Genomic DNA, 288,358 nt, shown 5'->3' with positions numbered 1-288,358 from the left:
CAGCCTCCGCAATTGCTGAAAGATTGACACAGACTGGGGGGAAATACAAGTTAAATGGGATAATGTGCATCCAGAGCTTCTTTATTCCACAGGGAATGCCGAGAAGCCTGCACAGCAGAGGGACAACATTGTAGGGAGATCACAGACATTACATTGCTGAAAAACAACATGCTTCTAGAAAAACAGAAAGGCAAATAGGTGCGTCTGTTATCAATCAGCCCTTAACAACTTTAGGAGTCACAGAGCAAAAGAAGGTTCAAATTCCTCCTTGGAATTTCTCAAATTTTCTTGTCTGCAGAGCTGTTTCCTCCTCCACCCTGCAAACAGCAGCTACTGCTGGCCTCTATCAGCCCTGCTCAGCCAGGAAAACCAGCAACACCGTGAAACCCTGGCTAGCTAAGAAAGGACACACAATTGCCCCAGCAGTACCTTAGCAGTTTTAGCCCACTCATCTAGCAATTCAACAAAGTGCCAGCCTATTCCTGATCAAATATGCATTTGTTGATTTTTTGTTTGTTTTCAGTAAGTAAATTAAAAAATTAGCTTTCTGAGAAGTTGTTGATAATACCCACTCAGGTTTTCTCCTTAGGAGTGTAAAACCATGAAGAACATTGCCTCTGCACTGAGTTCACATACACTCATGTTAAAAACAATCAAAACCCAGCAATCTGCTTAGTGTAAAAATAGGTTTCCTTTTTAATTCCAGTGCTGACCAAATAGCAAAAGTTTCTGTAAAAACCATGTCATTTAGAGCGTGTACAAGACTGTGGTCATTATGTCACTGCATTCTGGCTCTCAGCTCCCTCCTCACTTCAGGTACCCATATAACCCTGACTCCCACTCCAGGCAGCCGTGTTTGAGGGAGCGCTATTACAAACTGCAGTTTTTAGTGGATATTCAGTATGAAGACCAGAATAGAAATGGTCCCAAAGTAAAGAATCCTGAAATTCACATAGTCTAGATACTGGGTCATCAGAACCAGCTATTTTACTCTGCTCATCCATTCCCACAGACACACATTATGGTCATGTGTATAACCACAAATGGAGGACCTCCAGCAGTATCCTATGTTGGTGCTGTGTGTTGTCCTCTTTACTTCACAAATATATTCTTGTGCTCCTGGATATTCCCAAACTGACCTTCAGTCTACAGACTCTGACCTCAAACCGAGGAGAATTCAGTAATGAGTGTAGTTAATTTGAAACTGCCTGTTTTTTCTGAAGTCAATAATGGGAAAACCAACTGTCAGCAGAACCCTCCTGAGAACACAGCCCGACAGGGATCTAATGTTTCCCTCAACAAAACAATGCTATAGCAACTAGCCTGATATGTGCCTGCTCAAGCTGCCAACCTACTGCCATGCTTTCCCCAGTGCTTAAAGCAGCCTTCATACAAACTGAACTACAAGTATGCAGCAGTTACAACAGAATGCTTACTTCACTGAGAATGGGTTTAATAGGATGTGTTGCTTTACAGTTTTAAGTAAGTCATCCAAAGTTCCTTGCACTTGCTGAAACAAGCGTTGAATCTCTCCTTTTTTGTTCCTGAAGTCGGAAAGGGAAGCGTAAGTTATGCAGTCTGTGCTCCAATAAAAAATAGGCAAAGAAAAATGTTTCCTTGAAGTATTGCATGTCTTGCTTGATCAGTCAGGAGCTTACATCATGGACAGATATGCCAACATGTGCTCAGAGGATGCAAACTCAGGATGTGTCCCATCCATTTCCCTACCACAGTCTCAGCATTCTCTGCTTCAGATTCCTCTATTGCTCAGGCACCACCCTGATTCATAATCTCAGGAAAGTAGGAGATAATAATGATCTTGCAGACCTGCATGATGATTGACTTTGCTGTGGATTTTCCAGCCCAATTGATTGTCCACTCTCTGGTAAGCAGGCTAACACTGCAAACTTCTAGGGTATGATTGCTATTTGCTTATCTGTCGTCAGAGTGGCTCTCACTGTGGCATCTCTTTGATGAAGCGCCAGAGCCAATACTGCTTCAGTGTACAATTTCATTTTTGTGGCTTTCTTCATTCTGAATTTCTTCATCCACTGCTAGTTATCCAAAATCTACAATGTGCGCTTCCACCCTCTGGTGTGTTTTTTTTCCTGTCCATAAGCTTTCGTCATTCCTCTCCCATCACTAATCATCATTTTAGAAGAGGTTGCTTAAGTTCCATGTATATCATATCAAAGATATGCAAAACAGAAATGTAAGGAACATTACCTTATACTGATCTCATGCCAATGACAGAGAGAGAAAAAAAATGCAAAATGTGGATTTAAAACAAAACAAATTTGTATTTTAGAAAACACTGTGGAGTATAGAATTATGGGAGACTGATTCTGATATCTTGACACTGGAATAATTCTGCACAGAGAAATGCAGTGCAAGTTAGTACAGGGATGCATCCTGACATTTTGCTGTGGCTCCACCCAATATAACCGCGCAGAGCAGGGCTGGGTTGTGTCAGGCGAAGCAGCTACGTATCAGTGTACTCTGATGTTGTGGTGTCAGCTGTTGTAGGCTGACAGCATACTTGCTTGTGTAGTCATATCTGTAAACCTTGGGGTTGTCAGTTACCCTGTACCGACTCAAGGTCTGGAGAAAGAGCTCAGATGCAGACATCAGTACTGCAGACATGAAGTCAGATAAGACAAATTCCAGCACCGGTGCTGCGCGGATGGAGCACAAATGCTCTCAGATTGATGTAGGCATGTGCCCCTGAAATAGGGGTGTTTGTAGTCATTCTTCACGTTTCCGAAACAGTTAATTTCATTTTCTCTCTAGTGAAGGTGCATCAGTCTTTCAACCTTTGAAACAGAAAGTCTTGCTTTTATGCAGATATTTCATGCAGGGTTCATGCAAAATCCTTGGCAGTTTAAATAAATAATACTAATTTTAAGATTATTCACTACTGTGTTATTTATTATAACAAAGCTTGTAGTGTGTCTGAAAATGTGTAATAAAACTGTTGCTGTTTCTTCATATGCAGTTCAGTTCTCTGCTCACTTTTCCCAGACTGGCCACAGAGTTTCAGCACCTCCCTTATGCCCACTCACTCATGTTTTTAAACTTTTGGTGAGTCCTTCACAAGAAACCGGAGTCTCAATGAGCTCCTTATGGTATTATGCTTACCCACTGTACAGCAACAAACACCAGCCTAGTGAAAGATATTTGAATGAACTGTGACACTTTTTGCTATTTTGGAATACAGGACGGTTTCATACTGAACTAAAAGTACCTGCCCAAAAAACAAAGTGATTTTATTCTGAAAGAAAGGAGAGAATGTGTAAATGCTGTGCTGATGGACCTGTAGAATAAGTCACCCCTTTGGTGTGCCTAAGAAAATTTAATGAAACCTTGTCTAAAACAGATCAGGTGACTCATGCCCTAAACGTACCTGTTCTTCTGCACCTGACCACCAAGTGAAGCCCTGGGTGACAGACTTAGTTACCAACATCCACATTGCATATGTAAAGCTAAACCGGATTAATTTCTCTGATTGCAACCATAATTACTTCTGACATTTCCTAAAAAGAATGAAACATAATACTTTCCAGAGAGCTCAAAAGTTTTTGGAAAGCTAGGATGAGACTTGGAAGTCCTTTGACCAAAGGGAAATATTGATCAATATTTTTGTGATTTTTTTTTAATTTTTATTTTTTGCCACAGAACAATTGAACATCTTGGTGTCCACAAAGTAAATGTAAGCAGACATTACAGAGAAGAACACATTAACAGAGAAAGGTGCATAAATGCTGAGCAGATGATCAAAAGTGGAGACATTAGGCAGAACCTAGACAGAACCTGCTGAGGGTTTACATAAAGAGCGTTTTCTATTTTTCTGTGTAAAATTCAATATGTGAAACTTCTCAAACCGAAATATATTCTGTTCTGGGCTAGAGAATTGAACTGAGAAAATGGTAAAACTTCACCACTCTAATAGCCATATGAAATGACATACATGTCAGCAGGATTACGTTATTTTCCTGACATGAACAGGTCTACATATAGAGGAAGATAAATAAATTCATAATTAACTGTTTAAATCTTGCCATTAAAACTACAGATTGAAGGGAATAGCTAAGTTGCAATGCCTTGTTTTAAATCACAGAGAGATCAGAAGCAGTGTTTGTACACAATGCTTTCTAATTTGAAGACTTACTCGTGAGTTATTTTTTGTACAAGAAAATGAATGCTGCTTCCTACCAGCATCCACATGTGTCACTTACTACAAAGACTAAGTTTCTTTCTTCAGGGGAAAGTCTGGAAATGGAGTATCCAGAGCAAAGAGTTCTTCAGATGAAATGTCTTGAGCATCCCACTGAAATATGAATTAATTAAACCACAGAGAAAGTAAGGAGAAGAAAAGAAAATATTGCCTATTTTTTCATTTACAAACATGTTGCAACAAAGTTTTAAAAAACAATTTATGATTAAACTGACTATTGCTTAAGATCCTTTTTTCATGGCCAGACGTGTACTCTGCCATGACACATGAAAGGGAATCACTAGTAGGAGACACTCTGTGCACCAGATGACCAGATTCCTGCACTTGCAGTTAGTAATAGCTGCAAAAAAGTCCCTTGTGTGTTATCTACCGCAACCAGCCTAACTAGTGCACAAATTCAAAGTTACTGCCATAGAGAGTCAAGCATTACAGATTTTAGCTGGTATTTTGAAAATGCAGGGGGATGGGTAGTATTACACGATACGTATGAAAAGTAAAGGCTCAAAGTACACTGCAGTCTGATTGATGTCTACTGATCCAAGGCAGAAATGAAACACAGCCTTGAAAAGCCCATATTTTTTTCCAGAATTGTACTGGATGTTATCATCACCTCCACTTACAAGCTTTGCCTCCTGGACTCCAAAATGGATAGACTACCAGTTTTATCATACAAAAATACGCCCTCTCTCACCATTTACTCTAGATCAACTTTCAGAAATGAGCCACAATCTTTGTTCAAAGGGTGGGATTTTATCAAATGCTGACACTTTATTAATTGGTTATTATTATACATTATTATTAATGCTGCATTGTCAACAGGGAACACTACTGCTGAGAAATCTAAATTACAGTCACATAGAGCATGGAGTTGAATAAATTATTCCAATTGTGTAACTGCCAGTTACACCCTAAATCTGATATCTACTCTTCTTCGTTGTAAGAAAGCTTTTTCATACCATGGGTGAAGTACAGCAACCTGTACAAAGCAGTGGTAGAGTCATTTTGCATTTATCATGTCAATCTTCCTTGCTGTCATGAAGATTTCTAATTGTATTCATGTGACTGACTCAGATTTTCTTTCAGTTTCAGTTTCAGAGGTTTGAAATTTTGCGTGTTCACCCATACAAATATCCCAGAGGTAAAAATCCCAATTTATTAATGTCTGAAATCTCGTTGTCTTTACAAATCTCATTAATTTAAGATCTAACTAGTGATTTTTATGCTTAGGCTTATTAACATAGATAATAATATAACCCATGTAGATCCCTTCTTTATAAAATGAGCAATTAAGAACAATGTAAGCAATTACAAGCAACGTAACTACTTTGTGGCAAATGTGATGACATTTTCCCTGCAGAAGGCTGATTATAAATCAGTCACAATTGGATATCTCTGCAGAAGTGGCCAGCAAGAAGAGGAGAGCCTGACTTTCTTCTATCGATTCAGTAGAGAATGGCCATACTTTCTCACCAGCACAGACTGTATGAAAACAAAAGGAGTACTATTTTAAAACAAAATTTTGATTCACCTGTATGCCATTTGGAAGAAAAATGGCTTTCAAGTGTTTCAATGTTTGTTAATTCTATGTAAATAAAAGTCTTCCGTGATGTTGAAAGTTCATCTTTTCCAGCCTTGCTCCTTCAGTTAAAGCATTTTATATAGACCAGATCAAGGATTTCAGTAGCTGGAGTTTTGTATTAAAAAATATTAGCAGTTTTCTTGCTGAAACAAATAATCTGTATTCCCTTTTGACTGCTGCACCCTTCTTGGGTTAACTGCTTGTCAGAATATCACAGAATCACAGAACAATCAAGTTTGGAAAAGACCTTCATGATCATCCAGTCCAACCATCCACCTTTCACCAGTAGTTCTCACTAAACCATGTCCCTCAATACAAAATCCAAACGTTCCTTGAACACCTCCAGGGTCGGTGACTCCACCACCTCCCTGGGCAGCCCATTCCAGTGCCTGACCACTCTTTCAGAGTGTATTCAGAAGTAGTATTTCCTAACGTTCAGCCTAAGTCTCCCCTGGCACAGCTTGAAGCCATTCCCTCTAGTTCTATCACCAGTTACACAAGAGAAGAGGCCGACTCCCAGCTCACCACAACCTCCCTTCAGGTACTTATAGAGAGCAATAAGGTCTCCCCTGAGCCTCCTCTTCTCCGGACTGAACAATCCCAACTCCTTCAGTCACTCCTCATAAGCCCTGTGCTCCAGACCCCTCACCAGCTTTGTTGCCCTTCTTTGAACCTGCTCCAGGGCCTCAATGTCTTTCTTGCAGAGAGGAGCCCAAAACAGGACACACTATTCAAGGTGCGGTCTCACCAGAGCTGAGTACAGGGACACAATCACTTCCCTGTTCCTGCTGGCAACACCGTTCTTGATGCAAGCCAAGATGCCATTGGCCTTCTTGGCCACCCAGCCACACAGCTGGCTCATATTCAGCTGAGCATCAATCAATACCCCCAGGTCCATTTCCTCTATGCAGTCTTCCAGCCACTCTGCCCCAGTCCTGTAGCGTTGCCTGGGAAATAATAATGGAGAGGTCTCAGATGCGAACTCTAAACAATGTAAATGAAGGAAATGAGACAAACTAATAAAGATCTCTCATGTGATCATTTAGAATGTACATACATAACAATGCAAAAGTTTGAAATTATTTAAGCAAGACATCAAATTTTTTTGTGATGCTTCTCTTGTTTTTTCCCTGTGGGTGGGTGCAGGAGAGAGTAGATGTAATCTGAATTCCCATTGTGAAAATGATCAGAACAAAATATTGCTTTGACCAAATAAATAAATAAATAAATAAATAAGAACAAAAGGCAATGTTTGTATTCTTCCCCGGAAGCCCTCTTCAAAGGTCATCTCTGATTATCTTGTATCCTGGTGACAGAATACAATAGGTAATGCCATAAATTACTTTTTCTTCCTCTCAAATGGAACCCGCCTTTCTCATTGTCATGCATGGTAATACTTCTGTAAATGAATAGCTTTGTAGATTTTTGTGCTTTTGGTGACTCCAAATTAGTCTAAAAATGTTGCAGTTTGAACAGTTCATCATGCAAAGCCCATCCCTCCCCTCGGGAGAAGGGGGGGAAGGAAGAGGAAGAAACCCAACTGAGATAGGAGAAACTAATTTATTAAAAAGGATGAGATAATACAGAACAGTTAAGAAACAAGCCAAAGATAAAGCAGAGGAGAGAGTCGGTCTGAATCGTTATCAGCAGGCCTCACCAACTGGCCTCCCCCAAAAAAGAGATCTCTCCCCTTATCCAGGATCAGAAGATCAAGTCTCCCAGAGCTGGAACTCATGTAAGCAGCTGAGCCTGCTAGAAGCACTGCACACGGGAAATGCACCCAGCACTGCACTTAAGCATCAGGCAGGATGCCATGATATGGAATAATGATGAAAAACAGGATGAAAACTTAAAGGTATCAAAGTTTGCAGGAGCAAGGCCTTCATTTGCATATTGATTTTCTTTAGACTGGAATAACCAAGATGGCCAGGGAGATTATAGACAGGAAAGTATGAGTTTTGCCTTAAAATATGCAAGATTTCTATTGACTGAAAACTTTGTTTTCAAGTGGTGTGGGAAGGCTGGGGACATAAGGAAAACAGTTGGTTTGCGTCATTTGGTAAGGCAATCTTGAATGTATTTAGGATCTCAAAAGGTAACTTTCTTTATTTGCAACAGTTGCTACAACATCTCTTCAAAGATACTACTGGTGCCACACGTTGGAGAGAAGGAGGTTTAGGTGTGTAATTTTATTTTCAGGAACACAACTGCAAAGCATCTCAAACAAAAGTTTCCATATATTTTTTTACTTCCTCAAAGGTAGAGACTGATACACAAGTTTTCAGAACACTGAAAAAATAATATCAATAAGAAGAAGAAGAAAAAAAAGGATTATCCCAAATTCTTTTCTTCACCTGTAACTGCAAGTTTAGAATATGTTTGAATGATATATTTAAAACATTAAGTATAAATAAAAGTAGAAGTAGAAGATAATGACAACTTGGCTAAAAGCACTTATGGGCAATGATCTTAGATAAGGACAAACCACTTACATTGTAGTCCTTATATTGTGAATTACGCTCATTAACATATGCAGTGCATTATATTAATTTTAAAAAATTGCTGGAAAATGTATATAGGTGTGATAGTCATTGCTTAACAAATAGGAGTTCAGACTGCTGACAGAAGAGGGCTACAATAGATAAAACAACTTTTTTAAGTCAAAATTGATTTCAGGAAAGATGGTAAAAGGTTCTACTCCAGCAGCGAACACAGAGGGCGGTGACACACTGGAACAGGTTGCCCAGGGAGGCTGTGGATGCCCCATCCCTGGAGGCATTCAAGGCCAGGCTGGATGTGGCTCTGGGCAGCCTGGTCTGCTGGTTGGTGAGCCTGCACATAGCAGGGGGTTGAAACTAGATGAGCTTTGTGGTCCTTGTCAACCCAGGCCATTCTATGATTCTGTGATTCTATGATAAACTGATTATTTGATGTGAAAACAGTATGTGTATATGTTGTTCAAGAAAGCAGGGAAAGTTCTACAGAGGAACTTCAGTGCTAGTTCAATAAATAACCACAAGCAAAACTGAAACATTTACAAAACGGCAAAGAGGACTAAGTACAGGAAATGTTATCTGAGAGATCAAGAAAAGGAAGGACAAGATGAGAACTGCCAAAAGTCAAGCTGAGCTGGACTTCGAAAAAGATATGAAAAGCAAACAACCAAAAAGATTCTTCATCCCCATAAACAAAAGGCAATAAAGGACTGTCACTGTTATGTAGTTGGAATGGGAGAGAGATTGAAGATAATCTTGGCAAAAGATAAACTGGACTTCACAAATAAAAAAAATATCTTGCCTCAGTTTTTAGCAAGGACAGTGGCTGATTGCTGGAGCAAAGACAGTTAGATAATAGCAGGAGTTTGAGAAGTTCAGAACAAACATAGACTAAGACACAGGAAAATTAATGCAGTCTGTCCAAGAGACTTCACCTTCTCCATCTCCATCCCATTTCTGAAGAGAGCTAGCACAGCATGTAAACTCTGATGAATGGAGAACAAATTTCACCATAGCCATCATAAGGTTAGCTGGCTAACACCTGCAGTGGTGATTTTATAGCCCATCACCTTGAAATCTGAGGCTCTAGAACACAAACTAGTATCAACTACTTTTTAGGACAAAACTGACATTCTTATCCTGTTTATTTCATTCACTTTTTCAAAACAGAACTGATTCCTTCTTGTTTGCCAAATATTTGTTCTGAGACATTTAAGCTTTACTTGGAGGAACTTCAGTACTGGATTACTGCATCCAGATATGGACTCCTCAGTACAGGAGAGACGTAGACCTGTTGGAGTGCATCCAGTGCAGGGCCACACAAATGATCCAAGGGATGGAACACCTCTCCAACACAAGGACAGGCTGAGAGAGCTGGGGCTGTTCAGCCTGGAGAATAGAAGGCTGTGAGGTGACCTGATAGCGGCCTTTCAGTATCTAAAGGGGAGCTACAGGAAAGAGGGGACAGGCTCCTTAGCAGGGTCTGTGGTGATAAAACAAGGGGAAATAGTATTAAGCCCAAAGAGGATAGATTTAGATTGGATATAATGAAAAAATTTTTTACAGTGAGGGTAGTGAAGCACTGGAACAGACTATCATAGATGTGATTGATGCCTTGTTCCCAGAGACTTTCAAGGCCAGGCTGGATCAGGCCCTGCAAAATCTGATCTAGCTGTGCATGTCCCTGTTCACTGCAGGACAGTTGCACTAGGTGGCCTTTAAAAGCCCCTTCCAACTATAAGGATTCTGTGATTCAGTGCTTCCAATTTTCATTAGCAGATAAACTGGGTATCAGCAGTACATTCAGAAGTTCTATCAGTTAAATTTGAACTAATTGTAGGGGAAATCTCAATGTATACTCAGAATTGTTTCACCCCTGTTTCAGGCAATCCCAAATCTGCTCTGGATGCAGAACTCTGAACCAGGCAGGCTATTGAGCTGGGTTACACGTGTAACAAAAACGAGCTGATACAGTTACACTAGTTTTGTACTACGCACAAATTCTTGGGCACCAGAGCAATGCACCTGACTAGTGGCAACAGCAGATTCTAAGGAACCAGATTCTAAATAATGCTTGGCCCTGTGTCTCATGATCATAGCATGACATCCACGCCTCCCTGGCTTCCAGAACCCTCCTTCCTCCAGAATCAAATATGTGGTTAATGTTATTAAACCACTTTTGAAACTGCTATAGTTAAATTAGTGCAGCTCCTTTGGACAGACATTTTGAACCTGCTAGTCCTTCAGCTCCTTCTCCATCCTGTATCTCTGGGTAATCTCACTTGTAAACACAAATTCATCTACCATCTTTCCAATGATGACTCACAGAACATCTCTAATCCACAACAATCTCCTTCTGTCTTCCCTGAAACCTCAGCCTGTCCCTCACACAATGCTTGGTTCATGCCCAGTTGTCAGGCACAAGAAAGGGTTTTCACTGCTCATTTCTCTCTCCCACCTGTGTTCTCTGCTTCTTTCAGCAATGCAGCCTCTTGTGAAGAAAATCCTGTGGTGTTCAGCAATCATATAAATCTCTCTCTAAGTGTTTGCACCCATACTGTCTGGCTTCAGTCATTCTTTATCGCCCTGCTACTTTTCTGTCACATCAAAGTACTTCAAACTCTTTCGCTGTTTCATTTTCTTCAGTGTTGAGTTCATTTCCTTCCTCATATCAACTAACACTGAAGCAAGTACTTCTGCTGCTTCTTGGTTACTCCTTCACACAGAGAAGCTTCCTAGAAATAATAAATAACTGGTTTTTGGGTTTTTTTTTGCTTTTGTTTTAACAGTGTCCTCTTATGCAGAGTCTTACAAAGATCCCCACGGATGGTTGGTGTGCCCTAGCAGCAGAAACCAACAGCCACAGCTAGGGACTCCTCAGACTGATGCCTTGTAGCAGGCAAGAAATTGAAGCCTGGCTTGAACAGGTCACACAGTACTTGCTGAATGGAGCAGACAAAGCATGGTTGGCCGTGGGGAAATGCTGCAGATGATGTGCATGTGGTCTAAGGCATGGGGTGAACCCATACTCTAGTCAGGGGTTGGGACATCAGTGACTCCTTCCAAGACAAGAAAAAGACATGTGTGCTTGGAGCAGTGTCACACAGATTGCTTGTAACCAGATCCCGACTGAAAACCAGGGACTAACATTAACAGAAGGTGAGATTTAGAATTAGTGTGTGTATAGAAATGAAGGTGGGAGAAACTGTATTAAGAACAAGCAGGGTCTGTGGCTGGTCAGAGCTCACAACCTCTCATCCGAGGTTTCTCTAAGCGCTATAAACCCATAGAACTTACACATCTATGGAAAAAGTGGTCCTCCACTCCCCACCCGTAACTTCTCGTGCATGTCCAAGCCAGCACAAGCGTGCATGAAGCTGAGACACCAACAGGCTCGAGAAACCGATGCACGTTAAAAACGATCACGATTTAAAGCTATTAACTACGGTCAGAATTAAATTGCTATCATTAAAGCCGATGCAGCCTGCTGCGCAGCCATGCCAGCGCTCGTACCGGCTCAGCGGAGGAGGCAGCAAGACACAGCCGAGAGAAGACCACCTTTTCACGGCAGTGACTTCTTCGGGCCGGGTAGTTCCCGCCCGGCTGACTCACGCCGTTGAGTCACCCTGTGAGAGCCACCCTGTGGGGCCGCCCCCTGAGCCGAGCCTTGCCGTCCCGGCGCCTCTCGGCAGCGCCCATCCATCGGCCCTCTGCCCCCGCCGCCGGACGGAGTCCGCCGGGGCTCAACGGCTTTTTGCTCTACGGCTGCTCAACTGCAGGGCTTTCCTTGCGCTACGCAGCGTTATAAGGCAGGGCTTATCGTAACGGTGTTGAAAATACGTTTTAAAGGACTGCACAGCCGCACGGTTCGTTCCACAAGGTGCCCGGCACGGCTGCCCGTCCCCAGCGGGCCCCGTCGCACGCCCCGGCGCTGAGGTAACTCCTCGCTTCCTCTCACGGCGCGGGGAGCAGCAACAGCCGTCTCTTGGAGCGCCCCGAAGCTATGCGGGCGTCCCTTTGCAGCACTCCGCTGCTTCGGCTTCGGCTTCAGCTTCCCCGGGTCTCCCGGGTCTCCCGGCTCCGATCGCCCCCCGCCGCCCTCAGCCCGCTATCCCGTTTAGGGGCGGCGAGGGCCGGCCGGACCCAGCCGCGGTACCGGGCGCTGCCTCAGCCCGAGCCCCAGCCCCGCGCTCCCGCTCCTCCAGGCTGAGCGGGCGGGCTGCAGTGGGTGGGGCAGCGAACCGGCATAGCCTTTGACGGGCGTCCCCTCCGCCCTATCAGAAGCGAGGGAAGGCGGACCTGAGAGGCAAGCGCGCAGCCGCGCGGTGTGCCCCCGCGATCTTGCGAGCTATAAAGGCGGCGGAGTGCGCATAGCCCCTCGCTTACACAGTATGGCCGGCGACATTAGCTAGCGCTCGCTCACCGCTCTTCTCTGTAACAGGGGAACACGGACTACAAGGAACCGCACCGCCTGCCCGCCCGCCCGGACTGTAACCCTCTCACATACGCTCACGCCGCGCTCGCCGCCGCGCATTCAGGGTGGCTTAAAAAAAAATCTTTTTTTTTTCTTTTTTCTTTTTTTTTTTTTTCTTAAATTAATATTGAAAAAAAAAAAAAAAAAAGCCACAACAGCCCCAGAAGGTGAAGCCCGCCCGAGACGGAGCGGGAGCCGGGGGGCGGCGGTGGGGTCGCCGTTAATTTCTGTGGTTGTTGGTTGCCGAGTTGTCTCACCATGAAGGAGAACGGTGCACACTTCTTCGAAGGGACCGAGAAGCTGCTGGAGGTGTGGTTCGCCCGGCAGCAGCCCGCGCCGCAGGAGCCGCACCAGAGCAAGGGGTCCGGCGACCTCCGCACCATACCCAGGTCCGGGAGCGGCCGCGGGAGGGAGAGGGGAGAGCCGCCGTAACGGCCGCGGGAGGGAGGGAGGGAGGCGGGGAGGGATGGTGGGGAGGAGGGCAGCGGCCGGCGCGCACGCGGCCCGGGCGTGGTGGCGGCAGCGCCGCGGGTAATGGCCGTGTGCGGGCGGACGGCTGTTGGTTCCGGGCCGCCGGGAGCGGGAGCCGTTGGTGGCGGCGGCCGCGCGCGCGCGCCCTGAGGGCGGCGGGCCTCGCCGCTCCCCGTCCCTCTGACAGCGCGGGGCGCTGCCGGCGACGTGCGGCGGGCAGAGTGGAGGCGGGCCGGGGAAGGCCGCCCGCGGGGACGGGGCTCCGGCTGCCGTGAGGGAGGTGGGTCCCTCGCGGCCGGTCTCTCCGGCGGCCCCGTGGCGCGGTAGGCACGGAGGGAGGCGGGCGGGGGAGCGGGGGGGGCTCCTCCCGCAGAAGTGTGGCCGGAGCCGCCGCTTACACGTGAGTTTCTTGGCGCTGCTCCCAGGCGCGCTGCCTCTCTCTCTTCTTTTTTTTTTTTTCTCCCCCATTGACAAGTTCAAGCCAATGAGAACTGGGCGCCGCGCAGGGGTGGGCCCCTGCCTGTCACCCAATGGGTATCTGAAGAATGTGCGCTTCTTTCACTGCCACCCAGCGAGGCAGGAAGAAAGGCCCGGGCCCGCACGGCTTCGGCTGCACACGTGCTCCCGAGTCGGCCTCGGGGTCAGGGGACGGCTTTCCTCCCGCTGCGGCAGAGCCGGGCCCTCGTTAATGCCGGGTCTGATGGTCACGGGGTGCCTTGCGGAAACCCCATCGGGTAGAGCGGGCGTCGGGTGGTTGTGCTGTAGCTCACCAGTACGGTACTTCATAAAGAGAGCTGCCTGGGTCGACTGGGATGCCTATCCCTGTAATAAGAGGTCCAACTGTAGAGCTGCTGAATATGGTACTGTGGCACAAGCACCCTGGAAGTGTCAGAAAATGGCTGCAGCAAGCCTGAAATGAAAGCAAAATCTGCTTACTTGCCCTAGAATGGGCTCAGGACCACGTACAAGTTTGTAGGAGGCACAAGATTTGCATGCAGATGTGATGGATTCACGTAGTTGAAAATGCTGTTTTGTCTTTAGCATGTGAGGCAAATGCTAAGGCTCACTTCTGTTAGGCCATTGTAGGTCTGGTAAAACTGAATTAATGGGTTGGGATGGCACTCAGAGAATCTGGTGTTTGTGGTATATCCAGATCTGCTTGCATGTATTGCTGTTAGCCAGTGGTCTTTCTTGAGGATGCTCAGATGAGATGTTGTGATATGTTTAATGTATGGGATATGGTAATGAAGGCAGCATCTACAGTCAAAGGTGCGTACTCAGCTTGTGCTGTTTGTCTTTTCCTTTGTTTCAGCATTTCTCAGCAGATTCCCTTTGTAAATGTATTAGTAGAATTAGCTATCTAAAGGTCTGAATAAAAGCTATCTGAAAGTGAGCAGATAATGGCCTCTCCTAAAATAATGGGCATCCTGCGTGTGTGCACATGTGTCTATGTCACTAGCTCCCAGCTACCAGAAGCTTCGTTTCTGCTATGACAGAAGCAGTGCAGCATAGATGTTTGCCTCTGGCCTGGTGCTCTGAGGCAGTTTATTCATGTAACTCTGACATATAAAGCTGTTGAGACCTTTTTTGAATAATGTGCTTAGCATGGAAATGATGAGATGTGATTATACGTTTGTTATTACTTAAGAGGTATAGCAAATATAAAGTTTGAACTTGCGTAGCCAATGTCCAGGCAACCCTGGAAGAGCAAATTCTAGCTGAAGTTATTACAGGTGATCTTAAGTGTTATGTAGGCACTTCAGGGTTTCTGCTGTATTTAACTTATTTAAAATATGAAAACTTCCAAAAATTTGATTTTTGCGTTCATATGCTGGTATTGGAATTTACAGAACTTCTGGTTTAGAGGTGGCATTCTGCAAATTCTTTCTTCATTGACACATTCATGCTCTGTTTCATTTGTGATGTGAAGCTCCCATCTACAAACCAGCAAACCTGGTTTTTAAGGCTGCTTAATACAACTTAATGGAATGGAAGGCAAGTACTTGGGCAGCTCCTTCACAGTGCTTAGATATGGCCATAAAATTTTAATAGGGTAAATACAAACTGTTAACTATGAAACATGTGGCTTTTAACACAATTTGAGAACGGGGAGGGAGCTTTGAAGGCATTTGTGTTAACTGCATCTTAATGCAGGATGCTGATAGAAGCTGTCTACCTTTTTTGGTAGAAAGGTGTGACATCTGAGATGTGCTGTTAACCTGCATTTAGGGATAACAATCAGTGATACTGTGTTGCTAGCATGAAACAAAGTTTTATTAACAATCTTTTTGAGAGTTGTTGGCCCTAAATTACTTTCACTACAGCTGATAGAGGCAAATGAGAAAATTCTGAATGCAGTGTACCCTGCTATGTTAATTCCATAAAGGCAATTGAATAAGCTCGTTTGAACAGTTTGAAATCAAAGCTGAAACTGTAGAACAATAGCTAAATTAGAGTCAAGTTGCAAACCAGTTGAGCTTGCCTTTTGTATTGTACCTGCTTAGTAGTGAAATGTCAGCTATTCATCCACAGAATGACTAAGCCGGTGTTCAAAGCCAAGAATTTCCATGTTGTGTGCCCTTGCTAGGGATCAGATAGTTTGAAGTCTTTGGATATTACCAGCTGCGAAGGCAAAGGTTCAAGAACTGGTTAATGAAGAAGTTATGACATCTTTTTCTCCTTTGGGCAAGGCTGCTTTTTAGAGAATAGTATGTATAGATATGAAATGTATTGTTCTAATACCTTCAGTTAGAGTCCCAGCTGAAAACTAGAAGAAAATGGATTAATGTGGGCTTTAATTTGCAGAGGTGTGGGGGCTTTTTCTTTGTCTGCTGATGAGTTCTGCAAAAAAGTCCTGTCATTGAATTAATGACAAGCAGCTGGAGATGCCTGCCACACTCATACTGAGAAATGGAGTTAACGTTTTTGTGGCTTTGGTCATTTGCGTTACCTTGGTTCTCACTGTGCTATGCAAAGCACGTTTGTTAAAAACAGTCTTCAAGTATAAAAATGACGTTCTGCTGGAAACATGATGACCATGCTGTGAGTGGAATTCTATGATGACCGAGAAGCGTTTTCACTGTCCCCACAGCAAAGAAAGCAGCTTATGCCTTCAGATGAGAGTGCAGCTAAGCCTCTGGGCTTCCTGTCTCGAATGCACACAGGTTTGAAGCCATAGGCTAAGGATTCTAGTATTTAGGAGTCCACATCTCAAGCATTCAAAATTAAGATACTTACAAACCTTTAATTTAGTTATTTGTATGTACTTGGACACAAGATAAGGAACTGGAGAAAGAGCAGTGCAGTAATGAGCAATATGGGGTGATAACGATTACAGTGAAATTCTCAGTCTATGCCAGATGAGAACTGCTAAGCTACAGCAAAGGCAAGCATCTGATGGAAGTCCTGTAAGTACTTGCTTTGTACTACACCCTCTAGCCTGAGTCAACTCCCACAGTCCTGCAAAGCTTGGTAGTGTTATTGCATGTTCCTTCAAACAGCAAAGGTGCGGGAAGGCTGGGCTGCGAGCCTTCTGTGCTCTTACTCCTGGGAGGCTCTGACAGAAGTGTAGCACTACTGCCTGTGGCATGTGATGTGTGCAGTGGCAGGGGAGGCAGGGTTGTACAGGGAGGCAGGATCCTGTCTCTGCTCTATGAGCATATTTCACATGGACATAAAAGATAATCTGGAGAACTTTACCTAAGAATTCAGTCTTCCTCTATTGCAGACAAGTTCAAAATGGCAGATAAAACATTTGCTTATAATGCTCAGTTAAAGAATAGCTTCACACAAAAGAAACAAGCCAAGCCTTTTTATGCTCACTGCTACTGACCATGATCATGCTTGCAGAGAACTAAGACTTCCATTGGAAGCCGTTTGATATTTTCCTGCCTTACTGCTGAAGCTTCAGCATTTGGTTAGTTACTTCCTGTCATAAGCACTTCATAAACCTCTTTAAACTTGTGGCTACTGGTGTGTTCTTAAAATGACTTTCCTAATGACTGTTTATTCAGCCAGGAGAGCAGGAAGGCTTGATGCCTGTGGCAGACAGTTGCTGCCTTACAGTGTGTTCCTTCTGGAGAAGGTTAGACTCAAACTTGCCTTAAATGTTGCATGCAAGACTTCTGCTGAAATCCTAATGTGCTGGTTGGGGATTATGCTTCCTGAAACATCTTGAGTGACAGGTATGTGATCTCCTTTGTCTCCTTAACAGACAAATGCCCCTCAAGTATCTCTGGAGGTGATGTACAGAAGTCAGCGTTCCTTGTATACTGCTTCAGCAACAGTAGTAAAGGATCTGTGACAGTAGCAATACACAGCCTTCAAATCTGTGGTCTCTTTTGTGCCCTGGCTGAAATATCCTGGAGTCCTTGGGGAATTATGATCTTCACTAGTTGGCTCAGGATCTTCTAGCTAAAAGTGTGTGGTGGAGTTGCTTGTGATGTGGATGTGACTTTCTATTCAAGTGCTTGCCTTTCACTCAAGACTACGTGCATGTCCTTGGAAAAGTTTTAGGCTTAAGATAAGGGAAATGTAGAGTTCTTGTGTATCTATTTTCAAAGCCATGTGGAGGGTGTGTGGGTCTTGTGTGCCCCACAGATACTGCAGAAGTAAAATTATCATGTTGGAAGTGCCTTGAGTATATATGATCTAAGGAAGTCTATATTCAACAGCAATCTATAAGCTAAATTATAATTTTAATAGGAAATAATTAACATGCATCTGTCATTCTGCTCAGAAAAAAAACACATGAGCTGCTAGAGATGCTTTAAGAAGCTTGTGATTTGAGTACTTGGCAGCTACTACTTCTACCTGTTTCAAAATAATTTTAAGTGGTGTTGCAGCTCTGATACTGGCATTCAGTCAGCTTCTATGCTATCTGTGCATGGGTGGCTTGGACTGAGCATTACACTTACCCATGGTCTGGATCAGAGTACTGGCAGGATACTGTCTGCTGAACTGTGGTCTGTTAATGAGGTAAATATTTAGGAGGTAACAGGTGGAGGGAATGAAAGGTATTACTCCATAGCTCAATGCTTGATTTTTAAACAAGATCTCAACAGTCAAGTACAAGGTAAAATTGGTTATTACTTTGATTGCTACACATTTGTCAGTTGTCTTATTTTTAATGAATAGCAATGCAAGAGTGTGTGTGTGTGTGTGTGTGTGTGTGTGTGTGTGTGTGTATATATATATATATATACACACACACACACACATACAGCTGAAGCTGTCTTTAGAAGTTTTGTTTTCCCAAAGAATTCCTGCCCTACTACAGAACAACTTTCACACAGTGCTATTTGGGCTCCATGAGAAAGATGCTGAAAGAGCTGGGAAGGGTATATGTTTGTGGAGGCTGCTGACTGTTTACAGGAACAAGTTGATTTAGGAGATCTAGAACTCCATGAACACTATCACTCCCTTCCTGGTTGTCCTGAAACAGTCTGCTGATAGTGTAGGATGTAGGAGTGGATTGCTAAAATATATTTTCTATATCTTCTGATAGTCAAGTAAAGAACAAGCAGCTTTCTAACATTTAAGTATGGACAGTTGTTTACACTTGAGTACATGTATTCATTTCATTTGGTATTCTCTGGGCAAATGCAGCCATTTAAGATGCACGTTGCATGCCTATTGGAGAAGCTTCTGACCTTCAGTGGGTGTCTGCTGTTTGATAATTAAGAAACAGGATTTTATCACTTTGGAATAGGTAATACTAACTTTATATAACAACGAGTTGTTGATCTGAGATGATTCTGTCACTTTGGAGTTCCAGTGGATGCAAGCCTGCTACAGAAATCACTTGGCTACCAATGATACTCAAGTCTTGTCTTCTAATGTGCTTAGCTTCCTCATGGAGAGATCGGCTCCAAAGTGTCTGGTGTTGCCCTGATGGCTGTTTATGAGAAATACAGGAAATGGTAATGCAATCCTCATTTCCCCTTGAAAGGGGAATTTGGAGAAGCAGAAGCCCATGATGGCATTTCATTGAAAATTAATCTCTTGGGCTCTTTTTCAGTTGGAGGCTTTGCTTCGCAGTTTAGTTTAATATGAAACAGGATGTGATGTTCAAGTCTTTCACAGTTATTAACTTCAAGGTTTTTTGTTTGACAAAATACAATCACATTAAATGTAATACATGCACTGATAATATTGAAAGGCTATCTCTTAATTTTTGCTCCCATGGTAAGGGTATGGGGAAACATTGTCTCTTAGCTGAAACTCTTGAATAATTCTGCAGATTAAAGGAAGAGTTAAACTTAGTAAACCTTGACTGCAGAACAAAGCAATCACAAATGTTTTCTAGCTCAGCTTAAAACAATGAAAAGTGTCAAATAAAAAGGTCATCTTGTTTAATTATATAGGGATCAAATCCAGCATTTGGAGGTGAGGTGAGGTGTGGTGGCCTTTCTGTAATTGCTTCCTGTGCTCTGCTTTAAAATGCATATAGATAAGGTGAGTATCTCCATAAAACTTCATGATGTGGCCAAGTCTCATCCTGGCTGCTGCAACCCTTTGTTTGTTTTATGTATGTTTCTGGATCAAGATCGACATCTTATGTATTGCTCAGTTTGTTGGCTTTTTCTTTCTCAATGCTACCTTAATCAGAACAACTAAAAAACTCTCCATTAGTTCCTGTAAAAGCTGAATGCACAAACACAGCATGTGGTTAGCTGTGGTTTCTGTAGTTGGAGTACTGAAGAGTAGAGCAAAGCTTTAATAGATTTTAAATAATATGTTGTGCCACTGCAGTTTACACTGCAGTACCAAAATGCCAACTATAGTAATAATGAACTTAATAGGGACTTCCTTTGCATGGTTTGCTTTGGATTTAACACGCAACACTGTATTGGTGCTATATTGATCCCTTGCTGTTGTGCTCTTGAACCTTAGAATTGTTGCATCTTCCTCCACTAATGTGACTTAAGGAGTTATTTTCCTGAAATGGCCATTGCTGCAGTACAGTGATATTTAGAAAATTCTTGGTTACATGCACAGTGCTGAGATTTTGACCGGTTAAGAAGTCAGAGATCTATGCTTTGGCAGTGTCTGAGATAGTTACAGGTCCATTAATGCTCAGACAAGTACACAGTCTTATCTGTGGTAGTGTACAAGTAGAATTACTGCAGCATCAGGCAGTGTAAGAGATCTATGCCTCAGCTGTCACAAATGCTGTGTTAGACCTCTGAGTATTGTTTCATCAGGGGCAGATAGGACATAAACAGGAGTGCTGCTGAGATAATTCGGAGTTATTCTGCAATAGCAAATACAATTAACACATCACCTAGTTCAGTTTACAAGAAGAGTATAGTAAAATGTTACAGGAAAGACAGTAAAGCTGGCAAATGTATGTGGGTATGCTGTAGCTTCAAGGTGACTAAATCCTGAAGTCCTCTTCTCACCAAAATAGCCTGGTTGTCCAGGACCATATTAAAAAAGTTTGACATCAGCAGTTTCACTCTGCATTTGCCAGGCTGCTCAGAGATGAGAAGAGACTGGTTGCATTTTCATATGAACTTGAGTATCAGGAACACAGCCCATAGTATGGCATAGTTTGTGTCAGTGCATTCAAAATGAGCTTATCAACTTGATCTGCAGATTTGAGCAGTCTGTGCTGCCATATCTCCAGTTGCTGAACAGAATTTCATCAAGGTCCACTAACTGGAATGGTAGGGAAAAATTCACTTTGAATATCTGGATCATTAAAAATTGGATTTCATAAAGTTGATCAGATGTGCACCTAATCATGAGAGATTTCAAGGTGGAGAGGGTTCTTTTAAAGTCACTTCTCATAGCTTCACTCTTTCCTAAAAGAAGGATACAGTCTGTAAGCTAAGCATGTTCTGGATGACTTACACTGGTTTAGTGCAATGCAGACTTTAAAAGGGGAAAAAAATCCTCAAGTAGCAAAGGTGCAGAATTCAGATCAGGAGGCATCCTCAAGTGAGGGGAAAAACAAGAGGCATTTATGTACCAGGGTGCTTGGGAAGCAAAGAGCATCTGGACTACAGCTGGGAGATAGGAGATCCTAAAACTTCAGCTTTGCATTGAAGTTTCACTCCAGCAAATTGACTTTTTTTTTTTTTCCCCTTAAGGGGAAAGATTTGGAGCTGCTGCAGCAACCCTGCTGCTAGAATTAACAGCGAGTGCTTTGTCCTGAAGTACAGCTATCAAGCTTTTGCAGTGCCAAAGGGAAAGAAGGTCTGACCCCTGAGGATTAGGCTGACAGTTACAGGGACAGCTGAGCTCATCTGGGAGCTTGTGTGGTGATTGGAAGAAAAGTGTTTCCCTCAGTCCCCCAGCTGTGAAGAGTTGTCTACCCTTTACCAGCTGGTAAAAGGGTTTTAGTTCTCATAGTTGCTTCAGCTCTATGACCTGGTGGGTAACTTACTTATATGCTGGGTTAGTAGATTCCTTGGCTCATAACAGGTCCAAGCAGGAGTCAGCGCAAACCTGCAGTTGGAATATGCTGTGGGAAGGGAGAAATTGGAAGCTGTGACAGTCTTGTAATTTTGTGACCTTGTGAAGTTGTATCTGTCCCATAGCAAATTTTACTGCTGTATTGGATTCTACTAATAGATACAAGACTGAAGTGACAATAGTTGAGGGTGTTTGGTTTTTTTTGCAAGCCTGTAGCTTCTCATGAGTGCTTGGAAGTCTTTTTTGCTTCATTTGTGCCTTTTGAATTTTCAGTTTGCTAGTAGAATTTCTCTCAGAATGAATAATGACAGTCAATAATTGAAATAATATATACCATCATGGTGAAATCTAGCAGATGTTGAATTAACATCTTCTGGAAGTAGAAGGAATTCTATTATCCATATTGATCAAAGAGGAATTCAGGCCATTAAGATGTATTACTTCTTAGGGCTGATTTTCATTAAAATTATGAACTTGATTCCAAGTTGAACAGATGTAACCTCTTAATGATAATGTACTGTTGTGTTGCTCTGATGGCTACCAGTGGCTCCTGGAATTGAAAGTATGTGAAGATTCAACTTAAAGCATACATTGTTATAACATTGAGTTTTCTCCTTTTCCTACGTGGAGGATGTAATGTTTAACTTGCTGTAGCAGAAATGCTAAGCCATGGCCTGAAACAGTGATTGAGCACCTGGTGGAAGGCAGAGCCAACCCAAAGGAGCTCAGCTGTATGCAGTGCACCTGAGTGACCAGAAGGGGTGAAGACAGGATCCACCCCCTTGCAGACATCATTTAAGGGTTGGCAATGGAGGTTAAAGTATCTTGCTGGAGATCCCAGCTTACCTGAGGCCTTCAAAAGATAAGCAGCTCTTTTCCTTCATTTCTGAACCCTTGGCTGCTGCATTTGGGCTTGCTCACATTCACTGTAGCCAAAGACTTTGCCACTGTGCTATTATCATCCCATTATAGCATTACACCTGCCTTGTTAGAGTCTTGGCACTGTTGTTTGTTAGTTGCACCCATGCAGCAGATTATTTTAATGGTTCCTGTGGAAAACTCAAATTTTGCCATTGAGAGCTAAGAATTGAATAGCATTTCTATTGGGTTCATGATTCCTACATGAAGAATTGTTGCATCTGTGAGCATGAAAGGAGACAATAATAGTTACAATCCTTTTTGTGATACATTTTTATCCGGTGTTCCAGAAAGCTTTGGTTTAACCTGTTTTGACTCTGTTGTAATTTCTTTACAGGATTGAGTGGGACAAACTTCTGGAGAATGTGCATTGTTTGATCATAAGTGTGACAAAAACTGACAAGCAGGAAGCTTATGTACTCAGGTAAGCCCATTATAACTGCTTCTTAAAGAGCCCAATAGCTAAAAATGTTAAAGCTGTTGTATGGGAAATGATGTTTGGCTGATAATCCAATCTTGGGTTAAGATCCTGTCCTTAACAGCTACAGTTTGCAAGGGCATGCTAACTGTAGTACTATCATGCTTCTGTTCAGTAACAGGAATGTTTTCATGATTGTTAACTGTGATTAGTTTTTACTTGCTGTGGCATTTCTGCACCTGATCATTGAATTTTTTGTCCTGGGATAAAGAAGTCTCCTCCAATTAAAAATCTACTCAAATTTTAGGAACACTTCAGCAAAACAGTATGTGTAAGTGTTAGTTTTAGGTCAACAAAAACTATCAATAAATTGGCTTTAAAGACAGATAATACATTACCATAAAGAATACTTGTAAAAATGTATCTTTCTGAAATGTTGGGATTTTGGCCTTGCACAGCAGTTGGCCTTTTGCCATGTTTTTCATCTTGAAAATACTTTCATGCTTTTTTCTGTGTGAACTTGTCAGACACAGTGACATTCTCTGCTTTACTTCAGATTACAAAATCTGAAGCTTTTGTACTCTGAAAGCCTGTCTGGAAAGGAAGGCTGGGTTAAGAGCAAAGTGTCGAAAACTGCTGAAGTCTTCTTTCTGCAACCTCTGTATTAAAAAAAATAATAATAATTCTGAAGTAACTCCTATATCCTAGGTAAAATATAACCTTTACTTTGTATTCTTAACCAGGAATCTAAGTTGAGTTAAAACTATTTAAGCCAGATTTATCCTCTATTTGCTGAGAAAGTACTTGCTATACACTTTAAGTGGATGTAGCATCAATGATAATCTTCAGTTCAGTGGGCTTGTAGTTCTGTATCTGACTTAAAGAAGTCAATGGTATGTAAACTTTATCTTCTGCATAAGGCATATTACAGGACTGTGCTTATAACCTGTGATTTCTGTGGGCAGGTGCTGATTAATCACTTTCTAGTAGTCAGATGTCTTAAAAGATGCAGGCAGACATAGTATTAATTTCTGTAAGGATTTTGCTTCTCTCTGGGCTGACTTTCTTGATAGCTTTATTTTAGCTGAGGTCAGACTTTTGAAGTTTGACTCCATTCTGCATCTAGAATCACAGAATGGCCAGGGTTGGAAGGGACCTCAAGGAACATGAATCTCCTGCCACATGCAGGGCCACCAACCTCCCCATTTAATACCAGACCAGGCTGCCCAGGGCCCCATCCAGTCTGGCCTTGAACACCTCCAGGGACAGGGCATCCACATCCTCTCTGGGCAGCCTGTTCCAGCACCTCACCATTCTCACTGTAAAGAACTTCCCCCTGACATCCAACCTAAATCTCCCCTCCCTCAACTTAAAACCATTTCCCCTTGTCCTGCTGTTATCAACCCTTTCAGAGATTCCCCTCCTGTTTGTAGGCTCCCTTTAGGTATTGAAAGGCTGCAATGAGGTCACCCTGCAGCCTTTGCTCCAGGCTGAACAAGTGCAGCTCCCTCAGCCTGTCATTGTAGGGGAGGTGTTCCCACCCTCTGATCATCTTCGTGGCTCATTTGTTGTGTACCTGCTTCTCAGCACCTGTGTTTCTTGAGTAGACTGAGGACAAGTAATGCATGTAGGTCTTTTCCTGCAGGGCAGTAGCTGTATAATATCATGCAGCTAGAGCAGGTAATGGCTTTAGGAAATCATAACAGCTCTCATATATTTGCTAAACTTTACTGATTTAATCAATTTGCCAAGCATGTTAATGTCCTGTATACTGAATGTTCATTTGCAGTAATGCATGTGGTTGGGATAGGAACCAAGACCTAACCCTTGTCTCCTGTGTTGTGCTAAGTGTTTAATGTCTTTTTCTCATCGCTTTCACAGTGAGAGTAGCATGTTTGTCTCCAAGAGACGTTTCATTTTGAAGACGTGTGGTACCACCCTCTTACTGCAAGCACTGGTTCCCCTGTTGGAGCTTGCTAGGGAGTACAGTGGGTTTGACTCAATTCAGGTAAAGTGCTAAAAATGCATCTCCCTTAAAACAGACAGCAAGCCTTTTATTACCATTTCAAATTTGTTTTCCTTATTTCAAGTATTTCTTAGTTGTTTGCTTCCTAGAATAGGTTATATGACTGTTTGCTCTGCTATGGAATTTAGCCTTCTATTTGCCTTTTAAAGATCTCTTACTTATAAATGCTACTGTGCTGAGTTAAGGTTACTTAGAGGTGAAGAACTTCCATGCCTCTATAGTCAGTGCTGAAATAATTGGATTTTTTTTTTTTTGTGGAAAACCAATTCAGAAGTCAGCTCTCTCCTGTAGCTTACTAATCATGCTAGGAATAAACAAATATCTAGCAGCATTTTTGATGTGGAGAAGTAATGTCCTGTGAAAGCTTATATTAAATTTTCTAAATTGCTTCTAGGTTTTAAGTTGTAGGCAGATATTTGATATTTAACATATACTTTTATTTTTTTTCAGAGCTTCTTTTATTCACGTAAGAATTTCATGAAGCCTTCCCACCAGGAGTACCCACATAGGAATTTCCAGGAAGAAGTGGAGTTTCTTAATGAAATTTTCCCAAGTAAGCATATGAAACTACAGTGAGGTTGCACAGCTTGTGTAAAGCATTGATATGAAGTGAGAAGCAACAAGTGGCGTGATAATACATAGACTTTTGAGGCCATTCATTTAGCAGATCTTCCAGTTCTGCAGCTGGCACAAGCTTCAATAGCATACAGATGAAAAAGCTATAAAGAATTTCCTGATACTCACTAAAATCAAATTTAAAATCTCCTAAGCTTGACACGTAACACCTTCTCTTAACTTGATGATATTCAGGGATAGAGTAAATAAGTCTGCAAAATCCAGCTCTCAAGACTCCAAAAGCCTCACTGCAAAGATGGAGTAGTAATGCAACAACCAATACAGTGAAGAAAAATGTAAGCTGTTCTGAATAGTCACTGTACTGCATTAAAGATTTAATTTGAGCATTTTGTTAAATGGAATCTAAAGCCTGGAACTTTGATTTTTAAATACTGGCAGAAAAGGTTTTTTTGAGACAATGTGGAAGCTGTAGTACTGAGTGTTTAGCAAATAGGAACAAATCTTGCATATCTGCATGTGCACAGTCAAAGCTATAAGCAGGCTCCATATTGGGGTGCTCAGACCACCTGAAGGAGCCTGTTCTTCCGGCTATTGGCCTAGTGCTTCTGAAGTTAAATGCCTACTTATTTGATACAGATGTTAGCTGTGTCAGTTGGTGTGTTGTGAGAGACACTATCCTTAAATGTGAAGTGAGGCCAGTATTATGTAAGCTGTCTGCTGTGGTATGTTAACTGGAGCCTTTTTGTCTTGACTAGATGGAGCGGCTTATTGCATGGGACGTATGAATTCTGATTGCTGGTATGTATTACAAGAACTTGAATATCTTTGGGGCTGACAGCTGAACTTGGTGCTGATCATACTGATTACAGAAGTGATTTGTATCATACACAGGTACCTGTACACCCTGGATTTCCCAGAGAGTCGGATATCCAATCAGCCTGATCAGACACTGGAAATTCTGATGAGTGAGCTTGACCCAGTAGTGATGGACCAGTTCTACATGAAAGATGGTGTTACTGCAAATGATGTCACTCGTGTATGTGTGCTTGAAAACTAAATGCTTTAGGAGTGGTTGAAATTAGGCAATGCTTTCCTTGTATTTATAAGCTTTATTTTATTGTTGAGAAAAGTCTTAAAAAATCAGATTAATGTTTTGAAGCTTTGGTGTTTTGGTCAAATGGGTTTAGCTCTGTAACTTCTGACCTCATTTTAATCTATGGAAAAGCAATTTGCAGTGCTTTGGGTGACTGGAAGTTTCCTCCCCTGGAGGATGGAGAAATTGGTATAGAAATGCAGTTGAGTAGAATGGAGGTGACAAGAAGTAAGACTTAAGCTGAAAATAATTAGTAGTATAGGTATCTGGCTATTAAAATTACAGATAAATCACAAAGCCCTTTGGTGGTTCAGAGTATAGCAGTGAGGGAGAGGTTAAGGGCCAATCATAACCTTGATGGTTTTGCCTCCTTTCCTTTTTTTTTTTTTCTTCTCCAAATGAATAACTCCTGTGATGTGAACAAGTTTCACTGATAAAATACACTGACTTTATCTGGTTTTCTGCTCTTAAGTTTTGATTCTCATTACTGTATTTGCTGTAGAAATTGTTCTGTGCTTCAAGTACTTTGAGGGGAATCCCTTGGATTCTGCTTTATTCATGCAGTAGAAGGAAGTACATTCACACTCCAGAGTGAATGTATCCACAAACTGAAGGCTGTTTACTGGTTGACTAGGTGCTCCATTTTGCATAAGTTGCAGATGCACTTATGTGCTGTAATTCAAAGTTGCTCCCTCTTGCTGCTATGCAGTTTGGTTCTGTAAGTTCAAAGTATGCAGTAACTTGTATGCAGCTCAGCACTCGCCAGATAAATGAGAAGATGAAAAGCAAGTTTCTCTACAGTGGTACATAATATCAAACTGATCTGTTATTGGAAGAATTCTGGTGTCCTGTTCCTAAATTAATATTTGTTCTGAGTTAAATGAACAAACTTACAGAGATGTGTGATTTCAACTTCTCTTTCAGATGAGTGGAATTCGTGACCTGATACCAGGTTCTGTTATTGATGCTACAATGTTCAATCCTTGTGGGTATTCAATGAATGGGATGAAATCGGATGTAAGTTTCTCACTTGCTTACCTTAATACAGATTTTCAGTTTTACTTATTTTGTGATAATAACCTTTTCTTTTTTTCTTCAGGGAACTTACTGGACTATTCACATCACTCCAGAACCAGAATTCTCTTACGTTAGTTTTGAAACAAACATAAGTCAAACTTCTTATGATGACCTGATTAGAAAAGTTGTAGAGGTTTTCAAGCCAGGAAAATTTGTAACAACCCTCTTTGTTAATCAGGTGAGTCCCCATGCAATAGCTTGTTAGCTCCTGAAATGCAGATAGACACAAAACACAGTGCTGGAGATGTTTTTACTGGGGCACTAGTGTTTTCTAGTCTGCCTCTACATTTGTATGGTAGTTTACTTAGAAAGTTGAAGTAATCTTCAGTATTGCTTTGGCATGCACTAAATTTGATCTCCAGGAAACTTTAAGACAAGGCAGTTCAAATTCAGCATTCTGGTGACTTCATGTGGAGATCTGCAGAGGCATAACTTGCATTTTTCTGAATTTGGCTACAGCTGTCAGTTGTAAAAGTGCTGATGGTGATGCTGCCAGCAACTGACTCATGAATGAGCAGTACCCTACATAAGGAGAATCGTTGCTTGGGACTAAAACTTTGAGCAGCCATCATACAAGAGTTTAAAGCATGTTAGATGTCAGAAGAATTACTAGATCATATTGTGCCAGTCCATCTCTTAATGCTAAGTGTAAAAAGTGAACTTCTCTTCTTGTCTTCTAGAGCTCTAAATGTCGCACAGTGTTTTCTTCCGCGCAGAAGATTGAAGGGTTTAAACGTCTTGATCACCAGATTGCTCAATTCAGTGATTACAATTTTGTTTTTACCAGTTTTACGAAGAATCGCCAGCAACAGCACAGTTGATTAAGAATGAAGAAAAAGCGCAAAAAGAGATCCCATAGAGAAGGTGGTGGTTGCTTTCTAGTTACTGATTCAGGGGGCCATGCTTTCCACTGCCACCACCTTGTAGCTGTGGAAAGCCCTAGGTGTAATCATAGTATAACCATTTTGAATTGTATGCATTATTATATCAAGGAGTTAGATATCTTGCATGAATGCTCTCTTCTGTGTTTAGGTACTCTATGCCACTCTTGCTGTGAAATTGAAGTGCATGTAGAAAAATCTTACTGTATGAAACATAACAACACTTGTAAAAATGATTCAGATAGAATTACACACAGTATAGTTTTTCTCCAGGTATCGCCAAAAATTTCCCACAGACAAGGCTTTCGTCCTCATTAGGCTTCAGCCTCAACCTACTCACTGGGACAGTTCTTTGTTAAATTGTCATTGATTTTTTTCATCTATGTTGTGACTTCAGTCTAAAATGATTTTTGACAAGCTTGTATGATTTCTAATGAAACTGATTCCTAAGTAACACTTTTGTGTTTGAAGAAAGTTCTTAAAAACAGTTACAAATTGTTTTGCTACTTACTAAGGTGGTGGTTGTCTTATTTTTACATCAGACTGACTTTTCATGCTCTAAATTTATAGGAATCTGTTCAGCTATACTGTAGCACTGGGCTACTGCACTGGTCTTTCACCTCTAGACATCTGGGTACAGGTACTAATGCAGGTTGAACTTTTTCTTAGCTTAATGCTGGTATTTATCTGTCCACATCCCTAAGCTGTCACACTGCTACACAGTGGCAGAGTTTGGAAAAGGTCAGACTTGATGGGGGAGAGCTGAGTCAGGATCCAAGTGCTTTGGCATAGTTGTGTGACAGCTTTGCAAAGAGCAAGATCATATTGGCACCAGACATCTTCTTTCCTAATCACCAGTTATGACTAGAAGCTGGTGCTCTGGAGCACTGGCAGGAAGACCTAGCAAAGGAGTGGGATTTGCCAGGCTGGTGTGTTGATTGGTTTGGGTTATTCTCAGTAAAGCTTCCGAGTTACCACTTGTAACTGTAAAGAGTGCTTCTACGCTAGTCCAGTGTCACTTCATTTTGTTGTTCCAAAAGCAAAGCTAATGCTTCTATCTTGTGACAGTCCTGTGACGTTGTGCATGTGACTTATGTTGTATTTGAGTGTTGTGATCTCATCTGTTTTTTCCTCCTAATTTCTATGGTGGTTCCTCTTACTGTGACTTGAGGGCATTCAGTGAAGGCATAGAACAAGAACTGTCTGGCTCACCTGGACAGAAGTGAAGTAGAATGCTATTCATAGAACATGAATAAGTGTAATTCAAAGTCACATTAATGGGAATTGACTAAACTGCAGACTTTAAAAAGCTGGGAGACTTTCAGTTATGTTTGCAAATACTGGGATCTTAACAGCTGTGAGACCAGCACATTAATTAAGAAATTGGGTTTTTCTTTCCTCTTGTCCTTGCAATGTTTTGACTTTCTGGTTTGATGCAATGGTTTTTTTTTTTTTTTTTGTTCCTTCTGTATTTATAAATGAAGCAGTGTTTTTTTTTTTTTTTTTTAGTGCTTCTAAACTGAGGTCTGCTTGGTTAGAAATCAAGTGGTTGGAACACTCTGAATTTTTAAGTGTATTGTTGATGTTCTTTACTGATGTTATCGAGTACATGCTGTAAATGGCACTAATGCTTCTTGGTGTTAATACTGAGGACCAATATTTCAGTGGTTTTTGTTAATTGTTGTCCCAACTGATCTGACATCTGGCTTGAGGTCCTTCAAGTAGACTGAAGATCCCTTTTCAAGTAATACTGAAATACACATTTTATACATAGAATCATAAGCCTCGGCTATAAAAATGAAAGCTGTTGAATGGATTATTGAACTATCTGGGGTGATCAGGATGGGGAGGAGTATGGTGTTCATAATTTCTGTGGTGTTAGACTTTGATCATTTAAAAATATCTGTACCACAACTTAATGCTTCAATAAAAGTTTGCTTAAATTGTTTGTAGTGATGATCCAGCAGTTCTGCCCCATGTGCTTGCATGCTTTTTGATACCAGTTGGCTTAATTTTGAAATAGATATAGGAATTCCTTATGTAAGGAATACATAAGAATTACTTGACTAAGTTCACTTTGCCTCTGTAGGGGGGATGCCTTTCAGTTGTTTTTTTCAGTTTAAGCTACCAGTTTAAAATGAGGTAGCATATCCAGGGTAGCCAAATGAAAGTGTTAAGCTGTTCTTGAGGCTAAAAATGCCTACATGAATACAAAAATTTGAGATTTGTCATAATCAAATCTGTATTTTTTTTTTTCCCTTGGCATTAAATATTTAAAATATTCCTCCGATTTAAGCCAACTCTTGCTTCTGCTGGTTTTATGTAACAGACCTTGACGTGTATTTACTGTACTTAAGCTTGGACTCTCTTTGAGAGTTCAAAATGAAACTTGCCTCGTAAGATGCAGTAGGCGCATACTAATCTGGATAACAAACTAGATGGGGAAACCAGTGGTTGCCAGTCTTATTGCTAAGCAGAGGCAACAAGCATCAGTGGAACTTCCAGATTTTGTGTGAGCAGTTCTGTAGGAATAGCAGCTTCACTTTCACCTTCCAGAGATCTAGCAATGCTGATACCCATAACAGTTGCCTCAGTAGAGAATACCTGTGCAAGCAGTGATGCCCTCAGAACCTTTGAATTGTTCACATCTGAATATAGTATTCATATGTCATTCAGAACCTGTTCTGTCATGCCAGATTTCTCTAATTGTCCTTTGAATATGGAATGGTAACTTCAAGATATTCTTGAGTGTTCAACACTGTTTAAAATGCATAACTAAGCCTCTTGAATTAAAAGAAGAGAATCCAGGTTACAGCATTAAGAAATTGTCTAATTTAGAGTAGTCAGCTGTGACAAATTAGCAGTAACTCAGCTCTGAAGAACAGCTTTCCAGACTGACCTTTACAAAACTAAATATCCACCTTAAGCAATTGATGTTTCTCTATTTTAGCTCATTTTACCTCAAGTTTCTAGGCTTCCCACAAAAACAGTACCAGTCCCTGCTACTGCTCATTGAGCAGCTATTGCCCAAAGAGGTTATGGATGCCTCATCCCTGGAGGTGTTCGAGGCCAGGTTGGATGGGGACTGGGGCAGCCTGGTCTAGGATTAGATGTGGGGGTTGGCAACTCTGCCTGCTGCAGGGGGTTGGAGTTTGATGATCCTTGAGGTCCCTTCCAACTCAAACCATTCTGTGATTCTACGTGGATGTTGAGAAATTAACTGCAACTCTTCAGATGTGACCATCCAGCCAACTTCTTATAAAACAAACAGTCTGTTTATCAAATCCATGTCTCCCTAAATTAGAGACAAGGATCAAAAGCTGTATGCAAGTCAAAGTAGATGGCAGTGTGTTGCTCTTCTCTTGTCCTCTGTTACTATTGGTATCATAGAAGGTCATTAAGTTAGACAGGTGTGATTTGCCCTTTGTGAAACAATGTTGGCCGGCACCAGTCACTTCCCTGCCTTAACACAGTTTCCAGTTTCTGCTCTATGATCATACCAGGCGCAGAGGTGAGTCATACCAACCAGTTTCTAGTTCCCCTGGTTTTCCATTTTTCCTTTTCCAGTTTATGGACTCCACCAGACTGTCAGAATGTTTCAAGTATGATGAATACCAGCAGCTGGCAGAGCCAGTTCTCTCAGGACTATGGGATGCATCTCCTGAGGTCCCATGGACTTGTGCATGTTTAGGTTCCATAGGCAGAAATGCTTATTCAAACAGGTATTAAAAGCTCACCCAGTTTTATTCTAAGGCCTCTACCGTTATGCTCTTGCTGAAGATTGACTTTTCTCTAGTACTTAAATACAAATGCAGAATGGCTCTAGGACTGGATACTGGCTGTCAGTCTAACTTCTTTATGGTGCAGGATTACCTACTGGCAAATGCTAAAGGGGTTACCTCTTCTGAGGCCTCCTAACTGGGATGATACAAAACCAGCTTGCCCTGTGATGGTCCTAAAAGCAATGCCACCAGTGTTTAAAGGCACAAGGTTTGGAAACCATGCTGAGATCTTCTGCACAACTAAAGTGTTCTCCCAGGCTGTACAGCCAAGAACTTAGAGGTGGAAAAAAATTGCTTCCAAATCCATTATACATAATCTAAAGCCTGCTGAAGTGTTAAAGCAAAGCCTGCAGCCAAAGCCTAGAAAGAACAGGGCAGTTTAGCAACAGCTTAAGTTTCCGTGCAACAGCAGCAATGACAATTCAGTAGAAAAGTTAATGAACAATAGATGACCTGCTCTGACTCGGCTATGGGAAGCTAAGCAAACAGGATTCATGTTTAAGGAATGCCAAGAATTTACCTGCCTCTTAAGTACATCCAAGTGGGGAAAAAAGTACTCTAAAGCCCTTGGGAGACAAAACTGTCATTAGAAAGCTACCGAGACAGGCGTTTCCTAAAAATAATTTCAATTTGACTTTCAATTATGAGTTTAAGATTACTCTTGCACTTTTTCATCCAGCATTTCATACTGTGGAGTCTGAAGAGTGTTTTGCATATTATAGTTCAGGAGGGCCTCTGCTATTGGGAGGAGACTGGATTTGTGTAAAAATTCCTTTCAATATTTGCTGTTAGTACACTTTATTCCCACAAAGAAGTACTGCTAGGAGCAGTAAGGTTTAACCAACTTGTGAGTTACCAGTTAATTTTTCTATTATTTCTTGCCACACACTGTACTTAGTACCAGAGCCGCTGTTACATTAAAAAAAAGTCTCTAGAGAATCTTGTTTCTGCAGCTGCCTGACAGCTGTATTTTGATAGGGAATTATCTGCAACATGAAAAATGTTTCCTCTAAACCATAAATTTATGAAATCTATAACATTGCTGTTATTTTTTCCACGTACCTTTTCCAAGATCATGTTGATTTGCTCAGTCTATTGCTCTAAATTTGTCTTAAATATTTTAAATTTCAATACAGTATGCTGGGCACCTGACCATCTGCCTTTTCAGTCTGGAATCAAGGTGCCAATGCGTGGTTGCTGATGCTCTGTCCAAATCCAGGAAAAAAAATCTGGTTACCCCAAGAGGAGTCAGATTGGATCCTTGGCCAGTGACTTTCCAGGCACTCTTAAGCAGGGAGGAATATGTTCTGTGACTGACACCTGTTCATTTAGCAACTTGCAGGCTTTCTTGAAGAAAAAAAAAAAAAAAAATATATATATATATATATATATATATATATATATAAAACACCTTCAAAAAAGAGCTCAGGCTACAATAGTCTGAGCTGGGTGCATTCCAACTTAAAGACACATAGTGCTGTTTGTTTTTTTTCCTTCACTCCTCTTCTGCTATCCACTCAACGTTGTGTCCCTTGCTTTTAAAGAGTAGCAAAAACTTAACTGCAATAAACAAGAGTCCAGGCACAAATAGCAGATTATCTGCAGTATGTAACGTAACATTGGCTGACTTGAAATGTTAAATTTTTCATTTCACTGGATACATATCCTCTCTTAAAGAAAAAAATCATTGTTTTATACCATGCAAAGTATTTGACCTCAGAAAGGCTAAATTAGAACTCCATCTGCCTTTCAAAATGTTCCTGTGCTCCCTGTTTTGCTTGATTGACTGTTATGTGTAATTAGTAGACTTAAGTATCACTTGTTAAGCACAGCTTGAGTAAATACATAGATGCTGGCTTATTAATTCCTGTAAACTCATAAACAGCAGCATGAGTTAATGAAGACAGTCTTTACTACACTACTGAGAAAAGCACTCAGGTGCAAAACCATAAACCATGTGTGATGTACCAACCACACCTTCAGATGTACGCACGGATCTCTGCCTCCTCATTTTCTGCTGCTGTTTGGGAAGAAATGAAGGCTCTCCAAGTGGACTGCTTGAAATGGGCACCATAGTGCTGGGCCTTCTTTTGAAGGTCTTGCGGCCCAAAAAAGCATCTGCTCGTGAAGATTTATGGAAGCAGTCACCTCTTGTTTGTAGCTTCCTATATGGTTTGTTCCAAAGTGAAGCTTTAACTGTGGGTACGGTGCTTGATCTTACTGATCAACACTTGAAAGGATGTTGCTTCTGTCCATCTTCAGTTTCCTAGACTCTTGAGAGCAAGCAGATGGAGGTAGAATACAGTATGATGATTACTACTTCCAACCAACTTCATAATAGTTAAATATTAGTTCTGTGATCAGAAATTACACACATCTATCTGTGTAAGCTTCGTGAAGCAGGCCCTGTTATATTATCTAAAGAAATACGCTGTGATATATATATATGTGTGTGTTTTGTAAAAAGCTTTTGAAGAGAGAATTGAATTTAGAGTTGTAAGTAGCTCAGAGTACTCTGAAATGCTGCACTCAGCTAACTCACAGCTGGTGCTATTATTGATTAAAGTGGCAACGGATGGGGCCCTGAGAGGTGAACTGTAATGAATATTTTAGTCTTGTCAATTCAGTCCTGGGGAACTCAATGGAAGGGCTTCTATGGGAGCACGTCCTCTAATACAATTGTAGCCAATTGATATGGCCCTTGAGAACACCCTTCAATTTTCACATTGATGATAAAAGTAAGAGCACGTTTTGAGCAACATGATCTTCAGCAACATTAATTTGGAAAGGCAGAGAGCTTTAAAGTTAATTTCCCAAATATAAGCATAGCTTTTTACTTTGAGACTATGAAAAAACTGATAACGTTATCAGTAAATCTGTTTGTCTACTTACAAGGCTGCTGACCCACCAAGACAAATAAATGAATTATATTATTTCATGTATTTCATATATAAAAGGACTATATATATATATTTCATATATAAAAGGACTACAGAGCTTGCTTGTTTCACACCTCTTACAGCACTGCATATTATGCCTCCTCGTTCTGAGGATTTTGTTTTTTAATTGTTACAATGTGATTGTGTTTATATTTCACAATTAGAAGGACATTATTGTGTAGATGATTTCTGTGTATGGTCACTGGCTTTGAACTGCAGACACACGCATGCATGCCTCTGTATCAGGAAGGTGGAGGCTTCCGGTCTGAGTCTGTAAAGTGACCACGTAAATGGAAGTTCTGACTCAGTTCAATTCCCATCCATTAAATTTGATTGTATCTGTGGGCAAAAGTAAGGATTTAGTATTTATTTTAAACAGTTAAACATGCTAGTAAAAGTGAGAAAAACAGAGCAGGATTGAACAGGATTGTCAGCTGCAGTGGGAAGGATAACTTCTCTCCTCTACTGCAGGGGAGGGAATTACACAGATGTAACAGAACAGACAAAATGTTCCTTGTCCATTCTTCTTGCTCATGAACTTAGAGCAACAGGGAGCCTCTTGGTCATCTGCTTCTTGCAGAGAAGGCATTGGCTGCTGAGCCTGACAAAGGTCATTCCTTATAAAGCAGCATATTCCTTACCAAACAGCTCCATCCATGCACAGCTGTCACATTTACAGCCATCTCTAGTCCCTAAGTTTGGCTTGCTTCATTCAAAAAAGAACTTATGTGACCCTGACAACTTCACTAGGTTTGTTGTTAACAGCACATGATAGTAAGGGTTAGAAACTGTTTACTTCAGCCAAATAGCAGGTAAGGTTTCCAGTTACAAAGTCAGAATCCAGTTTATAAAAAGGCAAATAAAACCAGACTATACTTGAAGATTCCTTTTCAGTCATTCTAGCATCCTGAAGCCAGAATCCCTAAGAGGCTTTGCAGCAGTGTCACACTTTTTCCACAGTATTTCAGGATGGAACAAAAACTTACCCAGAGAGCCTCAGTCTTTGTGGGCTATTCTGTACCGGTCATGCTCTCCTAACTCCCTGCCTTCACTCTGTATGGCAATCTCTTATTTGATGCTGTTGTTTTAAAGCCAAAGACAGTACTCACTGTATGTTCATTTGATTGATAAGACTTTGAGATGTGTTCTTTATGTGCTGCATATTGCCTAAAACCAGTCATTAGTACAGTTGTAGATAGGATGTTCTGTAAAACCATCTCCCTCATAGCCCAGATTTGCCAGTTGTGAAGGTTTTACAGGCACGTTTTATAGACATACTCAATATACAAGCTGTGGGTTTTTTCTATTTGAAAATCCAGCATTCTATATCTTCTAATTCTCAAATTTTATTTAGTACAAAAATCTTCTGATATATAAAAAAAGAACATTGTCAGAGTTGCCAATCTGAATAACAACCTAAATTATCTATTTCCCCACACTGTAGACAGTATACATATATTTAAAAAAAAAGAAAAAAAAAAAAAGGCAAAGTGACTCTTTGACTCATTCCATTACAGAGGATGTGTTGTACTCAGTGCTCTGTAGGGAAAGCTACTGATAAGAAGATGACAAAGGTCCAGAGGTTGCTACAGAAGTTGTAGCACCTGCAGCTGGTGGATGCTGAGTGTGAGACCGATAGAAATGGTGAAAACAAGTAGAAGCCACACAAAATGAACATGCAAACAGCTGCCACTGGAATAGTTTGTACTCTTCTATGATTAATATTTTTAATGTTACTATTCCATTTGTTCAGCTGTTACTAGTTCTGGGAAGATAAATTGAAAATTCTTCACCTCAGAAAAAGCTTATTTGCAGCTGTACTGTGCTGTTAAGCACCACAACACAGAAAAGCAGAACAGTTTATACTCGTGCCTTCAAAACATCCATTAATGTGCCACTACAGAACAGGAAGGTGTGTTTTCTGATTACCTGCTCTCTTAACATTGTAATCTCTTAACTAAGTCATTTCTGAAATATGTCAGCTATGCAGAGCACCCTGAGGGGCTTTGCAGACAAGCAGTTACAGACCACTAATTTTCTCTCCAATTCCTCGTGTTCAGCTGCTAAGCAGTAGGTAGGAAAGGAATCAGCTGCTAGAGAAAGCTATCAACCTTTATTTTTAATAAAGAAGCTGTCAGAGATGCGCAGAAATCACATTTAAACTTGCTTTTGTAAACCTGTCCTGTTGAATCCCTTTTTTAAAGATCTGTAATCCAGCTGTAGACTTGGCCAACTGCCACCTCGTTTAGCCAAGTCTCAATTTCTTGCAGTAATAAAGCTCAACTATCGGATTTAGAGTTAAAGCTGACATAGAGATTGCATTTGTTTCTTAATGTTACAGATCTCTATCAAGCAAACGCAGGAGGGCAATTCATTTTAGATAACAGAAAGAGACCTCTGCATGCTGGAGAAATATGCGAATATTATTTTTAGTCAAACTACATTATTATACATTTGGTTGACGACGTTGAAACCTACGTAGAATTACGAGTGCTCTTTATCCAGGTCAAGAGTTCCCAAAACGTGTCACTGCCTGAAGGATGCACGTATATGGATCTGGTCAGAAGCCAGCAGGGGGTAAGCAGAGAGCCCTGTTTGGTATGACTGTGCACATGTTGAAGAACCAACAGAGAAATACACAAAGAAGGAAGAGAGAGCCAGCAACGGTCACAGAAGGGCTAGGAATACTCTTAAAAGGAAAGCATAATGATAAAACCAACAGGCCGAGTGCCAATTCAAGAAGAATGAAAGCTCTGAGAGACCGCTCTGCTCAATTCCTACTGTGTTAGGAGAAGTTGGACTCCCTGTATTCTTTTTTGCAACACTGTATGCAAAACCCTGGGGAATTTACAGAATCACAGAATCACAGAACTGTAGGGGTTGGAAGGGACCTCCTGAGATCATCGAGTCCAACCCCCCTGCCAAAGCAGGTTCCCTACAGCAGGTCACACAGGTAGGCATCCAGGCAGGTCTTGAACATCTCCAGAGAAGGAGACTCCACCACCTCCCTGGGCAGCCTGTTCCAGTGCTCCGTCACCTCACTGTAAAGAAGTTCTTGCGCATGTTTGTGCGGAACTTCCTATGCTCCAGTTTCTGGCCATTTCCCCTTGTCCTGTCTCCACTCACCACCAAAAAGAGTCCGGCCTCGCCATTCTGCCCCCCACACCTTAGATATTTATAGACCTGGATCAGGTCCCCTCTCAGTCTCCTTTTCTCAAGGCTGAACAGACCCAGTTCACTCAGCCTTTCCTCATAGGGGAGATGCTCCAGGTCCTTCACCATCTTCGTGGCCCTCCGCTGGACTCTTTCCAAGAGATCCCTGTCTTTTTTGTACTGGGGAGCCCAGAACTGGACGCAAGCCCAGAACTGGACGCAAAGACAATTTAGCCCATTTGGGGAAAAGAATCAACAAAACACAGATGAATTGTAGAAACAGATGGTCAATTCATAGAGCCTCTGGAAAATTTTATTTCTTCAGTTCACCTGTTGGTGATTTAACAAGTGGATACAGTCTCAACTCCACCTGAAGATGCAGAGGTTGAGCATTTCTGGGAAAGTACAGGGTGTACATCAACATTCTCCAGCACTGAAAATACTCGTCATAAATATCTTGTTTAAGTGCTGCGTGAGGATAAGTTTCTAAACATCTTGAGAAAACTTCCTAGGGAAAAAAGATGAAAATAAAAAATAAAGGATACAGCTGGGGAATTCCAGAGAAGCAGCAAAGCCAACTAAATAAATTATTTACTGTTGGCCACTATGAGTATCTACAAATATGTGAGCTGATTGGAAAGGCACAGAAGGCAACAAAGAAAATTAGTTTTTGCTTCTAGACACAAATTCAAGGCTGTTGCCTGTGAACTCTGAGCTGATTAGAAAAAGTGAAGCAGAAAGAGAGATGTTGGCAGTGCCCACTGCTCCTGCTGGAAATGCCAGAACTGGCCATTCTGCAGCTCCTGCCAAACACACAATCCCTTGCACAGACCAGTCCAAAGCTGGACTGATACCAGCAGAATCTTTCCATCTGGACTGCTCCCAAAATGAAGACGACAGAAGGATATTTGTAATGCTTGTACTGCTCTCCCTTGCATTTTATGCTTGCCAGAACAGTGATGGCTGAAAGAGCTTAAAGAAACTGAGACGGTAGCAGTTACACATAGTTATGTGTTTTAGCACATTGAATGCAAGGAAGAACAAGTCTAAAATGCTACTCTGTTGCTTGTACAATGGGAAAAACTTTTCTGCTTCCAAGTACAGGACATGTTTTCATATATAAACTTACATATGTATAGTAGGAGTGCACAATATTAGACCTTACAGACAGAATGTCTCAAGGTTTGCCATAGTACCTTTTAAAATCTGCCTCAAAATGAAGTATTTTGGAATCTCAAAATTGGTACCTGGTGGGTTTTTCATTAGAACATCTTTATCTTGATGCCAACAAAACATCCATTCATTAGAATCAATGGAAAGAAAGCTCCTTTTTTTCAGGGCAGTCCTGAGCCCATGTCAGATAATATTAATGGACCTGAATACTAAGGTTGTTAAGTCTGACATTTGGAATGTCACGATCAGTTCTTTATGGAGGTTACAGTAATAACATCAAATCAAACACAGCTACGGCAGTTTAAACTTGAAGAGCATCTTCTCTCATCTCCTGTAATTCTGTTGCACAATTACATGCAAAAGCCCTGCCACACAAAGCAGTACTTAATACAGTGGTATTTGTAATAACTCATGAAACGTGTTCAAATGATGTACTTTAGCATCAGTCACCATTCAACATTTTATTCAGTATAAACTACTCAGAATGCAAGAAATGCAATTAAGAGGTATAAAATTAGTGACAAAAGAAAGAAGCTTGTCCACTGGGGAGTGAGACCGACTACCATACATGCCTGTACATTTAAATAATGCCTATTTTAAGAATCTGGTTAAAAGACCGTAGGACACATGCAACTCTGTGTTATTCTATTTCTTCGGTAAAGAAGTTCCTTGACGTCCAAAAGTTTGGGGTGTGATCATTGCCTTGGGGAGCCTGTTACAGTGCCTGACCACCCTGTGGTGAAGAATGTTTTCCTAACCTCTGTTCTGACCCTTTCCTGACAGCTCTCCATGCCGTTCCCTCGGGCTCTGCCTCTATCACAGCAGAGCTCAGCGCTGCCCCCCCGCTCCTTGTGAGGAGCTGCAGCCGCCATGAAGGCTCTGTCAGCTCCTCTGCTCTGGGCTGAGCAAACCAAGGGGTCTCGGCTGATCCTCTCATACTTTGTCCCCTAGACCCTTCACCCTCTTCATAGTCCTCTGGGCACAGTCTGAGAGCTTTATGTCCCTCTTACACCGTGGCACCCAACCCACACCCAGCACTGGAGACGAGGCTGCACAGCTCAGAGCAGAGCAGGACAAGCCCTCCCCTCACCCAGTGGCAGTGCTGGGCTGGTGCCCCCAAGGTACAGTCGGCCCTTTGGGCTGCCGAAGCACACTGCTGCCTCATGTTCTACTTGCCACCAAACACAACCCCCAGATCTTTCCGTAGGGTTGCTCTCCAGAGTCTCAACCCCTGGTCTACATGCATTCTAGAATTGCCCCATCCCAGGTGCAGAATCCAGCACTTGACCTTATTAAACTTCATTACCCAGTTTGTCAAGATCTCCCTCTGCAAGACCTCTCAGCTCTCAAGGGAATAAGCAGCTCCTCCTAATTTAGTATCATTGGCAAGTTTACTTACTGTGCATGCATCCACCTGATTTATAGAGACATGGAATAGAGCTGACCCTAAAATGTAGCCCTGCTGATCCTCACTACTGTCTGGCTGCCAGCCTGATGTAGCCCCATTTACTATTACCCTTTGAGCCAGAGCTGAGAGCCAATTGTTCACCCGTTGCATTGCGTATTTATCTGGTTGTGTGCTAGACAGTGTTGTAATCTTTTTGGATTTCAGCAAAGCTTTCATCAACTTGCTTCCCTTGCTACAAGTGAAGTAGAAAATGAAGAAACTCCTGAATTGGTGGTATGTGTTGCTGCTGACTAAAATAGATGACCGTAAGTGCAAACAATCCTAAGTGCAAAAGGGTCCAGAATCTCCAAGAGAGCAAATAAAGAGACTAAAAAGGCCAAGGACAACAACCTCAACATCTTCCATTTTTATTACAGAACTATATATGGTGGCTGAAGTCTGTCCACAAGTTAGAAATCCTCAGGAGAAGGTATAAATCCTCTTCTCGGAGAAGATCTCTGTAACAAGAAAAAAATCAAATCAGCAGTATGTATTGCTGAGGTATTTTCTGACAAACTAATAATTCCCTCCAGAGTTTCCTAGGTTCAATTTGGAATCTGAGCTCTCTCAATTGCTTGCAGAGAAAAAGCAGCTATGTTTCCCTGCAAACATAAGAAATAAAGGATGGTAAGGCCTGTAAGCCTTAAGGCTAACAAACCTTTGGTTTTTAAGATGAATGTTCATCTAGATTTCTAGGGAAAAAAAATCTTTAAAAGGACTGTTAAGAACATGATCTTGTATAGAAGTCAAAAGTACACACTTATTGAAAATAGGAGTGCATTGTTAACTTAGGCAGTTGTAAAGCACTGACTTTTTTTTTTTAATGAAGGCAAAAATCTCCATGATAGCAGCTAGAAAAATATAGAGAAATTCTCCGAAACTTCATCTCCTGGCCTGCATTTCTGACTAGCCTGCAAATGGACTCTGTCATGTCTGCTCTAGTCGTGCTTTGAGCCAGCTGGCCGTAAGATCAGTATCTTTCCAGAAATCATGTGGCCACATTAGCAAAATCCTGAGCCCACGCTCAGCATACCTGCCATCCAGCCAGCCTCATTAGCTCAGGTTCAGCAACACAGGAATCGTGTCTACACAGATGCTAGAGTTGGCTCCTAGATGGTTAAGGGCATAGGCAGAGAGAAGGCATTGCTGTCTGCACCCATCCATGTAGATGTACCCTCATACGACCCCAGGCACGTGCGCTGATACTCTATAGAATGCTGCATTGCCATCTCATACTTGTAACCATGTCAATTCCATTGTCACATCTAAAGCGTTACTCTCCTCTTAAAACAGCATTATATGTAAATTATTTTAAAAGATGTGTTTGTAATGGCAAAGATTATCACCTTGCATTAGTTTCATTCTTTCCCACATACATAATAGTGAAGCAAAGCAGGACAGAAACTACTAAAGGAATGTGGTCAACCATGGCAATCTCCTTGCTTCAGCTTTTTGTCATTTTTGATAAGTCTTCCTTAAGCAGTGGAAACATTAAATCTGCTTTGCTATAGGTTAGATTGTTCCTTTCCATCCATTATCCAGCCTTCCTCTTGAAAACAGAGGCAGATTTCCACCTTTCATTGTCATCTGCTATCTACTATGCTATACGCCTCTACTTTTGTACAAGAGAAGTTGCAGAAATGAAAAAAGAAGCTATGAAACAGAACATATGAACAGATACAAAGGTTCAACTTTCAGTGTAGCCAGCTCAGTGTTCTGGCCCCGACAGTGGCAACCTAGTTAAGAATACAAGGATATATATGGTGTACTCCCTACTGTGCCAAGCTCAGTTCATCTCCTGAGCCTGATGTGATTTGCCCATTTTGCAGTCCCCAGTGAATCCCTTCTTCAAGCACTTGTCCAGTCTCCCACTGAGACTGTGCAAATTTTCTTTTCTTCAACACACAATTTAGGAATATGTTTGACATTACAAATTTCCATGGAATTCCACTAATGATCTCTCTCCATTCTGAAATCCCATACTCTTTGCTCCTAGCCTTTATTTCCTATCTTTTTACCACTGGCCAATCATAAGAAAAACTTATTAGCAGCTCAGTATCTTTTGAGTCTGCAGCATTTGTTTTTGCAAACAGATCTTCCTTTTGTGGCAAGAGTATCAAATGCCAGTATATTAAGATCAGTATTTCACAGTGGCTCCTCCATAAGAACACTTTGTTGCTTATCATGCACAATGGTGATCAAGAATCAACTCCAATTAGTTTCTATCCTGCACATTCCTTCACTGGTACCTCCAATAAGCCTTATTTTTTTTGGCATCGAGGATTTTAGTCTCATCATCCCAGCCAACATGGCACTTACCTAGAATACTCAAGAGTACTTTGACAATATTTTCTTTTTCATTTTCTATTTTCAGTAACCAACTCTTATCAGAAAGCGACCATCACCATTTAGGTACTGCAATTCCAGTAAGCTGCTTTCCCTATTTAGCAGTAATTTTAATTCACAGAAATGGCATATCGCTTGTTTTTAAAGATGTATTTTAATTCTGACTTTACTCAATGTTCTTCAGCAGTGCCAAAGGCTTTTACCATCCCCACATAATTCATACAGTGGCTTTACAGCATTTCTGTGGTTATCTTCCTGCCATCAAATGCCTAACAGTATTGCACTGTCCTGATTTAAAAACAGCTTTTCTCATTCTCCTATTCTGGATTTGGGTTATTGTGTAATCTGTGGGGCAACAGATTTTTAGTACTTAGAGAGATGCACGCACAGATAACTCAGCACATCCTTCTGTGCGCTGTTTAATTGCACTTCATTTGCTCAGATGACTCTTCACTATTTTCTACTTCACTTTTTTTCAGTTCTACCCTGTTCTTTGAGAATACGGAACGTTTATGATTTCACTCACACAGCGTAAATTAAGATTTTAAAAGCAACATTCTAACACCTTGTGGTAACATCACAGTAAGAAAAACAAATTCATATAAAATTTATCCTCTCTCAAGCTTCAGTAATTTGGATTTTACTTTTTTCATACTGGGTAAGTAATGCTTTCTGTAGGTCAGTGGGAATACCTACAAAAGCACTAAGCAACAAGAAATCGTTGATTGCTGCCAAGTTACACCTGAACAAAAGCCCACTGAATTAAGCCTCTGATGTTCATGATGCAGACTGCCTAATAAGTATTTTTTATTTCCTACACTGAAAGTCACTCCAGCAGTTTTTGAGGTGTGTAGAGAAATGCTTTTAACAGCACTTCACTAGCAAGCAAAGCAGTGTTCATGTACAAGGCAAACAAAACACATTCCAATAACAATATTTCACTTTAATAAAAAATAAGCCATGGGAGCACTGAATGTATAAGAAACACAATTTTCTGCTTTCACATAATTGTAAGGAAAAAAAAATCCAAGTGTCTTTTATATATCAGATTGCTTTAAGCATTCTAAAGATACACAAACAAGCCAGCTAAGATTAAATAAGAGCTTGGCCCTAAAACATAATAAATATTCCAGCGACCTCTGAAGTCAAGGGCATTCAACTACTTCTACTTCCAGCCCAAAAGGCATAAGAATTTATATCTTTGGATCTTAAGTAACTGATGCCGAATGATCTGAGGTCATGCAAAAGATTCCAAACATTAACACTGTATAAATTAGCAAGTCAATTCCATGATAGGCATCCTTTTCAATCCAGCTGGATAACAAGAAAACATCATTTACTCCCCATTTATTACTAGTTGTTTCAGAAGATTATCATCTGCTGAGTTTTACTGGGAAGGATCCCAGAGCTCAGACTCCATGCAGTTCACTGCAGCAATTCTGACTGCCGCTGTGCCACTCTCCTCCTCCCCCATCACTCACAGACACAAAGATGCTTTCTTCCTACATGCAGCACTAAGTTCCCTCAGGATGTTTGTATTGGTATTCCCCTTATATATGCCAGGACACTATATCAGCAGGAGATCACTCCTCACTGGAAGGATGGATTTGCAGGCTCAGAGATGACTGTGTGAAGGAGGCTGCGTTCATTGTTTTTAACAGCCAAACCTCTTTTCCATGTGGAAAAGGCAGCAAAAGGAACAACATTTGCCTCCCTTAAGGATTTGCTTGATGGAGTCATAGAATCACAGAACGGCCTGGGCTGAAAAGGGACCATAATGATCATCTAGTTTCAACCCCCCTGCTATGTGCAGGGTTACCAACCACCAGACCAGGCTGCCCAGAGCCACATCCAGCCTGGCCTTGAATGCCTCCAGGGATGGGGCATCCACAGCCTCCTTGGGCAACCTGTTCCAGTGCGTCACCACCCTCTGTGTCAAAAACTTCCTCCTAATATCTAACCTAAACCTTCCCTGTCTCAGCCCTTCCCCTTTGTCCTATCACTATCCACCGTCATAAACAGCCATTCCCCCTCCTGTTTATACGCTCCACTCAAGTACTGGATGGCCACAATGAGGTCTCCCTGGAGCCTTCATTTTCCCAAGCTAAACAAGCTCAGTTCCCTCAGCATTTCTTCATAGAGCTGCTCCAGCCCTCTGATCATCTCAGTTGTCCTCCTCTGGACCTTCTCCAAGAGCTCCACGTCCTTCCTGTACTGGGGTCCCCAGGCCCAGATGCAGTACTCCAGATGGGGCCTCACAAGAGCTGAGTAGAGGGGGACAATCACCTCCCTCTCCCTGCTGGCCACCCATATTTTAATGCAGCCCAGAACACAGTTGGCCTTCCGGGCTGCAAGCACGCACTGCTGGTTCACGTCCAGCTTCTTGTCCACCAGGATCCCCAAGTCCTTTTTGTGCAGGGCTGCTCTCAAGGAGATCTTCCCCCAGTTTGTGTAAACATCTGGGATTGCCCTGACCCAAGTGCAGCACCCTGCACTTGGCCTTATTGAACCTCAATAGGTTTTCATGGGCCCACCTCTCCAGCCTGCCCCTGGGACAAAGCCCTGGCAGGACGAAGGCTGGTTAATATTCAAAGATAACCTCCTTCAAGCCCAACAGCAGTCTATCCCAACAAGTAGGAAGTCAGACAAAAGTGCCAAAATGCCTGTGTGCCTAAACACAGAGCTCCTGGCTCTCAGGAACAAAACGGAAGCCAACAGGGGGTGGAAGTAAGGATTCCTCTTCACTTCAGAGGAATATGGAGATATTGTCCAAGCATCCATGGAGGAAATTAAGAAAGGTAGAGAGCCCAAATGGAATTGAATCTGGTCAGGAATGTCAAAGACAACAAAGATGTGCTTCTCTAAGTACATAGGTCCCAAAGAGAAAACTACGGAAAATGTGGACCCATTGATGAAGAAAACAGGGGACCTGCTTACACAGGGCAGGAAAAGAATGTGATATAAAATATCTTCTTTGCCTCAATTTTTACTAGCAGGACCTGCCTTCAGAAATTCCAGTTTGCAGAAACCTGGCCTGGAGAAGAAAGGCTGAGCAGGATCTCATCAGTGTATGGAAATACCTGAAGGCAAAGCACAGAGAAGACAGAGGCTTTTTCAGCCATGACAGAACAAAGGCAAAGGGCACAAACTGAAACAAAGGAGCATCTGTTTGATTAGGAAACACTTGTACTGCATGGGTGATAGAACACTGCACAGGTTGCAGAGAGCTTGTCGGGTCTCTGCTTGGAGATCCTCAGAACCTATCTAGACATAGTTCCGGGCAACCCACTCTGGGTGTCCTTGCTTGACCATGGGGATTGGACAAGTAAAAAATTATAATGCGTTGTTCACGGTAAACTACCAGATTAGGACTGATGAATTCCTGTTGTTCACCAGAGGCAGAAGCTGAAAGCAGTTGTAAATTCAGCTGAAACTTCTCAGTGCACCTAGAAGAAGATCCTTTCTAATTCTGAGCACACCAGCTTTAGCTCAAGGCTACCTAGTCCAATAAGACAAAGAACAGACCAGCAAAATGTACTGTCTCAGCTACTGAACTGATACACAGCACAGATCTCCAAATAAATTTTTAAGGGGCTACACAGGGAAGAAGTTAATCATCTCTGGCCAGAAGCAGAACTAGTAGTGGTAAGATGTGCATGGTTTCTCTTCTAGTTTTGATGATATTTTGAAAAAAAAAGGATTGTAAGAAAATTTCTCCAATGTTTCTCCTGCTTTCCTCTCATCTTCTGCTACCTCAGGCCAGGAAGCAGGAGAGAAAGGGAAAATACTCCCCAGTGCTTCTTCTCCCCTTCTCACATAAAGATACTGTGGGCAAGAGTGGCAGAAGTGCAGCTGCTAGTGCCCTCTGTGCATACAAATAAGGCATAAGAGAGTTCTCAGAAAGAAGCAGCCACCCTCACCTGCCTCTTTTTTACCACCAGCTCCCCAGCTCTTCTCAGATCAATTACCCCTTCACAACTGAGATTCAGAGCACTCTCTCATACGGCTTGTCAACCTGCTCCCACCATGACAGACAGCACTCCAAGAGTCAGCAGAAATGCAATGGCAGAGATGGGGAAGCAGGTGCCAGGTAACAAGAAGCACTAGTACAGACTAACTGCCTTGTACACACTGGCTCTATGACACCAAGACTGGCATGAATCCTCCAAAAACCTGAGCACAGGAGTCAATGAACATCTAACTTCTTCAAGATCCTGCTGTGCTGGGATCTGGTTTCAGTGTTTAGAATTAAAGCAGAAACCTAGTGCAAGGCTATAGAATCACCCGTGCCCAAGACACCTTCCTGCTTCATTTCTTCCTCCTCTTACCACTATCTCTGTCTGCTGATGCCATTACAGATGGAGTGAGACCACCTGCATTACAAATAGAAAGGTCTCCCTCACTCAACTTTGTTAACTCTCTCCTACTGTACTGCATCTCACTCCATAGTCATAGGTGGAACATGCTAAACAGAATGTGGAAATAAGTGCTCCACTTTCCCCTTCTTTTCCCTGGCTGTGCCTTTTTTCACAAGGTTGCTAGGATTTCCTTACATGATCTTGAAGGAGCTTTGCAAAAAGACAAAGATAGATAGGACGGAACTGCGACACCTATGAGCAGGTTTGGCTTGCAAATTCCTAACTGAATAGGCTCAGCAGTAAAGCTTTAGGGAAATCCAAATCATCCTCTGTAATACTATCAGCCAACTACTTTTGTCCTGAAGCTGATTTATGTTTTGTGACCCTGACCTTTTGTCCAAGGTCTACAACCAGAAATAAGCTAGTTACTCTGTTACATGTGTTCTTCTGTGTCTCTTCGCACCTTGCAGCACTATATTACCATGTTTACCTATTTCACATGAAAACATTTTACTGAGGAGCCTCTTCTGAAATTCACAGGCAATCAGGTTTTGCTTTATCATCCATTTCAGTTACATTTCCAATTTGAAATAAGCCTAAAAACTACAGTGCTCTTCTTCTGAGCCAGTCAATTCTGCAAATAGTACAGACACACAGACTGTGTGTGTACACATACATACCTACGCATGTGTATACACATGTGTGATGTACATGTGTGTGATCGTTTGTTACCATTTTAAAACACTAAATTCTGTATTCTTTTCACTACAAAACACACAAGTTCTTTGACAGGTTCACATAGTCTAAATAGACAAAACTTAAAACATCAATGAAGACTCTCTCAGTGTTCTTAGAAATTATTTAACCTTTTACTCAGACTCAGCTGAGGCCTCACAACAAACCTAAATGTTAAGCAGGGAATGGAGAAAGAGTGATTGCCTTCTGCAAAGGGATTGAGAAGGAATTTCAGGCATGAAGATAAAAATCAAAAGAAAATGGGAAAACAAGAGAGAGCAGAAAGCCAGAACATATTCGTGAAGTATTTCAGTGAACATTTTCTGACTTCCTGTAGTGTAACGTAACTGCAGTAATGTTTATTTGCTAAAACAGGAAGTTCAAATCTCTAATTTAAGAACTTCCACACTAAAACTTTGCATACATAGAGGGCCTAAACTAAAATATGAGTTGACATGCTTAAATTGCAAGTAAACCCACAGAAACCAGTGAGGACACAGATCTCAAACATGATTATTTACTTTAATGCTTTGTAGCCATTGACTCCATCTGACCTATATAGCATCTCAGTATGTAATTCTTGCTGCTTGTGCACATAAAGCCTCCCAAGCACTGTCAGCATTGTTAGCTGAGGTCTTAGAAACACAAAATCTGGATCGTCAAACGTTTCTGGCTTTATCTCATCAAGCAGTTCAATCTCACTAGCAGACTCTGAGGATCCTTCTGGCAACACCTTCATCTAACTCCTTTAAGAGAGAAATCGTTCAAGTGCACTTGCTGGGATATGACAGACCAAGCCAAATCACGAATGCGTGTGGCAAGTTTAGGCTGGCAGTGAGCTCCAGCCTCCTCTCAAATACACGTGGCGCTAATGCACCAACAATTTCCCATCGTGCGGCTGCACACCCTGACAGCAGAGACGACTGAAATGACCCTGGATGCCGCACAGTGCTGAGGCTGGCACAAAAGCAAAACAATGTGCTGTCTCATAAGCAGCTTGTGCCACTCAGTGATTTACACAGGCTGACCACATTTACCCTCTCATTTGGGGCGGCGGTCTGTGGTTTGTGAAAGTTGCTTAATGTCCCACCTGCACAGAGAGGAAAGCTTATTTTTCTTATTTTCCAGAATCCTCAAGCACAGCAACCTACGCAAACTAACACAGTTTTGACACTCAACTCTTCTAATACACCGAGCAGCTGTTCTGCAGCCTTACCCCGCAGTCAGAGCACGTGCCCTGCCGAGCTGATGTGCTTAGTGTCCCTCTCCGTGGGCAGAACCAGCCTCACTTTGTCACTCATTCTTACTGCAGCCTCCGATAACATTCCAAATCTAGTCCTATGAAAGGGATAATTAAACAACCAGGCTTGACTAAAAATAAATAATAATAGTAATTAAAAAAGAATAAAGCCGAATGCTGGCTTCCCTAAGAACAACTGCTGAACTGACTTGTATGTTCAGGGCTTTTTCTAGGAGAAAAGACAGGGCAATACACTGACGTTTGTGTTCTCCTCCTTAAGGCAGAGCTTAAGTAGAAGCTGCCGTGAATTCCCTCAGCACCAGCTTTTATTATTATCACAGGTATTTAACATTTTAATTAATGACGTTGGCACAGCGAGTAGGAAGGCACCCTCGGCACAAGCCAGAGGCACGGCAAGCGTAACGACAGCGCAGCGACGAAGCGCCTCACGGCCGCCTCCTGCTGGGGGCACGGACAGGGGCGGGGCCGAGACCCCTCTAAGATGGCGGCACCGCGCCCACGTGGTGTGCGCTGAGGCGAAGAGGCGGGGGAGCGGCCGGCGACATGGCGGCGGTGGAGGGCGTGGAGGGGGGCGAGAAGGAAGATGCGGGCGAGGTGGAGGTCGGTTTGCGTGTTCCTCGGGCTCCTCTGTTTCCCGGGCACCGGTAGGGGAAGGGGCGCCCCCTTGGGGCGTGTCTCGCCGGTGTGCCTGGCGCCGCCGCTCGCGATGGGCCGCGGAGCCGGCTGAGGAGGGCCGGGGTGACGTGAGTTCTGGGCCGGCCGTGAGTCGGGCACAGAGCGGCCGCGTGTACGCTGCGTGCGGTGGGTCGCTGCCTGTGCAGCGGCCGTGTTCTGAAAGTTATGTCCCTGCGGCTGTTTTTTGGAAAACACTGTTAGTGGAAAGCGTTTTTCCGGTACTAGCGATCTTCTTATCCCTCTTAAAGCAGCTGTTTCAAGCAGTATTTGCTTAATTTTACCTCTCGTTCTAGTATGCCTTACCTTAGATAGATATTTAACGTCTGGAAAATGTGTTTTTAAATGTATAACCGGTCACATTGTTATAGCTCACACCACTTTCCCCACGTTGATTCTCATTTTTCCGAAGTAAATGGCTTTTCAAGGGTGAAGCTTCCTAGCTAGGAAGAAAAAGGTCAGGCAGGCCAGGTGTAAAGCAGGTGTCTGATGGAGCAGTGGGGAGCAGCATTCCCCTGGGTGTTCTCATGTCTGCCATTTCCTGTGGGCTGGATGCAGAATAAGCTGTTTTAGGGTCCGTTTAGGCTGAAGGTCTGTGTCTTTGTGTTTTTTTCTAGAGTTCAGGTACATCAGTAATAGGTGCATGTTATAACTTATCTTGTAGGAGCAGCTGGTGATGGTGGAGCTCTCGGGAATTATTGATTCAGACTTCTTAGAAAAATGCGAAAACAAATGCAAGATTTTGGTGAGTGATTACAGCACAATAGGAAAGGGGTAAGTGAGTACACAAGTCAACAACAGAGCAGGGCTGTTTCCAAATGCCTTGAAGTCAATGAAATTTAGATAAAATCTTTGGTAGAGAGTTACATGACTTCTCTTGGCTGCGCTTGGCTGCGGGTTGTGGTCATTCTATCGGAAGTAGCATGTTGTTCCTGAATTTAGGAAATACTTTCAGAAGTATATTTCACACTGGAACGGGTTGCCCGAGGAGGTTGTGGATGCCCCATCCCTGGAGGCATTCAAGGCCAGGCTGGATGTGGCTCTGGGCAGCCTGGTCTGGTGGTTGGTGACCCTGCACATAGCAGGGGGATTGAAACCAGATGATCATTGTGGTCCTTTTCAGCCAGGCCTTTCTATGGTTCTATGAAGTACGCATACATTTTTATTATCCATTCTGTTTTTAAGTTCTTAGTTGAGTTTTTAAAATCATGTATCTTAGCGCACCTAAATAAGTGCGAAGCACATTTCTTTAAATAACTTGGACAGGCAAAGGCTGCATGTTTCTGCATTGCACTGTGTTCTTGCAGATGTTGTCTGGCTAATTCTATTTACTGTGAATGTGAAGGATAATCAGACCTTTATTATATGTTGCCAGACACAAAGGTGGAAGCAAACATCTTAGTGTGTGCAATTGGTCAGACTGTGTGAGGTGGTAGAGTCAATTTTGAAAATATTAAATAAGGAAATGCAGTCCAAATTCATAAATTATCCACTGCTGGATGAATGTGCTTTTATAAGCGGATTGGTTTCGTGTGTCTGACCTAATTCTCTTGAAATGCGTTACAGTGATGATTGATTATTGAATTGGTCACTGAATGAGTATGTGCTTTTCAACAGTGTTAATGGGGTGCTTATAAATATTGTGCTTTGAGATTCTCTTGCAATGCTGTTAGAAAAGCTTTAAATAGCTGCATTATATGCTACTCATGCCCAGTCTACCTGGTCTTATTCACAACATAAGCATTCCTTGAGACTGTTGATATCGTATCATGGGATAACTTATAAAAGCTGCTAAAGCTACAGATTCTGCTTTGCGTTGTGCTCAGCACACTTTGGTTGTACAGTAAGAAACGGACTCATGACATGTCCTTTTTTTTCCTGTTTCTTTGTAGGGAATAGAGACAGAGAGACCCATTTTACAAGTGGACAGATATGTCTTTGCAGGAGATTATGAAGGTAGGAAAAATAAAAGAATCTCTCCTTCTTCACATTACCCAAAGAACTTTCTTAACATTAGTCTTGTTTATCACTGCTAATGGAGGGTATGAGGCAATGAAGAACTGAAGATCTTGATGATGTCTGTATAATAATAGAGAGCAGCACCATCTAAAATTGCCACACATCCAGTACTTATTTACTGGAAAGTATGCCTGGACTTGATTCTGGAGTGTACCACCTGTTACTTCTGAAGGGAAAAAATATGGGGTATAAGATGTCCTGGAGTAGGTGTTTGCAGTCTCCTGTATAAGCAGGACTGACATGCTGTGCAAACTGTGGCTCCTATTTGCCTTGTGGGACATAACTGGGAAGAAAATGATCTGAAACCCTCTACTGTACATTCAATGACAGTGATACTGCTATCTGTTTCTGAGTTGGCAAGTGGTTAACAAAGGCTGGGCCTTCGGGTGAGGCTGGAAATCAGCATTTCTAGAGTTGTGACAGTGAGTGCAGTATCTGTGGCTGATAGAAATTAGTGTCTAAGGCTATTTCACTTTGTATTCCTTAGATGCCCTGGGAACCTGCGTGTTTTTTGAGGAAAACACAGAGCATGGTAATGGTAACAATTTGATGTCCTGTTTATTGTAAAAGCCTGTGAGATTCAGAATAATCATAGAATCATAGAATGGCCTGGGTTGAAAAGGACCACAATGATCATCTAGTTTCAACCCCCCTGCTACATGCAGGGTCGCCAACCACCAGACCAGGCTGCCCAGAGCCACATCCAGCCTGGCCTTGGATGCCTCCAGGGATGGGGCATCCACAACCTCCTTGGGCAACCTGTTTCAGTGTGTCACCACCCTCTGTGTCAAAAACTTCCTTCTATATCTAACCTAAACCTTCCCTGTCTCAGTTTAAAACCATTCCCCTTTGTCCTATCACTATCCACCTTCATAAACAGCCATTCCCCCTCCTGTTTATATGCTGCCTTCAAGTACTGGAAGGCTGCAATGAGGTCTCCAGCACCACTTAGCGCCCTGCTCTGGACCCATTCCAATAATCTTAGTCTTGTTTCAGCTGATAGTGGAATTCACTATAATGATTTTCTTTTGGGACTTGTTTTTCCTCCTCTCTTCATAGTAGATGCTGAAGGCAACCAAAAACTACAGCTGAAGTACAAGTGTCATACAATGAAGAAGTTGAACATGACACGGACGCTTTTGACAGAGAAGAAGGAAGGAGAAGAGAGCATTGGTCAGTGCTCCTGCTCTGATTCATAGAGTCATTGATGGGTCAGCTTTGAGTTGAATTTTTGATTAAAGAATGCAGAAATTAGAGGAGCTTCCTTCTTCAGGCAACAAATGTATACGTAACAAACAAACAAAAAAACCCAAGCAGATTCCTTCTGCTCAGAGTTGCCTCCAGTATGCCAGTAGGAGATTCCTGCAGAAGGATGTAAGCACTGGTCAGACATATGCTGATATTCCCTGGTATGCTTGTCTGTCATATGAAAGTGTTGGCACTTGTTCTGAAATCTGAGGAAATACTTTTGCACTTAATAGTTTGTCTATCTTGTCATTACGACATTCCTGTTTTTCATTACTCTCTTAATTACCTTCCTTGGGACTGCTCTCTAGATGCTGAGCTGATGACTTCAATGAACTACACAGAGTTGTTCAAGTACCCATTTTTTTTCCTGACTGACAACAGAAAAAAAAACATTTGCTATATTTTATATATGTCTTGTAAGTTTGTATGTCTAGTAAGTTTAGTCTGCACATTGTTAATTTTTCAACAACTAAGTTTCACTTAATTTTAAATAGACCTTTCTGTTATTCGTAGCCCTACTTCTCAAGGAAAATTAATGGTATCAATTCAAGGAGAGACTCAGTGCAGAATTAACATTGATCCAAATTTTTTGAAAGATGTCTTTATATCCTAAATGGTTCTTTTACTTACATGTTAGTTTGGCTCAGCATTGATAATCTGTGAACAGATGATTATTATTATTTTTTCCTAGCTTAACTCTTTTTCTCACTAATGCTGATTTTCCTTCTTTGCATCAGGTGGTGTGGAGTGGTTACAGATCAAGGACAGAGACTTTTCCTACAGCAGGCCAAACACGATTTGTAGCTTTCTGCACGAACAGGAAGATTCTGAGGAGTCAGCTCAGGCTAGAGATAAATTAACTGAGGAGGCAGAGGGGGAGGTGAGTGACAGAGGAAATTCTGACATGAACTGTGATCTGGAAAAGCCCTATGACTTGGAAGCAGATGCTTCTTCTGTCCCTCTGCCTGACAGCCCTGCTTCTGAGGCAGAGGATTCTCCTTCTGGAAGCGCTGCCTTAGATGATGCCCCTCCGTGATACCAGTTCTTGTCTCTTCAGAATCTCTTCACTGAATTAATGGGCCAACGACACAATTTTTATTTTACCTGAGCAGTCTGTAGTGGGAAAAGCTGGCATTGTGTTCTTACATTCCTTTCATGTTTGGATTATACAAGGGAGATGTTTAGTGGTTTTATTTGTTTTTGATGCTGATTGGAAACGTGTGCATCTCTACCTCGAAACTGAAGAAATAAAAAGACCCTACCTTTGAAAAAGACGGATGTGTTGTATATCTTGTCAAAAAGCAGGAAAAAGAATCGTGGTTTAAACTGGATGTCCCGATGTGGCATCCCCTTGCGTCGTGCTCAAACTGGGCTGCTCTGCCCACGTACTGCAGTGACAGAGCAGACAGCTGCTCGGCCGAAGGTCCGTAACGCCCCTCAGCGGTGCGTAAGCTGAGCCACGTGACTCAGGCGTGGCCCCGTTTCAAAGCCACGCTTTCACCCGCCACGGCTTGCAGCCGGAAATGTTGCGGCTCGGGTTGGTTCGCGCGCTTTGGCCGTGCTCCACGCGCATGCGTACTGCGGCGGCCCGCCTCCTCGCGCCGCCCTGGATGCCGGATGTGACGCAGCGGAAGCTGCGCGTGGGGCTGCCATGGACGCGCTGGACCGGGTGGTGTGAGTGGGGGCAGAGCCGCGAGCGGCGAGGAGAGCCGCGTCCGAGCTGCGGGAGTGAGGGTGGGACGGGGGAACCGAGAGGGCGGAGGAGGAAGGCCGGCGTCTTGCTTCGGCCGTGGCGTTTCTCATTTGTATGAGCTCCGTGCACCTCGTGTAGCGCTCCACTTAAGTAGATAGGTTTTAACTGTGAATTTGTTGTTGCAGAAAGCCCAAAACCAAGAGAGCGAAAAGGTTCCTTGAGAAGAGAGAGCCCAAACTTACAGAAAACACAAAAAATGCTATGCTCATAAAAGGAGGAAATGCAAACTCAACGGTGACTGAAGTGCTTAAAGACATTGTAAGTCGTTACCTACCCATCCAGTGAGATGTATTTATTTTCCTTGCACCTTGACAGAAATCTCGAGTTATTCTCATTATTTTTTTCTATATCTAAAGATATGCTGGACCTTGTATCACTTTCAATAAGGAGAAGTGTTGCAAGCATATTTGAAAACAGGGTGAGGTGCATGGTTGGTACCGGGCCATGCAGCTGAAAGCCCATCCAAGTCTCATAGGCTGCTTGTGTATGTATTAATGCCAAGTGTTCAGCCCTGCCAAAACAGAAACTTGCACATACTATCACAGTACCTGAAAACATAGTAGTTACACGTAGTAGCTGTTCTTGTGCTATTTTCTCACCACACTTTGTCATTTCATTGCTATGTTCTGCTGATGGTATTCAGATGGCTGTTCATTCAGTGTTTTTTTTTGTTTGTTTGTTTGTTTTGTTTTTTTGGTGGTTCTCCCCCTCAGGCAAATGGGCTCATATTACGTGGCTTTGATTTCAGTTGTTTCTTAGTTTGTTTTTTGATTTCTAGAAATAAATCCTTCTTCTGTTAATTGTGATCCAGAGTCAGGATTGCCACAGTGGAGGGTTTTATTGTGAGCAGACTTTTAGAGCTGACTTATTTTCTAGATTGATTTGCACAAACAATTATACTATTTATTGGGCTCCTGTACGTTGTATAGTTTAAGGAAAAGCAGTGCTGTGCATTTAGATGTATTTGATGTAACACGTTTAACTTTGTCTCTTGCAGTATGCTCTGAAGAAGCCTTTTGCTGTGATGTATAAAAAGTAAGTGATCGTGTACGTTTCAGGACTTGTTAATTTCCAAGCACAAACAGAGATGCTGGTTAGCATATGGGTGTGAACAACGCAAAGGGTTACAGAAGGTGGCTGAGATTCATCTTATGTTTTAGTAGACTGGAAATCAGCAGGACATGGTCAGTGTTGATGTAGAGCCATTGTTGATGCAGTTCTGTGGCAGATGTTAACAGAGCAGGATTCAACAGACTTGGGCAATTGGCTTCCACAATTCTGATCTGTGTAAACAGCTAGCAAGGTTCTGTCAGGTAGGTAGATAGGCTGCTTATAATGACAGGATTAATCTTGCTCCAAGTGGGAAGCCATTGTCTGTATGAATGTGGGATAGAAGCATCAACTTTAAGAACTAAACTTAACGTTGGATGAACAAGCAGTAGTTCATAAACTGTCATTGACATGGTTGCTGTGAAAGTTGAGTTCCAGGAGACAGGAATCTTGGAAAAGTTTACTTAAAATGGCAGTGGCAGTACTGAGGATTACCTGGCAGTATAAATATGGCCTACATTTTGAACTAACACTGAACTTCTAGTGCTGCAGTTTGCAGCAGAATCCAGAATCTTATCAGAAAAATAACTGGAGTGCTTATCTCAAACTTTACAATTTTTTTTTATCCCCACTTCCCATCCCCTCCCTCACTTCCTGTCAGGAAAAATATTACCAGGCCTTTTGAAGACCAGACATCATTGGTAAGTATAGACCGTATCTTTTCTTATGAGATCTTTCAGCTGTGAAATCACGAATAACATTTCTGGAGGATGATTTTCTGTTACACTATCGGAAGTTTGATGAAAAACAAGTCTGTAATGAATCTGGATAAGCTGAAGGTAGAATTACATCTAGATTTATGGTATCATAGGCATTTTATTCTTCCATCTGCAAGACAGAATCCCCATGTTGTGAGGATGTTGTTTTTACCTTACTTGTTTTTCTAAACTGACAGGCAAAATTAGGAAAGTGTAATACTGTTATAAGTAACAGTGCTTGATACAAAAGGAAGAATTAAGAGTTTTATTTTGGTTTCCTAGCAGTTCACTTGAAGTGATGAAATATCTGTCATAAAATCAGTATATATTCAACAAAACAGGAATGGTGGTGATATATGGTTATGGTTCTGCATTAAAGACAGAAATGAGTTATCTCAAAATATGATCAGTGGGAACCAAACAACTTGATTCAGTAACTTGCCCTGTGCTACTGCTGGCTCGTGTATAGGAAACAGGGATCAGCGTTCCAAAATGAGGGGCAGTTGTTAAAACAAGTCACTGAAAGTGCACACTGAAGTTGGGAGTTGGGGGCTACAGTAGTAAGTAAATGTGTGTATGAAATAAAAAATCATGTAGATGTGTCAGGTAAAAACCTTTTTTCTTAGTGGAAGGTGAAACTGTAGGCAGCAGGAAAAATGTGCAACATTATTAGCTGAAAATTAACTCCTTACAGGCACGTAGCTGGATGATTTAGCTCACAGCCATATAGAAACTAGCTATATTCTAGGAAAACATGACAGCTAAAAACATTCTGATGCTTCTGGTCATCACTGCATCTGCATTCTTAGAATAATCAGTGGAGCTGGTCATCAATAAGTGTATCAGTGAACAATCAGAGAGATACAGAAAAGTGTATTTTTTTGTTTTGAACTTGATTGCATACATTTTTTTTAAAGTCAGTTTAGTGGTGCATGAGATGTTACAGTATAAATGGGACACATGTTAGGCCTTTGAGTTTGTTGCGTCTCTTTAATGAAGTACCATGCAGCTGTTAAAAATGTTTACAGGTGTCAAAGTGAGGTAATGAAGAGCTGTGTGCACAGGTTCCAAGGGGAGTCCCCTGCAGGTCTGTTCTTTATCTGTCTTCAGTCAATGCTTTTCTGGGACCTGGAGGCAGAGCTCAGTGCTGAAGTGTGATTTGTAATGCAGTTCGCCCAGACAGGGAGGTGTCTTTTTGACCTCCCAGGAATGAAGAGCTGCTGGCAAGGCAGAGTATTTTTATGAGCCTCTTAACTGCTGCTGTTGGTGGGAGGAGATACGCAGGTTCTTCTGCTTCACAGCTGCTAGGTGTAGGTATGGGAACTGTGGCACTTTTCTGATAAATGCAGTTCTTAGAAGCAGGTTGTGTACTGAATATTTTAAATGCTTACGAGGTGAAACTCGTGATTTATCATTTTTTTTCTCTTTCTTAATTGTAGGAATTCTTTTCCAAGAAATCAGATTGTTCTTTGTTTCTGTTTGGCTCTCATAACAAGAAGCGACCCAATAACCTGATAGTAGGTAATGTGTCTGCCTTGGGTTGCTAATTGGATAGAAAGTCTAGATTTCAATAGATATTTAAGTGTTGTCTTCATGTTGGTGTGGTTTTCCTTTTCTTTTGCAGGTCGCATGTTTGATTACCACGTGCTGGACATGATTGAGCTAGGCATCGAGAACTTTGTATCCCTGAAAGACATCAAGGTGAGGAGTTGATACAGACTTTCAGTGACATCTACTGGTGGGTTTTGTCGGTGCATTATCGTTTTCTGCGTCTTAAAACCAGAAGCTTTTTTAAAGAAATAGTTTCACACTGTACTCGAGTATTGCTACTTTGTATTTCCTGTCTTTAAGGCTGTATTTCCAGCCTTACTTTTATGTGCTTTTTCTTTGGTTTGCATATGGCAAGCTTGCTGTAAGCTTCCTACAACTTTATTTACAAATTCTTTTTTTCAGACTTGTTTTATTCCAATTTTTTTTATTTTTAATTACTTGCATGTACACAATTCTTTATTCAGGTTTTGTTCAGGGGAGGTTTCTGTATAAATAGGCATTTTTCAAATCTCAATCACATTAAAAATCAGATGGTGATCCAGCTGCCAACAAATACTCTGGATAGCAGCGCTTACAACTTTCCCACCCCATTACATCTTTACTGCTATGCAGCTAATCTTTCTGGAGAATTAATCTAATAGAAGGTGAACCAGTGGCACAGGGGAGAGTTTATTCTCCGGCTGAATTATTTTCATCAATGCAGCCAACCGTGTTGGTATGACAATGTTTTGAAGGTGGAAAATTTATTAAAAGTGTTCCAAATACTTCAAATGCTGCAAAAATGAGGAAAGTTTATGGCCCTTGCTTTCACTAGTTTGTTGCAAGGCTGTCCAGAGATAGAGCGAAAAAAATTCACTTTTTATAAATGTGAACCTTTTCCTTGAAGTCAGATTGTTTGTAGTGTTTATGGTGGGGAAGTTCTAATCAAGTAATTGTGTACGTTGGTCAAAATCAGAATTTGGTGGTTGACTATTCTTTTGGCTTTTCTCATGTACTCTCCAGTATCAAAGTACAGCAGATCTGTTTATCTCTAGTTTTTTTGTTCACAGTTGGGGTCAGATTAACATTTGTTTTCACTGCAAGGAGTTATTTTGCATGTTTTATATGAATATGTTTTTAAAACCTGGTAATACAAATCAATTGTTTAGAAACATCTTTCCGTATGCATGTCGCAAGAAAAGAAGTTGTCTGTTCTGTCTAGAGATTACAGTCACCATTTTTCATTCAGTGTTGAATGGATAACCAGCCATTAATACAATAATCAGTTCCCTAATACAGTCTGAATTTTTGTTGTTTTAAAATTCTTATCCCACAGAACAACAAATGTCCTGAAGGAACAAAACCTATGTTGATATTTGCTGGTGACATGTTTGATTTAAATGAAGAATACAGGAGACTGAAGAGCCTTCTTATTGGTCAGTGTATTATTATTTGAGCAGTGGGATCTCGTAAAATCTGTCGCAGTATGATATTGGGAAACAGTGGCTTGTCAGTAACTGTTTGCTCCTGTTTGACCCAGAAGGAAACCAAGAGGAGAGACACTTGTAAATTTCACGTGGCATGAAATTAGTTAAGTAATCATCATGACTGATGAAGACAACTAGCCTAAAAGACCCCAAAGTTGAAAATGTATGCTCACTAATATTCACAGTGTTGATTGTGTGGGGAATTTTGGCATTTTTCAAAAAAGTATTTACCTTGTAAATTACACTGCTACATTACTTTCCTGACAAAATGAATATCTAATTTTGAATCAGTGGATTAATTTCATTAAGTGGGATGTTTTTGCTTACAGAAAATGTTGATATAATTGAGCCTGTGTTTCTATTATGAAAGCATTTTCTGTTGGAAATTTGGCCAGTTCTCACAAAAGTGCCATTGATCTGAGTATTTGGAATGAATGCGTGCATTAAAAACTAGCTGTAAATAATAGCTGTGCCATAATGTCCAGGCAGGCTGAGATCTTAATGGACGAAATGACTTGAAGTGTTTTATTCTACCTTAAGGTTGGAAGTGTCAGAAGTTAAAGCACGCTTTAACTTCTGACTTCAGCTGAGGAGCTACAAAAAAATAATGAAACTTCTTAGGGTAACTTCCTAGGACTTGCAGGTCATGTGGTGCAGTGTCTCCTCACACTTAAAAAAAACCCAAAAAACAAAAAGGTTGTTACAGTGGTGTGTTTTTTATGCTTCATAACAGCTTTCTTAACAGTATATTACTTCTATAAGCTTAAGTAGAAGTGAAACTGGCCTGAGAAGAGCAGGCATGTTCTTCCAGTTCCATTCTTGTGTTGTACTGTTTCATAATCTTCCATGTTTGTAAGATCTTCCTTTTATGTAAATAACGATTGGACTCCCTTTTCTAGGGAAACAGACAGAATCATTGCTTTTTAGAAAGTGACCTTAGATTTTACTTTTTCTCACTTGCTCTTTTGATTGCTTAAAGCAAGGTGTTTCATCTACAGTGAGACTAAAAGGGAGCAGAAGAGAACACTTCTATCCTTTCTATACAGCTGAGTGGTCCTTGGGCATATGAAAGACTAGTACTGTGCTTATGGACCTTTGAAGTTGGGTGACCACTGAACATGAAGATTAATGAGTTTAATGCATATTTGTGTCACTGTAAATGAGTATTTACATTGCAGGATGTACCCACTCTGTTTTCTGAGATGTATCTTGTTCCAACACCTGCGCAGTGTTGGTGATTCGCATCCAGGTGTCTTCATCTACCCCATTATCAAGCAACTTGATACTTTAAATAGAAGACACGCATCATTAGATAGTTGCCAAAGAACTGGCAAGTCTTTCCTGTCCTCTTATTTTGATGTTCACATGTCATTTCTTCTGTTAATTTACGTGTAATAACTCTCTTGTCAACTGTAGCCAAACACGTTGCATGTATTCCAAGTACTCCAGGTCCTGATGTTCTGTTGACTTCTGTGAGGAACCTAAATGAAAGACAATAGATAAAAAGGGAAGGCTAAGTCATATGAAGACTTGAATCTATCAGTAACCAATTAAAATAATTTGGTTGATAATTTGACTGCTCTTAACTGATAGGGGAGAACAGATTCATTCTGTTCCTGCACAAGATAGTGCTTTTAAGCTCAGACTTCATTTCTAAGAAAGAAAAACGCCTTTAACAACAGCAAGTAGTTTGTTACAGTATTAGATCTGCTGAAATCCCAGTGGGAATATTAGATAGCGAGCAACTTCTTGTTGCCCAAGCAGTGTGATGCTGGTGAACAACCAAGCTTTCATTGGCTTTTGTGCTACCAAGAGGGATTGTGCGTGTTAGGAGTATCATCTTACAGCAGTTTCTTTATAGAATTAAAAACCAAGGGTGATTTACTGTCTTCATGTCAAGCAAACACTGTAGCCAGCTTAAAATGTGAAGTGCAAGAATATATTTAGAAGATAGAAATGGCAGCTGAATTTGTTTTTTAGAAGCCTGGAATGTAAGACATGCTGTTCTTTCTCTGTTTTCATTGTCTAACAAGGTAGTAGGACAGGAATCCATTTTCAGTGTAAGTTCTTGGAACGCAGTTCATGAAACTCTAATAACTACTTATGCTTGCATTTATGAAGTATTTCTTCCCTTAAATTGCTGCCTGCTGGCTAGTTTGCTGTTGCATACCACTTTGGTCCTAAAGATGATTAGGCATTACATGGCTTTCTTATACACTTTCTAAACTGTTGATTTGTTGAGACTACTACAGTTTTAGATTGGCTTGTTCTTCATACTGCTGGCCTCACACAGACTTTTGACCATCCCAGGGATTTTGGGTTCCATCTGGTCAAGAAAGGGGATGTTTGGGGAAAAAAGTCTGGAAAGTCTGGGATAGAGTTTAAACTCCTCTAATGCTAATTGTAGCTTCAGAGGTTACAGTATTGTCACCTTCTGCGTATGAACTGATATAAGAAGTGTATAGGTTAGTATAATTTGGGTTTGTGAAGCCCTCTGCAGAAAAAAGTAAATCAGAAGTTCTGGAAATGTGTTGAGGGAGAAAGAACTGGGAATGGAAAGAGAGGAGAAAGCAAGATTCTAGTCCAACTAAAGCAAGAGATGTAAATTAAGAAACATTAAAAATTTCAGCTCTTTGGGTGCACTGAAGTGTAAGGTTTCTGCAGCTGTTGAACGCTGCCAGGAAACAGAAATTCCTGACCACCTGCATTTGTTTGGAAGAGATCATCCTGTGGGTAAAAGGATGTCTGATGCCACAGGAAAATGCTAAAAGAGAAGTGTTGCCAGTAGAAGTGCTGTAAATGTACACTTGTGAACCCACAGAGCACGAGTCAGAGGGAAAAGTACATGCAAAAAGTGAACAAAATATTTTATTTGCAACTTTTTCTCCATAACTACGAACTCAACCCAGGAGAGGAGGAGTGAGAGTATTTAACTGACCAAGAAAATTTCCTGGCTAGACTCCAACTGATACATGCCAGCAAGACTTTGTTTTGGATGCCATTCCAATGCTGATACTCTTGAAAAAGCTAATGGAGGAAAAGATGACTAGCTGAGGAACCTGAAATGAGACAGGAAGAGACTGATGTGTTTTGCATCTGTTAGCAGTTCTCCCATGTTTCAGCATTGCACTGTTATGTTTATTAGCACACCTTGTTCCCTCACTCAAGGTCACATTCTTTTTTCCACCCCCTGCATCTGCTGCACAGATTGCTGTGCTTATTTCAGGCACTGATTGTACAGTACTTTTCATAGCCTCACGTAAAATGCTGACTGAAGATGGCTTATTTTATATTTAACTTGTCTTTCGGTGTTCTGTTTGCAAACTAAGCAAGTATTTCTAGTGTTTATTTTTTATAGGTGTGTTTTGCGTATTAAATAGAGAAAACATTAATTGTGATGACAAATATCTCTTACTCAAAGAACATAAGTTCTTTGTTGTGGGGGAGGCTTGAAGGAATTTGCATACCAAAACCTTTCTTGCCCAAGTCACTGAGAGGGAAGGTAGATAAGATTAAACAAAATAGTTTTGTTCTGTTTTGTACAAGTCTTTATCGCTTCTTTATGTTCTTCCAAATCTGACTCGGATTAAGAGTCTTGAGTGCTGTCTTAAAAACACATCTGAATTAATGGCTTCTCCACACTGATCTGCTTAGCTGAACGTGAATTGGCCCAAACATAAAATAAGATGCATTTAGTTTTAAGACTTTGTAGCTAAAAAATATAGAGGGATAGACTATTCTGCTACGTCAATCAGATTGTTAACACAGAATTACTGCTCTGAAAGGGTATTTGTTCTTGTCCATGCACTTGGGTTTAGATCCCATGTACGTATGTTGCTTCTGAATTATCTCTGGGAAGAGTTCCTCTCAGGATTCCTACACGCACTTGGTTTCACAAACAAAGACCCTTTCTGATACCATAAGAGAATCTTCAGAAACAAGGGGTTTATCTCGCTGCTGTTATTTGGATCCATTATGAAATGAGCCAATTTGTTACAGTTGTTTCCTGGCTTTGTTTTCAGTCAAGAAATTGGACACTTACTTTTAAATATTTTTTTCAGATTTCTTCAGAGGTCCTACTGTGCCCAACATTCGTCTGGCTGGGTTAGAACACGTTCTGCATTTCACAGCTGTTGATGGGAAAGTTTACATGAGAAGCTACAAGTGAGTGTGCATTCTATCCGTGTTTGCTCTTTAGGTACGCTTGTCAAGCTTTCCCAAATTTTAGCCTGTAATTCTGTAATTGAACTGCCTGGAGCAGAAGCGAACTGCATTTAAAACATGTGCTGTGTAGAGGTATTCCACTGTAACTCAGAGTAACTTGTGGGGCAGAAGGAAAGCACTTAAAACCTAAATGTATTCATTTCTTCCTTGTTGAGCTCTTCCTTCTAGCTAGGAGGATCGTTCTCTCATGGTTGGACTGCTAAGGTGTTGCAAATTAGACCTGGGGATGAATTTGGAGTACCTTTTCAGGCTTCATAGACTTAGTCTTGTTGTCAGGCTGATTTCTGGGACTCTGTTGAAGAACAGCAGGCAGTGTGCTGTAGCCAGAGATACAGAAGGGAAAACAGGAACATGCAGGATGAGATAATCTTTCTTCCTGCGCTGGCATTTGCTCTCACAGTTCATGGCCTTTCCTTTGTGGGCTACGAGTGCTGAAAATGTGTGTACTCTGTGTGACTTTGATTTCTCTTGTAACAAAAAAAGCTGTCTACAGTCTCATTCTTCAACAAACAAAAAACAGTACACACATAGCAAAACAGCACAAAAAGAAAAGCAAATTTCTTGCCCGGGGCTCAGAGCATTTTGTAGTATATGTTCTTTCCCTGTTTATTAATACACAGGGCATTACTTTGATTTTATGGAATGGTGTGGCTTTTTAGGGTAGTATAATTGAGTTTTAACAGTTGTAATCCCATTTTAAAAAACCAAAAGCTAAACAGATCATATTTTAAGTGTATTCATGTTTTGATGGAAGTGAATTATAAATTCTTATTGATAGACATCTTTCTCAATAATAGAATTAGCAGTAGCAGTTGTTTTTAATGATCTTCCCAACTGCAAGATTGAAACTGCCCTTTAGGAAGACAGATAAATATCACAAAGGACAATGTTGTTGTTTTTGTTCTTCTCTTCTAGGGTGCTTCTGAAGAAATCTGGCTGTAAAATACCAAGAATTGAACTGGAAGATATAGGACCTTCATTAGATTTGGTTATGAGGAGAACACATTTAGCTTCAGATGACCTTTATAAGCTATCTTTAAAACAACCCAAAGCCCTAAAGGTAAATACCTTGGGATCATGTGCATCCTTTGTTTTAGGCACTTGATTTGGTGGCTTACTGGTGATGATTTTACAGGCAGATGCCTGGCTTCTCACCACAGCTACAGCCACGCTCTGCTCAGAAATACTGATGATGTTCTTCCCTTACAGCCTAAGAAGAAAAAGAACATCTCCCATGATGTGTTTGGTACAACTTATGGTCGAATCCACATGCAGAAACAAGATCTTAGTAAACTGCAGACAAGAAAAATGAAGGGGTTAAAAAAGAGACCAGCAGAGAAGTCGGTTGAAGATGGTGGTATTAGTCCTAAAAAGACAAAATCTGTGTGATAGTGTGGAATAACTTTGAAAACTATTTGTATCTTAATTTTTTTAATGTAAATTGTAATATAAAAGTGACAAACACAAAGGATTCAGCTGCCTTTACCTTTGGTTTTATATTTAAAAAACAAAACAAAAATTTATTTTCTGATTTGTCATTTTAAAGGGAACATTGAGTTACTGAGCTTTAGCTTAGAACCTGCTTATTTAGAAGGGGGGGAAAAAAAACAAAAAACACAAGATGTAACTTGTTTAGTTTTCCAAAGCTGAATATTTATTCTCTTGATATGAGCAAACATGTGCTGGTTAAGCAGGTGACTCATTTCCCGAACAGTTTTATGGTTACAATGTTGGGAAACCTTGATCAGTCAACCTATCTTATAAATTCTTTGCAGGACCAGCATAATGTGTACACATAATGTGTGCAACATGACTTCTGTGTTCATTTACTGCTGATGTATTTCGGTTTATGCACAATTGCAATACTTAATAAACTCCAAACCGTTTTCTAAAGTATGAACCCATAATGTGTCTAATGCCAGATTACTCTTAACTGTTGCACCAAGCCCTCCTTAACATTTGCAGAATCAGAAGTGATTAAGGTGTTTTTGCTGTGTTCATCACCATGGTAGCAAAGTACCTGATGTTTGCTTTAGGCATAAATGAAACCTTAACAGTTTGAATTTCAATCTTTGATGCTTGATTTGCGCCCAGAATGGAAGAAGCAGAGGTAAGTTAGTATTTTTGCTGATCTTAACTATTTCTACCATGCTTTATTTAACAGTATGTGAAGCAACCATGAAAGTTACAAGTCTCCTTTACCTGCATTTGTGAGCTGCTTCTCTCCAGAGTTTATGCTTGTGAGTTGGGGAGGATTCTATAATTATTATAAATATGTGCACTTTATGTACACGATGAACACAACAATGCTGCAAGTTTGCTCTTCAGTACTTTCTTATCCATTCAGTTCTCTTAAAGTTTTGTCAGCTGAAACGTCACATCAGAAGGATATTGTTTGTTATTTTTACTTGTCTCCTCGTTCCTGGATGGAAGCTGTTGGGCAGCTTTGCTGTCCTTGTGCAAGAGCTGTGCTGCAACTCTGGCTGTGCAAATGCCACACTGTGTTCTTGCTGCATTTGGTTTGATGAAACTTGCAGCATGACAAAGAAAGGGCTTTGAAAGTCTGGGGTCTTTTTGAGGTCATTTAGCTAAGAAAAGCATATATCTTCAATGTTTTCCCTAAAAATATTTTTCACTGTTGGGCTGTGTTTTTTAATACAAATTGCTTTCAAGTTATGTTGCAATCAGGGATTTAAATTTGTTCAGTTTCTACTAAGTACTTTGTATTAGTCAAAGTGGTGCTGTCTTGGTGCAAAGTGGGCAGTGTGAGTTTCTCAGTGTGCAAGGAGATGGTGCTAGCTTGGCTTCATCCTGAACTCACCACATTTGTTTTGGAGAAGTTTCAGCCTTGCTGCAAAGCAATGATTAAGCCCTGAGATGGGTGGCAAATGTGATCTCTGTTCTACAGCATGTAAGATGGCACCTCTGCACGGCAGGCAGTTCTGTGGTTTGAGTATCTGGCTTGACTCAAGGTAAGTGGAGATACGAGGGCTAAATATAACAACTTTATAGTTACATGTTCTTCTTTCTCACAGTCTTTTAAAGCGTGAGGAAACTTGTCAGATGCTGCACTGTAGGTGTGTGCGTGGGGAACAGAACATGCTGTGCTCAAAGAGCAGCCTTTGAGCCCCTTGCATCTGGAGCTCTGTAGGTCTGAAAGCACATAAACATGGCCCCCAGGGCTCTGTGGCATGTGCAAGGCACAACTGCTTTGTTCACCTCTCCTTTTTTTGTCTCCTTACCTTCCAGTGGTGCACTGGACATAGCTTTTTTATGCTATGGGTTGCAGAGATGAGTTTGGTTTGGAGGAGAAGCTTCCCACTGACAAGGCGTGCTTCCAGAGGCTGTACCTGCACAGCAGAATGGAGGTGAAGCTGCAGATGAGAAGTCATGCTCGCACTGTCCTGAGCTGAGCTGGCAGAAAGGCACGGGCAGGGGTTGGTGCCTTCTGCATCCCCATGGTTTATGTGCTGCTGTGCTGTGCTGCTGGCACCTTCACTGCTATTGCTAATGAGACTGCTGTGATTAAAGGTAATGATGCAGTTGTACAATGAGTTCTAACTGTATTACATTTTACTTGGCTCTTCTTGTATGGAATGATTTCAAAAAAAAGTTGGAGGAGGGGCAGGTAAATACTGAGTGATGCCATACGCTGGACTCTTGGAATTCCCACATTTTTGGGAATTAGTCCCACATAGGATCACAGCAATAACAGCCTCCATCTCTGTTAGTACAACATGACAGAGCGAGCACTGAAGGGAATGAGCAGTGTCTGCCTGCAGCCAGCGCGTGAACTTCTTCCTGTTGCCCAGATTTTGTGGGTTTGAGTTTTATCTGGATGGTTCCTTAGCAACCTTATTTGTTTTCACTGAGTGCTTTCTGGGTTTGACTGTGATGGGTTTCCCTCCCCCACTAATATGGTTGAAGCTGGGGAGGGTTAGAAGAGAGCCTGAAGGGAGGGAAGCCAAACTCCAGCCATAGCTGGTACAGCACTGACTGCTGTGTTGTCCAGCCAGCAAAAAAAAAAGGCTGAAGACTGTTGCTTATTTCAGATGCTGTCAAATTGAAGGAGACTAGAGCAGAATTGTTAGAGACGTTTTCAGTATTAAGGAAGTGGAAAAATGTGAGCTATATATAATAACATAGCCATACCTACTGTATGTGAATGTGTGTACTACACGTGGTGCAGATAGTTTTCCTGTGTCTCCAGTGCAGCTTGTCTCCTCTTGGACATTGCCAAAGTACTTCTAAGTAAGGCTGATACATCCCTGAGAAACAGGGATTTCAGTGAGTTGTAGCAGAAGTCACATTCCCTAAAATCTTAGAAGGAAAAGAAGACCCAAGGCACCTGAATATGAAGCCTGTGTAGGATTCCCCTCTAAACTGATGGATGTTCAAAGGAAACAATCTGACTAGTGCCTTAGAGGAAGAATAACTCTGCTGTTGTGCATTTATGCACTATTCCAGGGAAGAACCCGCAAAGGTGTTTTGAGGAGGGCATGAGGTTTCTAAGTGACCTACCTGAGGAGGCTGGGAATTGATACTTCAGAGATCACAGGGTGATCTCAGGGCAGGGGTGAGATCAGTGCTTTGTGGACAAAGAAATAGATAGGAGCACTGCCCGAAGAAAAAGCTTAAAAGTAACTTGGGTTAAGTGGTATTCTAAATAGCAAGGGAATCATCTACTTGGAGCAGTGAGATGGCAGATGTATGTTGATAAACTTCTAAGACAGCTGTTCATTGCTTTTTTTATGACTTTCCTGTTCTGTCTACTTGATCTTCCCTGCCCTCTTCTCTAAGATAAGCACAAAGAAAGATTGACTGTCTACTTGACAGGGGGAAGTAGAGATAAGGTTTTGAGCAGAACTTAGTAGATGTATAATTAATATCTTTCCCTCAGATTCTCATTATATTCTTTCTCCCTTGCTAATAGCGTAATCCTTCCTGTTGTGCAACACAACACCCAGAAAGTCTGAATTTCTCCCTCCTTCCAAGATAGTTACAAAAGCATTGCCCCTACGTGCTCTGTCTTCTGTTTTGGTTGCTGTCATTTTCTCCCTTTGCCTCTCTTTGCTTACATCCTCCAATTTCAATGGGACATAGCTGCAGGGACCTGTTTCCTACTGTCTGTCCAGATCAACTTTGTATTGTTCCAAAGTTGAGCTGCTTTTCTTTAGTTGCTCCTGATGATTGTTCTGTTATTCTCTTCTTACTGCTCTACTATGTCATTGAATGCTAATGATTGGTTTCAGATATCTTTTGCATTCTGTACTGTTATTTGCTTAATTTCCTGCTTTCTTGATGTAGGGATTGAGGCACTTAGTGAGAGGGTCTGCACAAATTGAAACAAGGAATTAGGAGTTAAACTCTAAAGCCAGAGGTCAGGAGGAAGAGCTGTCCTGTCCACCACTGCATTAGAGATGTAGATCACACAAGGAAATCTGCAGGAAATGAACACAGTACTTGAGGTGCAGCCTCACCAGAGCTAAGTACAGAGGACAATTGCTTCCCTGCTCCTGCTGCCAACACTATTTCTGATACAAGCCAGGATGCCATTGGCTTTCTTGGCCACATGGACATACTGCTGGCTCATGTTCAGCTGAGCATCGACCAATACCCCTAGGTCCATTTCTTCCACGCTGTCTTCCATCCACTCTGCCCCAAGCCTGTAGTGTTGCCTGGGGTTATTGTGGCCAAATGTATTGAACGGGACAGGTCCCAGTATCAACCCTTGGGGAACGCCACTCAAGACCAGTCGCTAGCTGGATTTAACTCCATTCATCACCACTCTCTGGGCCCAGGCATAGAGACAGTTCTTTACAGCTCTCTGACAAAGAGTGTATCTGCCCAAGCCATGGGCTGCCAGCTTCTCCAGAAGAATACTGTGGAAGACCGTGTCAAGGCCTTGCTGAAATCTAGGTAGATTATGTTAATAGCCTTTTTCTCATCCACCAGGTGGGTCACTCAGTCATAGAAGATCAGGTTGGTCAAGCAACACCTGCCTTTTGTGAACCTACGCTGGCTAGGTCTGATCCCCCAGTTGTCCCACATGTTGCCTGCGAAGATCTGAGCAAAGCTGAATTATTCACATACAAAATGATGTAATGCAGTTTTAAATGTCTTTTCTTCATTCCTGACATTGATGGCGTGGAGAAGGCAGCAAAATGAGCCTGTGCTTAGGACCAAGCTCAATTCTAGGCATCTTCAGGTGCTGGCATTATTTCTCCCTTTTAAATCTGTGAAATAAAATCATTAACATCTGCTGGGCTCTTGGCAGGAGAGTTACTGCTTTGTGCTCTGGAATTGTTGCTGCAGTGGTGGTTATCTTTGTTAGCCGTAGATGGGTGCACTGGGGATGAACACTTGCTGTTGCCAAAAGATAGTTCAGATGCCTCATCCCTCCCTGCCTGTTTTTCAGATAAAGATTTTACTCCTTTTACTAAGTGCGGGTTTCCTTATCTAAAAATGTCCAGGAGATGTGTCTTCTCAGTTGTGAATGCAAATTGCTAATGTTTTTCTGAGCTCATTGACTTAAAAGTTCCTCTCTCGTGTAGGGACAGGTGTGGGAGGGAATGTGGAAGTAGGATGGAAGAGGCAGGCAAAATGTCTCCTCACTCTCATGTTGTCGTGCTTTTGCATGAGACAGAACCTATTCTCAATGCAACAAGGAAATGTAAGCTCTTCAGCAGTATGTATTTGTGACAAACTGCCACATGGCTAAAGAGAAAAGTTTAACTCCCTTGGTTCTCGTGAGCAAAAAGAAGGATATATGCATGTCCTGTATCAGGAAGTTTATATTAAGATGGCTTGCTGCAAAAACATAGAAAATTAATAAAAACCTTGCTATAAAGTCCTTATGCAGCACACCAATAAACACTAGTAAGCTTTTAATTCATAATAGGTCATAGTTTTCAAGCTCCTGTTGACACACTCTGCACACACTACTACTACTTTGCACATTATTTTTATTTGAGCCAAATATGCTGGCTTTATTTTTTCAGAAAATAGGTCTGTTTCTAGGCTCTTTTTTTTTTTTTTTTTTTTTAAAGCAATAGATAATGCATAATGATATTTCTTAAAACAGCTGCAGAAATGCACCTTATAGACAAGAGTGTGAAGAGACTAGAAAAGCGATGCTGCTGTGAGGAGTTATAAAGGTGCAGCTGTGGGATGGTGCCCTGATCAGTGCTTTGTGTCTGTCCTTATGAAATTGATGTTCTTTGGGAACTATGCTTGTGAGTGAGCTTCACCACAGCTTTCCCTATGAAGCAGGCATTATTTTATACGTGTAGCAGCAACAACTCAGGAACTTTCTGTGAAGGAACTTGCTTTGTGATCAAAGGCAAAATGCTAAAGCTGTGAGTTTCCTGCCTGTGAGGTCGATGTGATGGTTTCCATTACCTCTCCAGATCTGTTACACCCAGCCCTGGTCACAGAGTCTCTACCTTATGTGTGTGTCTTGTAGCAGAATACAAAGAAATCTTTTCAGAGTAGTTTTAAGGTGATCTCCAAAATAACATTCCAGGTGCCTTCTTGAAACGGTCTCTTTCTCCCTTCTGTCCCTTCTGACAGAACTTCTTACACAGCTGCTGTTTTAGCTGGAAAGATTTTTTCTACTCTAAAGATTTTTTTCAACAGGCTCTTCTCCCCTCTCTCCTCCATCACTGGATGCTATGAAGCTGTGCTATGAATAAAGGCTTTATGAGCTGTGTTGAATGCTTTTGTTTAATGAACTTGAATAAAATGTGAGGTTGTGCTTGCCCTAGTCTGAGCATGAGCAGAAGTACAAGAGGAGTGCGTGGTAGTATGTTATGTTTGGAAAGCTTCACTGCTTCCTCACACGGTCCTCAGCTCCTCTGAAGACAAATTTAGTTGTTTTCTTCAATTGTGAAAAATATTTTAAATCTCCTTTGGACTCCACCAGCCCTCTGTTGCTGTTTTCAGGAGGTAACTGCTGATAGGCTTTGCAATTACTTCTTTTTTTTGTCAATTCCTAGAAAAAAAAGAATTCTTCCGTGGCTTATGTGGTGAAGTGACTGAAGAGTTCAAGCGTGTACAGACAAAGCTGTCTATTAAGGAAAAAGCAGAGTTAAAGGAACAATAAGAAGAGGTGAAAATGAAATGCTTTTTCAGCACATGGCATGACAAATCTAGTGCAAAAGGTGAACTCATGGATGAGATTCTGTCAAGGGATAGAGACTCGTGAGACTTCAGAGACTCATGGTTGTGGCAGGAGATGTATGTTACCTGACTAGTGTGCCTTGAGAGAAAAAAAATATTAAATGCCAGCAGAGAAGGAAAAAAAACCTGTCAAAAAAATGTGCTTTATTAAAATGGTGTCAGCGTTTGGTCAGTGCCAGCTAGATGAGGCTTGTGATGGATTGTGGGAGCTGAACTTACAGGAAAGTTTTGTTTTATTAAAAAGTAGAACAGAATGAACTTTTCAACCTAGTGGGTAAAGAGCTAGTTTCCACAGGCCTAATTCTGTAAGCAGAACAAATGAGCACTAAGAAAGAGCAGGCAAACTTTTAAGAGATGGCTTTAGGGGAGGCGTTTTCTTATAGCAGAAGCCAGATGACTGAAATCAGAATCCTTCTGGTTTTCCAAGTCTTCTCCTGGGCATTGAACATCTGACTTGGAAGACTGGAAAAAGAGAAATCAGAACGTGTGAATTACATCTGCAAAAACAAATTGAAGATGATCTGAATACAGGAAGCGTTTTCCTGCAGGTGAGAAGAAATCATCAGTTATAAAATGAAAGCCAGAGGCAGATCTTCAATGTCTTTTCCCATCTGTCACACACAGAAAGCTGTCTTCTCACACACATAACCATATGGGTGTCCATAAGAGCACCGCAATATATATATTTAATTCCTATCTAAGGATCATGAATCATGTTCCATTCATAAAAAGTCCACTTATAAAAACTGAGGCTTTTATGATAATCTAAAAAATAAATACCACAACTCCCCAACTTTATATTTACTTGGCCCAGTCAGCTTTATAGCACTCACTGTGATTTGCCTTAAAGGTCATTTTGTTCTTGGCCAAATCAGCAAAGTCCAGTCTTCAAGAGCAAGTTTTGAATGCTTACAATCACTTATTTCTTGTTGGACAGTAATACCTAAGTTCTGCAGAGAAGGATCCCAGAATGCTGCTGAATCAGGCATCGTAGAAACTCCGCTTGAACAAAAAGTCCTCAACAAGAGGCTGAAGTAACATGTGGCTCTTCAGAGACTGGACGTGGCTTTCCCTCTTTGTGGTAGCTTCTCCTTGAAACAAACAAACAAAAAATGAAAAACAAGGTGCCTCCAGTTCTTAACTTTTGAGGGCTTCTCTTTACTTGCAATTCCAGGTTGCTGAGGAGTGTTGAGCAGTTTCTTACTGCGTAAGTAAAATCCAAGGGAAACCCTTAATGAGAACAAGCGTTCCTGTTTTTGTCTGGAGGATCATTACCCCTCTTTTGTATTTTATGCTTGCCAAGAAGTACTTGTGTGGTGAAAGTGGTTTGTTGTTTTATATTGATGGTTTGGGTGTGGGATGTGGGAATTCCTGTGTCTAAGTTCTGTGGACCAGAAAATCCAACTCAGCTCACTGCTGTGGGAGAGATCTTAATGGGACCATGGAGGATCAGCAGATGTTTAAACAACGATATCTACAGGATGAATGTTTGTAAGTGATATGAGCCTTCCTTTTACAAGCATGCTGACATTTTGTAGTCTGCAATGAGAAAAGAGCTGTGAGGAAAATGGAACTTTTGGGAATTGCAACATTTTCAGACCTCGTGGTATTCCTAATCAGAACAAAAAGCCAAAACTTCTCACTGAAAGAAAATTCTGTGGATAGGAGACTTGGGGATAGCTGATTTGTGGCAGTGGAAACATTTTGTGCCTTTGTATTCCAAATAATGTGCTCGCAGTTCAAACAGCAATGCTAATATTTTTAAGTTGAAGACATTCAGTTGGGTGAAAATTCGAAGTACAGCACTTAAGTCACAAGACCAAAACCACAAGTTTGCTCAACTCACATCAAGAGTTCTTTTGATCTGATGTGACATGATTTAGAGATGGACCTTTCCAAAAAGATTTAGCCAGATGTGGAAAATAAACTGCACTGTCTGAGGTAGCACTAAGCTGCATTTGTGTATCACCCTGGAATTTAAAATGAAGTTAAATGTCCTGTGCTTTGGATAAGAGTAAGAGAATAAGGAGAAACTCAACATAGTTCTATTTCAATACCTCTCCCATTATTTCATAGTATAGGGAAAGTTGCAGTTTATAAATGTCCTGAGTTGGAGATGATCTCCTGTTTGCTGAGGATATTTTTTTTATTACTGGCTATTTCTTTGGTGTCTGTCTATTAGTTTATCAATTTGTCATCTTAAATATTTTGTATTGACTAGTTCCGTAATTTAGCTTTGTTGAGTGAAATAGTAATGTTTGGGTTAAACTTGAGGTTCAATTCTTCTCTTGGATGTCCCTTAGCTCTTCTATTTGAAAATTAGCAGATAAACATTTCCTTTCGCCTGTTCATGCCAGTCATGACTTAATAGGCCTTAGCTTCCTTAGTGATTTATTTCTGTAAGGTTCTGATTAATTTAAATGCTTCTCACTCAAAAGCAGTATCATTTTGCTAATTTGTCCTCTTTGTTCTTTTTCTTGTTCTGTTACATTCTTCCTGAGAACGTGGTAAATAGAATCCTATGCATTATTATAGATGTTGCTGCAAGGCTAATTAAGACGTACAACATTTTGATTTTTCTCTTCTTAATGATGATCAGTGTTCTATAAGCCTGCTAGATAATATTGTTTAGTGAACTACTGTTGCTAGAGATGGAAACAAAGCAAGTCCAGGACCTCTCTTCTCTAGTGAGCCTTCTAATGAAAATAGGCTACTAGAAATCACTATTTTATATACATGGAAGAAGGGGTGTTTTTTTTTGTCATTTAAGTTTCTCAGAATGAATGCAACCTGCTAGTTTTCTTTCCAGTTGCTGTCTATATTCAAGTTGTTCCACTACTTGCAATTTGATTTAGGATGGACTTTCCTATATTTTTTTTAATTGGAATTTATCCGTATTCTGTGGAATCTTTGTCCTGTGATTTGGCAACACTGACTGATGGTTTTGATAACACAATGCCCCGTCAAAGTTTTCTGATGATGGATATGTTGGCGTTGTAGAGACCAGCACCACGTGCAAGAATATCCAGATGACCCTTTTGGGAATGCTATTTTAATGCTAGTCAAATTGAATTCGCTGTTGGTAAGTGCCAGTGATGAATGGTTCTGACATCAGCATTTTTAATAGATTTGTTCTGAACTAACCAAGGCTATTTAGAAGTAAGACCTTGAGATTATGTTAGAGTGAAAAAGTCATTCTGATACTCAAATATATATATATTATTTTTTATATATATATATATATATATATATATAAAATTAAAGAAAACCAAATGTTGAGGGTAATTGTGGAAGGAGGAATATTACACAGAGCACAAAAGTCAGCTGAACAAATGTGAGGTATGCCTATATACTGACTGCTGTGTGCAGCTCAGCTATCCCTGACCCCCACCCTACCTTGGAAAATGTTACAACAGAACAGTCTCAGATAAGGACAAAGATGATTGAAAGATAAGGAATAGCTTCTGAATAAATAATGACTGAATGAACTTTCAGCCTGGAAGAGGCATAGCTGAAGGGAAATACAGCACAGATGTATGAATTTGTGAACTATGTGGAGAGGCTTAAGAGGAGAAGATTGTTCTTATATTGTAACAATATTGGAGCTGCATATGCTGTTTCTCTTGCAGCAGTGAGGACAAAACTCACTGGTCTGTGCCAGAGAGAGCAGAGCCTGCAGGTTGAGGGAAGTGATCATTCACTTGTATTTTACATGTCTGGAGCAGTGTTCATGGCTTAGGGCACCCTAAGCTTACTGGATATTTGCAAACTGGAGAAGATTGTGAGGACACTGTGACACACTAGCAGTGGCCGGGAGGGTGCCTCTGCCTGCAGGTGAGGAGATAAATAGGGGGTTCCATTTTCTGTTGTCTCCCTTTAGTGGATGTCTGCCAGACAAGATGTTGTCAAGTAACCCTCCCCTGATTCTTCTCATGCAGAAAACACTGTGAGACACAGAAGTTAATTTCTAACCAAGGCTACTCATCACTTTCATAGAATCACAGAATCATTAAGGTTGGAAAAGGTCACTAGGATCACCTAGGCCAACGGTCAGCCCATCTCCACTAACCGCATCCCTCAGCGCCACATCTCCATGTTTATTGGATACCTTCAGGGACTTCAGGTGACTCCACCACCTCTCTGCAGCCTGTGCCACTGCCTCACTGCTCTTTCTGAGAAGAAATCTTTCCCAATATCCAAACTTCCTTCAAAAGTACAAGATTCCTACAACAGAACAATCATTTTGCTGACTACCTGTTTTTAAATCAACACCTCAATAAATCAAGTGATGTCTCGGATCACCAAAAACCTATTCCCTTCTCTGTCTTTCCCCAGCCCTTCCTAGAGCAAGGCTGAGCAGCACCATGCACTGTGTGCGGAGTTGGCTGCAAGCTGCATTGTCCTGTTTCCACGTCACACCATCTCTTATTCTCAAATCCATTTCCAAATTTAGCCACACAGATGAAGAAATGAATTGCAGGCACAGATCATTCCTGACTCGGCCGGCAGATGGCAATTCCTGCTCTCACTATCTCTAATTAGGTAAAGGGACATTTAGGCAGCATTTAAAGCTTAGAGAGCAGGAGTTTCTAGCAGGTGAGCTCCGTAACACCACACTGAATGTAGAAGTTCCTCTGAACATTGAGCTCAGCTTTCATGTCACCGACTGACAGGTCAGATATCAATGCTTCTGAGCCTGTGAAGTAACTGCTGTTATGCATCAAATGGAAAGCACTTAACGCTCTTCTAATCTACACACTCAGCACTTTGTTATGCTGCTGGAAGTGCTGGAACGCGCAGTGCAAGACCTCCTGATCTCTGTCTGAAGATAGTGTAAAATCTGCATTGTTTCTGGAATGCTTCTTCTCACATCAATGTGTCCTGCTATGCATCAGTGTGGATAGCTGAAATGGAAGAAAATTTTAATGTATATGTGTGTTTATTATTAGATTGTTGTTATGGGTCTAAGGGAAATGAGCTGTTTACTTTCTGAAGAGGAAAAAAAAAACCCAAGAAAACAGAACATGCGAGTACAGATAGCATAAGTAATAAATTACAGATTTCTGTAGTAGGTTCACAGCAAAGGTTGCAGCAGAAAATAATGTAAATGAGAGTAAGGTTCTCAGCTCAGTAAGGGGAGTGCTTCAGGAGTGATGTACAGCATGTAGAAACTACAGTTACACAAACAGCATTATCCTTTCCCTATCTTAATTCCTCTTTCATTTTCACAGGGAAATGGCTGTGTACAGCCAATTACAGCATGGTGGGTTGGTGCTGTTCCACAGGAAGGGGTGAGAAGGAGATTCAAGCTGCCCTTCTGCTCCGGCCCCCAGCTGTCCTGCAGAAGTTCTAATCAAGCACAGGGAAGAAGATTTCTTAACTCATTCCCTGGTGATCTTTTTGCCTTGAGAAGCATAAATAGGATATGAAGCAAGCTCTATCTAGCTTTGTTTGGCTCAAAGTTTAGTTGCCTTGACACAAGACTGAGGGCTGAAGGGAGAAAAGAAAGAAATTAGTGGGAAGTGGAACTCAGAGTCCTCCCTGAAATGCTGGTTTAATCTTAAATGCTTGGTATTTAGACTGACTGAAATTTGACTTTCCAGTTGTGCTGATATGATTGAACTGTAATGAGAATGAATTCCTAGACTGAGAATGTGATTAACAGCTTTTAACTCAAGGTCCTTTCCTGAGCTATTGGAGATAAGGTGTCAGAGGAATGCCGCTCTATCTGCATGGTTAGTGGCCAGGGCCCTGTGAAACCATGCATGGTCAACAAAAGAAAGCGTTTCCTTGAGCAAAAGAGCATGCATGGCACCAGAAACCAGCAGTCGGACAGGAAGTCTGGAGGGCTGTCTGGCCTCAGGCTTCAAAGGCGTCCTGGAATCTGTTGCTGGTGGGGAATAGTTTGAGCAGACCACAGGGACCATGTTCAAAAGCTTGTTTAAAAACAAATAAACCTATCACTCTCCTCATGTGTTTATGGATAAGAAATTCCTGCATTGAGGTTGTGCCCCTTGCTTTAACACCAAACTTGTTTCTGAAAACAGTTCTTAGGAAACCATGTTATTGAGATCAGCAAAGCAGATGAGGGTAGAATTTGCCAACTAATTAGAGAGGCTGGTGAAGGGTAAGGGGCAGAAAAAACTCACAGTGGTGACAGTGGGGTTACGTAGGGAATCTGTACCTGGCAATATGCAGCAGAAATTCAGGGGTAGTGACACTTGGTTTGTCTGCAGCAGAGAGGCTCTGAAATGCCTGAGCGAAGGATGGACACAACAGCAACAAACTGATGTCTACCCAGAGATCAGAAATCAACCCACGTGTGACAATTAGTGGTTCCAGTTAGTATCTCATACATAGACTGCTTCCTAAAATGAGCTCGATAAAAAGCATGCATCTTGGCCAGAATACATAAGGCTAGCTCTCTTGTGTTGCTCCTGCATCCTAGGAATAGCAAAGGGAGAAGAAACTAAAGCACACACAAATCCCCTTGCAGGTCATCCCAAAATAGCAGTGTCTCTGTAAAAGCTAAGGTGAGACCTCAGGTTTGTGTCTCTAACTTCTGACTACAGCTGGGTTCACTGAACTACCAGGAAACTGGTTTTTCCATCCGATAGCTTTGCAGATTAATAACGGAAACTGAAAATGACTTAATAATAAATGATGCCATTCTACCTAACAAATGTACCCTAAATTTGGAGTTATACTCCAGACAGTGCCCAGTTTTCAGGCCTAGTCAGTAGCGCTATAGGTCTTACTGACTGCCAAATCTTGCCAGTGCACAGTATTATCCTGCACTAGACTCCATCACAGTGAATTTTGAAACTGCACATGGTTATAAATCAAATTCCTATGTGCTTAGGAATCATTCCTGTGGGTTAAGTGGTTTGGATTTGTATCATAGTGCTGATTTGTCATACCTTTTTTCTCTTAAGGATGGTGCTCTATGTGCTGGATTATCAAGCAGCTGAAGAGTTCTTAAAGGCTTAGAAGATGAAGAAAGTAGAAGTCTTAAAGATTTCTAGTGGAAAGTTTTAGATGAAGCTTAATTTAATACAAAATATGACTAGGTCTTAATTAAAATTACCTTCATTTTACCCTAGTGAGAGGAAGAGGGAAGACTTAGATGGAAAAAAAAAAAAGTTTTACTAAAGTAAAAGACACTGCGTCACTGCATGATACCTAAAATAAGGATTACCCTGTTTGTCTAGTAGGGATGGACTTTTATAAGAGTATAACTAGAAAGTGCAGGATCTGTGTGTGTGTTTACTTTTTGGAAAATTATACCTTTTAACCTATCACTAGGTAAACTAAGCATTTAGAGAAAGGGCATTGATATGTGATTTATTTCACTTTAAAAAAAAAATCCCTGTCAATACAAAAGTACTTCAGTTCTCCTTTTAAGAGAGGTGATGATTGATGGCACTAAGAGCAACTCTCACATTATTTACTTCACAAAAACAAGCTGAACGAAGCAGTTCTATATTCCTTTTCTTAAAACCTATTTTTCCATGTTACTAGACTGGGAATTAATTGTGAATAAAATATCTGACAAATGGAGAAAGTCAAACCATAGAGAATATGTAAATTTTGTTCTGAATTGACCTGCAACTGAATGGATTTTTTGATGTGGCATATTTCACTTTAAAATCAGGATTTCCAATAGCAGCTAAGAAATGGATGGAGAGATGTCACAGTAACTGAAAAAAAAGAAAAAAGATTGCCTTTTTCTTACTTGTTTATCTCTTTTATACTTTAAAACAACACAATCTGTTTTTTTCAGTGCAAACATGTACCCAATCTGAAAAATATTCCTTGATATATTTAGTATATTTACACTACCCTTCAAATGACATTTTTTTTATCCTACTGTTTGTATTTCTCTATAGAAATCAGTTCAATTTGCAAAGACTTCCACAGAAGTTAACAGTTTAAATGCTCCTTCATATTTGAACTGACTCACACAGATACATGGTTTTGCTTACCTAGTAAGCAAAGTGCTGACAGAGTTATAAATCATACTGTGAAATGAGGCCACAACATCTGTTGACCCTTGTTCCAGCCTTGCATACTGAAGCACTTTCAAGATGACAAAAAGCAAACTGTGATGAACAAAGTACATTTACTTGGAATAGACATGGATAATCTTAAAAAGCAAGCAGTCACGATCAGTGTCACTTCTGTTCTTGGTCACTTGCTGCAGAGTATTGGCAGAGGCAGAAACTGAGCAGGCAAACAAAATCTGCTGCTAGACCACAGTCAGATCAGATTTATTTGATAAAAGATTTGCTTTTCTGATACTTCATACTCTTGTTTAAAGCAAAATTGAGTTCTTGAGATTGCAAAGGTGGTCTGAAAGATATCAAACGTATGTAAACAAAGGAAGGAACTTTGAGGTGCTTAGATCCTATGATAATGGATGAAGCTTTTAAATACTTGACCTGCATAGTGGTATCAAACCAAGCCTAAAAGACAGCCTAAAACAATGGCTTGAAGCAGTTGCTACTCATTTGAAACAGAAGTTAACTTTGAAGCTGAATGAGAATGTTGCCAACAGTGTTCGTTATTTCACTGCCAAGGAAAAGGTGAATGATCACATGAGGACAATGTATTCGTCATGCTTCCTCATTTTGCAATGGGATCAAAACTACATTTTTGGAATCTGCATAAAAGTTATCTGAAGATGATCTTCCACTTGGTATCTGAAGGTGGGATGAACTCTACCAAATCTTAGATGCCTAGAGATCTCGTACCTACATCTAAGTTATTCATCTGGTCTCCTTTAATATCACTTACCTCATCATAAATGTTAATGTTTAAAGTAAATTCCTATGAATTGTCCCCTGGAATTTCCTTTTCCCTCCTACAAACAGTGCGTAGATGACCAGCTCTGATCAGATGCTCACAGTGTAGCTCGTTAGGAGGCAGAACAAAGGACTTCAATGCTGAAAGACTTCAATCAAATACACCACTTTGTGCAACTGGAGATTTGTAGGTGGCAGAGAGCTTTTATCGGTTAATCGCTACTACTTTCTTTCACTTAACTACCTTCAATAAACAGCAGCTCTAACTGTCCCAGATAACAGCCTGCCAAGTCCCATCACTGAAGGAAAAAACTAAAACCAAACTTAATTTCAGATGAGTTATGTCTCAGGTCCCTGAGACCTGAAACAGAACATATGTTTTAGGTGAACTCAGGAAAGAAAATAGTAAGTCTGGAACTGTTGTTTTAAATGAACGTAAGGGTGAGAATCAGAACCACTGCTTACTCTCAGCTTCACTAATTAGGTATTAGGCTATTCTTTCCATCTCTATTTGTACTTTTTTTCTTTAGAAATGACGAAAACCGAAAACACTCTTGCTTTTTGTGAAGTAGGAGGGAACCTATATTTTGACAAATAATAGCCCTTTAGGAAACTCTTGCTGCAGATATTATCAAATGCTAAAACAATGGTTTGACCCTCCCAGTGCTCCCCATAGAACACAAGTCTCTTCTTTGTATCTTTGAACATGTGACTGACTTACTTGCACGGTGAGATGCAATCCCTGTGCTTCACACTGCTCAGCAGGAGCCCAGTCTGAAACATCAGTAGAATATCCTGTCTGGCTGAGAGATGCATAAACACTACTCACTGAACTGGATTTAATCTGATGTTGATCTTCACACAGTTGGTGATAGCGTGTGTTTTTGTGTTTTAATGGCCATCCTGTTTATCTCATCTTTCTGACTTAAGGCCAAATCCTACTGTTGAATAGGTGCATTATAAATACTAGCTGAAAATTAAACGACTGGGTGGCTTAATGATTAAGTGTATGCATTACTCTAAGTGGCTGCAGAATTCTGCGTTATCCTCTCCATACAATGCAGAATTTCTTGATTTTGCACCTATTGTTCCTCCTGTTGAAGATTTGTGATAAAGGTTGAGTATTTTCGATGGACACAATAAGCATTTTACTAAAGGCCTATTTTTTCCTGAATGCATAGGCATACACTTTTCATTGAATGCAGTACGAATTCTAAACTTCAAGAGAAGAAGAAAAAATAAAACTCTGAATACGTACTCTTCAGACTTGGCATTCTATCCTCTTTGCCTTTGCAGAACACTATGTAAGTCTGAAATTTTCTACAGATAAAATGATTTATGGAAAAAGCTGTCCTGACATGTCACTAACAGCACACTTGAATTATATTGGCAATGATTTTATCTTTTTACGTATTTGGTAATTGAAACATGTACTACATGTGAGAACTGCTGAAGAACTGGTCTATTTTCAATAGTTTGTGATACAGGGAGTGAATATTTACTAGGTTGTTGTCTGGAGTTTCAGGTAGAGTTGCAGAAGGCGCTACTGACAGCCCAGAAAGGACAGGGTAAATTCCTACCTGAAATGGGCATTTGCTATATTGATTCAAAATTGGGCATAACCTGAGCACCACCAGAGCAAGTGAATGGCAATCGACAAGAACAAATCAACAAGGACAAAACCAAGATGCTTCTCACATCTTAGTTCAAAATCTTTATTTCTCAGCTCATTCAGTCTCTGCTGATTTTTTTTTCACTTTTCTTTCTGTTTTACTGTTATTTCTATTATTGTTTTTCTTGCTCATGAGCAACTGTCTTTCTTGTGATCATGCAGGGCACAAATAACAGAGCCATAAAAGTGGCCTGACTTTCAGGTATATCTTCAATATCAGATATATATTATCTATAATATCAGGTATTTAATATACCAGGTATATATTTTTTCTTTCAACTGGTCTTTTTCTTAAAAAAGCGAACAAACAAGCAACAAAAACCCCACAACTCTTTGATTAAAATATCTGAGGACCAATATTTTTATTGTGAATTATTTGGGATAAAAATGTATGGAAATCGAACTGTGGTTAAAATTGCCCATGTTCTGTTTGCAAAGCACATTTTCTATGGAAGGTGGAGATCGAAAATTATCTAACTCGGAAGAGTGACTCTTTATTGTTCTTGAGAACTATGAGGGAAATAGCTCAGATCTCTAGAGACCTTTCTCAAAAGGGAAGAGACTTAGCTTTTGACAGGAGCACAGTGTGCCGAAGAGAAAGTGGTACTAAAACTTCCCTAGATGTCTACTTAAGACTTCTAGCAAGCGCCCTTAAAGGAAAGCCCCACCTACCCTAATGTTTGATAACATAAACCATGTTGTTCTGACTTAGTATAAATAGCTCAATAAGATAGAGAATACTGGAGGAACATACAAATTGACTACATCCGTCAGGTTTATAAAAATCGTATGCATCAGAGAGACAGCGTTTGTGAGTCTCCATTCCCAACAATGTGAGGAGAAAGGGAAAACAGTCAATTCATACTAACTCAGGGAAAAACAACACTTACGAACTGTAAAATAGAATCCATTATGAAAATGTCCTGAAGCAGAAGTTGCACATAATATGTTCACAATGGTTTTAAAAAAAATCACATCCTTTACTTTTAAAAAGCTGGAGGAGTAATTGACAGTGTTTATGGGAAAACAGGGAAATGAAACAGTAACACATAAGTACTATATTGAAAAACACAGGGAGAAATAATTAGTCTTATGTTTTGCTGAGCACCATCCAAAACAGAAAGAAAAAAAAACCACGCGGTTCTTGCTACAAGCACATTTGTCCATATACCATAGAGGTCACAGCCCCCCGTTCACAAAGGGGGCTGAAGTGATCTGAGGAGTCTACATAACAGAAATATATGTAAGTGCTTGTACAACCATGACCTGTCTGATCAGCCACACTAAGTCTCAGTCTTGGATTTTGCCCTTGTTTATTTCTATGCAACTGAAAAGTTTAATTAGGTTAATCATTGTTGGCAAGCGTACTGAAGATCGAATCTGGTTCCAAAAAGGGTTTGATCTGTCTGAACTATTCAAACAGTTACCTGGTGCTGGGTGAAGCCAAACTTACTGTAAGAAAGCTCAGCAAGATTTGGAGAACAGCCTTGGGACAGAGGTACCAGAGGATGCTGGGTGTTAGCTTCTGCTTGTTAAATTGTTTGGGATATATTTGGGGCTTTTCACAGAGAATAAAACTTGATCCCTGGGGGAACGCGTTTTTCACCAGTTGCCCAAAAGTCCTCTTTGCTTTGACAATTCTTATGCATTTTATACAGCTGTACTAAGTTTTTGTTACGGGCTTTTAGTTTTTCTGTATTCTGCTGCTCTTGTATATGTATGTACCATTTCTTTGTGCTTGACCTGGATGGCCATGTCAAAAAGACAAACCACAGGGTCATAGAGTGGCTTGGGTTGGAAGGGACTTTAAAGCTCATACAGTTCCAACTTTCCTGCTGTGGGCAGGGCTGCCACCCCCCACCTCAGCTGCCCAGGGCCCCATCCAACCTGGCTTCGAGCACCTCCAGGGATGGGGCACCCACAGCTTCTCTGGGCAACACAGGGAGTGTGCAGCAAGATCTGTGCCTCTATAAAACGTGGATCATTAGGATCATAACTGTATTTTTTAACTATTTTTAAATTAGCTTCTTTTAAAGCAATTCGGAGGACACAGTGTACGCAGGCTTAGGAATTCAAAGGCCAATTAATTCCAAAAGCCAGTCATTCGTAAAGAAGACACCTACTCGGCGTGTGTTATGACTTGGGCTTTCGTTACATCGTTACATCATCGTGTGGCTCACTTTCTTCAGCTCCTGCTTTCCACGTGGAGAGCGGCCGAGGAATTTGCGCAAAACAAGGCACGGTCTGTGAAGCCGAGCTGTATTTTGGAACGAGGTTTGTTTCCATCGTGGCCACGGGCTTGTAGGAGGGAGTAGGACACCGAGAGACAAAACAGAGAAACAGCAAAGGTGGGATTATTACTTTCCCCTCAGCGCACGGGAAGGGTGAGGGCGGCGGGACACAGCCGGGTGGAACTGCCCATTCCCGCGAGGAGCCAGCCAGGCTCGGGAGCGCGGCCAGGGGCTTGTTTACTCCCCGTCCCGCTCCGTCCCCACCCGTTCCCCAGCAGCGGCGCGGCGGGGCCGTCAGCGGCCTCGCGTCCACCTCCAGAGGGGCGGCGGCACCGGCGCTCGTCGCCGCCGCTGACACGGCGCGGCACCGCCCCACCCCTTGCGCTAGGGGGGCGGGGAGGGGGGGACACAAGGGAAGGGAGGCCACGCTCCCCGCCCTCAGCCAATGGGAGCGGGGGATGCCTCCTCGCGCCGCTGACGCCCCCGCGGGAGCCCCCCTTTTAAAATAAAGCGGCGGCCGCGGGGCGGGAAAGGCAGCGCCGAGGAGGAAGGGGTGCACGCGCGCGCAAGCACAGAAGCGCCGCGGGTATGCGCGCAGCTCCCGCGGGCAGCGGCTGAGGCGGGCGGGGGGCTGCCGGGAGGACGGAGCGGCGCGGCTGAGGATGGCGCCGGCGAGCGAGCGGCCGCCGCCGCGGGACGACGGGGGTCCCGCGGCCGCCTCCGGCCCTCCGATGGAAGCGCGGCGGGAGAACGGCGGAGAGCGGTGCGCGGGAGACGAGAGCGCGGCCGTACCGCGGGCGGCGGCCGGGGGCGACGCGGCCGAGCCCCCCGAGGGCGGCTGGGGCTGGGTGGTGATGCTGGCCGCCATGTGGTGCAACGGCGCCGTCTTCGGCATCCAGAACTCGTGCGGGGTCCTTTTCGTCTCCATGCTGCAGCTCTTCGGCGGCGGGCAGGACAAGCAGATGGCCTTTAAAACAGGTGAGGGGCTGCGGGGCCGCTCCTGGCCGAGGCGGCGTGCCCGGGGCTGCGGGCATGGGGCCGGGGCCGGGCTCTCGGCGCCCGAGGTGGGGCTGCGGGAGAGGAGCAGGTGCGCTCCGCGGCGGTATTTTTAGCTGTCTGGCACCGCGTGTCGTGGGGAAATAAAGGCGTGAATGGTGCTTACGAAGCTCAGTGCGAATAGCAGTACGCTCAAATCTCCCCTCTGCCGGTACTGATCTTAGTCGTTCTCGCCGCGTGTGTATGCGTGAAGTCAGAGGCAGCTGTGTATTGCACACGTGTTCTTCTTGGAAAGTGTTTTGTGCTTTGTGCAAGCTGAGGACAGGAGGGTTTTGGCTTTCCAATTTTAGCGAGTGGGTAATTATGACAGCTTTAATGACAAATAACCATGAAGCTGGCTTATTTAGAACGTAACTTAAAACATAAAAAAAAAAAAAAAAAAAAAAAAAAAAAAAGCAACACTAAAAAACGTTTGTTATTTTATCTGTTTCTTGCTTAAAAAGTACAGCGGTTACCCAGCCCTGCAGAAGGGTAAGCCTTCCAGGAAACTTCTGCAGCTCGGAGAGTTTTGAAATGCGCTTTGAAAACTCTTTGTCAATATTAAGATCAACTGGGCCTAATGTTGAGAAGTAAGAGGAAAAACAAAGCTAATTCACCTCGAAATCCCCATCTCAGTAACAGTGTTTCCAAGGCAAGCGTTCTGACTGAACTGAGTGAGAATGCTGCTGTGGAGCTATGTGTGGCACTCTCGTGTTTAAACTTTGTGATCATGGGTAAGGTATGGAGCTCTGAAGTTCTTCAGCTGGAAGTATGAAGTGCTGCTGATGTCCAGCATGAGGCACTTGATGTCCAGATGTATTTCAGAGAAGGGAAACAGATACTTGGAGTCAGATGCCTGAGCTGCACAGACTGCATGAGGAGTAAACAGGGTTGTGCAGAGGAGGTTGTGGGAACGCTTGCAGGATGAGCTGAAAGCCACTCAAGTTAGAAACGAGGAATCACACAGGTGTCTGCTATTCTGTCTGTTTGTGGAACAGAGATATAGGTTTGGTTGTTTTCTGAGGGTCTGGTTCTCTAGTAACCCAGGATAGGATTCTTTTGCTTAAAAATGTGACTGTTTTGATAATGGTGTAGTAGTCAAAATAGTCAACGAGAGGAGGCTTGGAGTAATCTTCTACTTCCAGATGGCTAAATGCACCACTGGTCTTAAAGTGAGATGAGATTGGGAGTGTTCTCCACCCATATTTTTGAAACTTTGCTCAGCTTCAGAAAATTGTGGAGGGAGACGAAGGGGAAAAAAAAGGGACCTAGCTGTGTAGCTATATTCTCTTGCAGCCTGCTTTGGAAAGGAGGATAAGTTCTGAGACTGGGGAGATGCAGACACCATGCCCTGTATTAATTCTTTCTTCATTTTATTTAAGAAATAAAAGTTGTAGCTGATGTTTATTTGTGATCTGGTGTAGTATGGTTTGGGTGATGCTGAAGGTACTCTTTTTGTTGTTGTTGTGCTTTAGTTTTAGATCCAGGGGAAATTGCATCAAACAGCTGCCTTGACTAGATGACCTATGTGCGTGTGATAGAGAGGGGCTGCAAATACAGAAGCGTCTCCTTTAAACAGCACAACTGCAGCTGAAAGGGTGCTCTTTCTTTTAATATCTGAAAGCACCCTAAATCTCCTGAAGAACTGAGCAGCAGCTGTCATACAGGGCTTTTTGTTCCTTAATTCTTCATTGTCTGCTGTTTGTGATCTTGTCTGAAATAAGAGCAAGACTCAAACAACTGAAATCATGATGTGGTATCAGAAATGGCAGAATGCATTTAGTGTAGCTCTCATTGAACACTGATGGATTAGCTGACATGCTGTAGGGAGGAAAAAGGATGACTAATGGATAAAGTCAGTGTGACTTCAGTGTTAGAGGAAAACCCTAGTCCCATAGTATTGATCATGGCACATAATCTGGTTAGTCTCTTGTTCAAACTAACTGCCACTTAAAACTGGCAGTGGCAGGTAAACATTTAATGAATCTGAGAACAGTGAAAATTTCCTTGCTGTATGTTTTTTTTTTTCTTTGGAATATAAAGCTTAATATTCTAGTTATTCTAAGAGGAGGGGGGAAAAAAGATTTTTGCAATCTGAAAAGCTGATTTTTTTGGGAGGCATGAACGTTCTAGATAATCACTCTTGGGACTCAGGTGTTTGTGGAATCTGTTAATTTAACCATAGCAGTGCAGAATTAAACTTTTCTTCTCATTACAGATTTACTTAGATGTTGCCAGAAACATAGGTGTCACTTAAGTTTTTTGTGCGAGATCAGCCAGTGGTTGTACATTCCTTCATGTTTTCCTTGCAGAGAGGAGTTGACTAGACTATAGTGCATGGTGTATGTTTGTTATTTCTTTAAGGGATGGATATTTGTGTGTGAAAGGCAAAACAGAGGAAGGCAGAAGGGAGGAGGGTGTAGCCAAGAAGCTGTTCTGCCTGGTAGATAAGGAGTCAGAGGAGCCAAATCTGTAGGTGGGGCAGCCGGCCTATCTCTAGAGTGCAGGATGGACACTGGCTAAATGGGATGAGTAACTACGACTACCAATGTTACTGCATTTGGAATGGTTGTTGAAAGAGCTCCTGTTGTGTAGAGCCCACAGACTTAGGGGACCAACTGATTCCAACTCCTGTTTTGATCAAAATCTTTGAATGTAATTTGTATACAGTATTAATTGTATTACTTATAGGCTAGGAAACCAAGAGATTTTATAATGCACTGCTGGTTTCCTTTCTTAGTTTCAAAGCTAATCGATGCACAACTACAGAAGAGAAGTGTTCCTAATGCTAAGTGTAAAACTTATGGAAAAATGTGCCTGCTGTCTCAGGAAAGCAGCCCATACATTGCTCATTGTGCTTGAGAAACAAGTTGGGTGGAAAAACACAATGGCAGTGAAAGGCATGTCTTGATAATCCCGTAGCCCCTTACTTTTTCTTGTCTTAGAAATTGATGTCAGAACAAGGTTTACATTTAAAAATTTGGTGTGTAGGATACTTGAGGATGGTCTAACCAGTAAGTGAAGTGATCTGCAGACATCTCTTCATTGGCTCAGGGCAATGAATAGACTATGTGGACATCAGAACAGCTTATTTAGTTTAGTCATTGACAGTACTTTCTTTTTGTTGAACCTCCAGTTCTGTGGTATGGAATACTTAAACTCATGTTGAACTTGGTCATTTCTTCATTTCAGATTTGTGTTCTGTCCTTCATACTTGAGTAAAAGATGTGCATTTACACCTCCTAACTATCACGTATCATGCTGTATCGCATAAAGGTTTTGCTTGCAGATGTTTGTGTCCGTTTCCAGTGGAGTTTTTTAGTGGAGTTATGAGTTAGCTGATTTAGGACTTTAAACAGGGGATGTCTTTTTATTTTTGTGATCCTGGTCTGGTGGGATGTGTCCCTGCCTGTATCAGCAGGGTTGGAACTAGATGATCTTAAAGGCCAACCCAAACCATTCTATGATTCCATCATCTTTAGAAGTAGGAATTTAATTTCATGTATGTGGCTTTTGTAGAAGCCTAAAGGTGACTGGCTTCTGTAACAACTCTGCACATTAAATCTTTCTGGAAAGATTGCCTGCTGTACAATCTTTCCTGCAGCTATGTTAATCTAGTTACATGCACTGAAGTAAATAATGGACTTTTAAGCTATTTTAACCTCATGTTCAATTTCGGTTTACAGAAACTTCTAAACATTTCTTATTTTTTTTATTTGTAAGAGAAATGATAGTGTTAAAACTATTTTTTTTTTCAGTGTTATCCTTTGTAATGTTTGTACCAAGCACTCTGATTTCTAATCCAAATAAGAAGCAGCAGAGTATGGCTAGGTAGAGGGGGAGGGGGGAAATCTGGACAAAAAAATCCATCTTGATTTGATATCTAAGTAGCAGAGGGATTTCTTTCTCATCTTAATTTTGAGCACACCTTATCTAAATGGTTTGCTGGTCTGTGATCTGACAGCTTAGTTTTAGATGAAGTTATTTATGTCTGGTGTGTGTTTTCACATAGGTCTCCCAGTGTCTTTTCCTTGGATAAACCTTCCAACTCTTTCATGTGAAATACTTCTTTTCATGCTATTAGTTACTTTTCCTTCTTTGGCATTGTTCAGTTCTTCTACAGCATGTTGTGATATGGAGAAGGAAGGTAGAGTTTCATATTCCAAATGATACTTCACAATTTGATAGTGTGATTTGTATTGCAGTTTTGTAATGTAAGTTATGATGAAACTGTGCTATCCATTCTGCAATATTTGTATAAACTAATATTTTGCTTGGCTGCTTTTTGTTAATACCTGCATGCAGTGCAGTTTAGACAGTGGACTTTGAAGGAAACTGTAAAGCTTCGTTTTCAACTTTGTTTTGATTAATTGGTCCCAGTAGTCTGCTTGTCGTCATTCATCCATTTTGGTTTGTGTTCTTTGTTCCTAAAATCCCTTCCTGATTTGAGGTAGCCTGAATAACTGCTGTCTAAAGAGGAAGTTAGCAAAACTTATGCTTATTAATAGACCCTCTTGCTAGACTCAGCTAGATGTAGTAAAGCTTAGTGTTGTTTGCCCAACCATAGTGATGATTCTTTTTACTATGAGTCCAGAGGCAAAGCAGGCTTGGTTTTCCAATAGTGCTAATTCTTTTTTCTCATGATTTGATTTCTTAAGCTTGTTGTGCAGCAGTATTGTTAGACTTGAATTTTTTTACGTTTAAATGTTGGGGTCTTTTTCCTTTATTTATGTACTTGTTTTGCATGGATAAATGTAGTGGACTATTCTCAAGCTGCATTATGTCATGTTTTAAAATGTATCTGCTCTTTAGCCAGTTTGAGTTAATCCAGTAACTTCAGATAATCAAAAGATATTTGAGTTTAGAACAGACCTCTAGGAATTGGCTGCTGCAGGCTGCCTGGAGCTGTGCCTGGATGGATTTTTCACCGTCTCTGAGGTGAGGCTCCACAGCTTCAGCAGGCAGTTCCTGGCATTTGATCACCCTCACAGTAAAGAAATACATATCTTTTACATTTAAACTGAATTTCCTGTATTTCATGCCCATTTCTCCCCATCCTTTCACCGAATAGCACTGGGAAGAGGAAGAGTTTAGTTTAGTTGTGGGTTTTTTTTTTTTGTTTTGTTTTTTTTTTTGCTTCCTCCTTTCAGTTATTTATTGCACCACTGTGATATCCCTCACCTCCCTGAGCCTTTTCTCCTGAGCCTAACTAGCCCCAGCTCTCTGTTTCTCACTGTAAACCAGATGCTCCTGTTCTTTTTTTTTTTTTTTTTTTTTTTTTTGTGGTCCTTTGCTGGATCCACACCAAGAGGTGCTGAGTATGTGCTCCTCCTTCAGGAGTGTAGAGGACTCTACTCCAGAAGCTGCAGGAAAGTAGAGAAGATCTGGTCAGTCTTTGTCATCTCTGATGCTTTGCAGTGCTGACTTCCTTCCACATTTCCTTCACTTAGTGACATGACTACCAGCATGTACCTCTTTCAGGCAGGTGGTCCCTTTCCTGATTCTGCAGTGGAAACAGAACTCAGTGGACCTCCTAAGATGTGTCCTCCAAGCTGGGATCTTGGCCTGGTTGAGACCTGCTGTGCTGTGCTGCTGAGGGCTGTGCCCTGTGTCAAGTGCTTGTTGCTCAGAAGAGAACCTCTGGCTGTTGTGTGCCCTGCTGTTGGCTGTTTGCTTTGTAGGCTACCCCAAATCTGTTATGTAATATAAGTAAAGAAAATGGTTGGTCAGTCTGAATTATGAAGAGAAACTTTTAATCGTGTACATCAAAAATAACATTTGGAGATTTAAAAAAAAAAAAAGTTGTAACTACAACTTACATTAGTGTGTGTATTAGCAAAGGAAATAAAGATTTAAATGAACATGCATATAGAATGTTAACAAGCAATTTTCCAATTTCAAGTTTTCTTTCTGTATGAATTGTGAGGAAGGAGATGTGCTAATTACTTGCATTTAACCTAATGTAGCATTGATAATAAAATTGCTTTCTTTTAGAACTTTCGGTTCTTTTGTTGTACCATTAGTATAGTTGTAGGAAAAACTATATTGATTTCTCATCTTTTTTTTTTTTTTTTTTTTTTTTTAACCTAGCCTTTTGTTTTGTGAACTTGCACACTCAAGGCAGCCTTAGTCTATAGTGGTTTTAGCCTCCAGCAAATATATACAGGAAGCATAATGCTATGAGAAAACATTCCCCTGGAATCAACCATTCTGCTTTAATTCTGGAAATCTAATTTATTAGATAATAGCAGCTCTGTTTTATATCCTGCCTTTCATTTTCATGGGAACTGGTTAGGAATGACTTGTTGCAATAGCTGAGTTAAAGTAGCAGTTCCCTAGCAAGGATGGGACCAATTCAAAAATCATCAGTGCTAGTTCCCACACAAGTGAAAAGTCTACAGAGATGTTGAACTCAGCTCTTTCTGTTATTGATACTACAGATCTGGTCACCTCTTCCCTCCTTTCATGTGGGGGAAGGATGTGACAGTCAGCAACATATTTATGATTCTGTGGAACAAGATCATAAAACAGTGTCACACTGGTAGAAGGGAGTCAGAGTTGGACTATAAATTGTATGTTTTTTTTTATTGTCTTATTGCTGCAATAGGCAGAACTTACAAATTCTTAGACTATCCTATGCAGTGTGCTGTGCTTAGTAAAACTGTACTTGAAGTTGTGTATGTTTAGAGTATTCCAGGATATTTTTTCCTTCTGCATTATTAAGAGTGAGGAAGAAGAAGTAATTAAAATACACTAGCTAGTCACTTAATTCTGAGTGTTTAACTGTTGGTGGTCTTGCAAATTACTTGTAAAGTGGGCAGAAAAAAATTCTTCTGGCTCATGATCTGAATTCTAGCAATTTATACAGAAGGCTTTACTAATCATCCAAATACAAAATGTAACTAGAGAAGTACCCTTAAAATCTAACTTACTGTCGAGAAGTACACTGATGTCACAGTTGACAGATCATAAAACTTCATCACTTTTACTCTTTATTTTAAATTTTAGAATTGTTTGAGCTGCAAGGGACCTTTTAAAGTTCATCTAGTCCAACTCCCATGCAGTGATCAGGGACACCTACAGCTACATCAGGGTGCTCAGAGCTTGGTCCAGCCTGACCTTGAGTGTCTCTTAGGATGGATGAACCACCTCTCTGGACAGCCTGTTCTGGTGCTTCATTGCCCTTTCTGTAAAAATAACTTTTTCTTTATATCCAATCTAAATCTCTCTTCTTTTAGGTTTAAAGCAATTTCCCCTCAACTTATCACAACAGACTCTGCTGAAGAGCCTGTCTCTTTCTTACAGTCCCCTTTAGATATTGAAAGGCTGCAATGAGATCTATTGTCCAGGCTGAACAGCCCTGCCTCTCTCAGCCTGTCTTTGTTGGTGAGGTGTTCCATCCCTTGGATCTTTTTTCTGGCTGTCCTCTGGATGTGCTCCAACATGTCCACATCTCTCTTGTGCAGGGGGCTCCGTATCTGGATGGAGTATTCCAGGTGAGGTTAGACCACTGCAGAGTAGAGAGGCAGGGTCACCTCCTTTGACCTGCTCATTATGCTTCTTTTGTTGGAACCCAGGTTATAGTTGGCTTTCTGAGCTGTGAGGGCACATTGCTGGCTCATGTCCATCTTCCCATTCACCAGTATCTCCAAGTTCCTTTGTGTCAGAGCTGTGCTCAACCCTTTCATCCCCAGCTTGTACTGATAGTGAGGGTTGCCATGATCCAAGTGCCAGACTTTCTACTTGGTTTTGTTAAACTTCATGAGGTTCTCCTTGATGGCATCCTGTCCCTTGGGTGTGTTGACCACATCACACAGCTTGGTGTCATCTATAAGCTTGCTAAGGGTGTGGTTGATCCCACTGTTGATACAGTTGATGAAAATGTTTAATAGCATTGGTCCCAGTGTGGACCCCTGAGGTTCTCTGGGCACTGAGACACTGACTGCTCTTCTCTGGGTATGGTCTTGTGCCTTGTTTCTGGGGAACAAAGCATAGCTTTAATAATTGCTTGTTCATGGTGGACAGGAATACTATACAAGGTATAAAAGCTGCTCTCTTGCAGAGTACAGTTTCTTAACTAAAATGCCCGTGACCATTCTTTTTGAGTAGAAATTTTTCCTAATATCCAACCTGAATCTCCCCTGGTGCAGTTTGAGGCCATTCCCTCTAGTCTTATTGCTAGTTATGCGAGAGAAGAGACCAACTCTCATCTCACCACAGTTTCCTTTCAGGGAGTTGTAGAGAATGGTAAGATCTCCTCTGAGCCTTCTCTTCTCCAGACTTAAGCAATCCCAGTTCTCTCAGATACTCCTCATAAGATCTCTGCTCCGGTCCCCTCACAGCTTCATCGCCCTTCTGTGGACACGCTCCGAGCTGCAGTATCTGTCTTAAAGCGAGGGGCCCAAAACTGAACACAGTACTGGAGGTGTGGCCTCACCAGGGCTGAGCACAGAGGGACAGTCACCTCCCTGCTCCTTCTGGCAATGCTATTTCCGATACAAGCCAGGATGCCACTGGCCTCCTTGGCCACCTGGGCACCCTGCTGGCTTGTGTTCATCTAAGCGTTAACCAACATTACCAGCTCCTTTTCTTCTACACAGTCTACAAGCTGCTCTGCCCCAAGCCTGTAGTGTTGCCTGGGGTTGTTGTGACCAAAGTGCAGGATCCAGCACTTGGTCTTCTTGAACTTCATCTCAGTGGTCTCAGCCCAGTGATTCAGCCTGTCCAGATCCCTCTGTAGGGCCTTCCTACCTCCAGGCAGATCAGTACTTCCTCCCAGCTTGTTATCTGCAAACGTACTGAGTCTGCGCTCAGTGCCCTCATCAATAAGGATACTGAACAGGACAGGCCCCAACACCCAAGAGTTGCTACTGCTGCTACTTAATGCTATTTTCTTGTGCAAGGAAGAAAATGTGGTAATGGTGCTTTACCTGATGTTTATACTGACATCAACGCAAGTAAGAATGAAATAGAGAGCCTGATCTTTGGTGTGTACTTTGAGTGCATCATTAGTGTGTGTTGTGGTTCAGAGTAATAATCTTCTCAGTAGGTCAGTGTACAGTTGCTAGTTCTCTTTTTTTCCTCTCTCCCCTCCCCCCCTTTCCCTCCGTATTAAATATATACGATGTTGTTTGTGTTTTGTTTCAATTCATTTGTTAAAATCTTGAGTTCATTTGCTTGCATCACATATGGCAAAACCCAGTATATGTAGCTTAAGAAAGCCTTTTTGGTTTGGACACATAAAAGCCGAAATTGAAATTGCCCTTTATTTTTTATATTTTTGAGTAATTTCCTATTTCTGAAATATTTATGTAGCTTAGATTCTTAAAAACCCAACACAGCATTCGAAATGAAAAAAAATAAAGCTATCAGCTTATAATTTCTAATACTGCTGGTTGCAGGCAGTGATCTAGAAAATTAAATCAGTACTAGGAAGTTTTCTGAAAGCGTAAATAAAATGTGCAAGCTTGAGATGTATTTTCTAATCCTATCAGAGTAACCCTAGTTTTTACAAATTGAAGCATGGAGCATTAAGCAATCTTCACACCCCTGTACATATCAAAATCTTTTGTTCATAGTGTAGCAATTTAATGAACCTATTTAGTTCACAGTGAAATCACTGACCCTTGAAGGTGTGAGGTGGGTGGGGAGGGAAGGAAGGGCAGGATGGAGTAGCTTAGTGCGAAAACTGGAATGAGACTGCACAAAATTGATAGGGGCGGTCTTTGTATCTACAGAAGTTTATTCAGCACAGCCCACTCTGATGTTCTCAATTCTTTTTTTCTAATAGCATGTTGTATGCAATTCATGCTACCTCTGAAAAGTAAAAAATGGTCTATTTTTCCAAGACAGATAACCTACAAATCATGCCTATGCAGGTTTTTTAGGGTACAGTCTGAGTGCCTCAGATTGCCTCTTTTGTTTTTTCTTTTTTCTTTTTTTTTTTTCAGTATCTCACCTACCTGTTCTGCTATGTGCATATTTTTCTGAATGTGGTCTATAGGTAGGATAAGTGCTATAAATAGTAGATTTAAAAGTCAGATCTTTTCATGTTTTGCTTAACAGCACTGTTAAATTTGTAGCAAATTCCGTGGAAACTTTGAGTGCTAGTGTTTTTGTATGGCAACGTTGTTGAAGAGTTCTGGTCTGTGCTTACTTGCAGAAGATAATGAATGGTATTACAAACGGTTTTCTTAGACTGGAAAAGTTTTTGTTGGTTATATCAGGACGTTGCTTTGAAAAAAAGGATTAAGGCTCTCATTACTTGAACTTTCGTAGAGTCTTGTAATTCATTTTGAATGCTTTTATTTCTGTTGTTCCAAAAGAGACTGATTGCTGGGACATAGGTATCACTGAATGGTTTTATTTTGTGTTGAATTAAAATTGAAAATAGAGGACACTTGCTTTAAAAAAATAATTATGGTTGTTGGTTATATCTAGCTTTAGAAATGGCTGGCAACAGTAATGTGGACATGGTGATTAGTTTGCAAATTCACTCGATTAACTCAGAAATTGTCCTGCTTTATTGTAAGGATTTGTCCCTGAGTGCTTCTACGGTACAGTACTGTAAATCGGTGATGATTCTGATTAATGAATATTAACATACTCGTGAATCAGTCCTGATAGTTTTTCTCATTTAGGGACTTAAGATGAGTCCAACTTGCTCTGCATCCTGCTTAATGGATTAATAATGCTTCAGTTTATACATGTGTGACTTACATGACATAAGAGCTTATAGACACTTTCACCAGAGGAGGGGGAGAAGTTGCACTCAATCATTATATTTGGCGTATTCCTTATCTATTTCCTAGCAAACTATAGATTTTTGGTGTTGTTTTTAGTAGAGGTGGAACATCTACACTAATGCAAGGCTCTCCATTAGCTTGGGAGCTCTATTTTTTTAACTTGAAATTTCTTGGTGGAAGAATCCTAGGGCCGCACATTAATTTTTTCCCAAGCTCCCTGTGTCTTTCATACCAGAACTGCCTCCTGTCTCTGTATGCAACTCTGATCTTAGGTGTGTGATCAATTATTTTGAAGCTAATCTTGCCACTAAATGTGACAATGTATAATTAATAAAATTCTTCATTTTCTTGACTATGTGTCTACAGTGGCCAGCCTCTCAGGTAAAGCACTGTGTGCAGCTTTGTGCAGCAGCATTAGCTAAGGAGAAAGATTAAGGCTTTGTGATGAGAGAATGTTTCATTAAACATCCTAAAGAGGTGGTGAGGGGAATGCCTTGTTGCTTTCAAAGACAGTGGAAGCAAGGGGAGTTTGGGACCAGTTTAAATGCAGAGGAAGGTAGAAGGAACATCCACCAATTGTTGGGACTAGGGAAGAAGAAACAGAAGTAAAATAAGCCTACTTATCCTAAAGGTAGAACTATACGTTTCTAACCAACTCTTGTGAGAGTGCTGCACCCACACATGTACTTGCTTGATTAAATAAACTCTTAATCTTTCAAAATGACTTGTGTCACTTTTCATTTCAGCTATGCTTTACTGTTAGCATTCTCATTGCTTTTAGAAGTTACTTTTGTCTTTCTGTCTACTTTTTTTTGTTGTTGTTGTTGTTTTGTTTTGTTTTTTTTGTTATAAGTTTCTTAACCGGAAAGCTTTTTCTGTGCACAACTGGTTTAGCTTAGATAGACACAGATCCTTTGAAATTCAATCAGTACTGACTTTCTGATTAAGACACATTAGATTGCAAATCTTTTGTGATTGAAACAGTACCGTTGGGTTTTAGAGCTAGTTTGCTGATAGGCTGATCTCTGACTTAAGGAGTAGAGGTTCGAAGGTATTAAATTGCATTTTTTTTCCCCTCAGTAGTTATTTCTGGCATGTGCTAACATCACAAATAGATAAACTATATATAGTTATTCCCCCTCTTGTTTTTCCTTTTCCAGGTTCTGTCTGGGTCACTATAGAACTGTTGAAGCAAATGCGATGATCAGAGGGCTTTAGGGTGTTGTGAAAGCCACGATTTGTACTGAGGTGCAGTTGTAGCCTTCATAAATGGTGCTGGTACCGAGTCATTTATTGGTGCGTGGCATCACATTGGAACAATAATCTGCTTTGCTTTTGTTTTTATTATTTTCTTTTAATTTTATTTTTGCCTTGTTGTGCTTGTCTGTTTTGGTGCATTAGAATGTGGGGTAACTTGGTTTTCAGCCACTGCTGCCAAATGAGCGATATTCCTTCAGAAGAGATCAGGCAAGGTATGGGATTTGATTTGCAGGTTACAGTCGATGGAAATTCAATCATTTGTTAGATGGAATCTGCAGAGTTAGTTGGCAGGCTCTTACTTCAGTGTAGGCTGATTAACTCTGCAGGTTACTGTAGTCAAGTTAACTACATCCCCACCAGCTCTTGTGGGAACTTTAACTTCTCACTCACACATTCAGATATTTTCACGTGGAAAATGAATCTCACTTCGTGTTGTATCACATCCAGAGCATTCCATCGGATGGGCGCAACAAAAAATGTCATGTTAATGAGTACCTGTTACATAGTACTGTCTTAACTCTGGCAGCAGCAGAATCCACACTCCCTGACATTCACACCTTTTCAAAGTTTCAAAGAAGTTGATACTCTGTTGTTGCATGTAGCTGGTAATTCAGCTGTATTCCACAGGCTGTCTTTCATGTGGTTTGAATGAACTTCAGCCTCTAATTGCTCTAGGATTTAGTTTACATGTGCGTAAAAAAATAAGGCTGTTGCAGGAACCCCGTGGCCAATACTTCTGTGTGATTCTTTTTCTCAGAAGGAAAGTGAACTATAAGATGAATTTACCTGCAATGGAATACTTGAACTCATTTCTGTAGCTCTCGGTAGACTATCACTGTAGGTGTTGAATCACTCAATTTCTGGGCATAGGGAGCCTTTCCAGGAATGGCTGTAGTCAGTGGTTTGTTGATGTGCAAAGTGAAAAAACACAGAATGAAAATCGGCGTGAATACCTCAAGATGAAGCATTTTCCCAACCTAACATTGGTAGAGCTCTCAAGCATGTTCTCAGGAGGCAAGGGGCAGCTGTTACTGTATCTGTAACCTTTTGGCTTCCAGTTCTGATCTTGGCAGGATTACAGAATACCCAGCTATCCATAACTGACTGGCAGCTCCTGGCCTCTGTGTCTTGTCTCTGGGAGAGGGAATTCATGCTGAGCCCCAGGTCTGGAAGGAAGTGGAAACTGGAAATTTCTTTCTCTGAAACTGTTGCTCTTCTGCAAGTTGTCACAGCAGGACATAAGGCTTTGCCACTGTGCCTGTCTAATAAGTAAATTAGCTGACTATGATTTATCTGGATTATAAACAAGTACAAGTGGAATTACCAGTATTATAATACTAGTGGTACTTTCTTATTCTAAGGAGCAAACTTTAGAAAACATTCTGTCAAGTATGACTTGAACACGTTCAGCTGTAATATAGATCTTGTGCAAACTTTTGGACTGTATAGGTATGATGAGTTAGAGAATAGCACTGAGCATAAAGTCTTGTTGTTAGGCATGCTGATCTCTTTATTTGGAAAATCCTGCGTTTCGCCTCAGTAGTCTCATTTTTACATATGCTAATGCATGGTACGTATGAACGATGTTCAGATTCATTGTCTTTATTGCTTGTGTTATACCTTCTTGTTCTGTAAAGCTTTTGATTTCTGTAAAAACAGATCAGTTGCTATGAAAATAGATCACTGGAAAACTGGATCAGTGTACTGCTGAGTTGTAACTTTAAGTGTAGGCAACCAGTGTCACTCCTAACGTTTTGCATGCAAATAAAGGCTTCCTTTCTTCTTTTCTTAACATTTATTTTCTGTATCTGGGCTCTCCCTTTTCCAGACACCGAGCAGCATCTGCAAAGAGCATTGCCTTGAAGTGTATTTTAGTGTTTTTGTTTTTTGTTTTTTTTTTCTTAAGATGTTCATTTTCCCCTTTAAGTAAAAATGTTATCTGGCCAATTTGTTTCTTAAGACTTTGTTGTTGATCTTCAGCAGCAAGATGTAAGGGCTGACTTCCTGTATGTATCAGCTCTCTAGATTTTGCTGATGCAAATTGCCACTGTGAAGCACTGGTTTCTACAGTTCCTGTAGCTGAGCTGTTTGCAACTTGTTGCTTTTCCTGGCTCTCAAATCAGAGAAGAAATGCAGGAAAAAGAAATTACTTCTGTTATTTTGCAAGTTTTTCCATTATTCTTTCTACATTTAGTTTTGCATTCCTTATATTAAATGAGGTAAAATGGTTCTCAATTTTAATTAGAAAGAAATGTAAAAGTAACATTTAATCCAATTAGTGTATTTTCCTGCTTTGATTCATTGTAATGACTGTGAGCATCTGGTAGCAACTGAGCATGAACTGCTTAAAGTCACAAAAAACCAATCCCCATTATTTCTGCTCATTGAAGAGAATAACTGAATTACCAAACACTAATCTTCAGATAATTGCCCTATAAGGCAGATCTTAGCTCTTAGAGAAATTAGTTTTGTAAGTTTATAGAACTGTCAGAACTCATGAACTACTTTAAAAGGTTAACAATAGCTGAGTAGAATCTGAGCTTTCTTTTTTTATTCATAACTATTACAGATTAACCTTTTGGTATACATAGTATGAATCAATACGCTCATCTACCAAAGCTGAACTGAAGACTGATGGTTGTGTGAATGTTTCTGACAGTACAAGGTTAGAACATACAGGGAGTAAGATGCAGTGTGTATTGCTGTTGTATGACCAAACCGTTTGTGGTTTGGAGTTGCTCTTGCTCATTTTGCTTTGATCTTGTAGTTCAAATGCTAAAGAGGTGTTCACTTCTTTAGCTCCAGACAGTCTAGCCAGTGACATTACATCGTGAATGTAGTTTTACTGACTACTGACTGTAGTTTAACATAACTTAGGCAAAAGTGTTTGTTCTTGATAACCGACTGGATTTGTGCTTTGTCTTTAAGATACTGTTATCTGAAAGTCACACTTTTATCCCTAGGGGTTCACATTTCTCAGAAGGTGTTATGATTCCTTATTCACAGCTTCTATTCAGTAGCTCCAGAGCTGCTCTTGCTGCTTAGACCTCGATGGAGTCTTTCATCTTTGTGTAGGAAACTATATACTCCTTCTGTTTTTCCTAACATTATGTATATTATAATTCATCTTTATTTGATTTACTCCTATTTATTGTAATTACTGTAAAAATGTCAAGGTACAGCAGACTTGCCATATAAGTAATGCTATTATTGATATTCTGGAAGGACAAAGTGATGTCAGTAAGCCATGCGTGAATTCTATTTTGAGTTGTCACAGAATTTCATACTAATACTGCTGTAAATTTGTTTTCTGAGCTCTATTTTAAATAATAGTAAAATATATATGTATATATATTTTTTTCAATATTATCGATGCACAAACAGGTTTAAGCAGATGAGGTAAAACCCTGCTTTACCCCTAAGGACAAAAGCACTGTCCTCCACAATCCTCAGTACAGTCCAGTTCAGATATCCCATTAGCTATACTTTTAAAACCACTTTTCCTTAGACCTACCCATAGTCATGCATAGTCCATGCATGGACTAGTTTTACAGCTGTTTGTAGTTAGCACAGAAAGAAAGAAAGAAAGAGAGAGAGAGAGAGAGAGAGAGATTGAGAGATTGAGAGTGTAGGCATATTTTTCTCTCCTAAGATGTTAGTGCTGGCATTCATTTTCCCCCTTCCCTGGAGGAGAGGGTGCTGATAGCTCTGCATAACTCCTAAAGGCTATTGAGAATGTTTGTGGTGAGCATGGGAGCATTCCTGGAGACAGCAGTCCACGGCTTGATAACACTGGAGATAAAAGCTGTGTACTATCATGTGTCGCAGATACTGATTGTAAACATATGTTTTTCACTTGTGACACACAAACATAAAAGTAGTTTGTTTCTTGCACACAGGAACTTCTGTTTCTGAATACGCACACATTTTCAGGGAAGTGTAAAAGCAGAATCAAATAAAGCCTTCTGTTCTGAAAATCCTGTTCCTGCTAGGATGCAGTCCTGTGTTTTGTTCAGAAATGCTGTAGAAATTTGACCGAGATCAATATTGTTACATGCATTTGCCATTACAGATCTGGATTTTTTGTTGCTTGGGATAATGAAAACAAACTTAATTCAGAACTGATTTGAATAGACATACCTGTGCTTTTTGTCCATTTCACGTGTTTCAAAGTTATGGCTCTCCTGCACTATATACATGAAGTTGACACGTGCATATCAGCAAATGACTTATTCTTGGCATTTTCAGCACTTAGGTATATTGCACTGTACAGAGTGTATCTGAAGCACAACTACTTTCATTGTCAGATTGTACAAGTTTCCAGATGCTGAACTTCACTTTCATAGTTTTTATTGTAGTTAGAAAGGTGAAGTTAGGTTGGGTCTGCATATTGCTGAGCAGTTTATTTTGATTTATCCTCATCTTTATTAATTTTCCAGTAATATATTGGATGGACTTTTTTCATTTAAAATGCCCAAGATTTTTTATTAGAGATAAGGAGTTCTACTAATGAGATGAGATTCAACAAGGCCAGGTGCCGGGTCCTACGCTTAGGCCACAATGACCACATTCAGCTCTACAGGCTTGTGGATGAGTGGCTGGATGAGTGTGAAGAGGAAAGGGACCTGGGGGTGTTGGTTGATGCTCGGCTGAACATGAGCCGACAGTGTGCCCAGGTGGCCAAGAGGGCCAACGGCATCCTGGCCTGCATTAGAAATAGTGCAGCCAGCAGGAGCAGGGAGGTGATCATCCCCCTGTACTCAGCACTGGTGAGGCCGCACCTCGAGTACTGTGTGCAGTTTTGGGCTCCTCACTACAGGAAAGACGTTGAGGCCCTGGAACGTGTCCAGAGAAGGGCAATGAAACTGGTGAGGGGTCTGGAGCACAAACCTTATGAGGAGCAGCTGAGGGAGCTGGGATTGTTCAGTCTGCAGAAGAGGAGGCTCAGGGGAGACCTCATTGCACTGTACAACTTCCTGAAGGGAGGCTGTGATGAGGAGGGGTTTGGCCTCTTCTCCCAGGCAAATAGTAGGACCCGAGGAAATGGCCACAAGTTGTACCAGACGAGGTTTAGGTTAGACATGAGGAAAACCTTTTTATCTCAGAGAGTGGTCAGGCACTGGAATGGCTGCCCAGGGAGGTGGTGGAGTCGCCGTCCCTGGCAGCGTTCAAGAGGCGTCTGGATGAGGAGCTACGAGATGTGGTTCATTGCTTATGGTAGCAATGGCAATGGGAGAATGGTTGGACTAGATGGTCTTGCAGGTTGTTTCCAACCTTGTGATTCTATGATTCTAAATTCAGGAACTCCTTTCACATGGCTGTTAATGTTGTTCATAAATCAATACTAATTCCATAACTGTTTTAGATTATTCTGCAAGGACAGAAGTCAGAATCCTTGGACAAATATTTAGCTGACATGCTCCCAGGTTTCCAAGTCTCTCAGTGTTACAGTATTTTGACACAGAATCTTTTTCCACCCAGAGTTTAAATTTTGAATGCAAACAACATGGAATCTTAAGAGGCTTTGGTAATTCTTAATTTGGACTCTGAGTGTTCTTATACATCACTTACCTTATGATCTGCTGGCATGGCTGTGATTGAGGAAAAAACTTAATGTTAGGCTGGATCATAGAGTTTTTGTATAGCTGAACTCAATTTTTTGTCTTCAAGTTAGCATCTTCAGTGGTATGACAACCGCAGAGAAGTGGAAACTGCTGACAAATAAGTAATCAGCTGTAATTTGCTGGCACATTTGATGATTAAAACTGAACTGTGGAATATTTTGTTTACAATTGAAATGTCAAAATATGTGGTTATATTTGTTTGTGTTTGGTAGCTATGGAAAATAATTGTATAGTGTGGAAACATTCCACTAACTCAATTTATGATGCTGTGTTTGTATGGAGCCTCCTGTTAATTGACAGAAAGATCTGTGGTGTTTCCTTGCAAGTGTCCTGGCAGTGCATATTGGAGGAAATAGTCTTGCTTCCCTTAGTCTTTTGCTGTTCCGCCTGTGTTCATAGACTCATAGAATAATTAAATCTGGATAGGATCTCTGGAGACTGTCTTGTTCAATGCAGAGCAGCTTCAGTCAGACCAGGTTGCTCAGGGACTTTTCCAGTCGAGTTTGGGTGTATTTTCTGCTTTTTGTTGAGGTAATATCTCCCAGTTTACTTCTGCCATTGCTGAACAACTTGTGGTTCCTCTTGGCTTGCTTCTTACCCTGTTAACGTTCCTGCTAAGCAGCCCTGTCCTTAAGCATGTCAGTCCTCCTGCCAGTATGGTGTGAAGGCCTTGACTTGCTGAGTGTGAAGTCTTTCTTTTCATCTGTATTCTCTTTTGTAAAACAAGGTGTGGGGCTTTGATGTTCAATGAAAGAGACTATAACGCTACATATTGAATAACTGGATCGTGCACAAACAAATAGAATAACATAATAATAGTATGTCACATTTCAGATTGACCTAAGACAGTGTTCTTTATACAATACTAGTAAGTAATAGATGCTTAGAAGATATTCCTTCCTGCTTTGGCAAGTTAGCTTTAGAGCTTGGCACGGCAGAGAACTCCACCCTTTATCAAATACCTTTTCCTGAAGTCTCTTAATACCTTTTGGACTTCAGAACAATCAGTGGTAGAGGATTCATGATTGATTTTTTTTCAACATAATTTACACTTCCTTGTTTTCTGAATGTGCTTTTGTGAGAACTTTGGCAACCCCATCCCCTTTTGATGCTTTATGAGAAATAAATAAGTTAAAGCTAGTATTTACCCCTCATCTACTCTCTGTGTGTGTGTATTTATATGAAAAAAAGCAACTACACAACAACAGTGACAATCACCTGAGATCTCTGGTCCAAGATTAGTTTTGTCATTTCAGCACTTCTCCCTTTTGTACGTGATTTGTTAATATATCAAACAGCAAAGGGACTCCACACAGATTCTCTGCATGTTGCTGGTAACTGCTCTCTGTATGTTGATCTGATTTTTTTTCTTTAATCCAGTTACTAATACTTCACAGGGCTCTGACTCTTAATTCAATGGGAACTTTGTTTTTCTAAGGATCTTTTGTGACAAATGAATCTTTTGTTGATAGCTGTAAGAAAAATCCACGCAATTAACATTCGACTTAGTTTGAATAGCATGTTTGCATTGGCATATCCAAATAATTCTCAGTAAGTGAACTTATCTAAAGACTGTGTTAAAAGTATTTTTATTTAAAAAAATGTTTAATAATAACTGATGGTTATTGGATGATATACTTAAAGGTGCTTTTGCAAATTCAAAAACTTATGATATTTATTCAGTTACTTTGAAGATGACTTTCATCAGAGCATGTGATGTTATGATGAAATGCTTCCATTTTCATGTTTTCTAGAATAAAAACTTGATGAGGGAGAAGAAAGTTCTCCTGAAAGAAAGAAGAAACTTGTACAAGCAACAACAAGATAATTTTTAGTTTTAAGTTTTGTTTTAACTAACAAAATGCAGAAAACATGCTTTAAAGTATCGTTTCTCAGAAGGATTCATTTTTAAAATAAATTCTAAATATGTATTTGCCATGCAGAAATTCTGTTTTTTTGTTTTTTTTTTTTCTGAAGCAAGAATTAAAACTCTTTCCATCTTTTGGCTATTAAAAGAGTAAGTGTTCTTCACAGAACTCCTACCAACATATACCTAGAAGAGTCTTTTGTTCTGATTCTCAGGAAAACTACAGTCACAAGTGCTGAAGTGTGTGGCATCTTTTTTTTTTTTTTTTTTAACATTTTGTTTTATTTTTTGCCTGAACAGGACTTTGCTGAGGTACTCTTGGACTGGGAATGGTTGTGCGGTTAAGGGCAAAAGACACGCCTGTCTTCCTTGCAGGGTTTTTAAGAACAGGACTGACCTTGTTTGACAGTAGCTGTCTTGAGTATGAGAAACTTCAGTTAATCTGGTTTCTAAGGGGGTATCTGTAGTTGTGTTTACCAAAGAAATACTCATTAACTTTGCTAGTTTGCATCTTTATTTTCCGGCTTGTATAATTTCTCACATTTATTTTGTAGTACTAAGAGTAAACTGGTTGTAGAACTACCAGAATCTTTTGTTTACATTATTGGTTTTGTTGGTAAGGAGGGAAAAAAAGTCACTTCAGAGCTTCTGAAAGCAATAGCATTGCCTCAAGCTAAGCGTGGTGTTGGCAGGAGCTGTGCAAACTTCTTTGTGTAGTATTTGCCAAAGAACCTCATTCTTGACCTGAAATATCCCTGCTGTTTCCAGCTGCGAGCTTCATGAACAAACAGAATGAATTTTGACAAGCTAATCATTATTCATGCAGAGTAATTTATTAGATCACATTCTTGTCCTAATTAGTTTCCCTTTGTCTCTTTTCTTTTTAATGAACTTTATTTGGTGTATTTTTTTTCACTTGTTTTCTTGCAAGTCTTTCTCCTTTTGCCAATTTAATTGGATTGAGTAGGTAATCCTGAAAAATGACTGAAGGATAAATAACAGGCAATATTCTATTGTGTAGCTTTAGTTGAACTCCTCCCCTCCTCCCCCCAGGAAATTACTCTCAGTATATGTAAAAATGCTACATGATTGTATTGGTATATGAAGTTATCCGAATTGCTCTTCAAATTGTGAGTTTCTAAAGCCAGGAGTACCCAGAATATTTAAAGAACAAGGTAACCCTGGGCACTTTCCTACCTCACACACTCATGCCCTCTTAGAATCATAGAATCACAGAATCCTTAGAGTTGTAAGGGACCTCCGAGAGCCATCTAGTCCAATTCCCTTGCTGTGAACAAGATCATCACAGCTAGATCAGGTTGCCCAGAGCCTGATCAGGCCTTGCCTTGAAAGTCTCCATCGACCACAACTCTAGGCAACCTGTTCCAGTGCCTCACCACCCTCACTATAAAAGATTTTTTCCTTTTAGCCAACCTAAATCTACCCTCTTTGAGCTTGAAGCCATTTCCCCTTGTTCTGTTGCCACAGATCCTGCTGAAGAGCCTGTTCCCTTCTTTCCTGTAGCTCTTCTTTAGGTACAGAAAGGCCTCTCAGGTCAACTTGCAGCCTTCTCTTCTCCAGGCTGAACAGCCCCAGCTCTCTCAGCCTGTCCTCATAGCAGAGGTATTCCACCCCACGGATCATTTTTGTGGCCCTGCTCTGGATATGGTCCAACAGGTCTCTGTCTCACCTGTACTGAGGACTCCACACCTGGATGCAGTACTCCAGGTGAGGCCTCACCGGCACATACTCAAGCATCACCTCAAACTCAAGAGCATCGCACCGCATTGTATCCAAGAAGTCTGTCGAACAACAGGGCCACACAGTTGAATGTGTGAATGTGGTCTGTCCAGATACCATTGCAATTAAATGAGAGATAAGAGATGCTTATCAAACCCCTGTGTCTTCTGGGTGATTTGTAAGTAGATCAGCTGCATACTGAATTTGGATGTGGCCTTTGTACCTCATGGGGAGCTGTCAATAGTGAGAATCTCTCCATCCTGTTCCACCTCTGAGTCATCAGATTTTGCTGGTTGTCTTTTTGTTTCTGTGTTGGCTGTCTTGCAGCTTGAGTGCTGTAGTGTTATTATCTCACCATCATCATTTAGTGTAAATGTAGTCTTTGTTTTTCTGATTTTGGTACTTTGATGAGCAGCCTGGTCTGGTGGTTGGCAACCCTGCACATAGCAGGGGGGTTGAAACTCGATGATCATTGTGGTCCTTTTCAACCCAGCCCATTCTATGATTCTATGTACTGTGATCTTTGATCCGTTTATATTAGCAACCTATACTGTGCTTACAGCCATTCTGCTGTTCTTTCCAATGCTTCCACACCCATCTTTCCCATTTGTTTTCTAATCATATCAGTCAATGTTTTTACCACAGATTTTCCTTATATTTGTATAAAAAAAGGAGGGAACACAAATTGGTTCCATACCAGCAGCTTCTAAAATGATATATATATACTTCCAGGTTGGATGGGGCCATGGGCAACCTAGTCTAGTACGAGATCTGGAGGTTGGTGGCAATACCTCTGGTAGGGGATTGAAACTTGGTGATCCCTTCCAACACAAAGCCATTCTATGATTCTATTCCTTTGTAAACTGCTGAAGTATATTCATTACATCTGATATTGGAATTGTTATTAAATCATCCATTATTTTTTAAAATTTAATGTCTGTTATGGGGGCTCTAGATTTTTTTTTCTGGGCAGAGTCTTTGTTCCTATCCTGTCAGTGAAGAAGCTGTGCTTTACTTTCCCCTTAATCTTCATTTTCCGCTTTGTCTTCTTTTTCCATCTTACCAAAGATAGGGGAAATGTGGGATTTTTGCTGTCACACCAGCTTTAGCCATTTGGAAGTATCAGTTAAATACCAAGAATAAGAAAAGGATTATAGGCTCCTATTTTGTTCATGCATGCAGATTTCTCCATCCCTAGATCCTATTAACTTGACCAGTACTTCACAGATTCTTTGTGCCTTAGGCTCCTGATCATTTTCTACTCATGGACTGACTCATTCCTTACACAGTGAACCCTCTCTTGTTTGCCTCACAGAACATCTCTGAAGAGCAGCCACCTTCCCAGAGTCCCAGAGGACTGAGTGGGGAGGTTGTTACTAGATTTAATTTGCCAAGGGCTCCTCATGTTCACACTGATTTTGTCTGTTGTTGGCACCCAGTGCTTTTAACTACAAAGAAGTAAAATCAGCAGAGCTTTCTGCACTAACCCTCCTGCTATTTTGTCTCTGTGCCCCTTTGTGAGTTCACAGCTGGTCTTTTATCTTGTGACCCAACACTGTACACAAATAGAGCTTGAATGAAAATACAGTCTGATACCTGTTGAGTTCTGCAGTGATGTCTGTAGCAGGGCTTTGACCAAGCTCAACAGAGCTGTATGCTGGTGCATTATAGCTAGAAGATTTTCTTCAGAATCTTGCATATAAGATATATATATAACAATGCTTTTCCTTATTCTGTCGCCCTTCCTCATTTTCTTCTCTAAAATCTGGAACTTATTTGTTGATGAGAAAGAAACCAAACATGTATCTTAAGGTTTTTAGATTATAAGAGCAAGAAATTTTATATGGATGGGTTCTAGAAGACCACAAATTTATGTATATGTAATATGGCTGCTTTCTGTGAAGTGTGGATGTGTATTCTATGTGTATTTTTTACACTTTGTCTAGTAGCAGTTACTATTTATCATGTAATAGCATTTCTATTAGGTTAATATTATTTTGTCCTTTCCTTCCTTCCTCTTAAAATTGAGAATAGGAACTTCTGATTTTCTGTTCATTCATTTGTTTATAGTTAACTTCTGATCTGATTGAAAAAATGGCAAATTGTTTGGGTAATTCTTAATTGATGAGTGGGTACTGCTCTGGAAATAACATTAGACTAAATGTGGTTGTAGAAATGCTAGTAGGCAAGCTACTTGCTGCTTAGGTGTTCCTGCCAAAGTAGGAGGGGTTGGAAGTAGATGATCTTCAAGGTGCATTCCAACCCAGACCGTTTTATGATTCTATGATTGTAAGCTGATAAAAATACAAAAGCATTTTAAATGTTCAGTCTTCTAAGAAATTAAGGTAGTGTTAATATTATAGAAATCGGTCCCTCAGAAGAAAGATTTGAATATTTTTGTTTTCTTCTTAACTTGTCTTTATATAACAACATAGTGTGTCATAGAATAACCTGGAAAAAATCCCTACCGATTTTATTACCAGTTCTTGCTACTGACATAAGAAAAATAGCTGAGTCACTTCACAAAAGAGTATTTCAGATGTGTGCCAGCTTAAGCAAGGCTATTGCACTTGCTATGTAGGGTGGTGTTTAAGCTTGTTTTCAACAAGTAGAGATAAGGATTCTCTAGTGAATGACTGGGGAGGAAGGCACTGAAACTCACATTTTCCATCCCTCCTTGGATCTTTTAGGAGACGACTGACTGCAGCAGTCTTGTTTAGAAGAGGTGTTTATACCTGAAGGAAATAATGCTTTAAACAGTGCTTTAATCCAAGACTTCAGAGAAGAAATCCATACTGAACAGTGTGCCTGTGTCTGTTTGCTTACATTGGGTACAAAAAGTCTTTTTAATACAGGGAGCCAGAATCCTGAAAAGCTAAGAGCATTGGTGAGAAATGGGGGAGAAAAGGAACCAGCAGTATGATTCGTTCAGTTGTCCATAATTTATAAATAAGAGCTTTGCACTTCAGATATTTTTCAGAATACAGCAAAATATTTAGTCAAACCACTGATTTCATTTTTAAGATGGAATGATCCTTATCAAACAATAAATTTTGAGTTTTAAGGGAATCTTGTGAAAGTTGTCTGCTAACCTTAACCCTAACTTTTAATTTTTAGGAGCAGCTAGTGTAGATTTGGCAAAGGATGATTAATTAGGTAAATCCAAAGTAAAAGAATAATGAGTAAAATACTGTTGGAATAGAAAGATGTTTGTGTGAAATAATAAATTCAAAACATCACTGTTTATGTATGTTTTTTTTCCTTTTTTTGGTAAATATGTGTTTTATTCTTTTTTTTAAACTACACTTTTCCAATGTGAAATATTGGAAAAACTTAATTTCTTTCAAGTATGTTCACTATTCTGAGAACTGCTTTTGAGAACTTTGTACGCTTTCAAACATAATAAAATCGTTTTTGCAGAGCAGTATAGCAAGACGAGGGAAACCACCTGTAATGCTTGAAGTAGCTCCGTATGTGACAAACGTAGGATAACATCTACTCTATGCTAATAGAATTTTAGCTCCAAAGAAGTTATTGCCATCTTGAATTTTAAAAACTGAAGTAGATGAATTATTTGCCCATTGATGTGTATCTCAAGATGAAAATGCCAAATTTTGCTGTGGCATTATCTCTTCCTCGGAGTGGATTATTGAAGTTGTGTGAAAGTGACTATGAAAAAGTGAAGTCAGATTGGTTTTGGGATAAACTCAGTAAAATCTAACTTTTCAACTGTGAACTATTGGCTTGAATGTGGAATTCCTTTAAAACAGTTAAATAGTGAAGCGCTTTGCTTTCATCTTTGACTCTGTAGCTTTTCCTAGAGAAAAAAAACATGCTTGTGTAGTTGAGGGGAGGCGGTTGTGATTCATCAGCTCACCAGGAAGCTGTTTGTTTAAAACTTTATTGCTAATTGACTATATAAGAATATCACCTAAATTGTAAGTGTCACCGGTGGTAAATATTTGCAATATTTAGAGGCTCTAGTCAGAATCCTGTCAGTATTTGAATAAATTGAAATGTACACAAGCTTTCACTTTTTCCAAATCTGGACACTAGGCTAAATTTGGATGGATGTAAACTCCGTATCTGCAAACCAGTGCTTCAAAAAGCTGTAGTTCACGTGTAGTTCAGGCTCCATCCCTGGTGTGGGTTGTGTGTGTGGAATGCTACATATGCTGTGAGTCACGTCATTACAGTTTGTGAGGTTTGCTGCGTATCTGGGAGAAAACCCTTCTGCAGTCTTTGTCAAAGTTTTCGTTACGTCCAACAACCTGGCCTTTTGGATTGCCAGAGGTTGGGTGGCTGCCCAAATAGTTGTACATAATGAGAAGTAATTTATTGTGCCAGTCAATAATATTGGCAGACTCAACAATTTTGGATGTAGATGGCATAGAGAAGCAAGGTCAAGCGTTAGTGGCTGGCTCTGTTTCAGGGGTTACAGAGAGCACAAGCCAAGTCACACGTGCGTGTAGCTGATATAAAGAGCACATGGCACATATTGGCACAGAGGAATTGCTGTCATATGTGCTTTATCTTGTGTTTGCTTTTATCAAGCTTTCCAAACAATGATTCCCTCTTTGTATTAAACCTCTGAAGGAGGTAACAATTTAATGCATTTTTTTAAATGTACAAAAACATCATATGGTATCTTTGTTATTTTATTAAACTTTCAGTATTTGAAGGGAAGTGAATGGAAGATATGAGGGGAAGAAATGTGATGTGTGTAAATTCCTTTCTTTCTCAGTAACATATTTGTATGTTATTAAAAACATTGAATTTCTACACAGACATCTGAAAAAAGTCCAGTTTTGAAATGCATTTCATTTTGTCAGTGCATTTGTGATGAGGCAAATAAATCTGTATGTGAATAGCCTAAAAACCAAGTAAACATTTTTCATGAAGTATAAGCATACTCAACGTCTTATTCCTGTCACCTCATTTTAAGTTGGTTCTTTTCATGTCAAATGTAACTTTCCACTAGAACTTCCACTAGAAAAATGTTAGAATTGTAAAGACAGACCTTTGCTATATAGTTCAGTGTTTGAACTTCAAAACTAAATATGTCGTCTTGAATTGAAGCATCTTGTTTGAAAATGAATGTGGTTTTTTTTTTCTGTGTATATACGGTTTCTTCACCTCTGAAAGGGATGCTTCAGTATTTGGGTCTTATCTTGAAAAATATTTACCTGTTACAGCATCTAAATGTTCTGTCCTAAAATCACTGTGTTCTTCTGTCTTATTTGCTTTGTGTAATAGCATTCTGGCGTTAGTCAGTGTTGTTTCACTCTCTGAAAGTTACTTCTGGTTTGTCAATAAAACCCAAATAAGAAACTCTTAGTAATATGTGGTAAACAGTGGGAGAACGATGGCTTATAACATTAGGAGATCTCTTAGGTTACAGCAGTTTGGGCCTTGAAGGTATTGAGTATATTCTGTTGTAAGTAGGTTTGAGGATGCCTGCCATGTTACTGAGATGTCGTGTGGTTCTGAAGGATCTTGGTATGCGAAAAGTTAGTGAGTTTGATGGTAACCTAACTTCCAGTAGTGCACCACGTTTATTTGCGAAACGAGATTTTTGTCTGTCTTGTCTCTTAGCATTTGTCATGTTCTCACAAGGACATGCTGCTGTAAAAGAAACAGGTATGCTTATACCATTTAAAAGACAGCCTTGATTTGCTGATCCCTTCCCAAACTGAGTAATGTGAGGGGACAGGAAAAAGCTTAGTAGCTTCAAGAAGAATTTTTTTTCAGCTTTGGGTCTTATTTTCTAATCTATGGTACGACTCTAAAGCAGGAGACCATTGCATGACAAGTTTGGTTGCAGATATGTTCTGGATATGAGTAAGTTGGTTGTGAGAGAGCTTAGCATTAAATCTTTCTGACAAATCAAACTATCATCTTTGAATTCAAGAGCTAACACTAATATGTAGAATTGATTTTAAATCAAAATAGAATGTGATTCTTGGTGTTGAACTGTTTGGTATTTAAAGAAAAAAAGGGAAAAAAAGTAATTTAGGATGATGGAGGGAGGGAAGATGAAAGCATGCCTGGAAATATGGAAATCTTGAACTCCAATTTGTCAGGCTATTAGTTAAAAATGTGATTACATTGTACTTTAAAAACTATCTCAGTCAGCAGAAAACATTCTTGTATGACTTCTAAAAGGGAAAACAAGTGATTACAGCTATTTCTTATTGATCTGTTCCTTGTTTATTCTTCCTACCACAGCATTTTCAGACTTCAAGTGTCAAAGGTCAAGCTCAGTTTGCCGTGAAATCCAAATGCATACGTTTTTCTGTTAATGATTGACTTCAGCCTTTTTTTTTTGAAGGTTCCTGAAGGCTTAATGCTTATAATCTCTACCAGCAGTATTTTGATTAACATCTTGTTTTTTATTTTTGAATTTTTTATTGCAGCTTTTCTTAACTTAAGCACTTGTTTATTTTCCTCTAACTTTTCCAATTGTACAGAAGATCTGCAGTCTCTCTGGTAGTAGAATTTGTTTGTCTGTAAGGGCATTTTTCTGTATTCAGGTTTTGTATTATGTAGTTTGGAAAAAAAGCAAAACAAAACAAAACAAAAAATAATCATTTTCCTGTTTGTTTTGGATTCAACACTACTATCTGAGTTATTTGTTTAGGGTGGGGACCACCAACCAAAAAAACACCCAAGCCACCTCTGCCTAAGCTTGCATTATTTTAGTGAGTGTAAATTAAATGAAGTAACTGAATTAATCAGATCTCCTCCATCACTACGTCTAGATCTTTTCTGATTGCTATTTTCCTGCCACTTACACTCACAAGGACTTGATCTCAGTAGAGACTCTGAAGACAGAAACATACAGCATATAAAGCCGAAGAAGAAATCAGTGTTGTGTTCTGACTTAATACTGTTTATATGGTTCCTACCCCCTTATTTAAACGTATGTAATTTTATAACATACTGGCAAGCACATATGTCTTTCCACCTTGTTGCATCAAGATCAAAATGCCATACTCATACGTGAAATAGCATTTTGGACGGTCACAAAGCATACTGAAGAGATGACGCATATAAATGTAGTAATTAGATATTAATTATATTAATTTATAATTATATAATAATAATAAATATAATATAATATTATATATATAATATTATATATGTATGTATATAATATAATATATAATATTATATATAATATAATATAATATAATATAATATAATTATATAATAATATAAATATAATAATTATATAATTATATTAATATATAATTAGATATTAATTATAAATGTAGTAATTAGAGTGGTGAGGTGCTGGAACAGGCTGCCCAGAGAGGTTGTGGATGTCCTGTCCCTGGAGATGTTCAAGGCCAGACTGGATGGGGCCCTGGGCAGCCTGGTGTAGTATTAAATGGGGAGGTTGGTGGCCCTGCATGTGGCAGGGGGGTTGGAGATTCATCATCCTTGAGCTCCCTTCCAACCCTGGCCATTTTGTTATTGTGTGAAATCTTACAGCTGTTTGTAAAATCTGCTGAGTACAGCACAAACTGATTCGGATTGTCTGTTAATGACTGAGTGTTGTGATAGCATACAGTTTGCTAATGGAAACAGTATATCTGTGCAGAGATCTATTAATTGGGATCCAATGGGTCATGTATAGTTCTTGGTTTCTGACTCATTGTAATTCCTTGGATCTTTCAGTAAAAAGGTCACTGAATAATTAACTTATTCCCCAAGGACAAGGAAAAGGAAGAGTGGAGAAAAAAACAATGCCTTGTATTGCTGTGAGAGGTTTCCATTAGTCTCTGATTCATACATGTTTATGTATTAAGCATGATCTCTATGTGTGTGTTTCTGATTAGAATCCTTTATAGATCATTCTGATTCTTAAAGCCTGTTCAAGACATCTTTGGTTTCCAAAAGATTTGTTGTTTCCTTGCACTAATTTTTTTTTGCCCCATTTTGGAATTTTCATTTAAAGCAGTATTCATTTTTATTCTATAGTATTTCTTTAAGGGAGAGCTACCTCAGACATCTGCAATGTAACCCAAGTTAGGACACTTCCTGTGGCAGCATTATGTCATAAGTTTATTTTTAGGCCTTAAATGCATACTTGCACTAAAGGGATCGGCAATATTTTTGAGTAGAACAAGCAGTACACTTTATGACAGGATGAATTCTAGATGTCATATGTCTATGTCACAATACTGCACACATTTCAAAATACTCTCCTTTTTCTACTCACATACAGTTCTGCGATCTACAGATTGCTCAATAATGGGGTAACTATCTAGAAATTCTGTTCTCCCCTCTGTGCCCCTTATCATAGGCACATGAGGATAATCTAGTGAAGTTCCTCAGAATTCACGAGAAGTTAGTGAGCAGTCTCAGAAACAATTTTCACAGGCGTGTGTGAGCAAGGAATGCAGCACAGGTCATCTGATGTCTTTGGCTAGTGACAGGTTGGATAAAAATAGGGCTGGCAACTTCTAGGAAGCTGACCTACAGGGGCTCTGGACATGGGAGGCTGTTGTGGCACTTGCTGGTTCTAATGATTCTGTTGAACTATTAATTCCCATCTGTTTTAGAAATTAATATATATATATTTTTTTCCCTTGGAAGAAAAAGGGAGTAGAAAATGCATGAAAGAGGATGTATCTGGAGTGTCTTAGGTGAAAGGTAGCACTCTGCCTCTGCTAATAGGAAGAAAAGAGTTCCAAAGGAAAAACTGTGTCAGTATGGGGGGAGATCTATAGTTCTAAACATCTATACTGTTAATAGGTCTGATGAGATCTACATATAAAGATCTCTTTCACTTAAAAATCCAAGACACCGTCAACTCCTTCCAATTTTTTTGGAAGGGTGTGTGTGTACAGCATCTTACAGCTTAGTCCAGGTTTTTTTTTTTTTTCTTACCTGAAGGAGTCTTTACATGTTCTTAAGTTCCACAAATGAGGGATTGATGGTTGGGCTAGTATTTCTAACCTAAGTTATATTTTTTTTCTGAAGAAAGCTATTGGCACTTGTCAATATGGGCTTCACCATCTATTTTCCCAATAAGCAAAGGTCTAAAACTGTTAGAATGTTCCTCTGGGAGTTTCAGTATCGTGGAATAACTTGAGTTGGAAGAGACTAGCTATGTGGTCTAGCACTCCCTCCCCCCACACACACTCAAAACTGCACATTTCAAAAGTATGTTGAACTTCTAAGTAAAGATAAGATTATTCACAGGACCTTGTCCAGCCTGATTTTCAACATATCCAAGAGTAGAAATTTCAGTCTTCCTTTTACTTCCTTCACTGAGGAAAAAAACACTTTGTAACATATAATTTGAGTGATGTTTATTATTGTTTGTCTCAGTTGTTCGTTATCCTATTGCTTTTCACCATTGATTCTGTAATGATCATCTGTTGGATATCTGAAGCCAGTAATTAGGTTTCTTTTGAGCTGCTGGGCTTCTCATCTGCAGGCTGAACAACAGATCCAAAGCTGTGGCTTATCATTGTGTATGAGCATGTTGGTAGCCCTCTTAGATTTGCTGAGTTGTTGTGTTACTGCTGATTAAATTCTGTGTACGTATGTGCAAATCACTGCTTACTGGAGGAAATATATTCCAAATGCATGCTGAAAACCCTAGTGGGCTCTGTCTCAGTTGTTAATCACTAGTGGGGGAGTAAGATTTATTGTGGGATTTTTTCCCTTTTTTTTTTTTTTTTTCTTCTTTGAATCACATATAGTTTTATAAGCACTTTTACTCAGTGGCACTTGATATAGTGATACAGCATTGTTTTGTTTTTTCCTAAAGTAAGGATAATGAGGAGATAGAGAATTAAATTAGTCACAACTAATAACCAAATGAAAGCATGAAGTTTTTATCTAGTAAATGTTGTCCTTCTCTTTTCTTGCAGTGTTTTTTGCTGTACAAAAGGAGAACTCCTAGATAATGTTAAAGTCACGCATTCAGAAATTACTAAGTGCCATTATTTAAGCAGTTGTATTAACTCTGTATTGTAATTTTATTATAGTAGACTTTTCCACATAAGCATTTTTGGTGACAATGAAAACTATTAAACATCTGCTGTCCACATCACTTGTCCCATATTGCTTATTTCATTTGAATGCTTCAAAGTATTTTGTCTTAAAAATCTGCTCTCTAGATTACTTGAAACAATAATTTCACATATTTTTGTTAGTATGAGAGAAGTATTGTTTTCATTTCATAAACATAGAGGCTAACTCTAAAGCAGGTTGTCCCTGATTCTGCACTTTCTGTTCTTCATGAGTTAAAACACAGCACTTTATTATCCAGCATCACTCTAGGCATTGCAAGCTCTAGTGCAGTACAGCCTGCAGTGTTGTACTGGTTGCACAATGGGGTGAGAGAATGGATTTTTAGGAAGGAGGTCTGATAGTGAGCAGAGGTGTAAGCAATGGCTGGCCCATCTGTCCTGCAAATTTCACCAGCCTAGCTATAGAATTATGTTAAGAGAATCTGCTGTGGCATTCGGTGTAGACAAGATGCTCTCGTTTATCAAGATCTCTGCTTTGTCTTAGCATGGGCAATTCCAAACACATTGTTCTGCAAGCTATTCAGTGAGCCCGACTTCTACTTCTATCTTGATTTGCTACGTGAGCTACACAAACACATCTGATTTTTAATGTGGGCAGACAAAATATTTTTGGAGTTGATATTGACTCCTCGACTTAAATATTCTTCTCTTGGTTTGCCTTCTATCTTCCAAACAATGGCTTTTTGTTCCTGCCTCAAAAATTCCCAGGGGAGGATACTTTAAAAAAAATAATAATCTTTAAGTTCATCAGAGAATGAAGGGTGTTAGTGCTGTATTAAGCCAACCACTTGAAAGGCTTTGGTGAGGATAAAACTGATGACTTTCAGTGTAATGCTCAGAAGAAAAAAAAAAAAAAAAAAAAGAAGTAAACAGGAATGCTATAGAGGGGTAGCCTTTAAATTTGTGTGCAGTAGAAGCATTTCAGTGTGAAATGCTATTAATGCTTTCTTTTCCATTGTCTCGTAAGTCCTAGTGTTTCTGTCTGCAGAATGAACTAAAGCATTTGACAGCTTGGGGTATAAATGTATATTATGCAATCCAGCTGTGACAATGGGGACAATTTTTACTGACAGATAATGGCTACTTACATTTATTGCTGAAGACGAAAGTCGTGCTATTTAAATCATAATCATTTTTTAAAGCAATAAAACAGCAGCATATTTGTGGAGTGTGTGCTGTGGTTTTATAGCTGCAGACTCTTGGACAGAGAAACAGTGTACAAACATTCCCTGCTTACAGCTGCATTATTTCCATTTGTAGTGAACTGATAAGAAAAGGACATAGCGGAGATTCTTATTTCAGTATGATTTTAGTTACAGTAAATGTTGCTTTTTTTTTTTAATAATATACTGTGTTTCAGTGGCTCAGGAACTCTTCAGTATGGGTGCTACCACGGACTCTCTGGTCTGATATTTTTAATTTGAGGAGTAACTTCTAGAGAAGCTCAGAAACTGGCTGTTTTGCAATGACGTGTTTTGAGAAGTAAGTCCTGAAGCTCCAGTGCCCAAGGAAAGTTTAATTGCTTTCAGTAGGAATAGCTCTTTTTCTATGGCAGTCAAAATGTTTTGTGTATGAGTATCAACACAAATACAGAGGTTAGTTGTTACATTAGTGTCTGAAATAACAGCTCTGGAATATAGCCAGCATGTGAGTAGGAAAGCAGCCAGTAGCCTGGAAGAAAAGTGTTTTAATCAATGTGTAATAGGTGCTCTAGAGGACTTGTGCAATCCTGGCAAGCTGCATTTGGATTTTTCATATGAGTTCTTTGGGACTTATATTGTTATAATTTGCATTTTAAAATGCCAAATGCAATTAATTTTACCTTCTGCATACAGAGAGGAAGAAGTGAAAGAAATATAAGAAAAGCTTTTTAGAACAAAGAATTGAAAATCACTCAGATTATATTTTATATTTTATGTATTTTATATCCATCAACTTCTTCGTAGGATCACGTTACTGCAGCAAGGCATGCTTGCCTTCAGGAAATCAGGTTCACATGTGCTGTTCTGCTTTCTTTTTTGTGTGTGTGCTCAGCTTCTTCACAAAGGATAAAGACAAATTTCCTTGAATTATGCACACGTGTGAAGTTAACTTAAAGACTATTCTTTTTGTTAAGTCATAATAAGGGTGTTTATACCAGGCATGCCAAAAGAATCTGTGCAAGTTCCTTTTCTGTGGGATCCAAGAATCTCACAGGAACTGTAAGTTAAAGTGCTCCAGTTTGCTTTAGGTAGGGAAGTGGTAGAGCATGGACTGCCGCTTCTGGACTTCTGTCACAGCACTGTTTGTGAAATGCCTCAGATAAGGCTGTTCCCTTCCTTTTTGACCCCACGTTATGTGGGAAATCTGTGGAACCTTTCTCCTATTTTAGGCTTAGCTTGTCATTGCTGTAATAAGAAAAGAAACAAGTGATAAGAGGCATATTTCTTTCATTAGGACACACGAAAATCGAAGTCAGCAAGTTAACTGAATGTCATTGGAGCTGAATGTTTTCACCTAAGGCTTTTATATTCCAGTTTTATTATCTTTGAAGGCCTGTAAAAGTCCTGCAAACTATTTGCTTAAACCAAGGAGAATGCTGCATGAATCACACAGCCTGTGCTGATTGGAAATTAGAACTGCTGCACTCTTACACGGGGCTATGAAGCAATGTGGTCCGTGCCCTTATACAAGTTAAACTCTTCCAGTGTCCTTTCCTTTCAGTGTCTCAGGGGCTTTGTTTCACTCAGTGTTGCCCGCTCTTCCTTTGCACAGCCCTGAAACTTAATGTCACAGAGTGCAGGGTTGACAGGGCTTTGGAGTCTGGGCTAATCAGCAAATGCAGCAGCTACCCATGAAAAGTACCTCGTTCTTCTACAGATCGTTCCTTGAAACTCCGTGGTGTTTTTCACATTCTCAATAAACAACAAACTGTTCAAAACAGGTCGCAGTTCATCGAAATCATTGTTTTTCCTAAAAGGAAGGTTTTATTTCATATATTCTCATTCCTGTTTGTCTCTAACCCGCTGTTCTTTTGTCTTTCATTTACGTTCTAAATGCTTTTGAAGAAACAGTACTTTTGTTTGCTTGTTTGTTTCACTCTTTATTTCAGTGCCTAGCACATGGGGTCTTCGTAGTGCCCAGACCATGTCTCATAGGCACTTCAGCAACTACTTCTAAAGCATGATATCGGTGTATCCGCTTCCAAATATTCCTCCTTAGGTCTGTTGGTTGAGTTTTATTTTTTCAGATAATGTTATTTGCCTTTGTCACCAAATCATCATTGTTTATCTAACTGTCACTAGCAAAGATAATCTAAGTAAAATCCCAGTTACAGGAATTCAAACCTATTCCAGATGGAAAGAGCTCTTTTATCTTCCATACAATTCAGAAACAAGTTAAAATATTTTTTTATGTGTCTTGCCTCAGCAGCTTTTTTTCATTAGCCAGTAGGCCAATTTTTTTTCCTGAAGAGATATAACAGACTTATTTATGTCTCTAAATATCTTACCTTTATGACCTGGGAGAATTCTTGGTTGATACATCACTAATGTGTGTTTGAAAGAATGACTACATGATAGCTGGTAAATGATGCCTTTTGAATACCTGCACAAAGTGAAAAAGAAAGTTGATTTTTAATTTAAAATTAATCAGTCTTACACTTAACGTACTTGAAGATACTGTAGTTTGTTATTCAGCCAGAGAAGTGTTTAACTTTAGTATACTTACCTGGATTAAGTCTTTATTATCTAAAGACTCACTGATAAACAAAGAACTATAGGTTAAGCAATGTTTATAAAGCTCCAGCTTGATCAAGATCTGTGCAATTAAATAAAACATTTGTTAAACTTTTCAGCAAACTTAGCCGTTGAAGGTTGAAAAAAAGTATAAAGGTATATCAAGTGAAATGTGCTCATAAATTTCAGAAAGAATGTGGAATTATCTGTATCTACAAGTTGTCGTTAATGGCCTGGTCATTAGTGTGAATTCTAGCTTAGTCCCTGGTGGAGTAAATGTGTTTAAAAATATTTTATTTATTTATTTTTTACGACTAAAGTCAGTTGTATTCTTGGAGCTGATGAAATCTAAATTACTTGATCATGTGAATTGGTCAGGGTTTTCATTTGTACTGTGTTAGGTAAAGATATTTAAACACATAGCATGATGCGGTTCTCAATTAGAACAGGTAGTTGCTGACAGCTTAAATTGTGCGATCTTCTAAAATGTGCTGTCTTTTTCTGTTCTGCAGCATGGGTGAGCTCACTGTCTATGGGAATGGTCTTCTTCTGTTCTCCAATAGTCAGCATATTCACAGACCTGTTTGGTTGCCGAAAAGTTGCTGTTACTGGAGCTGCATTAGGTTTTGTTGGACTCCTGTCAAGTTCTTTTGTAAGGTAAAAACAATCTTTTTAAATTACATTCAAAGTACTTCTATCAGTTTTATGCTGATCCTCCCATCAACTGAATACGAAGGAATAAGTAATGCTACTTTATCTTATAGCTGAAGACATTGTTCTATTGCTGTTTTTCTAGCTGTGACTACCGTGAATAATCAAAAGCGGTGCTTTCAAATTCAAAAGTTGTTTGTAAGATGTAATGTAACCTCATAACAGCACATCCTATTTATGAGGAGCCGCTCTGTATAAGCTTATCAATAGCAAAACGATGTGGTAACCTCCAGGGAGATGTTGGTGTTCTAGTCAAATTCAAAGTTTCCTTCTATTCTTACCAGTCTAGCTGCCAAATGTTAAGATAGCAAAAACATTGGTGTAATGATGGATCCTTAGGGCTTACTGTGAGGAAGTCTCTATTGAATTGAACTCCACAGTAGTGGAGTGTTTGTCTTCCCTCCACGTTATACTTCATTTTCTATAATTTTTGCAGAACAAATCCTAAGAAGTTTGAGAGGCATGCATAGTAGAAGATGAGGAAACAGGAAACTTACTCTCCGATTTTAGTCATCTGCAGAAACCAGTTAGTGAAGATAGGGTAAGAAATAGCAGGAAAATAAGCTGCATTTATTTCTAGTCCTCAGTCTGCCTTTTCTATCCTTAGCAGAGCGTAGAGCAGAATTCAGAAGAGTTTTCTATGTAGAAATACCAATTTCTATTTCTACACTTTCTATCAATATCAACAGGCTTGTGAAAGTGTTTTCTGTGCCTGTGCTCTGAACCAGACATATGTGAGCTGTCTGTTATCTGCATGGATGGATATCAGTGCTGCATGCTGCTATCTTGAACTAACACCCCTACTTTGGGCGTATGTCCCCTAATGTGAAAACGTATCACAAGTTTATAGGAAAATAGTCTTGATTTAGGTGCTGAGGCTAGTGTTTTTATTTATTCTGGGAATAAATAATATTCATGGAAAAGGAAACTGTCTTGTTACATAAACATGTTTCCATTTTTTTTTTAATACTTTTGTTTTTAGTTAATCTAAGTGTAAAGATTTAGATTAATACATTTTATTTAAAGCAAACAAAACAACACCTTCTGTCTGATATGTTTCCAGAGGATTGCCATCACATTTGAGGTGCAAACTGAAAGAATACGTACTGGAAAAAGTTCTTCTTCATCCCCATGTAGCACAGTCTTGTGGTAACTGCTAAATACTACAAGAACTTCATTATTGTAAATTAAAAGGAAAGGTATTTCTTTTTTTTGAAGAAAATGCTGCCATCCTTCTGTATTTCTTTGATTTCCACTGGAAAAACACCACAGAAGGTGCAAACAAAAATTTTTACAGGCTTTAAAGATGTAGCTTTTTTAGAATTCTGTTTTAGAGGAGCAGTCGTGAGCTTGGGATGAGAGATGAATTCTTGTTAAAATACATTCCAAGTTAATGTGCATTCTTAGTATTTCATTATGTTACGCACACTATCAAATGACTTATGTTGATATTATCAGTTAATTGAGGGAGTATAGTTCAGATATAGAAGTGTTTTAACAGTAATATTTCATACAGCAGATGAATGTAAATATGATTTACTGCTTGTTCCATATGTAATACAAGTTTTATCTCTTAGGAAGCTGAGACATAAGATTATTTGTAATGCAGGAAAAATATTTTTCAATGTGTGTCATACTGCAAAGTGTTTGGATCCACAGAAGGAAGAAGAAGTTCTGTGTTCTTACTGTATTATATTCTTTCTCTCATAAATTCTGATTTTAGTTTCTTTGATATTTTTCCATTGACTGAAGTAATTAGTTGTTTCTTTTGGCTAATTTAAATATAATCAAATTTTAAAATTGATAGTTTAGTGCAGAAAGAAACAGTAATATTGCAAATGCATTCTTTCGCACAGTAACATGTAAATTCTCAGTTCCTGGTGTGAGACCTGTGAATCAAATTCTATGTTCTAAGAATTTCTAAAATGGCATGGGAAACTTGCAAAGTGCATTGTCATACTCTGGTGTAGAGGAATATTGGCAGATGGCATCCTGTGCTGAAAACCACTACAGAAAGCATTTACACTGGTAGTATAAGGCTGCTCTGAAAGTAATGCCTCCTATTTTATTATATTGGTCCACAACATCAGAGGTGAATGTTCGGGTTGTGGCAGTAAAATTGAACCTTCCCACCAATATTCCATTACATTTTTTTGTCGTGTGATGGCAGCAGAAGGGCAGTCTGACAATATGGTGCCCGACATAGAAGAAGTGTGTATGAAGCAAAGATGTGTCACTGAATTCATCCACATGGAAAAAATGGCACCCGTTGACATTCATCAATGTTTGCTGAATGTTGATGGAGACCAAACAGTGGATTGAGCACAGTGAGGCTGTGGGTGAAGCATTTCAGCCATGGTGAGAGCAATGTGAAGGACAAGCCACGTTCCAGACAGCCATGCACAGCCGTCACAACACAAAATGAAGAGTCCCAATCAGCTCATCCATATAAATTGGCTAATGGTCGTGACTATGTTGACAAAGAGTGTTTTGTAGCTGAAAATTTGCTTTATCAAATAGTGTTGTTGTCTCTTTGCACTTGTAGTTTCCATGGAAATTCCAAACAGGACACATTACTTTTGGAGCAACCACATACAAACTCTTAGCTCATTTCTGAAAATATGTCAATTAATTGGAAAAACACTTCTGTGTGGTATCTGAATGTGAGCATGCATTGTTTTACAATTTTTTTTCCTATTTTTTATTTTTAATACAGCACCATTGAACCTCTGTACTTCACCTATGGAATATTATTTGCCTGTGGCTGCTCATTTGCTTACCAGCCATCTTTGGTCATTCTTGGGCACTATTTCAAGAAACGCCTTGGACTAGTAAATGGCATCGTGACTGCAGGAAGCAGCTTGTTCACTGTATCTCTGCCCTTCCTCTTGAGAGTTCTGATTGATTCTGTTGGCCTGTTCAACACATTACGGGTCCTGTGCATCCTCATGTTTATTCTGTTTCTGGCTGGCTTTACGTACAAACCTCTTGTTTCCAACACCAAAGACGAAGGAGAAAAGAAGGGCAAGTTCAGATTTCCTCCTGAAAAAAAGGTTTTCAATTTCTCCGTTTTCAAAGTCATGAGTTATCGAATCTGGGCTTTGGGGATTCCTGCTGCACTTTTTGGATACTTTGTGCCTTATGTTCACTTGGTAAGTGCACTTCTTTTTTTTCTTCATATGATGCGCACAGTCGTTCCATTTTGTATATTGGACTAAGAAAGCAATCATTGATAGGAAGCAATATTTAAGTCAAAGTAGTTTTGGGGAGTGTTCTGTTTTGCTTACTGCCCACGTTCCCAGTGTGATGGGGGAGAGAATTGGGAAAAAAAATAAAAAGTAGAACTCAGAGGATGAGATAAAATTATTTACTAGGTGAAAATGAAAAGCATAATAGTTATGTCTGTATATATGAATGTATGTAAGAAGTGATGCATGAGCAGTTGCTCACTACCCACCAAGCAGTGCTCAGCTAGTCCCTCAAACAGCAGAAGAGAGCAATGAACTTCCATCCCCTTTAAAACTCCTTCTGCATGTGCTATGGAATATCTCTTTGGCAAGTTTAAGTTAGCTGTCCTTATTCTCTTTGCTCCCAGCTCCTTGGGACCTTCGCTGTAAATGGCCTTGGCTCTGTATAACACTGCTTAGCGGCAGCTATATAAACATTGCTGTGTTATCAACAGTATTTTTCTCCTACAACAAAGCCATAATAGCATACCAGATACTCTGAAGAATATAATTCCACCCAGCTGAAACAAAACCAGGGAGAAACATGAAATTAATTCTGGTGCTGTCTGTAATAAAGAGATTCCAGGGCTCTAATCAAAACTAGTAGTGGAAGCCAGTTAAATTTTTAGTTCCTTGTTCTCAATTTTGACTTCTACAGAAAGGTTTAAAAATGTTTAACTGTTAAAAAAAGACATTTGAAAAGGTATAAACTGACTTTTATTTATGGGTAGTAGTTTGACTTAGTTTTTAATGGTATGTAGATCTTATTCAATGAAAGAATGAATAGTTCTTTGAAATAGTTTAATTCCAATAGATGACTTGTCTGTTGTGACAACTTGTATTTTTTTGTTAATTCTGTATAGAAATGTTCTGATTTAAAATGCTCAAAGGGATGTGTTGTAGAGCAAGCATTAGAGAATTACAGCATAGCTGAGGTGTGAAGGGTCCCATCTGGTCCAACCTCTGCTCAAGCAGTGACACCCACAGCAGGGTGCCCAGGCCCACATCCAGGTGGCCTTTGAAGATCTCTAAGGAGGAGACCCCACAGCCTCTCCAGGCAGTGCCCTGTCACCAGCACAGAAGTTCTTCCTGGTGTTCAGACAGAAGCTCCTATGCTCTAGCTAGTGTACATGGCCCTTTGTCCTGACATTGGGCATCACTGAAAAGAGCCCGGTTTCGTCCGCTTCGCATCCTCCCTTCAGGTATTTATAGATGTTGATGAGGTCCCTCTGAGCCTCTTCCAGGCTGAGCAGACCCAGCTCTCTCAGCCTGTCATCGTAGGAGAAGTCCTCCAGTCCTTTCAGCATCCTGCCAGCCCTCCACTGGACTGTCTCCGTTATGTCCAGATCTCTCTTCTAATGGAGGGTCCAGAACTGGACACAGTGCTCCAGGTGCAGCCTCTCTGGAGGGAAAGGATCACTTCTCTTGGCCTCCTGGCAGTACTTTGCCTAATGCAGTCAAGAATGCTAGTAGGTATTAGATACAGCTGTTCGTGTTTCTAGAGAATTGAAGAACAAGACCGTACAAGTAGAAGTGTTGGTTATTATTTTTCCCCCGTATCAGATTGGCAGAAATTCTGGTTGCAAAATTTAGCTCCAGTGTATGAAACAATTTGATGGAGGCTGTTTTTAATGTAATGTTTGTGACAGAATTAAGAAGTTGAAATCGCTGATGTGGTAAACGTGGTGATATAGTTGTCAGTAAACATGCTGCTTGAGATTTAAAGAATGGGAGTGTTCTCACAGCTAAAACATAATTTCTATACCTGTACATGAACTCACTCAAGAATTCAGGTCAGCTGTTAGAACCAAACATATACTTTTCCCTATGACTCAATTTCAAAAGGTATTTTTTTTTGAACTGGATTCTTGAAAGACGAATTTATTTTTATGAAAGTATGATTAAGTGAAGTATTTGCTGACGAGCAATGATGTATAGAATTGTGGAATTCTCTGGGTTGGAAAACACCTTCAGGATCATAAAGTCCAACCATCAAGCCTGACCTGCTGACTGTTGCTGTATTCCTGGAGAACTCCCTGAAACCTCAGAAAGTCTCTGTGGATCTGTATTTTGAAAATCTGAATGTGAGTACTGGAAAATGCCCCTGTAAGGGAACAGCATGAATTCTGCCTTTCAACACAAAAGCTTTAAATCCATTAGATATTTATGGATTGGTTTTTAAGCTTATTTTGTACGCTTTTGATAAAAATGTATTTTATAGACTTCCAAGTGCACCAGATAAGTTGAAGGCTAAGAAAAAAGTAACTTTTGGTTAGTCCATCTACAGAATCACCGCTTACTTTACTCAGCTTTAGGAAATGAAAATTACTATTGTCACATTGTTTACTGTGTATTTTTAAATTTTATGCAATAGTGGAAAAAGGATTTGCCATTTGAACAACCAACAACTTAATATGATAAAACTTTTTGCTATTGAGAGTGGCCAGCAAAATCCAGCCTGCTAGGCAGCTAGTTGCAAGTGCCTTAGGAAGACAAATCTAAATGTGGTGCTCTGGGAAAGATTCAGAGGTGAAGTTGTGAATTGTTCTCCTAAAAGTAGCAACAGGGTCTCCTTTTTTCCTGACTTGAAAGCCATGACTAGCCATCTTCTCTACCTGTGTGCTTCCTATCAGAATTTCAGCTTCATTTCTGTGAATCTCAAAACACCAACTGGAACTTCTTGAGCCAGTTTCTGCATCTGGTAGTTCTCCCAGGCTTCCATTAAAACATCTTGTCTGGGATGCCTGGCCTGTTTCTTCCCTCCTCCTACCTCAGTGCCCTCAAGCCCTGGTTTCCATACGTGTCAAGTCTCATTTTTCCTTCCCTGAGCAGCACTTCTGTCAGTGTGACGGGAGCCCTTGACCACATGGCAAAGCAGGCACGGTCCCTGCCAATTGTGCCACCAGCTGAGCCATGGGACCTGGATTTAGCAGACTTGGTGTGCTGTAGGCACTTCTTGGCTGCTGTCTACTGCCTTGGCACTACAGAGAGCCTGATGTTCCCAGACAAGTTTTTTGATTGCTGCTGAGGCCAAACCTGATGTCTGCTTTTTCTGTGTTTCTGAAGCACACTGGGATGGAGGATGCAAGTTGTGAGGCTTGTAGTGAAAAACAAATGCAAGTTTATTTCAGGTTTTAGAATAAGAGAAATAGACAGGTTTTCATAATTTTAATTAGCTTCTCTGTATTTGCTTGGTAGAGTAAATGTCTGTTAAAACCAGGGAAAAGAACTTGCCCAAGAACTATGCTCTAACTAAAACTGAGCAAATGAGCAAGTTCTATACTGTGCTAGCTGGTATGGATTTACCAGTACCTGACTCGCAGCCATCTGCTGAATTTTGAAACAGGCAGCATGTTGGCTTTTGGCCTTTTCAGGAGAGGAAAAAAAAAATTTAAAAATTCAGCTTATTTGTGCCAGATTTTGTTAGTGGATGTCCTATTCCATATAATTAAAGGAATTGGGCTAGGGGAATTCTTATAGTTGTTGATTAGGATTGTTGATTAGGAAGTTGATAGTTCATGGGATTACTAAACCACACGGCTATGATGCTTCTCAGTTTTAAATTCATTCTTAACAGTTATTCAGCAGTTATTCAGTGCAATTCTAGTTTAGCCCATTCCGTTTTAAATTGTGTCCACAATAGAAATCTCTCAGATTAATGTAAAAGCTTCTTTCCAAGTTATTTTAATGCAAACTATCTCGTTCGAGGAAATGATTCTGTACATCTGAGTATTAAGTATAACTGAAAGAAAACGCACCTAGTTGCTCTGCCACTCCTTGTACCATGCTTGTTCTCCAAAGAAATAAAATATTTTTGTTCTTCAGGAATCCTAGGCTAATATAATGTATTTCAGTGCTGTTCTCTCAGTTTTTTTGAAAAGTATCTCCTTGTTGTACACTGTTAATACTGAGGAGCTTGTTGGGTTGACTCTTTTTAAAGTTCAATATAATATGGTAGGTAGTTTAAAAGGAATGCTCTTGCTTTTTGTACATTGTTCAGCAGAGTGGAAAGAAATGCTACTTAATGGGTGCTGTTGTATAATCTCTTACAAGGTAGGTTCAATTCAGTATGAATTTACTTATGTATCAGTTGTGACACGTTTACAAAAAATGTGGCTAAATACTGTGTTGTGTTTTGACAGCAATAAGTCAGCCAGTGTGAGGAACACTGATAGCACTGAGAATACCATCTTAACTCTTTCTGCGCAATGTTTCAGTCCCGCAGTAATTTGTCTTGAGATGTCCACAGTATCCCCATCACCTCCATTTCAAAACAAAACGTAGTTCTGTGTAGCAGTTACTTTTATTGAGTGCCTCTTGTTGGTAATGAGAGGTTGTCTTTTTTTAATGCCTTCAGCCATGAGTTTCAAATGTAGAATGAAAAAATAAGTTGAATAATTAAATAATTCAAGAAAGTAGTGCAAGTATTTATTACTTGTTGTACAATAACAACAACAACGATAAAGCAACAAAGCAAAAAAAGGATTGTAGGCAACAATAAAAATGCATATTGATTGAATTACCTTTTGAAGTCCCAAACCTTTTATTAATAAAGGAAATGTGTGCTCCTAAAGAATGGCCAAGTCTGTTTGAAAATTAGGCTGATGGGTTAAATATGATTATATGGTTGGATGCAGAACTGCATTCTGAATGTGAATGCTACCGTAACACTGTCTGTACTCTTAATATTTCAGAATAGCTCAGGAAACAGAGCTCTCAGTATTTCTCACCCTGCTTTGTTTCCTGTTTCTTAATTCAAGGTTGTAAATCTGACTTTATATTTTGATGCTTATCCACATTTGTATTCTGTGGTGGGTACATACTTGCATATGTAAAGACTTCTGGTTAGCAGCAGCTATGTGGAATGCATGTATCTGTGTGCTTTATGTTTAAGAACTAAAATATGTGTACCTGGCTGTTTTTTCCAACATATTCCCTAGGAGAATCTGTTTTGAGAGGCAGATTTAAATACTGGATTGATTCCCTTCAGTAGATAAGGTACTGAAGATTTTTTTTCTTTTATGAATTTGTACATACCAGGAATTGGTTCAGCTAACCTTCAAAGAACATGCAAACGAGAGTGCAGACCTGGTTCCTAGAACTTAGGTAGATATTGCTTCAGTTTCTAGAAACTACCACTGAGAAACAAAGCAGCAATTTGGATTCTGCTCTCAGATTTTCATCAACTGTATTGGAAAAGAAAGCCCACCACAAAATAAAAATGTGAGGCTTCAAAGCAGCTGGCCAGCTGAAAGGTGTTCTGAAAAAAAGAAACTGCAGCCGCAGCGCTGTTGTTAGGAACAGACTTGTGTTCTGCCAGCACCCCATGTTACTGGAAGATGACATTCACTTTCTCTGCTGATAAACTGCTTCTCAGATTTGTGGGGAAACCATGCAACAATGGAGTGAAGGGGTAGTGTCTGAATAGGCCTGGCAGCCACTAGTGAACAATTTGTATGGCTATAATCACTGTAAAAACAGAGACCCTGTTTTTCATCATGAAATAAATACATACTGTAGCGCATATTTCCCGTTACTATACTTTTTTTTATATGAAAACAAGGAATACTGCATTTCAAACAAAAACAACAGAGGAGACTTGATGCATACGTTGCACAAAGAGAGTCAATTCAGCCTTTTCTTTTTATAGACCTCAGGAATGGCTGGGAAAAAGTGCCAGTGACGATAGACATTCTTGAAAGGCTGCATTCTTGAATCTGCTGCTCTGCTCAGTTCAAAACAGCTGTGACAGATTGTGACTTGCCATGTTGTCTTATGGAGACTGCTTAGCCCATTTTGAGGGCTTCAGTGAGCATTACCCAGCCAGGATGCATAGTCACTTTGGCCTCTCTTTCATCTGGATGTCACTTATTTTCAGGGCATTACTTCCCTGTGGTCTTTCAGCTGTCCTTCCAATGACACCATTTACAGTAGGAAGTTTCCTGGGAAATAAGAAATCGTTCCCTTCTCAGAAAGTTTGGGGAGACCTGTTCATCTGCAGCCTGTAGCGAAGAGATTGGTTCTTCTGTCTTAGCTTTCAGGATTCCACATTTCCATTACACTTCCACATGTTCCTTAGAATGTAGTCAGTACATTGGCAGAACAGGATCCTTGTCATTTATTGACAGCTTCAAGGATTATAACCTAGGTCTTTGAGGTACCTGGATAATATGGAATCTTCTTAACAAAAAATAATTAGTGATGAAGTATTTAGAGGCCTGATTGAGGAGCCTGGTGGGATTTTTAAACCCTTGGTATTCGCACGTTTTCCCTTGATGCAGTGAAGACTAATAGCAGGCACTTGAGTTTCCACATTTGCAAGTATATAGTTATCTCACTGAGTTCTAGGTTGTGTTCAGGCTTACAGATCAAAACGCAACATCAAAAATGTACCTTTTGCCACACGCCTGTTTTGTCACATGCCAGGCTATATTTCCAGTGCAGTGAATTGCTGAGAGTTGGCCTGTTCAACGGACAGGTATTTTTTTCTGGATTTGTTTCAGTTTTCTCGAAGTTCAGGAAGACCGTGGAAAGCTTCTGTGAAGGAACTCCTCCTGACATGCAGGCCAATGGTGCTAGTGAGCAGTTCACTGGGAGAAGAAACTCACTGGCAGTATCCCCAAAACATAAACTGCCTTTATCTTTCAAGAATCTGTTCTCTTAGACAATCTCTGGGCCTACTGCAATCATATTTTCTATGATCACTATAGTCAGAGAGAAAGGTCATAGTACTTCCGCAGTTATGGAAGCTTTAAAGCTATGGATATAACAGAAAACATAAAAATAAATAAATAAATAAAATAGGCAATCTGCTTTTCAGTGGAAGCTAATATGAGCTCAAAATTTACACCATAGCGATGAAGACCAGGTTTTTTATTCTGGAGAGGTGCATGGAAATAGTTGAAATCTCTGTGAAGTACTTGTTTATGCATATAAACAAACTTATTCACCTTCTAGGCTTCATCACAAATTCACATGGCTCCAATAGGCTCAGTGTATAATCAAGATGCTATAATTGCAATATAGTTGTTTAATCAACAGATATCAAGATGTTGTAATCACAATATAATCGAGAGAATCAAGCAAGGTAGACAATGATCACAAAAGAGAATAAGTGGAAGAGCCTACCCTTCAGCTGAGCTCACCAGAAGACACCAAGAGAGATGATCTCCAGAAGAGATCTTTCCCCTCTGGTAGCCAGCTCTTAAATAGGTCTAAGAGGGGTGGAGCCAGGCTCCACCCATTCCGGCAGCACAGGTGAATTGCCTTCACCTTTGCTCCTCTGGCTGACTCATGGCTCGCCTCAGGTGATTAATCAGAGGTTCAGGCCGTGACTCAGCAGTTCCCATACAGCTCAGTTATCTTCTCTTTGTGGCCTAGTCTGCCTCCAGATTATCTCTGTTTGTTACATTGAAGTTACTGGATCTAATTGCTATAGACATGTATAATGTCCTTGTACAAAGATAGTGATGTCTGGTCTGTACGTACTAAGTTTTGCTGGAACATCCACTTTGTTCTTGTTCTTCTGCAATAAGGTGTTTTGTTTTTTTTTTTTCACCTCAAGAACACAACATAACCAACAGGAGGACTTGCTGATGTGGTTCAGAGATGATGCAGGCTTTTGTTGCAAAGCAGATTTGGTTTCTCTTCATTCTTCCTCTCTGTAGGATAAGATCCTTGAGTTTCTGTGAGTCAACTATTTTTTGCTGGGACTGCCTTCTCAAATTAATCGGTATGATACCTTCAGCTCTGCTCTTCACCAGACAGCTATTTTGGCTTGCTGTTTCTCAGCTCTGTAGCAGTGCTGTGCTTTGCTCTGCCATGAAGGGATCTGTTGTGCAAATTCAATGTAGTGCTCACATGTGGACTACACTTGTCAGTAAAAGACATCTTGTGCAATCAACTCAGAAAAGAAAAGCCAAGCTCTTGTGAGATCCTCTGTACTTAGTTTTCCTAAAAACTTGTTCAGAATTCTTGCTATGTACTTCAAAAACTGTTTTTGCTTCTATGCATTCTGTTTGTGAAAGGCCTTGTTTATTCAGGAATAAACAGTCTCTCCATTTTGCCCGTTTGAAAAGATAGCCATTATACCAAGGGTATGGTGAACACCCAGAATATTCCCAACCAGAGCTCAGCTGCTGCATCTGCACAAACTAGAGGAGAGTTGGGTTGAACCTCACTATAGTAGTTGGAGGACTGTCCACAGGACCCAAGCCATTGTTCTTAATACTGCTTTCAGATATTTTCACAATTCTTCAAGGACACCCTACTGGTATTGTGTTCCCTAAATACTGTCAGAAGTGCCATCTCTAGATGAGACTCTTATGAAAAACAAGTTTCAGTTACTTTTCTTGCTAGAGTGATCATTTCTGCATTATGGTGGCAGTTCTGTAGTGTTCTCTGCAGTGGAAAGTGAATCTGCTCAAGGAGTCATGGTAGATAGTTGTTAGATGCCTTGCAATAACTGAAGCTCTTCAGGTGGTGCATTTTGTGTGCACAGTCCTAATCCAGCACCTCTCCCTTAAAGTCGTGTGTCTCTGGATTTCATAATGGAGACAAATAGAAACGCAGCTGTCCTTACGTTTGAGTGCAAAGAATGGTGAAAAGGATGACATATACTGAATGGACTGTAGTAACCAAACACCTGCCAACTTAAAGCATTTAAAATACATGCACATCCACAGTAAAGTACATACACATAGCACATCCTGAAGAAATTCAGTTCTTGTAAGGTAAGTATTGTCTTCGTTTTGTGAACCACTTGTACTAAGTCATACATTTGCTGCTTAAATTTAAAAAAAAAAAAAGTATAAAAAGTGTTTAATTTCTGATCAGCATGTCTGGATTTTTTACTATTAAACTGGGGGAAACAAAATTCACCCTCCATCACCATGTTCACTTACTTTCCTTGGCTGCTGTTGAAGAAGCCCACTCATTTCTATGGTTCTGTGATTTCTTCAGATCTCCATCACTCATTTGCCTGAAGACTACTACATTTTTCATTTCACAGAGGTTACTGTTCAACTGTTTTGTAAAGATAGGATAGTAACTATTAAATGATGTTCAGTAGCAACAGATAGTTGTGTCATACAGATTTTTCTCTATACTGTAGGTAAGCTGAGAAAGTTAGAATTATACCTGTTGATTTTAGTGCTACTACATTTCTCATCCACTTTGTCTACCATTTTTCTGTCTCCCCAGAAAGAGTAGCAAGGCTCTGGTTTTGTAAAGTCCTATGTAATTAAGCAGGTTATTTCTGAGACCCTAAATCTTCAGTGGCTCCCCATGCTTTACTTGCTTTTCTAATCTTTGCATTTATTTCCCTTCAGATCTCAACATCTGCTGCAGTTTCACTGCCCAGGTTAGTGAATTTTTCCCCCTTTATCCACTTCTGTAATTATCCTGTGCACCCATTTCTTTCCCAGTATTCCTCAGTGTTGATCTGGCAGTACTAATTCTTGACTATTATATCCACTTTTGATTTTTTGGGGGGTGGTTGGTGGGAATGGGAAAGAAAAAAAAACTATTTGTTATGAAAAGATATTTAAGCTGTTTTCCAAGTGCACAATGGAGGAAGATAAAAATCATAAGTTACAAAAAGAGTAGAAACTGAAAAGAATAAGTCAAGTATGTGTATTTTGCTTTTCACTAGAAGTATATGAAAATTCACTGCAAAAAATACATTAGGTAGCAGGTGTGTTCAGGTATACACAGTAAGATGTTGAAGGAGAGGAACAAAGCAGATTTCCCTGTGTTTATGCAATACAAGCAGATTGTAAGGTCTGAGTTCCATTCTAATTCCTATTGTATCAGTCTCTATCAGCATGCTACTTGGTATATCTTTTGGATAACCCAATTGTATCAAACAATGATACAGTTCAAAGCCCAGAAAATAAAATTGCAAACTTAAAAAAATATATTTTTATTGGTAAACTCAGTCTTTTGTCTTTTTGGGGTGCTTGAAGCACCTTGACCTGAATTAAACTCTTCACGCGCCTGTGGCATCACAACTAATTTTGTGCTGTTCTTGTACAGAGTAAAGAAAACGAATGATTAAAGCTTAGTAGAACCTTCTTTCACTCATATGCAGACTGGGCTTGGTGTCTAGTTGTGGACAGCTCCAGGAAGTGCTGCCTACAAACCATCTTCAAATCCTCTCTAAATCCAGGCTTGTGAATTTCTTTTCATGTATTGCATTTACCTTTGAGGAAATATTGAAATCCATCCTTTTCCAATTAGTTTTCACAAGTTGTCAAGTTGTGCTCTATTCTCCGGCTTCTTTTTTGCCAATTGAGGTAAAATTTTAAGTCCTGCTGAGTAGAATATTTCCTAGGAAAAAAGAAAGATGACTTCAGATTGCTTTCAGGCTGGAAAGAAAACTGCATAATAAAGAGCTATATCTCTGTAAGAGTAGCAGAAACTATCATTATGACCTCTTTTTATTGTGTTTTAGAGAAAAATACAACTACTTGATTGAATTTTTCATGATCATGATCTGGGCCATGATCTGGAGAAGATTTGCTTTGTTTTCTTTTTCTCCTTGTTTGCCAGTAGAATGAGACAGGCCCATCAGTCAGCCCTGCCAAAGCTGAGGTGATTGTGAGCATATCCATAAGTAGATCTTAAATCTTGAAGTCTTGAAGATGCCCTCAGAGTTATGTGGTAGCTGAATAAAGGCTTGAGAATGTTTTGATTTCACTCAGCTGAATCCTATGGTGTCAGCAGTCTATTCCTACAAGACTCAACAACAGATCTGTTTATCTTCTAAGTTTGGAAAGGCTAAACTGCATGTGTAGCCACAGACGTGTATTACAGTTTTACTTAAGTGTGCTAAACAAAATTAGCCCGTTCTGTAAGTTTTCAGTTTAGCTTTATAAACAAGTACGAACTTGCAAGTTCAAGTATGAACTGAGTATTAACTTTCTATTATTAAGTATTAGCTTCTTATTATTAAGCATTATTTGCTCGTTGGTTCCCTCCCCGTAGCTGCTTTGGCAATCGGTGATAATTGTGTTTAGAACCACTAGTCAAAGGGTTTTTTTTTTTTTTTTTTTTTTAAATAGGCTCAGTGCATGCAGTGTTAATAACCAGTGATTATTAATGAATTTTCCTGTAGCTGGTTATTTGCAAAGGATCCGTTGTTATGGTATTGCTTGATTCCTTAGCACAAATTAGATAGAACATTTTGTCACATTAGTAAATGCTACAATGATTTGAAAAGAATTATTATGTTACAGAGTTTTACCAAGTTGGAGTGTGTTTAAAAATGACCAACAAACAAAAAAACCACTAACAACAAGAACAACAACCCAAAAAAACAGTTTTCAAGTTACAGTAAATAACCAGTAGGAATGTACGTGGGGCTATATACATCCATCAGATCACTGAATGGTGGACAATAAGAATCGTAGTACTAACTCTAATTTATAGCTTATCTAATATCAAACTAGAACTTAACTAGTGTTAAAAATCTCCATAGCCTCTTTTGATCTGTGACAGCTGGCAGTTGTTCTGTATTCAGAAAAACTTTTTTAATGTCTAACTGAAGGTCCTTTGGTGCAGCTTAGGCCCATTGCTTTGCTCTGGCCTTCACACCCATTGTGGGAAGCACATACTATCCAGTTATTTGACTACAGACGGACTTTGTTGAAGGGCATATTTTACCATTTGTATTTATATATTTTTTAAATCTTTCTACAATATAAGCCTTTAAAGCTTGTGCTTACTGCCAGATCTGTATTTTGGGTTCTGTCCAGGTAGTCTATGTCTTTAGTAATGAGTAATGTCTGCATAGGCATAACAATACAGCTGAGGCTTTACTAGCACTGAGCAGGCTGTGAAAATCACACCGTACAGCTTATGAATTGACCCATCTATTATCGTTTTTGCAATATGATGGCATTATTGGAACGTGCTGAAGTTTGATCTGCTAGCCTTTCAGTTCCCTTCCTGAAGAACTGCTGACAGATTATTCTCCTCTTGTGTTCATTTATCTAATTTTTTATTTTTTATTTTTTTTTACCTTGTGGTGTTTTTTGAGCATCATTTACCTCATGAAAATTTTTATGAACCTGAATTATGTTTAGCTCACATTACCTGATGAGGATGCCCAGGTAATTTTGAATTTCAGTTCTATTTCATTGTACCTGCAGATGCCCTTCATTTGATGTCATTTGCAGATTTGATAATTATCCCTCAACTTCACTATCCATATTGTTAGTGAAAATGCTTATTAGTGTTAGACTGGGGCACACTCATTCTTTTTCTCAGTCTCTGTGAGCTTTCTCAGATACGTGTGTTCCTTTTCTGCCTTGTGGCTGCTTGAGCCAAGCCAATCCATCAGCAACCTTGTGTCCATTTCTTTAAGCTGTCTCTTGTGGCTCCAGTGGGACCCGGCCTCTGTTGAGACTGAAAGTGCAGTGGAAGAGCAAGGGAGCAGAAGTTGTGGGTCATCTCTTTCTGTGGTGTAGGGATTGTCCCGTGCTTCAGGCTGCTCTGTCCCCAGCATGTTTTCTTGCACCATTCCCCAGATATCTTTCAGGCCTCCCAGCCGACATGCACCTTTTCAAGCCCTGAATACTGGTTTAGTTGCTTTAAAAACAATCACACTGATCTGACTCTATTAAGTGAAAAACTAGTTACTGGTTAACCTTGCCTTTTTTCTCCAGTTTGTCTTACACATCCTGTTGCCTATTTGATCTCTGGGACCATACTAATTCTTCACGTGTTCTTATAACATTTCTGAGATAAATTCTGAAATAACATTTCTGAGATAAATACATATATTAATTATTCTTTTTGGGGGCAAATTTCTTCAGGACTTGCTATTTTGGAAAACAAAACAAAGCTAATTTAACTATACGAGTTTTTCTTAATTTGTCTGAATTCTTAGCCTTTTTCACCTTAAAAAGTCTTCACAGTTAGTCTGTTGACTGTTGTAATCTGAATTTAAATAAAACTGAACATCTGAATCATTGATGTAGAATTATTCTACTTCATCTGCTTTATTTGGTGGAATAATAGAAAAATCCTTGATTATCATGTAATAATCACTGTTAATTCCTGTTATTCTTCTGTTGTTATGTAGATTAAGTTGACCAGAGCTATAAAGAGGAACTATCACTGCCGTAGCAAGTGCATAAACAGGAGTTATCTGCAAGTTGTCCAAGCTGTCACATTCTTGTCATGTGAATTCATTCCATTTCTTAAAAAAAAAAAAAAAAAAAAAAAAAAAAAAAAAAAAAAGCAGAAGAAGCTCCTTTATCCGTCTGAGATCCATTTCTAAGGGAGTGCTATCATTCTACAGTAGGTATTAATAGTACTATTTCATGCCTTCTGGCATGTCAGTCACTTATTCAGTTAATGTTCAGAAGTCGATAGTATTTCAGAAATCATAGAATCATAGAACGGCCTGGGTTGAAAAAGATCACAGTGATCATCCAGTTTCAACCCCCCTGCTATGTGTAGGGTCGCCAACCACCAGACCAGGCTGCCCAGAGCCACATCCAGCCTGGCCTCGAATGCCTCCAGGACGGGGGAATTCTGTCCCTTTGCTCTTCTTTTGGTCATCAGTAAATATCATTTCATCAGTAGAGTCAGTATCAGAAATGTATTTGCCTTAAATGATCTTCCATGTGCCTACTATCATAGAATTTTCTGACAACTGATTTCACCGCATGTTTTTGCTCTTTTTTTGTGTGTGTATGTTCTTCTCTTATAGAATAAACAATGATTTATCTAGAGTTATTTCGCACTATGTCTTTCAGTACATCCTGAAACTTTCAGCCTTCTGGGGCACCTGACATCTCATGCACATCTGCATCTTAGATACCTGTAGTCATGTTTCACCACTTGCCATTTCAAGAAATCAGTTTAGCTTTGGTTGTCTATTAGAACTCACGTTCTTCTGAAAACCCTAAAGAATGCAAAGTTTGTGTGCACTGTCCTTTTACCAAGAGAACCCCCAGCTCCTTTAGAAAACTGTGAATTTGGAACAGATATGTTTTGCTGGAATATTATATCCAATTCACATATTGCAACAGCAATCTCTGTGAACGTTTCCTTTCTTTCATTTAAAATCAGTGTAAGAGTAATGCCAGACATCAGGACTTGTAGCATTTTTCTTATATGAGCTTTTGATCGTGTTCAAACTTTTCTAGGTTATATTTTGCTGTTGGCCATCTTTTTCAGTGAGAAAGAGATTATGCTGCATTTAACCTACTAAAGTTTTATTTGATTGGGAATTCCCCAAGTGGAATATACCCAGGAGGAAAGGAATTGATAGAGAAAAAAAATTCTTACCTGTTTATTATTTCTTTCAAATTTGTGTTCTTTGGTTCTTGTGGCTGGAGAAAAGAACTGGATCAGTACATGGATTTTTCCCCCCCTGCATCATGGATTTGCTGCCTGGACATAGCTACATGTGTATGCATTGAATAGAAGGTCTTGTCAAAATCTGTGTCTTTACTGGATGGAGAGTTACCTGAGAGAGTGCTTCAATAACCCTTACAGCCACTACCATGTGACTAATCGTTATTTTAGTCTTATCCTAAAACGAATGAGGATTTGTACAGTAAGATCTGTGTGTTGCCCTGATACAGAGAACAAGATTGTAAGGTAGAATGCTGGTGCCAGGCATGTATTCAATTCCATTGTATATGTCTACATCTTGATTTGGAAAATGGGATTATACAAAGACAACTTCTTCTAAAATAGTGTAAGTCTGGCAAATCATGCAGACTTTTAGCTGACTCAGTTCCATTCTTCTTTCTGTAGCATGGAAAAAAGAATCTCAACTTCCTTTGGAAAAACGCTGTGTACTCTAAAATTGGAATAAATGGGGGTGGGGGGAGAAGCAGACAATTCTTCATTTGATAATTCCTTTGTTTTATTTGCAAACTTACAGCCTTTGTAATTTGGAAGTGTGGCAGAACTTGTGTCACAACTCACTGTTCAGAGATCTGCAACGCTAGATTTCCTTCAGAATGCCTTCCTTTGGATCTGCATTGTTTGTACTGGTTAGCTCAGGCACAATTGCAGGTTTCTTCTACTCTTGAAAAAATTAGATTTGCAATTCACCATGCACACAGCTGTAATGGGAAGAGCTAGGTATGTTACTGAGCCTGGACAGAACCTGTGCTTTGGCCTTGGTGTCTGCTGGGTGCTTGGGTCCCCATTTGACTGCCTCAGAAGTCATGTAACTTTAACATGTATGGTTCTACAATGGCAAGAGTGTGTTGATGCATGACATGCTGTCTGGGAGAGTCCATAAGCCATTATCCATCATGGGATTTTTGAATAGTTTTGTCAGTTAAAAATGTGGAAATCTTGAATGCTGGAGTCTTTCTGTTTAGGCTGCTTCATTGTAAATAAATGTATTTAAATTATAGTTACAAGATGTGTCTCTAATTCCATAATTAGTTAGCACTTACAATACTGGATAAATTCTGAACCAGTGTATTTTCAGATATTCAGTTAGTGCTGCTTTACTTATGTTTTTAGCTAGTGACTGTAACACTGGAGACTGAATGTGCTGTTAAGGAGTGTGGGGTAGGATCAGAGGATAACTGAGATGGGAGGGACATCCCGGAGATCTCTGGTCCAACTCCTGATCAGAGCAGAGTAAGTCAGCCTTCAGGTCACACTGGCTGGGTCTGGAAAACCTCTCCGGATAGCCTGCTCCACTGCCTGTGTCCTCCCATGGAGGTGTCTTGCTACATCTAGCTGGAAGCACTCTTGGAGCTTGTGGTGCTCTTAAGAGGAGTGAACTTAAATACTAATTTAGATGCATGAAGCTCAAGATAAGTAGCAATTATTTTCCTACTTCAGTTGGCTGGATCTAGTATCTTCCCCCACCCCACCCCGCTGACCTGAGAGGGCAGCATTTCACCCTGGGAGCGTTGCTTTGAGAAAGCCGGTTGCTCAGTTGTGGGTACAGGGTTAATAGTTATCTAGACATAGAGCTTTATCTTACCTCTTGAAAAGCCTCTGGGGAGTGGATAAATGAGGTCTGCTAATTAAACAACCTAGAGGCTGCAGAAACATGAAAGTGGAACAGGTGAGAAGAACGGCAGAAAATTCCAAGGTTTCTCTGCCAGCTCAGCCGGCAGGTGTTGACAGAAGCATAAAGGTGGGGATGGGAAACTGCCAGCTTTGCTTCTCCCCTTTCACAGGAAGGATTTAATGCAGCAGCTTATTTGAATGTCACTCCAAAAGAAAAATTCAGATTTTGTTCCCAAAAACAAGAAAAAAGTTGTCAAAAATAGGAATAGCAAGTGTATTTCCTCTGAAGCTAGATTTTATGCTTAAAAACAAAACAAACACACCTCTTATTTTTCTTGTTTTCTGACAAAATCAATTACATATTAGACAAATTGATATTAGATTTAATAGTTTTCTGTGGCATGTAAAAAAAAGGCATCTGGTTTCATATTTAAGAATATCAGAATAAGCCATAGCTTAGCAAACCATGCTTATGCTGGGGGGAAAAAAGCTCAGCTTGTGTATTAACGAGTCTCTTGAGTACTTTATATCAGGGAATAAGGATTCTGTAGTTCAAAACTGTAGAATCATAGAATCACCAAGGTTGGAAAAGACCTCCAAGACCATCCAGTCCAACCATCCACCTACCACCACCATATCCCCACTAAACCATGTCCCCATTCAACATCCACACATTTTTTGAACACCTCCAGGGACGGTGACTCCACCACCTCCCTGTGTGGGAATAGGTCACAGAATCACAATTATTAATAACAAAAACTGCTCTGACTTTTTACTAGCAAGGTCTGTCAGTCTGTAGAAAAAAAAACCTGAGGCAAGGTGAGTGCATCATTTCTTAAAAATCAGTTTCTTCAGTCTGCTTCTTCACACCTCTGAGTCTTCGCAGTTTCTTTTTCAGCAGTAGTTATAAGCATAGAGGTCACAGGATTACACAAATAATTTCTGCATCTCTTCATGCATACTTTGACATACTTGGTGTTGCCAGCAGCATTTCAAAAAGTGGTTAATGCAAAAGTCTGTGTTCTGGGTAATTTCTGGTTTTTGTGGCTGATTTAACACCCTCCCCCAAGAAACAAATCATGAAACCCACCCCAAAGCAACAACAACAAACAATGACATGGAATTCTTGTGCTATAAAACTCATAAAAGCTATTCCTTGCGATTCCAAAAACAATGGAAAGGAAACCCAAATCCATCCATCTAGTCAGTCTTGTGATTTTTTTTTTTTTTTTTCCTTTTACGTGACTCAGAAGGTTGGAATTACTGATACTGTTAATTCATCACATCTGCATTTGATGTTCTACTGGCAGAACTGGAGGTCAGTTGCTGTAGTGCTTTAGGTCAGAGTGGCTTGTGAAACTATTTCTCCAGTCTGTCTGCCTGCCCTACTCTCTGTTGCTGTTATCATTCGCACTCCTGGAAGGCCCTGCCTGCTTTTGGCATTGCAGAGGGTTCCTGGTCTCTGGATGCTGGGACGAGGGCCCCTCCTGTCTGCACTGTCTGCCTCTGCACTCTGCCCTTTTACTTCTTGCTCCTCCCTTGAACTTTGTTGTAAATTTGGTAGGATCCGTGTCTGTCTTAATGCACAGATTAGGACAGTGCTGATACTCGTTATTGATTCAGTGCTTTGGGACCTCAGTATGCCCTAACCAATGAAGATTGTTCGTGGATTCAATATTATGCTTCTTCCTTTGCTAGTGCATGAAATGTGGCTGGGGGAGTGTTTCTGAGATTTTAACTTCTGGTATTAGCCTTGCTGCTTTCTTGAATGAAGGTCCTTACATGTGAATAAAGTGAAAACACATTCTCAGGTTCTTCTCATTGTGTTGTGCTTGATACTGGTAACCCAGTGCAAAAAACCTTCCTGCCCAAGCAGAATATGCAAGTTGGTTGTGGCCATATTTGAAGTCACAGATTCACAGCTCACCTCTAACTCAAAAATTTAATGGTTTTCTCTTCATTTTAAAACAAGTTAACTTTCTGAACCCTCTTTTCAAACAGATGAAACATGTGGAAGACAGATTTGGTGACAGTGTGCAAGAAGAAGTGCTTCTGCTGTGTCTGGGCGTTACTTCAGGAATTGGCCGATTGATCTTTGGCAGAGTTGCGGATTATATTCCTGGTGCAAAAAAAGTTTATTTACAGGTACGTCTTCACGTGGTTTTGAAGGAATATATGTACACAAAAAGCATTCTGAAGGCTTTGATTGCAGGTAGGTAAGTAAACAATAAAGTGGCTGAAAATGTTAAGCCTGAGAGATTTCAGCACTCTAGGAAGCAGTCTGGCTGCTGATACTCGTGGGCCCCTGATGCAAAATTTATGAATCTTTCTCCTGGTCTTTTTTTGATTCTTATACTGAGAAACTGGTTACTGAGTGAGGAAACCTTTGGTGATTCTGTAGGCTCTTCTTTCCCAGTTTTATCTGTAACATCTTGATAGTTACTGATTTCTTCAAGTTCCTCCATTAAGGATTTTCCCGTTCTCCTTTCCTGATATTTCTTAGGTGCCATCTTGGTGTAGCATTTGTTCAGTGCGTAGCACATGCTGATATGGCCAAAGAGACTATTACAGGTGCTTAGCTGAGAAGCTTTTGCTGTGTGAAGTAGGTTACTCACAGTCACATGGAGGAGGTAAAGCACCACTCCTTCAATTTCCAGAAATGCAGAAGCTTGAGAACGAAGATGGAAGGAAGATGGATACCCATTCCATCCACGCTTATGAGCACTGTTTTTTGAGAAGTTGGCAGTTTGTGGGTTCCTTTTTTTTTTTTTTTTTGAGAAAGCTGTAACTTGCATGTTACCAACTCCTGAGTGTTCTTGTTGTTTTTTTAAAAATGAGAAGTAACAAGGGAGACATCTGATGGCTGTTCTCTGTACTACATTACTCAGAGCAAAAAGAATTGAGAAAGAACCAACTTTCTGAAGTGTCTGTTGCCATAGTCGCGTGCATTTAGACTCCCTGATGAAAGAGCCTGGAGCCTAATCTCACTGATTTGGATTGATTCAGTACCTATTGTTACAGTCTTAGGAAATTTCAATATTAAATTGAAAAGTGAAAAGATAGCATTGAGGTGTTACATGATTTACAGTGCACTGATACCTTCCATTATTTTTGTGAAATACATGTCAAACTTGCAGTAAAACTCTGCCAGCTTTTTTATTCTTTTTGCTGGATGGAACTGAAAGACCAGGGATCTGCTTAACATGTGAATTCTGTTGCTTTTAAGTAACATTGCTTTCACCAAATTTTAAGGGAGGAAAAACTTGCAAAGCTCTGTCTCTTCATCTTCAGCTCTCCTGTTTCAAATGAGTGTTTTCTGGAGGGGAAGTGAATATTCACAAGTGGTCAATCTGGGTCACCCAACAGTTCATACAATCATCTTGTCTTGTGCAACACTATTTAAGAACCAATGCAGATGAAAGTTCTTTCCTCTTGGAACTGTTCTCCCTTACAGTTGAACAACTTACAAGAGCTCTGTCCAGTAAAATCAACATTCAGCTTTCTCTTTCTGTGCTCCTCAAAGAGCTCTTTTGCTGGATTTTGCTTTGTAAGTGATATCTTCACTACTAAAATTATACATTCTACCTCTTCCAGGTAAAGCATAGAGATTCTGGCTTTAGTGCTGTGTGTAATCTTAATATGATAATGTGACTAACCTGGTCAACAGCATCTTGTTTAGAGTTTGTCTACATATAACTATATAATTTCTTGGTTATAAATACATCTTAATATTTGTATTTTATGTATCAGAATACAGAGAACTGAGAACTTCTTCACTTCTGCCCTTAAATTCCTATAAGAAGCCCAGTTCTCCAGTAGTTCCTCTATCTGTGCAATATTTCAAATGTTTTCCTTAGTATGCTAAATAAATTACAGTGCCCAAAGGTAATTTCTATACTGTCCTGAAAATTCTCATCTAGTTGTCTTCTCGAAGATTTTTCATAATGAACTCATTTATTTGATGTCACTTACTGTGCAAAAAGTTGTGATGTCTGGGAGGGACTTTGTTTGTCTTGTCATGTTCAATGGGTGAGCAATGCATAGTGTGTGTGCCTTGTTTGGAAAGGTGGGGCATTGGGTTTCCATGCTGACATAAGAATGGTGCATCAGCAAAACTTTCTTTGATTTTCTTTGAAATGACTTCTGCTTCGTTTTGTTGAAAGATGGATTTATTCCTTTAATTTACTGCAAATAGCAATAATGAAATTCACTGCTTAGGATCTTAGAAGATTAAAAATATGCAAAGATAAACACGGCGATAGAAATACAGCAAGATGCCTTTTTATGGAAAGATTGAAATGAAACTTTCAGGTACCATCTCTGAATATAAGCACTGATATTGTTACTTAAATTACAACAGTGAGGAGTCCAATTACAGTGCATTTTAGTTGTGTGATTTTTTTTTTTTAATATCTTTGTGGATTTTCTTTGTGAAAAGAGTGTATGCCTTTACACAGTACCTGTGGGTGCAAGTGTGCTCTGGGAAAACTGAGGAACGAGCTGTGGAATCTCTTTAATTGCATATTATGGCAGTTCCAAGTGTTCATTTTATTTGCTTTTTAATTTCTAATAGTGGTAATGTGTGCTTATTTATTTTAAAGTAAATATGAATTGTCCACGTGTGCAAGAAAGCTCATCTCTTCCAGTTATTTTGGCTGAGTTGATGCAATATGTTTTTATATTCTTCTTTGGTCATGTTTAGGTGGCATCATTCTTCTTTATTGGCTTGATGTCGATGATGATTCCAGTGTGCCACGTCTTCGGAGGTCTCATTGCTGTCTGTCTCTTCATGGGCCTGTTTGATGGGTGTTTCATTTGCATTATGGCTCCTATTGCCTTTGAGCTTGTCGGGGCCCAGGATGTCTCCCAGGCCATAGGATTTCTCCTTGGACTCATGTCAATACCTATGACAGTTGGTCCACCCATTGCAGGTGAGAATAAACATGGTCTGTAGCTGTAAATAGGCTTCTGTAGTTGCCAAATTGTCTGTTCCTATATCATATGCATTGCATTTACATTGGATTTTTTCTATCTGAGCTCCAGAATATATGACGAATTTAACTGATGCTTCTGGCCTATTGATTTACTGGACTTTTGAAAAGTTTGCTTCAGACATACGTGACCTTTGTGTATTCCAAAAGCATCACTGTAGTGATTTTACTTTGTCTTTCCAGGTTTGCTTCGTGATCGCCTCGGTACCTACGATGTGGCATTCTACCTGGCGGGAGTCCCCCCGCTTATCGGCGGAGCGATATTGTGCATCATCCCCTGGGTCCATGAACGACATAAGTTGAAAGAAAGGGCAAAACCCGTTGATGGAGAAACTACTGAGAAAATGCTGGAAAATGAAAGCACTTTGGTGTCAGATGCTACGGAAAAGCCAGTCAAAGAAATGGAATCAGGTGTTTGATGCTTTCTTTTCCTATACAAGATGGACTTTCTTCTACCAAAGCTACATTTCTGCTTTTTGGCTGAAGATACTACATGATACTAAAGATGTTCTGAACTGCTGAAATTGCAAAATTACTCTTTTATATCTGAACTTCTTTTGAGGAGTCATTGAGTTTGATTTCAAGCCACATTTTCAGAGTATTTGAAGTTTTGCAGCATTAGCGTGTACATGCATAGTGATTCTGTGTGTGAAGAGAATATTTTTCTAATTCATGAGAATGTATTTCTTGGAAGTATGGAAGCTGTGTTTGGTTCATTGACCCAGGACTCTTCAATAACTTGTGTGCTCCACTCAATGCAGGCACACCCAGGGGTGTTTTATACTGGAACATTTAGTAGCTCTTAAAACTGATTTCATTTTTGAAGTTTCTTGTGCTGTTTTACAGTCTTTCAGAATTCTGTATCATGATTCTATTCAGTGGGGAAATACTGGTGGTAGGTGGATGGTTGGACAGGATGATCTTGAGGTCTTTTCCAAACTTGGTGATTCTATGATTCTATGAATGTGAATATGCATATTTTAGATTCCCTTCGCTCTCGCTGAAATCATTGAGCATTACAAAGTTAAATTATTAAACATCTGTTTTGTTTTCTCTAAAACCCCCAGATGGCTCAGTTTAATCATTCACTTTTTGCATTGATTCACCTTTTCACAGTAGCCTGAACAAAGAGATGACATTTTGGATGGAACCAGGTTTTGGATATGCACAAACTGAGCTTAGAATGCAAACGCATTTGGAAGTACAGCTGCTGAATTACAGATTCTTGATACTTTTTGGTAACACAATGCTATTGACGTGTATATTATGTTTTCACCTCAGCGTCACAATTCCTGATGGTGGTTTTGAAATTGTACTGACAGCAATACTTCAGAGCAGGATTGTGAATTAGCCTAAATTTCAAATTATCCTGTTGTTCCCTTCAGGTTTTTGCTTTTTCCCCCTTAAAACTGAGACAGCTTTAAAGATACATCCTAAGTGCAATAATATGAAATCATTCTTGACATGTGGAAATAAAGGGGAGCTATTAAAACAACGCTCAACAAGATATTTGCACTAAGTGAACATGCAGCTTTATTTTAGGTCTTCGCAGCTCTGTATTCAGACATAAAGAAATGTCTTTGCACGTTCTATTGGTTGCTTATCATACTACAGTATGTCCCGATTGCTTATGTGTTCTTAGGTATTATGTACTGTTTGTCAGGCGTGTATTTCTGGATATCTCCTCTGAAAAATATTTGAAAACATGATACTTTCAGATGAAAACAAGACAGTTTATCTTAAAAACACTTCCAAGCGCGTTGCTTATCAGTGGGTGTGGATGGACAGTGCAGTGGGAATGCCTGAATATTCTTTACGTCATGTCCATTGAGCATTTCTGTAGTCTTCAGGAGTGTCATAGCAGAGAGTAAACTGAATGTGATCTAAAGACAAAGCGCCCCCTGAAATGCACTTTTAATAAGTGGCAGTGCCTGCTCTTTATGTGAACCACAGAGGGATGCTGTTTTAAAATTATATCACTTGATGTCTCCTCTACTTCTGTTGTTTTTCCGTTTTTCAGCATTGTAGTAAACTGCCAAGAAAGCCCACGAATGCTTGTGATCTGAAACACTCTATTAGCAGTGCTATTACTTGAAATGTTTACATCTATCAGCTTAAAGAAGTCTTAAATGGAATCACACAGAGCATCCCAACTATTGAAGACCAGCACTGATAGTTTGTATTGTAGAATTTCAGTTCTTGTCTCATGGAATGTTGGAAGGAATTGGATTTTACAAAGTTAATGGAGTAGATCAGCGGGACTTAGAGGTGGAAAACAATCCTTACAGCAGCTGTCCCTTTGGGTTTGCTGGGACTCGTGCTTCTTCATGTCCCAAGTGCTCATGAGAATTTCATTGAAACATTAATAACATTGCTAATTAAAGCAAGTACCAAATGCTGCCTTTAGTACAGAAGCGATAACAGCAGCTCATGCTGTTCCAGTCTGGCCTATCTCTGCAGATCAGTATTACCGCGTGTGTGGGCCATGCAATGGATTCTGCTGATTGAGTATGATTAAAAACCTCTCGTTTCCTTTTGCTTTACGACAAATGAATATTCACCGTGAGTCTTACATTTCATGTGTTGTAGCTTTGGGAGTTTTTAACGACACTAAGGCTGCTTTTTAGCATTAATGTGACTTGAAACTGTCATGATGAGTCATCTTGATGTAATTGTAGCCAGGAGAGGATATAAAGCAAGTGTTGTTAAGATTTTTAAATGATACCGAAGGAATGTAACACTAATATGGATTAATTATTGTTAGACCCTTTAAAAACGTATCCATACATAAAAATTCAAATGTTCATATTTGAGTAACTAAATACGTGAATTATCTTCTCCAAATCAACTGCATTTAAAAACAAAACAAAACAAAAATCCCAGACAGTGGCCTTGGGAAGGGAACTCAGAGGGAATGATCACATAGCAATGACCAGAACAGTGGTTTAGAAACAGATGCTGAAATCAGGATGTCAGGTGGCGGATACAGAGCTAAGGCTCATGAAGTTAAGTTGGTGCAGTGCTGTCGGAATACTGAACCTATTGCTGATGCCAGTGCTTGTTTCACAACGGTGCTGCAACTGAAAAGACTTAAAAAAAAAAAAAGAGATTTCAGAAAAGGCTTTTAAAAAAAACGAATGCATGAGAATTCTGATAGCATCTTTACTGCCAGCTCACGTCTACTGGGGAAATGAATGTCCAATAGAAAAAAGTCTGCATTAGACAGAAGCGTGAGAGGATTGCATCCTAAAATTAGATAAGAAGTAGTCAAATGGGAAGTAAAATTCAGATTGTTGGCAGTGAGACTAATTAAGCATTGAGAAACTTGCATAAAGACATACTGAGTGCCTTGAGGCTGTGAAAGTGAGACTGCCAATCCATCTCCCCTTTCAAAAAAATAAGAGAGAAATGTCCATCACAAACAGCAGCTGGTTGGTACGCTTTAGAAAAAATGACAGCACGGTGTAGAAATATTTGTTATTTTGAAAACTGGGAGGAAAAAGCACCAAATATTTGATTTTGTTTCATCTGAATAAATGTAACTTTTTTGTAATTGCATTTAATTTTAGGAGTGGAAGCCTGGTCATAGGGAATCTATTGAGCTCTCATTTTGATGATGTGTGTCAGATCTACTCCTGTTGGGGATGGATTCTGTAATGAAAATACTGCTTCAGTTCAACAGAAGCCCTTAAATCATTTTGAGATGCAGATGTATCTCTCTCTTAAGAAGTTTGTGCTTTCATATACATTGCTGTCTCACCGTATAAACAGAATAACCCTCTTCCTTTTTTTTCCATTGGGTACTTTCAGGGAAAGCTTCTAGAAGATACTGGGCAGAAACAGCTTCAATTATGATTCAAGCTGCAGTCCTACTCTGTGCTGTGACTGCATACACTGGATCTCAAAAGCAAAACTGATTTTGAGCAAGGGTTTGGTTTGATGGTTTATATGGCTGACAGTTGTGATGCCCTTTCAGTAGGTATTGAGGTCCTTGGAAATCTTCTTAAATCTGCTTGGCAAGAAGTCTGAAATAGTGCCAAGGCTTCATATTCTTATTTTCATCTATGCTATTCAACAGTATACAAAGCAAAATTTATAAAAATTATTGTTGGATTTATTCTGATTATGTATTTGCAGACTGTTGAAGTATCAGAGATCTCAAATGCCTTTTTTACCATTCAAAAACTCTACTTATCTCCAGTGACTCTTCATGGACCCCCCTCCATTGTAGAGTCAAAGGTGGCATTGCCACAAGTTCTGTTCTGTGGTCATATGTGAGGGTCTGTTTGAGATCAGGTGAGGTAAGCATTTGATGCTTTTCTCTTGGCTCCTGATGCATCATGTTTGGATGTGTACATTCCTGAATTCTCACTGAAGACACTGGATTTTCAAAGCCAATGCACATCCTGTTGTATATGGATGGCGCTTCTCATACCTTGTCCCTGTATTAAACCTTTGAGCAGCCATTGCCTGATGGAGAAGGCATTTCATGGAGTGGCAGAGAAGGCTGAGGCAGCCCAGCAGAATACTGAGCTGCCCACCCATAGATGAAGGCTTTGATCACATTCTTAATGTATAAACCATGGTTTCAAAGCAAAAACGCCCTGCTCAGTTGCTCACAGCAGGGAGCACATGTCAGAGGAAGAGGAGATGCATCCTTGTGGCCCTGAGTGGAGCACCTCAGGACAGAAATCACAGCTACTATCCTGGAATCATCCTGATGGGTGAGTTTAAGCACCGTGCTGGCAGCCCTGCTCAGCTCATGGAGCCCTATGGGATCTGGATCCCACTGTGGGAGCTGACATCAGGCACTCAGTGCATCTGTTGGAACCAAGCCTCTGTGAGGGAGAGTGTGCGTGTATGTGTGCACGTAGGTAACGCCGTGTAGTTTGGCTGGGGTGTACACAGTCTGCATTTAAGCACAGGAGCTGCAGCACTTGGACGTGACTGAGAAAATAATTCCACTTACACATCTCTGTTGACAAGCATAGCGCCACTACAGTTCCAGACAGTGAGCGTATTTTAACGCTGGCATATTTTCAGTATGCCTTTTAGCCTTTTCTATATATTGTGTCAACATTTTAAATGTTTCAGAACTGTGTGTTGAGTGATTTTATACTGAAATGTGTGCTAATACTGGTAACACTGTTGTGTTTCGCTGTCTTTATAGACCTCCTCTTTTGTTTGTTGTTTTGGGTGTGAAAAGATGCACAGTTTGCCAGCCTTAACTCCATTCTTTAAGATTTTGCATTGTTAGAAAGGTTGAAAGCGAAAAAAAAACACTGTCTGATGTCTTTCATGGTGCTATAACAATTGTGACCAACCTCAAATTGCCCTGAATAAAGATGGTAGTTCTTAAGTGCCCCATTTGTTACTGTGTGTATCATTTTTCAATCCCGTTTTCCCCACACAACCTCTAATTTTTTAAAAGGAATTATGTGTTTTAAAGGAATTGTGTTACATTTTGATACTGAATCTCAGCTGCAGCCTTTTGTATTAAAGTCCGTGCCTGCAGCTTTCCTTACCAGTGTGATCTGACCGCTCCTGTATCAGTATTCAGTGCAGTGCACTTTTTTCTAATGGCACCGACACTCCAATTTGAAACCAGGGCCTTATAAACCTGAACTACCACCTTCCAGCTGGGCATGCTTCATAAAATTCTGTCTGCTGCATTTTACATGCCGGGGTTTTAATGTCAAGCTTTGCTAAACTGTCACATTCACAACAGGAAGAAGCAAAATTGAAGAAGGGAGGGAAAGGGGTAGAACAAACTTGTGACGTTTAAATAAATAAATAAATGGGTACGTTTAGCTCCAAGAACTGCCAGTGCAATTCAGAGGACCTTTGATCACGTCCTGGCCTGCCACCACTTTCACCTCAACTCACCTTGGCAGCACGAGGTGTTTCCTCATTGACAGCTCCAGTACATCACAGGAGTTCACTCGCCTTCCTTTTGTAGCAGCGCCAAATATTTCCTTTTCTTTCAGTAACAAAGCTGATGCTATTGGGAAAACATTCCTATTCATTCCGGGCTTATTCTCCAGGCTACTTGTATGTCAGATGAAAATCTGAAAAAAAAAGATGCTTGAAACCTTTCCCTAGGAGCCCAAGTGTCGCTGTGTACAGAACCTCTTTGTAAGTACAAAACACACCAACACACTTCTCTGCAGAAGTCTCCTTATGGAATACACTACAAATACTTTTGCACATTTTCCAGTGTACTCCTGTACGTTCCAAATACCACCTACCTACAAAGTGCTTTAAAAAACCCATGAGCTCGGAACAAGTAGAGCAGATTTACACAGACGTCTTAATGTAAGCCATGAAGAGAGACCCTACGTGCATGTGTGTGCACCTTGGTGCAGTCCAGGCATGACAGGGCACATTCACCACAGCAGACAAAGAGACCTCCTGTCCTAAGCTGTCTTCAGAGCCTGGTATCAGTTATAACATAGTTTAAAAATAAATAAATATGCAACTGTTTTACCTGACCCAGTGTATAAAAACAGCACAGTGAGAGCAGATCAAATTCATTCTAGAGAGAGTCTGTTTAAAAAAAGAAAAACAAAAAAAACCCAGTTCTTCAAAAACACCAAAAGCAGCCCTCTGCTGCATTCAGTGCTCATTATGCTCCTTGGGTATAAAGAGAGCTGTAAAAGCGTGGTGTAGCTGCACTCTGTCAGGTTTGTATGGAGTTACATGCTGAGAGTATGCAAGCACGAGTCGCAGCTCTCCCTTGCTTTACAAACAGCAATAATGCCAGTGACCTTTGATCAGTAAGGCAAAGCTTTATGTCTTCAAATGATCCAAGATCTTGCTTTTGTTCATCCAGGAGAGGCAGACTGAGCACTAAAAAAAAAAACAAACTTTTATAAGAAAAGTTACTAATGAATTACAAGCTGGGTTTTTTTTTTTTTTTTTTTTTTTTTTAAACTTATTTAGAAGTTTAATTACTGTACTTCTGCTGTTTTTCAGCCCCTGAGTAAGATCAGAGGAAACACTTAAGTTTTGCACCATTTCTTCTTTACTTTGCTTGTACGTCAGCAAGGAGCTCTTAGAGACTGCAGCTCATCGGAGCACCAGCAACAGAGAGGGATGTGTGTATGATTAATGCCAGGCACACAGGCTGACCTTCTGGAGAAAGAGCTTTCACAGCCTTCTGATAAGCACCGGAGAAACCTTTGGGTGTCACTGACACTGACTTGGAGATAAAGGACCATAAATTGGATCAGTCAGTAACAAGAAGTACAGCTTTCCCTGGAAGATCGTAAACGGTGCTCGATAAGAAAAGGGAACTCGTGCTTTCATAAGGACTCTCCTGTTTGACTCCTGAATATAAATAGAGCAGTACTGCATAATTGGGTTGTGCAAGTGCAGTAATAACAGCCTTTAAAAAAATTGCCAGAGGCTGCAGATGGTCACAGAGGTTGCAAATACGTTACAGGCAGAGAGATAGCGCAGCTAAGTGTTCTTGGAAAAGACAGACTGCATTTTTCTTAGGCAGCAGAGATAAGCAGAGAGAGAATTTATAGCCACTGTTTGTAGCTGCCATGCAGCATTCCAGCTCTCCTTGAACTCCGGCACTCAGGGCCGTGCCCGCTGCCCCGTGCATCCCGCTCCACGCCCTGTGCTGCAGACCCTGTCCCTAACCCCACTGCCCCTCCCCTGACGCAGCTCCACGCCGTTCCCTCGGGCCGTGTCGCTGTCACACAGAGCAGAGCTCAGCGCTGCCCTCCGCTCCCTGTGAGGAGCTGCAGTCGCCATCAGGCCGCTCCTCAGCCTATTCTCTCCGCAGACCCCAGGCCTGCCCGCCCGCTGCCGTGTCTCAGCACACCCCGCCCGTACCGGAGCCTGGCCCGCCCTCTGTGGGCGAAGTCGCCTCGCGCCTCGGGCGCCATTTTGTACGCCTTGCCGAGCGCTGTATCCATGGGAACGGGCCCGGCTGGGGCCGCGCGCCGCAGAGCCCGCCGGGAGCTGTAGGCTTCCGCCGCGCCTCGAGCTGCCGGGGCGGGGCTTGCGGTTCCGGGTTCCCCAAGGGCCCGAGCGGCCGTGCGTGCCGGCCGCGCCGCTAGAAGCCATGGCCGGCGCCGAGCGCAAGAAGCACGTCCGCTTCGCCGGCCCGGGGCAGGCGGCGGCGGGGCCCGGCCCGGGACCTGGACCGCGTCTTTCCGCCGCGCCGCACGCGGAGGTGGCCGTGGTCGGCGGGCGGCGGTGCGGGGAGGGAGCGGCGCTGCGGTGGTGCATCTCCGCGGCGCTGTGCGCGGCCTTCCTGGGGCTGGTGAGTGACACCGGCTGGGCGGGTTAGAGGGGCCCGGCCCGGCGATGCAGCCCTCGGCGTTGTTTTGCAGGGCACGAGCATCGCCGTGCTGGGACCGACCTTCCAGAACCTGGCCGACAACGTGCACAAGAACGTCACCGACATCTACTACATCTTCGTGGGCCGCTCGCTGGGCTACCTGGGCGGCTCCGTGCTCGGCGGGATCCTCTTCGACCACGTCAACGCGCACCTCCTGCTCGGTGAGCGCGGCTCGGGGGGCGGCCGCGGGCAGCGAGCGCCACCGGGGCTCCGCTCTGCTCCGCTGTGCCTTGTGGCTGGAGAACGGGAGGTGGAAGTGCAGCCCGTGCCCCTTGGGCTGCTCTTCTCTGTAATCCCACAGGTCACACTCTTGCAGCGCACGGCCCTGTGTTGTGGGGCTTTAGAAAGTACGCAGGTGAGGCAGGTGGGACTGGCTTGGCTTCTTACTTGCACGGCTGTGTGGGAGAAGCAGTGTCAGACTGTTGCCTTCGTTAAAGCTCAGCTGAACTGTTTGTCCTTGCTGCACAGAGGCACTGAGGCTGTGGCTGGGCAGCCTTAATCCAATTACAATTTAGTTAAAGTGGAAAACTTTGTGTCCTGTCTGTGAGTTTGGAAATATGCTGCTGGTTGCTGCCTACTTGTGGCAGTGTTTGGGCTCTGTAGGAGCAGTGGTTATGGTCCTGATGGTTTCCTGTACACATGTGGATTTCCTCCTGCGCTCAGACCTGTGCTGGCACAGCAGGGCCGTACAGCTGCCAGCAGTGGTGCTCATCCCTTTCCTAACCCTTCCCCTCCTGTTCCTCCATCTCCTCATCCCTTCCTTCCTTTATCTGAGTGTATTCATACAACTCCAAGCACAGAACTTTACTCACAGGGCTCGTTTTGAGAACAGTTTTCCATTGCTTGTGTTTGAACCACTCTCTCCTTATCCCGCTGGCCTATCTCCTGCTGCCATGTGCAGTCACGTAATACAATGTCTGTTTTTCTCCTCTCCCTACCTTCCCCTCTCCAGACCAGTTCCTTTAATTTGCTCTTGTTATGCATATCTTGCAGCTTTATTTATCCTCTTCCCTGTTCTTTATTCTCTGCTCCAGGTCACATGTAAAGTGCCTTCCCTTCAGCTTGCTGATCCATGTGTATCTGGCAAGGGCAGAGTGGATTATATCTGACATCTGAGACTTTACCTCCTATGATGAAAGTAATACACCCCTGAAAGTCAGTGTGAACTTGAAGCAGTTTAGGATTTGCTTGTCTTTCTGATATGTCACAGGATAGCTCTCTGTCAGTAATGCTTAAAAAATACATTTTGTCTCCAAATTCTTTCCAATTTGATGGCACTTAGAGCAGAAACACAATCCAAACTACTGAACTGCCTCATGTTTCTGTCAATCTGAGGGCTGACTGAGGGTAATGGCTCCCACCTTCCAGCTGTTGAAACTCTGCTGCTGTGCAGATCTTTAATATTTCAGTCAAGGAAGCTTCTGAGCACTGGTCTTCAGGTGAAAATTGGGAGCGGACAGCTGAAAACTGGCTGAGGAGCCACTTTCTGCTCTGACAGACGCCTTGGGGAAGCTGTATTTAGCACCTCCCCTCTGTAGCCTTTTCCCTGTGCAGCTCACTGTGCTTCCCTTGCAGGTTACACCAGGGCAGGAATATCAGGTATCTCAGTGAAGTTCTTGGGCTCTTCGTTTTTTTTTCTTTTCTTTTGGAAATTGTTGCTAAATTTATGGCGAGAAACCTTGTAGTTCTGCTTCTGAAGACTGCAGAAATCACTTGGAATACACTGCTGATCTGAGAAGAAAATAAAAATGAGAGTCAGCATTTTTATACAGAGTGCCTCTTAGCCAGTAGGGAGCCTCACTTCACAGGATTTTAGGAGTGTAGTGGTTTTGAAGTGGGGCCAAATATAATGCTCTGTAGTTCTCAATAAAAATGTCACTTTGCTCAAACCATTTTCTATTTCTTTTGTGTTAAAGTAATGCTTTTAACTCAAAAGTTTGCAGAAAAAATGCTTCTTGGGGATAATTGGCATACTAAGTACTTAGCAGCAGATGGTGCCCTACTTGCAAATTAAGCCTTAGCAAAATGAAAAATGAAACATCTCATTCTCACTAAAATCATTTCTTCCAAAATCATTCTATTGAATTTTCTGGCTGCCTCTGCTATTCACATATTCAGGTAATGAGGTTACAGCATGTATTAGGGTTATCTGTAACTTGAGTAATGATAAATGTATTTTTATTTCTTAGTTTGCTACGTGTTTGCAATTGAAGTGGTAACTGCAGTATTTGTGTTTTATTTGTTTGTTTTTTCAGCCTTATCCATGCTTGGAACCACAGGCGGTCTTTTTGCCATACCATGGTGTAAGAGGTCCCTGCTGCTGACTGCCTTGATGTCGCTCATCGGTGCTGCCATGGGAGTTCTTGACACGGGTGAGTGACTGCCTGCTCCAGTGGTTCCTCCACTGAATGAACTGGAAACCCGCAGGTGACAGTTCTGCTGAGAATCACAGGATCATAGAACGGCCTGGGTTGAAAAGGACCACAATGATCATGTAGTTTCAACCCCCCTGCTACGTGCAGGGTCGCCAACCACCAGACCAGGCTGCCCAGAGCCACATCCAGCCTGGCCTTGAATGCCTCCAGGGATGGGGCATCCACAGCCTCCTTGGGCAACCTGTTCCAGTGCGTCACCACCCTCTGTGTCAAAAACTTACTCCTAATATCTAACCTAAACCGCCCCTGTCTCAGTTTAAAACCATTCCCCCTTGTCCTATCACTGTCCTGCTTTGTAAACAGCCGTATAGAAGTGACTTTGGCCTGCTTCACAGTTGAATTAGAAGAGAGGAGCTGTTTTATCTGGCCAGGATGCCTGGTGGGTTATTCTGGTCCTGAGGCTTTGCTATTTGTGTCTGTAAAAGTGCTTCTGTATGAGAGAGCTGGGTAACCTTTGTTTCCCTGAGCAGATCAATATGCATTTTGGTGGGTAGTTACAGGCTTAAAAAAAATGCCATGTGCTCTTTAGACATTGTTTCTCTTAGAATTTACTCCTCTGTCGGAAGCTAGTTGGGTTATTGTTCATTAGTAACTGGTTTGTCAGATGGAACTAGGTTAGTCCTATGCAACTCTGGGTGTTTGAGAGGAAGGTTCTGCCAGTGGTGTTATGGGAGAGCTGGTGACCTCAGCTTGGAAGGGCCAAGTTTGGGGATTCACAGCAGATATATTCTACCATCATCGGCTTACAGAGCTATGTCATCAGTCTCCCTGAATTAAGGCACATGTGCTGCCCTTGGCCAGCCTCACTTAAATATGGAACAAATATAAACAAACACCTGTGCTTATAAAGTTTCCTAGTAGAGGCTCCTTACTGGAGGGAGATGCTGAGCAGGATGAATTTGCAAAGCAGAAGTCCACTGGTATGGCTGGAAGGGTTGGTTATACCAAAAGTACAGGGAGGAACTTCTCACAGAAATCAGTTCTTTGGGCATGCCTGAGGCAGCGCAGTCTGCTGCTGCGGGCATTTCAGGTCTCTCTGTCCAAACACCTCTGAAGTATCCAGCCTGGGGCTTGGTTGGAATGGCGTGGCTGGTGGGCAGCGCAGTGGAACAATGGCTTCATGGGAAGCATTGGTCATGGCTGTGTTCAGTTTGAGAGGGCTCTGTTAATGTTAGAGAAAGCCTGTTGTGGGACCTTGTTGCAAAAAAAAAAAAAGGTGGTTTTGCACAGCAAAAAGAAGGATGTGAGTGCAGAGGTGTATTTGTAGCTTCTGGTAGGATCACTGTACCTGGCCTTTGGCTTCAAAATTTTTCGTATGGGACAGCCCTGTGGGCTTTCAGGGAAAATTTATTCAGCTTTGGGACTCCTGTTCCCAGCAGGAGCAGGAGGGACCAAGACCATGGTAGTGATGTTGGGGGTTGGACTCGATGATCTCTGGAGGTCCCTTCCAACCCCTACAATTCTGTGATTCTGTGATGTAATGGAGCTGTGTTAGAGATGGGTGGCAGGGGTGGGACTTGATTTCTGTCCTTATTTTCCTGCACTCTCCTCAGGAGCAGTTTACGGATGCCTCTCTCAGGTCTTATTTTCTAGCACTGTTGTTGGTTTGAGGGTGCTGCAGTTTGGCTTCTGCAGCAACATTGCTGTAAATCTTTCTGCTTCTGCAAATGCAGTGAGCCATTTGAACACAGCTGGCGTGGGCCCTACCTGCAAGGTGTGAGCAATTTGTGGTGTTTCCTGGGAAGTTGTGTAGGGAGAAGCTGATTCATAGCACCGTCAGTTTTGCTTTTGAAACTTAGGAAAAGGAGAAGCAGAAAATAAAAAAAGGTCTTAAGCTGCTGCAAATGATGGACTGCTGATCTGTTAAGGCGGCACCTGAGGCTGCACAATGTGCTGAAAAATCTTCAGTTTACAGCCTCCAGAGAGGAATGGCCTGCCATGCCAGACTCATCGCATCAGCCATAACAGGGCACGGACAGAGAGAAGGCCAAATAGGGGCAATTGTTGTTGGATTAAGCCACTTTTACTTGCTGTGAATGCCCTCCTATGTTACAGCTAATCACATGGGATTAAGGTTCTCAAATGCACAATTACACTTAACCACAGTTTTACACGTTGTATTCATTAAAACTGCTGTTGTTGCGAATTGAACTCATAACATAATTGCTATTTTTAAAACAATACCTGGTGTAAGGTTGAAACTAATGATTCCTTCTCTCTCCCATCTGCAGGTGGCAATGTTCTTGCACTGAACACATGGGGAACAGAGGCCGGACCGCATTTGCAGGCCTTGCACTTCAGTTTTGCCATGGGTGCGTTTGTGGCTCCAATTCTGGCTAAGATGGCAATGGGGAGTTCCGAACCCAGAGACCTTCAGGCAGGTGAAAATGCAAGCCAGTCTGTTCTGAGCCCCGTATCAACAGCGTCAGCTACACTAGCACTGAAACACCATCTTGGTGCTGATTTCTTGTGGTCCTACATTGTCATAGGGACCTATCTGCTGTTTGTTTCTTTCTTCTTTTTTATTTTGTATTCAAAGAGCAGCTCGGTTCGAGACAAATCAAAGGCTTCTGTGCAGAAATGCAAGGTTGCCAAATACCACCATGCCCTCATTATTCTCCTTTTCCTGTTCTTCCTCTGCTACGTGGGAGCGGAGGTTACTTACGGCTCTTACATATTTACTTACGCAAAGGTCTTTGCTGAGATGAAAGAAAATGAAGCAGCCGCGTTGAATTCTGTCTTCTGGGGCGCGTTTGCTGTTTGTAGAGCCGTGTCAGTATTTTGTGCTGCTTGCTTATACCCTGGCACTATGATTGTGCTGAGCCTCATTGGCTCTGCCGTCTCCTCTTCATCCTTGGCTTTCTTTGCACACTACCCAATTTCGCTGTGGGCTGGAACTGCGGTGTACGGAGCCTCCATGGCCACCATCTTCCCCAGTGGCATTTCCTGGATCGAGCAGTACACGGTCATCCAGGGGAAGTCAGCTTCTCTCTTCGTGGTTGGTGCTGCTCTGGGGGAGATGTGCATTCCTGCAGTGGTCGGGTACCTGCAGGGGAGGTTTCACCACGTTCCTGTGGTCATGTACACTGCTCTGGGAACTTCGGCAATGACGGCTGTGCTGTTTCCTGTGATGTACAAATTGGCCACCGCTTCTGGAGAGAGCTTGAGAGAGATGAGCGAAAGCGAGGACAGGAAGGCTTTGTTGTCCAGTTCGGGGCTTAACGAAGATGAAGAGGATGAGGAGGATGGAGGAGAGTGGAATGAAGCAGACTTTGAGGTAATAGAAATGAACGATACCCTGAGAAACTCTGTGGTAGAGACCTCTCTTAAGGTAGCGGGGAACTCCCCGTCGGAAGCCTCCCTCCAGCCACATCCAGGTGATGCTGAGGGTGATTCTACGGTGGCAGCTGGCGGCTCCCCTGGGAGAAAAAACATGAATGTTGACCGGGAGAAGAACGATTAGAGTAAAAGCTGACTCTCTGGGTTTTTAACTAAAACGCGATGGAATTGTAGCTGTTCTCATGAAGTGGTTCAAGGATCTTCTCAGAGTAAGAAGGAGGTTTCCACCTTTGCCCGTCCTTCCTCCTTCCTCAGTTTGGGTCTGCAGCGATGTATCCCAGAGAAAGTCCACAATGATGTGAATGTGGTAACGTGATACAATTTGTAGACTACACTGAAGATGCTAAAACATGAGAGATTTTCTAAATGTCAGGCATGCATTTAAGTCATTTATGCTGTGATGTGAGCTAGCTGGGAAGAAGCTGCTCAGACCACTTAGTTTCTTGGAGGTGGGTGAAGGGTTCTGTTCTGAGTTCCTTGGTCACAAAAGGTTTTCATCAGAAATCTCTTGCCTGTGGTGCTGAACTTTCTTAGCTCGTGAAATATTTCTACTGCATTGGGGGTCGGTGTGTGACAAACCAGGGAATCAAGAAGTTGAATTTCAGGTGATGTAAGTGGGATATCCTGATGGCCAGTCACACACTCTTCTGATTCTGTCACTAAGACAGGACAGAATGAAAGATTAATTTTTATGCCTTTGGGTCACTTAATGGTGGTATATGGGAACGAGAACAAAGAGTGTCGTTTATCTGCTGTGCGGCTTAACTCTGATTACTTGTTAACCAGTGGTGACAAACCTAAATACTTTAAGTACCTGTGATTGTACTTGTGATTTGAATTACTGCACTACCATTGAAAGCTTCAGATGTATGAAGAATATTCAGTGATACGTGAGATAAAATTGTGTTAATGACACAGGGCCATGATAGTGTAAGCCGGTTCAGTCGAAAGGTTTAACAACTTTTCTGGGCTTCCTGTGCCAAGGTTTTTCCACAGCAATGTGTAACAGCGGCGATTTGAGAATGAGGTGGAATTATTGATGAGACAGAGAATCCCGTCCAGTCGTACAGTGTGCCTGCTGGCTCCCTGCTAGTTGGGTGCTGCCCTTTGGCTTTTCTTTCCTTGGGTGATGACACACAGCAGGTGCCTCCTTGTGGAGAAGCTGTGGTTTGTTTGCTCAGATTCATTGCTCCGGGGGAAGGGGGGAAGCCCTCAGGTGTGGTTGTGTCACCGAGTCCTTCCCAGTGAGAACCAAGAGGCAGCAGCTAATGGCAAAGCCTGAAGCAGTAGTTCTGCAACACGTCTACTTGAAAACCAAAAATTAATAGGTTGCTGTTTTTTGAAGCTGTGTGGTCAAAATGTGGGTTGGTCTTCTGTGTTGTTTGGATTTTGTTGTTGTTTGCACTATTATTATTTTTTTTGCTAAGAGGTTTAATGCTGACAAAAGGAAGAGCTCTTAGTGTAACATAGCACAGAACTGTGGATGTTTAGTGTGTGTTTTAGTTGTTTTTGTTCTTTCTCCTGTCCCACTGTGTGTTTAACCTGGAACCTAAGGGCTTTTTCCTTTCTCCTGAAAAGTACTAAGAAAGATGAATCAATTTGTAGTGAAAATGTGGTTTTTTTTTTTCTTTCTGTTTTCTCTTTTTTTTCCTCCTGCAGTGTTGAAGGGCCTCCTTGTCCTGCTGCTGTAGGCATTTAAATGCCATTGCCTGTTTGCCTGATTCTTCTTTCCATGTGTGTATTTATGCACACTTCCAATGCAATGCATGAACCTGCACTTTAACATATGGATTCTCTCCACCTGCTACACAAGAGGTTTTCTTCTTTGCTTAGAGCTTTTGTAAATATTTCTAAACATCTGCCCAAATCCTGTTCTGGCTACATGTGGCAGCATTTGATCAACAGAAGTAGGTCTGTATGGCCTTATGCATTCAGTTAGTTTTATGTAATAGTCACAAAAGAAACGTCCTCGCAGAGAGAATGACAGATTACGCCCGGATTTCTGATAGTTTTCTTTTTCTCTCTTCCCTCCTGCACTCTGCAATAACTAACTGCTATATATTTGGAAAATAGGGAGTGTTATCTGACAGCACGGGCAAATCCTGTTGGTTTTATGGGGAGAGGAGGAGCTTGTGCTTCTGCTCTGCTTTTATGGGATGTACTTTGCCCCCAGGGGGTCACAGGTATCCTCTGATAGAAGGGCTCAGTGCAGGGCAAACAACATCAGGAACCCAAGAGGTGTGGGGCAGCTCCCTGCTGCAAGAGCCATCCATGTGTTTGGCCTGAACCAACGGAGCGACTCCTGACTGTGTTTGCAAAATGAATGAATGCAAGGCACAAAGTGTCCCAGCTGGGTTATGCACCAAAATGGCAAACTTCTGGCTGTTTTCCATCTGAAGTAGAAGTATCTGTAATTAGCAATTTAAAAAATAGAACAATGGAGGCTTCTGCTGATGGGAATCTTCAGTTATTTTAAGAGAGTCTCCCATACCTGAGATCATGTCGTCAGAAAAAAATTAGTTTAAGAAGCTTGCCTGAAAACAAGCAGATTTTAAAAATAACTTGCAATTTGTACACTAATTTCTGAATAAATTTCAAATTAGAATGCTCTGCAAGGAAGATTATTCTCAGGGATAGTTAACAAGTTTTACATAATCAAGTACAGAAAATTAAGGCCCCATTGAGAAATGTGCTTTAATGTCTTTGAACCATCTGTATGTATGTTTATTATATGTATGTGAATAGCTCTATACACAGATAGATAGGTACATGCATGCTTATTTGTGTTTCTGACTAAAGTCATCCTGGAGAATGGAGAAATGCTGCCCAAACTAAAACCCATGACTGGCTGAGTGGCAGTGTGTAACATTGTGTTGGAACAACACCCAGAAGCCTTTGCCTGGATGACTGCAGAACTGTGAGTTGCCTTTTGCCAGGACTGAAAGCTCTCGGTGTCTTAGTTTAGCTTAGGCCTCAAACTTGAATAGCACATACATACAGAGCTTGTGCTCATCTCCCCTGAACACGTGTGTCTAGAATCAGTGGGTGCCCCTTAATGAAAACAAAATGTTAAATGCAATTTAAGATGAAAGCAGACCTAGGACCTTTGCAATGCTGAGCCCAGCTTGTGGCAACTCTAAATGTCCTCAATGCTCAGGGCTGTTGCTTTCCTAATTGATTGGATTTTTGGTGTTCCTCAAGACCTGTTTTAGAAAATGAATATTACTTTTCATATATTTAAATTTCCAAAGTGAATCAGTTCTTGGCATATACACGAGGAGCTATTTACAGTGTCTTTTTAAGTTAAGGCTAAAAGCAGTGTTTAAGCTCTGTGAAGGACTTCTTAAGTGTTATTTATGGTTATTACCATTGCCTTGTTTATGCCAGAAAGTCATCCCGGTGCTGTGGTGAGATGGTTGAATGTCCTGTCATTCACACTTTTGCCTGCAAAAGCAGGACTGCATTGAGGATGGTCATGCTCCCATTTCCTCCAGCATTAAAGGTAAATTCTGACAGTTAAATGTCAAACAATATTTGTATTTAGCCCTGACTCATTCCCAAAGGCTGGACTGTACTGCAGGTACTAAGGAGTTACCGCTGGTGCTTGCACTGCTGCTCTGTAAATGACCCTTCAGTGCTGGAATGTGGAGTGGGCAACAGTTTGTGCCTTGGTGGGTTTTTGGTTCCTTTCCATAAAAGCTCATAGCAGTGTGGATATGTTCTATTATATATTCATCATTTTTATTTTGCTTGTGGTGGGTTTATACAGTACTGTATAATGTGGAATTTATAACACGGGCTTGTACCTTGAATGTAATAAATTCTTAATGGGAGGAGGCACTCAGGTTCCTTTATGTAAATAAAGTTTTGTTCTATTTTTAAAAGCTACTCTGGACTTGCAAATGCAAAGCTTACCCTGTTTGGGCTAATGGAAAACAACAGGAATGTTTTATCCTCTTTGGAGAAGGCCTCCAGAAACCAATACTGAAGTTTTACATCCCCAAGCTTAGGCTGGAAACTGCCCTGTGCATTCTTATTGCATCGGCACTGTATCTGCACCTAGTGAGGGAATCAATGGCAACTGAGTGTTAGAAGGAGGAAGCGTGCAGATTTGTACCATATCATTTTATTCAACTTTAATATGGTTTCCATTATTAACTTCTAAAACAAAATGATTTCCAGTTTAGAAAACAATGCACTGACCACATAATTCCTTTTCCATTTTATACAGTTATACAAATATTCTAAATACACATTTTGTCAAGATGGTGGCAAATAAGATTTAACTGTACAGTACGTAAGGAAAGAAAATATTTTAAGCATATTTAGAAGCAATAGAAATGTCTATACAAAACAAGCAAAAATGGAATAAAATTTTATATTTAAAGTATTGCAACAGTCCCACAGGTTTGTAACAAAAATGTCTTTGCACAGTTCCTCACAATGCCCCATTAATAGCTAAAGCAAGACAGCGATTTTTAGAAAATAATGTTTCAAAATGCTACACATGGTACTACTGTTTGTTTGCACAGTCTGATCAAAATAACAATCTACTCAGAATCAAGCAGAACTGAGGAGGAGATATACCAACCAACTTTAAAATTATCTGTATAAAAGTCATTGCACATTATTTTACTCAGTTGTTTGAAAAGTAAAAAAGTGTATTTACAAAATATTTCGCAGACAAAATTATAAAGTGAATGGATAATATAGAATAACACGTCTTGATACTGACAGTCCAAGAACACACACAAATGGATTTATCGTTTCGAGAGGTTTCAGTGCTCCTTCCTCCAGGAAGTAAACTTGACTTCTACTTGGCAATGGATTTACAGGATGTTACACACAGCTATTTCAACATCAGCATTATAAAACAGTATGTTAGAAACATGAAAGGAAGAAGGAATTTGTACATCTTAAAAAGTGAGCTATTCATAGATCAACAAATGCATTTTTTTAATTTAGTTAGGATAAGCGTTCGTTTTATTCCTCAGATAATAAACCCGACAGTTAAAATGGAAATCCTGGACTAGATGAGTTGAAAAAGCACCATGCACAATAGTCCTAGTGTGGTAAACACTGAAACAAAATAGCACCTGGAGTCCCGTAACAGATCATTCAGAACTGGTCGAGGAGCTGGCGGAGGTACGGCGCCTTCGATAGTTCTCTGCTCACTCGGGACAGCTTGAAAAGCACTGGGCAGTTCAGGGAGACGCACGGGATCTGTCGGTCAAAGCAGCCTGTACAGTTCTTGCATATCTAGATGGCACAAAAAAGCAGAACAGATTGCTTAAGCTTACCTCAAAGCATCGAGGATGTAGAGACGTAGGTGATTTACGCCTTACTGGCAGAGCAGACTGAGCCCTGCAGGCAGCCATCAGCAAGATCTCAGCACAGAGGGACCTGAGAAGCTCCACTCTGCTGCAGCCTCTCCTGCCCTTGCCAAGTGCTGACTTCGATGCCAGTCCCTGGCGGGCAGATGGCAGCCCCTGGAACTGGGCAGGGGCACAGCCTGACAGCACAGCTTGGCTTACAGCCCTTCCAACCAAGTTGCTATTTCTGCTCTGCCCCTGTGTGATGGCACCTGGGAAAAGAACCCGAGCAGCTGAGGGATTCAAGCAGAGCAGCATGTTATACTCATGTTAAATGTACCCTGGATAAAAGTTTCCAGGTGAAACAAGACAAAACTCCAGTTATTCTCTATGCAGGAACAGAACTTCACTAATAAGCCACTTATTTCCAGATAAACTTCAATGAGAGCTTTTACTTTGCAAGTCAGAGCATGCAGGCAGAACAGCTCATTAATGTAGCCAATGCTGCTTTCCAGGATTTTTACTATGAGGTACCTGATTAAATAAATAGCAGTAGGCAGAGCTTTTCCAAAGCTGTTTCCAGAGAACACAAACTGATCTGTTTTCAGGAGTCTTCCCCTGCTTTCCTTTTCTTTTTTTTTTGATTCTTCCCAGTACTAAGCCAGCCCCCAACAATTTTTCCAAAAACTCTGAAGAGCCACTCGTGGTTCCATAAGAATTTTGACCCTGCCTACCACTTGGAACCAGAAATGAAATGTCATATCTACAAACTCCTTTCCTTTGCTGTTAACATCAGTTTCTGTACTTTCCTTCAGTCTCTGAAGACCAAACTGAAGCAAGGTGCTTTCTTAGTTCAGTTAAGCCATGTGTGATTAAACCTGTACATCAATGTTCTGCTAGTGCTGGCATGTTTACATTCCAGGAGGGCCATGCATTTCAGCTGTGAGGGATAGACAAAGCTTCAGATTAGCAGAGAACACAGCTCTTGCTGATGGTTTAAGTCATCAAATACTGACCAGAACTGGACCCCAGCCCTTGCTGACCTGCTGCAATGACACAAGGGTGTCATTCTGATCAAAGCCACTTTGTGATCCTAATGGGGGGCTGGGCCCAGTTTTCATTTATTCCAGGACAAAAACAATGTGAAAGTACCACAGGAAAACTGCAGAATGTGTATCTTGTTCCTTCACTGTCACTTACAATGCAGATCAGGGCCACCATTGCAAAATACAGCATGAAAACGTAAGTCCACAACTTAGTGTAGTATTTAGGAATTGAGAATTATAATGGTTTCCTGGTTTTCTAGGAAGAAAGCCCCATGGGACTGTAGCTAATCACTACAGGAACATTTATTAATATCCCTGCAATTCACCAAGTCATTAAGCTGGTTCACAAACCAGTGCCAAAAATTGATTTTAACAGCAAAATAATTTTAAAATACTATAGTACAAAAATTAGTCAAGAGCACACTTATGACTCTTAGAGGAGAGGCACGGTGCTTTGCCGGCACATAGCGGTGAGCATAGCTAGCCAGTGACACTCTTCATGGACTTCTAACTCAAGGGAAAAAAAAGCATGGGAAATTTCTGACAAGAAGAAAAGTAACAAAAAACTCAGAACGCAGCCATATTATGCACACAAATAATTTTTTCTAGGACTGGAGCTTTTTTTTTGTTGTAAATGGAACATCATCACTTATGTTAGAACAAAAGGTGCGTGTTTCAACATGGTTTTTATCACCATCACTGTAAAAAGGAATCTAAAAACCATCTAAGATACTCTTAAAAAGGAAAAGAAGAAAAGTATCTTTTGTTCTGTTTCTCTCCACCTCTTTGGCTTCAGTCTCATGCAAAGCTAAGGAGAACAGCAGTTGCTGTTTTAGAGCAGTTGCCTTTTAGAGCAGTGGGAAAAGCAAATGAGTTGTAACACATTTAAGACAAGGACTGCACTTCCTTTCTACTGAGGGCATTCAATGACTGCTTTGGAGCTCCAGCCTTTGCCCACAGCTGGCAGCTGGCTGACAGCGCTGTAGCCATACCTTGACCAGCTGGTCTTGCTTGCGCTCCAGCTCTCGGATTTCTTGGTTGAGAATCACTGCCACATGCTGTGGCTGGCTTCTGCACTTAGTACAGATCCCGTACTGGGTCAGTTCATCACACACGGGACAGTGTAAGGTCGTGAAATACTGCGAGATGGTGCCTTTCCGTCCTTCCAGCTCACTGCGGGTGGTGGAGGCAGTTTTCTGAATCTGTTAATAAAATTTAATGAAAAAAAAATTAAGAGGGCAGTAACTTCCAAGAGAGCAGCTTGCTTGCTTTCTACAGTACAGAGATTCTTCTTTTTCAAGGAGAATAGAAGTAACAGCCTCTGGGGTGTGGGTTAATATGCAAATTATGAATGTGAACACATAGGCACAGCAATGGCCTGAAGTGAGGCACTGAATGGGGCCCACTCCTGCTGTGACTTGGTTCAGTAGGAAGCTCATTAGAAAAGAGAAAAACAGCAACCACGACATCCTCAGTCACCTGCTAAGGTCCCAGACTCTGCTCCTGCACTGGTCACCTGCAGGTGCTGCCCTGTTACATGCCCAAGATGCCCTGGCTGCACCACCAGTGGCTGCAAGCCTGGAAACAACCAGCTACACATTTCTGGTGATACAGGTTTTTAACAAAGTGTTACTGCTGCTTGGGCACTCCCACCTCTACCATAAAGAGAAAGTCTTCAGAACATCTTAGAACAGCAAGAGTTCCAATATCCACTATCGTGAGACAGTGAGTACAGCCAAGCAGACAAATATACAGCTATTCCTCTAAAAATAAGCTATTACAGCAAAATATTATTTTGAGCTATGAAAGTGGTAAAAAAATGACAATGTCATCAGCCCTGAACAGAAGGACTGGAAGGAGAAATAGATTTGCTAAGTGAAAAAAATCACACTCAAGGTCTAACAGTCAATCCTGCACATCTGGGCATCAAACCACAGCCCTGTAAAGCGAACAACTTCTACGTCACCTATCGAGGCCTCACTGTGTGAAAAACCATAGAATCATAGAATCATAGAATCACTAAGGTTGGAAAAGACCTAAAAGATCACCCAGTCCAACCGTTCACCTACTCCCAATAGCTCCTACTAAACCATGTCCCTCAACGCAACATCCAGTCTTTCCTTGAACACCCCCAGGGTCGGTGATTCCACCACCTCCCTGGGCAGTCCATTCCAGTGCCTGACCACCCTTTCTGAAAAGTAATACTTCCTCATGTCCAGCCTGAATTTCCCCTGGCGTAGCTTGAAACCATTCCCCCTGGTCCTATCACTAATGACACGAGAGAAGAGGCCGACCCCCAGCTCACTACAACCTCCCTTCAGGAAGTTATAGAGAGCAATAAGGTCTCCCCTGAGCCTCCTCTTCTCCAGGCTGAACATTCCCAGCTCCTTCAGCCTCTCCTCATATGGCCTGTGTTCCAGACCCCTCACCAGCTTCGTTGCCCTCCTTTGAACACGTTCCAGGGCCTCAATATCTTTCTTGCAGTGAGGGGCCCAAAACTGGACCATGATAAAAGCAAACGCTGCACAGAGGCACCGCACTTGCAATCCCATTTGTTTTCAAACACGCTTACCCTTGGCAGCTCATGATACCAGCTGAAGACGTCTATGCCGATCAGTGAGAAGACCCTGGCCAGCGGTGGCAGAATCTGTTTGGTGATGTAGTAGGTGGCGTTCAGCCTCAGGCTGGGGTCCTGCAGCACTTCGGCGGGCCGCCTCACCAGCTGGATGAGGGGCAGCCCAGGCATGCCGTACACAATGACATAGGGCACCCGCTCCCCAACCCGCGGTTCAGAGCGACGGTCGTAGGCGAGCATTCTCCTGTTTAAAAATAGATTTTGTAGTGCACACAGGGACAAAGTACAAGCCAGGGAAACAACGAGGAAACCTCTACACCTGGTGATACGTTTAGTAGCTCTGCAGAAGTCTGAAGCTGATACCTATTACTAAGCACAGGACCGAGCTGTTTTATTTTTAGCAGGTTTAGTCACGACCAAACCTGAGTATTATAAGCTGGAATATGAACCCTAATGCTATCTCCTCTTTCAGGTCACTTGGATTTGCATGCACGTTGCTTTCAAACTACCAGTTCCTTGAAGAAATATATTCACGAAGAACAGCAGCCATGGCACTAAGAAGAGCTCAGGCACCAAGAAAGCAAAGGATTGTTCAACTGGAAGAAAGCATCAACTGCAGGACACAAGTTTTACTTACTTAAAAAGCACAAATTAATTAGAAGATACTTTATGTTTAGCAAGGTAAAACTGGAAAATGTGCTTGTTCACATAATTCATTACAAATAGGCAATGTCAACTGGATGAAATACCAACTCCAGTACTAAAGGCACTTTATAAAAAGTGAAAAATCATGCTGTATTTCACAGCACTATCAGACATTAGTATTGTTGTTTTAAGCTCTAAAATATATATGTAACATCCATGAGTGAATAATCTTTCTGCTCATCATGTCCTTTTACAAAAACTACTGCTGACAGCAGTGAACGCATCTTTTTACAAGTCAATGTCTTGATAAGAGGCCTTACTCTTGAATTTGTCTGGCTTTTTCCAGGAACAAGCAATGGCTTTCTGATGCCTGATCTCTCTTCACATCCAGAAGAAAGTCAGAGCCAACTACTGCAATAACATCTGATGGAGACATCTCTCTGCTACCTGTAACTAAGGTAGTACAAAGGTCAAGGGAAAAATCTATTATTAGTGCTTTTGCATTTCATTACCTGGTGATTTCCAGGGCTGGTACGCAGGATCCAGGCTTGTAAGCAGAGCTACCTCTGTACTCTTTTGCAAAGATGAAGTCTTGTATGCTGGCTTTTCCTTCCAGTAATTTCATGCATTGGTTCTGCACGTACTGTTTGATCTGACTTATGTCACGTGTTTCAAATAGCAGCTTGATAGAACACTCAAGTATCTTTAAAACCAAGGAGAAAGGTTATTTTTTAACTCAAAATAGGAAATTCCAAATAATGGAGTCAATTACATGCAAATATTAATATATTGTTCAGGAAAAGTATCAGTCGTGAACTTGAGTGTTAATATGACAACTGGTTGCACTCTCTTGCACTCAAAGACATTCATAAACACATTACTGAACAGTTTTTTTTTCTCATGTTAATACAGATAAAAGCCTGCAATTCACATATTCTGCTCTCACATTTGTTCTTTTTGTCATGAAAGAATTACACATTATTGTCAGAAGTGGAATTTATAAGGATTAAGAACAACATTCCTGGGATACTGGAAAATATCAAAGATAGCAATATAATCCCATTTTCAATCAGTCTATTCTGAAATTTCACCGTGCTCAGGCAGTGGAATCACTTCGGCAATTACAGAAGTTTTCCAGAGTATGAAGGAGAATGGGTTATTTTTTTTCTGCCATTTAAGATGCTTTTCTAAGATTTTCTGATCACCTCAGTGAGCAAAAAAAATTGGGATTAAAAAGAAGAGTGGAAGTAAATCCTCCTAAGTGCTTGCCTTTCTTACTGGGATACATTTGTTTTGACTTGATTAAGAACAAGAGTCTTTTCTTTTGTAAATCCCAATTCACAGCTTAAAATAAATAGGCAAGGAATTTTACTTTAAATGAATTCTTAGCAGAACTGGATTTTTGTTGGTGAGACATTTAGCAAACACCCTTCAGAGAAAAATCTGTCTCACTCACCTTAGAGTGAGTGGAGTTACTTCTCTGTAAAGTGAATTGGATCAACGACAGTCTTCAGAAGAACTTACATGGAGGTGAACCTTTTTATGGGCTTTATAGGGCCAAAAGGTAGTAGTTAAGGTGGAAACTACAAGACTTTGTGATGCTGCACAAGATCTTCAATTTGTCTTTTAAATGACTCATACCAGAAAAACAAAGTCTCAGACAGCTCACAAAGACCAGAAACTCTGAGAAAGGATAAATGTACAATGAAATAACAGAATACTATGATTTTATTCAGGAAGAAATATCTAAGTATTATACCTTGGAAACAGCAGGACAGGAGTCCCTTCGGACAGTCTCTATGCCTTTTGCATCAAATACCGGGTCCTTCTGGTCCAGTGTTTCATACATGTAACCCACATACCTCTTTTTAGTTTGCAGGACACATGGCAAGTAGACCTGGAATGTTTAAGAAGAGAATTGACACACAGTATAATCTTCGTATCCTTACACTTTTCTGGATTGCAACAGTCAGCATTCTTAATGCAAATGTACTCTCTTTTTTAAAAAAGACAAGAACTTTATTTCAGAAACCTTTCTCTGCTAAAGTAATGGTGTTTGAACTTTCTGTTCTCAAACATCACCTTTTTGAAGCCTATGCCTAAGACTGGTCTCCTTATACATGGATTTTTAGGGTTAAGGTCTCTTTTACCTATTCCCTGTAACCTCTGATTTCATTCTCAATTGTCTCAGTATTCACTGACCAGTTTTAGAAGAAAGAATGGGGAATATTTGCTTCTCAATAATATTATGGCTGTCCCACATCTTCCTGGCTCTCTTGATAAGAGGGAGCAGTGAGTTTAGCAGGCTGAAGAGGACCCTGCACATAGGTGACTATGTGAGGCACTTCTTTACCAGATGCTCCAGCTTTGAGTCTGTGTATATTGAGAATTTTCCTGTCTTAGGAAGCCACTCTACAAGAAAACTCAGTATTTTGAGCCCCAGGACACATAAAGTGAAGCACAAAAACATGTATTCAAATGTATCTCAACACCTCATTATTTTTTCTGGCCAATTCAGACTAATGACACAGAATTACCTCAAAGAAGTGGGAAGGGCCTCTGTACATCAGTCAGTGAGGAAAGGTTTCTGTCTTCCACAGATATCCTGACTTCTCTTGCTAATATTTTTTCTGCTGTATTTTCAGTGAAAAATGTCAATTTGCTGACAATTCTGACTGAACCTCTTGCATCTGGTCTGTACATTAAGAATTTCAAGAACATCTGAACCGATCACTAATGACTTTCCCAGGATAAACCTCCACCAAAATTAGTATCACATTGCCTTGCTCTTCTATAAAAAGCTTACTGTCATTAGTACTTTTTCCAAAAGCCTACTGAATGAATGTTTGTCATTCTCATTTTATATGTATATGTATAACACAGACATATCCTGAAGTGTGTGAAAGCTGACAGAAGAATAAACATCTGGTTAGTAGTTAATACACTGGAATCTCTTTAAGGGTTGGTTTACATTCTCTCTAACTGAGTTTGTTTCCTTCTATGTATATAATACCAAACCGAGGGAGACATTTCCAAAACTTAATGAAAAGGGAACTTCAAACTGTCTGGTGCTGGCAGTGCAACAGGCCACCAGGCACCCAGATGTGAAAGTGGGAGTAGCTCTCTTTGCTTTCAGTCTGCAGCATTCTTCTGACAAGATCACTATAGCATTACGAAGGAGCTGGCAATACACCCACAAGAACAGTACAGTGCACGACTGTTGTTTATAATTACATTACGTTGAAGTCCAGAAAAATCTTTTATCTTCACAACGCTTTCAACTCAACACATTTGAAGTAAAACATTCTTCCTCTACCTTTTCAAACTTCAGTTTAACAGGTTTGGGGTTTGTCGCTGTTACAGCTTCAGCAATTTCTTGACCAATCTTGAAAGATTGCTCCTTAGTGGCTCCTTTCAAGAGTACAAACATGCTGCAAGAAATCAGACATAGGAAATAAGACTAAATTTGTCCAACGTAGTTTCTGAAGCTTATGAGCTAGTTTCCTGATGGCAAGGCAAAAACACACAGTTATAAATTCGGTTCAATTCTATCATATTGAAAAGCCAAAAACCTGAGAAACTTCAGTATTCAGTGGAAAATCAGGAGTGCCAAAGGCACAATGAATGCTGAGGGCTGCAAGTGTGACTACTCCAGGCACTGCAAAACTTCTGAGTTCTGAGAGAACTGTAGGGATCTCTGGGTATATATGGTGCTCCCTTCACTATGGCCAGCAAGAGGATCTAACTTCCCCTAAGAGTTCTTTTTTCAGAGTATGTGTAACTACGACAAATCTACTATCTTTGAAATTTGAAGTCTTTCATCACTTCTGGCTGAAATTGCACACTGGATTCACAAGTCATTAAAGAGGAACAACCAGATCAACTTTGTTTCTCAGGGCAGAGAAATGATCAGGCAGACTCATCATTTTATGCTTTGGTGGCTGCTTCTGAATTGCATCCACACATGAAGCTTAAAAGAGGTTTTCCTCTAAGCATCAGCATGCAATATCTATTTTCCAACAAGAATGTCATCAGGAACAGGCACAAAAATACTCATCAAAGAAGACTTATATTACTTAACAGCAGAAAAAAAAAAAAAATTCTCTTCTTCCTGTTCCATAACATTTCCTAAAGAAAGAAATCCCTCTAAGCGCTCTCTGAGAGTCCTAAAAAAAAACTCCAGGAACATAAACAATCTTTTCTTTGCATTATTTTGCAAGACAATAAGCAACACCCCAAAAAGGGGTCATGTACCTTTTTCAGTATCATAAGCCCTTGTTGTTGAGACAACAGAAAAATGTATCTACGTAGAACTACTATGGTTTATTACCTGTCCGTATCTCCATACACAACGTGAGCACCCCATTTTTTGGTATCATTCACCAGTTTTATAGCACGCTCCAATGTTTCTCTGGCTTTGTGGACAATGCTGTCCCCAAGCTGCAATGTTAAAGAGAAATTGAAATTCTTTATTCTAATGCTGAAACTCTTAGTGAATACAGTCTAAACTGATTTGATCTGCTTATGAAAACTACTGTATAGAGACACTGTATTATATTTCATGGCTTAAAAGAATATAATAAATTAAAAATAAAAAGCTTGCTTACATCACACTATCATAGCAGGAATTAAAAGAAGAGTGATCAAATTATTACAAAAGAATTAAAATAAAATTTGGTTTAAACTTCTTCAGGCACATGAAAAGCAGGAGAACAAGAAAATACTGCTTAGGATTGCTTTATTCAGTGTTTGGGTTCTGATGATTCCTCCTTTTATAGCAAGTACAAAACAGCTATGACGTTTTGTTTTATTTCCACCAGTAGAATTGTAATCCAGTTTACCTTTGGAGAAAATTCTATAGAAATGCCAAATCCAATTTTTTTTTTTAATGGGAAAAAGAAAAGCAATACTTTTTTTTTTTTTTTTTTTTTAAAGAAAAAAGATAACAAATCCCAAAGTTACTACAAATAAAGAATAGCTCTTACAATGCTTCTCTGATTATAGAATCATAGAATGCTCTGGGTTGGAAGGGACCTTTAAGATCATCTAGTTCCAGCCCCCCTGCTATAGGCAGGGACACCTCCCATAGACCAGGTTGGTCACAGCTCCACCCAGCCTGGCCTTTAATGCTTCCAGGGTGGGTTAAATACATTTCAAATAATAATACTGTGCTATCTGTCTATACATTAAGAACAGTGTATTTTTCAGTTTTTCTGCATTTTTATCTGCAACCCTTACCTCAATACATGGCATTCTTCCAGAAAAATTAGCAGCAGTATAACCATATGTAAAATTAGCTATATATTTAAGACCTAACTGACGAGCTTCAAGCATTCGAGTTATAGCCTTGTCATGTTTGTAAGCCTTCATGGACTGTTTCACCATTATCCTTGTCTTCAGGATTTCTTCAAGCATTCTCGGCAGCACGCCCTTTCTTACTGAAGGCTGACATAAAGAGAACAAGGAAAAGAATTACATTTAAAAGCTTTGCCTAAATAGTTAAGAGTAGAAGCAAAACCTAGAATCTTTAGATAATCACTGATAAGAAGACAAATTAACGAGCAAGATGCCCTAGGCACCAATGGTTTAGCTCTTCATGTAAATATAAGTAACAAGTACAATACAACAATACAAGTAATGTAGAATACAGGCAGAGCTCTTAAGGGCAGGATTAACAGCTTTTTGTTGTTCTCATCAGCTCTGCTAAAGTAATGTTTTGCTAACCTTTTTAACAAAAATGGTACTTCAACAGTTAACTCGCTCTATTAATTCTGAAAGCATCAGAAGGTGAAGGAACATTATCCTCTAAAAATTCTACAAGCATTCTTTACCTAAATTTTTGTTTTACATTAATTCATATATTTAATGTATGTTGATGACTGGCTAATTACTTGTAAATGCTTCAGGCCATATTTATTAATTCATTATAAATCAGCCAGCAATACACGCAGCATAAAATGAGAGCAATATAAATCAAGTCAGGGAGTTTCATCTCCCAAGCCATGATGCTTTGTCTAGGAAAGCACACTGGTTTTCATCCAGGAGAAGAATGAAGTGTTATGTGCAGATAATTACTGTTTGATCCCCAAACTGCACAAGTGAAACATACAGTTTAATTATAGATGAAGTAAGTCTTTGGTATAAGTGAAAGCATAAAGATGACATTTTATTTTCTGAACTGCCATAAGTTCAGTGCTCTGACAAGTATCAACAAACACTGGGAAATGAGACTAAGCCTCCCTCCTCTTCCATCTGCTCTTAATGCAGCCAAATTTAAACTGCAGCATCAATTTCATCTTGAGCTAGTGAGCCAACAGGAAGTGGAAATGCCTGTCACACAGCACTGACATCATTACCTTGACAAAAGCCACACCACTGGGTGACACTGTGATATCATGCCTAATCTGGTAAAGCAAATCAGGAGGTACTCTCAGAGAGGTGCAGCCAAATTTGAATGCATCATATCTAATAAAAGAAAAATTAAATATGAACATCATTCGTTCATTCATTCATTTACAGCCCAATGAAGCAAAACCACCAACTCATATTAAAATGTGATAATGCCAGCAAGGACAGAATAAAAATCACAGTCTCAGGTATAAACAGACCATCATTTGAATTTTTTTTAGCTTCAAACAAAACATTCAAGGAGTGAAGTAGTAATACATGGCTAAATTCCACAGAGGGTAATTTACCCATCCCTTCATTAATGAGTTATTTCCAAATGTTGAGTTAGTGGGAGCAAACAATCGCACAGCAATCTTGTATGGAAGCTACACATGCCTACCAAGTAACACATTGCATATATTTCCTTCCTATTAGTTCAGAATTTCAAATCTGAAACTTGAAATTCTGCTGATGACACTCAGTAATCAATGCATTCATCTTTCTTTTCTTCCAAATACTATTTTATAAAGGTGATTACAACAAACAGTAAGATTTTCATTTTTCCCCAATTAAGAGAACTACTGCTAAGATCAAGAAGAGGCTACACCGAATAACTAACTGTATCTTTTCATTTTGCATCATTAAGACAAGAGTGAACTGCAACGGTTAAAAGAGGACAACAACAACTTATGAACACACTGTGGAAAAATACTAGTCCTGTTTTGAAAACAGATAATGGATTTATACAGTGTTTCAATTTGTTCTGAAGCAATATTAAAAACTAGCATCACCACCGTAATGGAATACATGCCCATACATGCACAAACACACATTACTACTATTGTTATGCACATACATACACCCACATGGTAAACCTTTATCATCTCATATTTTGTAACAGAAAATGGGGCTATTCATATACATCCATGATTTCCAACAACACGTGAGGGTTCTCAGTATCTTACAAAAGATGCTGCCATCTCTGCTGAACCAAAGTTCACAAGAAACAAAAATAACTTACTTTCCTAAGTTTTCAACAGGTCCCAGACAGGTAGAAAAGCAGTAGTTGTATGCGATCACAATGGAAGGATACAATGACTGGAAGTCTAGTACAAGAACAGCATTGCTGTAGAAGCGGGATTCGGGCTCCATTATTAAGGGAATGCACTGAGGGGCTTTCATTTGAGCTCGCTGCTGGATACTGGGTGTCACAGGGATGTAATTCATTGGCTTGGCAACACGCAGCATCATAGATTCCACACGATACTGTAAAAAAGAGTGGATACAGACATTATCATTTCAAAAACATAGAATAAATATGGTTATATTAAAACTATATAAGTATCTACTTAGATTTCCTGAGTTTAGTGCACAATTGTTTTTGAAAATAAAGAGCAATACTCTTATTTTTCACGCACACTTTCTATCACATTTAATTGAACTTTTTTTTGTGTTTCCTCATCATTTAGCCATACCCATTAAAAATGAAGTACTTCTGATTTACTTCTATGTGAAAAAAAAGCATCCGGTTCAGGATAAAAATTAAAAATCCAACAGGCTACAACAATATTATACGACCATGTTACAATCAGTGAATGAATTTGCTAATCTACATTTTAGTCAGACTTGCAAAACTGATATAAAAAAAGATACAAAATGCAGCTGATTTGTTTATCATTTGCTTTAGGAATTTGCACAGAAATTTTATGTAAGCAGTCCAGAAAACAGAGAAATGGCATGCAAGTTCTGTAAGTTAGTACTTGTGTCTCCAAGGTTGTGACTGTGCAAGATAACTAGAATATATTTGGCAGCAAAAGAATCAAGGGAGGAATATGTAAACCCATATCTCAAGTCGCCTTTTGGATTTTAAAGCTTTGCAGTGGGTATCGTGCTTTCTCCCTCATGATGCTACAAAATAGTATAGGAATAAATTTAACAAAGACTTTTAGATATTGCAAAGGGATATATGTGGAGGCTGCCACATTAGAGAGAAATCAGCTCCAATTATTTATATATTATTCAATATTTACAAGCACTAAGACTACGTAATCACTCACTATATCTATTTTCAATAAAAAAAACCAAAACAGCTGAAAATTATGTACATAGATGGCAAAGGACTGAAAATCCTGAAAAAACAATCCTACAGTCCTAAGACCCCCTGCTTTGTCAGCAATTAAATCACTATTCCAAAGCCCTTTGCCTGATCTATTATATACTCAGTCATTGTACTGAACTGATTCGGTAGTTTCCTTAATTTAGATACTCTAAATGAAATTACAGAGCCAATAGCTTTAACAAGATCCTATCACCTTACAAACAGACTGCAAAGTGCAATTGTACTGTAGCATAAGCTGCTGTTGTCTCTGTAAACTTGTGTATGCAGTGATGGGCTCAGATGTGTGAAGAGATGGTCGGGGTGTCAATCTGTGCAAGAGCTAATTTTTTTTTTCTTCTATTTTTCAGCAACTTCTTCAACTACCTGACTAATAATCCACACTATGAACATCTCATGTTAGAATTGTTTAGTAAGCTATGGAATATTCAAGACAGCTTAACAAGAAAAAAAATGAACTTCTGAAAACTCTTGTAAAGCTTAATAAAAGACACTTAAAAACATGCACAAAATTAACTGAAAACCTTCCTAGCACTATTTAATCTTAACATCTTTTTTAGATAAGGAGAAAAGGAACATATTCCTAAGATGCAGTGATAATTCTGAGTGAAAAAAAAATAAAAATCTCAGGTGACTGGGAGTTGTTGCAACTTGCCATTTTCGTGAACTAGAAAGTTTCAGTGGTAGAAAAAAAAATGCTCACAGAAGGAAAGAGAAAAGAACAGTCAGGATAGAAAATGCTGCATGTTTCTATTGCTCACTCCCACTCACAGCCATTTGAGAAAATGACAGGCAGAACAGTCTTTGCAGGCTGCAATCATGATAGTTGAAGCGTAACTACAATTGGCAGTGTGCCAGTCACACCCTCCCTGTCCCTAACTGCATTTCTCTTCCCTTACTCCAACAGGAGCACTTATTTTTTTTGTAACACACTATGCCAATTCAGAGAGCTGAACTGGCGAATACCTATCAAACACTCCTTTCTCCCCACCTTCAGCTCCCCATCAGCAAAAAGTTAAAAAAAATAAAATAAAATAGGGCTGGTATAGCTCTGCATCAACAAAAACATGCACAGGCTTAAGAGCTGACACAGGCAAGCGCAGTCAGGGAAAATAGGTGGCAACATTTTAAAAGTGGCTTTATTCACTTCCATTTTTAATTCGTTAAGGAAATGCAGCCTCAGCCACTCTAGTTTTTGGCTGGCTTAAGACATCAGCTGTTTAGGACATTCGCTTCTAAGTTGCAGTTCTGTTGACAGAATTTGGCAAAGTAATCAAATCCCGGTCAGCTAGCTGTCTATTAAAACAGAAAGCAGAAAGATGGTAGGAAAGACAACAGAAGAGCAAACACATTAGTGAGAACAGGTCTTGCATTTCAGGTGCTGTTCAAGTCTCACATGAAGCTGTGAAAACAGCCTAGACAATCGGAACCTGGGCAAGGTAAGTCCTTCTAAGCCATGGAGACTCCTGGTGTCCAAAGGAAAGAGCAAAGTAAATCTGTCCTGCTTCCTTTTCTTTTGATGTCAGCATCAAATTAACACAACTATGCACCTGGCATTACATCTGTACTTCATAAAGCAAGAGTGTTTCCTGTCTTACTGTCAAATCTCACCCAGTGATCTCCTGCACAGGCGATGTCACTTATAACACACACAGAGTTGTTCTGCCTGCCATGGAAGAAAATCATCTCCTCTCTAAGATATGCTTTATTATCTCACTTGATATCTTAAAAAGTTTTCATTTTCAGACTCATGGAAGTGTGAAAAATATCAACCCACAATAAAAATTTAGTGTTTCAAAAGTCCGTAGAGGAGATTCACTGGAATAATTACATTTGGGGCACTCTTAATTATTTTCAGTAGCTATTTTTAATATCTGACACTAATTATTCAATCCGTTCTTATTGCTTTTGCATTGCCTTTCTTAATGTTTAATTTTCACATTATACAGAACAGCGCTCCGACCTCATAAAAATACTTACAGTGGCTCTAAACATATACTAATGTACATAAACATTTTGTAATGACTACTTTGCTTTTGTGAAGTGTAAGGAAAAGTAAATCTTACCTGGGAGCCTCTTGTTAAAACATGTAAGAACTGAATGCCAAAAAGTCTCGCCATTTCACTTGTTCTGTCGATCAAATCCAGTTTTCGTAACAACTGGAGGTTCCCGTGGACTCGGCTAACATAATGATCAACCATTTTCCATCTGTGAAAGTGAACACCTTGTTATATAATTAGGAGAGTGCTGCTCTAAGAAAAATATATTTTGATGACAGCTTATTACAAACAAACAAATAAAATGTTCCTTAGGATGTTTTCATACAGTTGTTTCAAAAATGTGGCACGTGTACACTTACACATTCTAAAGATACACACAGAATGTGATATAGTAACCTACTGCTAAGGCACACTGCAGTAACATGCTAAACTCTGTTTTCCTTATCACAGAATCATAGAATTGCTCAGGTTGGAAAAGACCTTAAAGATCATCAAGTCCAACCACAACCTGACCATTACCTATATTATCCTAACTCAAACAACCCTCTGCTTAATCATGTCCCTGAGCACCACATCCAAACGGTTTTTAAACACATCCAGGGATGGTGACTCAACCACCTCCCTGGGGAGCCTATTCCACTGCTTACCAACCCTTTCTGTAAAGAAGTTTTTCCTGATATCCAACCTAATCTCTTCCGGCACAACTTGAGGCCATTTCCCCTCATCCTGTCACCTGTCACCAGTGAGAAGAAAACAACCCAGCTTTCACTGTAAGCACCTTTCAGATATTGGAAGAGAGCAAATAAGGTGTCCCCCTCAGCCTCCTCTTCTCCAGACTAAACAGCCCCGATTCCTTTAGTTGTTCCTCATGGGACATATTCTCCAAGCCTTGACAAGCCTTGTTGCCCTTCTTTGGACCTGCTCCAGCACCTCAATGCCCTTTCTGTGCTGAGGTGCCCAAAACTGAACACAGTACTTGAGGTGAGGTCTCACCAGTGACAAGTACAGCGACAGGATTACTCCCCTATTCCTGCTCAACACACCATTCCTCATACAAGCCAGGATGCCATTGGCCTTCTTGGCCACTTGGGCACACTGTTGGCTCATATTCAGCTGACCATCAGTACACCAAGGTCCCCTTCTGTCAGGCAGCTTTCCAGTCACTCCTCCCCAAGCCTGTAGGGTTGTCTGGGGTTGTTGTGACCAAAATGCAGGACACTTGGTACGAATGAAACTCACAGTTTACCTTGGCCCATCAATCCAGTCAACAGAATCATAGAATCCTTTGAGTTCCACAGACCCTGCTAAGGAGCCTGTTCCCTTCTTTCCTGTAGCTCCCCTTTAGATACTGAAAGGCTGCTATCAGGTCACTTCGCAGCCTTCTCCTCTCCAGACTGAACAGCCCCAGCTCTCTCAGACTGTCCTCATAGCAGAGGTGTTCCACTCCATGGATCATTTTTGTGGCCCTGCTCTGAATATGCTCCAACAGGTCTCTGTCTCACCTGCACTGAGGACTACCTGGATGCAGTACTCCAGGTGAGGCCTCACCAGTGCAGAGCAGAGGAGCAGGATCACCTCCCTCAACCTGCTGGCCATACTTCTTCCAATGCAGCCCAAGATACAACTGGCTTTCTGGGCTGCAAGGGCACATTGCCAGCTTGTATCCAGCTTCCCATCTACTAGTACCCCCAGGTCTTTTTTGGAAGGGCTGTGCTCAATCCCTTCATCCCCAGCTTGTATGGGTAGTAAGGATCGCTTCGATCCAGGTGGATTTGGATTTGTTGAACCTCATGAGGTTCACCTGGGCCCACTGCTGAGGCCTGTCGATGTCCCTCTTATCACCCTGAAGAATTACTAAACCAGAAACTTTAGCTTCTCTTCATCTGTTTACATGCTTTTTTTGTGTGTTTTTGTTGTTGTTTATTTGTTTCTTTTTTTTCTTGCGTGGACTTTTGTGGTAATAACCTTTCATGGAGTTTGTTGAATTTAAATTTGTAATTTCAACACTAAACTAAGTTCCCACATAGTCCAAAAGTACTTAAGATATCAAACGTGTGTTATGAAAGACATTCAAATCAGTACTCACACTAATATGAATTGCTGACATGACACAACACCAAAACACTCCAAGGAAGAGTGAAGCCCACTGTGATACATGTCATTTACAGATATTTTTAAGCAGCTATAGCTACTGCCTGAACATCTTGTACACTGTTCTGTACTATTCTTAAGCCTAGCTTAGATGGCATGCACTGCAAAGTAAAAGAGAAACCTGCCAGTTTGTTAGAAATCCTTCTGATGAATCCTATATACAAAATAAAGATCCTACAGAACTTCAAAACAGTACTCTATTCAGACATGCTGGAACTGCAACTTAAAATTGCTTTGCTATTTTAAAAAGAAAAACAAAAACATCATATTGAGGGTATAACTATACAATAGAACACATCAGAACAGCAGAGTAAACAAGGTCATGTTGCTGGATGTAGATTGTTCTAGTGCATCAGCTAAATTGTTTATTTCTCTCTATGTTGATTTTAGCTTGTATTTACCCTTATGCTGAGAATCTAGCCTTAGAAAGAACAAACAAAAATCTCTTAAAAAAGGATTACCTGTAGACATCCGCCTTGTTATCAAACCAGTCGGACAGGACTCGGAAAGTAAATAAAGGAAAACGTTGATGAAGAACATGAAAGCCCACATTTTCAAAGGTGTAATTCATTAGATTCACCTACAAAAATGCAGAGGTTGTGTTAACATGCACAAAGTCTTTCACAGTTAAGGAAATCTTTACTTCTGAAGAATGCTAACAACTAATTTATTGCCTTTTTATTAGTATTCTTTGGTACCTAAGTGTAAACATCTATATTTAGAAGTCCCTAACTATTTACAAGTCATAAAATAATATCCTTCATCAATTGAACAGACTACACAGAATTAGAGATCACGAAGACCGGGTCTGATCAGAACAAAGTCTTTTAAGATTGAATCAGCTGAATGTTGAATGTGAAGTTATGAACAGCAGAACAAGTGAGTCTGAGAACTCAAAATAAGTACTTAATTTAGTACAAGTGCTGTACTAGCTGATTTGTTAAAACAGCTAAGTTGGCTTCAGTATTTTACATTTTAGTGACACACAAAATCTATTCTCAAAGAGTAGGAGACAGATCTGAAAAGGTGCACAGAAACAGAAAGGTACATAAATTACATTAATTTTCAACAGTATACAATAATCAGAAAAGCATAAATTCAATACATTAAACTGCTTTTAAACATTACCTCATTTCTCATCATTCTCCAAATATTTAAGATAATTCTCCCAACAATATTTATTTCACTCATTGTATCCGACCCATATTCATCCAGCTCAGCTGCGAATCTGTTCTCTTTATTATCATCTAATGGCATTAAAAGAAAATATATTGAGACAAGTTAGAGTCCAGTCAACATTATCCCTCTGCTCATTCAAAGGGGTTTACAAAAATAATACTAATTGTACAAGATTGCTAAACAAAATTTCTCCAAGTTTTTCCACTCTTTCCGCTCTCTGAAGATAACTTTTCGGTTTCACTGAAATGGTGTCCATGGCAATGTATTCTCCATAGTGAATATTTTGGCTAAGCAACGCTGATGTAACATGAGAGCTAGCTGCAAGTTTATTAGTGCATAATACACACATGAAAAGTGATTTCAGCCCAGAAAAAATTATAACTCAAGGTTTTACTTCTAATGTTTTTACACAATTGGTACCAAGTCATAGGAGAGAAAACTCAGCACTTTTTATTCTGTGAAAGCAAAAGCATTACAGTGGGAGGAGGTACACGTAAGTTCTAGATAGCACAAATGAGAGAAAAGGAAACATGAAGGAACAAATGCAGAGGCAGAAGTAGCAATCTGACTTTCTGTAACACAGTGGTGATTTCCCCATAAGAAAAATAATTTTTTTCCATCTTTTTTTTTTTTTTTTTTTTTTTTTTTGATACACTGAAATATTGTAACACAGGAGAAGACAGTCTCTGGTACATATTCCTTGAAAATGTCATTTGTTCAGAAAACCTGAAGCTACAGGTTTGGTATTCTTTCCTGACAAATCTAACAAAAGTGAGGAACTTAAATTTCACCCCCTTTTTTTAATATATTTTAAATTGGAGGCAGAAATTACCTCAGCATTTTTCTAAGACTGCCTACTTTCTCCAGCGTTACTCTGGTACTTCTCTTCTGACTTCCTTCGGAGATTCACTATGCATCTCAAGCTCCCTGCACGTCTTGCTGGTAAACACAGGTGACTGAGGATACTGTGGTCACAAGAGACCCGCTCCCCCATCAAGCAAGGGAATTTGCATACAAGGTGCATTACAGAATTACAAAAACCTGCAATGTCTACAACTGGCATGGGGAATACATCACAGAACCATCTGAGCCTCTTTGGAAGGAGAACTGGATATTTTTCCTACCTTTCAAGTGTGTGAGATGAAATAAAAAGAAGCCTCCCCTCATCCTATTCCCTACTCTCTGCTGTTGAGTTGTGATGCAAAGAAGGAAACAGGAGTACACAGTGCACATAGAAAAAAAAAAAGCCACTCAGTTCAGGCACGGTACTCACTTATCTTGCCATGTGTTCTAATGACTTATGTACAGTTCACTTCTAAATGGCAGAGGCAGCACCAGACTCAGCCAATAAAGCCAAATCAGAGAGAAGTCCAGCTTTCTTTAAGTTGAAATCACAGGAAAGGGAAGGATAAATACCTTCCATCTGTATTTCAAAAGGAAGAAAGAGCAGCATGCTGCTTGACGGAGCACTTCCTGTTCTGAAAATGCAGTATGTGAAGAAGGGATGGAAATATGAATCATAGGGGGTGGAAAAGCAACAGGAACACAGAAGGGGTAACATCCATGGACAAGGAGGCCACAAAGAACAGAGAACAACACTTGTACATTTATGGTCATGCATGCAAGCCCACACTTATGGAATGACATTTTAGGAGGAGCTCAGTGTGAAAATTTCCTTATCTTTCTCCTGTAGTTCAATGAAAAAAAAAAATTACTTACATCACATACCTTAAAATAAAGTATTTATAAGAACTAGTGTTAAGTGTTATGTATTCCACTTCTGGGGTACATTTAACACCTGGCACAAGAACTTGTATACTATGAATACGAGTGCTGTGAAGATCATGCTTATGTCATGCAGGTTCATAGAACCTATGTTCATAGGTTCTCTTTATGTCCAAAGATATTAAGACCTACAACTCTATATTCCTTCACTGTAACTCAACTCAAGTTATGTAGGACTCAATAGCTCCAGGGGAGGAAACCTGATTCTGAAATACACAGAGATATCACCAAGAACCACACAGTTCCCAGGGAGGTAACCTTTCTTCTCTGAGGAACTTTTCATGCATATTCCACTTTTAGTAATTTCAACAACAGCTTGCTATGAAGCTGTGTACTAAAGACAGCTTTGTTGATGTAACTGTTGATTCTGCAACAACTGAAGTGCAGGCACAGCTGTCCTGCAAGACAAGAGCTGTGATCCTGTCTGAGAACGGGAGACACATTAGTTACTGAATTGAAGTTAACAAACTGCCCTGAGCTGAAGAGACAGATAAGTCACATTTCCAAGTAGTGCAGGAAGCCCTTGTGATCTTTGGAAGCTTAAGAAACCTTTGAGTGCAATACTTATCATTAATCTCACAAAAGATACTGCTAATCTTGAAGCGTAAGGGCCCAAAAGGTTTTCTGAACATGCTTCAATACATCTTAAGACTATATCCAAAAGTACTGTTATTGCAACCACTGCATCACCTCAACTGGCGCCATCAAAGAAATTCAACAACAAGGTTTGTGCAATTAGCTGCTATTCCCGCAGAACAAATTTTATGCTGAAGTGGGAAATTCATGACCTTGGATGACCAATTCACACATAAACAAAGCACTTAAAAGTCCAGCTGCAAACAACTTTCAACTGGAGATGCACATTTATTCCTATATTTTCTTGTCCCTGAGCGGTCTCTGTAACTCAGACATTTTCTAAACAAGTCACGGTTATCAAGAGTATATAAAGATTTTTAAAGTATAAACGGAGACCAGAAATGTTCAAACTTCAAGAAAGAAGTGAAAGTTTTTAATGAGACAATCAGAGGCAAGCACTTCTGATTTCATGGCTGCTTAGTACAGATCTTCAACAAGAACCCTGTCAAACTTCTGCTGTTGTTTTTGATTTTCAAAATCCTATCTCCCTCATCCACATCTTTTTTTGACAACCACAAAAAGCTACAACAAATTTTTTAGAAAATTTTTACTTCATAAAGCTACTGACTCTTCTCAGGTCAATTTATTTTTTCAGCTGTTCAGTAATCGTGATCTTCAGAATGACAGTTTACATTACTTGGCTAAGTGTAGACAAAAAGATAACACTCTCCTTGATAACTTTGCTCAGGTTTTCAAGAAAGAAAACAATGCAAACAGATCTTTTTCTGAACGCCGGAAGGCATCAGCAGGTAGGACAGTAATGTTTTCCCACAGTACATGAATGGCCACTAAAAGCAAGGGCTATATTACAAACCAGGAGCATCTTTCATGTCATTGTACTCCAGTTGCATGCAATAATTATGGCAGCTAGCAGGAATATAGATATGACTGAAGCCATAGAGAAGAGCAGTAGCAGGAACACCGCTAGGAATCCAAAACTTTCTGTCATTTATTTGTGTTATGGAATTACAATTAGAACTAACACCAAAAGGTATACAACGCAGAAAAAAGAGACTGGTTTTCAGTGATGAGCTGAAAAGTTTCATCACCTTTGTACTTCAGGCTTTCTACTTCGGGATGCAGTAGAATATGCAAAATGGGATCCCAGCAAGAAAACACACAAGTATTCAAAAAGAGTTTAGAGTTGTGCATATGGAATACACCCAGAAGTGGAATACACAAGACATTTCAAGATTCAGCAGATACTGAAAACTGCTATCTCGTTGGTATTTATTTTTTTGTAATTACACCTATACCACAACAGCAACAACATAAAAGAGGCCTTTTTGAAAAATTACTCTGCATTCTTTATTTATAGATTTCAACTTTTTTTTTCTGGTGTAACTCAACTGAAACCCTATATAGTAACTTACCTGGCACACGAGAAATCATCTGGCATAAATCAACATTTAATGCAGCAGCCCTCTGTAAGAGATAACCCCAGGAATGCATCTGGACTTCATAGCCTAACAAAATGTCTGGGTCATATCTAGAGGGGGGGAAAAAGAAAATGAGCTTCATATTATTTAAGAAAATATTTTCCACGAGCAGAGTATAAACAAGATTTTACTCTAATTATGGTCAAAAAAAGGATTTTTGTAACAAAAAAACTGGAAAGAAAAAAAAAGATATTTTCATTGGGAAAGCAACTTTTTTAATACATACCTATGCTGTTTTAGCCTTAAATGAACAAAATTGAAAACTGACAAGAGCTAATAAAAGCTGTATCAAGCATGACTACAAGTTTACTACATGCAGAAGACAATCAAACAGAGCTCATTCCTCAGCATTTGCTGAACTATTTTTCTTTATGAAATAGAATAGAATTTGCTACTAGGCTAATCTTTTTTTTTTTTTTTTTTTTTTTTGCAAGTATCAGTGTGTCTTGCATACTGCAGTGTATTGGATAATAATCAAAGGACACTTCTGGTCCTAAGTGATGATTTCACAGGTAAAATTAAAACTGACAACTGAATGAGTTGTCAAAATGGCAACATGGAGAAAAGCAACCTCACATGCCAGATCTACTTAAATACCTCTTACTTCAAGATAACATTTTTCTTTCTTTACGATACACAACAAATACTGATTTTATGCTGTACCTGTATGCCAGGTAGAAAATTTGACTTGTTCAGGTACGAAAGAAAGAACACAGTAGCTGTCCCACTTCCAATTTAGGTCTCAGAAGATTTGACTAGAACAAGCAAGGAGGCTTCAAAGCCAAAGTGCAGGTAGGAGTTGGCTCAGTCGAGCATGCATCACCTACCTTTTAAAAAGGCACTATTAAAACTGAAGACATTATTTGAGCAGCTAGTCATTTGCAGAAGAGCTTAAGAATGATTTTCTTGGGGTGGGAAGAAAAAGACCAGCCAAATAAATTTGTGTTATTTTTATAGCAAAAGAAAAAAAAAAAAGAAAAAAAGAAAAAAAGAAAAAGCTTCATCAGGAAGGACGGAAGGACAGGTGCTTCTTTCAATGCAGCTCAGTTGTGAGGTTCTGAATCCCAGCTGGCATGATTCAACACAGTTAAACAATGATAAAGAAGGTAGAGGACTCGACAATAACCTGAGAGTCCTGTACCACAGCCTATATTCAACCTCACAGCAGGATGCAGACTTGCAGACGTTAGGTTATGGGACAAATATTAAAGAATGATTTGAGTTGGAATGGAACTCACAGATCATCTAGTTCTAACTCTCCTACCACAGGTAGGGTTGCCAACCAATAGATCAAGCTGCCAGGGCCCCATTCAACCTGGCCTTGAACACCTCTAGGGATGGGGCATCCACAGCTTCACTGAGTAGCCTGTTTCAGTGCCTCACCATTCTCACAGTAAAAAAATTTCCTTGTATCTAAATCTCCCCTTGTCCTATCAGTAGGCAGGGGTTCCTGGTTTTTTGCATCTTTAAACGTATAATAAATGCCAACACTAGCTGACTGCTTGATATAGGAGTTCTCCATACTTCTGCCATAGACAATTTTTATGAAAAATAAAGTATCTGAATTTTCTTATTCAGCATGAGCATCTCTTTATTACAATTTGGGCTTTTTTATTACCTAGCTAAAGTTGCAAACCCCTTTTCACCCCCTACTTCCACCTGTGTAGGAATGGCTTTGATAAAATTTTTTGCTAGAGCAGAAAGTATATTTTTGATTTCTAGGATTCTGGAGATATGAAAAGAAGCATTTTGTATTTGGGGGATATTTTGCTATTTGCTGTTAATAACAAATGAATGCTTTTTTGTTTCTGGTTAAAAGAAATATATCCATAGTCAAAGAGAAGTATTCAATTTTAAATTCCATTCTAATTGTACCCAATGGTGCAAAACCAAAGCTACTTGAGCTTTTTATAGATAAAGAAATGAAACTAGCATGCAGCTCCTTTCAGTAGCAGAATCACAGCGTCAAGAAGTTATCACCACTTGCACCACAATCACACAATGATTGTGAATTGTGGTTCCAAAACTATGAACCATCTCCATCTCAGCTTTAAAATCAAAAGGAATTATGTAATGTTCCATATAGTTATACAACAGACATAAAATTTAACATTTAACATTTTCACATTAATTTTTGCAGCTAAACCATCCAGGTATCAGCATATCACAAAATGTTTTTCATTATTTCAAATGAAGGAAAGCCTCACAGTAGCCTTACATTTACATTCATATTTGAAAACTGGTTTCACACTGTCCAAAATGGAAAATACTTGTAGATTTTAGGCAGGGCAAGAAGTTATCCAGACAGGTTCTCTGATAGATGTATATTTGAGTGAGAAACTTGTGAAGAACTGCTTATGTGGTACAAAAAACATTACTCCTTATGCCACGGGTAGCATGTTCCTTTAGGCTAGTTCTGAACAGAAATCAACATACTGTTAGTAAGTAACAAGTCATTGTAACTACACTAGCAGCTGCCATCTGTGATGAGAAAAAGTTGTTCTATGTTTTTCCTTGCAGGAACAGTGCATTACCTCCCTCACTTCCTACTAAGGAGAGGACAAGTTTTGTATTTTTCATCCTCCCTTATCACAGTTTTTACAGTACACTATCCAATTGGTCTTCATCACCAGTTTAAGCTGTCTTACTAAAGAAATCACAACAAGACCAGCTTTTACACCTGCAAGAAACTACCACATTGTAGCACTGATTTTTGAAAGCTGTTGGCTAGGACTAACATGACAGGAACAAGAAGTAAGGCTGCCAACATAGTGCTCTTTTGTTAAAAGGATGGGCACTGATACTGCTTTACATGCTGTTGCCAGTCTCTCTGCAAAGATGAAAAGCAGCATTTATATTGGCAGAATTTAAACATGACAGCATTAGCATTTAACTCATACATGCTGCAGAGAGAAGAAATAAGATTATTTTCCTTTCTAGCTAAGTTATATGTGCTATTATGCCACCTTTTCCACTTTCTCATCTGATAATTTCATGAATGAATTCTAAAGCTCTCAATTATGCCTTCCCTTCTATCATGAGTCTGCTTTTCCTGACTGCTATTTTTCTTCCAGCTAAAATTGAGAGAAAAAGGGGGGGAAAAAAATTAGGCCAGACCTACAATACAGACAAAAGCAGAATAATTGGTGACTCAGACACATAAGCGAAATCTCTGAAAGCATTTTTCCAGTTTGCTTTGGACAATAAAAATCCATGGAGTTGATAAAGGACATTACGCCATTAAGCAGAGATGTCTACAGGAATATTCCACAGAAGATGGTACTAGCCTGGGAAAAGAAGGTTAGATTAACACATCTCTATTTTATACTGGAAATGCTGCTAGAGCATTTACAGATGAAGAAACATAATGCATTGCAATTAATTCAAAATCTGAATTTGCACCATGTTTTATAAGATAAACACTACATAAAACATTTAAACACTAAACAATAACAGCTAATTAAATTACAAATGATTTATGCCCAATATCTTCAAGAAAATCTTACATCTTTAGCCTCTTTTTATGCTTTTAGCACAAACTACTTCCACGGGACCAAAGTACAGTGTGTAGTTAGTGAGTGTCAAGTATCAGTGAATTTTCTACCTTTTTTTCAAGCCCATTGTGTTTCCAAATTCTCTGCATATCACAGAGATGGGGACTGTGCATTCCCACATAAGTTCCCCAAATACTGCTCCTCTCATACTTGCAGGATCGGCCCTTTTCTGCTACCTCACGGCATTTGTACAGAAAAGAGGCATAATTTACATTAAAACTGAAAGAGAGGCCAAGACATTTAATTTCTCTTTCATGGGAATCCACTGCTCCATCACGCTTGGATATCGCTAGTATTTCTGCCTTTTTCTTTCTTTTTTTTTTAATGTCTCCAAGACAAATTCCTGTAGCATTCCATTTCTCCTCCTTCAACAGCCAGCTTTTCTGTGTTCTGTGCTGACTGATTTATGGAGCTATAAGAATGTGTTTACCCATTTTTCTGCCTTTACGTTCAGAAAGAGGTGATTTTGTTTTTCTTTTTTGCAGGCAGACAGATTCTTTGTTTTTCTCCAACTCACTGCAGCTGACACCTTCTGATAAAGAGAAGGGCTACTGAGGAAGACTGTTCAGGTAGCACCACAGAAACCATTAGCACAGCAGTATAGATACAGGCTCCATATCAAGACAAAAAACGTACTTCCCCTATGGCAACTCCAAAGAGCTTTACTGGCTCCAGAAAATGGGCAGGATAGTTTTTCAGCTGCTTTATGCCAGTTTTGAGCTCAAGTCCTACTTTCTTGTTTACAACCAGAGGACACCTTACCAAAGGGAAATCTGGACTTATGTTGGTGAAGCTTCCTCTCAAACTGCCCCAAATTAATCAGACAATATCTATCCATTTCACAGAAGAACCATTAAGCTGGTATTTATTTTACCTAGGTATCTGCTTTGTCTTGTTAGAAAAATGCTTATCTTAGGTCATACAGGCCTAGAAAACACTTTCACAATGAAAGTGCAACTCAATCAAACTGCAGTTAACCATTTCCACTGAACTTGCTGAAGCACTATTCATTTTCAAGGAACATGTAAAACAATAACTCAGCTCTAAAAAGATTTGGTAGACTCTCTTCATTGACAAATGGTTAGTGGTACAGCCCAGGAATAAAAAAAAGTTTCAAGCATTAAAATCTCACTGATCTATCAACTCTACTTTGTCTCAACTCCTCTGTCTCTCAGTATTGACCAACACACTGTAAAGCTTAAGTAGGTACTCCGTGTCATTTGTTCGAAGAGAAGAAAAACTGACAACACTTGTAGACTTCTGATGGATAAAGAGACTGCTAAGCTAAGTGGTAAAGTGGTTATTTGCTAAACCACATGTTTCCCAAAATCATCTTTTCCTCTCATTAGTGTGCTGAAATACTCAAATACTCTATTGTGCTCAATGAGAGTTTACATCTATGGACAAAAAGTGACAGGATCAAATACTTCTTGCATTCAACGACCAGAAGAGAAAAAAAAGGGAAGGGAGAAGGAACGGAGCGGAGCAGAGCGGAGCAGAGAAGAGGAAGAAAAGCAGCCTGAACAGATAAATGAAAGAATGGAATTTGAAACAAATGAGTATGTTCTATGACATCACATAAATGAAATGAGAGCAAGAATTAGGCCAAATGATAAGAGAATGACTAGTAACAGGAACAAGGGAACAAGAATTCTTCAACTGGACTGAATAAGACAACTGCTCTCCCACAGTTGATGTATTCCCTGTTCAGGAGTCTATTTCTGGTGTTGCCAATCAAGAACAAGTAAGATATTCTGTCACTCATTCCAGCCTGATGCATCCACAAGCCTATTTTAGAAATAATTCCCAGTGCTGAAAATTTTCCTTAAAGATGTTTACTTGTTCACTTGCCATTGAGGAAGATTTTTGCAATCCACTACTTTTAAACCAGGAAGTTTCACGATACTTTTTTCTCCAGTTAAAGCTGCTCTGGGACTAAACTCTTACTTTGTATCTAAGAAAATAAAACATTTACTCTAGCAAATTTTTGTTTTCTCTTCGGCTTATGCTACAGAGGGAAGAAGGGAAGAGGGAAAAAGAGCTTCAATCTGCAGATGTAGTCCAAGTTTTAAAAAAATAGTTGTAGAAGTTCTGACTCTTTAGCTCATATTGCATTGAGAGAGGAGGGAAGCAGATAAGAAGAATTATCTAAGATAGCAGTCTCCCTCTCCAAGAATAGATCTTTTATATCCTAAAAATACAAGTTAACGAATCAACATATGAAGTTGTTGAGTCAAAAAGACATGCTAGCACAATGTGGAAAGAGAAAGAGACCATATCTTAAGAAGAGCTTTGTCAGCCAGCAGCTTGATAAATTCCATCTTGGAATACTACAGAAATCGAGTAATGTCTTCAATATGTACATCTGTAGACTTCTGTTCTTCAGTGATAAAAATATAACCTAACTGCTGAATTCTCTCTCCCATGCTCACTCTTTAAATTTTCCGACACTGATGGAGGGTTTTTGATTTATTGGCAGCTTCTCATTCTTAGTATTTTTCCTAAGTTTGATGGAGCACTAGATTTCCAAGAAAGAGAAAAATAAAATTTTCCTTACCTGAATTTTGTCTTCTCTGAACAAGGATCTGCTGCTCTGTCAGGACCCACCCTGTGTTGGTTGCATTCAGCAACTCTTTTTGTATTCTGGCTTCACGGGGTTGGTCAATGTCTTTCTCATCAGAGGTTTTCTGGTTGGAGAGAGAAAGAATGGCAAATGTACTCTGCCTAGTACACATGTTTTTTCTTGAGTCTGTATTCCAGCAGGGTGACTCACAGTTTAAATCTGTTTGTCTTTCCTTGTAATTTTATGGCTTTATACCTCTGTCAGTAGAGGAAATGCTTGCAGTTCCACTTGCTGGGCTACATAACAGGCCTCCCAGCCTTGGTGGAGAGAGGGAAAATCAGCAGTTTTCCAAGTCTCATCGAGCAGGGGATTTTCATTCAGAGAAGACAAAACTAATGAAGGCACTTACTTTTCAACTGCTAGTTACTGTGATTTGTCCACAGTATGTTTCAGTATCATGTAGTTTTTTTTCTGCCTTGCCTCAGAGACCCTAAAAAAATTCTTCCTAAGGGTTTTCTATAGCTCTCAGCATTATTAATATCTACTGAGTTTGACAGAGAGATATGTAATGAACGCTGAGATTAACACAGGAAAGGTTGTTTGTTAAAGAAGATTACCGATATGGCTGATCAGTTTCAAGACTGTAATTCAGCTGCTTAAGAGGATCTGAATGTGCTTGCTGTCAGAGAAAAGGAAAAGCAGAAAAAGTATTTTTATTCAAAAGACCACCATGCTTGTCCACTCTAGAAATAAGCCTTTGAGGAAAACAACAATGACAATAATCAGTATTTGAGAGACTGGCAAGGGCTGAAGGAACTATATCTGCCGTACCAAGCCTGAAAAATAAAAGCAGAACGTACAGATATGCTACCTTTTTACAATATTCACTACTTCCTGGAAAAGAGTTCTTTCATCAGTAGCGTAACTGACTTCTAGTCCTGTAATTCCCGATCTTGTGAGCAAGGGTGCTTGGTCTCTGCTCCCTAGAAAATAAGTAAAACAGATCATTACATTTTAGAAGGAATTGCAGCACTTCAGTCAACACAATATAGAATGAACTATAGAACAAAACATTAAACAGAAAAAAAATAATACATTCTCTTTTTACCTTTAACATAATTAATTCCACACACTTATTCTGTCCCTCTTGGGTGGAAAAGTTTGTTCTTTTCACTTGGTAAAATTATATTACAGTAATAATCTCACACAAATTCTTCCATATAATTGAATTTGATTCAAAAGAGAAATATACAGGAGTTCAACTACTGGAGAATTATTTTTGAGTAGGAAACATTAAAGCACTATGCAATGGCTCACACAATATGTATCATGTAGTATGTATTTTAATTGCCAGCTTAGCATAGTGCTTTGCAAAATGCTTTGAAGAATTAAAATGCTACGTAACATTACAGTTTTCATTTATAAACTTCTTGAAAGTATACTTCTTAAAGACATTGCTAAGTCACTAATAGAAATGGAAAAACATCAGCAACTTCAGTGCAAATTAAGTGTCTGCACTGATAATGTGTGTATACAGCTAAATTCTTATGCATGCATGAGCTGATAAAGAATAATATGCAACACATACACTGTATTTTCATTTTCTCTATACAACGGATTGTACCTGATTAAGGCAATAATCTGAAATTTTTAAAAGCATTTGGCTTTGACACATTCTTAAGACCCTGATAATTAAAAAAGTACATTTTCAGAAATAAATGTTAAAATGAGTACTGTAATTTGCAAAGCAATAATAATACAAAAAAGGAAAAAAACTGTATCAATATTGAGTCACTCCCCTCAAGAAGTTCTATCCAAGAAAATACTGACAGCTTGCACCACTTAAAGCAAGAAATGTCACATTATCATTTAAACATCATTTCATTTCACTTCACTAATAAAAACAGATCAGAACCTTCCCTCAAATATTACAGGATATCTTTACAGAAAGCCTTTTCTTGATAATTTCGCAGAGAGGCACACACCTAGGGAGCCATAGTTTTCTATACTGTGACAAATCTCACTTAGTAAGTTAATGGAGACAATTTTCCTAAAGATAGTAACAAGCATACATACCAAAATAAACTTCACTGAGAATAGTAAGGACTTAGCATAACATGATAAAACATCCATAATACTTTGAAAAATAAACTGGTAAAAGAAGGAGCTGTTGCCTTATTGCTGAATTTATTTTTGGCAGGCTTTTGTCAAGACTTTTTAATTTTAGACAGTATTTTGTGGTTTAATACTCTTTACAGTGTCAAAGAAACCCGAAAAGAAAGGACTTTTAAATATCTTTTACTAGCCTAAACCAGTGGTACTCAACCTTTAACAGCTGGAGAGCCACTTCTTTCTTTACTAAATGGAGTTGTAGAGCACCATAAACATCAAGTATCAACAGTGTGATTTTTTTTTTTTTTTTTTTTTTTTTTTTTTAAATCATGACACTTCAATGTGTGAGGATGCTGCCTCATCATCATCACAAATTGATACATCACGACATGACACATCAGCATCCTCTCTCCCAGCAGCATTCTGTCTTCAACCCCTTCTGGCTGCTAGGAAGAAGTGGGGTGGAGGGGCGGAAGGGGCAAAAGGGCGAGTTTTTCCCCATTCTGTCCCACGGCTGCTGGGTGGGAGGTGATCTCTACTCTTACCTGTGGGGGGATCCCAGCAGCTCCTTTTCTTTCCCCCTATGGGAGGGGAAACTTCAGCGACTCCCACACTGCTGGTCCATTTGCTCAGTGCTCCCCGCGCTGCCTGATAGAGTGGAGCGCCGATCAGACGCCTACATTGCGAGAGCCGCCTGTAGGGCCATGAAGAGCCACATCCGGCTCTAGAGCCACAGGTTGAGTATCACTGGTCTAAACAAAGCCAAAAAGGTACAATAGAATAAGGGCCCCTGTTTAGATCCTGAAAGGATCAGATAAAACCACAAAAATAACCCTTAAGTAAAATATAAAACATACTGTCTTGCTTTTAACATTTTCTACTTGTAGCTATCCAGCAACTTGCGTAGGAAACTAAAGGCAGGTTTTCCTCTTTATACTTTCAGAACACTGCAGGAGCTTGTCCACAAGCATGCAGACAGAGATATTTTGAACATGTTCATATTATTTCTGATTTACAGCCCATGCAATGGTTCTTCAGAAGACATAAGCAGGAAAACTCTTCGTTTAATATGGCCATTCATCCAACAGTCAACAAGACAAAATTAAATGAGCTAAACAGCAATATAGACACTCTATTATATTTTGCTTGCTACTGTTTGCTTATTATGAAATAAGTATTTTCGTAAAGTATGTGAAAAAAAAAAAACAAAAAAAGAAATAAGAACCTTGGCTGGAGAGTGTCCTGTCACTATCAATCACTATAACGCCAGTGATTTCTTTTTTATCAGTATCTGGAAGTGCTGTGTCTGATGAGATGCAATAGAATAAAGCACAGATCGGATCAAACTCTGGGTCTGGTTCCAAATCTCGTCTGGTTCGAGCATGTAACTCCATACTGATGAGGGTAAGGTGTTGGACCTACCAACAAATAAATACAACAAATTAGTACGTTTTGGACCTTTCTTCAAAATAAAATAAAATAAAAAATTATTAACGCAAATGAGCTAACTGTAGACACATGGTCATTCTAACTAAAAGGTCATATTCTAAAATAATTAGAAGCGATTAAACAGGCATCTCTGGATCTCATTTTTTTGCTAAAAACAACATCTTACAAGTAAATTAACCGCTTAGAGCACTTTTATACTCAATTATTAAAATTCAATATATGTTTCTGAGTACTGTCTTCTTCTCTCAAAAGCAAACACAACAAGCAGAAATCAACATCAGCAATTATTAAATTCTTTCAGTATTTTCAAACAGTTTTGTATATTGAGCTGAATTCAGTTTCCAAACTCAGCACCACTGTTAGTCTTTATTTTCCTTTTCCTCCCTTGCCCAAGACTTGCAAACAGGCATGAAGACTAAGTTTCTTAGAGGGAGGCATGAAGAATACTTATTTTTCCCTTCACTTGCATTAATGAAATTCCACAACGTCTTGCTTTACCTTTGTGTAAAATAGTTTGTATTATGAAACACTCACAACAGTACTTAATACTAATACTATCTTGTTTCTGTGTTGTCTTGTTTAATATAGCCAATAAACTAGACAAATGAGTGAATTGGAGGGATTACAAGGGAAAAATTGCAAGCATACCTGACCAAGCAAGCTGCCCTGAGGGCTCTAGATTTGTTCATCCGTCAGTGAAACAGAACTGCACTATCAAGCTGCATCTCCATTTCCTGTAATATCATTAGTTTCTTGATGTTTCTCTCATGTTATCTACTTAGCGCATAAAACTATCTCCTGAGCTTGTCTGTAAGCTGGTTGCAGCTAACTCCAAGCAATGGGAGTGGTGACTAATAGGAAGGAAACACGTGCCAGCCAGCCAGCCAGCCAGCAGCCAAATATAGTAGTACTGTATTCACATTGCATCCCCTTCTCCAGCACTAATTTTATTCTCTTTCCTCAGACCAACAACTGACACACATGAAATACACAGAAACACTCTTTGAGATACCTACCACCCTGACAAATGCAAAAGAAACTGGCCAACAGATTCAGAACTTACCATGTAGGGATTCAGAGAGAGTCTCACTAACATTCAGTCTGAAGCCTCCTTTCATAAGGAAATGATCCGTGAAAGTTACCATCAACTAATTTTTCCAGTAATATTTTTATACAAAACACTACTATTTCCCTCTCCTGATTCTTTCTTTGGGGTTTGTTTAAAGGAAGTTTTACCATCTTCTCCACAAAATATTGTGACATTTAGTCCAATTGTATCAAATAAAAGCAATTGAAAATCAAACTAAAGTAGTAGAGCAATTACAACTACACACAGCACACACTGACTGATCTTAATTCAGGCAGGGACCAAGGAGGAAAAGTTTTTAAATACTGCCACTATGAAACTAGTTTGATAAACTGTCACTTTATAAAATCACATATAACAGTAAGTTACCTCATGTAAAGATTTTGCTTCTTGCAGGTTTTGCACGCTGACTTTAAAACCGTAAGTGTTATTTAAAGATGGTCCTTCAATCTGAGAAGTCTCTTTCTTTGGAGCACCAAGGGCAGCAAACTGATTCTATTGAACAATAACAAAGAAACCAACACTCACATACAAATACTGAAAAAACTGGAGGTAAGTAAATTAATACAGTGTTACCAAAATTAAATGAAAATTTACCAATAGAAGTGTAAATGCTACAGTACAACTACTAAAGGTAAGCTTTTACTATCCTGTTATTTTTTCAGCAGGAAAACTACAACTGGAATAATTTTAAGGAAACCTCGCAGTAAAGCAAAAGCCAATTTAAAATGCCTTAAAAAAAATAATATATATATATATATATATATATATATATATATACATATATATATACCATATTGGCTCTTTCAGAAGGGTGAAGACAGGGAAACCAACAAGTCTCTGTATGCTCGACCAACAATTTATCACAATACCCTGCATAGCTTACAAATTGTAAAGCTGCTATATCGAGGGTACACTTACCCACCTGAACTGGTGAATACCAGTATTTTAAAAACAAAGAAGATTATTGAGTCAGATCCATGACACACCTATTCAATTGCTCTGTTTCCAATAAGGGAGCAGAAATATTCTTTATAGAAAACATGAGTGATCAAATTCACACCATCAGTTTCCTTTCTACTCTCTCAGCACATTAGTGCCATTTACAGATTGCTCATGTTTTCAGAAAAGACATTGTCTGAAAACCAACATATACACATGAAAACACATGAATAAATACAAGTTTGTACATATCCAAGGCAAATAGCAACAGGACTCTGCAGGACTCACACTCTACCATTTTAAATATATTTTTCCAGATCTTAATAGCAACAGAAAAAAATAAAACCAACATAGAATAAATTTTAAAAACAAAGTTCCAAAAGAAAACATGTGTTAGAGCTATCTGCTTAAGAGAAAGATTATTAGTGAGAAAGAGAATGGAAATGTAAGTGTAGCATAACAAAAATAAACCTGTATGTAAAATCTTTATTTACCTTCATCTGTGTGGTTAGAAGTACTCTTCGAAGACCATCAGGATTAATTCCTCTCTTATGACACAGTTTCTGGGCTTTTGGTTCTAAAAACATACAGGAGCGAAAAACTGTTTAGCCTCAAAAATACTGTCCAAACATTAAGCAATATGCTGCAAACAATCAGAGGTGTTTGTTTTTACATCGTCAAAAAATATTTATATATATACAAAATTAACATTATTCTCTCTCCAATCCAAGGCAGAATGATTACAATTTGATATCTGTGGACATTCAGAAATGCACAATACAAGGCCAATCATTTACCGTATCTTACATCGTTATCTTGAGTACTGCAAAGTTATTTCTGCAGCACTATGTTCGGAACATAATTTATTAATGGCAATATAACCAGCAAAATTTTGAAGTTCTCCAAATAAGTTACATGCCTTTAAGTTTTTAACTAGCACTTCAGAGTTCAGACAATGCCAGGAAGCACAAAGTTGTTCTGCTTTTCAACTTCTGTCATAATTAGTCACTTAAACAATAACATGCAGGCCTCTTCCTTTTCAAAAATGGTTTAAATATAATTTTGTGAGGGTGAAGGAATTTTCTCAACATGTCAAAAGAATTGTATCATATTCAGGAATGCTTTTTGTGTATCATTAAGATCACTTAATGGATTTACCTGTTGATAAAGGAGTAAACCCAAGAACTTCGTGAATTCCGTCGTGAGTTTTTCTCTGTGTGATGGGTGTACTATGTAAGCAAATGGATCCAGAGTTTCCAGGATCAACATTAAGTAGAAGTGGAGATGTGTCAAAGGCTATCTTAATGTCCTCCTGGATGGATGGAGAATTTTGTGTGCTTCCAACAGGCGCTACTTTATTTTCTTCAACAGAAGACAAAATAACATCCTGACTTTTCCACTCTGCACCTTCTAAATTGGACTGCTTGGGATCTGGAGATGCTACTTGTTGCCAAGGTGGAAGCACTGGAGAATCTGGTGAACTGTAACTGACATAATAGTCTTCTTCCTCCTCTTCCTTATTGCATTCTAGAGCTGAAGCGGTAAGTGTCTTGCTTTCAGATGTAGTTTCATTTGAGTCTATGTCACTTTTAATATTTATAGAAGCTCCTACAGCACTTACAGACTTGTCATAGGTTTCCTTGGTTTGTGCTTTTGTAGGATCTGCCACAGAAGCGGGAGAGTCCTTTGTAGGCACTATAGGTCTTCCACCTTCCAGGCTTGACAAATTTAAATCTTTAGCTGCTTTTGCTACTTCTATAGATTTCTCTCCAGACAGTACTGTGGAGCCGAAATTCTCAGCTGTCTTTTCCAGCTCAGCAGGATGATTCTTAGGCAATTTCTTGAAATGTTCATACTCTTCTTTGGCATGAAGCCATATCTGAACTTGTTGCTGGCTTGGAGCACACTTGCATGGCATTATAACAATTTTTTTGTCTTTGCTAGTTTTATGGCTATTACCTTCTCTTTTATTAGCAGCAGAGTAACCATAACGGGGAGGTGACCCTGGTCTAGGACCTTCAGTCATTGCTGAAAATGCAGTCTTCCAGAGTCGTAGCCCTTCTAATGAAAAGTCTCCCTCAAACTCAAGCAGGTCATTTGGAAGCCTAGTTTCTACAGTGAGAAGCCGTCCTCCAATCTCCCTGAAAAGAAAATAGTTTGAATCATTGCTTTAAACTACACTGCATAGGCAGTTTTTGAGACTATACACTAGCAGAGTTCAGCTAACTAGTCTTCTCACAACACAATTCCTGTGGGCAGTATCCATCTTTTACAAAGCAAGCAGGCATACTTTCACTAATATCAAGCAATAAAAAAAGAAAGTGTTATGAATGAAAAAGGATGTTTGCAGAGGAAGTATAGTAATTTTCAACTTCAAATGTACATGTAACAGATGAAATCTTTCATGCAGCTGTGTCACATAACAGCAAAAAATTGTTTACAGGAATAAATTAAACTTAATATAATTACAAGCATATATAGATAGAAATGCCTTTAAGACAGTACCTTGGCTTTTCTGGAGCATCAGAAGGATTACTGCAAAATGGTTCCTGATAAACTGTTTCTGTGAGATCATGATCCAGTAAAGTTGCCATGATTTCTTCACGACTGGGTGGGGACATAAGCGGCTTAAGAATGTGAGCAGTACGAGGTGTAAAACTTCCATTTTTTGACTGTGAGGGAGAACTGGTGGATCTTGGTGAACTATCCGGAGTTGGAGTTAATGCTTCATTGTTTCTTGAAACATATAAGTCTAAATCCACAGAGGCTGCATCCATGAGTTCACCATCAGGAGAAGACAGTACGGATGTAAAAGAGGTATTAACTGAATCAAGTGGTTGACAGGGTTCAAAAGTGGTTTCTTTTCTAATGTGGCTTTGAATCCAGTCTGAGCTGGTTGGCTGAGGAAGGTTAAGAAATCTCTCTTTATTTGTATTTCTAGTCAATTTAAATTTTTCATTTAGGCAGACCTCTGTCTCTTGTGTACAAGAGGTATCAATAGAGTTAGATCTAGAAGTTGAAGGATGAACATTTTTTCTCCGTTGACCGTGACAGTGGTTCTCGTTACTATCCAGGGAGGTTTTCTCAAAAAGCTCAGGGCTCAGAGAACCAGGTCTTATCCACTTACTTGTGCTTGAAGAATGCTGTTTTTCTTCATCAGTTTTTTGGTCATTACGACATAGAAAGTCATTTTCTGTTGTTTGTACAGAACCAAGATCTTGAACTGCATCACTCAGAAATTTCTGGGGCAAATTTTGATCTGCTGGGACAAACTGGCTTGCAGAGTAATAACTGCAAAATCCAGTTTGCCCTATAGTATTAATATCAAAGTTGTAATTATGGTCTGGAGATAAGCTATCTTCAAGGGAGTAACAGCTTTCAAAACCAGGGTCGGAAAAAAATATAGGGCTATCATCAGATACAGAATGATCAACACGACTAGTGACCTGTTGGCTTAAAGACTCCATTTTTGAAAGTTTCGGTGTTTTTTCTTTAGGTTTTGTACTCCTAGGAGCACGTGGTTTTCTAGGTGTGGCTGACCGTGACCTTTTGACTGCTTTGTTCTGTTCAAGAGGGCACGGGGTACCTCTGCTCAGCTGTGTTTTATCTAGTACTGGTTCTTGTGTAACATTTGCATTCTGAGCTTTCTGTTGCCTCTTCTGGAGCAATTCCTTCAAAACAGCCAGGCCAGACTGTCCTTCACTGAACGCTGATGGCGCCACTATAGTCCTGTTCTTATACTGGGAAATGGGTTTTGGTTGCGTGGTTGTTTCTGACAGAGACTTCTGTTTTACTGGTTCAGGTTTAAAATGCGACATTTCCAAAAGAAATCCTTTCTGTTTTTGATCCCAATTTAGTTGTTTCACTGGACTCTTCAAAGAGGTTACAAAACAGTTTTTAGGCAACTGAAGAGGCCCTGGACTTTCCTCAGGTGACTTAAGAACAGAAGAAGAAGGATCAGAATGCTTGGATGCCTCTGGTATACAAAAAATCTGCTGTTGATTACTATCTTTACAATGCAAATAGCTAGTCGAATGCAACTGATCCATCTTTGTTGAGTCCGAAGACTCACGAGCTTCACCTAATTTCCCAGCTGATGGTAAATATCTGTTTTGGAAATTTTTTATCTCTTCTGCTTTTACAAAGGTCTTATCTTTAGAGATGCACACATTCTGTGTTACCTGAGTTGAGTGATTAGATGAGTCAAATATGTTTTTAATGAGAGCAGATTCCTTCATTCTAAATACAGTACTTTGAGTCCTGGGCCTTTGAGAGCTCACTTTCAGTCCTTCTCTTCCAGATGCCACAGGAGTTGATGTGAAAGATGCATGAGGGTTTTCTCGTGGAGCAGGCAAACACTGCGCATCTAAAGGTTTATCAAGTTCCACCAATGCATGAAAATGGTCTGATGAATTACCTTGTGTATCAGCTGCTGAGGGGAACGGTGCTGATGGCAGATATCCTGCTGTAAAGCCAGGAAGAGGACCATCTCTCCGATGATGAAGCGGCTGTGAGTTGTAAGACATCTCAGGCAGATCTTGATGCTTCAGCACAAACTTCACTTCCGTGGTAGAGTGATTATTTCCTTTTTCATCTTTAAATACCATGCGTTTTCTTGAGGACGTTTTTTCTGTTGTTTTCTGTCTTTGTTTCGTTCTAGGTTTCTTCTTTCCATCCTCTCCTGTTTTATCACTCTGATTCATCTTTTTCTTTTTCTTGGTGGATACAGTAGGGCTAGCAAACTTCTTTTTACATTTCTTAACCTGAGTTTTTGCTCGACTATTTTTTCCTACATTAGAATTAACAGTCCTGTTGTGGTACATATTACCCCTACTATGTAAAGCTTCCCTGTCCAGGTTGGTCAAAATTTCTTCTGCTTTTGGATCAGTGGGAGACCAGCAGCGAGGTGGTGATGTGTTTACTGGGCTTGTGCTTCTCTCAGAAAGAAAACCTAATTTAGACATAACATCACTATAGTTATAGTCACAGTCTTCAGCTTCAGCATTATAGGATGGTGAAGGAGGAGAAAGGATTGTGTGAGTCCTTTTTCTGAAAGATAAAGTTCTTTTAATGTTATTTTTAGTACCTGTTCTTTGCAGTTTTCCAGCTTTTTTCTTGGTTGACTTATGTTTTGCTTTTCTTTTATGACTTTTCTTTGGCGTTAGTGGATAAATAGGATATTTGGTTGCAGGAGAGTCGGGAACTTTTGGCCAAAAGTCTTTTAAAGGTGCAAGCTTTCTATATAAATTCATCTTTTCTTCTGTGAGTACCACTCTTTCCTCACTAGAATCTACTTTCCCTAGTTTAACAAGCATATTTTTTCTCCCTCTAAATCTATTGATGATAATATATTTAATAATAACAGGTGGCAGTTTTTTAGAAAGTCTTCTACGTTTTCGAGACTTCTGAGACCCATCCAAACTTTCAACACTTTCTATTGGTTGAGGTAGATTAATTTTTGAGTTGTGTGCGACAAAGCTTGATTCACTGTCTTCAGTCTCATAATTTACCTTTCGTTTAGTTCGAAGTGTGTATTTGTTCCCACATAATCCAAATGACTGCTCAGTTTCAAGAGATCCATCTCCAATTTGGCAGTCAGTACAATGAGCAGTACTTGTAGGCATTTTGTTTTCAAAAGCCTCAAAAGGAACTTGGACTAAGTCACTAGGTAAAGCACTATCCTTATCAGGAATATTACTACAACCACTACCTTGTGTATAGCAGCTTTCCTTCACTGATACAACATCACTTACAGTTGCAGGCTCCTGATGATTGATAAAACTATATTTCTTTTTATTCAGCTTCAACCTGGACTGTTTGTTACCTTGCTGTAATTTATATGTCACAGGAGCTAACTTTTGTGGTCGGCTAAGACAGTTCGAAAGAACAACACTAGGAAAGAACATATAATGTGCTGCTTGTTGACTGAGACTTGGCTTTTCTGTTTTATGCTCCTGAAATTCTTCATACCTAATTTTAAGCTTATTAAGGCCACCTTCATCAGTGTTATTTTCAAGTGAATGTACAACAGTTCGACTGCCTCCTGAACAAGACACCAATTCACAATTTTCTGTAACTGTTGCTGGAAAAAAACTATTTATACTTGCGCTGCTGGCTTTTTCATTTAGTTCAGAGGATATTTTACCTTTGGAGTGGCCAGAGTGGCTCAAATCAGAAAAGCTAAAAGAGTTTTTATTCAATATGCTGTCACCAATGTGGCGGCCCACGTGCATAAAAGAGACATCTTTCTCAGTCTTTCTAATGCTAGTATACTTCCTGCTAGGTATCTGTCTGCTCACTGATGAAATATCATCTTCATACTCAAAAATATTATTTTCACATGAAGGAACTGGAAGAGTATCTTTCTTGTTACTCTCTTTATGTGAGTTTTCTGCATGGGTAGTATTGCTGAATGATGTTGGGTACTTTGCTGTGTAAGTGCTTTCTTTTGTAAGAGAATGAACTGAAAGTTCCGGTCGTGTTTCTGTGTTTGGTTGCGAGCGTTCTTCAACTAGATCTTCGTTATTCAAAACGTGGTTAGAAAGGGCACTTGTGTGTTTACACTGAAAAGTAATTTTAGCAGAAGATGGGGGTTCTAGTGTAGCAGCATCTTTGTGAAAGATTGAGGTCTTTACAGACATTTTGCTTGTTGCAATGACGGAGGAGTGAGTTCGAGAACTTTCATTATTCAAAGGATTGTCTGAAATGGAAGACAAGCAATTTTACTCTAGTTTTCCTGTAAAAAAGAATAACTAAGCTATTAATTATTGTAATGATATTTTCATGAAAGCCCTCCCACAATAGAAACAAAACAATACTATTCAAACTCACATGCCATTTATGATCATGACAACTACAGGCCCCAAATACATGAGTTGCTTTATCAAAATCACATCATTAATACATTTGTGTCTCAAGATATTCTGCCAGTTACTTATAAATTATGGGCTTGAATACATTTCCCAAAGATTTCACAATGATTTGCTTAAAGAAGGCTTCTGAAATCATTTTCAGAAAGCTAAATACAAAGACATTAACTTTTAAAAAAGCTTGTATCCTGCTTTGTCCCTGAGAAGTATGAATGCTTCCTGGTTCTGAAAAAGAAAGTAACATACTTAAGATGATTTTCTCCATATAGAAAAGTAATTCCACAAAAAGGTGAAGTATGATCTTACAACATAGCAAGGGCTTTGTATCAACCATCCTGTGCAATAAGTGTAAGATAGTTTGCTGCACTTTTAAAGCAGAGCAACCCAACACTTATTCAGGTGTCTATACGAGGAGCTTGCCCCATTTAGTTACATCATCAATTCATACCCATGGATTAGTATTTCCACAAAGGTCTACAACCAGCTGTGGTACTTGTCCTGTGAAGACTCGTGGTATGATAAATAGGACTATTTCTCTCTTTCACTGCTACTTTCACCACATTTACTGCAGGATAAGGGTGTGCAGACACCTGGTAAGTAACATATTAACAACTACTATGCATTAATTGTGTGCTTTTCTTAACCACAGTGAGCACCAAGCAACTTCAAGAAGTTTATTCCACTTCAGAGGCAGATACTACAGAGCTGAGGGCACACAGCAGTTTGTTCATGTGCCCAAACCTCTAGCTGAAATGTTGAAGGGGGACATAAATTATGAAACATGCTGTATGACTTGCAAATACGTGTTGAAAACTGTCGTACTACGTGGGATATCCTTTAAGCATTCATCTTTTAAGTCTAAACCAATTTGAAGATTATCCAAGATTCATAGTGCCTTCACCTTCATAATTTATTTGCAGGTGGGTGAAAAAAATAAAAGAAAGTCTCAATCTGTTTCTAATAACATTTTCAAACACAGAGTTGCTGAGCTGGGAAACATATCTGGGAGATGCAGCCTGTGATTCTTTGGGTGTAGGAGGAGCCATTCATACAAAGAACGAGGATGATAATGGAAGATGAAGAAAATGGGAGTTCAGTGAAATGCCAAGTGAACATTTGGAAGATTACTCAGATAAGAAAATTGCAAAAATATTTATAAATCAGTCAGATGTTATGGACACTGAGATTCATGTGGATAACCTTTTTTTTTTTTTTATAATTCAGATGACCTAGACTGAGATCTGTTTTGAATATCTCCTGTTTTAAGAAGAATATGCAGTAGAAATTATTATTATATAGAATTATTTTATGTTTGATTAAATGAGAACAAATAAACTTATTTTAAGTGGACTTTCTTTTTCTCCATGAGAGTATTCAAATATTTGAAATATTCTACAGTTTACAGTTATCCAATTATACAGGATACAGTCTTATTAGCCAGAAGCATCCCTTTTTACAGGAAGTTACAATGTACTGCAAATAAGGAAATTACAATTCTGTATTTTGCAAAAAGTCATATGAGTAGTACATCAAGTAACATATTAACCTTACCATTTATACCTACAAAAGCAAAGGATAAAAAAACCTACACTTGAAACAGCAATCATGAAAGAACAGTTCTGACTGTCAATGTAATAAGCATAGCTCATTTTCTTCAATATGGAATTGTTTATATTAACATATTAAGACATGTATTTTATATACTGACATATGATTCTTGTTTCTTTGTCAAATAGCTACAAGAGATACTAACTAATACATAACTAGTAATAGATTACATTCCTTACCCTAAGAGCAAATGCAGCAATAGGAAATTAGGTATATATATGAGCACCAACAAGATTTTTACACTACCCCATTTTTACTATGGATTAAGAAAAAACTTCTGTACAAAAATGATGCTAATCACTATTTAAAATTTTAAAAGGTATTCAAGCATGACTAATACAATGTCCTTTAATCAAAGGACAGCAATTACTGTTGATCAGACCAAGAACAAAAATGAACTTAATACTGCGAAATGTCAGTATACAGACATATTTCCCCTTCCTCCATAGTGGGTTCTGTACATTTTTCATTTTTTGCTCTGAATTTTATAAATATGAAATTATGCAGCTCGTCTAATGGAACAAGTAACAACATTTATGTATTTGCCAAATCTCAAAACGTGCATTCTATTAACCATGGTTATTTCAAACAAAGACAGAAAGTTAGAGAGATAGCAAAATATATCTCTAAAGATTAATTTATTTTTATAGATTTTTGAAAGGCAGTTTTTTCTGCAGCAGTCTTCCACTGCATAATTTCAAGTCTTGTTATCCCAGAACGTGAACAAGCAACCTGCAGAATGAGACAGACTCAAAAGCTCTACATATTTTAGCACGGGTGGTGTATATTTGCAAAGCAAAGTTAACCATCTAAATTTACACAATGTACTGTTTACAACAAAATCATAGCAGGATAAATGGTCCTACAGAATCTCTAATTTCAGCACCATACTTGCATAACAAATCATAACAGAAAAATACCCCTTGCAACAAAGAATTTATCTATAGAACTAATCAAATGATACTCTTTTTTGAATCATTGATACAGTAGGAAATAAAGATCTTGGTAACTCCCTGTGGGTGTTGAGATTAAAACATTGTTGACCTTTAAGGAAGATGTTAAAGGCCTGCTTCTGAAATCCGTTGAAAATAATTCTTCCCAGCTGAGACAAGAATCAAAGACATTCAGTATATCCAAGAATTAGCAAATTGATCTGAAGGTAAATTATGATTCAGGTAGCAATTCAACTCCAAAGCTGTTTTTCTGTTTACTTACCACCATTTTCATCTGCCGTCCCATCTAGCTGAGGTATAGAGAGATTAGTTAGGAGCATATTGCTACCACTCCACTCCATTTCTTCCTCTGACGACGAATCCTCTTCTGTTGAACTTCGATGCATATTTTTGCCAACTGACCTACAGAAAATGATGGAATCAACTAATGCAGAAAATACCAATAGAAAATAGGTAAATACCTTTAGCCATATGAGGCTAAAAGGCTGCGTAACTTGGGTGAGCAAAGTGAAATAAAAAATGCGTTATAGTTCTTACTAGGAAACTCAGAGTATCATTATTACTTTAACAAGCAAGAAAAGTAGTCAAACATCTAACATCTATAGGGAAGAACAGCAAGTTTTACTAGTTCAAGAAGTTAGAGAAGGGAGTTAGATGCTTAATTTTCGTAGAATCAATAAGGTTGGAAAAGACCTCTTAGATCACGTCCAATTGTCTACCTACCATTAATACTGCCCACTAAACCATGTTCCAATTTCACTGAAATTTAATTTAATTGCTTGAAATTTGTGGACTAAATCAACTACATAATATGCTTTTAGTTTAGCTGTTAGGAAAACCATTGGGGACAGCATGGGAGACAAAGGTGAACCCGAGTGCGCAGCATACCTCTGTAGCAAAGATAGCCGCACCCTGGACTGTGACTGCAAGACTGTTGACAGTATTAGCAGCTGTGCAGCTGCATCTGGAGAAATGTGCTCAGTTTTAGGCTCAGGGTAGACACCAATAAAACTGGAGCAAATCCAGCCGAGGGTCACCAAGGTGACTTGGGGCAGTAGCACGTGATAAACAAGTGCTGATCCAAAAAGTAAGGTCTACTATTTTATTATGTTGATCCACAACATCAGAGGCAGATGCTGGTGTATGTTCCTGTTCGACAGATGGCAGCAGAGGGGCAGTCTGACAGAATGGCATCTGACATGCAAGTACGTATGAAGTAAAAGTGTGGAATCGAATTGCTCCATATGGAAAATCTGTACCTACTGACATTCATCAATGTTTGCTGAGCATTTATGGAGACCAAGCAGCAGATATGAGTATAGTGAGGCAGTGGGTGGTGTATTTCAACAATCTCACTGTCATAGCAGCTGCGAAATGGCAGGTCATCTCCGCTGGTGTATATTTTTATGAGTGTGGCATGCAGGTTCTTGTTCATCACTAGCAAAAATTCATAGCTAATGGAGTTGACTATGTTAAAAATTAGTGTTTTGTAACTGAGAATTTCTCTATCAAATAGTCTTGTTGTGCTCTTGGAAGTTGTTGTAGTTTCCATGGAAATAAATAGGAGGCATTACTTCTTGAGCAACCTACATGTAAAGGAGGAGGAAGGGTAAGGAAATAGGATTTGCTCAGCCTTGAGAAAAAACTATGATCCAGTTGCACTTATGAAATACTCAGTGGGCAGATAAAAAGAAGAAATCAGATTCAGATGTCTGTGGTGGCATGAAAGGGGGAAAAGGATAGAGGGTTGCCTTGGGAAATGTTATGTACAAGTGAAGCATTCTTGATGAGGAGGATGTTCAAATACTGGAACGTGTTGTCCATAAAGACTATGCAATCTCTATTCTTAGAAATACTCTTAACTTGTCCAGCACCTTAACTCATCCTAGTCAACTGATCCAGTCAAAACTATTTTGATCAAAGCAACATTTAGATGCTTCTTCCACCCTTGATTATGCTATGATTCTGTGCACAAAGCAAATCTTTGTCAACACCAGCAAACCAAGTCAGGATTGAGATGACTTCTGCAAAGAACAACTCGAATCAGTTGGCATTCCAGCCTAGCATTTAGATTCCAGGAAATTTTGTCTGATGCAGCATGATACTGCCATATGGCTCTTCAAGAGTTCATGCCTCACTGAACTTTTTTTCTCTCAGTAGTAATCAAACCCAAGCTGACTAATTCAGTCACTAGGGTACTGTTACACCCTGACATTTTTTGCATAATCTATTATTCCAGTATATTATTTGATGTATCGCAAGATTGCTGGATTCTCAATAACAGAAAAGTGATAGAATGTACGCATTAGGAAGCAGTACAAATAGAAGGAACCATGAACAGAATTGGATCACATCCATCATGAAACTCCAGCTGGCTCCCTGTGCATGATCAGAATCGTGCAGGGGACAGAGCTACCCATGCTCTCTTCTGAAGTCAGTCCAAATTCTGAAAGGATCACAAGTGGACCTGCAGAGATCTCCATGGGGTAACACCTGTTATGCACTCCATAGTACTTTCTGTCAGAGATGACGATGTAGGTGTACATGACCAAGTTACTCATGAACCAGCTCATCAAGTGTTATGAGATTTAAGTTGGATTCTTTATTGCATAAAAGCAGTTAATTCATTCAGGATCCTACTTGACTTCAGAAATTGTACAGTTATGCCCATACAGAGCTGCACCTAAGCTAATAAATGCTGCAAGATGTAGACTAGTTTTACAAAGTAACTGCTACCAAGAACAATGTTCTTGGTAACATTTTTCCATCTAAAAAGCATTTTAGATGGAAAGTCCAACTTTCCTGACTACTGTGACAGGAAAAATTTAAAAATAAAATCAAAAGGTCAAAGAAAAGTTACTTTAGAAATGAAGTATCTCTAGAACTAAGAAACTAATGATCTAACTTCTGATTCCATTACAGCCTCTCTTGCTCTCTGAATCATAGCATAATTGTAATTTCTGATATTAAAAAAAATCAAAATGCTATATCTGTTAAGTCCCTCATCTTTCAAATAGAGTTATAAATACCAGGTCTGCCCAAAACGCAAGGGTGAAGAAAAACTGGATATAGCTTCTTGCAAAATCCATCAACGCAGACTGTACAAAAAGTCATTACAACCTGAGAAGAATTCAATAATCTTAACCTTAAAAATATTAAGTCTGCAACCTTTAGCAGTCCAGCAAAGAGAGAAACATTCACGTTTTAATCTAAGCTTTGAGCAAGGAAACGAATGGGTGCTTTTCTCAGGCTTCCGTGTCAGTCTTCACAAGAATATTTCTTAAACATTCGCTTCAAGGAAAGTTGTACATGCAGTATACGAGATTATTTTGTGCTATATGCATAGGTATTACTTTAAAAAGAGTTTACTATTACAATGTTCATATCCAGACTTGTAGGAAAAAAAGTACTACGCAGTTTTTCCTCAAACACTAAATTAGAAGCTTAGGTCTAAACAAACTTAAACATTTCATCCACATCCACATATAAAACTAACAAGCTGCAGCACCAGCTGATTTTTCCAGTGCTGTTAAAAGAGACTCCTCTACAATCCACTTTAGCACACCTAAATATGAGGGTGAAAGAGGAAAGATTCAGTAAAGAAAATCACATATATACCTTCTTTTTGGCCCGGGCTCTTCTATGCTACTGTCCCATCTCTGGGACATTATCAAGCTAAGTTCCATTTCTTCTTTCTCGCACTGTGGCTCATTTTCTTCATCATCACTGTTTTGAGAATTTCGACAGCTTCCAAGAGAACGATGGTGAGAGAGTGCTTTGTGATGCTCCATCTGATACCCATCACTCTCCAAACCAGCCAACACATCAATCATGGCCTCATCAGCGCTGTCCACTGTAGAAAGAGCCCACACAGATGAAGTCTGTATTTTGTGCTATTTGTTAACCACTGCTTATAATCTGCTTGTAAAACAAAATCCTAACCATTTAAAAATCTACTAATTTGCTACTATTCAAAGCAAGGTAGGCTAGAGAAACAATGCTCTTTCCATGCTTCTTTTTTCAGTTTTATTCTTATTTTGCAAGCTGTTTTTCTATAGTACTAGCAACCTTTCTTTGAAATTATTTTTATTTCTGCCCTTCTGTTCCAAATGTAGTAGATTTAGTGGAAGCACTTCTCCCTGCATCCAACCTCCCATACCTCCTCAAATTCAGTCTCACTCTCCCCTAATATATTCACACTAGGCATGTATCAGAAGTATTGGAGGAAAGGGGTTTTTCAATATTTTTCCCTTCCACACTTTGGAGCACGAGCTTCAGTGCATACTAACACCACTTCTTGTCCTTGTACTACTTTATATATCTTCTAATATGAAGTACGTGTTTTTTTTTGTCTCCTCTACAGACCTTCCCCTAATTTAATTATTTCTACCTGAACTAAACTTTCCATTCAATTTGGCGAGTTATTTTATTGTTTTTCCCTCATGCCAACCACATTTGTTTGCTGTCACAGTCTCTCTCCATCTTTTTAATGTTTTATTCTTCTTGCTTCTTTGCCTTCAACTGTTCTTTTGTATCCATGCATTTTGTCAAATATTTCTTCCTGCAGTTTGTCATTATCAGCCTATGGTATATCTAGATAGCTGAACTTCTAAATGTAGCTCATGAGCATGTTCTCGGAAGACATGGGAACTGGTAGAATAGCACTGACAGATAGTCAAAATCCTATTTAATCTAGTGGTTTTTGTCCTACAACCCAAAAGCATAAGGAAGAGTAACATCCCACAGGAGACTGCACTAAACTCACCTGTCAAGAAGGCTGGTTACTGAACCAGTAAAAGATGTAACTTCTACAAATACTGGTGAAATTATTGGAAAATAAGGTGTTTTTGCAGTGGAAGAGGTGAAGTTGCAATTTGCTTGAAAACTCTCTGAGGTAACTAACTTTCTTTAATGATCAGTAGTGTAAGTTAACACAATAGACTGTGGAAAAATAAAATGCTAAAAAGAAAAGCCCTTCTGGTCATACTTACAAAAAACTGTAGTCTGACTCAGTTTTTGAGACAAACGATGAAAGCTCTGACTATTCTCCACAATGTTTAAAATTGCTTCTTCATTAATAAGTGCTTCCTCTTCTTTATCTGTATGCATCCTATTGGATTCTTCAACAGAAGATCAAAAAGAGATGGATAAAACTTCAAAGAGTCACAGACATCAATACATTATGAAAGAAAAGCAGTTTAAATGGATTTTACTTTCAAATATGTTTCTGTTATTTGTTAGAGCAATTCTAAAAAGGCTTACTCTAACAAATAAGGCAATAAAGACAAAAACTAGCCTTTTTTTTTTTTTTTAGACAATCATATCTTACTTGGCTTAGTTCTGCTAATAGTAAGTACAACCAAAGCACGACAGAGATTTACACTTAAGCAATTAGAAGCTATTAAAAATACTCACCTTTGTTCACCTTTTTATCTTCATGCACTTCTACCATATTTGCTGGCGTACACTGAAAGGTTTCTGGAGAAAGTACCTCAGAATGTAGTGTTAGCTCAGCAGAGAACTCCTCTGATCCATTACTGTAGTCCACTGATCCTGACAACGTTCTAATTAATTGAAAACCAATTTTTAAATGCCTATTTAAGGTCTGCTCAAAATATTATTGTTTATGGCAAATGGCCAAATACTTACACAGAGAAATCATTTTGCTTGAGGATTTCTTTGAGTCTCTTCTGAAAATACTTTTCACTCTCTGTTGCTGGCACAAATCCACGGTCTTTAAATTAAAAAAAAATATTTGTTATTCACTTCTATTTGGACCTATCAACACAGAGAGCAAATTACTAATTCTATTAGGAGGTGGCTTAAAGTGGAAGTGTCCACTAAGTGCCAAATTTGAGGGCTGATTTTTCAAGTGTATTGAAACACTTTAAAATACTCCACACACTCCCACCGATCTCATTTTCATTTCTAAGTATCAATGGCATTTAAAATCATGTTGCAATTACATCAAAGTGAGCATTCAAGAAAAGACTACTTAATCAGTGAACAATTTTGAAAATCCTGGTTTATGCAGCCTGAATAGCATTACACAGAAAAAAAAAAAAATCACAGTAAGAAAGCAGTTTGTCTAAGCCCAGAACACACCTCTTTCCTTTTTGCAATCTTCTGACTTGCTTGCCAAATATCATTCATATTTTAAAAGAAATAGGCCTAGGTTCTACAGAGAATAGCCTTATTCAATATGCAATTAATCTGCAGAGCACAGTCTTTCCTGTGTAATGAATTTTACATAAAAATAAGGGATTTCTCTACCCTATATAATTTTCATTTAACATCACCTTAAAAGGTGATGCTGTTCAAAGGAACAGGTCTTATGCATAAATATAGGAAGCTTCAGGATAAGATATTTAATTTTGCTAGTATTTAAATATTTAAATACCTTTGTCACAAAGTATGAAATCTTAACTGTCATTATCATTCATTCAGCCTAGCACACTCTGCAGCAAATGGAATGCAATGTTTTGTATCTTACTTTTCATATGGAATACATATATTGGTGAATCAGCAAGCTTAGAAATGTGAAAGAGTACATCTAAGAAGTCCTGAAATTTGATACACCTATTTCATTTCTACCTTCTGCTTGTTTCCCTTTCAAAGATTTTGAAAAATAGCTGCATAATTTTTGGTTTTTTGTTTGTTTTTACCTTGAGAATCTGGTGTCTTAATCTGAGAAGATTCACATTTCTCTCTCCGTCTCTGCTTTTCATCTTCCCATATAGCTTGCAAACCAGGGTTTCTGCCAATCTGGGCTAAAAGTACACAATAATACATGAAGGGAAGCCTGTCAGCATGACACAATACATTCTTTCCCCATATTAAAAAACAAACAAACAAAAAACAATAAAAAAACCTACTAACGCACATCTTCAACTCTTGTCATTGTAACCCCTCATTATTTTTTACTGCAATCCTTGCCTTGCTGAAGGATTCAGTGTTAGGTAAAAGCTACGGCATACAATTCCTATTTGTTTTCTAGATTTTTAACTGGTCTTCTCACCAAGTTTGTGTACGTATGCTTATATGCACGAATACACACACATATACTTGATGTTGGCTTTTTACACGTAGATCTGAAGCCTTCTGTAATCCATTAGCAAGTCGTTTTTTTTTTTCTTACTGCTTGGAAATATAAACTGTTCTCAAAATATGCTTTCTTCCCGAGTTTATTCGATTTGTTTATTTATTTATCTTCTCACAAACCTTAGAAACGTAGAGATTAATAGATTACTAACACTGAAATCTGGATTGTGGCTTAACTGAGCTCAATCTTACAAAAAGAAGACAATACAGTTGCTGTTCTAAAGTATTTATGCGGAAAGTTATCAATACTTCACCTTCAATATCCAGTTGATTTAAAATGTCAGCAGCTACTGCATCCACCTCCAATTCACAGGTACTTTGTGGCTCAACGCCTTTCAACATTAAAGAACTATGACAACATAAACACAATAGGTTAATTTTATCTATGCTATTTTGAAACATGCATGATCACTGTTTTCTAACTGCACTAACATCAGGAGGGATAAGAGAATGAATACAGAAGTACCACTTCCCATCTTCACCTGCAAAGTCTTAAATTAATGTTCATATCCAAACCTAATTAGTTGACATAATTTGATTCTTCGGTTTAAAGGGTTTTCTTTTGGTGGGAAGAAGAGAAAGAATTGGTAAACAATTCTAAATGTTACAGCATTTTTCATAATATTCTCCCTATCAAACACAATCTGAAACGTTCTGTAGCACTCTCAGCCAATAGGACAGGTGGGTATGATCTTATATCCAGAAGAAATAGGAGCAAAAACCTTCCTTTTTCATTCACACTTCAGAGCAACCAAAAAAAAAAAACAGAAGAGGCAAAAAATGTTTTATTTTTCAGAATATACTCTTTTTTTTCTTTCTTCACCTCTCCCCAAGGGTGCTTGGGGGAAGGCTTATAAAACATAAACGAAGTATTAGACAGATTCAAGCTTATTTTGTAACAATTTGATAATCATCCTTTTAAGGGACAGATCTGCTACGGCCAGTGGCCTTCCACCTGTTGCTGTCAATGAACTAATTTTAAGGAGTGCATGGAGGAGTCTAAGAAAGAAACTTTCTCTAAGGTTTATGTGGAAGTCTGTAGAAGACGATCAGAGGGCTGAAGCACCTCTCATACAAAGAAAGGCTGAGGGAACTGGGAGAAGAGAAAGCTCACTGCAGCCTTAAAAGAGAACTTGCAAAAAACAATAGATACTGACTTAAAAGTTCTGATGGTGATAGGATAAGAGGGAACGGTTTTCAACTAAAAGAGGAGAGATGGAAGTTAGATGTTAGAGTCTTTACTCAGAGGGTGGTGAGGCACTGGCACAGTTGCCCAGATAAGCTGTGGTGCCCCATTCCTGGAGGTGCTCAAGGCCAGGTTGGATGGGATCCTGGGCAGCTGAGCTGCGGGGTGGCAGCCCTGCACACAGCAGGGGTTGGAACTGGGTGGGTTTTCAGGTCCCTTCTAACCTGAGCCATTCTAGGAAAATAGGAAAACCTTTCAAAATTTTTGGGAAAAGGTAAAAAGATCTCGTCAACACTACTGAAAACTAAAACAGGCTATTATTTAACTCAAACAGACTCTTTTAAGGATCCTTTGTATACATTATACTATCTGGTGACTCAATGTTTGCATGCCTAAATAATCTAACATAACAACACAGCCTCAAGAATCTGAACACAGTCTAAAATATAATTCAATGGTATTTCCAATCCTGTCTGCACACCTTGAATAGAAGTCACTATAACACAAATAGCTAGCAAATATCACATTTAAAAGCTGGGTATCTCTGACACCTTCTCTGGAAGGTAAGTATTAAGCTATTTAAAACTCTAAAAGAAACGTAAAGTTAAACTGCTTAGACATAATACTTCTGTTGTACAAGCAAAATTCTGACTACTTAGAAAACAGCCCATGCAAAAGAGCTGTTTAGAGTCCATGTGGTAAATGAATTACCAAATGAAAAACAGGCAGAAAGTAGCGTGGCAGAAGTCATAAAGCTCTTAGGTAGAATTCACTCACAACTGAAAGATACTATTTATTAACAAACATATGGCTACCAGCCTCCCCAGTCAACAGAACTGTTTCTGAGCAGTTGTAATAATTAAAAGAGTAGATCACAGAATTCCTACATCAGAGCAGCTCAGTCTTTTAGCTGAAGTAGACTGCCCGTGTCCTAATGCACGCTTAAAGGACTATCCATTGTCATCACTTCCTTTTCTTAATAGTCACAATGTCAGCTGAGAAACAAGTCCATAATATGATCAAATTCATTCTTTCCACATCATATACTTTGGATGCTCATACTCAAACCACTCAGAGACTGTTTGCACTGCAGGCAAGAGGACCTGCAGCAAGCTGAAACTTGCATTTTGATCACATAATCTGAAAGAGCTGCAAAACCACTGGGAAACAAGAATGAGGGAGGAGGCTGCAAGAACACTGCTGTTTCTTATGCTGGTTTGCTCATCTTAAGCAAATATTCACAGCATGTCAGGAAAATATATGAAACAGCTGTATTTCTCATAATCCCAAATCAAACCACATCCTGAACAGCTATAATGCTACAATTACCAGGTGAGAAGACAGCCTGAAGAAAACAGAGTATATCCAGACTTCAGTTAGTTGAGCACACAAACTACCTTAGGTGATCAGCAGTTAGTATTTCTTGAAAGACACTCAAAGTGGTCTGCTACAAACACTGCCCTGTAAAAGACTAACCACTGGACTCATATTGCATTTCTTCTGCAAAAATCAAGATAATGTCAAGGTAATCTAAAAAAAAATAACGATTTGATAATATCTTCATTAGAACAAGGTTAGAGAATAATACTTATCAAGTCCTGGTCAAACTTCTTCATAGCATCTAAGCTTTCTTTTGTAAAACAAAAAACGGAATTGTTTGCAAGGCAGAACTTGGAACACAGATGTACAAAAGGCAGCTTTAGGTGAGGAGAAGTACAGAAACGGAAACATCCTATCTTTATGAGAACAAAGTTTACTCTGCTGAAAAGCAAGATAAATCAAGGTTGCAGAACAGCATATTGCCATGACCAGGCTACCAGAGATACATTTCAAATTCATTGAAAATTCCCATTTCTACCTGCACACAAAAGTGAAACGCAAAAATATAAATCTAATGTGTGTACGCAGAAAAAGCTCCAAATCAATTACTTTGAAAACAGGAAGAGGAATTAAGGAGAATGAACCTCATTTTTGAGGAAAGAAGTTTGTTGGCACTAACCGCTGCCATAATAACAAAGTAGGATGAAAGCTCTGCTCAAAGACAGTACTGAGGATTGGTTGGTCAGGTGCCAAGACACTGAATTAAAGCAAGAACTGACACAGTATTAAAAAATTATCCACTACAGTTTGCTACATTCAATGCCCTCAAAAATCCTGAAGGATGGGCATCAAGGTCAGTATCTTAATTCACCAACATTAATGACAGGGTAGGGAAATGAGTTCTGTGATGACTGTCTCAGTTATTTATAATGTTGAACTGAGGATGGTAGATATAAAATGAATACCATAGAGTAGCTAAAAGGTGTCATTCCACTCCACTGACAAGGACTCTACCCCTTCACATAATTATTTTGATATTCCATATTCTGTTCATGGAAGAACTTTCTTTGTCTGCAGTACATTCCAATGAATTGAATAATATACATATTTAATTAAAGACCAAATGGCTACATAAAAACATGTACATTCTGACAAGTGAGAAAAGCAATTATGACAGCCAGAAATCTAGCAGAAATCTTCGACATTACATAACTGCTGGACTGTGTAATTTGCCGTTTCCACATAAAACAGAGCTCAGTAGCAGATCTAGGATTTATGGAAGAAAACACTTCTCAAAAAACATCCTACCAATCATCCTACTTTCAACACACCATGCCCAAGTGGGAGACCTGACCATGAGATTACTCCTAGTCTGATGTTTACCAGAAAATTCCCATTGGAACCCACGGAAGTGCTTCATCTTTTATTAACAGCTACCCAAGGAATAACATAAATGTGACTCATATGAAGAGCTCTTGTTAAAGATGCTGGATAGCACTATCAGGTTTAGGTGACTGATGTCTATTTTTAAGTGGGCTTTCCATGTTCCATGTGTGCTAACACATGCATCATACCTAAAAGCCTCACAACATCAGAGATTCCCAGTCACTACTGCCTTTGGACATTTGCCTACTTCATAACACAACCACTCCAGAATTAGATCTAAAAAAAACCACTCCTGGCTTAGTACAGTAAACTAACAGTATCAGCAACAGATTAACCAGCAGCAAGACAGGAGATGGATGGAATATGCTGTTCTGGAAAAGTAGTAGAGTAGTAAGGTGCTATCCAGTACTAAGAAGTGAATTCAGCCACCAAGAAACTTTGGCACAGTTCTCAAATGTGTTTTTGAAATAAGGATTCATCACTGGTGTTTTTCTACATAACGTGCTGTTACTGGCATATATAAAACTTTCAAATAATATTTTGCCTATTACCAGACATCTAGCACCAGATTTCAACCATTTGCTGTACCAGAAAAGTCAAGAAATGCCAGCTTGGTCAAAACAGGGAATTTGGTATCACGTGCAGCAAGGACATGGCAAATACATGTTGGAATCTATCTCTGAGCAGATTCTGAATGTATACAAAACCAACTAAACAGATATCTTCATTATTTATACAAGACAATCCTCTATGTGGTTTCAAACAAACAACATTTGACTGTTTTCCCCTTCTGCTTTTTCTTGATAGACCAGCTAACAACAACAAACAGGTAACAAGTAGTAGAATATTTACAAGACACCCATATCTGATATAAATGAAGAACAAAGACTTCAGAGTTCAGTAATGACATGTAAGAGACACTCCAAGCACTGTCGGAAACAGCAGTCAAATGGTGAAAGATTCACAAAGCATTTAAGTATTTAAACGTGAGCTCTTCAAGGAGACTGAATAATAAAATGAAGAGACTGTGCTGGGATCACACAACGAAGAATATATAGCTATACACAGAAAACTCATGTTTAGAATTAAGAATGTACTTCGTTAAAGAAAAGGAGGAAAAAAGGCAGAAGGCCAGCTTTACATGTATCTAGTAATGCTGCAGACTGCAAGAATAAAACCATATGGGAAAACATCTGAGAAAGTTTACCTTAAGAAACCTTGGACAGACATCTATACTACCAACTGAGTGAGACTTCCGTCAGCAAGGTTCATCATGACACTCACAGGCTAATTCAACTAACATAGGTGGAAGTTTTCAGAATTTTAAAGGAAATGAAGTAGGAAGGTAATCTGAAAGAGGGACAAACTATAATATGATTATGATTACAAGAATACTGTTTTAAATTGATGTTTCCTATAATTAATCCAGAAGAAATTATAAGAAGCAGAGAATTTCATACAGATACAGCAAAAAGTGAAATCATGAATGGAAAATAGTTTAGATTTGCTACTTTGCAGTGGCACTTGGAACACAGTCATGATAGAAAACCTTAAATAAAATAATTCATTTTCTAGACAAAGGAACATTTGACACAATATCAAATAGGAAGCAATTTAAATTGGAGATGTAAATTAGTTCCTAAATTATTAAAGTGACTAAGAAGCTGGCTAAAGGTAAAATTCCTACTGCTTATAGAAAAAAAGATATCAGGGTTGATAAGAAATTCTTAGCACTGAATATAGACAAGTTTTGAGGACTGAATTTGTTTCATATCTCTTTAATACTGTTGACAGGAAATGCAGGAGCATACTAATAAAATGCATTGAAAAGGCAGGCTGTTAGATATACTGCAGTCAGATCACAGTATCACAAAACAAGCTGTATAATTGAGAACTAGAATAACAGAAATAGGATGGAATTCAAAAATGGGATAAAAGACCCTATGTGATCTTATAAGGAATTCCAACTGGTAGATTACCACTCAGATAAAAAGGAAGAGGAAAAATCTTGTATTAATGAATCCAAACACATACTTTTTCTTATTAAAGGCATTCCAAGTTGCAAACTGTAGGCTAGAAAATAAGAAGAGCACACAAGACAGACACGAAAATTTTAAGCTAAGATTCTTACATGGCTCCTGTTTGACATGCACAGGCTGGAATATGTTGGTAACACACTATACATCTTAGTTAAGGCTGATTACAAAAATAGAACCTGCAAACTGTGTAAATATTCTGTATAAATATGTGGACTGCTCTGAAAGTAATGCCTCCTATTTATTTCCATGAAAAGTACAACAGATACAAAGAGAACAACAAATATATTTGATAGGGCAAATTCTCAGCTACAGAACACTTTTTCAACATAGTCAACACCATTAGCTATGTATTTTCACAAGTGACACGAGTCTGCATGCCATGCTTGTGAAAATCCAGACTAGCACAGCTGACCCACGGTCTCTGTTGCTACAACTGAAACACACCACCCACCACCTCATGTGCTCACATCCACTGTTTTGTTTCCATAAACATTCAGGAATCATCAATAAATGCCAGTGGATGCCACCACTTCTGTACGGAGGAATTCAATTCCACACCTTCGCTACATACCCAGTTCCATGTCAGACACCATTGTGTCAGACTGCCCCTCTGCTGCCATCTGTTGCACAGTAGCAACACATAATGGAACATTGGTGGGAATGTTCAATCTCTGCTATCATATCACCAACATCTGCCTCTGACACTGTGGGACAACTAACAAAATAGGAGGCATTACTTATGGAGCAGCCCTCCTATTATATTGTTTAGCTTTTCATTAGAAGTCATTAGCTAGAAACATATTTTCTAGGAAATAGAAAAACAGATTTTAAACATTGCTATTATTATAGCCCAGTTGGGTTTCTATCAGCACTTAAAAGAGATACACAGTCTCAGATGATCAAAACACAAAGAAACAAAATAATTATTCTCTGGGTCACCTTCAAATGTGGGCCTGGACTGGAACCCTGTAGTACATACAAGTTGCTACTAATGAGCAAATAAAGCATACACTAAAAAAAAAAATAATAGACATGCCAACCTTGGTATTTCATCTTCTTCCCATTCGATGAAAGAAGCACTGTTTGAATTTGCTGCAGAATTGATTCTGTGATGCTTACTTCCACCTGATGTATCATCTGGAAAGAAAAACAATAGGAGAAATTAGTTCATTTATGCTTCAGAAATTGCAGCTATTATTTAATATTATCAAAATGCTTCTGAAGAATAAATAACATCTGCATGATATTGGCTTCAAAAAGTCACATAAATGACTTGACTTTATTGACACGCATAAGATGAAAAATGTTTTCAACACTGACATTATTAGAATTAAATTCGCTGTGGTGGTTCACTTGTATCTTAACCTAAATTCTATCTTTTTTCTTTGAGCTTACTTAGCTTCAGGTAAAATTCAGGATTCCCAAGTGTCTGGGTCCTCAGGTGAGATCCCAGTAGAAAATAGAAGCCAAAGTAAACAGTGAAACACAAATGAAATAATGAACACATTTTATCTTTCTTATCCATTAATGCATCTGGAATATACACAATAAATGCGTGGCCAGATGCAGTAGCAGTTAAATAGAAACGTACAAGGAAGGAACATGTTGTCTGATCTACAAATTCAGAAAACTTTTTTTAAGTTTGCTTGGAGGTGTCAGTACAAGGAAGTGCACTGGAGAAATCCCCTCCTTTGTGGTCTTGTGAAAGTTCACTCTTCAGAAGGAGGAACAACAATGTACGCAGGATGTAGCATAAGAAAGGGAAAAAAAAAAAAAAAGCTTATGAATGGAGATGGAGGGGATGGAATTAGAGGAGAAAACTTTAAAATTACTCTCTCCCACTCCAGTGTCAAAGAGCAGACCTCTTTGGAACCTTGAATTTTCTCAGCTATATTGATTTGTATTATAAACTGACAGGTTTTTTTGTTTGTTTTTTTTTTCCTGTATTAACACCTCAAAATTTTACATTTGTTGAAGATAGCATCAATTTAACTGTCTGAAGCTTTCAATAATTATTTAGTAGAACATATAATTTTATTCTATAATTTTAAAAGCAAGTGTTGCACACATTCTCAGCTAATTTTCCAATACCTGGCATAACATGGATAGGAATAGCTCATTTAGCAGAAAAGCCAAGAATTATAGTGTTACTACACAGCTAACTGGGAAACATGATGCCAAAAATGCCTTAGAAACTCCAAGCTCTATTGGACTGAATAGCTGCGTGTCGTAAGGACAACACATCACAGCAGCTAGGAAAGTCTGTAAGTGAACAGGGAAATTTTGCCAACAACATACTGATTTTTGAAAATCATAAGCACTTCAAAAACCAGAGCAGTTTTATCACATTGGAAGTATTTGAATACATCCAAAAAGTGAAGCTCAAATTCCCCTATCGGTTCGTTTCTTCCTTCAGTAATGTTACTCACATGTATGGAAATTTAATGATATCTGTATCTCCTCTGCATGACAAGAAGATTTGTAAAGACTCTAACACTGACACATTAAGGTCTTTTAGAGTCATATTATAGAAGAACATTCAACTTCTGAAAAGCAATAAAAGTTTTGTAACAGTTTTTTAGTAGTTTTATTTGGACATGGCGCACAAATGCATCCCTATTCCTTACTATCCATTAAGAGAAGGATTTGAACTGAAGAGGAACTTCTGTGTTTTCTGGATGCAATCTACTGCGAGCAGGGTACTCTCGTTATTACAAATTTACCTACTGATCTTTCTCAGGCTTTGACATTGTCTGCCCACCTCCATGACAAACACATCTACGGAAATGGGTGTTCTGATGCTGACTACTTTTATCTAGCAACAGATTTATTATTGAATTTTACACTCCTTACCAACACGATTTTTACATCTTCTACAAGGGAAGTTAAGCACGCTGTACTTATTTTGGCAAAAGCTTATACTGAAATCTATGAAAAAGAAACATATGGTACAAACTACAGCTGACTGAAATAAATGCAGTAAATGTGCCAGCCATAAGCAGAGGCTGTGACTTCTTCACCGACAGGTCTCGGCTTAGATCTTCCTAGGTCTGTTGTGCAAGGGCTAGCTACTCAACAGCACTGCCTCTATATGTTGTACCCCTTTGTCTTCAAGGTGCTTGGGACCTGCAACAGACTGAAGCACGGGTGATGTGGAGCCACTCAAAATGGTATTAATCTTGCCAGGAGCACTGCTTCTATTAACTGGTCAAGATAGGACAAAGTAGTCTGTCAGGTTCTCACTTTTATCCTCTTCGTTTTCTACACTGCAAGAACTTTTAAAGTCATAGAAACATACATAGAACGGCCTGGGTTGACAAGGACCACAATTATCATCTAGTTTCAACCTCCTGCTATGTGCAGGGTCGCCAACCATCAGACCAGGCTGCCCAGAGCCACATCCAGCCTGGCCTTGAATGCCTCCAGGGATGGGGCATCCACAACCTCCTTGGGCAACCTGGTCCAGTGCGTCACCACCCTCTGTATGAAAAACTTCCTCCTAAAATCTAACCTAAATCTCTTGTCTCAGTTTAAAACCATTCCCCCCCTTTGTCCTATCACTATCCACCTTCGTAAACAGCCATTCCCCCTCCTGTTTATATGCTCCTTTCAAAGTACTGGAAGGCCACAATGAGGTCTCCCTGGAGCCTTCTCTTCTCCAAGCTAAACAAGCCCAGTTCCCTCTACCTTTCCTCATAGGAGAGCTGCTCCAATGATCTCAGCCCCTGCTCCTGCTCCACCCCATTCTCTTCACCCCACCGAAACACAGGTCTCTCATGTCTAAGTAAATGACCAAGGAGAATACAAATAGCTGATGTCTCTGCCATCTCTCATGTCAAAGGGAAAGGAAGAACTACGGGAAAACAACAGAACTTACTATTCAATACCACTAGATTGCATGTCTCCAGAAGACCACTATGGATGTGTGGAAGGTACCTGACTAAACCTCTTCAGGACTGACAGTCCCGAAGACGTTTGTCTCTGGTTTTTTGTTTTTTTTTTTAGTTTTCTACAGTTATGACACTACTAAAAGTGTAGCCTACTGTTATGTATAGAAAGAGTGTTTTCTTTAGGCGCTATGAAATCCATGCACTTATTTATAGGTGTCTAGATACACACAAATAGAAAGTATGGGGAAAAAACTGAAGGCAGCATGATTCATTTTCTGATTTTACAGAAAGATATTTTACCATTCTTATGAAAGCCTGCTTACTATAGGAACAATTATAACTTAACAAAAAATACTTATTTTTCTAAATATAAACGTCAAAGACATTATGTTCTTCATAGTGTTGTCTCCCCTTTATACTGCAGCATTTAGGAAACATTATGTATGTTCTTACCGATCTTCAGTTTCACTTAAGTGCATACATTCAGAAAGTCAAATTGTTTTTTAAAATGAAAATTAAAAATATCTCCTTTGCACAGCCATTTATATTTCACATTTCAGCACTGCGTAAATGACCTTAGTACAAACAGAAGCATTCTAATTAAAAACAGTGGAGCATTACAAAATTCTAGCTAGATTGTAAATGCATTACTAGAGCAAAAATGAATTAAATTGGTGTAGGGATAAAATACAAATATCAATACAAGTAAAACAACACGATTGCTATCTCTCGTGTAAATTCAAGTAAGTATCATATCATCAAAGAATAATTTATTTTCTACTGCCTAACTTGAAAAGCAGTGTGAATATCTTGTGAAAAATGGTCAAAAGCACAATGCTGACAAAATAAGTTTTTTTAACACGTTATCTCATTTTCACAGGACAGGCTTTTCCCTAACACCAATAAGCAGCCACATGCAAAACAAAAAAACATTGATGAAAAGCTATATAGAGACTTAGTTTTGACACAGAAGACAAACTAAGATGTGATATCCATTCAACCAAAGTGTTAAAAAATGGTAATTTTTAGCCCTTAAAACAATTAACCAAAAAACTCCTTACTTTTTCTCCTCGCCTTTCTGAATTTGACAGCAGCCAGGTTTATTAAATTCATTCCATATAAGTTGTAATCTATGAAGAGCTGAAGGAGGTAGGGAATATGGGCTTCATGAGGCTGGTAGGATTTGTTCATTATGGCTCCACCTTGCAGAAGCTCACATACTCTAAAATTAAAAATGAATTAGAACATAATACTGTAATTGTTTCCTGTACAACAATGTTGTTGCTTGATTTTATCAAAATATAAAATATATTAAAATATAAAGGAAAATATTAAATACGAAGTGTGTATTTGTGTTAGTTGTATTTTTAACTTAATAACTTTATGTTCACAATAATGGATTCCCCAAAATGTTGCCTCCTAATAACACAGAATGTTAGTTCTGTAAATCTCAGCTTAAACAAACAAACACAAAGACCAGAACAGAAAAAAACAAAACAAAACAACACAACACAACAAAAAAAACCCCACAACCTTCCAGAGAAAAATCATACCATGTACTACCTTTGCAACGTGTCCTAAGTCAAAACAGTCCATGGAAATCCTTCAGAACAACTGAAGGACATCCTACATCCTTCCTACAGAACAACTATGGCATCTGTATGCCTATAAACCAGTAATACCTTCGAATCTCTCTCCAGTTCTCCTCTCCCTGGCATATTTATCAAGACATCCTGCATTGTTTTAAGGTTTCATACCATACCCACAGAAGCAGCACTTTTAATAGCTCTGTGAAGCACAGTAAGTCTGCCGTTTTAAATACAGGAAATTAAAAAGCAACTGCAGGCATTTGCGTAATTATAAATCAGTGCAATAAATTTATCTCAAAGCAGTATGATATTTCTAAATCACAGAAAAACACTAAGTATTTCTGACTGCAAGAAATAAGATTATAACAATAAAGTTTTATCTAGAAAAATTATAGGAATAAACCATATGTGTCAATCTTTTTTTTTTGTAGAAGTAATTCAAGCATGAGAATCTTCAAAAATCCAAACTGTCACCCAATTGTCACCAAGTCATACGTATACAGACTACATTAAGATGGAAGTTTACCATAATGCAGAACTGTACAGGCCATCACTAAAAAAGTTATGAGGGGTAACAATAAGCAATTAAGGATTTCAGTTTATGCTGGAGAAATAATTCCTCTTTACTTATCACTATCACAGGGCTTGCAGTAAACTGAGGAAGTCTGAGAGAACAGTGCTTTCATTTAATAGGGCACTACAGAAACTGTTTAACAAAAACAGCTATTCAGTTTTGAAGCTATATTCCCGCAATGGGCACAGGAACCTAAAATGTAAAAACTAACAAAATTAACTTTTAATATCACAGAATCACATCATCAAATATGGATTTGGGTTGAAAATGAACTTTAAGATCATCTAGTTTCAACTCCCTGCTACAGGCAGGGACACCTCCCTCTAGACCAGGTTGCTCATAGCCCCATCCAGCCTGGCCTTGAATGCTTCCAGGGAGGCATCCACATCCTCACTGGGCAACCTGTTCCAGTGTCTCACCACCCTCACAGTAAAAATTTTCTTCCTAATATCTAGTCTACATCTACCCTCTTCTAGTTTAAAGACATTTCCACTCATCCTGTCGCTGCCTGCCCTTATAAAAAGCCCCTCCCCAGCTTTGCTGTAGGCCCCCTAGGTACTGGAAGGCCACTATAAGGTCCTCTCCAAAGCCTTCTCTTCTCCAGCCTTAAAAGCCATGACTTTATCAGCCTGTCTTCATAGGGGAGGTGCCCTGGCCTGCTGATCATCTTCACAGCCCTTGTCTGGATCTGCTCTAACAACTCTGTATCCTTCTTGTGCTGGGGGCCCCAGAAGCTGGATACACTACTCCAGGTCAGGGCACGTGAGAGAAAGCATGAAAGAGTACCACATATAAAATAGAACTGCATTGTTAAATTCTATATGAAAAGTAAAATGATGCAAATGTGTTCAAGCACGTAAAAATTGTAGATAATACAAGATAACTGAAGGCACTTATAATTTGGTCCATTTTGCAAACATGCTACTCCTTTAAAAATATTGTTACTGGCATGCTTAAAATTAGTAATTTTCCTACTGTTTTGAAATGCTTGGACAATACTTTTATTACTTCTACTGTTAAAATGTACGCAATCTTGCTCCAAAAATTACTTTTTCCACTCTAGATACAAGGAAATCAGCCAAAACTTCGTATCACTGTATCCTTACCTTTTTACCATTGCAGGATTGTAAAGATAGATCTTCATAAACTGTCTCTCCTTCTCATGGTAACCATAAAAAGGCCTGGCGAGAAAGAAGTAAAAGTAAGAGGTTAGCCAGTTAAATGGTGGCCTTGACTCAACTGCAATTTACCATATGAAATCCAGAAGACAAGAAAACAGATGAACGGCATACACATCCAGGAAAATGAAAATTCCAAGCATCGCGCCAGAAAATCATTATGCTCCCAATGTATTTCTTAATAACATGTTTTCATTCAGTTTCAAAACCTGAAGTGCTTCTGGTGCACATGACAATTCTTCACACACAGATTCTACAGAATCTTAACCATTATTATTATACACCATTAAAAACACATTATATTTCTGAACAGAAACACAGTACACGTTCCATAAAAGACGTTCAGTGGGGTCAGATGTGTACATGTACACATTTGAATTTGGGAAGGAAGGCAAAGCAAAAATGGAAAAAAAGAATGCAGATGTCTGGGGTAAGATAGGGTTATATTGCACATTTTACATTAGAAATTCCAGTCTAGTTTAGATAAGTGGGTTCAACAGAAAGCTCCTGTCATTGGTCAGAAGTTTGCTAGAGATGATAAGATCACAAGTTGACAGTGTTTAATGCTGCCACCCATTTTCTGAATGACTAATTTCAAGTATTTTCCACATTATTTGGTGAAGTACCAAGTACTCAAAACTATAGCTGAAGATAAGGGGAGCACCACATTAGTGCACAGTGTTAAAGATAAAAACAATAGGCTCTGTGCATGTCAAATTACCTAAAAGGTTCACTTAAGAACTTCTGGCTTAGCACTGTTTCTCGCCTTCCTCATATGTGAACGAACATATTGATGCCACACCATCATAATAGTACTTCCATTAAACTTATTAGCACTGGACTGTTTCAAAAACAGTGTTCAGCTCTTCTGATAAGTGCTGTAACAAAGTCACTGAGGACATTAATTTCACAGATCAGGTGTAAATGAGTAAATATCAGCTGTGTAATATAAATAACTGAACAATGAGAGCAGCTTAAAAGAATGAATAGCTGCCCTTTTTCAGTGATTACTAGTCATCTCGTGCACTAAATGAGGCATGAATCCTGAAGAAAATAGGATTTGAGAATGCAATTAAAGAATACATGTCATAATGAATATGTCAAGGCTAAGCTGAGGCTGCACAGGCAATATTAATTCTGGTATTACTTGACTGAATTACTGACTTTTCAGCATCAAGAACGCTAATCTAATCTAACATGCTTGTAATACAGCATGTTCAGGAAACAGGCCATAATTCAATGCATTGGGTGAATGCAAGAAGTCTACAGTTTGCAGCAATAACAACTGAACTCAACAGAAGTCCTGGTATGCATATATTCAATTGTTACTTCTGTAAAATATTATTAAAAAGTGGAGCTTTGGTTTACTTGCAATGGTTAAAAAAAGTAATAAGAAGGTTTTCAGCTCGAAATTAAATGCAAACTCAACAATACAGATGATCTTTATATGATCATATGCATTCATATATATAATATGCGACAAGAAACACTTAGATCTGGCAGTAAGGAGCATGGTTTAGTAATATTGGTGGTAGTTGGACTGTTGGGCTAGATGATCTCGGAGGTCTTTTCCAACCTTGGTGATTCTATAATTCTATGAAATACACACATTTAGAGTGAGCTGTTTAAAAAATGTTTATGGTATTAAAACTGAGGTAAGTTGAAGCAACAAAACTGAAACTGTTATGCTGAAAAAGAGGAAATGAGATCTTGTATGATGAAGCAATCTCTCTTACATAAATAGTAATAAACTTAATGACAGTTTATATATGTACAGTGAGTTATAATGGCTCAATATGCTTGTAGGTCAGTGAATTGAGAGCAACTTTTCTGAAGTTAGCACTTGCAAGGCAAATGACCCATACTCACATTGACATCGAAGCCAGAAAAGTAAGAGTTACAACTTACAAAGTAAGATATGAAAACCTTACTTTAACATTGCAAAACAGAAGGAAAATGTATTTCACCTGCTTACTCAAAGACCTTTGCTATGCTTGGAAGCTAACACAACAAACATCCTATTATACCTGTAAGGGTTTACAGAACAGCTTTCCTACTAATATAGAGAAAAATGGGTAAGATACCTCCAAGATTTAAAGAAAAATACTTCTCAACACAGAGATACTTCAACATCTACAAACAATATCTGGCTTCAGTTAGAACAGAAGAATACAAATATTTCTGTTACTACACAAGAATGTCTATCTACCCAGGTAAAAGATTAAGGTGTATTACAATTCCTTTTAGGGGCATCCCATTAGCCTCTTATGCAGGCAAACAAAATACATCAGTCTTCACTTCTCTGAAGTAAAGAGCATGTGATTTTCAGTAAAGACTGTTTTGAAACTCTAAGGCATAAAAGGTGAAAAAAGGGCAGGCTCCTACTCTGTCTGCTGTCTTCTCACTGATTCAAGGAGAAAAGACTGCCTTCGGCAGGTTAATCCACTCAGGCTACACTGTCAAGATGAACAGCTATGCCAATATTCATACAGCTTTCAGGAAAAAAAGGAAAAATAAAGAAAAAATATGGTGGGTTAGCATTCCTGCTATTGCAAAAACAAAGTCCTGATTAAAAGTAAAAGAAAGATACTGTCGTCACTTTGCTAGCAGTACTGAGAAAACAACACTACAATTGGCTGGAAACAGAAAGATTATCTTCCCAAACCTATTTAGAAAGGATATATTTCAAAAGACCATTAAAAAAAAATAAAAATAAGGTAAAAGGTAGTGCTACATAGTAGGGAAATTAGCATTTACATAGTTTTGCAGGTGAAAAATTCAATGCATATACAAACTGTGTACAAACTGTGTTCCTTCAGGACAGCTTCCTATTATTCACCATGATTTGACACACTTTAAAATCCTTGGTTATGGAAGTCAAATAAAAATCGAGCAAGAGAATCCTTAAAATGTTAACATCAGTAATATTATATAGAAAGCTACACCAAATAAAAGCAGAATATTCAGCTTGACAGATAAGTGAGTAATGTAAGCAGAATATTCAGCTTGACAGATAAGTGAGTAATGTTTAAGACCCTCTGGTTCACGCCCTGTGCTGCCATAAGGGTCAACATAAAACATGACTTGACAGACCCAGGATGGACCTTCAGGAGGTGCCATCTTAGACTAGTGAAATAAAATTTTTTAAAAAAAAAAGACCTAGAGGTAGACTCCTGCAAGACACTTCTGGTCACAGGGAGCTTAGAATACCCCAGACAGGTAGAAAACAATGTCAGGAACATACTGTGACAGTAGCAGAGGCAGAAAAATACTCAAAAGAACAGTTGGAAAATGAGAGGCGGTAGGATCAAATTTAGTTACAAAATGTTTGAGTCAAGTATAACTGTTGATTGTGTTAGATCAAAGCAAGTAAAAAGTGCATTTAATAGTTGTATAGGCCTGTATGAAGGCAGACAGAGGGGAAAAGGCAGAAAAAAAAAAGTATAAAGAGAAAGGAAGAGTCCATACCTAAGCCCATGCCAAGTATTTCTAAATAGAACTAAGTAGAAAGCACTTCAAAACAAGTAAGAAAAGAATCTTAACAGGTCATACTTACATTCCAGATACTAATGACACTTTGAAAACATGTTGTATAGTTGAAGACGGATTGCCTAAAGCAACATTAAGTGCTCTGTCAATGCTGAATGCCACTTGGCGGAGATAGTGTTCTGGATGCTGACCAAACCCATCATATGGTACATAGAGGTAAGGAAAGACACCATGCAAGTGGAGACAAGTCTTCTGACCTAAAAAGAGAAGGTAAACATTTATTTTTTAATGACATCTTCACTTAAGTAGTTGCAGAATTTGAAATTTTTCAGGCTATTTTCAGGCACTCCAGATAGGATGAATTGATTAAATAAGTTCAGATCCAGTTAATACAAAAAGTACCAATTCAAAGCAGTTCTCACATTTATTTTATTGACTGAAGCAATAAGGAACAGACAAAATTAGATGATATAACAACAAATTCTGTTGTAATCTAAACATCTAAAAATCTAAAAATCTAACAATTTTCTTTATGATAACAAGACAACATCACTCTCAGAATAATTTTGCATAATCATTTACTGTTGGATAATTTAACAGTTTCCCAGTCCTTGTGAAAATTTGCTGATTTCAAAATTCTTTCCATTCCTTACTGGGCTGAGTATACAGCTTCTCAGAAATTGAAAAGAACGTCCAAGAATGTCCATCCACCAGGTCATTCAATATCCTAGTTATTAAGGTATAAGTTGGAATACGGAACGTTGATTCCTGTGACATCTCTGCCAGTCTCTAGCCTACTAATGATATAATTCTTAGTATTAGCTTTCATCAGTCTGCAACAACAGCAGAATGAGAGAAAACACCATGAAAACCACACTGCTAGACAAGACCACAGTTCAAGCTTCTGCTTCAGACAAGGTAAGCACAGCAATGGGGATTGAGTTCTTCCAAATACCACCAATATTTTACACTCCTCGTCTGTCTCATCTGTAAAGTGTATTCTCTGTTCTTTCCTCACCATAAAACAGCACAGCCCGCATTCACTCCTGAGCTGAAACTCCTGTTCACCATCTTCTAAGCCCCCATAAGTCTTCATGACTTCTCACCGGTCAATTAAAAAGGTTCACAGAAAACTACTGTGTGTCAGCACACATCATTCGGTAGCTCCCACCCAACTGTACAAAGTCTCTAACACTGTATTTCTTCTAGGTAGGCCCTCTGCATGAAGACAGTACAGCAGTGCCCAAAGGCAATGCTTTAATCAACCATGAGATAAACACTAGGGAAGAGGCTGCACAGCCACAGTGGCTGCAACTCTAATGAACCAGATTTCCAAAAGTTTATTCTTTCAAACAGATTAGTTCTCGGAAAATAGACCTCTACATTCACCCTCACATTAGTGCTCCACTGGCCACCCAGTAATGACAGCTGTAGGTCCATTAAAGAATAAGCAGAGCAGAGCTAGGACACCTGCACATTTTTACACCTTTGAAACATGTACCTTCGAATATCATAAGCAGCACAGATTTTTGTTTTTAAACTGGGGTTCAGATCCATTTTTCTTTCTCTAAATATTTACTGGTCCCTCATGTAATGTCCCAGAGTGACATTAGAGGATGCTTAGAGGATGCTAGCACATGGGATGTTCTCCAAGGTGATGTTTTTTAAAACTTTCTAGAAGTTGAACCCATCAAGTCTCTTCAGCAATGTTTAAATAGCACCAAAATACACATTCATAATCTTGAGGTCATCATGTATAATGAATTCTGCCCATGCTAAAGAAACTAAACAATACGAACTACAAGTCTTTAAATGGCAAAATGAAGGACAGAATCAACAGCTTTACATGGCAGAAAAACCTCTGCCCTTTGTGAGAGAGATCATTTTTTAGTAGGATGTGAATGGAGAGAGCACTGATCTGTGCAGCGATAGCAGATCACTTACGTTCACAAATTAATGTTCTGCATCAAGTTACCAACAAATGCAAGTGTCTCTCCACATCTGTATTTAACATTGACTAAAACAAGGCTTTTCCCCCTGACTAAAATTAGAAGTGGTCTAAATCTTTACAGTTCTTCCTATGTTTACTTTTTAATAATCTTTTAAACACATGTAAGTGTCACATTCAGAGAGAAATTCAAATTTTACTCATATATGTTTGTCTGAATGCTTACCGAGGCTTTTTAAAAAAATGAATAAACCTACTCACCCCAAACTGTACTTAATAGTGGAAGTATAGAATAAGAACTTCTGGCAGAAATACAGGACTATCCATGGTTTTGTTACCTACAACTTGTGAAGCCAAATCAGTTCTACATCTGCACATTAATTTTTACACAAAAAGCTCTGAATTCCTGTTATTTTTAACACCGAAATATCTTTGCTTTACTGGCTGCCAAACTATTCTGGATTATAATAAAATTGTTGTCCTACAAAACAAAATTACAAAGCACCAGACTAAATAAACCAGGGGGATGGTATGAAGTTATTATTTAAATTCAGGTTCCTGACAAGTTAAGTAGAACAATTACTTAATAATTCTTTTAGAGCTAACATCTGATTAGTCAAGTTAAGTGAGTTAAAAATAGAGGTATTTTTTTGCTGATCTGAAACATCACTTTACTGCTGAAAACAAAAACGCTACAAAGAAAGCTCCCTTATGCTTCTTTCTCTCACCTTCCTTTGCACTGCCTTTATGTGCAAAAACCCCAAACTGATCACAGAAAACACTGCAGCTTTCAGGTGACCAAAAGCACTGAACAACCTTTTAGATCCAGGGAAATCTTACAAACCATCCATACTGAATCACTCCCTCCTTTTTGATTCTGCCAGGAAAGCAAACAAGCTGCTGCTGAAGGAAGGCTCCAAGCCGGCGAGCAGCTGTTAAGTTACACGGCTTTGTACAGTTACTCACTTTGATCCTCGTTAGTATTCACTCATTTTTCATGACATTCGGTTATACTATTTTTATTTACAGTCCACACTATCACAAGCCTTACCCTACTAGTGTAAGAACTGAGTCGTTTGCTTCCACCGTTTAAGTAAAAGCACTGAATTGCACCAGATGTTGCGGGGTTGTGTCTGAGGCTCAGGCTCCAGGAGCAGCAGCCACGGTTTGTGCTGAGCTGCTACAGATTTCTGGGGATTCCTTCCAGTAGGGACACAAGAAGAAAACAAATCTACCCACCGAGGAGCTCAGACCACACAGACATACCTATTAACATCAATTAAAGCCTTGGCATTGGATAAGGTTAAAACGTTTTATGCTTTAAACATGTCAAATCTCATGTTTCTCTTTTTTTTTTTTTCTTTTCTTTTTGAGATACAGACAGAAGCAAATCTGTACTACTGGAACAGCAGTGACTGCTTACAGCAACCAGCTGATGTTTTTACACCTACCCACTGCTTTCTTTAAATGTGAAGAATCAGTGGAAGTGGTGTTCTACAGCACATTGGCCATGCAGACTATGAGACCGCCCTCCTTGGTCTCAGTGCAAAGCTGAAAGCCTAGCAGTGATTTCCAGAGCTTACCTCTTTTCAGCAAATAACAGTATTCCATACTACAGCACATGTACATCACAACTACTCTGCATCTGAGAGTGACGTGTACGATGGCCCTATTAACAAAAGGACATACTGTGTATGCAAATGCAACAACTGATGGTGATAACCAGCACCAGGAGGAGGATGCTGCCCAGATAGCCCCTCCATAGCCCAAAGTCTGTTAAAGAATAGGATCTGCACTGGTTGAGTTACCTGCAAGTCACAGACCAAGCACACCAGTACATGATGCAAAAGGGCTGCTGAGCAAATGTACAGATATGTAGAAGTAAAGCTGTGGCTTACTTGCAAGCTTTTTTCAGGCACTGAATGAAGCAGTGAAGTAATGAATGAGAAGTGCTGCTGTAACGCAGGAAAGGAGCAACAGACAAAGCCCTGAGATACTACAGTATGCTCAACTAGCAAACTTGCCATATTCTATGAGAAGAAAAAAGTTCAACCGAACATCAACATAGATGAATAGCCAACATAATAATGAATCAATACTAGGAAAAAAAAAATATATATATATATATTTTTTTAGACAACAAAGTGAGCCTTACATGTTTAGGCTTTTTTTAGACATAGCCCTAAACCCATACTTATTAAAGCAAGTGACAAAAAATGTTACTGAAGTATTAAAACCAAATATAGCTTTGTGTACTTGAAACCCATGAGGCATGGATTAAAAAAGCAAGCCTGCTAATTTTTGAAGATGGTTGCTACATGCATTACAATTAGGAATGCACGCCAGATATAATCCTTGCTCTACTGTCATTCAAAATATTAGAAGAAAAAGCTGTAGTAAGCCTGAAACAGAAAACTTCAATATGATTAGGAGAACTGAAACCAGTAGGATAAAGGAATGCAAAACTACTAGATTGTATATCAAGAACAAGCAAGAACTGATTTCTTCTAACCACCAGAAAGCTCAGCCACACAAGATGATCTGGAACAGAAAAAAAACCAAGTTGGTATCTATGCAGTATCACAGAACGGCTGAGGTTGGAAGGGATCTTTGGAGGGTTGTTTGGTCCAACCCATCTGCACACGTACAAGTCATTTCCCAGTACAGCAAGATAGAGAGCCTGAGGATTATCATTCCAGAGTCCTCAGACACATGCTTTTTCACCATCTGAAAATAAAACTGACTCAGTCTAAGCTTCTGAAAATATTTCTGAGCTGAGAAAAAACAGGACAAATCTCAGTGCAAAAGAAAAACATGAAAAAAATAAGGGACCTTATTGTATTGTCCAGCTCAGGAATAAACTTAGTCAAGGTTCTTGACTCGAATGACACGAACCTACGGATTCACCACAGCTAGCACATGAAAATCTTATAAGTATTTGGGCATGAGAAGATGGAAGTCCATCTGCTCTGAGTTTCACAGACAGGTTTGAGTTGGAAGGGATCTTTACAGATCATCTAGTCCTTCCCCTCTGTCAGAAGCAGAGACACCAACTACTAGATATGGTTGCCCAAAGCCCATCCTAGCTGGCTTGGAACATTTCTAAGGATGGGGCATCTACAACCTCTTTGGTCAACCACTTCCAGTGTTTCCTCCCGTTACAGTAAAATTTTCTGATCTAATTCATCAGTGTCTTTCTTATACTGGAGATCCCCAGGCTAGATGCTGTACTCTCTTGTGAGATCCTGTCTGAAGAATCAGCTCCCTCGACTTGCTGGCAACACTTCAGTTTACGCAGCCTAGGAAACATGATTTGCTTTCTGGGCTGCAAGCACACACGATCAGTACAAATCCAACTTTTCACCTACCAGGATCCCCAAGTCCCTCTCTGCAGGGACAGACAAATTTTCTCTCAGACAAATTTTTGCCCACCCCTACAGAACTCTTTGAGGATTCACACTCCAGCAATGGGTGAGTTCATGCAGTTATCACTTCCAGTTATTTCTTTCAAAAGACTTTCACTCTCATGGGAGGAATGTCTGAGCACAGCATGTAGATGAACCTAAACCAACGCAGTTTATATCCTACAATACTAAAGTAGACAGGAATCTACTAGGCCATAAATCAATACTGGTTTCAAAACACCCAAAAGAAACCACCCACTACGTTCTGTGATCCATTCTACCTAGGAACAGTGAAACCCTGTGTCTCATTTAACTGACCTAAACAAAAGCCTATAGCAAAGCTCTACTTTGTAGATTTAAATTTGTATCACCACACGGAAAAGATTTCAAGATTCCAAGGAAAGAGCAAGAAGTTCAAGGACACTTCAGCCTCTGTATTCATGCATGAGCCGGGATGATGCTAAAACACAAAATCCTTACATTTGCCATTTCCAGAAATGAATCAGAACATGACCTACAGCTGCAGTACAGTTTGACCAGAATTTTATACACAGAACTCAAAGCTGTTTGGTTTCTATGCTACACCTTTTAGTATAGGAACTGACTGTGGAACTCTCACAGATTGAAGTGTGACGTACTAGAAACATTTTGAATAGACATCACCTCAGTTCATATTCAGAAAACTAAAACTAAATGTGGATAACACAACTTTTCTGTAAAGTTCAATGATGGTCTACAAGCAAACATTTTTTGCTGTGATATTTCTGCAACATCAGAAGATTATCCCATTTTAAAATGTATGCGGAGCCATAGGGAACAAATGTACAAAATCCATTTCTGTAAGTAAAATAAGTAATTAGTTTTGCTGAAGCTCTCCCTAGAAATGTTATTTTAATTATTGAACTACGACACATTTGTCCCAAACTACTGTACAATACAACAAGATGGGAGCAAAAAGGAGCACGTAGCAGCACTTAAATACATGGCAAAATCCCAAGATTTTAGAAAAATCCTGGCTGGAGATTACGAGAAGGATGTAGAAGACAAAAGACAAAGGACTTCATATGTTTGAAATCTATTAAGAGTACTTTAAGTGCAGTACATTAAGTTTTGCAAAGTAGCGAAACTAATTAAATATAGATTGTATTAGTAGAAGAACAATGTGAACGCACAAAGTACACATACACTTCCTCTAACTGTAACAGTAAAGCAAACTCAACAGAAAACAAAAGATATGACACCGGCATCTTTAAAGGATAAACAGATATTTTCAAGTAATTGTTGAATTATCCAGGTTAAAAATCTTGAGAAAAGAAAAAAAAGAAGTTGCCATACTCCAGGCAATCTCATTATTTCCCCAGGAAGAATCTTCAGAAAACAACAAGTCACAGCAAGAGTGCTTTTAGTCTGTTCTGATTGCAAGCTAGGAGCAATGTGAGCATCCACGGGTGCTGAAGGAGCTGGCAGAGGTGATTGCTGAACCGCTTTCGGTCATCTTTGAGAAGTCTTGGAAGACGGGGAAGGTGCCTGAAGACTGGAAGATAGCCAACGTCACCCCAGTCTTCAAAAAAGGCAGGAAGGAAGACCCAGGCAATTATAGGCCAGTCAGCCTCACCTCTGTCCCTGGAAAGGTGATGGAACAGCTTGTACTGGATGTCATCTCCAGACAACTGGAAGAAGAGGAGGTTATCAGGAGTAGTCAGCACGGGTTCACGAGGGGGAGGTCGTGCTTGACCAACCTGGTAGCCTTCTATGATGTTGTCTCTGGCTGGGTGGATAGGGGGAGAGCAGTGGATGTAGTCTACCTTGATTTCAGCAAGGCATTTGATACTGTCCCCCATGACGTCCTTATAACAAAGCTGAGGAAGTGTGGGATAGATGAGTGGACAGTGAGGTGGGTTGAGAACTGGCTGACTGGCAGAGCACAGAGGGTCGTTGTTGGTGGTGCAGAGTCCGGTTGGAGGCATGTAACTAGCGGTGTTCCTCAGGGGTCTGTGCTGGGTCCGGTCTTGTTCAACATCTTCATCAATGACCTTGATGAGGGGATAATGGCCACCCTCAGCAAGTTTGCTGATGATACGAAGTTGGGAGGATTGGCTGACACGCCTGAAGGCTGTGTTGCCATTCAGCAAGACCTGGATAGGCTGGAGAGCTGGGCAGAAAAAAACCAGATGAGGTTTAACAAAAGCAAGTGTAGAGTCTTGCATCTGGGGAGGAATAATTCCATGCACCAGTACAGGTTGGGGGATGAGCTGCTGGAAGGGAGCTCTGCGGAAAGGGACCTGGGTGTCCTGGTGGACGACAGGTTGGCCATGAGCCAGCAGTGTGCCCTTGTGGCCAAAAAGGCCAATGGCTTACTGGGGTGCATTAAAAAGAGCGTGGCCAGCAGGTCAAAGGAGGTGATCCTCCCCCTCTACTCTGCCCTGGTAAGACCTCATCTGGAGTACTGCGTCCAGTTCTGGGCTCCCCAGTACAAAAAAGACAGGGATCTCTTGGAAAGAGTCCAGCGGAGGGCCACGAAGATGGTGAAGGGCCTGGAGCATCTCCCCTATGAGGAAAGGCTGAGTGAACTGGGTCTGTTCAGCCTTGAGAAAAGGAGACTGAGAGGGGACCTGATCCAGGTCTATAAATACCTAAGGTGTGGGGGGCAGAATGGCGAGGCCAGACTCTTTTCAGTGGTGAGTGGAGACAGGACAAGGGGAAATGGCCAGAAATTGGAGCATAGGAAGTTCCGCACAAACATGCGCAAGAACTTCTTTACAGTGAGGGTGACGGAGCACTGGAACAGGCTGCCCAGGGAGGTGGTGGAGTCTCCTTCTCTGGAGATGTTCAAGACCTGCCTGGATGCCTACCTGTGTGACCTGGTGTAGGGAACCTGCTTTGGCAGGGGGGTTGGACTCGATGATCTCAGGAGGTCCCTTCCAACCCCTACAGTTCTGTGATTCTGTGATCTCCTGCACAAGTTAAATAATACTTTAAACTTAAACCATCTCACTCAGTGGAGTGAGTTTGTCAACACATTGATCACTGAATATTCAATACTGAGCTACTGAAATTGGACAAGACTTGACTACTTTATACTGGCAATACAACCTTTGGAATGAGACCATCATTCTTTGACTCTCACAGAAAGCAAGAACATCATTGATACATGAATTCAGAAATAAGTCTGGTAACGCTTTGATGAAGTTAAATCCTTCCCCTAGCATAACTTGGGAAAGTACTTCCCTCTTAAAATGTGCCATGCCATTTAAAAATATGGAGTTCAATCTTTTAATGTCACTGTCCCTTAATAGTAGATTTAAGTAAATTCTTCAATGAAATCTCAGCATTTCCCAGAATCCTAAATCAAGCCATTTTCTTTTTCCAAGAGAGTGCTAAGAAAGGGAGAAATACGTATTGAACACTCAAGAAAAGAGCTCAAAGACCATATTTTACATACAGGGTTACATATTTGTGTCAAAGCCTTCAGTCTCTAACATATATGGAAACATTTATTTCGGTAGCATTTGTAAAAGGGACAGATAAACAGTTTTTAATTAAATATGTTTCAACCCAAATGGAGTGTTTGGGTATAGACGTATGACTCTTATAATTCTTCAGTCAGCAACCTCCCTTCTACCAACCAATACCTCTACATTCATAAAAAGAAAAAAAATAAAACATAAAGCTCATCCATTGGGAAAATGAGGGCGTGTGATTCATTACAGCTTGATGATTCCTCTCCTTGATGTAGAGATCCTTAGCGAGGAGAAGGACTGTGCTTTCTCTTTAAAATTAGGAATCTCTGTATGATTGGTGCATACTGAATTAATACATAGCCAATAATCAAAGAGAAGAGGTTCACTTCCCACCTAGGGAGATTTCATGTGTGGCCCAAATTACTTACTGTAGGTGATACACTTTTTCACAAAATGGAGGTAACAGTACTTTCATATTGAATTATCTGTTTAAAGGATAAATATACTAAAAAAGCACTGAGGGAAAAAGGTGGCTTGTGTACAACAGCTTAAAAGACATAGGACAAAGTACCCAAAGAAGCAGCAGCATTATACTGCAGATAATACTACATCTATCTTAGCAAGTCTCTGTGAAAGGAAAACAAACTCCCATGAGCAATTTGTAGGCCTAGAATCCTACTACTGAGTGTACTCTTCTAAGAGTAGCAGATTACCTCAAAACTCTGAAATTGTACAGCTTTCTTTAATACTCTTGCATCAGGAAAATCAAAACAACCTGAAAATATGAAAAACATATAACCTCCACCTTCTAACTACAGAATAGCTTAAGTGCAACAAGCAAAGTAAGCAAACAAACTTGTTCTTCCACTTGAACTAAAGGGGAAACAAAGATAAAAGCAGAACATCCAAATGTAATTTTCAAATACGTTAAAAAAGGAATGCAAACATACACGATAACTAACTGTGCTAGGAGAAAAAAGGCAAAAAAAAAAACAAAAAACAACAGCATGAGGAAGATTTCTGTACTTAAAAACAAAGATGAAAATCTGCAATAAATATCACACCACCCCAGTGGTTTTTTAAAAGCAGATAAGGAAATCTGTTTTGGGGGAGCCCCCTCTAAACTAATGTGCATAAAGGAATCTTTGTGCTCAGATTTGTGGTCACTTTCTAGATTCAAACAATAAGTCCACAAGCTTTCTTGGATCCATTATTTTCCAAATAAGAAATACCTCTGCAATTATTTAACCAACAGATGGTCCCAAGGTCTTGAGAAGCCTGGAATGCTTCTACTGCTCAGAGGTTCAATGGTGATAGCACAGGAAACACCAAACAAAATTATGTTTGCAACACTGTTTTTAACGGAGAGAATAAGTATACACTTTAGCTGTTGCATCTCCAAGTGATACATTTCCAACTAATTTGCTTGCAAGTATTTTTTTTTTTTAAACATTAAATCTAAATTATCTTAATTATACGAAACATGAAATGTAAGAGACAACCTGCCTCACCAGTCTGGAAAGTCATAAGATTGTCACAGAGAACCAAACTCTGTTAGATACTTTGAACTGTGAGGTATCTACAGAACAAATAATCTCTGAAGTTGCTCACCCTAGATTACACACTAGACAGTACTTCTGATGGAAAATACCAGCTGAAATAAGCCTTCATCCTACTGAGAATTTTTAACTTCTTTTTTTAATTTCAATCTGGAAATATGTAACGGGTTCCTCTTTTCTTGAATCTCTTAACATACTTTCTGAATGTGACATTAGAAAATAACACTGCTTTCAATTTCAGAAATACTACTGAAAAACCTAGCCATTTGTAGGATGGCACACCTGTGAAGGTACAACATCAGCAAGGAGCAACAACTGCCTGCAGTTAACATCAAATGCAATTGCTGAGTACATACTAGAGAATACTGAAAAAACCTAAAACACGAAATCTGTTGTCAAGTAGCCAAACTAGAACCAGGAAAATTGAAAAGAGAGAAGATTGTTTAAAAATGCCTTAAGTCTCCTTCTTCAATGTCCTTCACTTCAGTTAAGATCCTCAAAGATCAAGGATGAGCTACATAGAAACCATTCTTTATGAGCTTGATAAATTATGGGATACAGCAAAAATATTTTCTTCTTAATACAAACAAGCAGACATACAAGTCTGGGTTTGGTATTAAATACCCATCTACAAAAGGAGCTGTGTGTGAAATGTTATTCTTGCTCCCTATACTAACAGATAGCACTTGTAAGCATCTGGACAATATCAGTAATGTTTTCAGGATGAGTGTCAAAAATCACTATGACACCAGCTAAAATAACCACACGTAGGAAGAAAATAGAGGTCAAATTACTATTCCAATACGAAAAGTAGCCATTCAAATGCAGGAGAGGCAGATTATGTTTGACCAACAGGGAAGAATAAAGGAATGTTATCTAATAAATGCTTATACGTATCTAAAAGAAGGTGGGAGGCAAATGGATGAGGAGAGGTGCATAGTGACAGGACTAAGAGTAGTGGCCTAAAACTTGAATGTAGGAAGTTCCACACTAACATGCAGAAGAACTTCTATACAGTAAAGGTGACGGAGCATTGGAACAGGCTGTCCAGAGAGATTGTGGAGTCTCCTTCTATGCAGATATTCAAGACCTATCTAGAACTGATACCTACCTGTGTGACCTATTGTATGGTACCTGCTTTAGCAGGGGGTTAAACTCTATGATCTCTCGAGATCTCTTCCAACCCCTGCAATTCTGCTATTCCATGACCAAAGCATAGCTGAATACAAAATATTTTCTTACTCCCAATAAACTAATGGTCTGCGTGCTTTACCACATCCAGTAAAAGATGAACAACAAAAGCCCATAGAAAGGAGTAGTCACACAACCTCTTCTTCCCCATTTCCTTTAACTAACTTTCATTACAAACTATCACTCCTATCCAAGTTCTCTTAGCTATCTTATTAGTCTTTCTTGATCAGAGAAAAACTAATCATATACAAATGGCTATTGGTTCATATATAACCAAAGGAGAACAAGTTTTGCTGGTTGTTAACTGAAGATGCTGATCTTTACATATGGAAACGCACAAGTTCCGTAAGGAGTGTGCATAATTCTAATCACAATTTCCCTGCATCAGACTAAACCAGCGCAAAGATTTTTGTTTAAATAGAAGAGACATTTCTGTCAGCTAGATAGTTGGAGAGGGAGGGCGGGGAATATATTGCCAAACACTGTTGCTCTAAATTCTAGGAAAAAAATACCCCAAAGTTCAATATGATGAGGTTAGCCTTGTTTTCATCGGCATTACCTTTCCACATACACTTTTTGGAAATGCTGAATACTATAAATTCATGAATATCACCAAACTTGTGTAATCCCAGTGAAGTGGTACAGTACAGAATATAAACACTCTCATGAGCCAGACTTGTTTACATTAACAAATAAATGACACCATATTCTGTTTGTTTTCTCTTGCTCAATTCTTCATCCAGAAACTAACTCTGTGAGTACTTCTTAGACTTTTTTTCTCCTATACTTGCATTAAGACCTCCAGTTAGCACATAACTGTCTCAACTCAGCCAACTTCTCTACCAGGATGCTAGACAACATGCTCCACAAGAATAAGCAGTGTTTTTATGTACTGAGTTTACATGGCAAGGTTTGGTAGCAGGAGGACTGCTAGAGTGGCCTCTGCAAGCAGAGCCCAGCAGCCACCCTACATCAGATCAGAGCCAGCTCCAGTTGCTCCAAAAGGGATCTGCTGCTGTTAGAGCTGAACTGTGATGCCTCTGAGAGCAGACTGAAGAATGGAGAAAAAAAATTGCTGTGCTACAGCAGCTGGGAGAGAGGAATAAGAAATCTGAGAGGAACAGTCCTGCACACACCAAGGTCAGTGCAGGAGGAGGGCAGGAAGTGTTTCAGGCACAGAGAAGTTCTCTGCAGCCCAGGAAAGGCCCATCATGGAGCAGACTCATCATGCTTAACTTTTAAAGAAATAAGTTCTTAATTTGTTATTTGTTCAAAGCTTAACATTTTTTGGAGAGGTGACAACTTAAGGAGTACTTTAAGGAGTACTAGGAATACTTTCTTACCTTACACACCTTTTAAATTACTCCAAGCTTTTGAAAGGGCTATATAGTACATGACAGTAATAGTAGAGACAACTTCCTGATAGGAGAAGAAACCATATTCCAAATACTACTGACTGCACTAGTTTATACATCCAGGTGCTGGCAGCAGGGGTGGCCTCTGTAAGAAGAGGCAGACAGGTCCAGCTGGCCTCAACAGACCCACCGCAGAGCTCAGCTGAGTTCATCACTGAAGCTGGTGGTACCTCTGGGAAAACATGCTTAAGAGGGAACACCAACATCAAAGAAAGGAGGAGGAACAGATTTCCCCTGCAGCACTCAGAAGGGCCCACACCAGAGGAGAGGGAAGGTGACAGATGGAAGGAAGCAGTGGCAGAGAGAAACCACAGTGAAAACGAACTGATTGCCACCTTCTCCCGTCATCCCCTGCGTGTGGCTTATAGGATGAGGCAGTGTGGTCTGAGGAGTCTGGAGTGAAGCTGAGCCTAAGAAAAAGGGAAGAAAGGCGTAGTTTATGTTTGAGTTTGTTTCTCGCTACCTGAATCTATTTTAATGGACAATAAATTAATGTTCTAGCTGTAAGCCTCTGCATCCTAAAACCTTTTTCAGAAGGTTTGAAAAAGGTAATCAAGTAAAGCAAGTCCTAGTGTTAATAAACTACACCTGCTGTCAAGTAATCCACAATTTTAACAGAAGATTTCAGAGCATTTCAGGTAAAAATTTCTGCTCTCAACTTTTACTCAAACTAGAAGTTTCAACCTACTCATATTAACTTCATATAAGAGCACATATATCCCAGTCCCTAAGGTAACAAAAACTTTCAACACAACATTAACGTATTTAACCACAAACTTTCCATAAGTTAAACCTATTACTGTTACTTACATTGAATACCATAATGACATAAACGCTGTATGCGTTTGTTGTATTGATATGATAAGCAAAGCAGAAGAAAGTAATACGTTTTACAAGCAATCTATCTACAAAGACGTCGGTGACAGATATGTCTGGTTCATGAGTCTTCCAAGATAGGCCATATACAAAAGGCAGAGATTGTTAAAGCATTTCCAAGAGCGGGAACAAGAAATTACAGCAAGCAGGCAGAGTGACTAAATGCTCTAATTCATTTTTCCTTTTTAAAAAGATGTTATAAACTGAGATCGCACATTCCTCAAATCCTTATTCTAAGTTTTCCTTAAGGATTCTGGAGATAAGACCCCCAGGGTTACACAAGAGAAACCACTTTCAGCTGGTACTCTTAAAGCAGGCTCTGTTTTGCTATGAATCAATCCCCAGCCAAATTCATTTCTATGGAGCAACTCCACAGATGAATTACAGAAGCTGTATTCCTCAAAGTTGGTGGTCTAAACCTTAATTCATCTCACAGAAGTGTAAATCCAGAGCAATTCTAACCTTCCTATAACAACAACAAAAAAGCCACACCCAATTTCACTGCCTCTTTTACCCCCAGATAATTTTGAACTTCTCAGCTCCAGTATAATAGCTTTCACCATACTTATCATCAACAGATATTCACAATTAACTTGAGGTACTGTGCAACATGCAAAAATAATTGTATAAACTGCAGAGAGTAAAGCAGCATTTCAAAACCAATAATGAAGTTATAGCATATTTCTGTTCTGACGAAAGATTTCTCTTCCTCCTTTACGCTACCATATTGTGTTAGAAAGCAATCACAGAACAGTAATGCTATTTCTCTACTTCTATCTTCCTTGCCATCCAGTTATTAGATAGCCTGCTTGTGAAACAAAAATTGCACAAGGGTAATAGACTTACACATGGAAATAAGTCCTTGAAACTCAAAGTCAGTGAAACCACATCTTTTTACATTCCTACAGATTCATCTACTGTGTTTCAAATAAATCTACTGCTGCTGCTCCAAAACCAATGCCTTCAATTTCATCATGTTGGCCCACAACATCAGAGGGGGAGATGGTGGTGGTATGGCTGTAGAGGTTGAGCATTCCCACCAATGTGCTGTTACACATTGTCACCGTGTGACACATGGCAGCAGAGGAGCAGTCTGACTGAATGGCATCTAACATGCAAGTGCAGACAAAGCAAAGGTGTGCTGTTAAATTCCTCCATGCAGAAAAAATGGCGTCCACCGACATTCACTGATGCTTGCTGAATGTTCATGGAGACCAAACAGTGGATGTGAGCACAGCGAGGCGGTGGGTGGTGCATTTCAGCAGTGGTGACAGTGACGTAAAAGAAAAGCCTATTCCAGACAGCCATGCTCAGCTGTCACCCCAAAAAATAAAGAGCTGCTATATTTTCCATGGAAATAAACAGGAGGCATTACTGTAGGAGCAAACTGAGTATATTTTAGCTTTCTGTCTTCCACCGTGAATAAAGCCCTCAGGTCACCACCACACCCTCAACTGCAGTTTCTAACAAAGTGGGCTTTTTTTCCCCACTCCAGGTAAACAAGATCTACACCACTAAAGTCAACACATGGACAGTGCCTGTCAGTCTTCCAACATGATCTTTTTATGCCTTCTCCTGCTCTTTTACATATTACAAGACATGCAAATGAATGCTCTTTCAGTAGTACAGCTGGTGTTACTATTTTATTCTTCACATTTTGCAATGCTATTAAATATCTTACTTCCTATTTCGGTTTCTTTTGTAACACACTATTTCACTTCCTCATCTTGAATTAAGCATCCATCCCCCTCTTTTCATCTACTATAAAGTCTACTGTCTCTTGGCAGCACTTGAAGGGTTTCATGGCTTTTTGCCTGCTCCAGCCTTTCTTTCCAAAAAGAATGCCCAGCCTTTGTAGCGCTCTTATCTTACGCTTGTTACAGTCATTAATTGGTAACATACACACTGCTCTAGTTCTTCACATAATTAGAACTGCAAGGCCTTTTTATGTCGCAGTGATGCAGTAAAAAAAGAAAATTTAAACATTTGAGGCTTTGCAGAAAGCATGTATCCAAAGACTGCTTGGCCTGTACAAGATCATTTCATGTGGTTGTCTTGTATTCACTCAATAACCTTCAGAGTGGCTGTAAAGACTGTGTAGACTGGATGCTTCGTTTGCCAAGACAAGGTATTTATAGCAACGTCTGCATTCTTTAAGAAATGTTTTGAAGTGTTATTCAGAACTAGCTGTTGCAAATGTAGTACCAGCCAATGCAGCTATTCCTATTTTACAGGGTCATCTCTCTGTCTGTTACATTTTGAGCTGCTGAAATTCTTTGCCCAGCACATCTCAGACTACCGATTACCTTTCTGAATGGAAAACAACTTTCCTGCAAGGCACTCAGCTCCGGGGTGGATGCATTCTGCACCAAAGCAAGGAATTGGCTCAGCAGGAGAGGGGTGTGCCTGACAGGGAGCAGATGCTGGGCACCATTAGCCCTCCTCACGGTGGCAGCAGGGCCAGGAGCAGCATTGCCACTCCCTGAGCTTACAAAGGCAGCTCTAGGAGCACAAAGAACGGGATGTGGTGCAGATAAGTAAGGGCAATTCACATGGTGGGGGACAAAAACAGCGTGGTGCACTTCTCAGGTGATAGCTCTCTTCTGCTAGGTAGCACTGTCATTCAATAAACTATACTTGAAAAGGAGCTTACCCAGTTCTCAATGTAATTTTCTATGAAAATGCCTCTGCTGAGTTCAGCATATCCTAATACCAACATGGTGACCACTCAGCACGGCAGACAGACTGAGGCAGAAACACAGATGAAGGGTCCACAGCCTTTCTGGACTGATACCTGCACCAGATGGACCTTCAGAGGAGCAAGAGAGCTGCCCAGATGTTTGGCTCTGGAATCTGCAGGTCACCCAAGGAATAATGTAAGAGAGAGGTGTGACGGGTACAGGCATACCCAACTTGAGCAGCTGACCAAGCTGAGAGAGGAAGTTGCCTGGTTGAGATATACTCAGCAGTCTGAGAGAGAGATTGATGCCTAGTATTGTGTGGCAGCACAGGTAGGCAGCTCTGTCTTGGGGCTCAGCTAGAGGAATAAGATAAGCAGGCTTCCCCCTGACAGACAGTAAACACACACAGGGTGAGGGAGACTGAAACTTTGTCTCTGCTTGAGGCAAAAGGAGAAGACACCCCCTTGCCCCTAAAGTCCCACTAGCTAATAGATTTCCAGCTCTGGTGTGGGAGGCAGAAGACTATGGATAGCAGCTCAAAACCAGAAAGGAGTGATAACATTAAAAAGGTCCAACTGAGGACCTGAGTCACAACTTATATACTGCTAAAGAAAGGTAAAGGGCCTTACTAATTGGAGACTCTTTACTGAGAGGCACTGAGGCACCCATCAGCTACCTGGATAACCTCTCTAGAGAGGTTTGTTGCCTGGTAGGGGCCCCCATTTGGGATACCAAGAAGAGGTTATTGGGTATCATAAAGCTGGATGACTGCTATCCCCTCCTGGTCTTTCAAGTTGGGTCACACAAGGCTGCAATCAGGAAATTAAAAAATATCAGAAAAGACTTTACGTCCCATGGGAAAATGTTGAAGGGATGGGGGAGTGCAGGTAGCATTCTCCTCAATCTTCCCCCGGCTGGAGACTGGGAAGCAGGCAGAAGGAGAAGAATGAAACAGCTGAATGATTGGCTGTGTGGGTGTTGTCACACCAAAAGCTATGGGTTCTACAACCCAGGATGCTCCTTTGACAAACCAGGAATGCTGACAAGGGATGGGACACAACTGACCAGAAGGGGCATGAATATACCAGGCTGTATATACCCAGACAGTAAGCTATCTGGACTCATCACCAAGGCTTTAAACTAGAGCTCCTTGGGAAGGGGAGTGTACTGCTAAATGACAGAGAGCCAGGGAACTCTGTCAGTTTGGGAAGCAGTGAGGAAAAACCTCAGATTTGTCCCAGAGGTTTGTGGGAGAGAACAGAACACTGCATTTTCTACAGTAGTTTTCTGTTCATGCTTTAAGAGATCTCTCTCCTGCTCTTTTCTAAGAAACAGGTTACCACATTTAGAATCTTCCTCTGTGCTGTGCTTTGACTGGCCCGCATTCTGCAGAGGACTGCAATCAGGGAGGCAGAGAAGATAAAAGCATGTGTATTTTGCATACAGTCAGCACTGTTCAGGTTCTCAAAATGTCACTGTGTAGTGAACTCCTGACTCAGGCAGCTTCCTAGGATTTACCCTCAAATCTTAATAGCACAAATGCATCATACACCTACTGAAAGATTCTGATCGCCTCTGTCATTGACAATGTAATAACTGAGTATCCACACACTTGCAATAGGAACTAGGTGGATGAAGACACTGCTTTGTACCTTGTGCGACATACGGAAGCCATTCACGTATTTAACTTTCCTTTAACATAGCACACTACTCAGAGAGAAATAAACAGGGAAAAGCTTGGGTAACTAGGGTCAATATGAAGAAAAAAGAAATTAATACTGTGTGACCAAGTGATACATGACACTACTAATAAAATTCTTAATTATTCTGAAAATTGCTGATTTGCAAAGATCTGTAGATGAGACTATTTCTAACTGATCAGCTTTAAAAAACTACTTGAATTTTTAATTTTCAGATGTATGCCACATTACATTTCAAATCAGATAAGTCTTCACGTGTTCTATTTTTTTTTTTAAATCACAACTCATTAGGTTGATTAAGACAACCAGAATTACCTGAGCTGCATTTTTTCCTTGTACTTTCACTGGTGACTGAAAACAAGTAAAGTAAAATTCACAGTCAGTGAACAAAGTAACATTCTCAATGACTGATTTAGTCTTACTTAAAATGAGATCACAGTATTCAAATAGCCTGCATAAAACATTATCTAAAAATGTTTTAATGACTGTTATTGTATGGAGCTACTGTTACCAGGGAGGACTACTAAACTATACAAAGGTTATGCTTTATTTTCATTCTAGAAGTTGTTCCATGCAAGTGAATGTGAAAAGACAAGATGTTCCCACTTCTTTTCCCCCAGAATTAAGGGCTTCCTGTTGGAGCAAGATGAAGTAAGATTTAGTCTCAGCAATTTTACAACAGAACGCTTAAATTTAGCTTTCTTCTCAAGATTTACTATACATATGTAGCTACTCCAATCCTTAACACATTTAATGACATCTAAAATTAAACAAAGCCAAATATGGCCACCTAGCCACACTGTCTTATATAAAAAAATTATTTTAAAAATAAAATCTGAGCAATAAAGGGGATTTCTTCTGTGCTTTTATCTAGAAGCATAAATAAAGTATGTGGCAAGAATCGAGTAACTGTAATCAAATACTAAGACAGTCCCTCCCACGCATGGCTTTCAAGGGCACTACTGCTGCTATCCAGGCAGCACAGAAAGAAAAAAGCAACAAGCGCATGGAGTGAGGGAGCAAAAAGATAAATAGAGAAACTCATAAAGAAGGGGGGAAGTAGGTGTCTGAGAACAACAGGAAGAACAGACAGAGCAGTCATAGAATCATAGAATCACCAAGGTTGGAAAAACTTTCCAAAATTACCCAGTTCCACCACCCACCTACCATCAACATTTCCACCAAACCACATCTCTCAGTACAACTAAATGTTTCTTGAACACCTCCAGGGATGGTGATTCTGTCACCTCACTGAGCAGCTCAGCAGGTGGCAATCCCTCACACCACACTGATATTCAACTTGCAACTCAAAAACCCAATCCAGTGAGAGAAGCCAGGCCTAAGAGCTACCACGTAAGCTTTAGGTGTATACGTTAAATAAAGTTTATTTGTGCAATCGGGAGAGGCTCTTTCATAGAATGTGAAATCATAGAGCTTCACTTGATACACAGGGAAGATCTAGAATCTGCAAGTAAGTCAGAACTCCACCTCAAATGCATTATTTACATTATTTACATGATGCAGCTCTCATTTGTCACAGAAGTTAGAAGTTCATGCAAATACCCCAGGCACCAGCTCAGAGCGGCTCCTCAGAGTCAGACACATGTTCTAGAAAATGGACACTATTCTCACCTTTCCCTTAAGTCTTTTTCTTCTAGTGTTGAACAAGCCCTAAATTTAAAAAAAAAAAAAAAAAAAAAAAAAAAAAAAAAAAAGGCAGTCGTCTTTACATTCAAGACAGCTAAAATGTTCTAGAAAACTGCTAAACATTGGTACACATAAATAAAAAAGGACCACAGACATCCTACGGAAGATGAGGAAAGGCCGAAATGAGCTGGTGCAGGCCTTGGGGGAGCTAGTTAGAATTTGACAACTCAGAAGGAAAAAAAAAAACAATTTGAATTGGCCACGAGATGCCACCAGACTGACACTGCTGAGCAAGATCAAGAGCTAAAGCAGAGCTACAGTAATTCACTCCTTATTCAGGACATAGGAGGACTAGGAAGAGCCTGCATGCTGCACTCATGAAAGTCTGCACCAGTGGAGGGGACTGACTCTGTTGTCACTGCTGAAACACACCACCTACCACCCTACTGTACATACCTTATTGCTCTGTACATTCACTGTTTCTTCTCCATAAACATTCAGCAGGCATTAATGAACGTTAATGAGTGCCATTTTTCTGCACGGAGGAATTCAGTGACATTCATCCACACTTCCATGTCAGACACCAATTTGTCAGACTGCCTCTCTGCTGCCATCTGTTACACTGCAACAATGTGAAACAGAATACTGGTGGGAAGGTTCAACCTCTACTGGTGGTATGCCACCACCATCTCCCTACGATATCGTGAGCCCATATCATAAAATAGGGGGAATTATCTTTGGAACAGCCCTCCTAAGTGGTTACAAAACCAATCTCCAGACATTCCTTGCTTTGAAAGCAAGCTGGTCAGCCAGTATTTTACAACATTTTTGGAAAAAGTCAACAAAGCAAATAACTCGTAAGGACTAATAAAATGTAAAACAAATCCCTTTTCCACTTTCAAGTCGCAAATCCTATCGTTCTTTTCACTTGTAAACAACATAAGATGACTTGAGCTTCATGCTGAAAAAAGCGATCTAATCAATCCAGAGCGTAAATCAAACTGAATGTTTCTAAAAGCAGAGCAAAAATATTTGTGTTAATTGAATGGGATCTAAGTTTGGACACAGGTTACTGAATGGGAAACTCATATTTTCAGCTTTTTTTTCCCCCCCAATTTGAATATAATCCAGAAATCTTTCAGCAATGCAATATATGCCTTTCAGTGACTTACTGTATAACATAAGGAGATAAAATAAATGACTAATGTTAAATCATGTGTTCATACTTAAAGGCTGTGGGAATAAAATACACCAGAAACAAACAAGGCAGAGATCCCAGTGCAGCACTTCAACACACACTTTCTGAACATCTACTGGTTAGAATACAGCAACAGCCTAAACTGGTTAAAAGAACTAAAAAGAACAGAAAAAAAAAAAAAAAATTCCCTTCTCCCAAAGTGAAATAATGTCAGTTTCGGGAATATTCCCTACCTTACAGAATTTTATTATTAAAAAAATAACAAAAAACAGAACAAAATAATATGCAGGCAAGTTCGGAAAGAAATAATAGCACAAGAAATCAGTTCTGCATTGAAGATTCAAATATATCTCTACAAAAGAAGCAAATCTCCCCCAGGGATAGTACAGCATGCTTTTTAGTTACTGTCTTGCAATTATAATTTACCAAACCACTTAAAAAAGATACAAAAGCCATCTAATTATTAGACCCCCAACAGAAGATTCAAGACACACCCACCACAGTCTGCAGCAAGGCCTGCAGAAGAATGCCACATTACTTGAATATTTGGAAAAAATAAGCCTTGTGTTGTGTTAAAAAAAAAAAAAAAAAAACGAACACAAAAGCACACAACACAACAAAAACCCAACTTTCAAGCAGTATTGCTGATAGCAATCTACATCGTGGCCTACCATGTGACCAGGCCTACATTTTTCCTCCAGAGAAATTTGAGGTTAACCAACTAATAATTAACATCTGCACTCAACTGGAAGACATATAGCTCTAGGGATGTATACTACAAAACATGGTGTTTTCTAAGTCTCTTTATTCTAGTTAAAAGAAATGCTTAACAGTAATTTGCAACTCATTGCTTATAAAATAATTTTGCAGACAAGCTCCCAGCACACACAATAAACACAAATAAATAGAACTTTCCTTTTTCCAATGGAAACACATCTAGCAAAGGATTATCTTACATCCAATGAAACTAATACAGTCAAAATAACTTTTTTCACTTGGAACTCTGAGTTCCAAGTGAATTATTTCAGCAAAGGCAGAATCATTGCAAAAATAACTAGAGGCAGTACACAACAAACTGTTAAAATTACTCCCTGTGTAATTATCACACTGTGCATAAATGAGATAACCTGCCTTGTTACCTGCCTGCACTTTAGGACCCCATGCATCCTGTCTGCATGTGAATCTTGAATTTGCTTTCTTGACTCATTTTAGTACATCTGCTTGAATCCAAAACTTCTTTGTGTTACTTGTGTTACTGTTTACTCCATGGGATGTTTCTGTACTTTGTCCCTGTTTTGTACTGTTGTCCCTGGGGGGGGGTACATTTATTTTCCCAAAATCACGGAAGCTGGAAGGGATTTCTAGAGATCAAAAGTCAAACTCCTCTGCTAAAGTAGGTTCCCCACAGTAGTTTGCAGAGGAAGGTGTCCAGATGGGTCTTGAGTATCTCCAGAGAAGGAGATTCCACAGCTTCTCCGGGCAGCCTGTCCCACTGCTTCATGTCTAACAGTCTATAAAACTGTACTGTCTACATGAGCCCAATAGTTAAAAAAGCATAAGGACATCTACACCAAGATAGTTTGAGTTGAGAAGTGTTGAGATAGAACCATGGAAAACCGTAGGAATACCAGCAACTCTAACAGCCTGGATCTTAGAAATACCTACTAAAATGAATCAGATGAATCTTATTTACTGGTACAGAGACCTATCTTTTCAGTCTGGAATTTATCCACATAATGAGTTAAATATTATGTGCTTAATTCTACAAAACTCTCTCTACCATTAAAGAGGAATAGGGACAAATTGCGACTGTGGTGAGTGATTCATCCTTTTTTAAGATAGCAGGTATACAGACAAAACACCTCTCCAGTGTTCTGGGAGCAGAGTCTGCTGTGCCCATTTAGAACTGGAGACAAAGCAGAATATAGCCAAAAAAGACAGAAAAGTGAATCCCCCCCTGCTGTGTAAACTCAGAATAGCACTTAACAGGCATGTTACATATTAGAGAGATTTGGAAAAGCTGGGAAAAATGTCAGGTTCTTATTACCAGATGCATCTTTCTAACACACTTGCAATACATCCCGCCATGTTCTAAAGTTGTCTTCCTTTTCACATCAACGCTGAAGTCATGAGATACCATGTTTGTTCCTATTTCTATATAATCTAAAATTTTACACTAAGATGTAACAGGAAACAGAAACTTGGCATACCATCATTTCCTTTTGAACTTGAGGAAAAAGAATCCAGAATGTGACAATTCTAATTAAAAGTTTCACTGCCTTCCTTAAGCAGAGGAATAGTCAATGGCTGTTGCCTCCTTAAAGCTCCCTAGAGAGAACAATCTGTTTAAAGAATCAAAGCCACAGTAATGTTTCATTAGAAACATCAAACACAGCTTACATTACCAACAAAATCACAGTGATTCTACACTATGAAGCTTTACGTGAAACACAATGAAAGGTATTTGATAGCTTGCCACTTTCCAAAACTCTTCTCTGCTTGAATATTTGAGATGGTGATGGAATCTGACCAGCTAAAATCCAAATACTGGTTCTCTCTGGTTTTTTCCTCACTATACTAAAACTTCTGATCACTTGTTCTCAACCTCCTAGTATAATCTAATGAAAATGTATCTTAATATCTTCCAGAAGAGGAAAAGTATGTTTGAGCTCTCTTCTGATCCTCATATATTTTTTCAACACCATTTAAAAAACACTGGTGCAGGAGCCTGAGACACAGCTTGCCACATCTGTTTCACAAATGCTACCTTCAACCTCCTCAGCATTCTCCTGTTATTAATGTAAACAGAAACGAGAGCAGCTCTTCCAGCATCACACTGAGATGCACTCAGCTGCTTCTGCAATGACCCAAAATCCATTTCACAGCCATTGTTTTCTACACAGTGGATGCTGCTTAGATTCTTTGTTCCCATATGCAGCATCACACTGTTGGAATACCCAAACTTTAGAAAGTGATTTCCATAACCATGTGCTACTACTGCAATTTTTCCCTTCAATTTTACCTCCCTCAAGTTCTAAGAACTTTACGCATTATTGATACAAATTAATTACACAGTAAACCTGTATCAGAACAGTTTATTCTACACAAGTACAAGAAGGAATAGTTTCTCATGGGAACAGTGAGAAATATTTATGCTCCTTTAAGGGATTTTAAAAAGTTAAATTTTCCTAAAAAACTCCAGCTCTTACTCTTCAACCACATATTATAATTCAAAGCACATGAAAGCATACAGTACCAGGTGATATGCTCCGAGTTATCAGAGAACTGTTATTTTTACTGAATTCTGTACTGATGTTCAGTGAGCATTTTTTCTAAACCACTGAGCAGCTTTCCAGTACCCTTATACTCAATAAATTAACTTTCCCTAGTATTACACAACACACAAGTGTTGTTCACCAGGCCAGAAACAACCAAAATACATATGCTTCACAGAACATGGCTCAAGAACAATAAAACTGCGATAAAACAGTGGAAATATCAAAACATAAAAATACATCAATTACAATATCAAGAACACGTGCAAAAGTGTGCAAAAAACTCCAACTTTTTACCGTAGAAGGCAAAAAGAATAAACTGAATGTGTCATCTGTTGTATGTATAAAAAGATAATGATAATTTCTAACTATACATGCTATATGAGGGATGCTCTGAAAGTAACGCCTACTTGATTATGTTGGCCCACAGTGACAGAGGGGGAGGTGGTGGTATGGCTGTAGAGGTTGAACCTTCCCATCAGTGTGCTGTTACACCTTGTCACTGTGTGACAGATGGCAGCAGAGGCACAGTCTGATTGAATGGCATCTGTATGGGAATTGCTGATCAAGACCTGAACCTCTGATCGACCACCTGAGGCAGCAATGAGTCAGCAGCAGGAGCACAGGCGACAGCAATTCACCTGTGCTACTGGAAGGGGTGGAGCCTGGCTCCACTGGTGAGCCTTCCTGTTTATTTTGATTATCCTTCCATCGCAATGATCTTACTAAGCCTAACCTTTGTACACCTTCTGATTGCACTGCATCTGATGTGGAACTGGGTATGAAGCAAATGTGTGTCACTGAATTCCATCATGCAGAAAAAAAATGGCACCCACTGACATTCATTAATGCTTGCGGAATGTTTATGGAGATGAAACAGTGGATGTGAGCACAGTGAGATGCTGGGTGATGTACTTCAGCAGTGGCAATAGCTAGTCCCCTCCACTGGTACAAACTTTCACGAGTGCAGCACGCATGCTCTTACTCACTGTTGACTAAAATGCATAGCAAATGGGGTTGAAAAATAGCGTTCCGTAGTTGAGAATTTCTCTATCAAAAAGAGTGTTGTTGTGCTCTTATCTTACAACTCTCTGTTGTACTTTCCACAGGGGAAAAAAAATAAATAGGAGGCATTACTTTTGGAGCAATCCACACATCAATATGGCAGCTGTGTGTGCGCGTGTGTTCAAAAAAGGAGCACTGCAGCTGAAATGCCTGCGGTCTAGAATTTTACATGGAAGACTAAGAGAATACTGTCACACCCTGCATTTTTACACTTGCACTGAAGTATCCCTGGTTTTAAATCCTTCAGTACTCACCACAATCACCAGAACTGACAAATGAAAATCTGCTAAAGGGACAGTCTCGATGCTAAGTGAGCTGTAAAATGCCAAAAATAAGCGTAAGTTAATCTGAACTATGCAAATTCTAGTAAGTGTTGGCTGTTTGCCTTTGTTCCGTGATTGAACATTTAATAACTTACTGACTTAATAGTATGTCTCTTGTCATACTTGATAGTTCTTTGAAGTCTGCAAGACTTGAGTGCACTGCTGCAGTATGTCACCATGAGCAGCTACACCGTACCTCTGTCAACTGAATGGAATGTCTCCCTTAATTTCACCTGGTTGAAATTGAGGTCCCTCAGCCAAATAGCTAGCTGTCACCCTCAAGTTTTCAGGCAGACACAAATTATGCCAGAGCTATTCTCTAATCATATTCCTGAAAAGACTGACCCGTGTGATTAAATCACTGAAGTGGTGATGCAGTGCTATACGGCTTTTTCATGAAATAATGATTAAAAAAAAATTAAAAAGCCTCAGCAAATAAATACCACATAACGTTCTTGATAGGGTCATATTAGGTGGAGACAGCCATAAACTTCAATTGTTTCTATTTAAGTAACTTTCAAACAAACTCTTTCCTTTTAAGGATTAAGTTTGAAAGCGTAATGACAAACGTTGAGAGTTTAGGTTTGATGTAATCCATTAACATCACCTCAATTAAATGTTTTTAAAGAAAATCAAGCCATGGAAATGGAAAACTCAGCTGACTACAATTACAGGGTTTTGCTAAATGCAGAATGTAACTGTATCTCTCAGACAGATGAAGCATTTTCTTCCCCCCTCAGTCATCTCAGCGATAGTCATCCAAAGCTGGGAAAGAGACAAAAGCTTGCTTTTAGTTTAAATCCTGTGAATAACCCCTAGGTAAAAGTGACTTTCTTTTCAATGAACATAACAAAATGAGTTGAACTACTTCAACAATAGAAATCAGAATGTTGTTAATACAAACTAGCTGGATAAGGATTTAACTCTAAACTCCAACAGACACATGAATGCCCTTGTGACCAAATCCTGAATTGCCCACAAATATATCAGTATGTCTAAACTTTTACAGCATTTATCTCAGAAGAGTGATGTCAATTCTGAGCTTGGTTTAATATCCACATACATACCCTCCTTTGCTAATTTTATTGTCTCCAACAGTCTGTCTGGGCTGTGCATTTTTTTGAAACGTGAGAAGAAGCACAGAAACCTGGTACTGCTTTCTACAGCTTGACGGACAGTGAAGCAGTAAAGTACTCTGACATTTTAAAACACCACTACTGGCATTTAAATAGGTAAAGTTAAGAACGGGTCTGTTCGTACCTCAGAGGTGCTGCCTCAAGCTCTCTGACAGATCAAGATGACAGTAATTTTTTTGATTGACTTGAGTTTCTTTCCAGCCTACAACATCGGTGAGCACTTCTCATTTATCTCTGATTATCTTTTCCAACAATCTTACCAGCCTATCTTCTCTGCATACTTATTGATCATGAAATACTATACAACAGCAGTATACTTACTGATCTTACAGTACGTATTATACAAACGTAAGTATATGGCTCAACTACAGAATTTTATCCATTCAGGTTTTGAAAATGTAATCTACAGATTAGCACCGTCAGAAAAAGGAATCAAAGTTCTATACGTAAGGAATCAAAAATCCATACAAATTTAATGTATATATTTTAAATTGTCCCATATTAAGCCTTTGAATAGAATGGATCATCAAAAGCAACTTGAATTTAAAAAAAATAGCAGGAGAACATCTATTTCCACAATCTTTATCTGTTTAAAAGGTGCATGTTTTACTAAAAGGATGGAGAGCATATCAACATTTAAGGTACCCACAGGATTTCATTAAACTCTTCACTTCAAACTGCAAAACCAACTTCCACACAAATACAGACATCTCACTTCATCAAAGGTCCAAACCAAAAGGGTTTTCATACAAAGTATGGGTAGTGCAGAGCCAAAAAAAAAAAGATAACAGAACTGTAAGATCAAATGTCAGCTCACTGAGGGAGCAACATAGAGGGAACAAGCCAAAACAATCCATTTAAGACCCAGGACAATGTACACTTTTAAGGAAACAGAATGAAGTCTCTATCAAAGGCACAATATGGCTAGCACTGTAACTATGAAATGTAATTTTATGCATTTTGAATATACCTTTCCATAAAATAATTTGAAAATGTTTGAAAACCATTTGAAATCAGTGTATTCCATACTAGCTGGCTTTCTTCAGTGCCTCTGTTGTTTTTTAACCAGGGGCCTACAAAAACAGAAGCATTTATAAGGTTGTTTTGTGTTTCTTTTTTTTCAGCTGAATGGCAGAACACACACATGGTAATCTTCTGAAATCATTGTTTTCCCATGATGCAACCACTGGAATAGTAGAAGTTAGTAATAAAAGAAAACAAAGAGCACTAGAAGCTTCTGAACATATCTTCCTTTTCATTTTCAGAGAAGCAATTGCCTCCATCTCTTCAAAATAGCTTTTGCTTTATTCACATGCACAGCTGTGTAGCCCAGGAAGAACTCAAATGAACCTGAAGACCTAAGTTAACCTTGTAAAACACCATACTGTGATTCTATGTCTTCAGTAACTTTTCCATCCTTTCCCTCCAGTGGCATATTCCAGCTGTTTATCCAAAGCTCTTCTAAGAGCCTTTGCCAGTCTGTATGATGGCTTCTTGTCTTGGAAGAGAACTGCAGTGAGAGATCTGGAAGACTACAGGCCCTTCAATAATTTTACCTGCACTGTCACGGCATGTCTGAATAAGAAATGTGCTTGAACTCTAATTGTTGGCTTTCCTAACAGGCTGTAAACCTGACCAATTTTGGAAGACTATGCAGGTTGTTAATGTAAATGGCCTGATGCTTTTCTGGGCAAGAACCAGAAGCACTACAACTAACTGCTGAGTGCAAGACACATTATAATAGAGCCCTTAAGAGTCCTTGTTCAGAAGTAATTATTTAAATTGCCATGAATAGATTAAAAAAGTAGATAAAAAAGACCAATAAGTTTATACAAGTTTACAAGCATACTGCAAAATCATATCTCCAATTTTCCATTCACTGAGGTCTGCTGAGTAGTTAGTGATGTAGTTAACTTACAGGCCATAAAGAGCATTAATCAGTAAAAATGCTTTTGGGTTGCTGGGCTATGAAGTCACCATCATCATTCAGGACATACGCAAATCTGAAAAGCAAGAGATGTGGCAGAACACCAGAATGACAGAACACAATTATGCCCACTCTCACGTTTCAGACTTACGCAGCACTTGCATTTTATTTCCAGCACTAATGGCATCGCTTATTTTAGACAGTGATGGCTGTTTTGCTGTCCCTGGCTCCTGGTCCTTAGGAGAAGAACTGAAGGAAGTTTAATTCAACCCTCTGGATGATAACGACGACAATATAACAATGAATTTATGACACTTCATCTTATTCAGACACCCAGAACAAAAGCAACTGGAAGTACTGGCAGCAGACATGAAGTCCAGGACAATGAAAGAAAGAAAGGATATGGTTTTTATTCACATTTAGACCAAAAGATGAAAATATAACGTAGGTTCAACTTACTGAGATCAGATTGCATGTAAAGCACCGCACCAATTCGTAAATTAAGAATTTTCTTCTACTTTATTTTCTATTTCTGTACATATTAGGAAGATTTTCCAAAGTCTCACAGGAAATTAATGAAAACGCAAACAAACAAAAAACCCGAACACTTCACATCTTATACATCATAATGAACTTCAATTTTAATGCTGCCACTGAACATTCAAACACGTGGACAACTGGAGGAGATACAGACCATGAACACAAAGGTTTATTCCTGGTTAAGTACTTGTATAGCTGAGAACTGCATTTTACTGATTATTTCAAATCCTAATCAATGAACTTGAATATATAAGAGTAAAATAAATGAAAAAAATATATATACATCCAGAGCAAGACACAGATCAACAGGAACTTCTCATGTACGAGAATGATAGCTATTAACTGGGAAAACAACCTGAAAATCTCGTACTGAGAGGAAGTAACAGTGAGGCTCATGCAGCTCCAAACACAAGCTGACCATTAGAACCTCTGTGCTCCAGCCCCTTAAGAGATAGGAAATTCCTTTATTGCTGGGAAAAGTAAGAAAGAATCGCCATCAAGAATACCAAAAGACCTTGAGATCTAGAACTGCAGACTAGACTGTTTATTTTTTGTCTTGGCTCTGGTCAGAATATGATTCAGCACTGCCACCAGAGATGTTTCTACTGTGCCCTGTTCTAAAATGGATGCTCCATCAAAAATTTTAGATTCCATTTATTACTATACATTATTAATTTCTGTGGAAAAAATTCAAGAGAAAAAACTATGTTTCTAGCTATGATGACAAAGGCAGACTTCCAAATACAAATAATTTCAACTCTATGCCTGTAGAAAAATTGCTCCTCTGCCTCCCCTGTTGCTATTCATAGATCTCTAAGCAGCTACTAGTCCAGACCAGATGACTGTAACAAATTCAAACACTTCTGGCAGAGGCATGTTTATTATTTTCCAATATGACTGTCTGCCAAGTTTCCCTGTCCAGGATTTTTTTGTTAAAGAAAGGAACTGTGCGAGCCAAACTATGTCAGGGACTATCATTCAAACAATTCTTCTAGAAAGTGGAAGTGTGCTCGCATATACACAGACTAGTATCTGAAAATGTATCAAAACAATAGAAGGCACAGCACAAGCAAAACTGAAATCTTCAGGAAACAAAACACTATCCAATGACTCTTTTAAATAATTAACCAGTACAGAATATTCTACAAATGCTATTAATAGATATGACAAAAAAAGCGTAACCAGAAAAGCATTAAAAAAACCCCATAAGCAGAAATTGATGCACACAGCCATCTTCATCTCCCCTCAAAGTACAGCTTCTTAATAACACCCTTTGTTTTATGACTTTCCAGTACATATTCCACAATGTCTGTTTCCACTCGATTACTCATCAGTTCAGTTCAACTGTGCACACAAAATTAAGGCACGAAGGCACACATCTTGGGGGGAATTCTTAGAGGCACTGCCCCACATCATTGACTAAAGTGATGATTTTCTGGTGAAGACACCTAAAAGCAAGAATGGGATGAATGTGACTTCAGGAACTCCATGACCTTATACGAGTCATTCAGTCTCTCACTCTTGCTTCCAGACCTATCACACCAAATTAAAAATTACTTCAGTGTTTTCAAGCACAAAATCTTCTGCTAACTGCACATACAACATTCAGACAGAAGTACAGCCTTGTAGTCTATAAAACATACACACAAATCTTTGCTGGAGCAGAACTAAGAAGAGAAGGAAAAATCAAACGTCTTCACAAGGGTTCTGCATACCATTCAGTCTCCAATCTGAAAACAGCCTTGAGAAGCAAACTTCATCAAGTCGCCCTCTTCAAAGAGTTTGATTCAATTTATAAAAACACGAACAAAAGTACAACGTAGTGACCAAACTGGACATGTACTTCTTGAAAGAGCATGTGTTTGGTATGGCAAATCTTTTGATTTTTCTTGCTATAAATAGATTTTCAGAACTTGATTTCTAAAATTTAGTTTGGGACATGAAGTTCCCAGATGGGAAGAAAAAAGTCCCTAAGCTATGACTGCAAGAAAAACAGCAATCAAGTACTGAAATTATGACAGCAAGGAAGTGGAAACGTAGCCTCATACACAAAGCAGAAATAAGACAACGAGCTCTGTCTCTTTCCTCCTACAAATAAGTAACCACACTTGACAATTATGCATTAGAAGAAAACAGGACCCCAATTATTGTTTCAAAAACAAAACAAGCAAAAAAGATAAAAAACAACAAAGCACCAAAATGATCTGCCACTGATCTTCTTGATCTTCTTGATCTTCACTGATCTTCTTGATCTTCTTTCACATCTGATCACCAAGATGATCCTGATCTAAATGTGTATGTTTGGTGGCCCTGCTAGGCAGGGGGGTTGGAACTACATGATCCTTGAGGTCCCTTCCAACCCGGGTGATTCTGTGATTCTGTGTGATTCTGTGAAAATCCCACAGTTCCTAGCACATTTCTACTAACAGAACAGACAAATGAGCAAGACTACAAGGGTGGAATTCCCGGATGCAGAGAGAAGTACGATGATTTTACAGGAACTGCGAATGTGACACACTTTAGAAAAATCAAGTGTTGATGTCTTGATGTATCAGGCTATCACATTAGCCCAATAATATGCTGACAAATGTCTGTGTTCACAGCTGAGTAATTACCACTTGCCATCTTCATGGTGTCCCAAACACCACAAAACTGTCTTAAATACAAACATAGCTTTAATATGATTTCCTGCAACAGGAAAGTTAACAAAAAGCTTTAAACGTGACATCTCTGCCACATTCATCTTGACACTGTGGCTCTCACTGCTCAATAGCTAGGAAATCAAGATCTCTGTTAAAAAGCATTACAGAGCATAAGCATCAGTCTCCTCCCTTAAAAATGCAACTTATTTCTAAGTAAATATTAATTATAATTTTTTACTACGTTTCTCACTTTTCCCCCCTTTTCACTCCTGGAAACTGTTTTAACTCTCTTCACTACACATACAGTCTCTTTTGTATTGGTTTATTTCTCACTTTTGGAGAAGGTTGCTCCACTTTCCTTACAATCCTTACCAACAGTAGGAAATGCCGTATTTTCACAGCTTCCTTAACTGGTTGAGCAAATCTTAATAAAAACTACAAGAATTTCACCATTCTAACCCCCATTGGGAGTAAAGCCTTTTGTCTCTGATGACTCCTGTACAGAAGTATCACTAGGCCTCAAGAGAGATGCTGTTAGAAGTCTTTTTTGAGCTGAAAAAAATCAGGGAAGCCAGCATCGAGAAGCAATGATGTCCAGTTGTAACTGAACTTATTTTGAAAGTTCTCGAATGCAACAAAGAGCTCTTGATACCATTGTGCAACCACAGAAACAGAACAGCAACAATTTTCACTAGAGATGTGACACGCTTTGTGAATCCAGAGTTGAAGTTCAAGTAGCTCACGCAGTCAGACACTGCCTCTGATCAGATTTACTTCTGAGTCAGGGATGAGTGTACGCAGAGCCGTTTGCCAGGAAAATAACACTTCTCGCAGTTGGTGCTTTATCCTTTTACATGGACAGCCTCCAACATCAACAGAGAGATTTCCCTGTTCTAGAGGCTGGCAGCTACTAAAATGCAGGCTGATGAAAAAATGCTTCGCTCCTTGTAAAATATGTAAAACACCACGGTGATGAACTCTGTTGGTCAGCTCAAAAATAACAAGACATTTTAAATATAAAAAAAGCACACGTTAAAAAAAAGACTGCTTCCTTACAACAACCAGAAGCCTACATATTACGAGGGTGGACAGTGATAGGACAAAGGGGGGGGAACGGTTTTAAAATGAGACAGGGGAGGTTTAGGTTAGATATTAGGAGGAAGTTTTTCACCCAAAGGGTGGTGACGCACTGGAACAGGTTGCCCAAGGAGGTTGTGGATGCCCCATCCCTGGAGCCATTCAAGGCCAGGCTGGATGTGGCTCTGGGCAGCCTGGTCTGCTGGTTGGTAGCCCTGCACATAGCAGGGGGGTTGAAACTAGATGACCATTGTGGTCCCTTTCAACCCAGGCTAGACTATGATTCTATGATATTCTTCCTTTTCAGATCCAATCCAAGCTCACAAATACTATCAAAGAATATAAAGTTCCTTCTTATTATGTATTAATAATTGCAAGACATTAAGCATTAAAATTAGAGAGTACTTAAAACACAGTGCTTTGGAAAAAAAAAAAAGATTGTGATCAGATGCTTTAAAATGGCTGCTGTACTTCAAAATATGTGATTTTCTTTCATAAAGTGATTTTTTTTTTTTAAGACATCACATAGTTAGATGTACATTTAGTTCTCACATTTCTTTCAAAATGAAGAGCAAATAAAAGCACCACAAGCAGGAAGACAAATCTTGCTCTTTAAAATAACCGATCAATATTCTATAAGTAATAACAATAGGGGTTTTGTGACATTTTAAGTTTCTTTGTTTCTTTGTTTTTTTTTTTCCCCAAGCTAGAACACCAGCAAGAACTCCCAGAGTAAGATTCAGTTCACAACCACCCCGTGTCGTCCTTTTCACCAGCACTGGAAGATTCATCTTTGAAAAATCCACCCAAGGAACAGAAGTGACACCCACATAATTGAGCTGGCACTACAAACAAGAATTCATTTTTAAGACTGCTGAGAAAAGACACAGGAAAAAAAAAAAAAGAACTGGCACTGCTTTTAATAAGTTTACTACAAGGCATTCCTTTTACACACATGACATTATCACCTTTAATTACAGAGTGGTTTTCTTTCTAAACTGATTTTTTTGAAGAATATTTCACCAAATATCTTCATTTTCTCTAACAAACCTACAGCAACAAAACAAGCATCCAGTTCAAAGTGTGACAAGAGGCTGCATACATATCCAGTCACTCTAGCAACTAAATACTGACAGAGCCAAAGATTTACTTGTTGACTCTCCCTATTGTATTTTCCTTCTCACTGAGGAACAGTCTCCAGTGATCACTGGATGCTGTAAGAAATGTTTACAACACAACATTTGCAGCATTTTCCAGTTATGAGTTAAGTGCAAAAAGAGGTGGGCTCCGTCAAGAGGGGTGGCCAGCAGGGACAGGGAGGTGATTGTCCCCCTCTACTCTGCTCTTGCGAGGCCCCAGCTGGAGTACTGTGTCCAGGTCTGGAGACTCCAGTACAAGAAAGACAGGGAGCTGTTGGAGAGGGTCCAGAGGAGAGACACAAAGATGATCTGGGGACTGGAGCACCTCTCCTATGAAGACAGGCTGAGGGAGCTGGGCTTGTTCAGCCTGGAGAAAAGAAGGCTGCGGGGTGACCTCATTGCAGCCTTTCAGTACCTAAAGGGAAGCCTACAAACAGGAGGGGAATCAACTCTTTGAAAGGGTTGATAACTGCAGGACAAGGGGAAATGGTTTGAAGTTGAGGGAGGGGAGATTTGGTTGAATGTCAGGGAGAAGTTCATTACAGAGAGAGTGGTGAGGTGCTGGAACAGGCTGCCCAGAGAGGCTGTGGATGCCCCATCCCTTGAGGTGTTCAAGGCCAGGTTGGATGGTGCCCTGGGCAGCCTGGCCTAGTATTAAATGGGGAGGTTGGTGGCCCTGCATGTGGCAGGGGGGTTGGAGATTCATCATCCTCGAGGTCCCTTCCAACCCTGGCCATTCTGTGAAAAAAGAAATTATGCTATATTTTAACATCACATTTTTATTGCAAATTGTATCATAAGATTTGTAACAGCTATACTAATTTCTATTCCATCAAAAAGACTGTGGTTCTGAGTACACATTAAACAAATACAAGTTACAGATATTGAAGAGCCAGGCTTATAGTCAGAATGGCAAACTACATTTAACTTTGTAAGTGTGGTTAGGGTAAGGAATGGCCTGATATCTGTAACTAATCACTATGCATTTAAAGAAATTTACAAAAAACTGCTGCTACATAACGATGTTCAGGAAGAAAAAAAGTGGAGACTCCTTCACAAATGCAGATGGAATGTATTTCTAATTCAGAGTTGTACTTTTTTTTTTCTTCAGATGTCCCTGCAATCTTCACATGAACACTGTCTCCTTAACTAGCAGCAGTACTAGTTTCTGATCAATTGAGATAGAGCAGAATTCTACAGAGCTTCTGTAGTGCGCAGTATTTAAGATTATAAAAATCAGCAGAAAATCATTTACCCTCCTCTGATTCCTCCTCACAACATCAAAAATAAGCTCACAAGATAACCTGCACCATGAAGTTAGTTTTAGTTCCAGAACAGTCAAAACCTCAGTCACACTGTACTAACACAAAGAACCCAATTATGTGAGGGTGACAGACTGAGTCTACTTCCATAAAGCCAAAACCAAAAAATCTCCCCACTTCTGCAAACATACTGCATCAATTTCTCTTCACCTCTCCCCCATTCCCCACAATTCTAAGTGACCTCCCAGCGTAAAATCACTAATAGATAGCTGCAAAATGCATTTGTCCCACAGCAAATCAAAATAAAACTGCATGGCTTCAGAAAGCCACATCTTATGCAATGCTAGTGTTACTGCATCAGACTTGAACTAAAACTCCAGGTCAATGCTGCACATCATAAAACATTTAAAACTATAAATATAAAATAAAGAACACAAGATATTGGACTTGAGAGCTCACTGGAAATAATCTTAGAGATGTGTACATGTTCAGCTGCATGATCAAGTCTGAAGTTTCAGCTGATGCCAGTGGCAAAGCAACTATAAGAACTGCCAAAGTTTTGTACTACAGTTTTAAATGTTCCTTTGTGCTTCCCCGACCCCTGTGTATCTTCAGATGATAAATGCACTATAATGCATTTTTACTCACCAGATTTTCTCCTAAATCAACTTATCACAAAGTCTCAAAAGAAATTAAAAGATGAGTCACTGACAATTCTACCTATACTTATAAGTGTTGCAATAGTTGAAGCTTTATTTGCAACAGGAGAACAATATTTAGATACAGACACTTGATTAAACAATGAATCAGCTTTTTACTCCAGAAGACCTATCTTCCAGCAAAGGGAAAACTTAAAAAGGAGTCAAGGACATGTATTAACACCAGAGGATTACAAATAAAAAGCACAAGCAACATGGGACCCTGGTAGCCAAACTCGCAGTGAATGCTGACCTAACTCCCACAAAGCCTGTACCCGACTCTTAAAGGTTGTTCTAAGGATGAACTGTTCCTCAGAAGACCTTAAGAAGTTCTGCTCAAGGTTGGTAAATGGTAACAGATACAGCACAGCAGAGAATGTAACATAGAAATTCATTCTGCTCACTTGAGGTGTATCCACCCTACCAAAATTAAAAGCAGCTTCCGAAAGTGTCCCCTGGCACTCCAGGTTAATTGTTGCAGTGCTCAACTCAGGTACAACATAGTTACAGCACCACTACTATCTACTAAGTCACAGGACTTCAGGTTACTGCCGTTCAAAAAATACCCTCACCCAAACTTCCTAGCACAGGCTGTGTAGCGCATCACGTTCTCCCCTCTTTTAGTCACACAAGAAAATCCTTATGCAAAGTCCTAAACGTTCCCTGACCAACTCCACTATGGTTTACTACTAGTTCTCCATCACCACTTTACCTCCGCATCTTTATTTTTAAATGCACAAACTTCAGCCCCTCACTATGAACGTACTGTTGCCAAAACACTGAGTCCGCAGTCGGCAGGGTATTATAAGAAACATCATCACTTGTCCTTTAAAAATTATAGGATTCAGGCATTTGGTAAAATTTTGTGGTCTATCAGGAGTCAGACAGCTACAGATTCAGGCTGCCCAGAGAGGTTGTGGATGCCCCATCCCTGGAGGTGTTCAAGGCCAGATTGGACGGGGCCCCAGGCAGCCTGGTCTAGTATTAAATGGGGAGGTTGGTGGCCCTGCATGTGGCAGGGGGGTTGGAGATTCGTGATCCTTGATGTCCCTTCCAACCCTGGCCATTCTGTGAGGTTATTTATCAAACCGAAATATTTCACCACTAATCAGTCGTGTAAGAAAATGACATTCTGAAAAATCCAAAATCTAACATGGAAAGAATGAGGTGTTGATAAGGTGTTCCCCCCACCCTGCCAGATGAACGGAGCTTACACAAAACAAGTAAGATTAGCATGGAAGCAAATGAAGATAATGATTTAAGAGCAAATTACTGCAATAACCACTTACACTTGAAGAAATGATCAGCTGAAACAACTCCTTCCTCAATCTTTCTGTGCACACCTGCCATATGCACGCCTGTATTACATGGGCCCACCTATCTTTCTCTGCCAGCAAAAGATGTATTTTCTTGTGCCATGCTTCACACTGTAGAGTCAGACCTGAATCCAGCTGATTTTTTGGTTTTCTTTCATTTTTCTGATACAGCAGGAACATGAGCACCAATAATCTGGTTGTTTTGTTTGCTTTTTCACACGCCTCACCCTAAAAATACAGATTTTCATATTAGTAAACAACACAAAAACAAGTTTGCAAACTGCAAAATACTCACGAGGATGTTAAAGTTCTCCACTAAGCTCTATACCTCTGGGTAGTTCTCACTACTAGGGGTTTTGTTTTCTTCCTTTTCTCCCACTGCACAGAGCAATAAACCTTAGGCATCACCTCATCTACCTCCAGCCACCAGCCTGGAGATATGAAATTCCAGGGGATGCATGAGCCCCAAGAGCCAAAGCAAGTGAAACCAAAAGGGAGCAGCCTTAGATAACTGGTCCCTGTTGTTGCAAATCCAACAGCAATATTTTGCACAGCCCTGGCTCTCAGCACACTGCTGTCTGACCCCTCCACATGTCACCTCGCATGCTCTCCGTACTCCTGTTGGCTCCCAGCCCTCCTCTCAACATCCTCCCCTTGTTCTGTTTTTCCATTCAAGCACTCTCTTCTACAGAATTCCACTTCAAAATAACAACTACTGATATTGCCATGCCATCTGTTTTCATAATGTATCACTCCTTCCACAACTTTTATCGTTCCATTTATAGAGAAGACAATTTTCTTGGAGTGAGGACTATCCGCCATTATCTGCACACCACCTAAAACAACTGGGTTCTGTTATTAAGTCTTTCATTTTTATTACAGCAGCAGTTAAAAACGTCAATTTATTTCTTTGATTAGGTTTCCAGCTGCTGGCTTAAGAACACAAGCTCACCAAAATCTGACATGCTGGCACGATCTGTAAATGCTCAAGAAAACTTTATTTTGCATTTCCCATCTATTCTAAGGCTTTTGCTTTGGATCGGATTTTTTTTTTTTTTTTTTTTTTTTTTTTTAATGTGCCAGACAGAAAATGAGAATCCAGACTGTGATGATACCAGGGTCATCTTTGCATGGGACTTGCAGATTTACAAACCTGTCTAGTATAAGTGAACACACAAGTTCCCAAAGAACTACACAGAAAAACTGCAATAAAGAGTGGCCTGAGTTACCATAGCAAGCCACATTTTATTCAGAACATATGCCACTTTTCTCAAGTAAGGAAAGCAATGGACAATTTTAAATGGTATCTCTGATATAGAACACAGTTTTAGTCAGAGGATGATTTACATGTAGTTTGTATTATTTCCACATTCTCTAGTCAGACAAAACACACCCTCAAAATAGAGAATACAGACTCCCAAATTTATTATTTCTACATAATTTTAGGTTACTTGAGATATCTATATGTAAGCGTTACAAACACTACAAAACAAACCTTCCTGGAAGTAGGAATGAAATGAAGCAGCTGCTCCATCACCCTGGAGGATGAGGTGTTAAATAAACAAGGAGGTAACAATGTAGCAATGGAGAACACCAAAAGGGGTTTGACTTACACTTGGAAGACAGAAATTATCAGCAACTGGGAAAGAAGCCTTGCAGTAAGGTGGATGCAAGTCCTTTACAGACTCATGACTATTGATCCCAAAGGTCAATACTGGAGCCAATATTTTTTAACATCCACATTAATGATCTGGCCATTGAACAGGTGAACCCTCAAAATGTTTGCAGACAGCAAATCTGGAGCAGCGTCTTAAACACCAGGGGATTGTGCTGACACCTTGACAGACTGGAGAAATGGGCAAAAACAAAGCTCATGGAGTCCAACAAAGGGAAACACAATGTCCTCATCCAGAGAGGAATAACTCCATATCTGTATGAACCAGAGGCAGACTGTGCGGAAAGCAGCTTTGCAGAGAAGAACCTCAAAGTCCTGGATGAACACGAACCAGCAACATGCCTCAGCAGCAAAAGAAGGCCAGCAGCATCCTTAGCTGCCCTAGGAAGGACATCACCAGCAGGTCAGGTGATCCTTCTCCTTCCCTCAGCACTGGTGACACACATCCAGAGTGCTGAATCCAGGTCTGAGCTCCCAGATACAAGACAGGACACACTGGAGCCCAGCCATGACAACGATTAAGGGCTTAGAGCAGATGATACCCGAGAAAAGGCTGTGTGAGCCAGGATTCCGCAGCCCGAAGAAAGGGACTGAGGATAGGAGATGAGAATGACTAAATCTGACTCTTCTCAGTGCTCAGTGCACAGACAGGCAAAGGACACAAACTGACATGAGACTGACAAACTCCACTCAAATTTGAAAGAGTGGTGTTCCTGTTCTGATTTTTATTTTTATTTCTTTAAATTGTGAGGATGGTCAAACACTGGAACATATTTCTCTGAGTGGTTATAGAGTTTCCACCTCTGGAGGTGTTCCAGGTCACCCTGCCTGGACTAACCCAACAATCTCCAAAGGTCCTTTCCAGTTAACATGAACATTAATCTGAGGGCAAAAACCACGCTTGTAGGAAAGAACCCAGTCTTAGTGTATTAGCTGTTTGTTTTTACTGCTGCTATTTAGATCTAGTAGTAAATATGGTTAAGGCATAGTTCTACAAAACTAACTTGAACAGCTTAAATGTTACAACATATCATTTCCGAAAATATTGTCAGTGTATCTTAAGGTAAGAAAGAGCTTTTCTCTTTTAATTGCCCAGATAATTAAATAGATTCCACTGCTTATAAATAAGAATTCTGCAAAAGTACTTGCTTAAGGTGAATGGATAAAAAACGCAACGTACAAGAACATGAAGTAAGTTTCCTCTGCAGTAAAAGTCTGCTGTAACATCTTTGCTAGGTTAAGTAGGTAACTTTTTTAAAAGGAAACATAAAATCTGCTACGAGAGCCCTACCAAATAATCTCCTCATCTAGATAATAAATAAATAGAGGAGGCAGCAATAAAAATTTGTTCATTACCAATCTGAAGGCGGTACCTGCAGAAATGAGGGCTGAATCAGTTTCCAATTCCCACTGCTTAATAGGATCTGTGCTATACAGAAAACCACCTAGGTAGTTTCAAACACAAAATGAACGACTCATTATACATCTCATTATACAAAACTCAGAAAACTTGCATTGTAAACCTCCCCTGAGGAGTAATGCCAAGTATTATGGATTAGGTGCAACATTACACAGCCCTTTCAATATTCGCACCAAGTACTGCATGTTGATACTGCACCTAAAATAGGACACACAACCTTGCTGTAGTAAACACTCGTTTAGTCAGCAAACAGCATAGAGGTGCAATTAGAATGTAAATCAGCAGTAACTCCTCATACTCTCTCTGTTATTTGGGGGAAAATAACTTGTCACTAAGGGACAATCTCAAACCTGGCAATGGTGTATGCAGCTAACACTCTTTCCAAATCTCATTTGGTGTTCACAAACACTTTCCAAATAATTTTTACAGCAGTAGCGTAACCAACTTAAAAACAGTTACCTGGCATCCCTTCCACACTCTCTAGACACGAATGTGTCTACCTGGATGCATGAACAAACTGTACAGAGCAGTCTCAATAAGCACTGAGGTGGAAGGGCTCCATCTAGTCCCACTCCTACCCAAGCAGGGATACCCAAAACAGGGCGCCCAGGACCATGTCCAGGTGGCTTTTGGAGACCTGCAAGGAGGGAGACTACACAGCCTGATAACCCGAGAAGGCACACACACGTACACCAAAGCCACACACATGGATTCAGAAACACACAGTCAACATTATGGGCTGCCTATCTGCATGAGTAATGAAAGTTACGTGAAATGGCCGTCTGCACGCTAATCACAGGATAGAGAAAGGCTGGAGCATACAGACATCAAATGGCTCTCTAATAAGTCACGTGAGCCACCCCCAGCCAGCGTGAGGTTCTATTTAAACACTCTGCCAAAAATGCTCTCAAACTTCTAACATACCTTGTAATTGCTCTGTAATAAAGCAGCTCTTGAAAGAAAAGCAGCTTAACAAAAATGCAAGAACGAAGCCTATGAAAGCACTGGTGTTTTAGACAGTACCTTGCACAAACTACTTGAGTATCTGTTTAGAGTCTTAGATATTTTGGGTTTCACCCTGATTCTTAAAAGTTACTTTAGCACAGGCAGGAAAACACTGCTTGTTTGTATGCCCATATATTTGATTCTTCAACTGCATTCTTCAAAATTATTATTTTCACTACATTACAGGCAGGTATCATGAATAACATTGCAATTACAACCTAACAGCAGATTTCATGGCAGATCTTTCCACCCAGTCCCTGGAACTCATTAATCAAGCCTATGCTTTAATGTCGTAATTATTACATGCTATTATAACTGTAACTTTTCCCAACATACAAAGGAACATTATTTTACTATTTAGATGAATTCCTTACTGGGCAGAGTAGCGTCACAAAAAAAAACAATACTGCCTGCAGACAGTAAGTTCTTCACAGTATTACCAGTCAGGCTACTGATACCATGGGGGATCCTGAGCAAATTCCTTCTTTTCTTAACACCGGTACACCTTGCTGTCTGTTGAGAACGTGCTCCTGAAAGGTGAGATAGCAGTTCAATAGACAGGGAAACAATTTTCCCCACAGAAGGATGTACACAGTAACTTAAGGAACGCACACCATTTTAATGTGGAGGTACAGTACACATGACACAGCAGACAGAGAAGAAACAGCAAGTCCATCAACTGTCAAGTCAGTATCCAACAGTGACAGCAGAGGGAGAGGAGGTGCTGGCTTTTCAGAAGCTGGCTTCATAACAGCTGGAGATAAAGAATGTTTAATTAAAACAACAACAACAACACCAATCTCTCCCCAAAAAACAAAATCACACAAAAGTTGGCTGCTAATTGGCCTGCAACTTTGATCGGCAGACCTCCTGTAACATGAGACTGAATCTCCAGTGATGCCATCCAGTCACCGTGAAAGATTTCAGCTGTTTCATCTGTGAGGCCAAACTTTCAGCACAAGCATTCCTGCTGCCTCTCCAGGAGGGTAGTTTTGCTGTCATCATCCTCCTCAGAGGCACACTGAGGTCAATCAAGGGTAAAGGACAAAAGCAGGATAATGACAACAATTAGAAGTACAGGGTATTAAATTATCAATAGCAGAAGTCTGAAAATAGAGACTGAGAACACATGGACAGCACAGTGTTACACACCTGTTTTCCTCATCCACAAATGTATCTTGTCTACTCAAACCGCAAAAGTCACTGAGCAGGAGCTCTCTCTCACTGAGTGTTTACATATTGCCTAATCCTGCCAACCTTGGTTGTGACATCCATGCGCTAATTGGGTAAAAATAAGAGAGACAATTAATTTCAGCATAGGTGTGTTATTCTGAGGAGCTTCACCTCACACACTGAAACAGAAGATACTTCCACAAGAAGCCAAACAGTACCTGTAAGAAATAGGCAAGATAACTGGAAATTGTATCTAAGGTAGATAAGCTCTCATTCTGCTTCCAGGAGTGCTGAGCATAAAAATGAATTCCAGGCCACACATCAGGCTCCATATGGATGCAGCTACTATGTGAAACACTCTGGACTTTACCGCTGAAGGGTTCTAGGCACACAGTGTCAGTTACACACATGTTCTTAAACACATTCAATGCCTTGACCAACAGAAGCAAACAGAACAATGGTTATGAAACCAATGTCTGGATTCTAGTTAGAATATCAACTTTGTCACAGTATTTTAAGGTTTATTTAAGAAACAAGCAAAACAAGCCACATGCACACAGGTACTTAATTTGCTACTTAATGAGTTTCATACCAGCACAGCAGAATCTCACAGTTCATTCAGGCAGTCCCTCATTGCTCAAACAACTCAGCAGGCAACCCATACAAAGTAGGTAACAAATGCCTCAAAAAGTAGACTGTTCTTTAAAACAAAACAATGCAAACCAAAACCAAAACATAACAAAAGTACACATCCTTCACATCCTTTAAAAAAAATAATCGGGTAAGTCACTATCTAATGACCTCCAATCACACCACCGACAAAGCAATCTCAGCATAAACAAATCTCAAATTCCTCAGTTTCTACTCCAGCGCTGTTCACATCTTACAGGGACTATAAACTTCTGGAGAAAAGTGAAATGAATCAGCATGAGGTTATTTTTCAAATGGCTCTTCAGCGGTGTGAGAAACCTGCCACCATGAGATGCAGAAATTGGAGGCTGAAAATCTTCCAGGCCGTGCTGCAATCCACAGCAACCCCCAACAAGAGTTGTACATGTTGAGGGCAATGATGAAGAGGTAAGTCTTGGCCACAGCAGCTGTGCCCTATTTTGCAGCCTCGTACCCTCAAACGAAGAGCCTGGAAGCCTCCATCACGAGAAATGCCCACTTCTGGAAAATGGAAAGCAGCAGCATCTGGAATGGTCCTTAGCTGTAAACACTGGGATCGTGACCAGAGGAGGCTGTGGGGAATGATTATTGCTGGACAAAGTGTCTGGAATGGCGGTGAGAATGAAGGGAGGGAAAAAGGTTAATCACAAGCTGGGCACAAAAAGCAGCAAGTTCCTGTGATGAGCTCATTCCTTCTCAAGTGAGCAGCAAGGGAGGAGAGAAAGACACTGGGATGGGATCAGATATACAGCTTTGCCAGGTCAGGGAAGGGGGAAAGGGGAGGGAAAAACAAAGGAAGATAAGCAGGCCCCTTCACTGAGTCATACCAGAGCTACTGCCTCTGGAAGGGAGCCAGATCTCAGCTGGAGCATTTGCCTCTGCTTTTTTCCTCTGAGAAAGACAAGGAAAAGCAAAGCCACCAAACTCAGCCGCCCACCTGAAAAGCTGTATGTGGGTGACTTTTTGTGCTGCCCTGAAGAAAGATTCATTTGTGGATCAGCAATTTCATGATATAAAATACAGAAGTCTTCAAAAACAGACAAATATCTGCAGTTGAGGATGGCAGACATATTATTCCTCAAACCACACATTGCTTTCTCTAGGTAAATTTCTAACCTGCCTTCTCCTAACTCTTTCATCAATTAAAAGCCTACGACCCTTTAAAGCAATTTCAAACTGTACACCTATTTTGTAAAAATTTATCCTGTATATCAGCCTCAAATCACCCCCAAATCAGAATTGTGACTTCAAGTATTCTGACTACACATTTTACAATACCCATTATCACATACCAAGAGGTATCTTGAATGTGGTTTTAGAGTATCCTCAGCTACTCGTACACAGTGTTGTTAAGCAAAGTCATTAATTTAGCAACTGCAGCTTATTTATTAACATCCTACATAACATGACATGCACTCTTATCCTGATTCCTTTATGGATGGATTTACAGTTTGGTTCTGTCTTCCAGCAGTTGAACAACACCTGACAGAAACACCCAGCTGAGCACTCGCACGCTGCTGTTAAGGCAGCCAGTAAAACCTTGAGGAAAAACTCCAAGACCTTGAGAAGGCCAAGGAATAAATCACAGCCTCGATACCGCACTTTAGTAACAGGAATGACAAATCAGGAATCACCAATGAAACAGAAGACTGTACGTAAACAGAAAATCCAATTTTCAGTATACTTCCAATTGTTACAAATAGACCTTGCGATTCCTCAAACTTTTTTTTTTTTTTTAAATATAAAAAGCACTTACAACAACCGCCAGCCAGCAGACCAGAAATACTGCCTGAGAAGATAATTGAAATTTTGTTTCATACCTGAGCATTAGCTAGTGAATTAAAGCCCACTGGTTTTAAATACAAATAGCTGGATCATGAGACTCCTTTCGAAATGCAAAAACAACTACATCAAATAGTATCTATGATCTTATACAACAAAGCACGAATTTAATACTGCTTTCATTGTATTAACATCATGGCAGTGTTGCAGCATTTCTGAAATTTTACTTACGTCCAATTCATTATGTTAACAGACATGAAAGTCTGCTGCAAGAATCACATGCTAAAATGGAGTGAAGTGGCTTAACCCAGCTGAGTCCAAACAGCATTTCTCACAGTGTTTTACTTCACTATTTGCTATCGTAGCCAGAATTTTACTCTTCATACATCGTGAGAAAACAGAATAGCAGATGGATTCTGCTTAAAGAGCTTTTTGAGTTCTTGCCTTTTTAGCTCTTACTAAGCAAAAATGTAGGATACCAAAAGATGACGTGCATGGGTCTTCTGGAATAGAATGCAATTCCATCTCCAGAACACCTACAGAAATTGGCAAGCATTACAGCAAGAACAGTCCATTCCAAGAGTTCATTCCTCCATTACTTTTAAACAGAAGTCTCTCTTTACTTCCCCCAGCCACCATTACCACAAACCACTTCAATTTCATAGATCATACTGGCAAACCATTCCAAAGTGATTCTTAAACACAGGATTACAGAAGGGGAAAAAAAAAAAAGTCATCAAAGATAAGAACATTGAGAATCTTCTCATTCATACACCTCTGAGAACACAGCAGAGGTAGAAAGAGCAAGCGCTCTCAGAACCAATGTCCATGTCTGGCACTGGGCACAGTACTGCCAGACATTAACTTTGTGAACATCTATACAAATCATCTGCACGCACCAATCCATCTCCAAGCACTCAGTAGGTGGAATTTGGAGCCTGGTTTGACCTTGATTCCCAGTTAGCTAGGCAGCACAGCCACATGGCTTTAAGCACACCAAGATTCATGCAGAGCTCATTGTGCCAGAGGTGTGGCAGCCTACACAGGTGTGATGGTTCACTACTACACCAGCAGGGCAGCAACTGAACACCTGTCCTGCAGGCAAGGTGCACGAGTTAAGCCCAATGAGAAGGGATTTTCCTAGCCAGACCAACTGAATCAAAGACAAGAATCATGCTGTCTGTAAGCCAAACAATAGCACACATAACAAGACCCAATGTGGGTATATTAGAAGTTGTTTTTACTGTTTCTTTATCCCGAAGAAAGCGTTAACATAGATGTCAGTGATTATACATTTTCTTTTTTTGACTCTCAAACAAAGCGTCGCCCTCTCTCTGAAACCAGGTACGCTGCTTCTGACAACAACATGCTTACTTCAACACCTCTGCAGACAGGATGATGTTTGGGGAAAAAAAAAAAAGAAAAAATAAGGCTGAGATGCAGTGAGAAGCTCCTGAAGCTTATTAACAAAGGTTACAAATACAGAAAAGAAAAAAAGCCATTAAAAAGTTCAACAAGGAACTAAGCAGATGATAGCCAAGTCACGCTTCCTCTGCACAGCAGAGCAAAACGTGTTTTCTAACCAACATGAATTAGAAACGCTTCTATTATGCAAAGTAATATTAAAATTGGTTTGGGAAGCTAAGAGTTTCCTGCTGCACTCCTAACAGCCAGACACCTAAACTGCCTCGCTGTTTACTTTAGGATGCCACATTCATGATACGGCATAGCCCAAACATTTTCTTTCAGGAAAATGAGCCTTAATGCATTAACCACACACACGCACACACAGCCTGATACCTGCCAGACAACCTCGGGCTCTACATTTTTTAATAATGAAATAGCTACTCGTGCAATTACATAAATATTATTACATAATATCTCCTTTGTATGCAAAATTAGAGCTACAATAGAAGAAGGTCCCACTATTCCAGGGCTGTGCCTGTTAATCCCACTCATCCACTTGGTGATTTGGAGCCACAGATGCTCCAGATCACAGAAGCTTTTGTAGCACACATTCCTCTGATCTGAGAGCAGGTAAATGTAAAACAAAATAACCGTAAAACAGCATGTTTTTCTGTATAATGGAACGAAATACACCGTGCCGTTCTATCACGCTCTTTTTTTTTTTTTTTTTTTTTTTGTCTCGCCTCACGCCTGATGTATGGGAACAACGCTTTATTTCCAACGCGTCAATAAAATACAGAGAAATACCTTAATTCCCAAGGTCAGCATTACACAACGCGAGCATAAAGGGAACGCGGCAGCGATCCCTCGCACGTCCAACCCCCAAACGAGGACAGCCCTTCGCTTTAAACTTCGATTCACGCACGGCGCACCCGGAATCGATACCGAATCCCGCTCCCGAACGCCGCGGCCGTGAGGGCGCTCACGGTCAGAGCCGCCCGGGCTGCGGGGACCCCACGCCGAGGGGGGGGAACGTGACATGAGGGCGCCCCCGGGGCCGACCCGCGGCCGTGCCCCGCAGTGCAGCACGGGGCCGCCGCTCCCTGGGGCCGTCCCCGCGGAGGAGTGGGGGGGGGGGGGGGGGGGGGGGGCGGTGGAGGGGAGAGAGCGCCGCGGCCCCGCCGCGTGCACGGCTCCGGCGCTCGGGCAGCTCCGGCCGGGCCGCGCCGCGCACAAAGCCCCGCGGGCCGCGCACCTGCGGCCAGGCTCGGGCAGGTGGGGAGGGGGCCGCGCCCCCTCCCCGCCACAAAGCGCGGCCCAGCGCCTTAGGGTCCCTTACCTGCGGGGGTGGCACCGAACACTCTGACGACGGGCACCCGCCGGGTCGGGGCCTCTCGGAAGTGCGACTGGCAGGGGTCCAGGCCGGGCAGCGGGCTGCCCATGTAGTAGTCGGCGGTCACGATCCTCACTGAGAACATGGTGTTGGCCGCCGCCGCCGAGGCGCGCACTGAGCGAGGCGCGGAGCCCCCCCCGCCGCAGCGAGGGAGCGAGCGCAGCCCCCTGCCCGCCCGCCCGCCCCTCCTCGGCGCGCGCAGCCCCACACAGGCGCGCGCCGTCTCCTTCTGTCCGCCTCTCGCCCGCCCGCCCGCTCCCCCCCTCCGCCCGCTGCTGCGCCTGGCGCGTGCGCGGGCCGCGCGCTCCCGCTCGGGGTCGCCCCCCCCAACGTCAGGCTCTAGAGCCCCGCCGGTCGCCGGCGCCTCAGGGGTAGCGCGGGCTGCTCCCCCCGCAGCAGCGCGTACGCCTCGGCGGCGGCGCCCCGGCTCCGGGCTGCAGCTGTTGTTGCCATGATGATGATGTCACGGGCGCAACCACTCGGGGAGCGGCGGGGGGAGGACGCGGGGCTCACGCACACGCATCCCGCCCCGGGAACGAGGGGAGGGGGGTGAGGAAAATGTCCGCCTGCCGCTCTGCCCCGGCCGCTCCCTCAGGAAGGGGGCTCGGCGGCTCGGCGCTCTGCCGGGCGGGCTTGGGGCGAGGCTTGCGGAAGCCCGAGCCGCCGGTGGGGCGGACCGGGGAGCGCCGATGCGCCGCCATTGGGTTAAGGCGGGCCGGCCGCCATTTTGGATGCCGAGTCGCCTCGCTGCGGGAAGGTGAGTCGGCACGCGGCGGGGATTAACGGCGCCGAGATACAAAATAAAAGCACGGCGAGCGGCCGGGAAGTGCTGAGGGCAGCCGCGAGGTTCCCCAACCGCCGCCCGCGGGGCCGCACCGCAGCGCCCGGGCCGCGCTCCCGCCCAGCAGTGCGCCCCCTCCGGCGGGCGGCCGAGCACAGGGCGGCGGTTGGTTTGCGGCGGGGCGGGGCCGGGCGCGCTGCGGCGGAGCGGCGGGGCTGGGCCGGAGGCTGGGCCGGGCTCTGCTCGCGACCCGCCCCTCTCACAACTGCCGCTCCGCCCTGTGCCCCGCGCCGCGAGGGGAGGTGGGGAGGTCGGGACGTGCCGTGCCCGAACGCCTCAGCGTTCGACCTTGGCTCGCTGAGGGGGTTGGGGGTGAGGCGCTTTGCTGCTTGAATCCCAGCAGAAGTGGGGAATCGCCTAGGAAACTGGCGTTAAGTTATGGGGAAAAAAATAATGAGTTGTGGAAGCTAGGTGCGTCTCAGCCCCCGTTTGTGATTTGAGTGAGAATCGGGGGGATTTAGGGCTCTTTATTTGGTCCCTGGGCCGCTAGGAGAACTCACTTCATAATTTTCGGCTCATTAGGGTGGGTTTTGATTTAAAATGGTAACCAACGCCTCCGGCTGTGTTCCCTCTTGTAGTGTCTTTGTCTCGGAGCTGAGGCTTTGGGGAAAAAATACCAGAAGAGTTGACTGTGTGCAAGGACTGCCTCTAAAAAAGCAGAATCTTGGTAGATGTACCCAGAATTACGATGTTACATATGGGTGCAGGGCTGGATGGCGGGGAGACAAATGTACAAATCTGTAAAATATGACAGAAGTCCAATATGTGGAACATCTGTTTCACATTTTCCTTACATATGTTTTGGTTTTAGACTTAAACAAAAGACAGGCCAGGCAGTTGCTACCCTTCATTTTTTTCACTGTAATGAGCAGGAAGCTTGCCTGTCTGCTTCAAGGGTAGCTGCTGTCCTGCTCTCCCTTTGTACACTGTCTGTTTCCCCTGGCCTGCCCCTCTTTTCCTTCTGAAGCTTGCTTTTATGCAAACACAAGTAAAAATTGTCAAATCACCTCATCTTCAAGAAGTCTTGCATCACAGAAGTGAGGAGTTGCAGTAGGATTAAAACCCGAACTGTTACATTGAAAATATAACTGAGCTACAACTTTTTTTTTTTTTTTTTTTTTTTTTTTGACAGGCTGGTATTTAGAAACCCTTTGGAACTTAAAGAATATTCTTTTTAGAAACGCCTGATTTTCATGAAGACTAATAAATCACTAGGAGGTCACGGGTGGAACATGTTGCTAAGCAGTATTTCCAGCCCTTGCTATTTGAATGCATTTGGTACTGTTGCTTAATTGCTGCATTTCCCTGATTTTCCGTAGAACTTCAGTATGGGCACCACTCCCTTCCACGCTCTTGTCTTTCTGTCTACACGATTGTCTGAATTCCTGAGTATTGCATCTTCCCACCACTCTTACTTCACTGACTGCTTAATGGCTTTCAACACCAACAGATGTGCTGTGTTACCCCTTAAGATACTACAACACTAGCAGTCCATTTCTGTGAGATACTGATCCACTGCTATATTCTGTTGGTATATATACCCAGGCAACAGAACACAGTATGTATCTGCACCTCAGCTGAGCTGGTACGTAACCCAAGGCATTTAAGCTGCTGAATATTCTGGCTTCTTCTAAACAAGCATTGTGCTTGATGTGCAGGCACAAGTTCACGTCTGTCAGCTCTGCTGAAGCGGAAGCGGTTTCCCACAATAGCATAGTGTAGATATCAGGAATCACTTTTTAGAAGCATGAGCCAGGAGTCACTAAAGCACGTAATTCGCTCTTCTATTACAACTAAACATTTTTGTTTGTTAAATCAGGGAGGGCTATGTTTTGAATTAAGAGGAACTGTTGAAAAAGGAAGATGACAGAACTGAGACAACACTCATACCTAAACTGCAGCCAGATTCCTGTCCATATGATCTTTCAATTCCTGAAAATGTTGTAAGAGACCGTAGGAAAAAACTAAGGGACTTTCCTTCTTGATACAAATAGTGTGATCCAAGTAGTAGTCTCAGTCATGAAGACATCTCTTTGGTACTTCCTCTGAAATATGCTTTTTCAGTTTCTCTTCATTTCATAGAGCACACTTCTGCTTTCATATTCTTCTTGCAGTCACACAAAGGATGTGCGGTCACACCAGGATGAGGAGGTATTTTCACAAAAGGTTTGAGCCAGCACTGTCAGGACAGGTCCCCTCCTTCCTCCTCCTAGTAGTGGAGCGACTGCATAATAAACTCAATTCAGATGCTGATCCAGGTAAAGGTAATCCAACTAAAAGTGTTGGCTTGGTTTTAACCTAGATCAGGTCCATCATCTGCCTCATTATGAATGTAGAAATGCCTGTACTTGCACAGTGGAGAAGACAGAGCAGGGGCTGAGTTTGAGTAACAGAGCAAAAAAGAAGGCTTCTTCCAGCAGTATTGGCTTATGGTAGCATAAGTTGATCACTGGTTTAAGGCACTGAGGTCTGAGGGGCATCGATAGCATTGTCAATTTAACCGTTACAGTAGAGAGCAGAAACAAAGTCTGTTTCTGGATTTTCCTACGTTGTAGCTTGCGTGTCAGGGTTTGTCCTTAGTACTTACCTTATTTGTTGTTTGTTCACGTTGTGCACATCTATTAATTATAAATGATTATTTATCATTATCATTTATTATGATCATTTATTATTGTTATTATCATTTATTATGATTATATTATCATTACAAATGATTTTTGATGGAGTTTATCCTCTACTACCTGAAAATGCTGACATCCTAGGATGTGAGTAATTACAAAAGGAAGCATCATGGTTGCAGAGCACTGCCACCCATTTTCTATGGTATCTTCAAATGCTGTGTGTACTCTGCAAGGTTTTATTCAGTTTCCTGTTCTAAAGCAAGCACCCCTTTCTCTGCTTCTCCAGTTGCTAAGCAGCAACTCCCCATTAGCCAGCCACATATTTACATGAAAATAATCAAGCTTGCATATATATAACTGCTTCTAATCATGCAGTTAAACAACTGTACAGTAAAAAATGAGTATTAGTAATATTAGTTATCATCAAAACTCATTATTTTCTTTAAAGTTACAATGTCCACGTAGAGTAAAATCAGTACAGGTTTGCTTTTCTTAACAAAAGACATTTCAGTCTCTTCTTTCTCTTACTTCATACCGTATGCCTACTTAGAAAAATTGTTCAAAAATCTTATTTGCAATTCCCCAAAAATATATAACTGCGGTTATGAGCAGACAGAACTAACTAGGTCAGGGAAAAGCCATCTTTTGCAAGTGTCTGATTATAATAGCAAAATGCAAAAGAACTTGGTGGTAGAAGATTAGACTATAGTACAGAAGATAACATTTTGTACAATACATCCTAACTTCGTAATTGACTTGTGTATTCACGTTTGAGTTCCTGCCGATTTTCAGGGCATTCGGTATTTCTAAGGTCTGTTTTTATTGGCATGGTCATCATAGGCAAGCACACAGGAAAATTCTTTATGTGAGAGTCCTGACGAACCTTTCTTACACTCGCAGTAGTTAGACCTACTCTTGCTATGATTTGAGGCAGCGTTGTGCATGCCCACTGTACTACATACCACTGGAAAGTCAAGTGCTACATGGCTGTCAGCAGACAAAAACGTAAGCAAAAAAAGAAAAGCAAGAAGCTGAGCAACTCCCAGGCTACCAGACTGGCTTAAAGAGCCACTCGGGTTGCAGAATTCATTTGTAGAGGTAACCGTGCTTTGGAAATAGTGCTTAAGATTCTAATTCATGAGAGCTCTTAACAAAAAAAAAATAATTCTTAGTGAATAGATACAGGCAAGGCAGTTGGCTCTGATGTGTAATGCAGTTGGGTTCTGTCAAAACCAGAGCGATAACACATTTAATTAATGGTCTTACACCAACATTTTGCCACTAGAAAACTGTTGAGAAAACTGGCCTTGTCTCAAGTGTGAAAATACTTGGAAAGTATTAAAGCAGTCTTTCAGCAATGATCCTTAGTAAACCTGTCAGAGCAAGAATGGTGCCACATGATTGGAAGTTAAAGACATTTGAAAGAGAACCCAAGAAAGCATTATGGGCAGCCACTGCAGTATGTGGGGCCTAGGAAAAAAAATAAAACACAGAATAAAAAAGAACATGAAAGAAAATTCTTTCCTGTATTAAAGGTATATTTGTGGGAGGGATTGTTTTGGGTTCTGTTCATTTGTTTTTCCTTTCAATATAATTTATTTTACTGACAAAGGAAATGAATTAGGGTTAATTTGCGCTCCAAGAAAAAGATTCAGTTTAGTGCCATATGAGAAATTAAGTTGAGTGCATAAAGAATTTCTAATGGGAAAGGAGGGCTATAAAACTAGAAGCTGCCTATAAGCAAAATCTGCCATTTAACATCTATAGGAGTGTTTTATTTAGTGCATAAATAAGAATGGCTGATAACCTTAATTTTGGAAAACAGATACACATAGGAAGAGTTGTCTGGCTTGCATTTAAATAGAAGTGTTATAATATCTTGTCTTGCATATCAAGTGCAAGGTTTTGAACTTGAAAGTAGCTAAGAATCTTCCGCTCTGAACTAGAAACTCCTTAACCAGAAGTGGCAGAAGAAAAGTTCTGGAAGCGAGGCCTAAAATGCATGAGGTTATTTCCATGAAAGCAAGTGATACATCAGTGTGATTGTACAAGATCTTAGGTCCTAGGATCAAGGTCCTAGCTTATTTGGGCTATTTTTTTTTTTTTTTTTTTTTTTTTTTTTTTTTTTAAGTCATCAAGAGAATATAAGATTCATTTGACTCCATCTAGGAAAACAGACAATGAAAGAGAACATAAGTGAAGTTTGTAAGTATATCACTAACTTTGGCATAAGCAGGAAGGAAAAATATTCAAGCAAAAGAACAGTACTGATATACAATGATTAGCTACAAACTGGTCATAATAAATTTAAGCTGGAGATTAACTGGACATGAAAGATTTCTCACCAATGGAGGAGAGAGTTTCTTCTCTGTGTGGAAGTAGGAGAGCAGAGCTTTGTAACAGGTTTTATTATGGAAGTTGATTAGATTACCAAAGGAGGTTCTGTGATGTTCTTTGCTGTTTATCACATGACTGAATCTGATGATCAAAATTTTAGAAGAATTGCATGTAGTTCACTGAACATTTCAATTATGGGTTCCTCTAATTGATACAGACGATTTAGCCATTAGGAGAAAGAGCTTTCATCATCATTGCACAAAACACATTCTATGCCATGTTTTCATTTCAGAAAACCTTAATTGTATGAAAAACACTGCAGCAGGTTATACTGCCACATTCCATGTGCGTGCAAATAAGTTACATATACAAATTCTTATACATAATGCTTATATGAAGATACAAAACTACTTTTAAACCATTTTGTTTCCTGGGTTGCATTTGTTTTTAGCAATGTTAGCAATGTACATTTCAAACAGAAGTTTTAATTGGAAGTTATTTGACCATAACTCTTTTTTTCCCCCCAACATTTTCAGGTTTTACCTTGGCCTAACATCAGAAGAACCTACCAGTGAATGTGCGTACAAGAGAACACATAAGTACTCAAGGAAATGATATCATCTGAAATGTAAAAATGAATAAAGATTTTCACGTATGTAACAAAGCAGAACTATACTACTTTTATTTAAAAATCATATTAATTAACAGCATATACATAATACAAGAAAACTGACAGTAAATGCATTATGTTGTATCCAGAGATGAAGCAGCATTGATCTACTCTCTGCTAATGGAATTCTGTATGTCAAAAAGGGGTTGGGCTTTCCTCCTATGTTAAGAGAGCAGCATGTTATCAAGAACAATATTTATATGGTTCTGTAATGAGTTTAGTGTATCACATGTTGTTAGAGAGCAGCTAACAGTGTAGTAGCAAGTGAAGTTTAGTGGCTGGATGTATGACAAAAAGAAGTTAGTAGTTGAAATTTAATTAAGATGATCTAATTAAGTCTTAGATAATCAAGGAGTATTGCTAGAGCCGTTGTGTGAGCAGTGTTGCTGAATCAAAGCTATTAAAAAACTAGATGCCTGTAAGAGTTGGATATGGCCATAAAAGATAAAACTATGTGTAAATGACATCTAACATTTAAACATTAATAGTGTTTGTGTGAATGGTATGTCTGTCAGAGTTGCTGGCAAGTTATGCAGTAGGAAGGCAAAAGTGGTTGAGCATTTGAATAGCTTTTGTTATGAAAATAATTGCTTTTATTTTTACATCTTACATACATTATCTCTTCCCAAGAGAAATTATGTGCAACTTGGTGGGGTTTACAAAAAAATGTATTGTTTCTATGTACACATACATCATCCTACCAAACTCTGAAATTTCTATTCCATACAATGGAGCTGAGGTAAACGGCTGTAAGAACTGTTTTTAAATCAGCAAAAAATTTTTCATATTCTTGTTCTGATAGGTAGCCAAACCATTTAGCTGAAAGTCTCCATTGGAAAAAAAAAAAAAAAACAACAAAAAAACCACATTATCTGATGCAAACAGTTCACCCAAATGATTCAAATAAGTAATTTAAAAGATTCCATAGTGTAAGGTTTCCAAGTAGTGTAACTGCAGAATGTCCTATCAGTCTCATAATAATTTATGCAGCATGTATGTACACATGTGGTCATTATTTGAACTTTCCTTGTTTCAAAATGTGAAATGTGTTTTTATGAATGAATCACAAAAATGGGGCTGGATGGTAAGTGGCAAAATCACCTGTTCTGCCACGTAGTCTGACTTCCAAGCAGCATTCC

At 39.9% G+C, this 288,358-nt stretch overlaps 6 protein-coding genes across 7 annotated transcripts; 5 read left to right on the top strand and 1 right to left on the bottom strand.

Annotated features, from left to right (window-relative positions):
- Positions 1-12,930: 12,930 nt before the first annotated feature.
- Positions 12,931-28,603, top strand: AMD1 (adenosylmethionine decarboxylase 1; the record flags this gene model as incomplete). 2 transcript variants are annotated; one of them, XM_079550507.1, is made up of 9 exons in its annotated part: positions 12,931-13,171; positions 22,930-23,016; positions 24,892-25,018; positions 25,487-25,589; positions 26,368-26,410; positions 26,504-26,648; positions 27,630-27,722; positions 27,805-27,960; positions 28,463-28,603. In XM_079550507.1, exons 1-9 carry the CDS (start codon positions 13,041-13,043, stop codon positions 28,601-28,603), a joined length of 1,026 nt encoding a protein of 341 aa, XP_079406633.1. In that variant the 5' UTR covers positions 12,931-13,040. The 2 variants fall into 2 exon arrangements, with proteins under 2 accessions (XP_079406633.1, XP_079406634.1); XM_079550508.1 differs by lacking the exons at positions 22,930-23,016; positions 24,892-25,018; positions 25,487-25,589; positions 26,368-26,410.
- A 21,797-nt stretch (positions 28,604-50,400) lies between these two features.
- GTF3C6 (general transcription factor IIIC subunit 6) lies at positions 50,401-55,042 on the top strand (the record flags this gene model as incomplete). Its single annotated transcript, XM_079550746.1, has 6 exons — positions 50,401-50,457; positions 51,194-51,274; positions 52,422-52,485; positions 53,036-53,080; positions 53,608-53,721; positions 54,534-55,042. 6 exons carry the CDS (start codon positions 50,401-50,403, stop codon positions 54,830-54,832), a joined length of 660 nt encoding a protein of 219 aa, XP_079406872.1. The 3' UTR covers positions 54,833-55,042.
- A 405-nt stretch (positions 55,043-55,447) lies between these two features.
- RPF2 (ribosome production factor 2 homolog) lies at positions 55,448-65,987 on the top strand (the record flags this gene model as incomplete). Its single annotated transcript, XM_079550030.1, has 10 exons — positions 55,448-55,470; positions 55,675-55,807; positions 56,547-56,584; positions 57,261-57,300; positions 58,797-58,878; positions 58,982-59,058; positions 60,224-60,323; positions 64,436-64,538; positions 65,514-65,658; positions 65,808-65,987. 10 exons carry the CDS (start codon positions 55,448-55,450, stop codon positions 65,985-65,987), a joined length of 921 nt encoding a protein of 306 aa, XP_079406156.1.
- Positions 65,988-86,148: 20,161 nt separating this feature from the next.
- SLC16A10 (solute carrier family 16 member 10) lies at positions 86,149-146,875 on the top strand (the record flags this gene model as incomplete). Its single annotated transcript, XM_079549889.1, has 6 exons — positions 86,149-86,464; positions 122,038-122,182; positions 124,953-125,388; positions 143,467-143,610; positions 146,168-146,396; positions 146,640-146,875. 6 exons carry the CDS (start codon positions 86,149-86,151, stop codon positions 146,873-146,875), a joined length of 1,506 nt encoding a protein of 501 aa, XP_079406015.1.
- Positions 146,876-154,533: 7,658 nt separating this feature from the next.
- On the top strand, positions 154,534-160,710 carry MFSD4B (major facilitator superfamily domain containing 4B; the record flags this gene model as incomplete). The annotated part of the gene is given in 4 exon segments (XM_079550231.1): positions 154,534-154,749; positions 154,751-154,973; positions 157,068-157,184; positions 159,479-160,710. Coding segments are annotated over 4 exon segments (1,788 nt in total).
- A 4,994-nt stretch (positions 160,711-165,704) lies between these two features.
- On the bottom strand, positions 165,705-280,835 carry REV3L (REV3 like, DNA directed polymerase zeta catalytic subunit; the record flags this gene model as incomplete). Its single annotated transcript, XM_079532932.1, has 32 exons — positions 165,705-165,845; positions 167,937-168,146; positions 169,517-169,763; positions 170,677-170,867; positions 171,924-172,061; positions 173,481-173,595; positions 174,495-174,604; positions 175,403-175,609; positions 176,521-176,629; positions 177,573-177,817; positions 180,734-180,875; positions 183,280-183,398; positions 183,947-184,065; positions 187,792-187,907; positions 194,846-194,957; positions 197,312-197,504; positions 198,992-199,117; positions 200,059-200,141; positions 200,723-201,705; positions 202,070-206,264; positions 209,257-209,396; positions 212,613-212,847; positions 213,986-214,114; positions 214,410-214,558; positions 214,644-214,728; positions 215,660-215,764; positions 216,350-216,444; positions 223,067-223,163; positions 226,978-227,138; positions 229,186-229,260; positions 232,814-233,003; positions 280,697-280,835. 32 exons carry the CDS (start codon positions 280,833-280,835, stop codon positions 165,705-165,707), a joined length of 9,501 nt encoding a protein of 3,166 aa, XP_079389058.1.
- Between the last annotated feature and the right edge of the window lie 7,523 nt (positions 280,836-288,358).

This window comes from Tetrao urogallus, assembly GCF_951394365.1.
Source record: "Tetrao urogallus genome assembly, chromosome: 2".
NCBI classification, from domain to species: Eukaryota; Metazoa; Chordata; class Aves; order Galliformes; family Phasianidae; genus Tetrao; species Tetrao urogallus.
The sequence above is the reverse complement of the archived record's forward strand: the minus strand, read 5'-3'. Positions and strand labels throughout refer to the sequence as shown.